Source organism: Miniopterus natalensis, chromosome 1, assembly GCF_054644295.1.
Source record: "Miniopterus natalensis isolate mMinNat1 chromosome 1, mMinNat1.hap1, whole genome shotgun sequence".
Classification (NCBI taxonomy): domain Eukaryota; kingdom Metazoa; phylum Chordata; class Mammalia; order Chiroptera; family Miniopteridae; genus Miniopterus; species Miniopterus natalensis.
In genome coordinates, this window is record NC_142081.1 from 152,713,193 (window position 1) to 153,001,550 (window position 288,358).

At 39.8% G+C, this 288,358-nt stretch overlaps 4 protein-coding genes, 3 non-coding genes and 3 pseudogenes across 7 annotated transcripts; 7 read left to right on the forward strand and 3 right to left on the reverse strand.

Annotated features, from left to right (window-relative positions):
- Positions 1-12,895: 12,895 nt before the first annotated feature.
- LOC107537115 (broad substrate specificity ATP-binding cassette transporter ABCG2-like) lies at positions 12,896-57,570 on the forward strand. The gene is made up of 15 exons (XM_087826608.1): positions 12,896-13,110; positions 16,604-16,663; positions 17,271-17,385; positions 17,975-18,127; positions 20,393-20,550; positions 33,881-34,032; positions 35,598-35,702; positions 37,634-37,881; positions 44,828-44,910; positions 48,097-48,186; positions 49,837-49,961; positions 51,490-51,644; positions 54,183-54,272; positions 55,152-55,234; positions 57,235-57,570. The coding sequence occupies exons 1-15, from the start codon at positions 12,908-12,910 to the stop codon at positions 57,380-57,382; spliced, it is 1,968 nt and encodes a 655-aa protein (XP_087682734.1). The 5' UTR covers positions 12,896-12,907; the 3' UTR covers positions 57,383-57,570.
- On the forward strand, positions 48,390-48,553 carry LOC148094446 (U1 spliceosomal RNA). The gene has a single exon (XR_015716376.1). It is a non-coding gene; the product is annotated as a U1 spliceosomal RNA (small nuclear RNA).
- A 10,475-nt stretch (positions 57,571-68,045) lies between the features above and the next one.
- On the forward strand, positions 68,046-68,205 carry LOC148094447 (U1 spliceosomal RNA). The gene has a single exon (XR_015713667.1). It is a non-coding gene; the product is annotated as a U1 spliceosomal RNA (small nuclear RNA).
- Positions 68,206-81,435: 13,230 nt separating this feature from the next.
- Positions 81,436-94,684, forward strand: LOC107537114 (broad substrate specificity ATP-binding cassette transporter ABCG2-like; annotated as a pseudogene).
- Positions 94,685-105,103: 10,419 nt separating this feature from the next.
- On the forward strand, positions 105,104-105,643 carry LOC107537160 (ATP synthase peripheral stalk subunit d, mitochondrial pseudogene; annotated as a pseudogene).
- Positions 105,644-109,398: 3,755 nt separating this feature from the next.
- LOC107537159 (broad substrate specificity ATP-binding cassette transporter ABCG2) lies at positions 109,399-149,341 on the forward strand. Its single transcript, XM_087826609.1, has 15 exons — positions 109,399-109,616; positions 116,534-116,593; positions 117,201-117,315; positions 117,914-118,066; positions 121,083-121,240; positions 125,250-125,401; positions 127,407-127,511; positions 128,440-128,687; positions 132,892-132,974; positions 140,856-140,945; positions 142,027-142,151; positions 143,346-143,500; positions 146,021-146,110; positions 146,980-147,062; positions 149,124-149,341. The coding sequence occupies exons 1-15, from the start codon at positions 109,414-109,416 to the stop codon at positions 149,269-149,271; spliced, it is 1,968 nt and encodes a 655-aa protein (XP_087682735.1). The 5' UTR covers positions 109,399-109,413; the 3' UTR covers positions 149,272-149,341.
- LOC107537098 (male-enhanced antigen 1-like) lies at positions 122,064-124,805 on the forward strand (annotated as a pseudogene).
- A 3,196-nt stretch (positions 149,342-152,537) lies between the features above and the next one.
- On the reverse strand, positions 152,538-202,192 carry PKD2 (polycystin 2, transient receptor potential cation channel). The gene is made up of 15 exons (XM_087826615.1): positions 201,565-202,192; positions 194,264-194,377; positions 184,856-184,989; positions 182,049-182,299; positions 177,921-178,145; positions 175,353-175,581; positions 172,182-172,349; positions 170,310-170,491; positions 169,057-169,177; positions 165,757-165,855; positions 158,038-158,159; positions 157,666-157,783; positions 156,243-156,406; positions 155,474-155,621; positions 152,538-154,893 (listed from the first exon to the last, which is right to left on the reverse strand). Exons 1-15 carry the CDS (start codon positions 202,175-202,177, stop codon positions 154,681-154,683), a joined length of 2,901 nt encoding a protein of 966 aa, XP_087682741.1. The 5' UTR covers positions 202,178-202,192; the 3' UTR covers positions 152,538-154,680.
- On the reverse strand, positions 183,532-183,633 carry LOC148094448 (U6 spliceosomal RNA). Its single transcript, XR_015716313.1, has one exon. It is a non-coding gene; the product is annotated as a U6 spliceosomal RNA (small nuclear RNA).
- A 20,986-nt stretch (positions 202,193-223,178) lies between the features above and the next one.
- On the reverse strand, positions 223,179-229,406 carry SPP1 (secreted phosphoprotein 1). The gene is made up of 7 exons (XM_016213045.2): positions 229,332-229,406; positions 228,195-228,262; positions 228,045-228,083; positions 226,476-226,553; positions 226,149-226,190; positions 224,713-225,036; positions 223,179-224,011 (listed from the first exon to the last, which is right to left on the reverse strand). Exons 2-7 carry the CDS (start codon positions 228,246-228,248, stop codon positions 223,607-223,609), a joined length of 942 nt encoding a protein of 313 aa, XP_016068531.2. The 5' UTR covers positions 228,249-228,262; positions 229,332-229,406; the 3' UTR covers positions 223,179-223,606.
- Between the last annotated feature and the right edge of the window lie 58,952 nt (positions 229,407-288,358).

The window sequence follows — 288,358 nt, forward strand, 5'->3', positions numbered from 1 at the left end:
GTAGATTCTACCAAATATTTAAAGAAGAACTAACATCAATCCTTCTCAGACTTTTCCAGAAAATTAAATGGGAGGGAATACTTCCTAACCCATTCTGTGAGGTCAGCATTCCCCTGATACCAAAGCTACAGACAGGCACTACAAAAAAAAGAAAATTATAGACCATTATCTTTTGTGAATATAGATGCAAAAATGCTCAACATTATACTACAAATTGAATCCAGTAACGTACTAAAAGGACTACGCACCATGACCAGGTGGGACTTAACTCTGGAATGTGAGGATAGTTCAACATACAAAACCCAATCAACATATAAAAACACCACATTAATAGAACGAAGGGAAAAAACGACATGATGATCTCTGATGCAGAAAAAGTATTTCACAAAGTTCAATACCCATTCCTGATAAAAATTTTAAAAAGCCACACTGAATAAACTGGGAATAGAAGGAGACTTTCTCTACATGATAAAGGCCATATATGAAAACACACAGCTAACATAATACTCAATGGTGAAACACTAAAAGCTTTTCCCCTAAAATCAGGAGCGAGACAAAGATGCCTACTTTACCAATTCTATTCAACATGGTATTTTCTGGAAGTTCTAGCCAGAGCAACTAGGCAAGGAAATGAAGGCATCTAAATTGGAAAGGAGGAAGTAAAATTATCTATGAATGCTATGTCACAGATGACATGATCTTATATGTAGAAAACCCTAAGGATTCCTCCCCCCCCCCCCCCCCCCACACACACAAAGGAAACCTGGTAGAGGTAATAAATGAATTCAACAAAGTTTCAGGATACAAAATCAACACACAAAAATCAGTTGCTTTTCTATACTTCAGCAAAGAAAATCTGAAAAAGAAATTAAGAAAACAATTTTAGTATGGTGATTACCAGAGGGAAATGGGGATGGGGGAGGTAGAAGAGGATAAGGAGGGATAAATGGTGATAGAGACATGACTGGGGTGGTGAACACACTATCCAATATACAGATTAGGTATTATAGAATTGTATACCTTAAACCTATTTAATTTTATTAACCAATGTAACCCCAATAAAGTCAATAAAAAAGAAAACAATTTCATTTACAATAGCATAAAAAAGAATAGAATACTTAGGAATAAATTTAACTGAGCAGTGTAAATTTATACACTGAAAACTACAAAAAAAAAATTGCTGAAAGAAATTGAAGAAAGCATAAATAAATGAAAAGATATCCTGCATTCATAATTTGAAGATTTAATATTGTTAAGATGACAGTGCTACCAAAGCGATCTGTAGATTAAATGCAATCACTATAAAAATCCCAATGACATTTTTGAAGAAATAGGAAAACTTATTTTAAAAGTCATATAAATCTCAAGTGACCCTGAATAGCCAAAATAATCTTGAAAATAAAGAAGAAAGTTGGAGGTTTCATACTTCCTGATTTCAAAACTTACTACAAAGCTACTGTAATAAAAACAGTGTGGTACTGGCATGAGGACAGACATATAGACAATCGATTACAATAGAGAGCCCATAAATAAACCCTTGCATATATGATGGTGAATTGATTTTCAAAATGGGTACCAAGATCTTTCAATGGAAAAAGGACAGCCTTTTCAATAAATGGTGTTAGGAAACTATATCCACAAGCAAAAGAGTGAAATTGGACCCTTTCCTTACACCATAGACAGAAAACTAACTCAAAAATGGATCAAAGACCTAAGGCTAAGAGCTAAAACTATAACACTTTTGGAAGGAAACAGAAATATCATTATTACATTGGATTTAGCAATGATTTCTTGGATATGACACTGTTACTTATTTTACAGGATGCTTTACATCTCTGGCCCATGACCACTACGTGCCAATAGCAAGTCTCAGACATTCTGACCACCAGAAAGATTACTGAACATTTCCATTTATCCTCTGTGGGGGGCATGTACTGCCACTAGTTGAAACCACCGCAGGATTGAAGAAAGTGCTTCTATGTTGTTAACAGTATATTTTCAGACATAGGAAAGAAAACTTCATCTGGTAGGGTATCTTTTCTGCCTACTGTCCTGAACATAGCTGGTTAAATTGCTTAATTACCACTTTGGAAACTTCCCTTATTTAAAAATTCACTTTTTCATAAAAATAATACATCTCATTTTAAACAATTCAAACTATGCAGAAAAATTTTAAAGTGGGTAATAAAATTAACAATTCATGCCCTCACCAGTGTGGCTCATTTGGTTGAGCATTGCCCCTATGTACCAAAAGGTTGCTGGTTCCATTCCTGGTCAGGACATATGGCCTGCTTTTGAGCTAGGTCCGTGGTGGGGTGTGTGGAAGGTAGCTGATTGATGTTCCACTATCACATCAATGTTTTTCTCCCTCTCCCTTCCTCTCTCTCCAAAAAAAATGAATAAAAAAATATTTTAAAAAATTCACATTTTGAGCTTCACTCTTAACAAAATCTCTCTGATTTAATTTGAGGCCATAATACATATTTGGACATTTAAAACACAGGAGCTTTAAATAGTTTCATTTTAAGTGGTATCAATTAAATTTCTGCTAGATTAGAGTGACTTACATGTCTTTCCAGCTCCTTTCACTTCCTCCTTAGATTTTATTATTTATAAACTTTTATGCTTATATTTATATTATGTTCTATAAACATAATTTCCACAGTGAATAGTATTATTTTCTACATAAATATACTTATACACATTACCAATCTTTTTACTTTTCTCCCCAAGAGTTATTTATTTTATCTTTCGGTTAATTAGCTGGGTTTTGTTGTTTATTGGTATTTTTCCAACTAGCGTTCATGGATGCTGCCTGCCCTGACTTCTTTTATGGTCAAGAATATATGCCATCACATGACACAGAGTATAGGGCACTTAGAGAAATAGTATGAACCACACCGCACAGAAGGGACAGGGACAGAGTCTTAGTTTACATATGCAGGCCTAATGGCTGGACATCTGAGTAGACTCTCAGAAAAGGCGAACTACAATTCGTGGTCACTGGCCAGGTGATACGTGGTTTGGGACCTGAATTAACATTCTTTGCATGATTGAAAACAGAAGCCTATAATTTAAAGGCTATTGGGATGGGTAATTTCCCCAGGTGTCTGAGAGAAGCAAACACAGACTTTCCCAGGTGAGCATATCCTCAAGCAGTCCTCAAAGAATTCCTCCAGATACACAGCCAACAAAAAACTCACAATAAAAAAATGATAAGAACAGAAATCCAGCAAGCCATGGAGAATAGAACCAGAACCAGAAACACAAAGATTTCAGAGAGTATAATGATCAGAATTAAAATAAAAAGAATTCTACTTGAAATATTTTAAAATGTGAAAAATGGCAATGAAAACTTAAGCAAGAACTGGACACTCATCAAATGATTAGGCCAATTTGAAAAAGAGCAAAATATTACTTTTAGAAATAAACAAACCCTGATCATTGAAATTAAAAGTTCACATGGATAGAAGGTTAAACAGAATATTACTACAGCTGTGTAGAGAATTAGTGACCTAGAAGACATATCTGAGAAAATTATCCAAGATACAGCCACAGAGAGAGAGATGTGGAAATATGTAAAGAGGCTGAAGAGACATGGGGCAATAGAGGTAGGCCCTTCAGGCTGTATACAAGTCTTCCCGTTTCCTGTTGCTGGAGCAGCCCAGAGGTGACATCCCTAGTCAGAACTCACCAGCAAAATTTGTGGGTTTTTTTAGGATTAACATGATTTATTTCATTATCAGTCTTACAAACTACCGCAACTGGGCAAGATCAAGATAGTGACTTGAACCTCACAAGCTTTTGTTGAGGAAGAATCAGATTTAGGAAGCCCTGTTACTGAGCAGAGAGCAGTGGAGGCACCCCAGGTTCACCCGGCAGGCGTTAAAGACCTTCCCAGATGCAACAGGTGAGACCTGCCGCTTCACAGTCACAGGCCCACTCCAGTGGCTCTCAGTACCCACTGCTCTCCTTTGGGGAGGCACAGAGGCCTCTAGAGTTATGAGGGAGGCAAGATGGGCTGGGGGAGCGTCCCCACCCATCTGCTGTCTCTGCCTCAAAATCCCAGTCCACGAAGCAGAGCCACACATCCTGAGGCAGAGTGAACAACGCCGTCTCCCGCCACCTCTTGGCTGAGGCCGGCCCCATCCCTGCGCCGGGCTTCAAGCTGTGAGCTGGCCCCAGTCCCCTGCTCCATGCAGTTTTAGTTCCCTTTATCTGGCCAGACTCCTTACCACCACACCACCATTACCTGCATTCTTACCTGTTAGGGTTTCTTTCCTGGAGATATTTATCTTGGATTTGCAATTGCCTGGACTTTTCTTGTTTTTCTTCCTTTATTTTGATCCACTGTAGTTGAGGGGGATTTAGAAGGGTGAGCAGATTTATTTTACCTCTTCTTTCTAACTTTTTTAGCAGTTTTTACAGGAAATAATGGTGTCATTATTTCTTATATCAGCACTAATACAAACAGCCAAATGTAAGCATAAATTGTTTACTAGCTGTATGACCTGGGGCAAATTGCTTAATCTCACTATGCTTCAGTTTCATCATTTGCAAGACAGAGATTTTAATAGAACCCACTTAACAGCATTGTTGTGAAGATTAAATGAGGTTTTAAAAAAACAAAACAAACCCATAAAACCAGAAGGCTCTTAGAATATTGCAGGTAGTAAGTACTCCATATTTACTAGATATCATTATTGGCATTGGGTAAAAATTAAGGTTACATGTTTTCTAAGGTTACATTATTAAAAGTCTTAATTCAACCTTGTGACATAGGGGTTATCACTGTTAATGTGAGGTAAGAAATTGAGGCACCCAAGGGTCAACTAGCAAAAACTGTATAGGTGAGATGAAACTTGGGTACATCTAGATTGGCTTATGGCTTTGTCACTCACAGGGTAATTAATGTATGTTTCTTGGTCTAATACTGGTTCTGGGTGAAGCTATAAGTGTTTGGCTTCATTGACATCAGCTAGTATAATACTAAGCATGACAGCCAGATGTGAAAAAATTCTAAGACGTATATAATGAATCAGAAGTCATTTAATGCTCATTACACTTTAACTTTAGTTGGTCCCATAAATAAACTCTTATTTCTACAGGCAGTAAAATGCTTATAGTAGTCAGTGATGTATCATATGAAAGAGGTAAGTCTTTCATGAAAACCTCCTCCATTTTTACAACATAGCAGATTCAGGGATGGGTGGATAGGTCCCTGAATTATATAAGATAAACTCACTTTTACTATTCAGTCAATATATATTTATCAAGTACCTTTTGTGTTAAGGCTCTGAGCAAGGCTATATTTAGGAAATACCCTGAGATATTATTACCCTCATAATTTTCAATAATGATACTACAAAGTTTTTAGCTTCTCGGGTTTGAGGTCTTGAAGTCAGCTCTTACCTTTAATGTTCTATCAGTTACTAGGTACTATATATAGTACTATATATTCTTCCTTTATAATTTTTTTGATGCCTCTTTCCTCATGAATTTTTCCACCATTGCTCTACCGCAGTCTATATTTTTCATTGCCAGACTGAACTCTGCCTCCCCACACCCTTCATCCATTCTGTATGTGAGCAGATTAATCTTTCTAAAAAGATTACTTGGGCAATGTCATCCCTCTACACTAAACTGTCAATAGTTTCTTCCTCTCAAGCAAGATAAGTCTAAACTCCTTGGTTTGGAATTCATGGCTGCCACAATTTGGTCCCAGATGATTCTCTCACATTTCTGTTCAAGAGTACAACCTTTGAGTTGCTTCTTGGGGAACAGGTTTCATGAACAAATGTTCTATACATGTTCTGCAATGATGAAACCTACTTAATTAACTTGTTTCAATCTAGCATTTCCCCATCCTTTCCCCCTGTCTGCCCCTCCCTGCATAACACTTATTCTAGCTTGGAAGATAAAATAGTCCTTCCCTCATTGGATTATTTATTACAAGAGGTGATTGTTGAGGGACTCAGGAGGGGAGTTCCCAAGGAAACATGTCTAAACATGGTACAGGCACTTCAGCAGAGGGCGAATGAGGACCCCTCTGCCTTTCAAGAACCAGTTTTTCGGGTGTACAGGGAACACGCTGATATAGATCCTCAAGTGGCTGAAAATATTTTCATGATAATTGGACTTTTATTAGCTAGAGTTTTCCAGACATTAGCGAAAAAATGTAGGCAGTAGATGGGGCATTCCGAATGAATCCCTTGCAATTGGTTGATATTGCTTACAAGATTTACATCAAAAGGGAAATGAAAAAAACCCAAGTGGCCACCATCTTTTGTAGAAGAGGCCAATAGCCAAAGGCAGAGAGGGCCAAAGGAAACGAAAAGAAGGCCACCTCTGTCCCCTGATCAATGTGCACACTGCGAAAGCAAGGGCCACTGGAAGAATGAATCCCCAAAGAGGGAAGACAATCGGGGAGAGAAATGCAAAGGACAAAGAGCGCCCACGGTCATGCTAAAGGGCTCATGGGGCCCGGAGGCTCAGACCCTCCAGAGGCCTGTCTCCACTCTCCCCCAGGGCCTTGAATGGAGGAGCAAAAAGTGGGCCTTTTGATTGATACAAGGGCCACCTACTCCATCCTCAACAGCCCTCTAACCAATCTTCATTCCAGCGACAGTGATGGGATTCTCTAAAACTCTGGAGCAGCAGCCCTTTTTGGAGCCATTAGAATGTACGATTGGCGATGCCCAGCTAACTCATAAGTTTCTATATGCCCCCGGATGTCCCATTTCTCTCCTAGGATGAGATTTGCTTTCTGAGCTGGGGGCTCAGATCATCTTCCTCCCAGAGGAGCAACATGCCGGGCAGTTTTCTTGTACAAGATCAAGGTAAGCCTGAACCAGCCCCATTCCCAGCTGAAATAGAGGCCCAGGCATAGCCATCGGGATGGGCTCAAGGGGAACCAGGAAGAGCCAAATGGGCTTTGCCGGTCAGGATTGACGTAACACCAGGGGCAAAGATTCCCCTCAGCAAGCAGTATCCCTTGAAAAAGGAAGCCTTGGAAGAAATCTGGCTACTGATTAAAAAATTCCTCAAATCTGGTCTAATTTCACCATGCTGGTCCCCATATAACACTCCCATACTGCTAGTAAAGAAACCCCAAATGGGAATACTGGTTTGTCTGGGACCTGTGGAGGCTATAAGTGAAATCACTCAGGATATACATCTTACTGTGGCCAATTCTTACACTCTATTTAATGGGATACCTGGAGACAGTGAATGGTACTCTGTCCTGGACCTCGAAGGTACTTTCTTCTGAGTGTCGGTTGACCTGGCTTCACAGCTGCTTTTCACCTTTGAATGGCAAGACCCGTAGTCTTGACTCTGGTTAAGACTCAGTACTGTTGGACAGTCCTTCCCCAGGGGTTCAAGAACACCCCTACCATTTTCAGGGAGACACTAAGCAAAGACCTGAAAGAGCTGCAGTTTCAGAAGGGCATCCTGCTACAATACGTGGATGACCTCCTGATCACAGGACCCATATGTGAGGACTGTTTGGAAAACACTATTGACACCGTCAATCACCTGGCAAGCTTTGGCTATACGGTCTTGGCTCCAAAAGCTCAGATTTGCAAGCAGGCTTTCTCCTGGAGCCTGGCAAAAGGAGTTTAATAGGGGACCATAAGGACACTATCATTCAGATGCAGCCCCCAAAGACCAGGAGGCAGCCGAGAGGATTTGGGGGAATAGCTGGGCACTGCCGCATTTGGGTCCCTAGCTTTGGACTCATAGCAAGACCCCATATGAGGCTCTAAAGGGGCCAGAGGACAGTCCCCTGGACTGGCATAAGGAATGTGAATGGGCCTTTGAGACCTTAAAGGCTGGTTTGGCAACGGCACCTGCTTTGGGTCTCCCAAATCTGCTGAAACCTTTTCTTCTGTTTAGGCAGGAGAGGAAAGAAATTGGACTTGGGGTTCTCACTCAGACTCTGGGGGGCCACCCACTGCCTGTTGCATACTTTTCTGTGAAATTAGATCATACAGTTCAGGGTTGGCCAGCATGCCTAAGAGCAGTGGCGGCCACCTGTGAGCTTATACAAGCAGGGAAGTTTTCTCTTGGCCAACCGATCACTCTTTCAGTGCCTCATCAAGCCCTGGGCCTACTGGAACAATGAGGAAACTGCTGGCTGACCACAGGATGGATGGGGAAACACCAGGCGGTACTCTTGGACAATCCCAGTGCCACTGTTAAAATTGTAAGGATTCTTAACCTTGCTACACTGCTCCCTGAACCTGATGGCACTTGCCTGTCTCATGACTGTGTCGAGGTCATAGACGAGGTCATGCTAGCTGGTCCGATCTTCAGGACTTCCCACTAGAAGGGGCTGATTGGACTTTATATGTAGACAGGAGCAGTTAGGTAGATCAGGGAAAGAGGAAAGCAGGGAAGATAGCCACATTGGACGGAACTATAGAGGCTGAGGCATTGGCTCCAAGGACTTCAGCACAGAAGGCTGAATTAATTGCTCTTACCAGAGCATTAGAATTAATAAAGGGAAAGTGTGCAAGCATTTATACAGACTCCAAATACACCTTTCTAGTCTTACATGCCCCATGGACATGTAAGGAGAGAGAGCTATTGATTGCCAGCAAAAAGGACATCAATTTTGTACCAGAAATCCTGAACTTATTACAAGCCATCCTAAACCCTGCCCAGGTGGCTGTAATTCATTGCCCAGGGCATGAAGAGGAAAATACAGAGATAGAAAAGGAAATAGGATTGCTGACAAAATGGCAAAGGATGTGGCTAAGGGTGAACATTTGTTACCATTAATGCCTGCCCTAGACTTGACCCTGTTTCACCTAGAATACTTTGGTGTTTCAGATCAGGGATGGGCAGAGAAATGGAAGTTTAAAGAAACCAAAAACAGCTGGAAAATAAATAAACATAGAATTGTCCTCCTTCCTGAATGACTGATAGAACTCATTTTAAAATGTATTTATGAGGCCACTCACTATGGAAGGGACACTGTCTTCCTACATCTATCCCTCGGTGACAGGCCCCAGAATTCCTTGGGTGATCCTTCAGGTAACAGCCAAATGCCCCACATGTCAGGAGGAACAATTCTAAGACAGATCCTCATTGGAGGAAGGAGAGGAAGCAGTGCCAGGGCCAAATCCCCACTCAAAGATTGGCAGATGGACTTCACCCAAATGCCGAAGTCTAGGGGGCTGAAAATATTTGCTTGTTTTTGTTGACTCATTTCAGGCTGGGTAGAGGCAAACCCCACTCAGACAGAGAGGGCTTCTGACCAGTCAAGGCCCTTTTAAAGGACATAATCTCTTGATTTGGACTCCCCAGTAGCTTACAGGGTGATAGTGGACGGGCTTTTGTTTCTGAGATCACTCAAAAGGTCAGCAAGTTTCTTGGCATAACCTGGAAGCTATATACAGCCTGGAAACCACAGGCCTCAGGGAAGACTGAGAAAATGAAGCACACCCTAAAGGAGAATATACCCAAATTGTGTCAGGAGACTCATCTGCATTGGGATCAGGTGTTGCCAATTGCCCTGCTCAGGATTAGAGTAGCTCCCTGAAGCAGGATTGGTTTGAGTCCCTATGAAATAATATATGGGCAACCCTTTCAGGCTGCTATATAGGAACAGGAGATATATATGTAGGTCATGATGCTAAAATTAAGAATTATACGCAGCATTTAATCAAACACTGACTGTAATTAATGATTTGGCATATGCTAGGGATTTTTCTGTCACAGGTCCATTACAAGCCGAAGACAGAGTTTTACTCAAAACATGGAAAACTGGATCGCCAGACAATCAACTGGGCCCTGGGACATGCTTCTCACCACTCTGAAGCTGGCAGGGGTAAAGCCCTTGATCCATCCCACCAGAGTGAAGAGGGTGCCAGACGGGGAAGAATGGGTGACCGAACACAAGGAACACCTCAAGGTTGTCTTTCAAAGGCAGCTTTCGTCATAATCGTGCTCTTGACCACTGCTGGTCTGGCTGGAGGTGAACTGATTCCGTTCAGAACAGATGAAAATATTTGGGTGTATTTATCCATCCAGTATATTTTTTTATCCTCAATAGAGGATATTTTTCCATTGCTTTTCAGAGAGAGTGGAAGAGAGAGAGAGAGAGAGGGAGGGAGGGGGAGAGAGAGAGAGAGAGAGAGAGAGAGAGAGGGAGAGAGAGAGAGGGAGAGAGAGAAACATAGTGTGAGAGAGACACGTTGACTGGTAGCCTCCAGCACCCACCAGACCAGACCAGGCCTGGGATCTAGCCCTCAAAGGAGCCGTGTGCCCTTGGCCCCAATCAAACCCAGGACCATCCAGTCTGCGGGCCAAAGCCCAGCCACGGAGCCAGGTGGCTAGGGCCGGATATTATAATTTTTGTTTGTAAATGCAAACCTGAAACTATCTAGATGCAAGCACTAATTTCCGGGAGTAGATACAGCAGGTGGATTTTGGCACAGCCACACGCACTCATAAAGCCTGATAACCAGCGCTTGTCCTGAATCTTGCAAATCCCTTTCCAACTTTTCCATAAGATCAGTGACTTGCAAAGAAGTGTTTATTACAGGACTATAAAGAGTACATTTAAACTGTTTCCAGTAATATTTACACTCAAAAAGTTTTCTTTCCACCCCCCCCATCTCCCCCCCCCCCCATCCCCGCCGTCTCCCGCCTCGTAGATTTCGCTCCTGTTTTCCTGGGCCTGGGGCGCAGGAACCTAATTTCTGAGAAGCGCGTTAAACAGAGGCCGCCACTGGCTCTGGACCGGCACCAGGAGAACAGCCTTGGCGCCAGCGACCCCCGGTGCTTGGGCGCGGGCCACCTGCGGTGACCAAATCCACCCAGGGCGGACGAGGTGTTGGTGAGCTGGGGTGCAGTCCTGTGATTACAGGGCTCGTCCCCAAATGTCCGTTTCCTACGAGCCCTGAACAGAGTTTTCGGCTTGTCCCTGAGTGTTGCGTGACCAGGACCCACGGGGGGTGGCGGCGGATCCCGCGCGGAGCTCGGTGCTCGCTCGACCAGGGACCGGGGCTCGCTCGTAGCTTCTGGCGGCCAGGGGGCGGCGCCACGCCTCCCGCCCTCCCGCGGGCGCGGACCCCGAGCGGGACCCGGGGGAGGGGCTGCCCCGCGTCTCTCCGCCCCGCGTCTCTCCGCCCCGGGCCGGGCCGTGCGTTATAAAGCCGCGTCCCGCGCCGCGCGCTCTCTCGCAGCCCCGCTAGCGGACCGCTGCCCATCGCCCCGACCCTGACGGCGACTGCGACCGCGACCCCGGGCCGGCACCTCGCCGGGTGTCCCCACACGCGTGAGCGCTGGGCCCGCGGGGAGCGCGCGGCGCGTTTGGCGGGCTGTCCGCGGGGCCGTGGGCGTTGGTACCAGGACGCCGCCTCCTGCGGGCTTTTCGGTCCCGAGTCCCGGTTACAGACCGAGTCCCGAGCGCGCAGCAGGGAAGGGGGAGCCCAGGATCCTCCCGCAGAGACTGGGAGACGCAGGAAGGAGGCCCCTGGACAGGAGCCGGGAGATTTGGAGAAGCTTCACGTCGGAAGGCACAGTACAAATGCTCGCCGTCCTTGTGAAGTAGGACCTGCTTCCTTAGGTAGGTGGGGAAGGGCTGGCGGACTCACCTCCGCGCTCATAGGGCTGATTTTAGTGCCTGCCGCCGACCACATGGACCTGAGACCCGAGCCCTTGACCTGCTGAGTGAGTGGTGACTGCCCTTTGGGACGCCTGTGGCTTGGAAGGTTGGTGGGTGTTGGGAGTACATTTGGTAGAAAATAGAAAACTGTTCGGCTGAGATGACTAGGTTCTAGTTAGTTCCTCCGAGTTTAATTTGATACTGAATATGAAAGACTTAGCATAATACCCTCCAGAGATCCATCCAAGTTGTTGCAGATGGAAAGGTTTCATTCTTTTTTATTGCTGAGTAATATTCCCTTGTATACATGGACCTCCTCCCTCTCTTCCCCCTTCCTCCACCTTCCCTTCCTCCCCCTCCTCCTCCTTTTTATTGATTTTAGCCTAGCTGGTTTGGCTCAGTGGTTAGAGCATTGGCCTGTGGACTAAAGAGTCGTAGGTTTGATTCTGGCCAAGGGCATGTACCTTGGTTGCAGGCTTGAACCCGGGGCAGTGCAGGAGGCAACCCATTGATGTTTCTCTCTCTTTCTCTCCCTTCCACTCTTTCTGTAAAGCAATGGAAAAAATGTCCTTGGGTGAGAATTTTTAAAAAATTGACTTTAGAGGGAGAGGAAGGGGGAGAGAGAGAGAAACATTGACTTGCTGTTCAATTTATTTATTTAAAAAGATTTTTTTATTGATTTTTAGGGAGAGAGAGGAAAGGAGAGGGAGAGAGAGAAACATCGATGTGAGCTCCTGCCTCCGGCAGCCCCCAACTGGAGATTAAGCTGGAAACCCTGGCATGTGCCCTGACCAGAATCGAACTGGCACCTTTCCCTGCACAGGAGGGCACCCAAGCAACTGAGCCACACTGTCCAGGGCTATTCTGCTTATTTATGCATTCATTGGCACTCTTTTAAGATTTAGATATCTATCTTTTTACTGTTTTAATTGAGATATAATTGACACATAACAGTTTCAGGATACAACATGATTCAAAGATTGTATATATTGTGAAATGGTCACCACAACAAGTCTAGTTAACATCCATCACCACACAGTTATGTTTTTCTTTTCTCATGCTGAGAACTTTAAAAATCACTTAGCCACTTTCAAGCAGATAATACAGTGTTGTTAACTATACTTACCATGCTGCAAACTACATCCGCAGGACTTATTTCTTTTATAACTGGAAGATTGTAACAAAACAGACTTGGTTTAAGTATATTATTACTTAGTGTTTACAGTCTCATTTTCTGGACTATCAACTTGCTGTTGCTTTTCCCTCTACAGAAAGGCAGAAGCTCTCCAGATGTCTTCCAGTAATGACCAAGTTTTTATCCAAATGTCACAAACACACACCAATGGCCTCCCCGGGATGACTCCCAAAGACCAGAAGACGTTCACTGAGGGAGCTGTGTTAAGTTTTCATAACATCTGCTATCGAGTGAAAGTGAAGAGTGGCTCTCTACTTAGTCGGAAAACAGTTGAGAAAGAAATACTGATGAATATCAAGTATGTGCATGAACTTTTGTTTCAGTAGCTTTATTGACAGCAGTGAACTTCACAGGTGTTGCTATTCCAAGTACAGGTGCATGGACATTTGTGTACATGTCTGTACAGACACATACACACATATTTTCATTTGTTTTCCTCAACTGTGAGTGCAATGGTTGGATCACATGTTAAGTATGAGCTTAATTTTTAAAAGAATGGCCAAACTGTTTTTAAAGTGGTTGTATCATGTGCATCAACATTTGTTTGAGAAACTGAATAATTAATGTGTCACTTAGTTTTTCCTGGGCTAAGCCTTCTGGTTTAGTGGAAAGAGGCCTGGTTGTGTGATTTACAACTTCCCAACTGTGGGGATAGAATTGAGCTTCATTATTCTAGTCTGTGAACTATAAGATCACTCATTGTACTTTATGAGCCAGACACGTTAGGTATTATGCACTTATATCCTTTATGTTCTAAATGCAGAGTCAGGGGGTTGAAAAGACAATATATTGTGAAAGTCCTTTGGTTTTCTAATAGACTTGTTTTAAATGAGTGGCTTGTTTATATAGTTGTTTATCATCTGTAACAATTTACCTAATGCTTCCCCACATTATACAGACAGACAGAAACTAAATATAAGAAAACACTATTTTAGCTTAAGTTATGGAGTGGAAGTCCAACGTGAGAGAATTCAGGATCCAAATCAATACAAAACTGTGATTTAATTCTCTTTTTCCATTTCTTTTCTTTCTTTTTTTTTTTTTTTTAAATATATCTTTATTGATTTCAGAGAGAGGAAAGGAGAGGGAGAGAGAGACATAGAAACATCAATGATGAGAGAGTCATTGATCAGCTGCAGCCCGCAACCTGGGCATCGAACCTGACCGGGAATCGAACCCTCATCGCCTGGATCCTAGGTCAACGCTCAACCGCTGAGCCACATCTGGCCAGGCCTCTCTTTCCATTTCATTCTCCTCTTTCATCACTTGGTGCTGGAGTGGGCAGTAGAGCGAGGAGGGAAATGAGACTAGAATCTACTTGGGACCACATATCTCTATTCTTTCACAGATGACAGCCATTAGGATTGTTCATGTTCTTCTGATTTCTAGAGAAGTGAGCCTGATTCTTCCTCTATGTGTAGTGGGGAGTGCGTCTAGGTTTCTCAGATATTATGGCCTATGTGTTTAATTTGTTTGTTTGATAGGGGAAATTATTATTCCTGGATACAACAAGCACTTTTTCTAGCTCTGTGAGCCTGGAGGAGTGGTTGTAAGAGCTCTTGGGCCAGGTATGGCCTCTAACATGTATAGAATCAGATGCTTCTCAAGTGTTCTTCCCCCCCCCATATGTTTTTTTTATTTCAGAGAGAGGAAGGGAGATGGAGAGAGAGATAGAAACATCAGTGAAGAGAGAGTCACCATTGATCAGCTGCCTCCTGCACTCCCCCTTGATCCCGGGGATCAAGTCTGCAACCCAGGAATGGGCCCAGATCAGGAACTGAACCGTGATGTCTTGGATCATAGTTGATGCTCAACCACTGAGCCACGCCAACCAGGCTCTCAGTGTTCTCAGTGTTCTTGATGTGTTCTATGCGCTTGTGGTCTTTTCTGTCAGTAGCAGCCAACTGCTCCCAAAAGTTTAGGAAATGACAAATCGGGGAGAAAATTTTTGCATGTAGGTAGAGAAGAAAGGACAGGGACCTAGTATTGATTGGGTGGTGGTGAGATCAGGGTCTGTGTCGAATTGGATAGAACTTTCTTCAGGCAGCAACACATACAGTCCTGCCTAGTTCCTTGTTGCTTTCTGGTATTGGTTAAGAAACCCTGACCAGGAAAGTAAGGAGAGGAAGGTAGGCACAAAGCTTTTATCTTTTGCTACATGCCTAGATAGAAGTGCCTGACCTTTCTGAAAGCTGACAAGTTTTTTGTGGAACATTACAGTCAAGAAAATGCTGATCACTTCAGGTTTTGTGTTAAGTGGAAGGTAACAAATAATTTGAATATGTGCTGGTTGGATGGATTTCAACTGCATACTGGGTGAGTTTTCATTTACCTTGCTTATGTTTCAGTAGATTAGTAACTCAGGACACTAAAAGTGTCATCTGCTCAAGGCTTCATATGTTTTTCTATGATTCATTAGAACATATTCCTGCAATAGATGAATTCTTTACTTGCATTCCTGGGTTTATAAAAATGGGGTCAATATTTTTTCACATTTTTTTCTTTAATTACAGTGGACATATACTATTATATTAGTTTCAGGTGTACAACATGGTGATTAGACATGTATGCCTGTTACTGAGTGCTCACCCCAATAAGTCTCATAGGACTCCTGGGCTGAAGCACTGTGTACAGACACTGCACTGTGAAGTTTGTCACTCACCACAGCTGTATAATGCGAGTAGTTGCCCCCGTGAAAGTCATTGTCTGGGAATGAAATAGCCTTCTGCTCTGCACCTTCCAGGGGAATGGGTCCTGTGTCCTCTGGGGAGTAAAGTTGGATTTACCTCCCAATTCCACACAGATGGGCGTGGACGCCGGGGTTTCCAAAGGGCTTCCTCAGGCCTCCATTGCATCAGGCCCCTGTGGCTGCAGTGGGCCCACCCTTTCCTCTCCTTACTCCAGCGCATTCTCCTAACCATTCTAGCAGTTGCCTTCGGGGTGAAATTCAAATTCATGTTTGCATTCTTCCTGAGTCTCAGCACAGTCAACTCTGCCTTAATTTTTTCCTACCTTCCTCCTCTGTCTGAATATTCTCTACCCACCGTCATCTACGGAATTTGTTTGGAACATGCAGTGTCCATGCCATGTGTGTACGTCCCTAAAGGTCATCCCCAATAGAAAGTGGCGTCTCCCCCTTCGAAACAGAATTTCCCAGGGCATATGTTTTACTTTTACAACTGGAGTAAGAATTTTGTCAGCATTAGGAACTGGTGAGGTTTTCTTTTTAATGCCCAAGGTACTTTTTTTTAGTCATTGAATTTCTACTTCAGATATATTGTTCCTTGGTCTGACTAGATTTGAGTGGTGAGAGCACTAATACTGGTGGTTCTAGAAGCCCATCGACTGCCTAATTATCTAGAACTGGACTGGGCAGCAGATCAGGCGACCTGAAGTAATTCTCAGCAATCACTACTCGAGACCTGCGGTGCACTTTACATTATGTCAGAGAAGTAAGTGTAACAGATGTTTCAGGAGAATCTTTTACTTCAGGGAACCTTGAAAGTTTGTGTGCCCTTTTCCAAAAAGTGTAAGTGGTTTAGAAAATAATCGAAAGGAATTTAGAGAGACCTGAGCCATTTTTCCTATAGGTGCTGACTAGTGATGACATCCTTTGTATACTAGACTTGTATTAATTGACATTTTGGTTTCTCTCTTCCTTTAAAAGTTGGTTTGTGCTTATTTCCTGTCTAATTTCTTCAACTTGCATTGAGTGTACTAAATGCAGACCCTAAATGTTTAGGACTAGTTTTAACCAGAACCAGTAAACCGGCCTGTTTCTGCATTTGCAGTGGGATCATGAGACCCGGCCTCAACGCCATTCTGGGACCCACAGGGGGAGGCAAATCTTCGTGAGTATAACAGAGAATCAGTAAGCTTTCCCCTTGCAGTTTAATGTGCTTTCAAAGCTGGCTTTTACGGGGGCAGGTAGTAGTTGAGTCTTTGCTGCATGTGTGGTCTGGGCCTAGGCGCTATGGATCACATGCAGCCATCCAGCCGTGGTTCTGCCCTGAGGAGCAGGGAGTCTTGTTGGTCAGCTTTACTACCAGGATGTGATCGGTGATTGGCATACAGCTGTCAGCTATGGTTTGAGCTAATGGGGAGGAAATTGAAGGGGATGACAGTGAAAGTGGGAGATGGAGCAGAGTAATCATGGAGTGAGCCTCAGTAAAGGAGCACATTGCCTGTGTTGTGATCCCAGAGGTCAGGCAGAGTGGAGGGCTGTTTGTGAGTTCTGCACTGGATCAGCCAACAGTGCTGTGTTTTCACATTTTGGGGCTTTACTGTAGCACAGAGTAAAAAAAGGAACTTGGGGATTAAAAAAATATGTAATTATAGTTGAACCATAGAATTCCTTGATCAGCTAATTTTCTAACTTGAACAGAATTTGTACTCAGAGTGGCTGAGAGATATAACCTGAGTTGGAGAAAAACACACACCATATATGTCCTTTTACAGGTTGTTAGATATCTTAGCTGCAAGGAAAGATCCACAGGGATTATCTGGAGATGTTTTGATAAACGGAGCCCCTCGACCTGCCAATTTCAAATGTAACTCAGGTTATGTGGTACAAGTAAGTATTGGTCCATTTCCATTTTAGATTTCTCCTCTTTTCTGTGGGCAACTGCCTTGCTGGAGTTCAGTTTGGTTTCCATTGATTATATGACATGAGCCTAGAATCAGCTTTTTTTAAAATACCAGTTTTTTACAGTCTCCCATAAGATATAGAATAGTGTTAAATGAAAAGGCAGGGAGAATCTAGAAAATGAACGTTATAAGGACAATGATACCAATTCTAGTTGTCATATTCCCAAAAGAAGCTACTGTCTTACTTTTCCCCTACCTTTAACTCTCTCCTTCTGTTATCTTAGAAAAGTTTTTTGACAAATGTTTGTGTAAAGCAGTCTGGAAATGTCTGCTAGTAGTAATCCTAATTACCTGTGTTCTATTTGGGTGTACAGTTAGGGAATGAGAATTATTCCTCCAGGCTTTGTAGCTATCTGTATATGGAGTTATTTTTATATTTGTATAACTGTGAGTTCATCATTAACTAGAGCTTCCCCTTGGGTATGTCATTTTTGTGGATTAAGTTGTACATACTGACGACTGATGCTACTTGAAAAGACCTGATATGTCTTGTTAAAATGCCTTTTTGCCTTAAGGATGATGTTGTGATGGGAACGCTGACAGTGAGAGAAAATTTGCAGTTCTCAGCAGCTCTTCGCCTTCCATCAACTATGAGTAATCATGAAAAAAATGAACGAATAAACTTGGTCATTCAAGAGTTAGGCCTGGCTAAAGTGGCAGATTCCAAGGTAATAGGCCCTCCCTTGGGTGGGTGGTGTTACTCTTATTTGAAAGTTTCTATAATGTGTGTGGTCATAAGTGGCTGCTTTCTGTAACGATGGGAGAAGTGACTAGCTGCATAATATGAAGGTGGAAATTAACCGGGAAAAGAAAATGAAAATGACTGAATCCTGCAGGTGAAGTGTGGCCGTGTGGGCTGGTAGGTAAACGTGCTCTTGCAAACACCAGGCTCCACTTCCCTGTGATGACAGCGCTTGCTCCGCCCCCACACTAATTGTGTTAAGTCCTGTCTCATTCAGTATCTGTTCACTAACTTTCCTGTTTTTGTTTTCTCTTTCCTTTTTTAGCTAGCCTTCCTCTCTTCCTCCAGGGGACTTTGTCCTGTTACTTTGGAGGTATATTTCTGGAATTCATAAATGAGGAAAATCCCACGGCTATTGCTCTATATGTTTCACTTTGCTGTAATTTTGCTTCCAACATTATTTTCAGTCCAATTAGCATTTGCTTCTAATTTGTGTAGCGCCCAAGTTGTTTTCCTATAGCCCTTCTTAGGGCACTTTGTCTCCCACCCCTCCCGCCTCCTCCTCCCTCCCTCCCTCTCTTGTGCCAGTGTAGCTTACAGACTGCCGTGTGCCGGGCTCCCTTGGGTGTTACAGGTAACAGCTGTGGGCAAGAGACACCAAAGTAGCTCCCTGTGTGGTTTGTGCAGGATCAGGAAGGGGAAATGAGATGAGTGAGGGAACGATTTACAGTTGGTGAGTAGACGTGGAAGATTTTCTGGGAAGGCATTTGAAGCTTTGGGTGGAGATGAGCTTCTCACGTTGTCATGGCTCTAGTTTAATTCCCTGGGCTGCCCCTACTCAAGGTGATGGAGATGGGGTATTCTGCTGGCTGCTGCTTCATATGATGCTTCTGACAGCCTTTATGTAAAGTGTATTTTGCTGTATTTTATTTGGAAGAATAAGTCTGAGCCACTTATTTTCATTTTATGAGTGAGTGGGCTCCCTTTGCTGGGGCTCTGTTTATGTGATTCTGTCTTTCCACTAAGGTGCTTTCCTGCCTCTACCATTAGGCTCTCATTGCCTGGGTTCCTTGCATGGATTTCCAGGGAACATGAGCTGAAGGCAGTTGTTGACTGCCAAGAATTTATTTATCTAATTGATCAAAACAATAGATTAAAGATGTTTTACCTGTTATGAAATTTTAAACATAAGAGACATGTAGGGAGAATGGTCTGATTACTGTAGTAATGACATGACTGCAGTATAATTAATGCAATGGTATGATTGCGAATAACGTTCACCTAGATTTCCCAGTTGATACTGAGTTATTCAATCCTGGCTTCAGGTTTTTCTTTAAGGAAAGTTATAAATATCATTTTTTGCCTCTGAAAACATATTTTTATTTTACAAAAGAAGGACATTTGTCTACAAGACTACAATATCATTACCAACTAACAAAATTAATAATATTTTAATATTAGCTATATAGAGTCCATATTTTTTCACAGTTTTCCAATAGTTTCAAAATGCCTTTTATAGCTCTATCGTTATGGGATCTAATCAAGGGCATGAGTAGCCTTTGACTATTCTCTGTTTGAAGACTCTTACTAGAAGAGCTGTTTCCCACCTCCTGCTTCCTCCCAAACCTTCCTGTTCCCCCACCACACTCAGTGACACTGACTCGTTGGAAAGACGGAGCCAGTCACTTGTAGAGTGTTCTGCCTTCTGAATCTGCCTGAAAGAAGGGGTCAGGAATTCTGCTGTGAGTAGGGTAGAGACAGGGTCGATTTGGGAGGCCTCACAGTGATTTAGGAGGTGCTAATGTGGATGGTAGAAAGTGCACTCACTTTCTTAGCTGCCAAGGCCCAGCTCTTCTTGTGAGTCCACTGAGGACTTTTTGGTAGGACAGAAATGGAGGTACATAAGAAGACTAATAAATTACAGATGTTTTCACCTATTCCTCTCCTATTTTTCATCCCTTTTTGGACTGTGATTTTACTTTGTTAGGTCTGTGTCTTTAAGTTCTAACTTCTGATCTTAAAACTAAATATTTGGCTCGATAAGGAACACATAGAACTGTTTAAAGCATGGGCTTCATATCACGCTTAGCCACATACCAGCTCTAACCTGAGCCTCAGTTTACTTGTCTAATTAAAGAGAATCCCACCTCTTCTCCTACATACTCATTTATTTGCTGTTCAGAATAAATGAGGATTTGAGATAGAGTGCCTCTTGGTTGTTTTTGTAATCATGATAACATTTGTGTGTTAGGTTGGAACTCAGTTTGTTCGTGGTGTGTCTGGAGGAGAAAGAAAACGGACTAGCATTGGAATGGAGCTTATTACCAATCCATCCATCTTGTTCCTGGATGAGCCCACAACTGGCTTAGACTCAAGCACAGCGAATGCTGTCCTTTCTCTCCTGAAGAGGTAAATGCGATGGGAACATTATTTTATGTTCAGACAATATCTGATGACCTGCTGTGTACCAGGTAGTATTCTTGATGTTTGGGATGCAGACAAACATTTCTCTCTTCTTTGTTGGGGGGAAACAGTCAATTAACAAATATGAGTTTCAAGGAAAATGAAGCAGAGTAAGAGTATAGGGAAGGCTGATGCGGTGGGGTTCAGTGGTGCTGTATCAAGTAGTAGGATGCTCAGGGAAGACCTCAGCGATGTGCCCTGTGATCTGTGAATGAGGTCTGGGTGTCTGGGGGAGAGATTTCCAGTTGGAGCAGCCAGTGTCTCTGAGGCGAGCATCCCCAATGTGTTTAAAACTCCAGAGGCCAGAGCGAGTGGAACCCAGTGACCTAAGGGGTGTGCGGGTTGGTTAGTGAATTGGTTTGCTCAGGCTGCCGTAACATGTACCACAGCCTGGGTGGCTTAAGCAACAGAAATTACTTTTGTCACAGTCTTGGAAGCCAGAACTCCAAAAACAAGGTGTTCGTCAGGATTTTGTCTTCTGAGGCCCCTCTCCTTGTCTTGCAGGCAGCTGCCTGCTCGCTGTGTCTTCACTTCATATCGCCTTAGTGCGGCTCATCTCCTCTTCTTGTAAGAACACTAGTCTTTATCAGATTAAGGCTCACTCATATGACCTTCTTTAGCGTTTATTACCTCTTTAAAGATTCTGTCTCCAAATGCTGTCACATTCTGAGGTACTGGGGCTTACAAATTCAACATACGAATTTTTGGGAGACAGAATTCATAACAGTTAGAATAGGACATGAGATGGAATTGAGTGGGTGGCAGATTATATATGCCGCTAAAAAAAGTAAGAACTATGGCTTTTACTATCCCTAGGTCACATGGGAAGCTTTTAGAGAGTTTTATTTTATTTTATATTTTTCATATAGTAAGATTTGTTTTAATTTTTCAATCTGAACCCACAAACAAACCCCAAAATAAAAAATCATATATACAGTATGAACATTTTCAGAGCACTTACATTAGGAAACACTGTGTTTCTCTTCAATCCTATGACAATACTATATATACCACAATAAGATTTACAAATACAATTGCATCAGCATTCCTACAGACACCATTTCAATTCACAAGAAAAAACAGCAGTCTTCCCACACTTTGTTTCCTCATACCTGCTGCCTGTTTGCATTCCAGCAGGGCAGGTTTCCATACATGCTTTTATTTGTTTATTTATTGTTTATTTATTTTTAAATTCTTCAATGCCTTTATTTATTAATTTATGTATTTACTTTTAAATTTTATGTTTGTTTAAAATATTACAAATGTCCCTTTTTCTCCCCAATGACCCACTCCACTCTGTCCTACCTCCCTTCCCAGTCCCTCTCCCCACCATTGTCTGTGTCCTTGGGTTGTGCATATATGCATATAAATTTTTTGGTTACTCTCTCCCCCTCCACCCATCCGCCTTCCTCCATCCCTCTGACATTCGTCAGTGTGATCTATGCTTCCATGTCATTGAGTCTATTCTGTTCATCAGTTTATTAAGTTCTTTAGATTCCACATGTAACCAAGATCGTGTGATGTTTGTCTTTCTCTGCCTGACTTATTTCACTTAGCATAATATTCTCCAGGTCCATCCATACTGTCCCAAAGGGTACGAGATCCTTCTTTACAGCTGCATAGCATTCCATGGTATATATGTCCCACAGCTTTTTTATCCACTCATCTACTGATGGGTACCCGGGCTGTGTCCAGATCTCAGCTATTGTAAACTGTGCTGCTATGAACATAGGAGCGCATATATTCTTTCTGATTAATGTTTCAGGATTCTTAGGATACATTCCTAGGAGTGAAATCACTGGATCAAAAGGCAGTATCATTTTTAATTTTTTGAGGACCTTCCATACTGCCTTCCATAGTGCCTGCACCAGTCTGCATTCCCACCAGCAGTGCACTAGGTTTCCCCTTTCCCCACATCCTCACCAGCATGTGTCATTTGTTGATTTGTTGATGGAGCCATTCTGACAGGTGTGAAGTGATACCTCATTGTGCTTTTAATTTGTATCTCTCTGATGATTAGCGATGTTGAGCATTTTCTCATATGTCTCTTGGCCATCTGTATGTCCTCTTTGGAGAAGTGTCTATTCAGATCCTTTGCCCATTTTTTAATTGGGTTGTTTGTCTTCCTCTTGCTGAGTAGTGTGAGTTCTCTATACACTTTGGAAATTAGCCCCTTAGCAGATACATCCTTGGCAAATATGTTTTCCCAGACCGTGGGGTTCCTTTGTATTTTGAGGCTGTTTTCTTTTGCTGTGCAGAAGCTTTTTAGTTTGATGTAGTCCCATATGTTTATTTTTTCTTTTGTTTCTCTTGCCCTAGGAGATGTATCAGTGAAAATTCCACTACATGGGATGTCTGTGACTTTACTGCCTATGTTTTCTTCCAGGATTTTTATGGTTTTATGACTTACATTTAAGTCTTTTATCAATTATGAGTTTATTTTTGTGTATGGTGAAAGTTGGTGGTCTAGTTTCATTTTTTTGCATGTATCTGTCCAGTTTTCCCAGCACCACTTATTGAAGAGACTGTCTTTCTCCATTGTATGCTCCTGCCTCCTTTGTCAAATATTAACTGACCATAATGGCATGGGTCTATTTCTGGGGTCTCTGTTCTGTTCTATTGATCTATTTGCCTGTTGTTGTACCAATACCAGGCTGTTTTGATTACAATAGCTTTGTAGTACAGTTTGAAGTCTGGTAATGTGATCCCTCCCACTCTGTTCTTTTTTCTCAAGGTGGCTGCAGTTATATGGGGTCATTTTTGGTTCCATATAAATTTTTGAAATGTTTATTCTAGGTCTGTGAAATATGCTGTTGGTATTTTAATAGGAATTGCATTGAATTTATAAATTTCTTTGGGTAGTATGGATATTTTAATAATATTAATTCTTCCAGTCCATGAGCATGGTATATTCTTCCACTTGTTTAAATCTTCCTCTATTTCTTTTTTCAGTGTCACGTAGTTTTCTGAGTACAGGTCTTTCACATCCTTGGTTAAGTTTATTCCTAGGTATCTTATTTTTTTAGTTGCAATGGTAAATGGTATTGCTTTTTTAGTTTCTCTCTCTGAAAGTTCATTGTTGGTGTATAAGAATGCCATTGATTCCTGGATGTTGATTTTGTATCCAGTTACCTTGCCAAATTTGTTTATCAAATGTAGTAGTACTTTGATGGAGTCTTTAGGGTTTATTATGTACAGTATCATGTCATCTGCAAATAATGACAGGTTTACTTCCTCCTTTCCAGTTTGGATACCTTTTATGTTTTCTTCCTGTCTGATGGCTGTTGCTAGGACTTCCAGTATTATGCTGAATAAGAGTCGTGAAAGTGGACATCCCTGTCTTGTTCCTGTTTTTAATGGAAATGGTTTCAGTTTTTGCCCATTGAGTATGATGTTGGCTGTAGGTCGGTCATATATGGCCTTTATTATGTTGAGGTATGATGCCTCTGTTCCCACTTTGCTGAGAGTTTTTATCAGAATTTGGGTGGTAGATTTTGTCAAATGCTTTTTCTGTTTCTATTGATATGATCATATGATTTTTGTCCTTCATTTTGTTTATGTGATGTATCACATTTATTGATTTGCAGATGTTGTACCAATCTTGCATCCCCAGAATAAATCCCACTTGGTCATGGTGTATGATGTTTTTCATGTATTGCTGGATCCAGTTTACTAGTATTTTGTTGAGGATTTTAGCATCTATGTTCATCAGGGATGTTGGCCTGTAATTTTCTTTCTTTGTATGGTCTTTATCTGGTTTTGGGATTAGGGTTATGCTGGCCTCATAAAAGAGTTTGGGAGTTTTCCCTCCTCTTGAATTTTCTGGAATAGTTTGAATAGAATAGGTGTTCATTCTTCTTTGAATATTTGGTAAAACTCGCCTGTAAATTCATCTGGCCCAGGACTTTTGTTTGCTGGGAGTTTTTTGATTACTGCTTCAATTTCATTAGTTGTTATCAGCCTATTCAGATTTTCTGCCTCTTCTTGATTCAGCTTTGGAAGATTGTATGCTTCTAGGAATTTGTCCATTTCCCCCATGTTGTCCAATTTTTTGGCATATAGTTGCTCATAGTATTTTCTTACAATCCTTTGTATTTCTGTTGGGTCAGTTGTTATATCTCCTCTTTCATTTCTGATTTAATTTCTTTTGGTCCTCTCTGTTTCTTGGTGAGTCTGGCTAAAGGTGCATCAATCTTATTTATCTTTTCAAAGAACCATGCCTTGGTTTCATTGATTTTTTGGTATTTTTTTTAGTCTCTATGTCATTAATTTCTGCTCTGATCTTTATTTCCTTCCTTCTACTTCCTCAGGGCTTTTTTTGCTGTTCTCGTTCTAGTTCTTTTAGTTGTTGTGTTAAATGGTTCATTAGATCTTTTTCTTGTTTCTTGAGATAGGCCTGTAATGCTATGAATTTTCCTCTCAGGACTGCTTTTGCTGTGTCCCATATATTTTGGGTTGTTGTCTGTTTTTTCCATTTCTTTCCATGAAGTGTTTGATTTCTTTCTTGATCTCATTGGTAACCCTTTCATTGTTTAAAAACATGCTATTTAGCCTCCCTGTGTTTGAATATTTTTGAGTTTTTTTATAGTGGTTGATTTCTAGTTTCATGGCATTGTGATCCGAGAAGATGCTTGATATGGTTTCAATCTTCTTGTATTTGTAGAGACTTGCCTTGTGCACTAACGTGATCTATTTTTGATAATGTTCCATGTGCACTTGAGAAGAATGTGTATTCTGCTCTTTTGGGATGAAATGTTCTGTAAATGTCAATTAAATCCATTAGATCTAGTGAGTTATTTAAGGTCTGTGTTTCCCTGTTGATTTTTTGTCTTGATGATCTGTCCAATGCTGACAGTGGGGTGTGAAAGTCCACTGTGATTGTGTTGCTGTCGATCTCCCCCCCTTAAAGTCCACCAAGAAAATTTTAATATATTTATGTGCTCCTATATTGGTTGCATAAATGTTTATAAGAGTTATTTCCTCCTGTTGGATTGATCCCTTTAATATTATGTAGTGACCATCTTTGTCTCTTGTTATGGTCTTTATTTTGAAGTCTGTTTTGCCAGAAATAAGTATTGCTATTCCAGCTTTTTTTTCCTTTCCATTTGCATGGAATATTTTATTCCATCCCTTCACTTTTTGCCTGTGTGAGTCTTTTGCTCTCAGGTGGGTCTCTTGTAGATAGCATATATTTTGGTCCTGTTTTCTTATCCATTCAGCTACTCTGTGTCTCTTGATTGGACAATTTATTTCATTTACATTTAAGGTTACTATTGATATAAACTTATTTACTGCCATTTTTCCCCTTTATGTTGCTGTACCTTTCTCTCACTATTCTTTCTTTCTCTTACAGCAGTCCTTTTATCTTTTTTTTTTTTTTTTTTTTAATATATCTTTATTGATTTCGGAGAGAGGAAAGGAGAGGGAGAGAGAGAGACAGAAACATCATTGATCAAGCCCACAACCCGGGCATGTGCCCTGACCGGGAATCAAACCCGGATCGCCTGGATCCTAGGTTGACGCTCAGCCACTGAGCCATGCCCGGCTGGGCTACAGCAGTCCTTTTAGCATTTCTTGCAATGCTGGTTTGATGGTGCTGAACTCCTTTAGCTTTTTTTTTTTTTTTTTTTTTGTCTGGGAAGCTCTTTATTTCACCTTCAATTTCAAATGATAACCTTGTTGGATAAAGCAATCTTGGTTGCATGTTCTTTTCATTACTTTGAGAACTTCATGCCATTTCCTTCTGGCCTGAAGAGTTTCTGTTGAGAAATCAGCTGTTAGCCTTATGGGGCTTCCCTTGTAGGTCACTGCTTGTCTCTCTCTTGTAGCCCTTAATATTTTCTCTTTGTCCTTGACATTTGCCATTTTCATTGTGATGTGTCTTGGAGTGGGTCTCTTTGGGTCCCTCTTGTTTGGAACCCTCTTTGCTTCCTGAACTTGTGCGGCTTTCTCCTTCACCAGCATAGGGAAGTTTTCAGTCATTATTTCTTCCACCAAGTTCTCTATCCCTTGCTCTCTTTCCTCCCCTTCTGGCATTCCTATAATGCGAATGTTGTTTCACTTCATGTTGTCCCAAAGCTCCCTTAGACTGTCCTCATGCTTTTTAAATGTTTTTTCTTTTTGCTGTTCTGATTGATTTTTTCTACCTTGCCTTCTAAGTCACTTATTCTATCCTCTGCTTCATTGAGCCTGCTTTTAATTCCTTCCAGTGTATTCTTGATATCAGATACAGCATTCTTTATCTCTGTCTGAGTTTTATTTATGGTCTGTATCTCTTTTTTCATGTTTTCACTAAGGTCTTTGATCTTACCCTCGAGTGCCTTGTTTTTCTCATTAAGTTCCTTGAACATCTTCATAATCAATACTCTGAGCTCTGTTTCTGATAGCTTGCTTAACTCCATCTCATCAAAGACTTTTTCTGGCAATGTTTCCTTTTCTTTAATTTGGGGGTTGTTTCTTTGTCTCCCCATATTGGTAGGTCTTAGTGTTTGTATCTATATATCTTGTGGGGTGGGATTTTGTCTTGTGAGTCCAGTGCAGCCCAGAGGTGTCTTTTCCTTATACTTCTGAGCTCTCTGCTCCAGGCGTGTCCCTTTTGTGGATGTCCCTTTTGTGGGTTCTTTGGTTCTCCTGTTATGGTTGGGTCTAGATTGTTGTTGACCAGTCCTTGGGAGGACTCTCCTCTCAGGTTGGCTAACTGTGTGTCTCAGCGTCAACCTGGTCGTGTAAGCTGTTGTTCGGGTGCTGGCAAGGCAGGACAATACACAGCTAAACTTCCAGGAAACGAGGGGTATCTTACAAAATATCTTGACAGTCACAATGAAGACAACCCAAGTGAAAACAGAACTGGGAGAGTGAAGGGAGAACACACACACACACAAAAAGCTTTTAAAAAAAAGAGAGAAAGAAAAGTAAAGCTTGGAGAGAGAGGTATACTGTTAATAGTGATGAAAATTTAGAAAATAATAATAATAAACTAAAATGTAAAAAATAGAGAAGCTACTGGAAGATAATAGAGGCAGAGAAAAGATTCTGAAAGAAGGACCAGCAAAAAATTAAGGGAGAGAATAGGAATAGGATAATAGTTGAAAATGATAAAATAAAAATACAATAAAGAGAATAAGAGAAACTAACAATTGAACAAAAAGACAGGAAGACAGAATGGAGGATAACAAAAGAATGAAAGAAAAGAAGAAGAAAAAAGGAAAAAAAAGTAAAAAATAAATTATGCCAATGAATCGAAAGGAGAAGATAAAGCCCGGTCAGAGAGGGAGTCTGATAAGAGATTTGGGGGAAACTATAGAGGAAAACAGTAAACTTGTTGGTTTTAATGATAAAGTCCCAGCCATTAAGCAGGGATATCAAGAAAGTCTTGATAGTAGAAGCAAGGATAAAACAAAACAAAGCAAATAAAAAAAAATAAAAGAGAGACAAAACAAAAAACAAGCTAAGCAAAACAAAATTATTTTATTAAAAAAAAAGGAAAAAAATTTAGTTAAAAAATATATAACTTTTTTTTTTAAATTATAAAATTTAAAAAGAAGAAAAAACAAATTATTTATCTCCTTTCTCTTCTTCCTAAGGGAAAAAGAGAAAAATCAAACAAAAAACCAAAAAAACAACAACAAAAAAATGTCAATCAGGTGAGTCTCTTCTGGGGCAGCTTATGTTGCCTGAGGCTCTCTGTTTTGTGTGCTGGTTTCAGTTCTCCTGGGAGGTACTTGTGTATCACCCAGTGTGAGGAGCCGTCTAGGTTTGGCTCTGGTGTCCTTCGGTAGATGGTTGATCTGAGGCTCTCTGAAAAGACCACCTCCTCTTGTCAGCTATTTTGCAACTTTGTAGTTGCCTGGTCTTCCTCCAGAGTCTTCTGTAGAGTCTTTAGGGTGCAGGGTGGCTAGTGTAGCCCAGGGTATCACTCCTCTTAGAGGTGTCGCTGTCAGGCGCTCACTCTGTGGGAGTTAGTCTCTGCTCCACAGCCAGCTCCTCAGTCCCTACCCTGTCCTCTGATTCTAGTTCCCCAGGCTCTGTCCTGCTGCAGCTTCAGATTGATTTCAGCCTGTTGCCTTTTCTGTATGGGCCGTTTCAGCAGCCTGGGCTCAGTGCGTTCTATTAAAATCACATTCTCGTGGGCCCTTTGCCTGCCCAGCCCCCAGCAGGGTTTTCAGCGTTTCCTCCAGCTCCCAAACCACAGTCCCTGAGAGTCTTATTCTTGTGATGTCCTCCTGTGAGCTGCTCTCCCTTCCCCCTCAGGACTGTGCCCTGGGGGGGGTGTCTGGGTCTTCAGTGAGCTGGGCCCACCCCTTTCCTGTTGGGGGCGGTGCTCCCGGCTGCTGGAGAGGCTGGCAGGCTCCGCCCCTTCCTGCTCAGCTCTGGTTGGCTGGTCACACCAGACCCGCCCCTCAGACCATCTACTGTGCAGACCCCAAAGCCAGCCTCCGCTGGTCTGTACTGCACGCTGGGAAGGTGGGAGCCAGTTGAGGGATCAGACTCACAAATGAGCAAAGCAACACACAGGCAGAAAGTCTGCCCTGCAAAGAAAGTCCTGTCACCCACGCACGAAGGCACCCAGCAGGAGGGGACCCAAAGTCAGCTCCATGCAGCTCCCCACACCGCTGGTCTCAGCAAAGCTGGGGCAGCTTCAAGCGCCACCAGGGGGCCCCTCAGGGCTGGCCACAGATCCCAGCCTCCCGGCACCAGGAGCTCAGGAAGGGAGGGCTCCTCCTCTCCCCCACACCATGCAGATTCAGTGCTTTCTGGGGCTCAACACAGTGCCCCACAGGGAGGCAGAGGGTCCCCGTGTGCAGCTGCTCAGCCCCGACCTCTGGTCCCTTATTACTCAGGTGCCACAGGCTTTGGGACAGCCCTTCCTATGGTCAGCGCCCTGAGCTTTAGACGCTGGTCGTGGCCTCCACTAGAAGCTTTGTTTCCTAGGAAGGCACCATCTGCCATTAGAGGCTTTGTTTCCTAGGAAGGCTCTGACCCCCTCCGCACAGGCACCCCACCCCCCTGGGGCCCTCTGCCCTCCACGTGGGGTGCTCCTTCCCCTCTTGTCGCTCCGGGTGTGGGGTCCCCGCTTTCGGGTGCCGCCCGCACTCCCGAGGGGAGGGAGCTTTGCAGCCTCCAAGCCTCGGGGCTCAGCCCAGCACAGGCTTCAGGGGGGATCCCCCTTCCTACGCCCCCTCTCTTACCGGACTCTCTGATGTTTCTTCAGTGCTCCCCCACTCGCACTCCGTCCACTCAGGTATGTTTCTCTGGTTTTTCCAAGCTGGCTAAATAAGATTTTAGGAGGAAATCGAGTCCGTGGCTAGGAGCGGGGGCGCTGCTGCTTCTCACAGCACCGCCATTTCCCCTCCCCTTCCTCCACACATGCTTTTAGAACTTCAGCTTTTAAAACCCAACAGTGGCTATTTGAGAAGTCACCTCCTTTCCAGACCCAAATACAAGCAACGAGAAATTTGCCCTTTAAAAATAACAGCCATTGGTTTATCAATGGGAATGGTGACATTTACCCACCAAAAGATGTGTAAAAAAATTGCATGAAAGGAAAAATAAATAAACCTGTTGCAAAGCAGTCTTACTTATGCTATAGTTCAGAACACTTAAACATAAAACTGTCCTGAAAGTTTTTAAAGTGATTATTCATGTTCAAATTAAAACTGTGTGACAAATCTAATGAACACAAGCTGATTTGGTAAAGGTTCAAAGACTCACATTCCAGCAGTGTCATTTCACACTCCCGCAAGATTTTGGTGTATAGGACGGTGCTTCAACCCACTGAGCCTCAAGCCAGGGCCAATCTTTCTTTTTTTATGCTTAGTTTCAACATCGCTGTAAAAAAAAAATAGCCAAACCATCAATTGGGCAAGGGTGAGTGCAAAGAAAGCCGTCAGGAGGCTGTTTGTAGGAGCTCAGTTAAAATATGATTGTGGTTTTGACTAGGACACTGAGTGTGAGGTGATGGGAAGTAGGTGGATTCTGTATTTACTTTGAAGATAGAAGCAATATGATTAGCTCATGAACTGGGTATGAGGAGGGAGTATTGGGAGTATGACTTCTAAAATGTGGGGTCTGAAAAATGGAAGAATGGAGTAAGAGGAACAGCATTTCCTTTTATCAAGAAAGACTGTGGGAGGATCATGTTAATAGGAGAAATTTCAAAAGTTAAGTTCTTTGGCACCTTTATTTCATTAATTTTTTTAAAGTTTCAGTCTTAAAGAAGAGGTACAAGATATTATAAAGAAATCCCATGTTGCACTGCTTGCCTGACTGACACAGTGGTTGAGCATCTTCGACCTATGAACCAGGGTGTCATGGTTAGATTCCCGGTCAGGGCACTTTCCCAGGTTGTGGGCTGGATCCCCAGTAGGGGGTGTGCAGGAGACAGCCGATCAGTGACTCGCTCCCATCATTGATGTTTCTCTCTCTCCCTCTCCCTTCTTCTCTATTTGAAATCAACTTAAAAAAATAGCATAAAAAAAAAAAAAAAATCCCATGTCCCCTTACCTATATTCCCCAACCCTTGGCATTTAACTGCTTTTGCTCTTCCGCTCCCTCTTCCTCCTCTACACCTACGCCAGTGTTTCTTTTGGACGTTATTCCCTATCACCTCTAAACACTTGGGAGAGTAACTCCAAAAATTAAGGACACTCCTTTTGTATCATCACCTTACTGCGCACACCCCCCAGCCAGGCAGTCACATTGATACCGTTGCTGCCATCCAGTCCATAGCCTCTAGACTACAGCAGCTGGCCCTGAAGCATCTTCTTCCTTCCTGTCTCAGGAATCTTTCCAGAAATACACTTTTCTAAGCCTGAGCAGTTCTTCAGCCTTTCCTTGCCTCTCATGTTCTCACTGGTCTTTGAGAGTACATTTCACGGATTGCCCTGAACCTGGGTTCATCTCGTAAGTTTTCTCATGACTAGATCAGGCCATGAATTCTTCCCAGGGATACAACAGAAGTGATGCTGTGTACCTGTTGTGTAACATCAGGGGCTGCATGGTTATGACTTCCCCAGCCCCCATGGGTGATGTTAGCCGTCATCACCTGATCATGTTTATCTCTGCTGTGAAATAACTAGTTTTCCCTTTGTAATTGATTAGTATTTTGTCAGGGGAGCTAATCAGATATTATGCCAATACTCTGTTCCTCATCAAATCTCCACCTAACTTCCTGCCTGTGTCATGTAGTGTGATGGTTGCCAAGTGGTGATTTTCTATTTTTGTCATTCTTTCCTCATATATTAGTTCACATTCTATGTAAAGAAGTTTTTCATGAGTTTATGATAATATTTTCAATTCTAAACTAACACCTGAGTTTGTTTTTTTGTCTTCATTCTTCCCATGTTTGGAACCTTTCAGACAGTGAGAAACCTGGCTCCCATTATCTCAGTATATCTATTTACTTGTGCAGCCAGTTCACTTAATTGTTCAGTGTTACCAATCACTCTGGCCATTTCCTGTGCTCACCATCCCCCAGAACCTTCCCTCTCCCAGGCCTCATTTTTAAAAAGACGCCTGACTCACCACCTTTGTATGGCATTCCCTCCCTATTCTTACCTTCCTTCCTCTGATGCCCATGTTCCTGTAAGCAAGTCTCTATGTGAGGATGAGAAGAAACATGAAGATGGGAAGATGTCTGAGATTTTAGACATCCTGAGTTTCAAATGTCAATTGCACATGTAAGTGAAGATGCCAAGTAATGGGTCTGGGGTTCAAGCTTAGCTAGAGAATATACCCATGGTATTTTTTATCATCTGTAACTATGTTCACAATGTTTATTAGAGGGATGATGAATAGACAAAGACTACTGTAAATATCTTTACTATGTTTTGGACTAGTGAGCACACAAGCATCTTTCCTCATGCTGGAGCTCTAACCCAGTCTTCTCAAGCTCCACTGTGCACACTGATCACCTGGGGTCTTGTTAAAATGCAGATTCTTATTCTGCAGCTCTGACGTGGAGCCCAAGATTCTCCACTTCTAATGGGAGGCACTGATCCTGATGCCATCGGTGCTCAGACCACACTTAGAGCAGCAAGACCCTCACAACAGCCCACTTCCCATCTTCCAGTCCTTTACTGGCTCCTTATTGCCTGCTGACTAAAGTTCCAACTTCTGAATATAGGGATTCATCATGGGCTTATATTTTGACAGTCTCTTTTGTTAGCTTTCCATCTCTTCACCTCTCAACTCAGCTCTGCAGTGACACTGAACTACTTGCAGTTTCCTGAACAGACCTTGTGATCAGAAACTTTGTTCTCCATATTTCCTTCACCTTGATGACGCTTTTTCTTTGTGGCTTATTCCTGTTGGCCCCCTTGACACGATCTTATATCATCATCAGACTGGCTTCTAGCCTCCTATTTTGCTTACAAGGAACTCTCAGCTCTTTTTATTCCACATTGTATTGAAATGATTGATTTACTGGCCTGATCCTCCTTGAGTCAAACAAACCTGTACACTCAGCTAGCAAATAGTAGGTGCTTAGGAAATGCTTCAGTTAAAGTGATTCTTCTCATAAAATATATTTAATAACAGTTTCGGAACAGTGATTTTAGCCTTGTTTCTTTGACCCGTAAGTGTAGTAAATTCTGTGTAAATATAGTTTAGCAATGTTTTAGCCATGGGCCAACAAATCCCAGCCCTGCCCCTTCCTAACTGTGACATCATGGGCCAGTTGCTTAACCCTCTAGACTTTATGTATAAAATGAAGGTTATAATACTGTTGGTACTGTCAGTATTGCCTTATGACTGCCTTGTAACAATATTGTGAAAATTCAGATATTGGTATTTATACAGTATTTAACAAAGATATGGTAAGTATTCAGTAATGTTAATAGTATTATAGGACAGAAGAATGAATACCAATTCTTAAAGACTTGATGGCTTCAGTGGTCAATGAGAATGAGAATACAACCATTATTTTAATATTTAGTCCATAATTAGTTCTTAAACTTGAGTGTACTTACAAGTTACCTGGGTCCTTGCTAAAAATATGGATTCCTTAGATCCTATAGGTCTGAGAAGGCTGTCCAGGATTCTGAGTTTTTAATTAATGTTGTAGTTGATTCTGGACCACTCACTCTTTAAAAAACTTTATTCATAAGAGCATTGAATCTAGGTCCCCTAACTCTCTGAGAGATAGTATGGCATGAAAAGTTAGTAAGAGAAAATCAAGGTGAACTAGGAATGTGCTAAAGTCAGGAATAAAGTTTTTTGCGAAGAAGTACAAAATTCAGATGTTTAATGACTCATTGTTTTCTCACTTTTATCTTAGTATGTCTAAACAGGGACGAACCATCATCTTCTCCATTCATCAACCTCGTTTTTCCATCTTCAAGTTGTTTGATAGCCTCACCTTATTGGCCTCAGGAAGACTAATGTTCCATGGTCCTGCTCAGGAGGCCTTGGGGTACTTTGCATCAGCTGGTATGGTTGCCTTTTCATGCAGTGAGATCCTTCATTCATAGAATCCTGGAAGAGGGCAGACGGGATACTGCTTGATCTTCGAGTAGAGATAACATGGGTTCCACCACTCCAGTTTGGTGCTAGAATTTGTCCTCATTTTGCAGCACTGGCTTGTTGTTTAGATCACTTTCTTGCCCTGTTTGAGCGTGCATGCATACTCTGTGTATGCGTTGGACTGTTTCTACTGGGCCTCTACTGTTCTGCTCCCAACTCTAGTGCCCTTTTCCTAATAGTTCAATAAATATATTGGCCTTATAATCAGTTATTAGTCTAACTGAACATTTTTTGAAAGGCCTAATACTGCCCTTCACCTCCCCACCTCCTCATTCCCCCAAATAGTTTGTCTTCTTTTTTTTAACTGAATTTTTTGTTTGTTTTTTATTTTTATTTCTTTAATTTTATATTTATCTTTATTTTTGAGATCATTTGTCTTCTTGACCATATAACAGATCAGGCTATGTCATTTTTCCATTGCATGGGTTTGCCTTGATGAGGTTTCATGGAGATGCTGATTCATTTTGTAGTAACATTTGATTGAAGATTTCATCCTTGTGTGGATATGAATGACTTACCAGTCAATAGAATGGCTACTCCTGAGTCTGACTTCAATGGGCTGACATTTCTGACAGCTCTGGGCTGCCTGGTCGTATTTCAGATGAAAAGTCCTAATTTTTGAATGGCTCATGCAGTCTTCTTTATTTTAGAGATATATAGATATTATTATAGATGGTGCTCCATGACCCCAAATATAGTTTTAAATATTTTCTAGCTATCTTTGAAAATTTGTTTCTGTTCAGACTCTATCATTTAACATACATGTGTCTGAGGAGTCTAGAGGAGATGAATCTAAGAGAAGACTACAGGCCAAATTGAGTTTAGATAATCAGGCACAAGAAGTGAGGGAAGGTAAAGCATTCAGGTGTGTTATGTTGGTCACCTTTTCTTGAGAAAGCTGCTCTGGTGATTTGTTCTCTATGCTGGGATTATAGCAGCATAAGAGATGATAATCTGGACCTGAATTTACTAGGTGGAGAAGCAACCTGTTGCTAAAGTGGGTGCTGGCATTCTGGCAGTCCGTAGGTGAACCCAGAGAATAGGACACACCCCGGGCTGGCTTTGCTGGTTACCTTGCTTTGAGGAGCATTAGTTCTACCTAGAGCTTTTTTCTTTTTTTTCTTTTCCAACTTCTAATTTTCTTGTGCCGATATCTATGTTTTTTATTACATACTGGTAAGCACAGGACATACTGGTATTTGTTTCAGGTCTCATGAATTATGTTGGGCAAGGCTTTCTGAGAGTTCAAGGTTGGTTTGGAGTATGATTTTTGCCAGGAGATAGAATTGTTGGCTTATTGTATGACTAAATACATAAAAAGAAAGAGAAAACTAATGAGGAGAGAAGAGAGAAAGAGAGGGGAAAGCCATTAGATTCTGTCTCTCCCAGCTTCACCTCCCGCATCCCCCGAAAGTGAGTCTTTATTTCCTAAGACCATCGTGTTTGTGTACCTGTGTTTTCTTCTTCTGTAGGTCACCACTGTGAGCCCTATAACAACCCCGCAGACTTCTTCCTGGATGTCATTAATGGAGACTCCTATACTGTGGTATTAAACAGAGAGGAGGAAGGTGATGAAGGTATGTGCATCTGTCCAGAGTCACAGATTATCCCCTAATTGAATTGCCTGAAGTTCAGCAGTGTGGCAGCTGATTAAAATGTAGCTTTGTGAATTTATTTAACTAATACCAGTTGTATCTGTTGAGGCCCCGCTTCCTGGTAGACCACCATCTTCTTGTTGGTCCCACACATGGTGGAAGTGGGGAGGGGGCTCCTGGGGCCTCTTTTATAAGGGCACTAACCTCACTCACAAGGGCTCCACCTTCACAATCTAATCACTCCCCGAAGTCCCTACCTTCATATACCGTCACATTGGGGATTGGGTTTCAGCATATGAATTTTGAGGGGACATAGCATTCAATCTATAGCACCAGTCAGCACAGATTTTGTTCTCCATAAGTGCTGTATTTTTATTTAATTTATAAATGATCATTTATACAATAGTGACAGTTCTAAAAGGAATTTCCCTTAAAAAATATGCTCATGGTGCCTTTGGCGGTGTATTCAGTGGTTAGAGCATTGGCCTGAGCACCAGAGAGTCTCAGATTCAATTTCCCGTCAAGGGAATGTACCTGGGTTGCAGGTCAATTCTCAGCCCCAGTCGGGGTGCATGCAGGAGGCAACCAGTCAATGAGTCTTTCTCACATTGATGTTTCTCTCTCTCTCTCTCTCTCTCTCTCTCCCCCCCTCCCTCCCTCCCTTCCTCCCTTCTTCCATCCCTCCCACTCTCTCTAAAAATCAATAGAAAAAAATATCCTCGTGTTCCTCATGAAGATTAACAAAATAATAATGATATTAAAAAGAAATAAAATAATAAAAATTATGCTCATGGTTTATATAGTGTTTTGAAATAAGAAACAGCAATGTATGCATTTGTACATAGTAGAAAGCAAGGACAAGGGTTTTCTATTAGGAATTACAACTTATGCCCTGGCTGTTGTGGCTCTGTTGGTTGGAGCATCAGGTACGGTACACTGAAAGGTGGCAGGTTTGATTCCCAGTCATGGCACATATGTAAGTTGTGGGTTCAAACTCCTGTCAGGGTGCATATGGGAGGCACCAATCAATGTTTCTCTCTCACATTGATGTCTCTCTCTCTCTCTCCCTCTCTCCCTTCCTCTTTTTATATTTTATTTTTTTAATTTAATCCTTACCTGAGGCCATGCTTATTAATTTTAGAGAGAGGGGAAAGGAGAAGGAGAGGGAGGGAGACATCAATGTGAGAGAGAAACATCAGTTGGTTTTCATATGCACTCTGACTAGGGATGGAACCAGAAGCCTAGGTATGTGCCCTGACCGGGAATTGAACCCGCCACCTTTCAGTATACAGGAATGGACACTCCAACTAACTGAGCCATACTGGCCAGGCTCTTATCTCTCTAAAATCAATTTAAAAAATCCTCTAGTGAGGATTAAAAAATAATGATGATAAATAAATTAAAAAAGAAAAGAATTTTAACTTCTTATGGTAGGTTTACTTTATTTTTAATCTTTACCTGAGGATATGTTTATTGATTTTGAAAGAATGGAGAACCGGGGGAGGTAGAGAAACATCAATTGCTTGTCTCCTGCCAGGGATCGAACCCGTAACCTAGGTATGTGCCCTGACTGGGAATTGAACCCTTAACCTTTTTGTTGTACGGGACGACACTCCAACCAACCAAGCCACCCATCTGGGGTCCTATGGTAAGTTTATTTAGAAAGAATCAGGATACAAATATTATAGTTTGGGAAAGGTCAGTGGGTTTTCTGTATCCATAAGTGCATAGAAGTAGTCAGGACAATTAACGAATATTTTTCTGATGTGTAAAGCGATGACAGATGTAATAATTTTTTGTACTCAAGCTTTAGAATTTAGATGTTAGGGAAGAATCTAAGAAAGGGGTTCCAGAAAAATGGGCCAAATCCGTGATTTTGTTAATGTTTCCCTCTGTCCACTTTTATTCCAAAGCCAAGGAGACTGAAGAGCCTTCCAAGAGAGAGAAGCCACTCATAGAAACATTAGCTGAGTTTTATGTCAACTCCACCTTCTACAGAGAAATGAAAGCTGAGTTAGATCAATTCTCAGGAGTTAAGAAAAGGAAGAGCTCAGCCTTCAAGCAGATCGCCTATGCCACCTCCTTCTGTCATCAGGTCAAATGGATTTCCAAGCGTTCCTTCAAAAACTTACTGGGTAATCCCCAGGCCTCTATAGCTCAGGTAACCTGACAAATTCTTGTAATTATGCTGTGAAATACTCATGTGAAATCATTAGATTCTGATACAACCTATTTTAGGATTATGGTTATCTTCTACCCACCCTTCCACTTATTTATCCCCTTTCTATTACCTTTCTGAAACAGTCAGTAGAACAGATAAGACACAATTAAATTTTACGTACAGGAAAAAAAATTTAAGTTCTTTTGGACTGCCTAATTCAGAATTTTTATTGATTTAGACAAGCTGTAATCATCTTTTTTTCTCATTTTTAAAAAATATAATTTTATTGGTTTCAGAGAGAGAAAGGGAGGAGAGAGCGATAGAAACATTAATAACGAGAGTCATTGATCCGCTGCATCTTGCACACCCCCTCCTGGGGAGGGAGCCTGTAACTGGTGCATGTGCCCTGACTGAGAATCAAACCGTGACCTCCTGGTTCCTAGGTTGATGCTCAACCACTAAGCACCACGGGCTGGGCTGTAAAAGATGATCTTTGAAGAGAAAATACTTTTGCAAAAATGGTGAAATACAGGAATCATTTAATCCCATTTATGGTTTTCTGGTAGCTGCACATGTTCATTTGCTAATTTATTCAACAAGTTCCTGTTGATCATGTGCAGCATTTAGGAGCTTATACACAGCAGTGAACAAAATTGGTAAAATTAAAAATCCTTGCTCTCCTGCAGCATACTTTCTTTTAAGGTGAGGCAGCTGTTAAATTAGGTGTCCCCAAAAATGTATACACATACTTTGAATTATTTTAAAGGCAATGTTTATTAAAATACATTTCATTTTCAAAGTGGAGCTATCAGCTGTTAAAGTGTGTATATATCTTTGAGACACCCTGTATATAGTGTGATAGAAGGAGAAATGGGCCATGGAGAAAGTTTAAGCAGGTTAGAGGAGAAAGGAAGAGAGAGAGAAGGGAAGGAAATGGAAAGTGGGGGGGGGGAGGAGGGTTGGTTGCATTTTAAATCGGGTGGTCAGGGAGGCCTTCGCTGGATGTCAGTGAGTGACCTGAACGTGGGAGGGGCCGCCACTGTCTGCGGGCAGAGCCTGTGTCCCGGGGCTGCTCCTCATCAGGGACCTTCGTGCACTTAGGGCTCTAATCCAGGAGAGCAGTGGGCACCTCAGTCAGTGTGCCGTGGACACAAAGGTAGTGAGCAGACTCCACTTCCCTTAAATAAGGCTGTTCACTGTCACATTAAACTGCTCTTCATTGAGATGAAATAATGCTCTTTCCGCCTTTGGGCTGGTCCGTTGATAGTTGTTGATTGTTGCCCTTTGTGTTTTTCTGTTATTCTCAAGCTCTCGGTCGTATAAAATCCTAGTATTTCCACTTTGTTTGTGATCATTTCTAAGGATATTAGCCAGTTACTTTTGGGGTGGTTAATGTTATCATCGATCATGGAATTTCTGTTGACTGCTAAAAGATGGTACGTAGTTGGCTCTAATGAACCATTGCTGACTTCCTACCATGAGCACCATAATTTTCATACTTTAGTACTATTGCCCTCTGAGTATTAATACTAAGAGCCTAGATCCCTATCTGAGGTGTTCTCCTAATTGCGCCAGACATGTTTGGCACTTGTTATTTGGCACTTCTGTCAGAACATGAGCACTTTTGTACACTGTCAACCAAGAGTAAATTTCTATACTTTTAGAGTGGATTTGATGTCATTTGGAAACAGGTCTGGTGCATCGGGTCAGTCTGGTTACCCATTGCTCAACAGCGAGACGATGTAATGGGTGGAGTTCATTCTTCAGTGTGATTTATGCATCACCTTTTTTTACTTGGAAAATAACTTCAATATCTCTTGCCCGTAAAAGTGTTTTTTAGGTGTCTTATCCAAGTCACACACATTATAGTTCTGGGCAGAGTGTGATTGGAGTGTGAAACTATTTCTACTACACCACCATTCTGTATCTTTTGGTGCTAGACTCCCTTCAGGTGCAAACCCAAGGCTAGTACCCCCAGGTCACATGTGCAACCTATTTGCTTCCTCAGTGAACACAATTCCAGCAATGATCAGAGCCCTGGCAATCTCATAGAACAAGACAGAACCTTGTATCTCTGAAAATCTGATTGGCGGGGGTGTTACAGCTCTTGCTCAGATTTATGGAATATTAGCTTAGGGTAGGAGTAGGCAAACCTGTTTTATAAAGGGCCAGATAGGGCATATTTTAGGCTTTGCACGCTGTGTGGTCTTTGCGTCATGTAGTCAACTGCCATTTTAGGGAGAAAGCAATCATATTAATATGTAAAAAATAAATGTGCACGGCTGTGCTCCAGTTAAACTATTCATGGACACTGAAATCAGAATTTCATATAAGTTTCAAATAATCTGTTAGTATTTGAATATCATATAAATTTCTCTCCTTTTTTCAACCGTTAAAACAAAAGGTAAAAATTGTTATCTATGGACTGAAAAACAGGTGAAGTGTCCCGTTTGGCCTGAGGGCCATAGCTTATTGACCACTGGTTTTGGGTCTTTAAACTTGCCTGTATGTCATTTGCTTCTCCAAATGTTTGAACGTGTATCTATAAAAACGTTTTATGGCTTTCTGCTGATAAATCTTGTATCTGTAGTCTTACAGCTGTACTTAGGTTTGAACTAGTCATTTATATGAGTCACAATTTGCCTCTGATAATGCATTTTACCAGAGGTTTTATTTGGAAGATCTTAGATGGAATAGATTATCTGTATAAGAAGATTTAATGTTCACTGAAAGTGCTTTGTGTGTTCTGATCAAATCAATTTGGAAAACATTATTATTATATCTCTTGGAGATTCATTGTTTCTATTAGCATGGTAAACATTTGAGTATGGATTAATTTTTGTAGTGATGGCCATAAACATCCCTCAGAACTCACCTCGAGAAATGTTCGTAAGCACATTTGAACAAAGATGCAATCACATATTTTGGGAATTTTTTGCTTTTTTTCGTTTTCTGTTCAGACCGGAAGCCAGATACACAGATACATGGGTAGGGTGTTCTTGTCCACTCCATTGTACAGTGATTGTCTGTTGTTGTTTTTTTAATACAAGAAAGAATAACATAGGTACACCTTGTAAAAGCATAAAAATATTGCAGGATTAATCATTTTACCAATATGTTTGAAAATTGACATTGAAAGTACTTCTGGAACTTTGAAATATTTAGGAAACATCCTAGTGTTAATACCATTACTCTGTTAGTATAAAATACCAAATTTGAATGCAAAAGAAACAAAACATGGGGAGTGTCCAGTTTAAAAAGTCTAAATATTCTTAAAGTTTACTATGTGAAACACAGATTTGTATACATGTTGATGGAGGCATCATCACTCACTCAGAAGCTTGATCTGTCAATATGAAGTACATATTTTCTGAGGGTAATTAAAATATGCAAGGGTAATAGATGTTTTTGTGAGATTTCTTACTGTCTTATTAGCAAAGAAATTTTTAAGGCCATCTTAGATCATCTTTCCAAACAGTGGTTTTCACAAAGCAGCCTTCACAGATCATGGTCCTGCTTTCCAACTTGGTTTGCTCATGTGTAAAGAGCGCTTGATAAGTTACTTCAAATCTGATACCATTGCACAGTTGTAGTACTGAGATTTGTTTGTTTAACATTGAAGGTGCCAAGGTACATTGTGGGATATTTTATGTTTCTTCGGTTACTGTTGCTTATACTTTTATATTTAATACAATTTAAAAGTACAGTAAATAGAATTTTCTTAAACATTAAATAAATTATATCCTTAACTCTTTGTGTGTGTCTTTAAGACACATTTTATCAATATTAAAAACAAAGTGGTTACCCCTACTTCCTTATCATACAAAATTCAAGTGTTATAAGTTTTATTGTGCTTTTAAAATTGTATTTATTTTTAATGTTCAGAGTAAAGCTATCCTGCTTTCACTTGAACCTCTTGAAGTATTTTAAAATGATGCATGTTCACAAGTACAAAAGTTGAGAGTTCAGGACAGAGCTCTTAGCCACTTGAATTTTATTTTCCTCCCCCAACAACTTTGCTCGATGCCAGCACTGTTCCCCTGCTCTCTGTGGCATCCCCAGGTTAGCAGCCGAAGCTGGACCCTGAACTGACAGTGCCTGGGCAGCCCCTGGAGGAATCTAGGTTTTCCAATCTTCTACTTTGTTCTCCTTCAGTCTCCCCAACACACAGATAAATTATTTTTATTTCAATTTAGAAGGCAGTCTAATAGCATACACTATTTTATATTTTCACAATATAAATATTTTGGATAAGCCATTTAAATGATGTTTTTCAATGGAGAGATTTGATTATAGCTATCTATATTATTATAATGGTATGTTAAGTTTTTACCTTTAATTAAAACTCTTTTTTTCTAAATTTATCTTTTTTTGTTGAAAGTATTACAAGTGTCCCATTTTCCCCCCAAGTTGACACCCTCCACCTTGCTCCCACCCACACCCCAGGCCTTCACCTGGTTATTGTCTGTGTCCATGGGTTATGCATATATGCATATAACTTCTTTGATTAATCTCTTCCCACCCTCCACCCCCTTTCTCTCTTCCCTCTGAAATATGATCATCTGTTGCATGTTTCAAATCTCTGGATCTATTTAGTTTGTCAAACTCTATTGTTCATTAGCTTCTTCTTAGAGAAGACCCTTCAACATTTCATGTAGTACTGGTCTGGTGGTGATGAACTCCTTTAGCTTTTCCTTGTCAGAGAAGCTCTTTATCTGACCTTCAATTCTAAATGATAGCTTTGCTGGGTAGAGCAATCTTGGTTGTAGGTTCTTGGTTTTTATCACTTTGAATATTTCTTGCCACTCCCTTCTAGCCTGCAAGGTTTCTGTTGAGAAATCAGCTGACAGTCATATGGGTGCTCCCTTGTAGGTAACTAACTGCTTTTCTCTCGCTGCTTTTAAGATTCTCTGTCTTTAACCTTTGGCATTTTAATTATGATGTGTCTTGCTGTGGGCCTCTTTGGGTTCTTCTTGTTTGGGACTCTCTGTGCTTCTTGGACTTATAAGTCTATTTCTTTCCCCAGGTATGGGAAGTTTTCTGTAATTATTTTTTCAAATAGGTTTTCAAATTCTTGCTCTCTTTCTTCTTCTGGCACCCCAATAATATGAATGTTGAGCCTCTTGAAGTTGTCCCAGAGGCTCCTTATTCTATCTTCATATTTCTGGATTCTTTATTCTTTTTGCTCTTCTGGTTGGGTGTTTTTTGTTTCCTCATGTTCCAAATTGCTGACTTGACTCTCGTCGTCCTCTGCTCTACTGTTGATTCCCTGTAAATTATTCTTCATTTCAGTTCGTGTATCCTTCATTTGTGATTGGTACTTTATTATGTCATCAATGGTCTCATTTGTTTTAATAGTCTTACTAATCCCCTTAAGCATCCTTATAACCATAATTCTGAACTCTTTATCTGTTAGTTTTCTTGGTTCTATTTTATTTAGTTTATTTTCTGGAGATTTTTCTGTTCTCTCCTTTGTGACATGTTTCTTTGCCTCCACATTTTGGCTGCTTCCTGGTGTTTGTTTCTATGTATTAGGTCGAGCTGCTATGTCTCCTGGAATTTGTAGAGTGGCTTTGTGTAGTAGGTGTCCTGTAGGGTCCAGTGGCTCAGTCTCCCCAGTCACCTGAGCTGGGCCTTCTAGGTGCTCCCCTGTGTGGGCTGTGTGCACTGCCCTGTTGTAGTTGAGCCTTGGTTGCTGTTAGCATCCCTAGGAGGAATTGACCCCCAGGCCAATCGGCTGTGAGGACCAGCTGCAGCTACAGCCAAAGAGCTGCTGTGCTAGAGACACCCCTATGGAGCAGGATTTACTTCAGTGGGGCTTTGGTGTTCACCAAGTGCGCCCCTTGAGTGTGTCACTCATGCCTGTGGAAGGGTTGTAATCCAGCGTGGTTGAGTCTGACCACCAGGTGCACTGTCCCTGGGGCCTCCTGGGAGGTGCAAAGTCAGCCTCTGCCAGTGCCTTGCCCAGGGCCACCCAGCATGAGCTACACAGCAAACCGTAGTTGGCTGCTACTTGTGCTGGGCGTGGAGGTGTCCAGGAGACACCAAGCTATGAACCAGTGCAGGTTGCTGCTAGTGCCAGGCCTGGGGCCGCTTATCAAGCCCTATGGGGCCCACTGTTGCTTGTTTGAGAGAGTTTAGGAAAGTCCTAAGCATGAGGCTCGAGAGGCCACTTGCACAGAAAAGCCCCTGGAAATGGCCTGGATGAGCTGCAGGTGGGGAGGGGCGGGGCCTCCGGGAATCACGGGGCGGGGCCAAAGGTGGGAGTCAGGTGCTGGCGACTCAAACATGGCGCCTGCCTGCCCATTGTGTGGGGAGGACTCGCCAAAGGAGCAACGGCCTCAGCCAGCCCTTCTGCCTGGGAGGAAGCCGCCCCTCCACCTCTCACCCGATTTCAGGCAGGCTAGGTCCTCCCCGAGTGTCCCGGGTCCTTTCAGGCTGCTGCCCGGCGCTGGGCCCAGAGGGAGCGTCCGAGTGAGTCCGCACCGGGCCCTTTAGAGGAGCTGCTGGGGCTCCCGCAGCCTCCGCGACCCTCAGCCACAATCCCCGCTGGTTTCAAAGCCCGGAGTTGTGGGGACGTCTCTCCCCGGCCCTGGAGCCCTGGGCTGGGGGCCTGCTGTGGGGCTGGGGGCCTGCTGTGGGCCTGGGACCCCTCCCTCCTCTGGGAAACCTCTGCCGCTGAGATTCCCTCCTGGGTTTAAACTGTGGCACCGGGTGTGGCCGCATCTCTGTGATTCAGCCCCAACCCGCCTACGTCTCCGCCCCTCCTCCCGGTCTCGATGCTTTTTCAGTTCCCTGGCTGTGGGGCTTCTGTTCAGCCAGATTCCAGGAGGTTCTGAGTTATGACTGTTCCATATTTTAGTTGTAATTTTGATGTGGTTGCGGGAGGTGGCAGGTGCAGCTGTTACCTACTTGTTCAAGAACCTGTCTTTTTCTTTTTGAAAAGATGATTGTATCAGTTATCCTGGGACTGGCTATCGGTGCCATTTTCTATGGCCTAAAAAATGACTCTACGGGAATCCAGAATAGGTAAGCACATTTGGACCTTGACTTTAAGAAAGTACTGTTACTTTGTTCAAGGTTATGAACTTTTATTACAAATTTGAATTTCAGACAAGTACAGGACAAAGTGAGGAGTAGGATAAATCAGTGGATTGAAAGCTGCATGGAAATGTTATTTTCTTATATATATGGTGGTAAAATACACAGAACATAAAACGTACCCTCCTGTCCAGGTTTAGCTGTGCGCTTCAGTGGCATTAGTGACACTCACATTGTTGTGCAGGCGCCACCATCCAACTCCAGGACACTTATTCCCAAAGTGAGTCTCTGTGCCCATCGAACAACAGCTCCCTGTCCCCCTTTCCCCAGCCCCTGGAAACCACCGTGATGCTTCCTGGCTCTGAGTTTGACTTCTGTAGGCCCCTCATACACGTGGACCACACAGCATTTGTCCTTGGGTGACTGGCTTGTTTTCCTTAGCATAATGTCTTCAAGGCTCATCCATGTGTAGCATGTGTCATAATGTCTTCCTCTTACAGGCTGAATAATATTCCTTTGTAACATTTTGTGTGTTTGTTTTACTCACCACATTTTGTTCACTCCTTTGTCTGTCCATGGAGACATGGGCTGTTTCTGCCGTTTGGCTGTTGTGACTAATGCTGCTGTGAGCATGGGTGTACAGGTAACTATTTGAGTCTCTGCTTGAAATTCTTTTGGATATATACCCAGAAGCGGAGTTTCTGGATCATTCAGTAATTCTATCAGTTTTTTTGAGGAACTCCCATCCTGTTTTCCTATAGCAGCTGCACCATTTTGCATTTCTACCAGCTGTGCACAAGGATTCAGTTTCTCCCCAACCTGGGCACCACTTACTGTTTTTCATAATAATAGTGAATTGCTATCTCTTTGTGGTTTTGAATTGTATTTCCCTAGTGATTAGTGATGCTGAGCATCCTTTCATGTGGTTATTGGCCTTTTAAATGTCTTCTTTGGAGAAACGTCTATTCAAGTTCTTTGCCCATTTTTTAATTGGATATTTTTATTGCTGAGCTGTAAGAGTTCTTTATGTATTTTGAATATTAACCCCCTTATCAGATATAAATTAATAGATATTTTCTGCCATTCTGCGGGTTGTCTTCTCTGTTGAAAGTGTTCTTTGATAAACATAGTCCAGTTTATCTTTTTCTTTGCTGCCTGTGAGTTAATTTCCTTTTTATGTTTTGATTTGCATTGAGGAGGTAGATAGGATTCAGATTTTTCAAACTGTTACGTGGCCTACTAGCTTGAAAAGAATTAGAATACATTAAAATTCTTTAACAAGAAGTATTTAGTATTATAAAATAAATCCTTATAATTTAAAAGGAATTTCAATATCTAGTAGTTTTAAATCCTTATGAACATTATTGTTCTGTTAAATGTAAGACAATAAATTGAGCTGAATGTTGCCGTATCCCATGTTTCTGGAAGTAGCTAATACTTTGATATTAGGCTTTTTTTTTTTTTTTTTTTTTTATCTTTCAAGGTGTGTATCTGCTTGTGTACTGGTCCTGGCTATTTTTCATTTATTCATTATTGTATAAATATTTACTTTTAAAAAAAAATATTTTCACTTGCTTCTCTCATTTTTAAAAATTTACTTTGAACACAGCCTGTTGCTGTGTTAAAATAATAATAATTTTTTATTATTATTTGTGTTAAAAACAGTTCCTTAGTGTCTATGGGCCCTTTGTTTTTTGGGTTGTATACTCAGGTTTACATTTTTTAATATGCTTTCTTTGTTTTGTAATTTAAATAATACGCAACTTCATCTCTTTTGGTTTCTACTCACATCCTCAATGTCAATTAAATTGTTTGGGTGTGCAGGGAAGCCCAACACTGCTACGGGGATGCTGGCACACTGACAAAAAATTTATACTTCTATCAAAGTGCAGATGAAATGAGTACTTTCCTTTTGAAACCTTAATTATTTTACTGAGAGAGGCATTAATAGTCTTCCTTTTTTATATGTGCACAAATTAATTTTTCCTTTATAAGCATGATTTGCTTTCATTTTTTAAAAAACTTTCCTCTATTTCACATGGAGTAGTTAAGGGGTTCTGGTTGACTATTTTTTCTTCTTTTTTTTTTAGTATGTTTTATTGATATTTTATAGAGAGAGGAGGGAGAGGGATAGAGAGATAGAAACATCGATGAGAGAGAAACATCATTAATCAGCTGCCTCCTGCATGCCCCTACTGGGATCAATCCTGCCACCCAGGAATGTGCCCTCACTGAGAATCAAACTCTGACCACTTGGTTCCTGGGTTGACGCTCAACCACTGAGCCACACCCGGCCGAGCAATTGGCTTTCATTTTGAGTACATTGGAAACCATGTTGGCAGTGGGATGTCCAGGAAAATATGAATGTTCTTCTGATGACTGTGTGGTGAATGTATATAATTAGGTATCAATAGAGGTTTCCCTTCACTCTTTCATTTTGTCTCCTCATGTCTTAATTTCTTCTTTACTCAACTTTGACAAAGTGCTTAATAGAACTTTTAAACTTTTGCAGGTTTTATTTGGGTGTTTCTCCATTCATATATTGGGAATGGTACTTGTGTTTCTGTTAGTTGAAATTAAAGTTGGTAGCATTTTTATGGCCTGTGTAATCATCACCTTGGCTACCGTAACAAAGAAGCACAGACTGGGTGGGTTATACAACGGAAATTTATTTGTTATAATTCTGGAGATTTGGGTGCCAACATTTTTGGTTTTGATGAAGGCTCTCTTCTGGCTTCCTGCCTTCCTGCTGTGTCCTTGAATAGCACAGAGAGAGCTTTGATGTCTTTCATTTTTCTTCTAAGGGCACTAATACCCTCCTGAGGCTCCCCACCCCCATGACCTCATTAGAACTTCATTACCTTCCAACAATGCCACCTCTAAATATCACTTGAGGGGTAGGATTACATCATCGGGAGGGCACAATTCAATCCATGGCAACACAGGACTGTGAATTTCAAACTGTGCTCTATGGAGTCCCTGGGGCACCACTGTGGAGACACTGGGATGGGGAGAGACCTGTGCGGACTCATATTTTGCTTCCCTCGCTGTTTTAACCTGAACAGTTGTTTAATGTCCTAAGATATTATTTGAAGAAAGAGTTTAGTGGGTAGGAATTGATCTAAGAGTGTTTAATTGACTGCAGTACTTTTGTTTCCCTTCTCTCTTTCGCAGAGCTGGGGTACTCTTCTTCCTGACAACCAACCAGTGTTTCAGTAGTGTGACATCCATGGAGCTCTTTGTGGTCGAGAAGAAGCTGTTTATGTGAGTATGTTTCTGTTCTGAGAAGGGGGCTGTTTAATGTCAGGGCTATTGATCATACTGGTCACATGCAGAATTGGGCCACAGATTGGTTTCTGGGGATCACCAGTGTTCATTGAGAAAAAGCAGCCAGGGCCTGGGAAGGAAGTCATGAGCATGTGGGGCCTGAGACCAAGGGTAAAGGGAGTTTCAAGATTAGGGCATACACACTTACCTGGTAGGGGAGATACCATGATCAGGAAGGTGGTTTTCCCAGGGCAAGGCTTATCCATTGCACTCTGGATGTGCTGATCCCTGCGATTTCCCCAAATGTGGGAAACTCGACTGCATAATATGTGGTAGTGGGGGATTGTGTTTGCACTCTCCTCTGCTAAAAAAAGTGAAGAGTAGGGCAAAGAGAGGATAATGGTGATGGAAGAAATAAAATCATATATATTTTTTTAAATAAAAAAACATGAATAAAAATCATGTTAAAATCCACATAAGCAAAAATATGTATTATAAAAAAACATTAAAAAAAATTGGGGCATTGCCAGTAAAGGCAAATGGAACAGAAAATGCAAGAAATAGAGGCTGAAAAGGATCTTTTGTTTTAGCAAATAAGAAGTCATGATGTCCTTCATTAGAAAAGTTTGAGGGGCTACATTAAGAGAAAGTAGTTAAATTGTAAATTGAAGGTATGAAGGGAAAGTTGACAAAGAATATAGACCAAGCCTAGCCCTCAATGGAAGGGAGAATGGAAAGAGCCAGAAGGTAGCTGGTTTGTTTCTTGTGTTTTTCTTTTCTTTTTTAAGTCTTTTTATTGATTTTTAGAGAGAAAGGAGGGAGAGTAAGAGAGAACATCAATGTGAGAGTGAAACATCAGTCAGCTGCTTATTTCATAGTCCCTAGCTGGAAAGGATCCCGCAACCCTGGGCATGTGTCCTGACTGAGCATTGAACCAGCAGCCTTTTGGTGCATGGGGACAACACTCAGGCAACTGAGCCACACCGGCCAGAGCTGTTTCTTGTGTTTTTTCAAAGTTGGAAGAGATCTGCCCATATTTACGTGCTGGGGGAAAGGAACCATCAGAGAGGGAAAGAATGAAGGTGTTGGTGGAAGAGTCTGGAATCGCAGGAGGAAGACGTCGGGAAGAGGAGGGACCGAGGTCTTCACTGGGGAGAGAACAGGATTTGGTGGCTGACAGGGGTGTATGGTTGGGAGGCACAGTCACTGAAGGCAGAAGTGCCATGTTGTTTTTCATGCCGAGAATGGAAGGAGTGAGAAGGCTCAGTTTTTTGGAGCTGCAGTGGGGGGCGTGCAGAATAGTGGCACCACCTTCTTCCTAATCAGCAGTGGGGAGAAAGCAAAGCCTGTGTGACCACTGAGATCGGCCACCTGGAGTGGGGGGTTCTGAGGCAGAGTGGGCGGCACCAGGAGAGAATCTGTAATGAGACGAGGGGTCATCGCACAGAGCTCTTGGGAATGACGTCTCGGGGAAGCGTGCACCTGAGATGGTGCCGGATGCTGACCGGGTGAAGGTGGCGGGGCAACCTGGAGGATGTGAGGAGCTGTAGTTGTTTAGACCCCTGCTGGCAGCAGAATGGCTTAATCACCTGCTCTGTGCCTTCTTAAACTAATGTGGGATGCATGGTATGAATTTTTGTTTTTTAGGCATGAATATATCAGTGGATACTACAGAGTGTCATCTTATTTCTTTGGGAAACTGCTATCTGATTTACTACCCATGAGGATGTTACCAAGTATCATACTTAATTGTATAACATACTTCTTGTTGGGTAAGCAATATGACAAAAACTATGGGCCTGTAGTCTTGGATGTGAGGGCAAGCTAATTTTTTTGTGTGGCAAGCATGCTTTTGCTTTCCAAAACCCTAGACCAAGCCACGTGATAAGGAAACATCTATCTATTGTGCACACTCTGAAATAACTGCCCTCTGAGGACATTTTTGTTGACTTTTCCCAAAGTTAGTTTGGGAAAACTATTTATATACCTATTTATAAGACTATATTTTACTGAGTTATGGTATGTGTCATATATAGACATGGAAAGAATTAATAAAATATTTGAGATGGTGCTAGAGGAGCTGGAGTAGGTTATTTATTACGTATCTATTTTCATATATAATGAAAGAATGAGACTTTGGGACTTATTAGTTTAATAAAAATACTTTTTTAATATAAGTAGACAGATTCATTGGTGCATCATGTTTACACTTCTCCCCAGACTCTGCCTTGGAATTTCCATATATTTCACTGGTATATATATATGTGTGTGTGTGTGTGTGTGTGTGTATATATATATACACACACACACACACACACACACACACTCTGTCTCTCACACACACACAAACACCAGAGATGTATATATTTTTGACAAAACACTATAGGAGAAGATCCACTGATTGAGTTTAAGCCTCCATTTTACAAATAAGGGGTGTATCATAAAGAATTAGCCATAGAACCTGGGTCCTCAGCTCCTGACTGGTGTTCTTATGGCTGCTCCAAAACCTCCAGAGTGTATGACCCATAATAAGTGCCCGTTATAGTTTACACGGTAGTTCTGTGAACTTCATTTGACCCCATCCTCAAGCCCAAGCTCTATGGTACGTTGTCTCAGAGCCTTGGTTCTGGAAACACTTTCTCAGACAGTGAAACTCCTGGGAGGTCATGTCACCCTGATCTCCCAGTGTCTTCACTGACACAGTTACAGCGAACAGTGAGGGATGTGGTGATGTCTGGGGGAAGCATGTGCTCTCGACACGTTTCCTTCTTAGAGAGAAGGCAGTAGAATTCTGGCCAGTGTGTTGCCTCCAGCCCTCCATCTCAGGCACTCAGAAATTGGTAATAATTACACAGCAGGGAGCATGGGGGTTACGTGAAAAAGTGCTTATGCAGTTGTACAAAAAAGAAAGCTGTGCCTTGCCGGCATGGCTGAGCATTGAGCATCGACCTATGATCCAGGAGATCTTGGTTCAATTCCCAGTTGAAGCACATGCCCAGGTTTTGGGCTAGATCCCCAACAGTGGGCAAGCAGTAGGCAGCTGATGACTCTGATCATTGGTGTTTCTGTCTCTCTCTCCCTTCCTCTCTCTGAAATCAATAAAGATATATTTAAAAAAAAAAATCTGTATGATATTTTTATACAGTTATATGGGGGGGCAGTGAAATTGGTGACTCGGGGTGGTTCAATAGAAGATGAATTTTTTAAATCTCATATTCATTTCTCAAAATATTTGCACAATAAACAATCCCCAGTACACAGTGACCTGGCAGTTGGATTAACCCCCATTTTCTTCCTAAGGATTGAAACCGGTGGTGGAGGCCTTCTTCATCATGATGTTCACCCTAATGATGGTGGCTTATACGGCCAGCTCCATGACAATGGCCATAGGAGCAGGTCAGAGTGTGGTATCCGTAGCAACACTTGTCACGAACCTGCTTTTTGTGTTTATGATGGTGAGTAGGAACTGTGCTTCTCTGAGAAGTAATTATTTCCTCTGTTCCTTCTGCAAATTTACCTGTCTTAGACAACTTGTTCTGGGGATTTTGTCAATGAGAATCTTTGCTTTAAGGAAGCCATATCTTAAAATATAACATTACCGATCATACCAGCTTTTTCTCGACCTTACCTAGCCTTTTTTTGTAATGTTCTAATGTAATTGCTATAACTTTAGTTAGCACGTTATACAAATGAGATTTTAAAAGATGCTTCTTGGTGACATACAGTGAAACCTCGATGACCGGGAACTTTAAAACAGAAATTTTATTTTAAAATATTTTTTAAAATATGCTTTTATTGATTTTTAGATAGAGAGGAAGGAAGAGGGATATAGAGATAGAAACATCAATGAAAGAGCAACATCATCAATCAGCTGTCTCCTGGACACCCCCTATTGGGGATCAAACCCGAAACTTTGGCATGTACATTCACTGGAAATTGAACAGTGACCTTTTGGTTCTTAGGTTGATGCTTAACCACTGAGCCACACCAGCTAGGCAAAAACTGAAAAATTTGACTGGAAGATTCCCTCATAAAAATGCCAGGTTCACCCTGTGTTGAGCTCAGTGGTTAGAGCATCACTCATGCACCAAAAGGTTATGGGTTTCCTCCCCGGGAGGCAACCGGTTGATGTGTCACTCTCACATCAATGTTTCTCTCTCTCCCATCCACTCTCTCTGAAAAGCAATGGAAAAAATATCCTCGGGTGTGGATTAACAACAACAAAAAAAGTCAGAGTCATTGTCTGACTTCTGCCCTGGTGTTAGAGAACTGCTGGTTTATTTCCCCAGCAGGTGGGATGTTTCTTTTTTGGATTAAATACTTTATCTGTTGTTGTTTTGCCTTTTTGTTTTTTATAATCCTCACCAGAGGATATTTTTTCCATTGATTTTTTAGACAGAGTGGAAGAGAGGGAGAGAGAGAAAGAGAGAGACAGAAACATCTGTTTGAGAGACACACATCAGTTGGTTGTCTCCTGCACGCAACTGGGGCCAGGGAAGGAATGTGCAATCCCCGTACATGCCCTTGACCAGGAATTGAAAAATCCACCCTTTGGTGCACGGGCCAACTCTCTAACCACTGAACAACACCAGCAAGGGCTGGATCAAATACTTTCCAAGGGAACATCTAAGTCCCATGAGAAGCAGAACAGTGGGTGGCATGGGTAGTCTAACTTGATTCCTCCTACATTTTGAAAAGGAGTGTTTTAAAAATAGTGAAATATTCCAAAGTCCACACAGTCCTAGGTCCCCTCCTTTCTGAGTTCTTGACATTTGCTTATATCAATATATTTCTGATTACCTGTTTTAAAAATGGTTACTTAATCCTATCCTTATTTTGCATGCATATAGATGAATGAACAGGTAAAAGGAACCAGTTAGCACATTTGCCCATAACATGTCAAGTAAACAGGAATCCTAGCCTGTTTACTTACTACACATGTCCTTTCTGCTAGAGTAGGAGTAGATGTCTTTAAAAGTTTATAAATAGCATACTCTTGCCATTGAAAACTACCAATCTAAACATCATTGGGAATGTGGAAATCCTTGCACATATTTCCAGTGTCATCCAATAAATAAAATGTCCTTCAATATATAAAAATGTTTTGTTTGATATATTAGATACTATGATTTATTATTATTTAATATTTTATATATAGAACTTTTAAAACCACATGTAACATTGTCACCCCAATAAATTTAATGAAAAACACACATATGTAAAACCATATTTTACTGAGAGATGTACCATATTATGCACTTTGTTAGATCAAGTTGAAAAATATGTGTTCCCACCAGCATCGTTGTCCTTGTTAAGCCCATCCCAGCATGGGAAGTGCCAATTAGGAGAAGTTTTGTATGAACCTCTCCTTATGTAGCCATCTCTTGCTGGAGTGGTCCTTCCTGGGGTCTCCATGGCAGTACCGCTTTTTGATAGCCTGAAATGAAGGCATTGATTATATTTTATGATGCACTTCACATTATGTTGTACTGGTTCTAGACTTTGAGTTACTTTAAGTTTCCATTCTAATCCCCAAATTATTCCTAAGGTCATTTGGAGATAGAATGCAAACCCTTGAAGATCAAAAGCTTCCTGTGTTAAGGAAGTATAGAGGCACATGAGGTGCTCAGGATATGTGCTGGTGTGTCTGTTGGTGGGAACATATAGTGGTTGCGTCTTTAGAACAGTCAGTACTATGGACCTTCCATTGTTTGCAGTTACAGAGAAAGTAAAAGCCTTGACAATTACTAATCTTCTAATTAAATGAAATGTAAATACACTGCCATTCCTTTAAAACCACAAATAGCCTCAGCTCAGAGGGGAATACACATGCAAAGAGGATATGGTGTTTAGAGAAGTGAGAGGAATTTCAAGAACACATTGGCCTCAGCAGAAATGTTTGCAAGGTTGTAGGGGAGTTAAGGAGGGTAAGCTTTAGAATTCTTCATGAAACCAGGCCACCAGTTCTGATTGTTGGGATTTGCTCTTTGTAGATTTTTTCAGGGCTGTTGGTCAACCTCAGAACCGTAGTGCCTTGGCTCTCATGGCTTCAGTGCTTGAGCATTCTTCGGTATGGCTATGCGGTAAGTTGTCCTCTTCTGTCCCTATGACTAGTCTATTTTTCCTAAGCTAGGAATATCAGATTAAAGCCTGATCATCTTGTGCCACCAGACATGAGCTGTGGAGGTCTCTCAGGAATTTTCTTTTAGGATCAGTGAAAGAGTTTCCTTTTAAGCCTTGGGTCCCCTTGATGATCACTTGGCTTTCCACAGTCACCCTGGGGTTTGAGGGAGGTGAAGGGTTGAGAGATAGCTCATAGTGAAGCAGGAAGATTGACCAACTGATGTACAAAATGTAGTTGGTTTTCAGTTTAATAAGGAAATACATGAGAGGATGGGAGCCTAGAGTACATGTTTTATATTGAAAGGGAAATCAGAAGGAAAATCAAGACCATATAATATTCACAGGCACTATTGGCTTTAGAATCTAATCAACTATAAAGAAAACGGTGTCTTAATATAGTATATTTGAATTTCCTATTCCCAAGAATTATAACTGATTTTGATTTTAAAAAAACCAAGAACCATATAAAATATGTTACCATAAATTAACAATAGCCATTGAGAACCACAGTATCCTTTTAATGATAGTGTTTTGGGGTTATAATACTGGGCAGAGAAGGATGAGAGTGCTATTGTGGTAATATAGACAGAGCTCTCTTGGCAAAATATTTTCTTTGTTAGAACCTCAAACCCTATCCCTAGTCCTCCTGATTGCCAGGAAAAGTCATTTTAGTTTCTCTGGTGTGGCAGAGACTGTGAATGTGCGGCTTCTTCTTCTTTTTTTTTTTTTTTTTCCAGAGATAACAATAAAGATTAAGCCAACAGGATGATCTCATGATAACTCTTTGGAAACTTTGAAACTAAAACTATTTACCTTGCCCACTCCACCTTGCATTATAGGCTTTGCAGTATAATGAATTTTTGGGACAAAACTTTTGCCCGGGACTCAATGTCACAGCAAACAATACCTGCAGCTTTGCAATGTAAGTTTATATTCAGTGTCATCAATGGGCTTGCTTACTGTGTGGTGTGATGGAGAAAGGCCATTGGGCTGAGCTGTTGTGAGTCCTTTCAGGGACACTGGCTTCTCTGAGACTAAGTTTTCTTATCTGTAAAGTGCATTGTTGTCCATTAATGCGTATGAAAGTACAGTACAACTCCTAGATATCCTACTCTAGTCAAAATTGTATTTAAGTTGGGGAAGTGTTTCTTATGTGATATTTGTTTTAACAAATCCTTTTGCTGTTTTGATTGTGTGAGATTTGATTTTCAGAACACTTGTTTTTTAAATGAGCTGCTTCGTGTGTTATCAAAGCCTTACAGTCTCTGCACTGGCTGGATCATGTGACCTGTGTGGTCCATAAACTTATGGCCAAGAGTATGAGCTGAAAGGGCAAGAGATTTGGAAAAGGAGTGAACATTTTTCTTCCACGGCCCTGGCACTTGTCTCTTCCTCCTACATTTAGGAGACATCATGAAATCAAAGTCTGCACAGTTTTTGTTTTTCTTTTTTAAACTAACCTGGAATACTGCCTGTATCCTTTAGAGAAAGGAACACATCTTTCAGTAAGCTGAGAAAGGAATCTCATTTTTTGCTTAATGTCAATAAAACAGAAATGCAGATTTTAATAAAAGTAGAGGATTTGTTTTAAAAATTAAATGACGCTCTCCTATTTGATGATTGTTAATGGTTTGATTTTGATACATTAATGGAAGAAAAGAGAACACTGGTATCCTAAATCTCATGACCATTTATTTACAACAGAAATAATACTGCATAACAACACAAATTGCTAGTTTGAAGTATAGTTGGTTCTGAACAACACAGGTTAGAACTGCATGGGTCCACTTATACTGGGACTTTATTTTTAAATAAATACTGTGAATGTATTTTCTCTTATGATTTTCTTATTAACATTTTCTTTTCTCTACCTTATGTTAATGTAAGAATATAGTGTAAAATACATATAACATACAAAATATGTGTTAATCGACTAAGTAATCGACTTACCTCAACAGTAGGCTGTTGGTAGTTAAATTTTGGGCGAATCAAAAGTTACATGTGGGTTATTGCCTGTGTAGGGGTCAGTGCATTAACCCCCACGTTGTTCAAGGGTCAACTGTGTTGCCAGGAAAACCTCTAAGAAGGGAAGTTTTCTTTATCTTGACCACTCCCTCGCTTTTGATCCGGATATGACATTGTTTTGGAACTGCTAAATTCCAAGAGTCATACAACAGTAGTACCAGACAATAATTGTGGCTGTGCCCAATATTTTTAGTACCAGGTACTGATCTAACCCGGGGCAGGGCTCCTCCATCCTGCTCCACTCCAGCTGCCACGGAGGCCTCACCTGGTGACTGGGCCTCTGGTGAGGTCTTGTGGCCGAGCGTCTGCCCTGCTCATTCCGGTCTTGGCGCCAGAGCTGACGGACTGCGACTGTGAGGAAGCCCTTCCTCACCCCTTTTTCTGGTTTTGGGATTTTCAGTCTGCTTTCTTTTCATGGCTGATTTGTGGGTAATGAGTTCTATGAAGAGCTTGGATCAGTTCTGTAAGGGCCTAGATGTGACCTGTGAAAGCGGAGGTTTTCCCCTTCAGGAGTAAGTGAAAATTTGCTTGATAACATTCCTGCCCTTTGAAGTGAGCCAAATGAATCTGGAGAGGAGAGGGGAGGATAGTAACTTGGTTCAAAGTGTGAGTCTGGGAACTTGGCCAAATTCCTTAAGCTTTTGTCTCTTTGTCTTTTAAATGTGTACAGTGTCCACCCCATTGAGTTGTTTTAGGGACTAACTAAACTTATATGCAGGTTGCTTAGTGTGGTATCAAGCAGACTTGTAAGTCCTCATTGACTGGTACCTGGTATATGTGAAGGGATAGTTATCTCAGACTTGGTAATCTATAGACTTCTTTGAGGAAGAGTGAATGTATTGAGTAAAATTGGACAGATGCTAAGAATGTATTCGTGTTTTTTCTGTTGAATTTCAGATGTACTGGAGAAGAATTTTTGAGAGACCAGGGCATCGACCTCTCACCTTGGGGCCTGTGGAAGAATCACGTAGCCTTGGCATGCATGACTGTTATCTTCCTTACAATTGCCTACCTAAAATTGTTATTCCTTAAAAAATTTTCTTAAATTCTTCTCCAATTTATATGATTTATCTACATATTCGAAAGGGAGCACCTTAGCCCTGGCTGGATAGCTCAGTTGGTTAGTGTCACTCTGATACACCAAGATTGTCGGTTCAATTTCTAGTCAGGGCATATAACAAGAGTCAAGCAATGAATGTATGACTAAATGGAACAACAAATCAATGTCTCTCTCTTTCAAATCAATCAATGAAAAATTTAAAAAATAAAATAAGGGAACATCTTGATTAAGTAGTCAATAAAGTATTTTTTTGTCTTTTAATTTGCCATCATATTATTGTTTAGCCAGAATTATTTTCAACAGAAACCTTCATAGAAATCGCAATGAACTTAATTATGAAAGAACCCAAGTCATAAACTAGTGCTATTATGTACTGTTTGTTAGTTCATCTAGTGAGAAGGTACCCATACAGAGAAATCTAATTTAATTAATTGACCTAAAAATGAATTGAATTCTAGAAACACATGACTAGTCACTAATATCTTCCTTAGTAGTTTCCTTATCTTTAAAATGAGTGTGCCAGTTGCCTTCCAGCTTCAATATGAAATCAATCTATGATCTGCCCACATTTAATAAATAAATAACAAATGTGTTGATGCTGTGGTGGAAATATGACATATAAACTCTGTTGGAAAAACCCAGTGTCATTTACTGGGTAAAAAAACTATTATGATGGAAAAGCTTGGATAATTCTTCTAAGGTTAGTAGAACTTACTGAGATTTCTCTGTAGTGGAATTAGAATATCTCAGGGGTCTTGGCTGCGCCTTTGGACTGTAGGTGCAGAGAGCCAGGACCTGGTGACTTTCCCTTCCTGGGGCAGTTCAGTGGTTATGGGCAGGAGATCACCTGGGAGCTTTGCTCAAATACAGGTGTCTGGGCCCTGCGAGCCCTGACGCATCAGCATCTCCAGGGCACCTCCATAAGGAACTGTCATGCCAGGATGTGGTAGCTTCCAGGCGCCTCCCCAGTTCTGGATATTTTAGCCTTATGACATAATAACTGATATAAGTGGCCCTATGTAGGTTTTCTTATTCCCTCATATACATCTCACTTATTTACACATCATTTTTTCATTCTAACCTTTACCAGTAATAGGGAATTGTTTTTAACTTATTTTTTTATTAAAGGGTAATGTAGGGAAATGTATAGTTCAGTGAATTATCATGCAAAGAACACCCCATGCAACCACCAACCAGATCAAGAAGTAGACATTACAATGTGGGGATGCCTCCCTCATGCCCTTCTCTCAATAACTATTTCCCTAGTTCTTTCTGGGTTATTTTTGAAATGAAGCTCATGTAGTTCCTTCTGTTGCTATTATCAGAACATCACAGCCTGGGCCTGGTATTCATTTGATTAGATGTTGTCCTGATAGACACCAAGGTTGTTGGTTTGATCCCTGGTCAGGGCACGTACAAGAAGCAACCAATGAATGTATTAATAAGTGGAACAAAAAATTGATGTTGTTTCTCTCTCTCCCTCTCTAAAATCAGTAAATTAAAAAAAATTTTTCTAAAGAATTTAAACAGACTACTTAAAAACAAAAAAGAAAAACACCACGACAGCTCAGTTTTGTGTTACTGCATGCATAGATACATTTTTAATGAAGTCCCCCTTCCCCTTTTAATAAACTGTTAATTTTGGAATGATTTTAGATTTACAGAAACATTGCAAAAGTAGCGTGGAAAGTTCCCATAAACACTTTGCCCAGCTTCTCTTGATGTTAGCATTTTATATACCATGGGACATGCCAAAATTAAGAATTTAATATTGTTGTGTTAGTGTTAAGCTATGCACTTTATTCAGATTTCACCACTTTCCTACTAATATTCTTTTTTCTTTGATCCTCACCTGAAGATATTTTTTTATTGCTTTTCAGAGAGTGGAAGGAAGAAAGAGAGAGAGAAACTACCATGTGAGAGAGAAACACAGATTGGTTGCTTCCCTCATGCCCCCTGGCTGGGGTGGGGGACCGAGCCTGCAGCCAAGGTGTGTGCTCTTGGCCAGAATCAAACCCGAGACCCTTCAGCCCCAGGGCCCGCGTTCTACCGCTGAGTCAAACCCCCTACGGCTCTACTAATACTCTTTTGCTCCAAGATCCGGTTCAGGAGCCACATTGCATTTAATCATCCCTTTTTAAAGCAAATCCTTTTCAGTATTATAGGAATTAAGTGAGCTGAGGATCACCAGAGTGTCCGCCCCTGTGACTGGTCCTTTGGGAATGTCATTTAGCATCAGCAGGAGCCCTGCCATGTTGTTGCAACATCAGTCCAGGGTCATAGCTTTAAATTTTTATCTTTGAACGTTAAGGAACATTTTTCTTCTTTTAAATGACATTTGATTAATGCATCATTTTAAAAACACATTATTACTCTCTTTTACCTGATTATTGTATAACCATTAAGGTTAATCAGTTTTTTCTGTTCTTGGTACAACTCCTTTTTACATAACCCTGGCTTACCCACAGCTTTTAATACTGTTTTTCACACAATTAGAAATATATTACACAGAGAGCTGCGATATATATTTCATATACATATGTATATGATATGTGTATAGAGAAATAGATATCTATACTTTATACACAAAATATACTTAAAAGACAAAATAGCCAAAGATGTTACTAGTACCTACTTTTAAAATTAATAGGAATTTAAATATATCATACTTATCCTCCCTTTGTATTACAATTATCTTTTTATATAATTCTGTTTTTAACTATGTTTAGAAATACATACATAGGATTTACCATCCTAACCATTTTTAACATAAGGAAAAATTTGAAAAGTGTACATAATAGCATGTCTTATAAAGTAGAAAGGAAAATATTAGTTTACAGAGACCCCTGCTGTAAACATTTGTATCTCAAGCTTCATGTGGAACCACAGTTTAAAATGTTGATAAACCAGGTTCCTAAGAAATTTGCTAATAATTTAAGATATATTGAAACCCTGTTTCTGCAATGCATCCAAAAAGCTTTGTTGTGCTCTGAGGAATTAATTCACACTACCCATCCTAAAGAAAGACCATTAAACTAGAGTATCAGTTTGCTCATTTAAATTTTATATAGACATTTACTTGTGATATTAGACTCTCAAGTGTAAAACCCAGGTAAGAGGATTCCTTGATAAAGACAGGATTTAAGCCTTACTCAAGATGTCTGCTGCACCCATAGGAAAGTGTGTCAAGCTAATCTGAGTAGTTGCAACGGCTCGTCTTCACCAAGACGCTGCAGAAGACAGCTTATCCCACCCCACCCTCAAAGGTTCGTGTCTGTTCTCAGCCAAATAAAGATTCCAAAGAAAGAAAACCTGGGACCCCAGCAACAAAGCGACCATCCTGGTCCACCTCCTGTGCTTTGTCACTCCTTTTCTTTCAAACTATAAGAGAAAGTTTATTTAGAAAGTCACAGAGGTAGGAAAAGTGAGCCGGCTGGGCGTGGGCTCAGGAAACAAGTTACAGAGGCAAAGGAAGCGCCCTTGGAGTGTAGGGGAGAGAGGCAAGGAAAACGGGCCTGGGCCAGGGGGGCCAGGAAAGCTAGGGGATGTTCCAGAGTGAGAGTCCCCCTTCCGTTACTCTTTTCTCTTTTTTAAAAAGGATGTATTTAAGAACAAAACAGGATTGCAGGAGCTGTGAGGAGTACAGGGCCTTTTTACCTCTCTAGTCACTCAGGCAAATTTTCCCTCTACCAGCTTCTGCAACCTGTATTCCCTGGCCTGTGGGCTTGATTGACTTACTTGGCTGAGTCTGTATCTATCTTACCCATGAAATAGGGATGCTAGTAGTATCTATCTCTACAGAGTTCCAAATATTAAATAAGGCAATGCATGTAAAGTGCCTACGCACCTGGCTCAGAGGATGCGCTCAGTCCATTTTGGCTGTTACTACTACATCTCACAAGACATCCCACTGGTGATTAGCATCATGCTAGTGCCAGCTCTTGGATGACACATTCAGCAGGGACTGGAGTGCCATCCTCCAGGATGTCTTCTGTGCATTAAACCAGGGGTGGCCAAATGCAGCTCCACTGCCTGTTCTTGTAACTAAAACTTTATTTGAACACAAACCCGTTCATTCATATTTGTATTGTCTACGGCTGCTTTTGCACTATGTTGATAAAGTGGTTATGACAGAAACCATTTTGGTTCATAAAGCCTAAAATATTTATTATCTGGCCCTATATGGAAAGTTTGCAGACTCCTGCATTAACCAAGAGTGCCTTTTCTCAACAGTTAGAATGCACAGGTCCACGTACCAAGAGACACTGGCCTCTCTCAATATCATTCCCACTAACCCGCTTGCAGAATTTGTGCTTCCTATCCCTGCTGCTTTAGGCTCTGCTGTATTGGAGCCCCTGAATCCTCAAGAGTGGGGGGAAATTTTCAACTGGGAATAGAGTAAGGGTTCTACTCAACCTGAAACTGTCCGCCTCTTAGTCACTGAGATCCACACACTGATGGGACAGCAGCCAAAGAAATCAGTTATCTCATTGCTGTCAGGAGAGGCTAGACTTCAAAATTCACAGAGGTAACTTGGGGTTTCCATGTCCTGAGTTTATAGTAAACGGCCAATCCCAACAACCGCAGCCTGGAAAACGACAAGGGACTTTGAGCCCTTAGCAAAGGGGGTGTGAATTATCACACCAAGGGAACAGCTTCCTATAGCTGAAGTACTGGCCACAGCGAGGGAGCTCTGGAAAGTCATGGAGAGGGGAGATGTGACATAATTATGGCCTTGTGACAAGCAGTGGCAATGGGACTAGCTAGTTCCACTAATCTTCCTGTGTCCTCTGTTTTCTGGAGAGTATAGCTTGCCTCCCTCAAAAAGCCCAGAGTGGACTTAGTGTGGGCATGAGTGGGTCTGAGTGGGGCAAGGGTGGATGAAGTAGATGCTTTTGGTGCCCTGGGTCATATCTCCTCTGCACCTCTGACTTCGATGGCAGCTGTGGTCAAGCTCCATGTGAGCCCAGATCGTGTTGATAGCATCCCTCCTCAAGCAACAGAAATCCCTTCACTTTGCTGCTGGGAGGCCTTCTCCAAAGCTGAAAGAACCTGCTCGGCCTGAGGGCGGCATAGCCTGGAAGAGCAGGTGTCAACACCGCAGGGACACCCCTCAACCAACAGGGATTGGGGCCAGTGGACAATGCCCCAGGCTTATGTTCTTCAGACGGGATCATGGGAGGCATTTTGTAGTGTTGTCAGAGGTGGGCTTGAGCTCTTGTTGCCAGAGGGCAACTGCATATGGGCATTTCCTCCTTTCCTGGCCCTCGGTTTCCTGCTCCAGCTTCCTAACATCACCTCCCAGATAAACGACCTCAACTCAAGTCTTTGGCTTTTCTTTTTTTAAATTTATTTATCGATATTTTATAGAGGGAGGGGGCGGGAGAGATAGAGACTTTGATTTGTTGTTCCACTTGTTTATGCATTCATTGGTTGCTTCTTGTATGTTCCCTGACCAGGGATCGAAACTTACTACCCTAGAGCATCGGTACTACACTCCAACCAACTGAGCCATCTGGCCAGGGCCTTGGCTTTTCTTTCAAGGAACACAAACTAAAGCACATTTCCATTAAGACCAGAAACAAGGCAAGCATGTCTACTATCACTGCTGCTCTCTGACATGATACTGTCCTTAAGTACAAATGAGCGGGTCTCCTACATGGAAAACCCAGAGTCAATACAGAATCTATCAGTGCTAGCAAAGGAGATAAACAAGTGTGATATGTAAAATTACTTTATAAAAAATTAGTAATTTTCTTCTATATCAGCAATAACCAATTAGAAAATATAATGGAAAAAAGATTCTGTGCATAGTAGCAATAAAACCATATTCAAGAATATATAAGATCTTTAAAAAGTTTTAAGAAACACTTAGAGGACATTAAGGAAGTTCAGAAATGGAGAGCTGTATTTCTGATACTGCAAAACGTCTGTAGTCAAGAAACTCAGTGAAATTCCAATTAAATTTTAATGGAACTTTTTTCCCCGCCCCCTCAGAAACCCATCAAACTTATTCTAACACATTTATATGGACTAATAAGTGTACACAAAAATAGCTTAGTCAGTTTAGGGGGCAGTAAACATCCTAGGAGGAAATTGCATATGAAGAACTTACCACATATGATGACATGCAAAGTCATAATAATACAGTTTGTTATGCAGGAACATTCAGAAATCAGTGTAACAAACTAAAAAGTTAAAAATAGACACATATGTACGTGAACCTGAAATATATTAGTGACACCAGGAACTAGTAAGGGAAAGACTTATTTAACAGAGTATTGATAAAACTGACTCATTATGTGGAGAAAAATACCTGTGAACCTTATGCAAAGTTACTCCTAAGATGTATTAAATGTGAAAAGTAAACCATAATTTAATAAATAAAAGTTTGTGACCTTACAAATGTCTCTTTAACACCCACATACTCAAGAAAAGGGAAAAAAATGGGTTTCATTATAGGCAATGAACAAAAATATACTGGCTTCCCATTAGATCAAAGTAAGATTTTCAAGAGCTTAATAAGCAATTTGCAAAAATGGAGACGCAACTGTGGAAGAACCATGAGGTAATGTTCAGCCTTGTTAGGAATCAGAGAAATGCAAAAGAAAATGAGACCTCACTTTAAAACCATTCCATTAGCCAAGATTAGGAAGCTGGATGGTACCAATGCTCCTGAAGGTATGGCTAAAAGTGTTACTCTCATACACAATCAGAATAATTTACTAGGGGTACATACTGCAGAAGTAATGTGTCAATCATGTGGTTGTTGGACATAAAAAGGGAAGATGCCTCTTTCAAAGTATAAGCCTTTACTATTAGCCTCATCATACAAGGCAGATGACCCAACTGCTTCTACTTAGGAAACAGACAACTCTGCGCCTGTTTTTACATCTTTATTAAGAAGTCAAGTGTTCCTTATTACACATTAGTGAAAGTCTCGGCTGCTAAGAGGGACCTGCATAAGTAACATCTTCTGAATAATATTAATATAAGGGGAAGATGACAGCAGAGGAATGAGACTGAATTCTCCATGACTAAAGAAGAATAAGAATTGTAATTTATGAGTCAAAAGAAAGAATTTTGCAAAATTTTACAATGAGGGGCTCTGTGGTCTTGTGCTCTGGTGGGAGATTGTATCCTGAGGGGTCTGGGAAAAGGGATTACTCAGACATTCCAAAGGTGTGTGATCATAGATGCAAAAAGATAATAGACAGACTTAGTTAAGGTAAACATTGACCTTTGTCAAGGAAGATACTGGCCTAGGACAAGACTGCCCACCATGATTTGCTTTTAATTAAGAAGTTTCATTTCAACCATCCCATCTGATTACTTTAGCTCTCTGAGTTTGTAAGGCCACCATGCAGCTTGTCAGTTTTAGTATGTGGCCCCTTTTTCATTTGCAATACATATACTCACTATCCCTAAAATGCAAACTTTAGTACCTAGTAATAAAGGACTTTGTGTAGCATACGGAAATAAAGATGAAGGTGAAGTCATGGGAAATAACTGTTAAAGAAACTCAATGTGGCCCTGGCCAATTTGGCTTAATGGTTAGAGTGTCAGTCTGCGAGCTGAAGGGTCCCGGGTTTGATTCCAGTGAGGGGCACCTACCTTGGTTGCAGGCTCAATTCCCCTGGGGGCCTGTGAGGGAGGCAACCAACTGATATGTCTCTCTCACATTGATGTTTCTCTCTCTCTACCACTCTCTCTGTAAAGCAATAGAAATGATATCCTCAGGTGAGGATTAAAAAAAACCAAACCCAGTGTGAATCACTTCTACAGCAGCGGGCTTAGAAAGGTCTGTTTGCTCATGTTTTCATTGAAGACGTGGCTGACACATTCTACCGATTAAAGGAACAACATGGGAATTAAAATACAGAATTAAAAAGAGGCCTCTCTTCTATTCTTCAACTAAGTTATTTATCAACACTTGCCCTTGCTTGATCCATTAGCTTACTGAACACTTTTGTAAGAATTTCATTTTTTATTGAGAAATAGATGTCTTCCCCATAAATTTGGTGAGAAGCTCTCCTAATGAAAACAAAAACAAACAGACAAAACCTGTGGCAAACACAAACTTTGGCTGATACCTTCTGATAATGGATGAACTTTTAAAAAAATTTTTTGTTTAAAATATTACAAATGTCCCTTTTTCTCCCCAATGACCCGTTCCACCCCATCCCATCCCCCTCCCCAGGCCCTCTCCCCACCATTGTCCATGTCCTTGGGTTGTGCATATATGCATATAAATTCTTTGGTTACTCTCTCCCCCTCCACCCACCCGCCCTCCTCCATCCCTCTGACATTCGTCAGTCTCATCCATGCTTCCATGTCATTGAATCTATTCTGTTCACCAGTTTATTAAGTTCTTTAGATTCCACGTATAAGCGAGATCGTGTGATGTTTGTCTTTCTCTGCCTGGCTTATTTCACTTAGCATAGTATTGTCCAGGTCCAATGGATGAACTTTCAATACACAAAACTCCTTTTCATAAAAGTGAGCTCCATTTAGAGTATAAGTTCTAGGTTTGAAATGCAAGGACAAAAGCATTTGAGTTATGTCTTCTTAAAACGGTACAAATTTATCAAATAGCACAATCAGCAGAAGGGGGGCTGCTCGATCTGCAGGCAGTTTTGAAGCCTAAAAGGGCAAAGTTAAGCTCTGTAGCCAGCTTCAGAATTCACGCTGAAAAATATTCAAACCATGGGCCACACGTTATAATATTAAAGCTCTTCTAAGCCCTCACCAGTTATTTCTTAGTACAATGAATGAAACCAGCCAGTTAGGTCAAATGATCCCGTTAGTCTATTGCTTATGGACAAATTGTCACTGAAACCAGATGGTAGAAAACTTAGATTGTAATCCTATATATCCTATAAACTCTTCAGAGCGTTTCTAGATTGCTAAGGTTTGAAAGCAACAAAACTTCTCAAGAGGCAAATGGATAAAAACGAGACTTGCCCTGACGTTCAGAGTTGGAGATGGTGACAGCATGGTGAGTCTCAGCGGAAACTTCCATGCTCTTCACACTATGTGATCTCTTCATGGAAGAATTAAGCCACACCGTAACCGGTGTTAGAAAGGCAAAGTCCTTGGGTACCTTCTTGTGCACGGGTAGCCAAAACAAAAACCAAACAGGGATGTTATTCAAGAGCTCTTCTTATCGTGCTGTTAACATTCTCAGCTCATTACTCTGATTCTGGTGTTCACGAGTCACACGTGTCCCGAACACCCATTTAAAAAAAAAAATTGAAACTGTTTTGGTCTCCACAGTTGAATAAGGGGTTATGCCTTGAAAAGTACAGCTTTTACTCTTTCTCTTACCGCTCAAAATCTTGATCATTTTTGCTTTGATGTGTCGACCTGCAACCCTGGGAGAGAGAGCTGAATAAACTTCTACCCACTTTATGAAATACATAAAATTATAAATATGCATTAGAGCTCACGGGCCCTACTAGCCTTTATTTAAACAATTAATCATTCCACTCAAAAAAATGGCCTCTAGCCCTGACTGGGTAGCTCAGTTGGTTAGAGCATCATCCCAATAGGCCAAGGTTGTGGGTTTGATACCTGGTCAGGACACATACAAGAATCAACAAATGAATGCATAAATAAATGGAAATACAAATGGATGTTTCCCTTTCTTTCTCTGTTTCTCTCTCTCCTGCTCCCCTTTCTTCTTTCTCTCTCTCAAATCAATCAATAAAACATTTTAAAACAGCACAGTCAGGTTTCATTGAAAGTTGAAAATATAGAACAAGACAGTGGGTGGAAGTGCTTGTCACAAGAACATTTAAATGGAAATGTACTTTCCCAACTGGAAGAAGTTTTCTACCATCTTCCCACTGGTTGCCAAGAGATTGCGTAAGTAGAAGTGGAAATGATAGATTCTGCTCATGTTTTCCATAGCAACACAATAGATGAGGGGTATGTTTATGGGCTGAAGCATTTAATTACTGGTCTGAAGTGTATTTTAAACAATTGAATCCTTTGCTGCAGTCTTTTTAAGGGGTGGGGCAATTATTGTGAAGAGCAGCAGTCAATATCTCTGCACTGATAATACTATGTAAAATATTTGTATTGTGAATCTACATTTTATTTGTATTTATACTTTTGTCAGAAGGGTTAACTTTTTTTTATAATCTTACTCAGGAAACTAATTATTTGTTCATTAGAAAATTATGAAGAGTAAAGAAACTTCGGAATGTTAAAAAAAAAAAAAAAAAGTGTGCTGTTTGAGCCCTGGCCAGTGTGGCTCAGTGCACTGAAAGGTCATCAGTTCGATTCCGGTCAGGGCACGTGCCCAGGTTGCAGGCTGCATCCCCAGTTGGGGTGGGTTCAAGAGGCAGCCAATCAGTGTTTCTCTCTCTCTGTCTCCCTCTCCCTTCATCTCTCTCTCTCAAATCAATGAAAAGCAATCAATTTTTAAAAAGTTTGCTGTTTGAAAAATAAAAATTTAAAAGTATGTTGTTTAGTCTCCAGATATGTTGGGATTTTCCAGTTATCTTCATTTTATTGATTTTTAGTTTAATCCATTGTGGTGTGAGAACATACATTGTATGATTTCTATTCTTTTATATTTGTTAAGATGAAATAAATTAAAATAGAATAAAGTAAAATAAAAAATAATAGATTTGTTAAGATGATACCTGCCAAGGTAGATAGCATGATCATGAAAGTGGTTTTCCCAGGGTGAGGCTCACCCATTGCACTCCAGCTGTGCTGACCCCTACAAGTTCCCCAAATGTGGGAAACTTGACTGCATAATTTGTGGTAGTGGGTGCCTGCTTTTCTGCTGTCCCCTCACCCCCCAAATAAAGAAATACATGAATTTGTTAAGATGCGTTCTCTGACCCAGAATGTGGTCTGTCCTGGTGAGCTTGAGGAGAATGTATAATCTGCTGTTGTTGGAAGAAATGGTTTATAGGCACCAATTATATCCAGGTGATTGATGGTGCTATTGTGTTCAACTATGTTCTGACTTATTTTCTATCTGGAGGATGTTTCCATTGCTGATAAAGGAGTGTTAAAGTCTTCATTTATTTCTTTTTGTAGTTCTATAAATTTTGCCATATGTATTTTGTGTGCTTGTTGGGTACATATACACTAAAGGTTTTTCTGTCTTCATGGAAAATTGACCTTTTGATCATTACATTATGTCCCTCTTCATCCCTAATAATTTTCCTTGCTTTGATGTCCTCTCTGTCTGAAATTAATATAGGCACTCCATCTTTCCATTGATTCTTGTTTTCATGGTATATCTTTCTTTATCCATTTATTTTTATTTCTATAAGTGTCTTTATATGTAAAGTGGGTTTTTTAGAGAACATATAGTTGGGTCTTGTGTTTTGATCCACTTTGACTACAATCTTTAATAATTGTTTTAGACCATTGATGCTTTAAGTGATTATTGATATATCTGGACTAATATCTACCATATTTGTTATTGCTTTCTATTGATTGTGCTAATTTTTTGTTCCTATTTTTGTCTTTTGCTCTTTTTTTTTGCCATTGACAGATTAATCGAACATTTCATGTGATTCTATTTTCTCTTCTTTCCTAGCATATAAATTATATGTATTTCAAAAATAAGACATCTTTTTAAAAAAATATTTTTCAGTGGTTGCCCTGTAATTTCTGATCTACAAAAATTGTGTTCGTTCTGAAGAACTATTTTTGACATTTCTATCAAGGCAAGCATACTGGCAAGAAAATTTCTCAATGTATGTTTATCTGAAAAAGTCTTTACTTTTTTTTACTTTTGAAGTGTAGTTTTGTACAGTACAGAATCCTAGGTTAGTGGTTTTCCTCTCTCAGCACTTTAAATATTTCACTGCAGTTTCTTCTAGCTTGCATGGCTTCTGAGGAGAAGTTGGATGTAATTCTTATCTTTGTTCCTCTATAGATAAGGTCTTTTTTCCCTTTGGCTTCTTTATTTTAGATTTTAAGCAGTTAGAACATATGCCTGGGTATAGTTTATTTGATAGTTATTCTTCCTGGTGTTCTTTGAGTTTCCTTTGGTTTTATAGACTGAATGATTGTGTTCCCCTAAAATTCACATGTTGAAATCCTAACTAACATGTGATGGTATCAACAGGTATTAACAGCCTGGTAGACAATGGGTCATGCTCTTATAAAAATAGACATGAGAGCTTGCTCTCACTCCCTGCCATGTGAGGATACAGCAAGAAGACAGCTATTTACAAACCAGGACACAAGCCCTCGTCAGAACTGAATTGGCCAGCACCTTGGTCTTGTACTTTTCTGCCTCCACAACTGTGAGAAATAAATGTTTGTTTTTTAAGTCACCCAGTCTATAGTACTTTGTTATAGCAGCCTAAGCTGACTAAGACATGTGGTTTTGTGTTGCCCTTAATTTGGAGGAAATTCTGTTATTATTGCTTCAAATATTGCCTTTGTACCGTTCTCTTGTCCTTCCCCTTTTGGTATTCCCATTATGTGGATGCTGTCCCACAGTAGTTGTGCCACCTTTCTTGGATGTTGTTCCCCTTCACTCAGTCTTTTTTTTCTTTTTCCTTTCAGTTTCTATTGACATATTCTCAAGCTCAGAGATTTTTTTTCTCTATTTTGTTCAGTCTGTTAATAAGCCCATGGAAGACATTCTTTATTTCTCTAACATTCTATTCCCTAACATTTCTTTTTGATTCCTAGAACTTCCATCCCTCTTTACATTACTCATCTGTTCTTTCATCTTGCCAGCTTTCCCCATCAGAGCTCTTAGCATATTAATTACAGGTGCTTAAAATTCATGGTCTGACAATTACAGTACTCCTGGCATACAGTCTGGTTCTGATGCTTCTTCTGTCTCTTCAAACTGAGTGGGTTTTTTTGCATTTTTGTATGCCTTTTAAATTTTGTTGAAAGCCAGACATGGACTCGATAAAAAGAACTCTGGTAAATAGGCCTTTAGTTACATGGAGATGAGGGGTGGGGAAAGGGGTAGCCTTCTGTAGCCCTATGATTAGTCTTTAGTGGACCTGTGCTCCTAGGTTACAACTTCACAAGTGCTTCCTATCCCCTGCCTTCCCCTACCCCCAATCTTAGATTAGACACGATGGCTAGCTGGAGTTGGTTATTTCCTTTTTCCTGGGTCAGTTAGGCTCTGATAAAACCTCAATAGGTTAGGATCTAGTAAATAATTCCTCTTGAGGGCAAGATTTATTAAGAACAAAGTGCTCTGGCTTGTTTCAAAACGGTTATTTCACATGTAGGAAACCCAAAGGGATAACTCTCTGATACTTCCTTGTAGAACTCCAGAAGGTAAAATTCAGAAAGGAAGGAGACCCCCTTGGAGTTTTTAGCTCCTAGACTTGTCCACTCTGAGCCTCCAGCAGGGTGTCAATTACAACTCAGGTTTTTCTACCATAGAACTGGTTTGTTAAGTTGTGATTCTATATTTACCTGTCTCTCTAATTTTAGGGGAAGCCATTTGCCCCACATTCTCACTTCTCTGAGAGATGTAAGAGAAGCTATTGATTTTTCAGTTTGTTCAGCTGTTTGTTTGTCATTTGGCAGTGGTAACTATGGATGAAAAAGGGGTCTAAGAAAAGTAACTTCACAGAGTCAGCTGATTATAAATTCCTAACTGGGCAGGTCCTGGTGAGGATCAAGCCTCAGGAATATGACTTTTTTAAGTATAATTTCTGTTTTGTTTTTTGTTAATCCTCACCAGAGGACATTTTTTTCCTTTTCAGAGAGAGAGAGAGAAAGAGAGACATTGATGTATAAGACATATCCAGTGGTTGCCTCTCCCATGTGCCACAACTGGGGCGGGGTGCAAACCCAAAACCCAGGTATACCTTTGACCGGGAACTGAAACCTAGACCCTTCTAACCACTGAACAGCACCAGCCAGGGCTATATATAACGTTTTAAATAAAAGATTTATCTTTGCCATAAGCAAGCACTGTTGATTTTTTTTCTGAGCATCTAGGTTAACACACCTTTGAAATACCTCTTCTCAGACCCCTCTGAAGCCAAACCACCTAGGAAGCACCCTCAATAGAGCACATAATCTTAACTATCCTGTGAGTGTAATCCAACTGTACCCTTCCTTTTCCCACCTTTATGTAATCTTTTTTAATTTAAAATGCATCAAAGAAACAGCAAACTCCCATTCATTGGAGCATTTTCTCAGGCTGCTGAGAGCTTGCTTCCAGGTGTATCCTCTATTTGGCTCAAACGAACTATCATAAAAATTTTCTACAGGGTTGGACATTCTTATGTTGGCATGACTTTGAAGGTTCTATGTGGCTGACTGGAAAATGGAATCTGATTGACTGATTTTATTTATTGATTTTTAATTTTTTGTTTATTTATTGATTTTAGATAGAGAGGGGAGGAGAGGGAGAGAGAGAGAGAGAGAAACATCGATTTGTTCCAATTGTTTAGCATTCATTGGTTGATTTTTGTATGCACCCTGACTGAGGATTGAACCCACAACCTTGGAATATCAATACAATGCTCTAACCAACTGAGCTATACAGCCAGGACTGATTGACTGGTTTTAAATGCCAATTTCTGTCCTCAAGAGCCATGGAAAACACGTTTTTTGTTTGTTTCTATGTCTGAATTAGTTCTCAAATGATTACTTGCTGCTCAGGCAGAAGTTATTGGTGCTTCTTAAGCAGTACTGAGGTAAGATCAAGCTACTTAAGGGGCTGAGCCTAGCCTATACGGGTCCAGAACCTGGATCTTATTTGTGTACTTTTATTGATGGGGCTCATAGTTCCTGATTCATAATAACTAAACTCACAGAAAATTGAGGTACAAATCAGAATGATAATTAATTGATTTTCTTATGGGACATTCCCTTCTATGATTGAGTTATTCAAGTTTCCTAAGTAGGCACTTCCAGATGTGAGAAGGAAAAAAACTAGATACACTTACGAGCTGTTTCATCCAACTACTGGAAAGCGCTGTGTGAGCCATCTTCTCTCATAACAGAGTAAAGCCTCTTGAAGATCTGGAAATTTCATATTGCCCTTATTCTATGCTGAAAGTGTGCTTAAGTGTAAGTACATAGAGGTTGTTAAATCACTATACTGTACACCTGAAACCAATGCAAAATAATACTGAAAGCAAACTGTAATTGAAAAATTGAAAAATAAATGTTTTTTAAAAAATGAACAAAAGTATGATGAAGTATTCTCAAAATCTAATACTTGTGACTGATAGTAATAAAGACACCAGTGGGATGCTCTTTCTGTGCCAGGAACTATGTATGCTAAATACTTAATCCTCACAGACTCCTTGGAAATAAAGATGATTACACTTTGGTAGGTTAGGTAAGTCAATTTAATCAAGGTCACTATCTAGTTAGTGAAACTCAGAGGTGGGATTTAGACGCAGAGCTCTCTGAGCTGACCATACACCATATGGATTCTCAGAAATCGTGGACTGTTTTTTCTTTCCATATAAACCAAACCCTTTGTGTTAACACATTTTTTATTCTGATAGGTTATTGTAAAAATAGCTATATATGATTTAGTGTTAGCTTTGGCCAGTTAATAAAGGTGATAGTGAAAAGTTTTCCATGAAATGTTATAACCAGAATATATTAAACATATATAAGAAATGTAGAGAATATTGTAATAAATAGTTATGTGCCCACTCTGAGGATTTTAACCATGAGCATCAGTCAGTTCTCTACAAAGAGATTCTTTAAAAATATAAATCAGCTTCTGCCTCTGTAACTTGTTTCCTGGGCCTACGCTGTCCAGCAGCCTCATTTCTACTACCTCTGAAACTTTCTAAATAAACTTTCTTTTATAATTTGAATATATTCCTTCCACATTCCTTCTATCTTGTTGCTTTGCCACATGAGGCTTCTCTTCTCTAATGAGGTATCTCACAGTCCACAGCAGCCACAGGGAGACCACTCATCACTTTTGGATTCCAGTCAACAGGAAAGACGAAGGAAAGAGCACCCTGTGTTTCTATGAAATGTTGGGAAAGGAGGAAATGAAACATCTCAGTTTTTTAAAAGGTTTTTTCAAATTAACCCTTTGCTGTCTAAATAAAATACCATTTGCCTTCTGGGAGCCTTCGAGAACAATAGTAAGGTGTTCTTTTAAACTGAACTTGTTTCTAATGACCCTTTCAGTAAAAATGTAGTTGAACTTGATCTTTTTGCACCACCTGTCAATGTAAGAGTGTTCAAAGCTGTAGAGAATTATTGTAAGAGTTTATTTGAGCCAAAACTTTCCACAATTGCCTGGAAGCAAGATCTTTAATGCTCCAGAGAAGGACAGTTTTGCAGTTTCTTTTATGCATTTTACATTAAGGAGAGAATTTATAAGAAGATTACATGAGGTGGGAGAAAAATAGGAATATTACAGGAAGGTGGGAGAAAGCAAGGTGGGGATGGGATTACAGGACAGTTAATAAGAATATGTGCGCTCTTGAGGGTGGTTACCCTTATTTCAAAGGTGTGTTAACCTAGATGCACAAGCACTATGATCAGAGCTTGCTTAAGGCAAAGATATACCTTTAACTAAAAAGGTCATATATTCCTAGGCAGTGACTACCCATCATGACTGTCCAGTTTGGAATTTATGGTCAGGTCACGCTGTGAGGTTACTTGTCTGTACAACATTTCCCCCCCACATATCTATGGTCTAGGAAACTTTAGATTTCTTTTGCTTTAGCAACGGAAATCTTTTTAAAAATGAAAAATAAATGCACAATTCCAATACTCAAAAATGTATTTATTATTATTTATGTGTTATAGCATTTATATAGTAGGAATTTAGTCAATGAAAACAAAGTATTTTTAATGAGCCCAAAAATGTTGGGAAAAAAGTTTTTTGTAGCTGCAAAAGGTCTCTGAAATAAATTTATTTCTGCATCTGTTTTAGTTGTAGAGTATCAAGAAAATCTTATTTCTAGACAAGTAGTCAAAAATAGTTTCAGGTTTTTGTGCTGTTTTTTTATCTGATAATTTTATGATATTCTCTGATTAAACAGAGATGCCAAGAGAAGATTTATTCTGAGATACATATAAAAATAGCACAAGTGAACACCAGCTTCCAATATGTTAAAGTTTGGTAGACAGCACATGAAAGGGCACAAAATGTTCTTGTATATTTCTTAAATAAAAGAAATAAATAAGTAAATACTTCTCTGTATTTAGAATGAACACGTTGTTTCTGGCTTTTTAAAAAGCTACTTTATTGAAATACATATACCATAAATTTTTTAAAAATATATTTTTATTGATTACAGAGAGAGGGTGGGAGAGGAAGAGAGAGAAAGAAACATCGATGTGAGAGTGAAACATCGACTGGCTGCCTGCATGCACCCTGCTGGGAATTGAGCCCAAAACCCAGGCAGGTGACTGGGAATTGAACCAGAAAGCTTTTGGTGCACAGGAAGATGTCCACCTAACTGAGCCACACCGGCCCTGAAGGGATTTAGGTGTTTTAAATATCAAAAAAGATAATGCTAATCATGAGAGCAGCACCTATGCCCAGAAAGCGTTTGCCCATAGGGAAGACTGGATTAACGTTTACTTGGAGGCAGTTACTTTTAGTGAGTCATCTAAACCCAGCGCACTGTATTAACTAGAGATGGAGCACTTGGAGGTTGATATGGTGCTGAGGTGTTATGTTTTCTGTGTTTTGTAATTATTACTATATATTTTTTGCTTCAGCTTAGAGTAGTGCTTTGTTCCATATTGATATTAGAAGTTTAAAAAGTTTGGGTTTTGGTATAATATGCTTCAGCTGAATGGTGTGTGTTGGTTACATCCATCTAATCATTTGATTCATAACTCATGAATTACCAAGGCCCTGCTGTCTGTCTGAGAAAGAGTATTGGGATACTAGTGAGGAACCTAGCAGCGACAGAATTAAAAAATAAATCCTATCGGAGTGAAGCCAAACTCTTTCAAACACTTCTGAAATGTGGTTGTGCCCTAGCCAGTTTGGCTCAGTGGTTAGAGCATCAGCCCTCAGACTGAAGGATCCCGGCTCCTATTTCAGCCGAGGACACATACCTCGGTTGCAAGCTCAATCCTGTGCTCGGGTCAGGGCAAGTGCGGGAGGCAACCCATCGATGTGCCTCTCTCATTGATGTTTCTCTCTCTCTCTCTTTCTCTCTCTCTCTCTTTCTCTCTCTCCTTCTCTCTCTCTCTCTTCTTCTCTCTCTCTCCCCCTTCCACTCTCTCTGAAAAGCAATGAAAAAATATCCTCGGGTGAGGATTTAAAAAATAATAAAATTAAAAATTAAAGTAAGGTATTTACCTTTAATTTCCTGGGGCCTAATATTTGCATGGTTTCCTACTTTTCCAATTTCCAATATTGAATACAGTGTTGTAAATGTGATAACACTAGAGCAGTTTGGGGTAGAAACAACTGTTGAGAGATCACTTTGTTTTTTGGCAGTTTTACTGTGTGCCCAGGCGTGATTTTCTTGTACTTATCCTGCTTTGGTGATCCTAGAACATGTTCACTCTGTGCCTTGATACCTTCCTTAGTTTTGGAAAAAGCTTGGCCAGTATGTTTTCAAATATTGATTCTGCTCCATTTCCCCCCCCCCCTTTTAGGTCTTCAGTTACATGCATGCCAGACATTTTTCGTCCTGTCCCATATGTTTATGAGGCTTTTTAAAATGTAGTTTTCATCTTTTTCAGTGTGGGATTTGTGCTTCTTTTACAAGGTGGTACTTTACATCCACACTTTCATTTGGGTGTTTTCTACATACCAGTCTCCCACTAATTCTCTTTGCTAATCTCCATCTAAACTGCTGTTAAATTCATCTATTAATTTTTTAAGTATAGATTCTGGTTGTTTGGTAATAGTCTATTTTTTCATTTATTTTTAAAAATATATTAATCAGTTATTTCAATGCCAATGTCTGATTACTCTGATCTGCATTACCTGTGATTCTATTTCTATTTTTCTTGTTTTATTTGAATAGCAGGTCCTGTTTTCTGAAGTGCCTGGTAATTTTTGTTTGAAAATTTGGATGATGACATCTTTTAGAGCAGATTTTTTTTAATATGCCTCAAATTTTAATAAGATGCCTATACACACATTTGCTACTAAGAATTGAAATAGCACATAAAAAAAACTTGTTACAGCCCAGCCGGGCGTGGCTCAGCGGTTGAGCATCGACCTAGGATCCAGGCAATCAGGGTTCGAGTCCCGGTCAGGGCACATGCCCAGGGTGTGGGCTGCAGCCAATCAATGACTCTCTCATCATTGATGTTTCTATCTCTCTCTTCCTCTCTCTGAAATCAATAAAGATATATATATATATTTTTAAAAAGGGTAAAACCAAAAAACAAACAAGCAAAAAAAACTTGTTACAACTCAAAATTTCTTTATGTTACCTACTCTGTTGCATAGAGTGGATTTAACTTTCTTCTACTAGACAAATAAATTATGAGCAGATCACTTTGATTGAATAGACTGAGGCTAGTCTATTTTTGGGTTGCCCATACTGCCAGGGCATTGCCCTTCTGGGTGTCCAGGGCCACTCCTCTATGGTACTCTTGAAACTTCCAAATTTTGTCTGCCCAGCACTGAGAGACTGCTGAAATGCTTGCTCAGCTTTTTAGCCTCTAGTAGCCTCTTTATGCCTGCTTTTTCTGAGTTTTTTAAAAAATTTATCTTTATTGTTGCAAGTATTACAGGTATCCCATTTTCCCCCCCAATGATCTCCTCCACCTCACTCCTACCCCCTACCCAGGGCTTCACCCCATTATTGCCTGTGTCCATGGGTTATGCATATATGAGTATAACTTCTTTGGTTAATTTCTTCCCACCCTCCACCCCCCCTCCCTCTTCTCTCTGAGATATGACCATCTGTTGTATGCTTCAATGTCTCTGGAACTATTTAGTTTGTCAGATTCTTTTGTCCATTAGTTTCTTCTTAAAGAAGACCCTTCAACATTTCATGTAGTACTGGTCTGGTGGGGATGAACTCTTTTAGCTTTTACTTATCTGTGAAGCTCTTTATCTGACCTTCAGTTCCAAATGATAGCTTTTCTGGGTAGAATAATCTTGGTTGTAGGTTCTTGTTGTTCATCACTTTGAATATTTCTTGCCACTCCCTTCTGGCCTGCAAAGTTTCTGTTGAGAAATCAGCTGACAGTCGTATAGGTGCTCCCTTGTAGGTAACTAAGTGCTTTCCTCTTGCTGCTTTTAAGATTCTCTCTTTGTCTTTAACTTTTGGTATTTTAATTATGATGTGTCTTGCTGTGGGCCTCTTTGGGTTCCTCTTATTTGGCACTCTATCTGCTTCCTGGGCTTGTAAGTCTATTTCTTTCCCCAGATAGGGGAAGTTTTCTGTAATTATTTTTTCAAATAGGTTTTCAATTTCTTGATCTCTTTCTTCCCCTTCTGGCACCCGAATAATAGGAATGTTGGGCTGCTTGAAGTTGTCCTAGAGGCTCCTTACATTATCTTCATATTTTGGGTTTCTTTTTGCTGTTTGCTTTTCTGGTTGGGTGTTTTTTTGTTTCCTCATATTCCAAATTGCTGACTTGACTCTCAGCGTCCTCTACTCTGCTGTTGGTTCCCTGTAAATTATTCTTCATCTCAGTTTGTATAGCCTTCATTTGTGATTGGTACTTTATTATGTCATTGATGATCTCAATAGTTTCCTTAATAGTTTTACTAAGATCCTTTGAGCTTCCTTATAACCATAATTCTGAACTCTGTATCTAGTAGCTTGCTTGACTCTATTTCATTTAGTTACTTTTCTGGAGTTTTCTTCTGTTTTTTCCTTTGTGACATGTTTCTTAGCCTCCACATTTTGGCTGCTTCTAGGTGTTTGTTTCTATGTATTAGGTAGAGCTGCTATGTCTCCTGGAATTTGTAGAGTGACCTTGTGTAGTAGGTGTCCTGTAGGGTCCAATGGCTCAGCCTTCCCAGTCCCCTGAGCTGGGCCTTCTAGGTGCTCCCCTGTGTGGGCTGTGTGCACTGTCCTGTTGTGGTTGAGCCTTGGTTGCTGTTGGTGTCACTGGGAGGAACTGACCCCCAGGCCAATCAGCTGTGAGGACCAGCTGCAACTACAGCCAAAGAGCTGCTGTGCTGGAGACACCCCTATGGAGCAGGATTTACTTCAGTGGAGCTTTGGTGCTCATGGAGTGTGCCCCTTGAGTGTGTCACTCGTGGATGTGGTAGGGTTGTAACCCAGCGTGGTGGAGTCTGACCACCAGGTGCACTGTCCCTGGGGCCTCCCGGGAGGTGCAAAGTCAGCCTCTGCCAGTGCCTTGCCCAGGGCCACCCAGCACAAGCTACACAGCAAACCATAGTTGGCTGCTACTTGTGCTGGGCGTGGAGGTGTCCAGGAGAGGCCAAGCTATGAGCCAGTGCAGGCTGCCACTACTGCCAGGTGTGGGGTTGCTTATCAAGCCGTATGGGGCCTGCTGCTGCTTGTTTGAGAGATTTAGGAAAGTCCTAAGCATGAGGCTCAAGAGGCCACTTGCACAGAAAAGCCCCTGGAAATGGCCTGGATGAGCTGCAGGTGGGGAGCGGCGGGGCCTCCGGTAATCACGGGGCGGGGCCAAAGGTGTGGGTCAGGTGCTGGCAACTCAAACATGGCGCCTGCCTGCCGGCTGTGCGGGGAGGACTCGCCACAGGAGCCATGGCCTCCGCCAGCCCTTCTGCCTGGGAGGAAGCCGCCCCTCCACCTCTCGCCCCGACTTCAGGCAGGTTAGTTCCCCCCGAGTGTCCCGGGTCCTTTCAGGCTGCTGCCCAGCGGTGGGCTCAGAGGGAGCGTCCGAGTGAGTCCGCGCCGGGCCCTTTAAGAGGAGCTGCTCGGGCTCCCTCAGCCTCTGCGTCCCTCAGGGACAGTCCCCGCTGGTTTCACAGCCCAAAGGTGTGGGGACATCTCTTCCCAGCCTGGAGCCCTGGGCTGGGGCCCTGATGTGGGGTTGGGCCCCTCACTCCTCCGGGAAACCTCCACCCGGAGATTCTCTCCCAGGTTTCAACCACGGCACCGGGTGTGGGCCCGCGGCTGTGTCCAGGATCCAGCTCCAACCTGCCCGCGTCTGCGCCCCTCCTCTCCGTCTCGATGGTCCTTCAGCTCCCTGGCTGTGGGGCTTCTGTGCAGCCAGGTTTCAGGAGGCTCTGCGGGATGGCGGTTCTGTATTTGAGTTATCATTTTGATGTGGTGGCGGGAGGCCGCGGGGACCACCGTTACCTACGCCGCCATCGGGTTTAATCTCCCTTTTTCTGAGGGTTGCCTCGTGTGTGCAATTTGCCTGGAGAGAAAAGGGCACGGCATGCTGGGTTTCCTTCGTGCAGTTTCCTCCTTTCAAGGATTTGGCTCCTTAAGTCCTGGCTGCTTTGGTTGCTCTCATCAGAGAGAACTCTTGAAACAGTTGTTTCTTATATTTTATCTACTTTCATAGTTGTTTTTAGGAGGGTGATTGGTTTTGAATGGCTGCTCCATCATAGCCAGAGAGGAAGCTCTTTATAGATTACTTTGATTTTTAAAAATTAAACCTATGTTAATTAAAGTTTTATATTTTAAATCTATTCACAAGCTGTTAAATTTACCTTAATTTCTTACCCTAATTAAATCTTTTCAAAGATCTTATTGTAACTTCTTTAATGAAACATTTTAAATTTTATTTAATAATTTCATACTCAGTTTTTGTTTTAAACTCTTTAATGGCTTATATATTGGTTTGATTTTCTTTTTCTTTTCTTTAAAGATTTTTTATTCATTTTTAGAGGAAGGGGGAGGGAGAAACATTGATGTGAGAGCCACACATTGATCTGCTGCCTCTGGCATGTTCCCTACCAGGGATTGAGCCTGCAACCTGGGCATGTGCCTCACTGGGAATGGAACCAGCAAACCTTTCAGTGCACAGGAAGACACCCAACCAACTGAGCAACACTGGCAGGGCTGGTTTGATTGTCTTAATCATTTTTACACTTAGTTCTAAATCTTCCTGCAATTTAAATATGTTCACCCATTAAGTAATGTGCCATCTCAACAATTTTGAACTTTGTCTTAGCTGATTGAAGGAGCATTATAAGTAGTGATATAAAGCCTGGAGCTATAAATTCAGAAACATTTCTCTTGTCCTAATCTGCCCAGTTAAGCCTTTTTTGTTTTTGTTTTTTTAATACCTATGTCATAAATTCCAAAACTACCACCCAAAAAGTAAAAAACAATAATAGTCGGTGAAGGTGATCATGTAGTCTGACCCTGATCTTGAATCTTATCATGATATTCTTTTCAAGCTAGGCAGGTTAAATTCCCACTCATCTTTTTCCTGTTTCATGAGTTTTGGGTAACTTTTACATTCTTTCTATTTACTTATTCGATATGTAATTGATATCTAATTGGAGTTTGTGTATTCTGAGTTGTGTCTGACTCCGTGATAGGAGTTCCAAGGTTTTCCTTACCACAGTGATATGGGCGGATCATTGGGAATAGGGCTATTTATTGCAGAAAGTTTAAAATTGGCTTGTTTTTTTAAATGTTAATATCTTATTGAACCCAAAAAATACAAAATATGTTTATTCAAACATGTAATCAATATAAAAAACGACTAATGAGTTATTCTACTTTTTTTTTTTAAGATTTAGATCTTTATTTTTTTATTGTTTTTAGTTGAAATATAATTGACATATAACATTAGTTTCAGGTCCAGAACATAATGAGTCAATGATTGTATATATTGTGAAAGGATCACCACAATAAGTCTAGTTAACATCCATCACCACACAGTTACAAGTTTTTCTTGTGCTGAGAACTTTAAAGATCTACTCTTAGCCACTTTCAAGCAGATAATACAGTGTTGTTAACTATACTTACCATGCTGCAAACTGCATCCGCAGGACTTATTTCTTTTATAACTGGAAGATTGTAACAAAATAGGCTTGATTTAAGTATATTGTTACCTAGTATTTACAATCTCATTTTCTGGACTATCAACTTACTGTTGCTTTTCCCTCTGCAGAAAGGCAGAAGCTCTTCCACATGTCTCCCAGTAATGACCAGGTTTTTATCTCAATGTCACAAGCAAACACTGATGGCCTTCCCGGAATGACCCCTAAAGACCAGAAGACGTTTACTGAGGGAGCTGTGTTAAGTTTTCATAACATCTGCTATCGAGTGAAAGTGAAGAGTGGCTCTCTACTTAGTCGGAAAACAGTTGAGAAAGAAATACTGATGAATGTCAAGTATGTGCATGAACTTTTGTTTCAGTAGCTTTATTGACAGCAGTGAACTTCACAGGTTTTGCTATCACAGGTAGAGGTGCACGGACATTTGTGTACATGTCTGTACAGATACACAGACACATACTTTCATTTGTTTTCCTCAACTGTGGGTGAAATGGTTGGATCAAATGTTAGGTATGAGCTTAATTTTTAAAAGAATGGCCAAACTGTTTTTAAAGTGGTTGTATCATGTGCATCAACATTTCTTTGAGAAACTGAATGATTAGTGTTTTATTTATTTTTTCCTGGGTAAGTCTTGTGGTTTAGTGGAAAGAGGCCTAGTTGTGTGATTTACAACTTCCCAGTTATGGGGACAGAGTTGTAATTTCTGAGCTTTAATATTCTAATCTGTGAAATAAAAGATCACTCACTGTACTTTATGAACCAAACACTTTCGGCACTTACGTGATTTATATCCTTTATGTTCTAGAAGCAAGAGTCCGGAGTTTGAAAAGAGCATATTGTGAAAGTCCTTTGGTTTTCTAATAGACTTGTTTTAAATAAGTGGCTGTTTATATAGTTGTTTATCATATAGAACAATTTACCTAATGCTTCCCCACATTATACAGACAGACAGAATCTACTTAAACACAAGAAAATTCTGGCTTAAGCTCAAGTTATGGAGTGGAAGTCCAACATGATAGAATTCAGGATCCAAATCAATACAAAACTATGATTTTCATTCTCTTCTTCCATTTCATTCTCTTCTTTCATCACTTGGCACTGAAGTGGGCAGTAGAGCGAGGAGGGAAATGAGAACAGAACCTACTTGGGACCTCATATATTTATTTTTCACAGATGGCAGTCATTAGGATTTTTCATGTTCTTCTGATTTCTAGAGAAGTGAGCCTGATTCTTCTCTGTGCAGTGGGGAGGGCATCTAGGTCTCTCAGACAGCATGGCCTATGTGTTTTGTTTAGTTAATTTGTTTGTTTGCTAGGGGAAATAATTATTCCTGGATACAACAAGCACCTCTTTTTAACTCTGTGAGCCTTGAGGAGTGGTTGTAAGAGCTATTGGTCTAAGTATGGCCTCTAATCTGTATAGAATCAGATATTTCTCATGTGTGCTTGATGCATTCTGTGGATTGTGGTCTTTTCTGTCCGTAGGTGCCAACTGCTCCCAAGAGGCTAGGAAATGACCAGTAAGGGAGAAAATTTTTGCATGTGGTTGGGGAAGAAAGGGCAGGGACCTGGGACTGATTGGGTGGTGGTGAGATCAGGGGCTGTGTAGAATTAGAACTTTCTTCAGGCAGCAACACATACTGTCTTGGCTACTTCCGTGTTGCTTTCTGGTATTGGTAAAGAAACCCTGACCAGGAAAGTAAGGAGAGGAAGGTAGGCATACAGCTTTTATTTTTTGCTTCATGCCTAATTGAAGTGCCTGAACTTTTTGAAAGCTGATGAGGTTTTTGTGGAACATATCAATCAAGAAAATGTTGGTCACTTCAGATTCTGTGCTAAGTGGAAGGTAACAAATTTTTTATTTTTTTGATTACTGTTTACATATAAGATTGTATTAGTTTCAGGTGTACAACATTGCGATTGGACATTTATATACCTTAGGAAGTTATTTCCTTGATAAGTCTCATAGGACACCAGAGTTTTCTTGTTTACTCATATTTATTGCCTTTGGTTATGGCCTTCATTTTGAAGTCTATTTTGTCAGATATGGGTACTGCCACCCCAGCTTTTTTTTCATTTCCATTTGCATGAAAAAATTTTTTCCATCCTTTCACTCTCAGTCTATGTGAGTCTTTTGTTCTGAGGTGAGTCTCTTGTAGAAAGCAAATATTTGGGTCTAGTTTTCTTTCTTTCTTTCTTTCTTTCTTTCTTTCTTTCTTTCTTTCTTTCTTTCTTTCTTTCTTTCTTTCTTTCTTTCTTTCTTTCTTTCTTTTTCTTTCTTTCTAAATTCTTTATTCACTTCAGAGAGAGGAAGGGAGATGGAGAGAGAGACAGAGAAACATCATTGATGAGAGTCATTGATCAGCTGACTCCTACACGCCCCTTACTGGGCATCCAGCCTAACACCTGGGCATGTGCCCTGACTGGGAATTGAACCGAGATCTCCTGGATCATAGGTTGACATTCAACACTGGGCTGGGTCATGTTTTCTTATCCATTCAGCTATCCTATATCTTTTGTTCGGAGCATTTAATCCATTTACATTTAAGGTTATTATAATAGGTACTTATGTATTGCTATTTTATTTCTTTATACCTATGTTTCTCTCTCTATATTCCTATTTCTGATTATAGTAGTCCCCTTTTCATTTCTTGCATGCTGATTTGGTGATGATAAACTTCTTTAGCCCTTTTTTGTCTGGGAGGTTCTTTATTTCATCATCTATTATGAATGATAGCCTTGCTGGATAGAGTAGTCTTGGTTTCAGATCCTTGCTTTTCCTTACCTTGAGTACTTCATACCATTCCCTTCGGCCTGTAGAGTTCCTGATGAGAAGTCAGCTGACAGCCTGATTGGAGCTCCTTTGTAGGTAGCAGACTGCTTCTCTCCTGCTGCCTTTAATATTCTCTCTTTGTTTTGAATTTTTGGCATTTTAATTATGATGTGTCTGGGCATGGGCCTCATTGGATTCTTCTTGCTTGTGACTCTCTGTGCCTCCTGAACCTGTGTGACTTTTTCCTTGACCAGATTAGGGAAGTTTTCTGCCATTATTTCTTCAAACAGGTTCATCTCTAATCCTTGTTGAGTTTCTTCACCTCCTGGATTTATTATGATGCAAATATTGTTATGTTTCACGTTGTCTCACATCTTCCTTAAACTGTCCTCCTGTTTTTAAATTGTTTTTTCTTTTTGGTTCTGATTGAGTGATATTTTCTACCCTACCTCGCAATTTGCCAATCTGATTCTCAGCTTCCCCTAATCTGCTGTTTATTTCTTCTAATGCATTTTTTTATTTCTACTATGTCATTCTTAATTTCCATATATTTTCTCATGCTGTTGAGCATCCTTACAATTGGTATTCTGAACTGTATATCTGATAGATTGCTTATCTCTATTTCATTTAACTCTTTTTCTGGAGACTTCTTTTGTTCTTTCATTTGGGGCTTGTTTTCTCGTCTCCCCGTTTTGGCTGCCTGTTTGGGTTTGTTTCTATGTATTAGGTATATCTACCAGGACTCCCAGTCTTTTGGGTGGTCTCTGGTGCAGGCCAATGTCAGACACTGTGTTGTGACTGGCCTTTAGTACCCTGTTTGGGGCTTTCAGCACTCCACAGCTTGTGGCTCCCTCTGCTGAGGCTATGTCCCCTTGGAAAAGATCCAGCTGCACACCAACATCTGCTTTCCAAGCTCTGGGTCCAAGAGTAGACCAAGCAAAGACTTAAAGCATCCAGAGGCTGATTGTTAATCAAAGTCTCTTAATGAGCCTTAGGCTGTAGACCACAGCAAGGCATAAACTCCACAGGGTGGGGCTTGAGGTTTTCAACAAGTGGGGAAATTGCTTTCTCCCCCAGGCAAAAGCTGCATGAATGGCAAAGTTCTGCCAGAGAAAAATGTCCTCTGCAGTGTGGGAGAATGACTCAGCACAGGAATCCCTATGGCGCCCTCTGAGCCCTATCTCCAGAGCCCTCAACCCTGGGTTGTCCTCATACAGCTCTAGTTCACTCTGCCCTTCCTCTGCCAGAACCCAAGTTGAATGGTGACACACAAAACTTTGTGTGTTGGCCCTTTAAGAGGGTGCCTACATTTCCAACCTTCTGTCCCTGGCAGACAGAAATCCCACCTCTTTTCAGAACCAGATGTTATGTGGGCACCTTTCTCAGTTCTGTTTTTCTGGGCTGGGGAGCCCAGCTTGGGGTTTGGACACCAGAGTTCTCAGTGGGAACCCCCATAGCTGAGGTATCCCTAGGGAACTACAGCTGCTATCTGTGGGAGCCCAGCCATCCCTGTTGTTACTCTGCACTTTCTATCAGTCTCTATGTGGTCTCCACTTTATGTCCTTGGTTATAAGGGCTCTCTCCAGCTAGTCTTCAGTTGATTATTCAGGATTTTTTTTCTATATTTTAGTTGTAATTCTAGTTTGGTCTTGGGAGAATGTCAGTGTAGCTTCCGCTTAATCTACCACCATCTTAGAATCCCTGAATCTGGCTTTTATGTCCTTTCAGCAAATTCTTGTTCAAGAATTTCCCTACTTTATGGTCAAGAAGATGTTCCCAGTTTATCTTGAACTTTTTCTGGGTCAGATGATTCTTTTGTTTGTTTGTTTGCTTTTTGTTAATCTTCACCACAGGATATTTTCCCATTGATTTTTATAGAGAGTAGAAGGGAGGGAGGGCGAGGGAGAGAGAGAGACATTAATGTAAGAGAGACTCATCCATTGATTTTGCCTCCTGCATGCACCTCAACCAGGCAGTATCAAACCTGCAAACAGGTAGGTGCACTTGATAGGGAATCAAAAACATGACCTTTCAGTGTGCATGCTGATGCTTTAACCACTGAGCCACATTGGCCAGGGCAGATGATTCTTTAAGGAGCCCTTGTTCCATCTCATGTAGTTATGATTTAGAAACTAAGATCTGATTACTTAGTATGCTCACTGCTAGTGGAGTGTCATTGCTTCTAGATCCATTTAGAGACAGACCCAGGGAAATACACAGGTATGTGTGCTTTTGTATGTATATATAATATTGAATTATATTTTATTTGAAAACACATATTCAATATAAATATATTGCGTGTATATGTAGTTTGAATAGAAAAACACATAAACACATATCTGAAACTATTGCTGTTATGTTATGTATATATTAAAAATCCATGAGTCCATAATAATATTTTCAATTCCAAAGTAACACCTGAGTGTTCTTTTTAGCCTTCCTCTTTCTGTGTTTGTAAATCACTTTTCATAAACTATATTTTATAATAACAGTTTTTGAACAGTGATTATAGCCTTTGTTTCTTTGACCCATAAGTTGCAAGTCCTGTATAAAGGTAGTTTTGCAATGTTTTGGCCATGGGCCAACATATCCCAGCCCTGCTCCTTATCAACAACTGTGACACCTTGGCCCAATTGCTTAACCCTCTAGACTTTATCTGTAAAATGAAAGTTATAATACTGTTCATACTGTCAGTGTTGCCCTATTGTCTTGTAACAATACTGTGAGAATCCAGATGCATTTATCTATAAATATTTAACAAAGACACACTAAGTATTCAGTAATGTTAATTTTTACTATTAGGACAGAGAATGAACACCAGTTTCAACAGAACCAGGAGACTTCAATGATCAATGAGAATGGGATTACAAACATTGTTTTAATATTTAGTCCATAATAAACTGTCATACTTGAATGTCCTTACAAGTTAGCAGGCGCTTGTTAAAAATATGGATTCCCTAGACCCCATATTTCTGGGAAGGCTGTCCAGGAATCTGAGTTTTTAATTAATGTTGTAGTTGATTCTGGACAGCTCACTTTTTAAAAAACTTTAATCTTCATAAGTGCATTGAATTTAGATCCCCTAACTCTCTGGGAGATAAGGTGGCATGAGAAGTCAGTAAGAGAAAATCAAGTTGAACCAGGAATAAATGTGCTAAAGGCAGGAATAAAGGTTTTTGCTAAGAAGTGCAAAATTCAGATGTTTAATGACTCATTATTTTCTCATTTTTACCTTAGGATGTCTAAATAGGGATGAATCATCATCTTCTCCATTCATCAGCCTCGTTATTCCATCTTCAAATTGTTTGATAGCCTCACCTTATTGGCCTCAGGAAGACTAATGTTCCGTGGTCCTGCTCAGGAGGCCTTGGGGTACTTTGCATCAGCTGGTATGGTTGCCTTTTCATGCAGTGAGATCCTTCATTCATAGAATCCTGAAAGAAGGCAGAGGATGTGGACCTGAGTACTGCTTGATCTTCGAGTAGAGATAATATGTGCTCTACCATGCCAGAGCATCTTGGGTCAGTTTGGTGCTAGAATTTGTCTTCATTTTGCAGCACTGGCTTGTTATGTAGGTCTCTTTCTTGTCCCATTTGAGTCTGTATGCCTACTCTGTGTAGGTGTAGGACTATTCCTACTGGGACTAAACTGTTCTGTTTCCCAGTTTTAGTTCCTTTTTCTTAATAGTTTCATAAATATATTGGCCTCTTAGCCAGTTATCTGTCAGTTGAACATTTTTGGAATTCCTAATACTGTCCTTCCCTTGAAATCATTTGTCTTCTTGACCATGTAACAATCAGGCTGTATCAGTCTTTCTTCTGCATGGGATGTTGGTCTGCTTTGATGTGGGTTTGTGGAGATGCTGATTAATTATGTAGTAACATTAGATTACAAATTTAGTCATTGAGTGGGTAAGAGTGGCTATTTCTGAATCTGACTTTGATGCTCCAACATTTTTGACAATTCTGGGCTACCTCATTTTATTTGAGATATAAAAGAGTAATTTCTTTTAATGTTCATACAGTCTGCTTCATTTTAGCAATATTTGGATATTAATAGAGATGATGCTCCATGACTCCAACTATACCTTTAAATAATCTCTAACTCTCTTTTAAAATTTGTTTTTATTGAATTTGATTTTGTTGAATCTATATCTATTAAAGTAATAACGCATACATAAGCCAGGGGTGTATAGGGGAGATGATTCTAAGAATTACACTCCAGGCCAAGTTGAGTTTAAATGATTAGTTATAAAAAGTCAAGATAAGAGTTCAGGTGTGCTGTGCTAGTAATATCTTCTTGAGAATGCTGGGCTGGTGGCTTGTTCTCTGCATTGGATTTATAGCAGCATAATGGATGATGATTTATACCTGAATTTAGTAGATGGAGATGGAACCATTGCTACACTGGTACTCACATTCTGGCGGACCCTAGGTGAAGCCAGAGAACAGCACACTCTGGGCTTCTCCCAAACACAGTTCTGCTGTGCCTTAGTTGGCTTTGATTGAAGAAGCACTGATAATAACCAGAGCATATTGTTAGGTGGTGGGTGTTTCAGGTGTCAAGAATTAAAATAAGTAAACGTATCTGGGAGTAGGTTTTGTGCCAAGAGACAGAGAATTGTTGACATGCTGTGTGATTGAATATATAAAAGAAGTAACTTAGTGATAGGAGAAGAGAGAAAGATGAAAGAGAAGTCATTATATTCTGTCTTCTTCAGCCTCACCTCCCTCACCCCCTGAAAGTCTTATTTTTTAAGACCATCAAGATTATATATATGTGATTTGCCTACTTTTGTAGGTCACCACTGTGAGCTCTATAGTAACTCTGCAGACTTCTTCCTGGATGTCATTAATGGAGACTCTTCTCCTGTGATATTAAACAGAGAGGATGAACATGGTGAAAGTATTTGCATCTGTTAAGAGTCACAGATTATCACCTAATTGAACTGGCTGAAGGTGAGCCGTGTGGTATGTCATTATAACGTGGCTTTGTGAATTTATATTACTAATGATGCCCTCTGATACCAGTTGCCTTAGTTTGTCAGGCTGCTGTAACAAGAATACCATAGTCTGGGTTGCTTAAACAACAATTTGTCACGATTCTAGAGATTGTGAAGTCTAAGATCAAGGCACCAGCAATTCAGTGTTTGTTGAGGTCCTGCTTTCTGGTTCATAGGTGGACCACCATCTTCTCAGTGCCTCTTCACATGGTAGAAAGCAGGCAGGGGGCCAGTGGAGCTTCTTTTATAAGGGCACTAATTCCACTCATGTGGGCTCCACTTTCATGACCTAATCACTCCTCAAACGCCCCACATTCAAATACCATCACATTGGGGTTTGGGTTTCAGTATATGAATTTGAGGAGGGGGCATAAACATTCAGTTTATAGCATCAGTCAGCACATATTTTGTTGTCTATGAGTGCTGTATTTTTAATTTGTAATTGCACGTTGATATGATAGTGTCAGTTCTGAGTAGAGTGTTCATGAAAAAATACACAGTTTTATATAGTGTCTTGAAATAAGAAACTTTGCCCGGCCAGGCGTGGCTCAGAGGTTGAGCATCTACCTAGGATCCAGGTGATCGGTGTTCAATTCCCAGTCAGGGCACATGCCCAGGTTACGTGCTTGATCAATGACTCTTTCATCATTGATGTTTCTATTTCTCTCTCTCGCCCTCTCATTTCCTCTCTCTGAAATCAATAAAGATATATTTAAAAGAGAAATAAGAAACTTCGCAATTAATGCATTTGCACATAGTGGAAAGAAAGGCAGAAGTTTTTCTGTTAAGAATTATAACTCCTTACAGTAAGAAGTTTATTTTAAAAGGGCCGGGGTACAAATATTATAGCTAGGAAATGGTGAGTCACATTGCTATATCCATAAGTGTATGGAAGTAGCAATTAAGTCATTTTTCTAATGTGTAAAGCAATGACAGATCTAATATATTTTTTTAACATTCAAGCTTAGAATTAAGGTGTTAGGGGAAAAAAATCTAAGAAAGGGGTTCTAGAAAAAAATGGGCTAAATCAGTTATTTTGTTAATGTTTTTCTCTGTTTACTTTTATTCCAAAGTCAGGGAGACTAAAGAGCCTTCCAAGACAAATAAACCACTCATAGAAAAATTAGCTGAGTTTTATGTCAACTCCACCCTCTTTAGAGAAATGAAAGTTGAGTTAGATCAACTCTCTGGGTTGAGAAAAGAAGAGTGCAGCTTTAAGGAGATCACCTATGCCACCTCCTTCTGTCATCAACGTAGATGGATTTCCAAGCGTTCCTTCAAAAACTTACTGGGTAATCCCCAGGCCTCTATAGCTGAGGTAACCTCCAGATTCTTGTAAGTATGCTGTGAAATACTATGATCCAGGTGACTGTGGTTTGATTCCCGGTCAGGGCACATGCCCTGGGTGGCGGGCTCGATCCTCAGTTGGGGGCATGCAGGAGGCAGCTGATCAATGACTCTCATCATTGATGCTTCTAGCTCTCTCTTTCCCTCTCTCTTCCTCTCTCTGAAATCAATAAAGACATATATATATATATATATATTTTTTTTTTTTTTAAAGAGTGCTGATGATGCTAAGGGTGTGAAAGTGCTCACAAAACAAGTACATACAATTGAAGAAGTAGAAAAATTGTTTATTTGAGTAAACAAAAAGCAGTTAGCAGGTGATAGCATTTTGGAGGCAATGAAATGTGAAAAAGCAAACATGCTGCAATAATGACCTCCTGAAAGACCCCCGGGAAAAGCGCTGAGAGCGATTCGTTTTAGTAGGGAGTAGTTCAATAAATTTAAGAAAAGAAGTGTTTGTTTATAGATTAAACAGTGCATTAGACATGTACTGTATACAAGAAAGGTTAAAACAGAATCATTTGGGGGTCTGGAATTAATTAATTCAATTTACATTATTTCTAATGGGAAAAAATGATTCCATTTTCGAATAAATAGCTTCTCGAACAGCTTTCCGGAATGAATTAAGTTCAAGAACTAAGGTTCCACTGTACCTTCCACCCTGCCCCTGTGGCTCTGTTCGTTGGGCTTTGTCCCATGCACTGAAAGGTTGCTGGTTCATTTCCTGGTCAAAGCACATGCCTGGGTTGCTGGTTCAATTCTCCTGTAGGAGGAATGCAGGAGGCAGCTGATCAATGTTACACTCTCACATAGATGTAATATTCTCACATTGATGTTTCTCCCTTCTTTCCTCTCTCTCTAAAAATCAATAAACTATTCTTTAAAAAAAATAAAAAATAAACAATTACCTTCCAAAGATGCCACCTCTAAATATCACATTGAGGGTTAGGGCTTCAACATAGGAATTTTGGGAAGACACAGTTCAATCCATGGCAATGCAGGACTGTGAATTTGGAGCACCACTGTGGAAACAGTGGGATGGGGAGAGACCTGTGGGGACTTACACTTGCCTTCTGTCACTGTTTTAACCTGAACAGTTTTTTAATGCTTATTATTTGGGGGAAAATAAGTTTAGCACTTAGGAATTGATCTAAGAATGTTTAATCCACTGCAGCGCTTTTGTTCTTCTCTCATCACAGAGCTGGGGTGCTCTTCTTCCTAACAATGAACCAGGGTTTCAACAGCATGACATCCATGGAGCTCTTTGGAGTTAAGAAGAAGCTCTTTATGTGAGTATGTCTCTGTTCTGGGAAGGGGGCTGTCCAATGTCAGGGCTGTTAGTCAAACTGGTCACACACAGAATTGGGCCACGGATGGGATCCTGGGGATCACCAATGCTCAATGAGAAAAGGCAGCCAGGGCCTGGGAAGGAAGTCATGAGCATGTGGGGCCTGAGACCAAGGGAAAAAGGATTTTCAAGATTAGGGCATAGCCCCAAAGGCAAATGCTATAGAAAATGCAAGCAATGGAAGCTGTAAAGGGTCTTTTGATTTAGCAAATAAGAAGTCATGAGGAGCTTCACAAGAAAACATTGAGGAGCTCTATAGAGAGAAAGTAGTGGGTTAAGTTGTAAATTGAAGGTGGGGAGATAAATAATGTGTCCTTTAGTACATAAAAATATTTTGTTTGATAGGTTGGATGCTTTGATTTATTTATTATGGGTTATATATAGAAGTTTTAGAACCACTCATGAAACTGTATTTTAATGAGATGTTATATATTAATCACTTGATTCAATCAAGTTGAAAAATATGTATTCCCACCAGCACCATTGTCCTTGTTAAGCCCATCCCAGCATGGGAAGTGCCAATTAGGAGAAGTTTTGTATGAACCTCTCCTTATGTAGCCATCTCTTGCTGGAGTGGTCCTTCCTGGGGTCTCCATGGCAGTACCGCTTTTTGATAGCCTGAAATGAAGGTATTGATTATATTTTATGCTACACTTAACATTATGTTGCACTAGTTCTAGGCTTTGGGGTATTTTAAGCATCCATTTTGAACCCCAAATTATTCCTAAATTCATTTGGAGATAGGATGCAAACCCTTGAAGATTACAAAGCTTCCTGTGTTAAGGAAGTATAGAGGCACATGAGGTGCTCAGGATATGTGCTGGTGTGTCTGTTGGTGGGAACATATAGTGGCTGCATCATTAGAACTGTTAGGACTATGGACCTTCCATTGTGTGCAGTTACAGAGAAAGTAAAAACCTTGACAACTGCAGATCTTCTAATTAAATGAAATATAGATGCATTGTCATTCCTTTAAAGCAAGGGTGGGGAATGTCCAGATCACAGGCCAAAATCATTTGGTCTGGCACTGCCAAGGCAACTGTAGATGGGACTCAAAATTCGATAAATCTAGGAGCTTTTTTTCATAGCTAATTTTTAAGTTAATAATTTTGTATGGCCCTTGAATGGTGTTATAAATATCCTAAGGACCCTTGGCAGGAAAAAAGTTTCCCACCCTTGCTCTAAAAGCACAAACAGCCTCACCTAAGAGGGGAATACACATGCAAAGAGGATATGGTGTTTAGAGCAGTGGGAGGAATTTCAAGAATGCGTTGGCCTCAGGAGAAATGTTTACAAGGTTGTAGGGGAGTTAAAGAGGGTAAGCTTTAGAACTCTTCATGAAACCAGGCCACCAGTTCTGATTGTTGGGATTTGCTCTTTGTAGATTTTTTCAGGGCTGTTGGTCAACCTCAGAACCATTGTGCCTTGGCTCTCATGGCTTCAGTACTTGAGCATTTCTCATGGCTATGCGGTAGCTTGTCTTCTTTTGTCCCTGTGGCTGGTTTATTGTTCCCATGCTAGGAATATCAGAGTAAAGCCTGATCATCTCATGCCCCCAGATATGAGCTGTGGAGATCTCCCAGGAATTTTCTTTTAGGAGCGGTGAAGGAGAGTTTCCTATTAAACCTTGGATCAACTTGATGATCACCTGGTTTTCCTAGTCACCCTGTTGTTTGAGGGAGGTGAAGGGTAGGGTCTAGCTCATAGTGAAGTAGAAAGCTTGACAAATTCATGTGAAAACAGTGTAGTTGTATTTCAGTTCTGTAAATAGGGAAATAGGAGGATGGGATCCTAGAATATGTGCTTTATTTTGAAAGGGAAATTTGAAGAAAAATGAAGACCATTTAGTATTCACAGACACTATTGGCTTTAGAATCTAATCAACTTTAAAAACTGTCTTAATATAGTATAATTGAGTTTCTAACTCCCAAGAATTATATTTGCTTTTGATTAAAACAAACAAGTATAATACAAAAAATTATTACATAAATAAGCAATAGCCACTGAGTATCACTATCATTTTAATTACAATGTTTATGAGGCTGTAACATTGGAGAGAGAAGGAGGGCAGTGCTATCGGGTAACACAGCCTGAGGTGTCCCAGCTTGGCCAAGTATTTTTTTTCCTTTGTATGAGAAGCCAAAACCCTAACCTTAGGCCTCTTGATTGCCAGGAAAAATCATTTAGTTGCTCTGGTGGGGCAAACTGTGAATGTGAAGCTTGGTTTGTTTTCAGAAATAATAATAAACATTAAACTAGGAGGATGTGATTGTGATAATTCTTTGGAAACTTTGAAATCCAAAGCTACCTTGCCTGCTCCACCTTGCATTATAGGCTTTGCAGCACAATGAATTTTTGGGACAAAACTTCTGCCTGGGATTCAATGTCACAGCAAACAATACCTGTAGCTTTGCAATGTAAGTTTGCATTTAGTGTTCTAATGCATCTGCTTACTATGTGGTGTGATGGAAAAAGGCCACTGGGCTGAGCTGGTGTAAGTCCTTTCAGGGACACTGGCTTTTCTGAGACTAAATTTTCTTATCTGTATGTGAGTTGTTGTCCATTAATGCATATGAAAGTACAGTACAACTCCTAGATATTCTACTATGGTCAAAATTGTATTTAAGTTGGAGAAATGTTTCTTATGTGCTGTTTGGCTTGAGTCTTTTAATAGGTCATTTTGCTGTTTTGAGTGTGGGTGTGAGATTTGATTTTCAGAACATTTGCTTTTGAAATGAGCTGCTTTGATATTTTAGTAAGGCCTTACAGTGTCTGCACTGTCTGGATTCTGTGATGTGTATGGGTTCATAAAAACCTATAGGCATTTAAATAAGCCACAAACATAGTGAATAAAATTGAACAAATATTAAAAATGTATTCATATTTTTTCTGTTGAATTTCAGATGTACTGGAGAAGAATTTTTGAGAGACCAGGGCATCGACCTCTCTCACCTTGGGGTCTGTGGAAGAATCACGTAGCCTTGTCAGGCATGACTGTTATCTTCCTTACAATTGCCTACCTAAAATTGTTATTCCTTAAAAAATTTTTTTAAATTCCTCTCTAATTTATGTGATTTGTGTACATATTAAGAAGGAGCATCTTGATGCAAGTATTCAATGAAGTTTTCTTGTTCTTTTAATTTGCCATCATATTATTGTTTAGCCAGAATTATTTTCAACAGAAACCTTCTTAGAAATCACAATGAACTGAATTATGAAAGAACCCAAGTCATAAACTAGTGCTATTATGTACTGTTTGTTAGTTCATCCAGTGAGACGGTACCCACACAGAAAAATCTAGTTTAATTAATTGACCTAAAAAAGAATTGAATTCTAGAAACCTATTATAAGTTACTAGTATCTGTTAGCAGTTTCCTCATCTTTAAACTGAATAAGTATGCCAGTTGCCCTCCAGCTCCAATATTATGTGACTGTATGATCTGCCATTATTTAGTAAATAAGAAATAACAAATGTATTGATGCTGTGGTGTATATATGGAATAACCCAGTGCTATTTATTGGGTAAAAAAGCTATTATGATGGGAAAGCTTGGATAAGCCTTGTAAAGTTAGTAGAACTTACTGAGATTTCTCTGTAGTGGAATTAGAATATCTCAGGGGTCTTGGCTGCGCCTTTGGACTGTAGGTGCAGAGAGCCAGGACCTGGTGACTTTCCCTTCCTGGGGCAGTTCAGTGGTTATGGGCAGGAGATCACCTGGGAGCTTTGCTCAAATACAGGTGTCTGGGCCCTGCGAGCCCTGACGCATCAGCATCTCCAGGGCACCTCCATAAGGAACTGTCATGCCAGGATGTGGTAGCTTCCAAGAGCCTTCCCAACTCTGAATATTTTAGCCTTATGACATAATAACTGATATAAGTGGCCCTATATCAGTTTATTTATTCCCTCATATACATCTCACTTATTTACATATCTTCTCTTCATTCTAACCTTTACCAGTAATAAGAAAGTGCTTTTTAACTTATTTCTTATTAAAGGGTAATGTAGGGAAATGTATAGTTCAGTGAATTATCATGCAAGGAACACTCCATGCAACCACCAACCAGATCAAGAAGTAGAAATTACAGCTCAGGGAAGCCTCCCTCATGCCCTTCTCCCAACCACTGCTTCCCCACTGCCCTCTGGGTTATTTTTTAAACGAAGACTTTATGCTCCCCTTTGTTGCTATTATCGGAGTATCACTACAGCTCCATTTTGTGTCCCTGTGTGCATAAGTAGGTCCTAAATGAAGTCTCCACTCTCCTTTTAATAAATTGTTAATTTTGGAATGATTTTAGATTTACAGAAAATATGCAAAGGTAGCATGGAAAGTTCCCATGTACCCCTCGCTCAGTTTCTCTTAAGGTTTGCGTTTTATATACTGTGGTACATGCCAAAACTAAGAAATTAACATTGGTGCATTACTGTTAATTTAACTATACACTTTTTTCAGATTTCACTTTTTTACTAATATTCTTTTATTGTTCCAGGATCCAGTTCAGGAGCCACATTACATTTAATCATCCCTTTTAAAAGCAAATCCTTTTCAGTATTATAGGAATTAAGTGAGCTGAGGATCACCAGAGTGTCCGCCCCTGTGACTGGTCCTTTGGGAATGTCATTTAGCATCAGCAGGAGCCCTGCCATGTTGTTGCAACATCAATCCAGAGTCATAGCATTAAATTTTTATCTTTGAACGTTAAGGAACATTTTTCTTCTTTTAAATGACATTTGATTAACACATCATTTTTAAAAACACATTATTACTCTCTTTTACCCGATTATTGTGTAACCATCAAGGTTAATCAGTTTTTTTCTGTTCTTGGTACAATTCCTTCTTTTTACATAACTCTGGCTTACCCACAGCTTTTTGTTAATATGGTTCCTCACGCAATGAGAAATATATTACACAGAGAGCTGGGATATATATTTCATATATGTATGCATGTGATATGTAGAGAAATATATATCTATACCTTACACACAAAATATACTTAAAAGACAAAATAGCCAAAGATATTAATAGTACCTACTTTTAAAATGAATAGAAATTTAAATATATCCTATCATATGTATCCTCCCTTTTTATTACAATTATCTTTTTATATAATTCTGCTTTTGATTATTATGTTAAGAAACATGTACATAGATTGAACCATCTTAACCATGTTTAAGGTAAGGAACGTTTTGAAAAGTATAAGTAAAAACATGAGTTCTATAAAGTAGAAGGAAAAATATTAGTTTATTGGTAATCCATTTATTTTTTAATAACATGCTATTTAGTCTCCATGTGTTTGAATGTTTTTGAGTTTTTTAATTGTGGTTGATTTCTAGTTTCACACCATTGTGATCCAAGAAGATGCTTGATATGATTTCAATCTTATTGAATTTGTTAGGACTTGATTTGTGTCCTAACATGTGGTCTATCTTTGAGAATGTTCCATGTGCACTTGAAAGGAATGTATATTCTGCAGCTTTGGGATGAAATGTTCTGTAAATGTCAATTATATCCATCTGATCTAGTGTGTCGTTTCAGGTTGTTGTTTCCTTATTGATTTTGTGTCTGGAAGATCTACCTAGTGATATTAGTGAGGTGTTAAAATCTCTTACTATGACTGTATTGCTATCGATCTCTCCCTTGAAGTCCACCAAAAATTTAGAAATATATTCAGATGCTCCTATGTTGGGTATGCATATGTTTACAAGGGTTATGTCTTCTTGTTGGACTGATCATTTTAGTATTATGTAGTGACCTTCTTTGTCTCTTGTTATGGCCTTTGTTTTATAAGTCACCTCTTGGAATTGCTTTTAGAATTTGCTTGAATTTTTTTCACCTGTATTGATATCAATACATTTTATTTGTTAGAGGGTGTTTTTCAATTTTTCAAAGTTATTAAGAGCCTGCTCTGCCCGGCCGGGCGTGGCTCAGCGGTTGAGCGTCGACCTGGGATCCAGGCGATCAGGGTTTGATTCCCCGTCAGGGCACATGCCTGGGTTGCGGGCTCAATCAATGACTCTCTCATCATTGATGTTTCTCTCTCTCTCTTCCTCTCCTTTCCTCTCTCTGAAATCAATAAAGATATATATTAAAAAAAAAAAAAAAAAAAAAGCCTGCTCTGAAGAATTTTTCCCAACGTTGGCTTAAAATGACAAATGTATTTGTATGTGGGTTTTTAAGGGTCTTTAAACTGACTCAGAAATTTAATCCAAATAAACCCCCCAAACAAACAGTTCCACCCAAGTTTTGGGGCACTTAACACCTTGCTGGCAGGCTATTTTGAGCCAGAACTAAATGAAAGCATCTGAATAAACTTAAATATATGTTATTTTGTCATATCTTATATTTATATTACCATATGTCAAAATTAAACATATTGCATATATTTTAATATTTTTAAATATTTTATTTTTTTAAATATTTTTTTGAGTGTGATATATTGTATAACATGTATCTACATGCAATGGCACTAACCAAGTTTTACATACATATCATGTTTACTACACTTTGCCTTAGAAGAACATACTTTACAGGCACTAGTGGGATTTTTTTTTACTGCTGGTTACTGTTTTTTGTAAAACATGCTCTTATAATTTTCCTGATAATCTGAATGGGGAATCTTTATTTGGCACACATAAGGAAGAGGAAAACTAGGGACTGCTGAAATAACTGCTGAGCAGTGAAGGGCAGACACAGTTATCTCATGACCAGTAAGCAAGTTAATAGCTATATACTTTTAAGTCCTTTAAAAGTTTACAGTATGGTATTTTTAACATTCTAAAAAAATTATATGTAATCCATTTTCTTTTTTCTTTTTGGTTGATTTCAGAGAGACTAAGGGAGAGGGAGAAAGATCAATGATGAGAGTGTCATTGATTGCCTCCTGCATGCCCCCTGGTAGGGATGGAGCCCAAAGCCCCGCACCGGTGTATGTGCTCTTTTTTTTCTTTCAAATTTTTTCTTCTTTTTTAAAATTTTTGTTTAAAATATTACAGATGTCCCTTTTTCTCCCCAATGACCTGTTCCACCCCATCCCTTCCCCCTCCCCAGTCCCTCTCCCCACCATGGTCTGTGTCCTTGGGTTGTGCATATATGCATATAAATTCTTTGGTTACTCTCTCCCCCTCCACCCACCCGCCCTCCTCCATCCCTCTGACATTCGTCAGTCTCATCTATGCTTCCACGTCATTGAATCTATTCTGTTCATCAGTTTGTTAAGTTCTTTAGATTCTACATGTAAGTGAGATCATGTGATGTTTGTCTTTCTTTGCCTGGCTTATTTCACTTAGCATAATATTCTCCAGGTCCATCCATACTGTCCCAAAGGGTACAAGATCCTTCCTAGTATTTTATGATGTTAATGTCCCACAGTTTTTTTTACCCACTCGTCTACTGATGGGCACTTGGGCTGTTTCCAGATCTTAGCTATTGTGAATTGCACCCTGCATGTGCTCTTACCCACCACCAAATCCAACCTTGATCTCCTGGTTCATGGGTGGGCACTCAGCCACTGAGCCACGCCAGCCGGGCCCATTTTCTTATCTAGGCCTCCTGCCTAAAAGTTACTTGCATGGGGTAAAGAATAGACAGTAATTCCTTGTGTTGCTTTAAACGAGTTAACTGATGTTACGATTTTTGTTTGTAAATGCAAACCAAAAACTATCTAGAGGCAAATACTAATTTCTGAGGAGATGTAGCAGGTGGATTTTGGCACAGCCATACACACTCATAAAGCCTGATAGCCGACCCTTTTCCTCAATCTGCAAATCGCTTTCCAGCTTTTCCAAACGATCAATGTCTTGCAAAGAAGTGTCTATTACAGGCCTGTGAAGAATGCATTTAAACTATTCCCAGTAATATTTTCATTCAAAAGGTTTGTCTCCATTCCACCGCCCTCACCCCCACCCCTCACCCAGCGGGTAGATTTAGCCCCTGATTTTATTGGCCCTGGGGCGCAGGAACCTAATTTTTCAGAAGCACCTTCAATAGACGGCCACTAGCTCTGGGTCGCTATGTGTGAAACTGAAAAAAGCCTTGGCGTGAGCGCCCCCTGGTGTTCACGCGCGGGGGCCACCCGCGGTGACCAAATCCATCCAGGCCAGAGGAAGTACTGATGAGCTGGGGTGGGTCCTGCGATTACCAGGGCTCGTTGCCAATTGTCCATTTCTTACGAGCCCTGGATACAGAGCTTTCGGTTTGTCCCTGGGAACAGCTGTGCCCGTGACACGGGCCCACGGGCGAGCAGCGACGGATCCAGCGCGTAACTGCTCTACCCGGGCGCAGGCTCGGGCCGGAGCTTATCGCGGCCGGGCAGGGGCGCCACGCCTCCCCCCTTCCCGCGCGCTGCCCCCGGCGCAGGGACGCGGGGCGGGGCCGCCCCCGGCTGGGCCGCCCCCCTCTCCACCCTCAGCCCGAGCACGCGTTAGGAAGCCGCGTCCGGCCTCTGCGCTCTGCTCCTGGCCGCCCCGCTCGCGGGCCGCTGCCCATCGTTTCTGACCCCGACTGCGACCCCAGACCCGCACCTTCCCAGCTGTTCGCCAGGCCCGTGAGCGCTGGGCCCGCGGGGAGCGCGCGGTGCGGCGGGTGGGCTGCCCGCGGGGCTGTGCGCGCCCGTCCCGGAAGGTCGCCTGCGGCTGGGCTGTTCCGCCCTGGGCGGTGTCCTGAGTCCATCCTGACAGACTGAGTCACCAGCGCACGCGAGGGAAGAGGGAACCCAGGACCATTGATCCGCCAGAGACTGGGAGACGCAGGAAGGAGGCCCCTGGACAGGAGCCGGGAGATTTGGAGAAGCTTCACGTCGGAAGGCACAGTACAAATGCTCGCCGTCCTTGTGAAGTAGGACCTGCTTCCTTAGGTAGGTGGGGAAGGGCTGGCGGACTCACCTCCGCGCTCATAGGGCTGATTTTAGTGCCTGCCGCCGACCACATGGACCTGAGACCCGAGCCCTTGACCTGCTGAGTGAGTGGTGACTGCCCTTTGGGACGCCTGTGGCTTGGATGGTCGGTGGGTGTTGGGAGTACATTTGGTAGAAAATAGAAAACTGTTCAGTTGAGATGACTAGGTTTTAGTTAGCCCTCCTTCCCCCAGTTTCATTTGAAAGTGAAGATGAGATGCAAACTGAAAATTCAGACCGATTTTTCGGAAGATGATGTGTTGGTGCAACAGAATCTGTGTGTGGTAGTGTGTGTTAAGGGCCAGTTGGTAAAGCTGTTGCCGTTCCCCAAATGTGTGACATTAGAGTCCATATAGGATAGATAAAAACTTATTGAGCATGGAAGTTATTACAAGGTGGGAGAAAAAGTTGTTAATATTAGTACTTTAAAAGGGATTAACCAATATATCCCCTTGTGTTGTCATCTCCAGAGTTTGATCAGAACTTGGATGATTTGCTAGGGTTATTGAGCTCCCTTGTGTAATTTTTCTGTGGGTAGTTTAATGATTAACTTCAAAGAGTTAACTAGTTTATTACAATACTGATTAAAAATGATACTGAAGAAATTAGAATCAAACAGAAAAATAGAAGACCAAAAATATTAGGTTGCAAATCTAGCAAACAGTTAAAATACCTGTAATGTTGCCTAGTTTCATTTTCTTGGCTAAGAACATTCATATAAAAACTCATTCTACTTTGAGAAAATAAAGTAGATTCATAGTAACGAATGTTTATTGGTCATCTTTATTCCAGACCCTGCGCATTCAGCAAGAGCTCCCTTAGGCAACAGGTGCTTTTGTATCAAGATGGTATTAAAATACACTTACACACAAAATCTATTTCTGCATTTATGTATTAAGCATACATGAAGCATTTGAGGCAAGCATACATGTTACAAACAAAAAATAAAATATAACCGAGAGTTACTGTGGGGAGGCACATTCCAATGGACATGGACAGACTGAAGGTCCCTATGCAAATTAAGTTGCATCCTGGAGGCTGTTGGTCATACTATTCAGTGAGGATAAATGGGAGAAACATACCAGGTCCTTAGAGAAACTTTCTCTGGCACTTACTTCTGAGGGAATGTCTTGTGTCACAGAAGGATGTAGAGGAGACTGAACCATGGCAGTGGGAGAGCATCCTGCGTGCCCATCTGATAGTACATGCAATGGTGTGTTTTCTAGGACTGCTTGTTGTATTTGTAATTTTCCTTACTCTATGTGCTATGAAAAACACCTGTTGGATGCTAAGACCCTGTGCTCACACATGCTGCTGTTTGATGGTTTGGGGCTGCCTTGGGGATAAATCTAGATTTTCTAGAGGGATAGGTGGATCTCATGTGTTTCAAATACTCTGTATTTCTCTCTGTCAAGAGTTTTTGATAGAAGTTTGGCAACAGTTGAAAGATATCAAGTGGGGAGGTTTATTCTGTGTTGCTTATTGGGGTTATGGTTGAGAACTTTTAGTAAAAGTTAATGGATATAGGATGTATATATAGGTCTACAGGAAGTCAAAGGATATCCTTTAAGAAATAGTTCCCAGTTTACTCCAAGGTGTGATTCAATAATTGATAATGTGTCTGGATGACTTTGCCCTCTTAGTTTTTTAATAACAATTTCATGGGATGTTTATTGACGATATGACTCTCCCATTTAAAGTACAGAATTTGTGCAACCAGCACATTTCCATCATCTTCCTCTTTAAAAATTCATTAGCAGTAACTCTTCCTTCTCTTGATTGTCTCCCCCACCCCATAGTTTTTCACTGAGAAACTGTTAGAAAGTGGATATATAATTTTTGGGTCACACAGCTTATTTATAGAGATAGATAAAATATTCAGAGAATTGTAACATTGAAAGTTAGTAGTTTAAACTGGGGGTGGATAGGTGTGTGTAAAGCAGAATTGCTGCCCCCGTCGATTTCATTGAAGAAGTTATGTTTTCAGCGAGAAGGTAGAATAAAATCTTAGCAAAGTAGAAACCCCTTTAAACAGGGTTTCTTGCACTTTTCTGATGTGGGTGAGGAATAAACTTTTCTTTACCCTCAAGGTTCTTTCAGCTAGTCTAATAATCAAATGGACCTGAGACAGATTAGCAAGAAAAAATAACCAGTTAATACATATGTGTGGGAACCTCTTATACACTAGAGAGTCAGAGATCCCACATGCAGGAGAAGTTCAGAGACAGGAAGGTAACATGGGTATATAAGACTTTCTGAGCTAGATCCCTAGAAGTACAATGACCCTTGTGGGCTTCAGAGGGTCATTGCAGGGAGAGCAGATGTTTAGTAAATAGAAGTTTGTCTTGCCCTATAGACAGATTAAAAGGGGTTATCTCTAATAATCTCTTATTCAGCATGGGCAAAGCCCCTGATTCAAAATCCTTTTATTTAAAAAACAAAAAAAAGATTGGCGGATTTAAGAGAGAGAGGAAGGAAGAAAGAAACATCTATTTGTTCCACTTATTTATGTATTCAGTGGTTGATTTTTGTATGTGCCCTGACCAGGGATGGAACCCACAGCCTTGGTGTATTGGGATAACACTCTAACCATCTGAGCTACCCAGCCAGGTCAAATTCTTGTAGGTAGTTAATGGAGGGGAGAAATTTCTCTTCAGCCCAATGCTAAAGTTTCCTTTAGCTCAAAACAATCTTGGTGGGACAGAGGCACATCTTGATGTGACTTGGTCTGAACTTTCACACTGATTATTAGCCCAATCCCTTTGGCTAGTTCTTAGGCAGCATTAGGTAGCTGTCTTTTCACTAGCATTAAGTTGTTATCTGGAAGGGTAAAAATGGAAGTCTCTAGAAAGCCACAAGCCCTAGGATTCCCCTCTGAAGCCACTTGAGGTGAGTATCTTACAGGGAAAGAGGAGAGTGTGCTGAGAGACACCCAAACTTTAGACACCGCTGAGGTATGCCTCTCCGCTTCCTGTCCTGCACAGCCCGACCCTGGCCTGACCCTGACCCCAGGATCAAGGAGAGAAGGAATAGAAAAGAGGGACAATAGGATACTTAGAGAGGAAGAAGGGTAAAGCATACATTTTACCCCTTTTTCTTAACTGTCTCGTATTAGTTTGGAATGCCTTAAGATCAATAGGTCCTCAGAAAAATAAAAGAAAGAGGCCATTTAGAAGGGGGACAAAGAGGTCAGCTGAGTGCTTACTGTATCCCGGTGTTTTTTACATCCATTGTCATTTTGTGCTCACACTAAGTCTTTCAGGGAAATATTTTACTCTCCTATTTATAGAAGAGGAGTCCAAGAGTTCACAGGGTCACTCAGAGCTGCCACAAAAAGACCATATTGCACTTAATTAAAGTTCCTTTTGGCTTTCTCTTTTTAAATCTAGCCTGGTAACTTGTTTCGTACATCTCTTACATGTTCATACAGCAGCACATTGTGAAGGCATGCAGGGACAAGAGGAGAATGCAAGAGAAGAATGCATGAGTTGATAAGGAATGGGGAGGCCCAGACCTCACTTGGGTCTGATAAGCTGTGTCATTCCTCATTTTCTACCTTTGATAAAGTCACTTCATCTCTCTGCATCATAATTCCTTCATGGGACCAGAAAACATAAGTTTGGATGGGAGGGATCTATATTTTTTTTTAAGGAGCTAAGAAGTAGAGTATGGGTCAGTTGAAAGTGCCAGACTAGTAGAAGAGTGTTAGGTGTGCTGAGAACACTTAGTATATTCTTATCTGACCCGTCACTGGGAATTATCTTATAATTAATAAATACTATTCAAGCGATCTTACTACACAAGCGTTCAGCTAGTGGAATCATCACTCAGTAAAAGTCTAAAGACCTAGGATCTGATCTCATAGTTGTTCAGTAAAATGGAATGACTCAACACAGGATGTGAGGATCAAATGAGATCATATAGCCTAGTATTGTTTGGAAACTATTAAATTCTGCCTATATCTATCTTTTCATATAAACGATATATTCAAGGTATAATTTCAATGTATAATTAATATAAAATTATTAATGAAATATTTTACCTTTTATTCATGCTAAGTCTTCAAAATCTGGAGTTTATCCTACATGCACTGCACATCTTACTTAGGGCTGTCCACATCTCAAGTGCTCAACAGGCACATGTGGCTGGTGGCTGCAGAATAGAGTAGCACAGGTATAGGTGCAATAATTGATATAGTGATAGAGGAAGACTTTCTCGTCATGTCCCTTTAAGGGCAAACATCTTCTGTTGTTTCTTCAGGTTTCTCATATGAAGTCTCATAACTCTTGGCAATCATTTCAAAATGGGTAGCATCGTTATCTCAGTGGTGTCTTTATAACATTGAGCTATGCAAAACAAGCAAAGTTTTATAACAGCAGAAATGCCTATAATAAACAAAATGTTAAGTTTAATTTGGAAAATAGGTCTAAACCAGGAGGCAATATCTGAGGGCAGCCAACTTAAGATACCAAAGAACTGTGGGCTGCTGGGCTCGGTGAAGGATCTCAGGATGACTGGGTGAAAACTTGCTCTAAAAGCCTTTGAATGGGTAGTTGTTGGAGAGATTCACACCCCCAAACCAGAAGGCTATTTCTAACTCCCTAAAATCCTGGAATGAGAACGTTATCTCCAGGTTGGCTACTCTTCCTGAGAATCCCCTTGCTATCGACTGGGCTTACTACAAGGCCAATGTAGTGAAGGCTGGCTTGGTAGATGACTTTGAAAATAAGTTTAATGCCCTGAAGATTCCTGTGCCAGAGGATAAATATAGTGCTCTGGTGGATGCTGAATAAAAAGAAGATGTGAAAAGTTGTGCTGAGTTTTTGTCTCTTTCAAAGACCAGGATTGAGCAATATGAGAAAGAGCTGGAGGAAATGAAGAACAGAATTCCATTTGATCAGATGTCCATTGAGGATTTAAATGAAGTCTTCCCAGAATCCAAATTAGACAAAAAAGTATTCCTACTGGCCTCACAAGCCAATTGAGAATTTATAAATTTGAGCCTGGGAGAAAGCTCTGGCCCTCACATTATAAACCCTGTATGTTAAAAATAACTTATAGTGAAAAAAAAAAAGATATCAAAGGACTGTGAGGTGTCAGTGGGATCTGTGTTTAACTTTTTGTCCTTGCCTGGATTTTATCTACTTTCATCTCTGCTTCACAGGAAGTGTTTTATCCAAGTGCAATAAGAAGTGTTAAGAACTGAGCAAACCCCACCATGTGCAGCTAGATAATGGACTTTTACAAAAATGTTAATACATCTTATTGAACCTAATAAATCCAAAATATTTTTAACAAAACATGTAATTAATATAAAAATGATTAATGAGGTATTTTACATTCTTTTTTTAACATTTAGATCTCTATTCTTTTTACTCTTTTTATATTAAGATATAAGTGACATATAACAGTTTCAGGAGTACAACATAATGATTAATAATTGGAGGAGATTAAAGATGATGGTGGAGTGAGTGGAAACTACACTGACACTCCCCCGCGACCAAACTGGAATTACAACTAAAATAGAGAAAAACCGTCCTGAATAATCAACTGCAACTGAAGATGAGCTGGAGAGCACTCTCATAACCAAGGAGGAAAAGTGGAGACTGCATAGAGACTAGTAGGAAGTGTGGAGGCACGAGGGGACTGGCTGGCTCCCACAGGGAGTTCCCACTAAGGACTCTGGGGCCTAAACTCCAGGCTGGGCTTCCCAGCCAAGAACACCAAAACTGAGAAAGGTGCCCATATAATATCTGGCTGTGAAAAGCAGTGGGGTTTCTATCTGCCAGGAACAAACAGCTGGAAATGCAGGCACCCTCTTATAGAGCCAATGCACAAAGTTTTGTGTGCAGCCACATACCTTGTGCTCCAGCAAGGGGAGAGCAGAGTGGACTGCAGATGTGTAAGGAGAATCTACGGTTGTGGGCTCTGGAGATAGAGTTTAGAGGGCACCCCTCTGGATTCCTGTACCAAGTCATTCCCCCATACAGCAGAGGCAGACATTTACCTTCCAAGCAGCTGTGCCTGAGGAGGAAGCAATTGCCCCACCCTGGTGGAAAGCCTCTTGCCCTACCATGTGGAGTTTCTACAGCCTGAGGCTCATTAAGAGAATCAGCTTAATCAGTCTTCAGGCAAAGGCAGACTTCAGAGTACTTTGAACCTTTGCCTGATCTGCTTCTGGACACCAGCCTTGGAAAAGCCGACTTTGGTGTGCATCTCGGTTCTGTCCAAACGCACCCAGACCCAACAGAGGGGTCCTGGAACCATGGGTTGTTGATAGCTCCAAACAGGGTACTCAAGGCCAGTCACAAACAGCATCTGATATTGGCCTGCACCAGAGACCATGCAAAAGACTGAGAGTTCAGGCAGGCCTATCTAATACATAGAAACAAACCCAAATAGGCAGCCAAAATGGGGAGCCAAAAAACAAGCCCCAAATGAAAGAACAAGAGAAGTCTCCAGAAAAAGAGCTAAATGAAATGGAGATAGCAATCTATCAGATACAGAGTTCAGAATACTGATTGTAAGGATGTTCAACAGCATGAAAAAAGATATGGAAACTATGAAGGAAATGAAGAATGACATAGTAGAAATAAAGAATACATTGGAAGGAATAAACAGATTAGAGGAGGCTGAGGATCAGATCAATAAATCAGAAGACAGGGTAGAATAAAATCACTCCATCAGAGATCCAAAAAGAAAAAACAATTCGAAAACAGGACAGTCTAAGGGAGCTGTGGGACAACATGCGACATAACAGTATTCACATCATAGGAGTGCCAGAGGAGGTCAAAAGTAAGCAAAGTTTAGAGAACCTATTTGAAGAAATAATGGCAGAAAACTCCCTAATCTGGCCAAGGAAAAAGTCCACAAGTTCAGGAGGAAAAAGACTCCCAAGCAAGAAGAATCCAAAGAGGTCCATGCCCAGATACATCATAATTAAAATGCCAAAAACTCAAGACAAAGAATTTTAAAGGCAGTAAAAGAAAAGCAACCTGTTACCTATAAAGGAGCTCCCATAAGGTTGTCAGCTGACTTCTGATCAGGAACTCTAGAGGCCAGAAGAGAATGGCATGAAGCATTCAAGGTAATGCAAAACAAGGATCTGAAACCAAGACTACTTTACCTAGCAAGACTAACATTCAAAATAGATGGTGAAATAAACAGATTCCCAGGCAAAAAAAGGCTAAAGGAGTTTATCACCACCAAATCAGCACTGCAGGAAATGTTAAAGGGACTGCTGTAATAATAAGAAGAAATAGAGAAACACAGGCATAAAGAATTAAAATGGAAATAGATAAGGACCTATCAATAATAACCTTAAGGACTTTAAGGGAGAGATCAGCAGCAATACAGTCATAGTCGTGGACTTTAACACCCCACTGACTTCACTGGGTAGATCTTCTAGACAAAAAGTCAACACAGAAACAGTGACTAAATGGCACACTAGATCAGATGGATTTAATTGATATTTACAGAACATTTCACCCCAAAGCTGCAGAATAGACATTCCTCTCAAGTGCACATGGGTCATTCTCAAAGACAGACCACATGTTAGGACACAAAACAAATCTCTACAAGTTCAAGAAGATTGAAATCATATCAAGCATCTCAGATCACAAGGGCATGAAATTAGAAGTCAACTACAGTAAAAACACTTAAAAACATTGGAGCCTAAATAGCATGCTATTAAACAATGAATGGATTATCAATAAGATCAAGAAAGAAATAAAAAACTTCCTGGAAACAAATGAAAAAGATCACACAACAACCCCAAATCTGTGGAACACAGTGAAAGCAGTCCTAAGAGGGAAGTTCATAGCACTGCAGGCCTACTTCAAAAAGCAAGACAAATTTTTAGTAAACTATTTAATCCTACAACTGAAGGATGAGAAAGCTCCCCTGTGTAGCCACCAGGGCTTTTGTCTGCTGGGAGTTTTTTTTATTACTGCCTCGATTTCATCAGTTGTTATTGGCCTATTCGGGTTTTCAGATTCTTCCTGATTCAATTTTACATGTTCTCATTCATATGTAGAATCTAATAAACAAAATAGACTAAGGAACAAAATAGATCCAGAGACATAGAAGCATGGAACAGATTGAGGGATCTCAGTGGGAAGGCGGGGGTGGGGGAATGAGTGGGGAGAGATTAATCCAAGAACTTGTATGCATATATGCATAACCCATGGACACAGACAGTAGTGGGGGGGGGGGCTGATTCTGGGTGGAGGAGATCAATGGGAGAAAAAAGGAGGGATATCTGTACAGTGGTACCTCGGTTTTCATATGTACTCTGTTCCGGAAGACTGTTTGAGTTCTGAAATATTTGAAAACCAAGGAATCAACAGCAGACAGCTAAGCCTCAGAGTGTTGGACTCAGCAGAAACCCTGTGGCATGCTCAACTTCGAAGGCATGTTCTGGGTTTACGGCATTCGTAAACCAAATTGTTCATCAATGGAGATATTTGAAAACCAAGGTACCACTGTAATACTTTCAACAATGAACATAAATTTTTTAAAAAAAGATTGTATATATTATGAAATGCTCGCCATAATAAGTCTTATCTCCACACAGTTACAAGTGTTTTTCTTATGCTTAGAACTTTAAGGATCTCTTAGCCTCTTTTAAACAGATAATACAGTGTTGTTAACTATACTTACCATGCTGCAAATTACATCCCCAGGACTTATTTCTTTCATAACTGGAAGTTTGTATCAAATTGGACTGCTTTTAAACATACTGTTTTGTTTACAACTTCATTTATTCAACTGTCAATTTACTGTTGCTTTTCCCTCTACAGAAAGGCAGAAGCTCTCCAGATGTCTTCCAGTAATGACCAAGTTTTTATCCCAATGTCACAAACAAACACCGATGGCCTCCCCGGGATGACCTCCAAAGACCAGAAGATGTTTACTGAGGGAGCTGTGTTAAGTTTTCATAACGTCTGCTATCGAGTGAAAGTGAAGAGTGGCTCTCTACTTAGTCGGAAAACAGTTGAGAAAGAAATACTGATGAATATCAAGTATGTGCATGAACTTTTGTTTCAGTAACTTTATTGACAGCAGTGAACTTCACAGGTGTTGCTATTCCAAGTACAGGTGCATGGACATTTGTGTACATGTCTGTATAGGTACATAGACACATACTTTTGTTTGTTTACCTCAACTGTGAGTGCAATGGTTGGATCATATGTTAGGTATAAGACTAATTTTTAAAAGAATGGCCAAACTGTTTTTAAAGTGGTTATATCATGTGCATCAACATTTATTTGAGAAACTGAATAATTAATGTGTCACTTAGTTTTTCCTGGGCTAAGCCTTCTGATTTAGTGGAAAGAGGACTGGTTGTGTGACTTACAGCTTCCCAGTTATGGGGACAGAATTGTAACCTGTGAGCTTCATTATTCTAGTTTGTGAAATACAAGATCACTCACTGTACTTTATGAGCCAAACCCCTTAGGTATGCAATTTATATCCTTTATGTTTTAGAAGCAAGAGTCAGGGGGTTGAAAAGACAATGAACTGTGAAAGTCCTTTGCTTTTCAAATAGACTTCTTTTAAATGAGTGGGCTGTTTATACAGTCATTTATCATTTATAACAATTTACCTAATGCTTTCCCACATTATATAGACAGACAGAATCTACTTAAATACAAGAAAACTCTGGCTTAAGCTCAGGTTATGGAGTGGAAGTCCAACGTGAGAGAATTCAGGATCCAAATCAATACAAAACTATGATTTTCATTCTCTTCTTCCATTTCATTCTCCTCTTTCATCACTTGGCACTGGAGTGGGCAGTAGAGCGAGGAGGGAAATGAGAATAGAATCTACTTAGGACCACATATCTCTATTCTTTCACAGATGACAGCCGCTAGGATTTTTCATGTTCTTCTGATTTCTAAAGAAGTGAGCCTGATTCCTCCTCTATGTGCAGTGGGGAGTGTGTCTAGGTCTCTCAGACAGCATGGCCTATATGTTTTGTTTAGTTAATTTGTTCATTTGATAGGGGAAATAATTATTCCTGGGTGCAACAAACACTTTTTCTAGCTCTGTGAGCCTGGAGGAGTGGTTGTAAGAGCTCTTGGGCCAGGTATGGCCTCTAACCTGTATAGAATCAGATGCTTCCCATTTGTTCTTGATGTGTTCTATGGAATTATGGTCTTTTCTTTCTTTATCCTCACTCGAGGGTGTTCTTCCCCCCCCCCCCCATTGCTTTTTCAGAGAGAGAGAGTGGAAAGGAGAAAGGGAGAGAGAGAAACATCAATGTGAGAGAGAACATATCTATTGGTTGCCTCCCGCATGTGCCCCAACCGGGCTAGGGATCGAGCCTGCAGCCGAGGTACATGCCTTTGGTCAGAATCGAACCTGGTATCCTTCAGTCTGCAGGCCGACGCTCTAACCACTGAGCCAAACCAGTTAAGGTGATTGTTCTTTTCTGTTAGTAGCAACTAACTGCTCCCAGGAGGCTAGGAAATGACCAATAGACGAGAACATGTTTGCATCTCATGGGGAAGAAAGAACAAGGACCTGGGATTGATTGGGTTGGTGGTGAGGTCAGGGACTGTGTAGAATTGGATAGAACTTTCTTCAGGCAGCAACACATACAGTCATGCCTAGTTCCTTGTTGCTTTCTTTAATTGGGTAAGCAACCCTGACCAGGAAATTAAGGAGAGAAAGGTAGGCACAAAACTTTTATCTTTTGCTACATGCCTAGATAGAAGTGCCTGACCTTTTTGAAAGTGACCAGGTTTTTGTGGAACATAACAGTCAAGAAAATGTTGGTCACTTCAGATTTTGTGCTAAGTGGAAGGTAACACATTTATTTTTTCAATTAATGTTTACATGCAATATTGTATCAGCTTCAGGTGTACAACATTGTGATTGGACATTTATATACCTTCGGAAGTTATTGCCTATATGCATCTCATAGGACACCAGAGTTTTCTGCTTACTCATTGTTCTGGTTCAGGTGTCCATGAGGAAGGTCATCCCTTTCATTCAGTGTTGTGTTTCTAATTTTTCTACTATCTGCTGGTTCCCACTAAACAGAGCTACTGAGATGGGAGAAAGGTTGTTCTCATTAATCTTATTTTTACTTTATTTTGATAGCACCACCTCCATTCACAATAGTAATAATATTCTAAAAAAGCTTTTTAGAAGTTCGATCTTTGTTTTCCCTTTGGACATTTTGTAATTTTATTTTTAGAACTAAGTAACTAGAACCTGATGTTCTCTGTGGGGGGTAAGAAGATAAAATCTGACAACGAGAATTAAAAAACATGTTTTTACTATCTTATCAGAAATCATTCTGTTATGCTTAGTTTGCACCCATACCTAGCATTTAGGCTTTTCCTCACCAACACTGAAGATGTATGGACTAAATGATCCATTCCAGTACATGTGTAGATCATATAATTTTCAGGGAAATTCATTATACTATTTGGAGATTTTAAAAATTAATAATTTATTTTGAAATAATTTCAAACTTAACACTTGTGGGAACATAACAGACACCCCACCTGTTAGCATTTCACTGCATTTGCTAATCCTTTTGTATTTTTAGATAATTCATTATCATTAGCATTTTCTGAACCATTTGAGAGCAAATGGTTCATACTATGCTCTATTACCTGCCGGAGCCCGCCGGCAGAGGCGAACGGTCCCGAGAGTAGGGGTGAGGATGGAGAAAAGACAGACACAAAAAAGATGGGATCAGGAAGACTGCAGCTCGTGACGGCTGCAGCCCCGAGTTTATTTTCCAAGCTCAATTTATACCGGTGCTGTTGTTTTTGCTGAATAGCACCCTGCCCCACATTCCGTCCCCTTGCCCGATACAAAGTAGTTCTTTCCAGGCTGCACAAACACACTTTCAGGTAAACATCCTGCCTCCTGCAGGAGCTCAGACCTTGGTAACTATCTTTGTCTCGGCTTCTAATGGGAACTTTTTGGGAAGGATTGAGTCCTTGGCTTGGTATGTGACTTGACTGTCCCTTAACCCTTCAGGCCAGGGCCAGCTTCCTAATAAGCCTTTCTAGAATTTATGGCCGCAAGCTAAATTAGTATCGCTTTGGTGCCTCAAGGTCTGGGTCAGGGAGCAGGAGAGCACATCTGCAGCTCACCCAGGCAGCTCCTCTGTGCCTGGGGCCTCAGCAGCTCACCCACATCTCCCTGGGAGCAGGGGAGCACATCTGTAGCTCACCCAGGCAGCTCCTCCGTGCCTGGGGCCACAACGGCTCCCCACAATTACCCTTAACTCCTCCACTGTATATTTTTCAGAAATAAGGACTCTCTCCTATGGAACCACTCAGTCATTGTCTTGGAGCAACCCAGGGGTTGCAAAGCCTCACAATGGGTGTAGTGGTGGGTCCTAAGGGGCTGTTGGTCACCATGCTCTTCACATAGTTGACTGACCACCACATCATGTCTCCTTAGTCTCATGCGACCTGGTATTTTCCTGTTTCTTTCCAGGTGATGTTAATCTTTTTTTATTAATCCTCAACCTAGCATATGTTTTTATTGGTTTTTAGAAAGAGAGGAAGGGAGAGAGAGAGAACGAGAAACATCGATCGGTTGCCTCCTGTACACACCCCAACCAGGGCTTGAACCTGCAACTTAGGAATGTGCCCTGACCAGGAATTGAACCCGAAATCTTTTGGTATACAGGACGATGCTCCAGCCAACTGAGCCACACTGGCCAGGGCTCAGTCAACTTTTTTGTTCCTTAATATAAGCAATGTCCCCACCCTCCAGCTGTCTTCTCTCTTCCTCCCACCTCCCTTTGCAGCCTGTGATCTTGGGTGCTGGCCTTTGCTGCACCTCCACCCAGCACTCCCATCACCTTTGCACAAAGAAGGGAGGTAAAGCCTAATAGAAATGACAGATGCATTATTTGAACATGCTGTAATAGGTGGAGGATGCATGTGAGTTTTCTTCCTAGTCAGCTATGCCTATTTTCCGCAATTTTTTTTTGGTCCCTTGTTTTAAACATTTGGTTTTCCTATAAGTATTTATTTATGAAAGTGTAGAGACTCCTTTGTCCAGCTAATTTTGAATGTCTGCTAGGAGCCTGACATTGTGCAAGATTCTAGTGACAGAGATGTGCCCTCTGTCCTCCGCAACCTTCTAGTCTAATGGGGATTCGGACGACTAGAGCATTTCACTGTGTTGCTCTACTGGGATACAGGGAATAGGAGACATGGAAGCCCCTTCCCTAAACTGGAGGGCCAGGGGCATGGAAAGAGAGAAATTGAAGACTGTGTGTGTGTGTGTGTGTGTGTGTGTGTGTGTGTGTATAAGGCAGGGTAGGGAGGAACAATGCTTTAAGCTTTGGGGATGGCATTGACTTCTTACCCATTAAATGACATTTACCATTATTCACTAAAATGTAGCAGATGTGACAGGAATCCTGTCACTAGGTTTTATTTCATGTATTCACTATTCAGGTCTACCCATTGTAGATCACTGTGCTGCATGCTATGGGGTAGTGGTGAAAGAAGATGACAATTCTTGTTGGCAAGGTTTTACAATACATTGCGGGATACTTTCAGGCCTATAAAGGCTATCAATCAGTAAAGGTGGGGAATAGGTTCTGAGGGAGGGTAGGGTGAGGCAACAAGGGAACTATAGACTATGGACTAGAACTGAGGTCAGCAAACTTTTTTTATAAAGGGCCAGATAATGAATATTGTCATCGTTATGGGCCACACGTCTATGTTATAACTACTCAACTCTGTCACTGTAGCAGGAAAGCAGCCATAGACATAAACAGGTGAGTGTGGCTCTCTTCCAATAACACTTTGTTTTTGAAAACAGAAAACATGACCACCTGTAGTTTGCTGATCCTGGACTAGAATGTAGAATCCACGAAGGCTAGAACTTAAAAATTTTTTTTTTTTTTTTATAAAATTGGTTTTTAGAGAGAGGAAAGAAGAGGGAGAGAGAGAAACATCAATGTGAGAGCAAAACATCCATCAACTGCTACCTGCACACCCCCTGCCAGGGACTGAGCCTGCAACCCAGGGATATGCCCTGACTGGGAATCAAACTGGCAGCCTTTCAGTACATGGGCTGATGCCCAACCAACTGAGCCACATCGGCCAGGGATGGCTAGAATTTTATTCTCAGCTCTGACCAATGTCCTGGAAGAATGTCTTGTACACACATAGCAGACACAGAATAATTGTGGTGAGTGAATGGAGGGAGAGTTAGCCACTGCTCCAAACTGGAAATCTTGCAGTTAGGATTGCCCATTATTGTTTTCTGTAATGCTAGGGGTTAGTGCCAAAGGAAGCCTGACTCGGGGACCTGCAAAATTCTTTGTCCTAGAACACTCACATTCAGTTTTGGGTTAATCATTTAGGGATGCTTGGTCTTTTTTTGAGTACGTATTTTTAGAACTTGGAAAGGGTTTCTGGCAGTGAGGTGTTAGTGAATAACAAGTTTATCTCTGATCATTTTAGAAACAGTAGGTAGCTATTACTGCAGAAGGTACATTAAGAGCTATAGATGAATGCATCTTGAAAGTTCATCCAACCATTAGTGAGTCTTATTACATCATGGGGAAAAGGCCACTGAAAGACTAAGATATTTTCCTGTTTTACAGCTCATGCCTGAATTACCTAACTCATTGTATATGTCCAGTGTTTCAGTGAGAGGCCCCTAAGTTAATGAGCAACGTGGAAGGTATATTTCACCCTAGCACCCACCAGGCATTTTACACTCATGAGTGTTCAACATAACAGGCAGTCAATGCTAAGTTCCACCTGGACGGAAGCGCTGTGTACAGCTGCACTGTGAAGTTTGTCACTCACCACAGCTGTATAATGCGAGTAGTTGCCCCCGTGAAAGTCATTGTCTGGGAATGAAATAGCCGCCTGCTCTGCACCTTCCAGGGGAATGGGTCCTGCGTCCTCTGGGGAGTAAAGTTGGATTTACCTCCCAATTCCACACAGATGGGCGTGGACTCCGAGGTTTCCAAAGGGCTTTCTCAGGCCTCCATTGCATCAGGCCCCTGTGGCTGCAGTGGGCCCACCCTTTCCTGTCCTTACTCCAGCGCATTCTCCTAACCATTCTAGCAGTTGCCTTCGGGGTGTAATTCAAAGTACATGTTTGCATTCTTCCAGAGTCTCAGCACAGTCAACTCTGCCTTAATTTTTTCCTACCTTCCTCCTCTATCTGAATATTCTCTACCCACCGTCATCTACGGAATTTGTTTGGAACATGCAGTGTCCACGCCATGTGTGTACGTCCCTAAAGGTCATCCCCAATAGAAAGTGGCGTCTCCCCCTTCGAAACAGAATTTCCCAGGGCATATGTTTTACTTTTACAACTGGAGTAAGAATTTTGTCAGCATTAGGAACTGGTGAGGTTTTCTTTTTAATGCCCAAGGTACTTTTTTTTAGTCATTGAATTTCTACTTCAGATATATTGTTCCTTGGTCTGACTAGATTTGAGTGGTGAGAGCACTAATACTGGTGGTTCTAGAAGCCCATCGACTGCCTAATTATCTAGAACTGGACTGGGCAGCAGATCAGGCGACCTGAAGTAATTCTCAGCAATCACTACTCGAGACCTGCGGTGCACTTTACATTATGTCAGAGAAGTAAGTGTAACAGATGTTTCAGGAGAATCTTTTACTTCAGGGAACCTTGAAAGTTTGTGTGCCCTTTTCCAAAAAGTGTAAGTGGTTTAGAAAATAATCGAAAGGAATTTAGAGAGACCTGAGCCATTTTTCCTATAGGTGCTGACTAGTGATGACATCCTTTGTATACTAGACTTGTATTAATTGACATTTTGGTTTCTCTCTTCCTTTAAAAGTTGGTTTGTGCTTATTTCCTGTCTAATTTCTTCAACTTGCATTGAGTGTACTAAATGCAGACCCTAAATGTTTAGGACTAGTTTTAACCAGAACCAGTAAACCGGCCTGTTTCTGCATTTGCAGTGGGATCATGAGACCCGGCCTCAACGCCATTCTGGGACCCACAGGGGGAGGCAAATCTTCGTGAGTATAACAGAGAATCAGTAAGCTTTCCCCTTGCAGTTTAATGTGCTTTCAAAGCTGGCTTTTACGGGGGCAGGTAGTAGTTGAGTCTTTGCTGCATGTGTGGTCTGGGCCTAGGCGCTATGGATCACATGCAGCCATCCAGCCGTGGTTCTGCCCTGAGGAGCAGGGAGTCTTGTTGGTCAGCTTTACTACCAGGATGTGATCGGTGATTGGCATACAGCTGTCAGCTATGGTTTGAGCTAATGGGGAGGAAATTGAAGGGGATGACAGTGAAAGTGGGAGATGGAGCAGAGTAATCATGGAGTGAGCCTCAGTAAAGGAGCACATTGCCTGTGTTGTGATCCCAGAGGTCAGGCAGAGTGGAGGGCTGTTTGTGAGTTCTGCACTGGATCAGCCAACAGTGCTGTGTTTTCACATTTTGGGGCTTTATTGTAGCACAGAGTAAAAAAAGGAACTTGGGGATTAAAAAAATACGTAATTATAGTTGAACCATAGAATTTCTTGATCAGCTAATTTTCTAACTTGAACAGAATTTGTACTAAGAGTGGCTGAGAGATATAACCTGAGTTGGAGAAAAACACACACCATATATGTCCTTTTATAGGTTGTTAGATATCTTAGCTGCAAGGAAAGATCCACAGGGATTATCTGGAGATGTTTTGATAAATGGAGCACCTCGATCTGCGAATTTCAAATGTAACTCTGGTTATGTGGTACAAGTAAGTATTCATAAATTTGCAGTTTAGATTTCTTCTGCTTCTATCTGGACAAGTGCCTTGGCCAGATCTCATAATCTCACTGTTCAGTTTGTTTCCTATTGATTATACAGTATGAGCGTAGAAACAACTCTCTTTACCTCAGCTTTTTATAATCTCCCATAAGATATAGAATAGTGTTAAATGAAAAGGCAGGGAGAATCTAGAATATGACCCTTGTAGGGACAATGATACCAATTCTAGTTGTCATATTCCCAAAAGATACTACTGTTTTATGTTTTCTCCCCTACCTTTAATTCTCTCCTTCCCTTACCTTAGAAAGATGTTTTGGCAAATCCTTGTGTAAAGCAGTCTGGAAATGTCTGCTAGTAGTAATCCTAATTACCTGTGTTCTATTTGGGTGTACAGATAGGGAATGAGAATTATTCCTCCAGACTTTGTAGCTATCTGTATATGGGAGTTATTTTTATAATTTGTATAATTACGAGTTCATCATTACCTAGAACTTTCCCTTGGCTGTTATTTTTGGGGATTAAGTAGTATATGCTGAAAGACTGATGTTACTTGAAAAGACCTTGTTAAAATGCCATTTTGCCTTAAGGATGATATTGTGATGGGAACGCTGACAGTGAGAGAAAATTTGCAGTTCTCAGCAGCTCTTCGCCTTCCATCAACCATGAGTAGTCGTGAAAAAAATGAACGGATAAACATGGTTATTCAAGAGTTAGGTCTGGCTAAAGTGGCAGATTCCAAGGTAATGTGCAAACAACTGATGGTGTCATCACCAGCATTAGGCCCTCCCCTGGGCGGGTGGTGTTCCTCTTACTCAGCAGTTTCTATAATGTGTGTGGTCATAAGTGGTTGCTTTCTGTAATGATGAGAAAAGTGAGTAGTTATTTAATAAAAAGGTAGAAATTAACCAGGAAAAGAAAACTTTAAAAAATGACTGAATCCTTGAGGTGAAGTGTGGCCTGGTAAGTAAACATGTTCTTGCAAAGACCACGCGCCACCTCCCTGTGATGACAGCGCTTGCTCCGCCCCCACACTAATTGTGTTAAGTCCTGTCTCATTCAGTAGCTGTTCACTAACTTTCCTGTTTTTGTTTTCTCTTTCCTTTTTTAGCTAGCCTTCCTCTCTTCCTCCAGGGGACTTTGTCCTGTTACTTTGGAGGTATATTTCTGGAATTCATAAATGAGGAAAATCCCATGGCTATTGCTCTATATGTTTCACTTTGCTGTAATTTTGCTTCCAACATTATTTTCAGTCCAATTAGCATTTGCTTCTAATTTGTGTAGCACCCAAGTTGTTTTCCTATAGCCCTTCTTCGGGCACTTTGTCTCCCACCCCTCCCGCCTCCTCCTCCCTCCCTCCCTCCCTCGTGCCAGTGTAGCTTACAGACTGCCGTGTGCCGGGCTCCCTTGGGTGTTACAGGTAACAGCTGTGGGCAAGAGACACCAAAGTAGCTCCCTGTGTGGTTTGTGCAGGATCAGGAAGGGGAAATGAGATGAGTGAGGGAACGATTTACAGTTGATGAGTAGACGTGGAAGATTTTCTGGGAAGGCATTTGAAGCTTTGGGTGAAGATGAGCTTTTCAGATGTTCACAGCTCTAGTTTAATTCCCCGTGCTACGCCTTACTCAGAGATGATGGGATATTCTGCTGGCTGCTGCTTCATATGATGCTTCTGACAGTCTTTATGTAAAGTGTATTTTGCCCGGCCGGGCATGGCTCCGTGGTTGAGTGTCAACCTAGGATCCAGGCAATTGGGGTTCGATTCCCAGTCAGGGCACATCCCCAGGTTGCGGGCTCGATCCCCAGTCGGGGGCGTGCAGGAGGCAGCCGATCAGTGACTCTCTCATCATTGATCCCTCCCTCTCCTTTGCTCTCTCTATAATCAATAAAGATATATTCAAAAATTTAAAAAAAAGTGTATTTTGCTATATGTAATTTGGAAGAGTAAGTCTGAGCTGCTACCATTTACCACTTAGTTTTGTTTTATGAGTGATTGAGTTATTTTGTTGAGGCTCTGTTTATGTCATTTTTGTCTTTCCAGTAAGTTACTTTTCATTCCTTACCTTTACGGTCATCGCCCGAGTTCCTTGCATATATTTCCAGGGAAAAGAAGCTGAAGGCAGTTGCTCACTTCCTTAGGATAAGTTTATCAAATTGACTGAAACAATACATTAAAAATGTCTTACTTTTTATGAAATTTTAAACACAACAGAAATGTAGAGAGAATGGTCTGATTACTGTAGTTATGACATGATAGTAGTATAATTAATATACTGGTGTGATTACCAATAACTAGAGTTCCCAGCTGTTAACATCTTCTTCAGGAATGGGTTTAGCTTTTTATTTCTGAAGTACTTTAAAGAAAGTTATAAATATCATATTTGACCCCTGAATTCTTATTATGCATTTTTAAAATTTGTTTATTTTTAATCCTCACCGAAGACATGCTTAGAGAGCGGAAGGGAGAGAGAGAGAGAGAGAGAGACATCAATTGGTTGCCTTCAGTATGTGCCCCAACTGGAAATTGAACCCACAACCCAGGTATGTACCCTGACCAGGAACCTGGGAATTGCACCAGTAACTCTTTGGTGCATGGTATGACGCTCCAACCAACTGAGCCACTTTGGCCAGGCTATGTGTCTTTTAAAAAAAGGACATTTGGCCCGGCTGGGCGTGGCTCAGTGGTTGAGCATCCACCTAGGATCCAGGAGATCAGGTTTCGATTCCTGGTCAGGGCACATGCCCGGGTTGTGGGCTAGGCAGCCGATCAATGACTCTCTCATCATTGATGTTTCTATCTCTCTCTCCCAACTGCTTTCCTCTCTCTGAAATCAATAAAGATATGTTTTTTTTAAAAAAAGAGAGACATTTGCCTACTTAACTGCATTACATCATCAACTAACAAAATTAATTTCTTAATATGAACTATGTAGAGCCCATGTTGATTCATATTTCTCCAGTTCTCTTTAAATGTACTTTATAGCTCAATTGCTAATAGGATCTAATCAAGGGCATGAGTAGCCTTTGACTATTCTCTCTTTGAAGACTCTTAGTAGAAGAGTTGTTTCCCACCTCCTGCCTCCTCCCAAACCTTCCTGCTCCCCCACCACACTCAGTGACACTGACTCGTTGGAAAGACTGAGCCAGTCACTTGTAGAGTGTTCTGCCTTCTGAATTTGCCTGAAAGAAGGGGTCAGGAATTCTGCCGTGAGTAGGGTAGAGACAGGGTCGATTTCGCTGGATTTGGTAATTTAAGAGGTGCTAATGTGGATGGTAGAAAGTGCGCTTTCTTAGTTACCAAGGCCCAGCTCTTCTTGTGAGTCCACTCAAGGACTTTTTGGTAGGACAGAAATGGAAGTGCATAAAAAGACTAATAAATTACAGATGCTTTCACCTATTCCTCTCCTATTTTTATCCCTTTTTGGACTGTGATTTTACTTTGTTAGGTCTGTGTCTTTAAGTTCTAAATTCTGATCTTAAAACTAAATATTTGGCTTGATAAAGAACACATAGAACTGTTTAAAGCATGGGAGTCATAATCAGGCTAAGCAACATGGCAACTCTGAACTGAGCCTTGGTTTATTTGTCTAATTAGAGAGAAACCTACCTCTTCTCCCAGATTCTCATTTATTTGTTGTTCAGAATAAATGAGGATATGAATTAGAGTGCCTCTTATTGGGTTGGCACATGTTAGGAGCTCAACAAATGATAGTGTGGCTGTGGTGGTTTTTGTTAATCATGATAATATTTGTGTGTTAGGTTGGAACTCAGTTTACTCGTGGTGTGTCTGGAGGAGAAAGAAAACGGACTAGTATTGGAATGGAGCTTATTACTGATCCATCCATCTTGTTCCTGGATGAGCCCACAACTGGCTTAGACTCAAGCACAGCGAATGCTGTCCTTTCTCTCCTGAAGAGGTAAATGCGATGGGAACATTATGTTACATTCATACAATATCTGATGACTTGCTGGGTACCAGGTCTTAATCTTGGTGCTGGGGATTCAGCAGTGAGCACAACACACAAATATTTCTCCCTTCTTTGTTGGGATTTGGGTGGAGGGGGAACAGTCAATTAATATAAGTGTTTCAAGGAAAATGATGCAGAGTAAGAATATAGGGAAGGCTGATGTGGTGGGGGTGGGGGGTGTCATATTATGGACCATAGCAGGATGCTCAGGGAAGACCTCAGTGATGTGCCATGCGAGCTATGGGCTAGATCTGGATATCTGGGGGAGAGAGCTCTAGTTGGAGGGAACAGCCAGTGGCCCTGAGGTGAGCATGCCCAATGTGTTTGGAACTCAAGAGGCCAGAGGGACTAGAACCCAGTGACCTAAGGGGAGTGGGAGGTTGGTTAGTGGGGCTTAGGAATTCAACATATGCATTTTTGGGGGAGTACACAGTTGAGTTCTTACAGTTAGAATAAGACATGATATGGAATTGAGTGTGCAGCAGATTATATGGGCTTCTGTAGGCCGCTGTGGTATCTCTGGGTTTTACTGCCCCTAGGTGACATGAGAAGCTTTTAGAGAGTTTTAGAAGAGAGGCATGGCAGCTGTGTAGAGAAAATACTATCCAGTTGACAAGGGTGAGTGCAAGGAAAGCAGGAGGCTGTTTGTAGCAGCTCAGTTGAGATATGATTGTGGCTTTGACTAGGATGGTGGGGGTGAGGTGGTAAGAAGTGGGTGGATTCTGTCTTTATTTTGAAGGTGGAAGCAATAGGATTAGCTCATGACGTGGACATGGGGTGTGATTATTGAGAATGACTTATAAAATTTAGGGCCTGTACAATGAAAGAGTGGAGTAAAAAGAATGGCATTTCCTTTAACCAAGAAAGGCTGGGGGAGGATCATGTTAATAGGAGAAATTTCAAAAGTTAAATTGTTAACATCTTTTTTTACATTAATTTTTTTGAATTTCAATCTATTCTTATCACTACTAATTCTTATACTCTGGAGTATAAGTCCAAAAAACAAGGGCACTACCCTTCCCAGCCAGGAAGTCACATCGATGCTGTTCCCACTATCCAATCCACAGATTCTAGACTCCAATCAGTCTTCAGCAGCTGTCCCAGAAGTGTCTCTTTTTCCTTTGTGTCTTAGATTCCTCTGCAGAAACACTGTTTCCTAAGCCTAATTGGTTTCTGAGTCTTCCTTGCCTCTCATGTTCTTGCCTCTCTTCCAGAGTAGAGTACTTTTCATAGGACACAAGCATCTCTCCTTATGCTGGAGCTCTAACCCAGTCTTTCTCAAGCTCCACTGTGCACACTGATCACCTAGGTCTTGTTAAAATGCAGATTCTGTTTCCACAGTTCTGAGTGGAGCCCAAGATTCTCCACTTCTAATGGGAGGCACTGATCCTGATGCCACTGGTGCTCAGAACACACTTAGAGCAGTAAGACCTTCACAACAGCCCACTTCCCAGCTTCCAGTCTTTACTGGCTCCTTATTGCCTGCTGACTAAAGTTCCTGCTTCTGAATAAAGGGATTCATTATGGGCTTATTATTTATTTTATTTTATTTTATTTTGAGAATGCATTTATGTATGGTGACAGTGAAACAAGAAAGGGCTTAGGATAGAAAAAGGAACAGGAGAGAGCCAAAGCGGGGTTGCTATTGGCTCACTGAAGAGTCAGAGAAGAAAGGCCTTGGAGACAGGTTCAAGAGTTTTGCTGCCCACTGTTCCCCTGGTTGCAAGTCCCATGGGGGCCCTCAGAGTTTTTTAAAAATAAGCACGTGCCCAAAAGAAGGGCACAGGCCAGCTCCAAGGAGGGTGAGCCCACAGGCTTACTTTTTGATTCAGTCTCTTTTGTTAGCTTCCCATCTCTTCACCTCTCAACTCAGCTCTGCAGTGACACTGAACTACTTGCAGTTTCCTGAATACACCCTGTCATCAGAAACTTTGTTCTCCATATTTCCTCCACCTTGATGACGCTTTTTCTTTGTGGCTTATTCCTGTTGGCCCCCTTGACACTATCTTATATCATCTTCAGACTGGCTTCTAGCCTCCTATTTTGCTTACGAGGAACCCTCAGCTTCTTTATTCCACATTGTATTGAAATGATTGATTTACTGGCCTGGATCCTCTTTGAGTCAAAACAAACCTAGACACCCAGCTAGCAAATAGTAGGTGCTCAGAAAATTCCTCAATTGAAGTGAGTATTAATAAAATACTTCTAATTTTTACTTATTTATTTTTCAAATTTTTATCCTCACCTAAGGATATGTTTATTGATTGTAGAGAGAGGAAAGGGAGAGAGAGAGATCACCACGAGAGAGAAACATCAATCAATTGCCTCCCATATGCACATGACCACGGATGGAACCTGCAACCTTGGTGTCTGGGACTATGCTCTAATCAACTGAGCCACCACGCCAGGGTGATAAAATACTTTCAATGATAACAGTTTTTGAATAGTGCTTTTGGTCTTTGTTTCTTTGACCCATAAGTAGTAAATCCTGTGTAAAGGTTGTTTAGTAATGTTTTGGCCATGGGCCAACAAATCCCAGCCCTGCCCCTTACCAACCAATTGCTCTAATCCTCTAGATTTTATCTATAAAATGAAGGTTATAATACTGTTGGTACTGTCAGTATTGCCATATTGTCTCGTAAGAATACTGTAAGAGTTCAGATGCGGTTATCTATAAATATTTAACAAAGACATAGTAAGTATTCAGTAATGTTAATTTTACTATTAGGATAGAGAATGAACACCAATTTCAGTAGAACCAGGAGACTTCAGTGATTGATGAGAATGGGGCATAGAACCATTGCTTTAATATGTAGTCCATAATAAGCTGTCATACTTGATGTACTTTCAGATTACCTGGGTGCTTGTTAAAATATGGATTCCCTAAACCCAGTAGGTCTGGGAAGACTGTCCAGTAATCTGCAGTTTTAATTAATGTTCTAGCAGATTCTAGACCATGCATGGGACACACTTTAAGAAACTTTAGTCTTTAGTGGAGGTGTGGGTTCTGCCTCGGGCTTTTAGCGGACCCTGCCCGGGTGGCAGAGTGGTTCTAGGGGGAGACACCTTGGGCCCTGAGCATATCTTCTGCAATCAGAATGAGGCACTAGGGATGCAGTGAGAGACTGGAGCAGTGAGGAGCCTGAGGAAAAGCAGGAGAAAACCGGGGCAGGCCCAGCTGGCCACTCCTACTAGCCCCTGAACCAAGATCCTGAACCAGAGGAGATGGAACTGGCACCAGTGCTGATATCAAGAATGGGATCCAGACCCTGGGGCTTCATTTGCCAGACCCACCATGAGAGAGCAAGGCTGATGAGGGAGGTACAGCATTGAGCAACCACAGCTCTATTCCCATGGACCCCGTACATGCAGAGCAGGCAAAAAGGACAATGGCTGGAGTAAGCCTGCCTGCACCAGGGGTTCCTGCCTGGGCTCGGGAGATACCAGATGCCCACTGGAAGATGTGGTACGGAAGGCTCTCCAAACCCGGCAGGCATCCCCTGACTGGAAGTGACCGTCTTGAGAGCTGCCTTATCTCCCTGCAGTCCAGACTGGAGCCAGCACAGGACTGAGCACATCCCTGGCTATAATGGCCATCTCCATTCTCCCCATCTCCCTTTCCACATCAGGGCAAATGAGGCTTCCTCTCAGAGACCCACTTCATTCAATTCTGTACATTCGGGGACATTGGTCCAAGCCCAACCCACCACAGTATGTATCACTCTGGAGAATAAAGCGCCATACGTACGTAGCCAAAAAAAGAAAAGAAACTTTTGTATTTCATAACAGGGTTGAATTTAGGTCCCTTATCTATCAGAGAGATAATATGAGATAGAATGTTAGTAGGAGAAAATCAAGTTGAATCAGGAAGAAATGTGCTAAAAGCAATGAAGTTTTTTGCTAAGAAATGCAAGATTCAGATGTTTAATGACTCATTATTTTCTCACTTTTACCTTAGGATGTCTAAACAGGGACGAACCATCATCCTCTCCATTCATCAACCTCGTTTTTCTATCTTCAAGTTGTTCGATAGCCTCACCTTATTGGCCTCAGGAAGACTAATGTTCCATGGGCCTGCTCAGGAGGCCTTGGGGTACTTTGCATCAGCTGGTATGGTTGCCTTTTCATGCAGTGAGATCCTTTATTCATAGAATCCTGAAAGAGGGCAGAGGAGGTAGACGGGATACTGCTTGATCTTCGAGTAGAGAGAACATGGGCTCCACCACTCCAGTTTGGTGCTAGAATTTGTCTTCATTTTGCAGCACTGGCTTATTGTTTAGATCACTTTCTTGCCCTGTTTGAGTGTGCATGCATACTCTGTATGAGTAGGACTGTTTCTACTGGGCCTATACTGTTCTGCTTCCCAGCTCTATTGCTTTTTTTCTAATAGTTTCATAAATTATTGGCCTCATAGTCAGTTATGAGCTTAATTGGACATTTTTGGAAAGGCCTAATACTGCCCTTCCCCCAAATCATTTGTCTTCTTGACCATATAATAGATTAGACTGTATCATTTTTTTCCTCTGTGTGAGATGTTGGTCTGCTTTTATAAGGATTCATGGAGATGTTGCTTAATTTTGTAGTAACATTTGATTAAAGATTTTGTCCTTGAGTGGATATGAGTGACTTAGCAGTCAATAGAATGGCTATTCCTGAGTCTGATTTTAATAGGCCAACATTTCTGACAGTTCTGGGCTGCCTGGTTCTGTTTCAGATGAAAAGGTATATATACATATGTATTTTTTATGGCTCATGCAGCCTGCTTCATTTATTTTATTTAAAAAAATTTTTTTTATTGTTCAAAAATTACAGGTGTCCCTTTTTCTCTCCTTTGACCCATTCCACCCCACCCCATCCCCCTCCCCCGTCCACACCATTGTCTGTGTTTTTGGGTTGTGCATACATGCGTATAAGTTCTTTGGTTAATCTCTCCCCCTCCACTCACCTGCCCCCCTCCTTCCCTCTGGGATTCCTCAGTCTCATCCATGCTTCATTGTCATTGAATCTATTCTGTCCATCAGTTTATTAGTTCTTTAGATTCCACATATAAGTGAGATCATGTGATGTTTGTCTTTCTCTCCCTGGCTTATTCTGCTTAGCATAATATTCTCCATTCCATGATACTATCCCAAACAGTATGAGATCCTTCTTTACAGCTGCGTAATATTCCATTGTGTAAATGTCCCACAGCTTTTTCATCCACTCATCTACAATCATCAGAGAGATGCAAATTAAAACCACAATGAGGTATCACTTCACACCTGTAAGAATGGCTCCATCAATAAATCAACAAATGACATGTTCTGGCAAGGGTGTGGAGAAAGGGGAACCCTAGTGCACTGCTGGTGGGAATGCAGACTGGGGCAGCCAGTATGGAAAACAGTATGGAGGTTCCTCAAAAAATTAAAAATATAACTGCCTTTTGACCCAGTGATCCCACTTCTAAGAATATATCCTAAGAATCCTGAAACACTAATCAGGAAGAACATATGCACCCCTATGTTCATAGCAGTGCAATTTACAATAGCTAAGATCTGGAAACAATCTGCTTCATTTTAGAGCTATATGGATATTATGATAGATAATGCTCTATGACCCTAACTATAGTTTTAAATATTTCTTAGCTATCTTTTAAAATTTGTTTTCATATAATCTCTGTCACTGAAAATAATCAAGGATACTTGGGTCTGGGGAGTCTAGGGAAGATGAATCTAAGAGAAGACTACAGGCCAAGTTGAGTTCAGATGACCAGGCACAAGAAGGGAAGGCACAGAGTTCAGGTGTGCCATGCTGCTCGCCTTCTCTTGAGAGTGCTGCTCTGGTGATTTGTTCCCTGTGCTGCAATTACAGCAGCATAAGGGATGATAATTTGGACCTGAATTTAGTAGGTGGAGAAGCAACATTGCTAAAGCGGGTGCTGGCTTTGTGGCAGTCGCTAGCAGAACGCGGAGAACAGAACACACTCTTGGCTTCTTCCAAACGCCATCCTGCTGTGCCTCAGCTGCCTCTGCACATTGCCTTGCTTTGAGGAGCATTAGTCCAAGTTGCAGCTTTTTTTTTTCTTTTCAACATATGTATTGTTTTTCTTGTGTACCTGATTTGCCTTCTTTTGAAGGTCACCACTGTGAGCCCTATAATAACCCTGCAGACTTCTTCCTGGATGTCATTAATGGAGACTCCTCTGCTGTGCTGTTAAACAGAGAGGACCAAGATGGTGAAGGTATGTGCATCTGTCAAGTCACAGATTGTCACCTAATTGAACTGACTGAAGTGTAGCAGTGTGGTAGCTCATTAAAATGTGGCTTTGTGAATTTATATAACTAATGCTACCCTCTGATACCAGTTGTCTTAGTCCGTTTTAGCTATTGTAACAAGAATACCACAGGCTAAGGGGCTTAAACAACAGTCATTTCTCACAGTTTTGGAAGCTGGGAGGTCCATCGTCAGGTGCCAAGAGGTTGTTGTCTGTTGGGGCCCCACTGCTGGTTCATAGGTGAAGAACCATCTTCTCCTTGCCACACACATGGTGGAAGTGGGAAGGGAGCTCTATGGGGCCTCTTTAAAAGGGCACTAATCTCATTCATGAGGGCTCTACCCTCATGACCTAATCACTCCTGAAGGTCCCCATCTTCAAATACCAACACATTTGGAGATTGTCAGCATATGAATTTTGGGGGGACATAAACATTCAGTTTTTGCATCAGTCAACACAGATTTTGTTGCCCATGAGTGCTGTGATATGATAGTATAAGTTCTAAGGGAAGTTTTCATAAAAAATATGCTCATTTTTATTTTTTACAGTGTTTTGAAATAAGAAACTTAGCTATTTATGGATTTTCACATAGTAGAAAGCAAGGATCAGGTTTTATATTAAGAAATATAGCTCTCTATGGTAAGATTTTATTTTAAAAGAATTATGGCACAAATATAGTTATCAGTGGTTTTGCTGTATCTATAAGTTTATGAAAGTAATCAGGCAATTAACTATGTTTTTCTAATATGTAAAGCAATGACAGATCTAATAATTTTTTATACTCAATCTATAGAATTTAGGTGTTAGGGAAGAATCCAAGAAAAGGGTCACAGAAAAAGACATGCTAAATCAGTTATTTTGTTAATGTTTCCCTCTGTCCACTTTTATTCCAAAGCCAAGGAGACTGAAGAGCCTTCCAAGAGAGATAAGCCACTCATAGAAACATTAGCTGAGTTTTATGTCAACTCCACCTTCTTCAGAGACACAAAAGTTGAATTAGATAAACTCTCAGGGGTTGAGAAAAAGAAGAGCACAGCCTTCAAGGAGATCACCTATGCCACCTCCTTCTGTCATCAACTCAGATGGATTTCCAAGCGTTCCTTCAAAAATTTACTGGGTAATCCCCAGGCCTCCATAGCTCAGGTAACCTCCAGATTCTTGTAAGTATGCTGTGAAATACTCATGTGAAATCATTAGATTCTGATATGATCTATTGTAGATTATACTTCTCTTCCACCCACACTCACACCTCACTCCATTCGGGATATAGAAACAGGCAATAGAACAAAGAAAACACAAATAAATTTTTAACTCTGGATAACATTTTGTAGTTTTGGGGTTTTATTTGTAGAAAAAATTTTTTTTTTTTCTGAAAGGGTGAAGTAAAGGAATTGTTTAGCTTTGTGGTTTTCTGGTAGCTGCACATGTTCATTTCCTGATTTATTCAACAAGTTCTTATTGATCATATGCAGCATTTGGGAGCTTGTACACAGCAGTGAACAAAATGGGTAAAAATAATCCCTGCTCTCCTGGGGCATACTTTCCTTTGAGGAGAGACAGCTGATAAATTCATACAGAAATAAATTACATAGCGTGGCAGAAGGAAAAATGGGCCATGGAGAAAGTTTAAGCAGGTTAGAGGAGAAAGGAAGAGAGAGAGAAGGGAAGGAAATGGAAAGTGGGGGGGAAAGGAGGGTTGGTTGCATTTTAAATCGGGTGGTCAGGGAGGCCTTCGCTGGATGTCAGTGAGTGACCTGAACCTGGGAGGGGCCGCCACTGTCTGCGGGCAGAGCCTGTGTCCCGGGGCTGCTCCTCATCAGGGACCTTCGTGCACTTAGGGCTCTAATCCAGGAGAGCAGTGGGCACCTCAGTCAGTGTGCCGTGGACACAAAGGTAGTGAGCAGACTCCACTTCCCTTAAATAAGGCTGTTCACTGTCACATTAAACTGCTCTTCATTGAGATGAAATAATGCTCTTTCTCCTTTGGGCTGGTCCATTGATAGTTGTTGATTGTCGCTACTTTGTGATTTTCTGTTATTCTCAAGCTCTCGGTCGTATAAAATCCTAGTATTTCCACTTTGTTTGTGATCATTTCTAAGGATATTAGCCAGTTACTTTTGGGGTGGTTAATGTTATCATCGATCATGGAATTTCTGTTGACTGCTAAAAGATGGTACGTAGTTGGCTCTAATGAACCATTGCTGACTTCCTACCATGAGCACCATAATTTTCATACTTTAGTACTATTGCCCTCTGAGTATTAATACTAAGAGCCTAGATCCCTATCTGAGGTGTTCTCCTAATTGCTCCAGACATGTTTGGCACTTGTTATTTGGCACTTCTGTCAGAACATGAGCACTTTTGTACACTGTCAACCAAGAGTAAATTTCTATACTTTTAGAGTGCATTTGATGTCATTTGGAAACAAGTCTGGTGCATCGGGTCAGCCTGGTTACCCATTGCTCAACAGCGAGACGATGTAGTGGATGGAGTTCATTCTTCAGTGTGATTTATGCATCACCTTTTTTTACTTGGAAAATAACTTCAATATCTCTTGACTCTGAAAGTGATTTTTAAGTGTCTTATCCAAGTCACACATATTGTAGTTCTGGGCAGGGTGTGATCGGAGTTTGGAACTATTTCTTCTACAACACAATTCTGCATCTTTTGGTGCTAGACTCCCTGCAGCTGCAAACCCAAGGCTAGTACCTCCAGGTCAGATCTCAGCCTATTTGCTTCCTCAGTGAACTCAGTTTCACAAAAGGAATTCCGACAATGATCAGAGCCCTGGCAATCTCATAGAACAAGGATAGAACCTTGTATCTCTGAGCATCTGATTGTGGGGGGTGGGTGGTACAGCTCTTCTTTAGATTTTAAAATACCGGAATATTAGCTAAGGACAGGAGTAGGCAAACTTGTTTTATAAAAGGCCAGATCGTGAATGTTTTATGCTTTGCGGGCCATGTGGTCTTTGTGTCAGGTTGTCAGCTCTGCCATTTTAGGGAGAAAGCATCCATAATAATACATAAACAAATGGTCATGGCTGTGCTCCAATTACACTATTCATAGACACTGAAATTTGAATTTTATATAAATTTCAAGTGTCAAGAAATATTTTTTCTTTTTTTAACAATGGTAAAAATCATTGTTATCTCTTGGACTGAACAGAAATTGGTGATGGGCACTGTTTGGCCTGTGGGCCATAGCTCTCTGACCCCTGGTTCTGGGTTCTTAAACTTGCATGTATGTCATTTACTTCTCAAAGTGTTTGAATGTTTAGCTATAAAAATGTTTTATGGCTTTCTGCTGATAAATCTTGTATCTGTTGTCTTACAGCTGTACTTAGGTTTGAACTAGTCATTTACATGATTCAGACTTTGCCTCTGATAATGCACTGAACCAGATGTTGTATTTGGAAGATCTTAGAATGAACAGATTGTCTGTATAAGAAGATTTAATGTTCCTTTAATGTGTCAAGAGTTTTCTGATCAAATCAATTTGGAAAACATTATTATATCTCTTAAAGATTCATCATTTTTATAAGCATATTTAATCTTTGACTTTGGGTTAATTTTTATAGTTTGGGGCATAAACATCCCTGAGAACTCACCTTGAGAAATGTTGGTAAACACATTTGAACAAAGATGGAATCTCACATTTAGGGGATTTTTTTTTCCTGTACAAAACAGAAGCCAGATACACAGATACGCAGACAGGGTCTCTTTGTGTTTCATTGTGCAGTGTTTACTTTGTTTTCTTTTTCTTAACACAAGAATGAATAACATAGGCACACCTGGTGAAAACATGACAGTATGCCTGGATCAATCATTTTGTCGATATATTTGAAAGCTGACTTTGGAAATACTTTTAGAAACTGAATCTTTTTGGAAACATCCTAATAATAATGCTGATACTGTTAGTATAAAATAGCAAGTTTGAATGCAAAAGAAACAAAGCACGTGGAGTGTCCAGTTTAAAAAGTCTAAATATTCTTAAAGTTTACTGTGGGAAACACAGACTAGTATACATATTGATGGAGGCATCACCACTCACTCAGAAGCTTGATCTGTCAATATGAAGTACATATTTTCTGAGGGTAATTAAAATATGCAAGGGTAATAGATGTTTTTGTGAGATTTCTTACTGTCTTATTAGCAAAGAAATTTTTAAGGCCATCTTAGATCATCTTTCCAGACAGTGGTTTTCACAAAGCAGCCTTCACAGATCATGGTCCTGCTTTCCAACTTGGTTTGCTCATGTCTAAAGAGCGCTTGACAAGTTACTTCAAATCTGATACCATTGCACAGTTGTAGTACTGAGATTTGTTTTTTAACTTTGAAGGTTCCAAGGTACATGGTGGGATATTTTCTTTTGATTATTGTTATATTTTATATTTAATACAATTTAAAAGTACAATAATTAGAATATCCTCAAATGAATTATATCATAATAAAACCCTTTACCCTTTGCTTATAGAAGTGTCCCTATGAGACATTTTATCAATCTTAAGAACAGTAGTGATGTTTATTTATCCAGTCTTCCTAGGACTCATCAAATAGACTAAGTGAAGGTAGTAGGACTGGGAAAGAATCGGCAGCTTAGTTCTACACTGTGGGCTGTAGACCCTACGGCTGAGGCTACTGGAGAAGCAGTGACAGGAGAGCGGGTAAATGGAAGCACTTGTGCCCTCAGAGAAAGCTGGCTGAGTGCTTTGGTGATAGTGACAATGTGCTTTTCCTTGCAGGCATGGAGATTCCCTGGAGATGGATAGGCGGTTCCCAGATTACTCCTACTTCCTAATTGTGCAAAATTCCATTGTTAGAAATTTTGTTATGTGTGCTTTAGGAGTTACATTTATTTTTAATGTTAAGAATAAAGATATCCTGTTTTCACTTGAACCTCTTGAATTATTATAAAACAATGCATGTTCACAAGTACAAAGGTTGAGAGTTCAGGACAGAGCTCTTAGCCACTTGAATTTTATTTTCCTCCCCCAACAACTTTGCTCAGTGCCAGCACTGTTCCCCTGCTCTCTGTGGCATCCCCAGGCCCAGCAGCCTGAGCTGGACCCTGAACTGGCAGTGCCTGGGCAGCCCCTGGAGGAATCTTACTTTTCTAGTCACCTACTTTGTTTTCCTTCAGTCTCCTCAGCAACAGAGAAATTACTTTTATTTTAATTTAGAAGGCAGTCTAATAGCATACACTGTTTTATATTTTCCCAAGGACTTTGGTCAAGTCATTTAAAGTATCTATCTCAATGAAGTGATTTGCTTATGTAGCCATATATATTTGTAAGAATAAATGTGTTTCTACCTTTAATTGAAACTTTTTTTTTCTTTTTGAAAAGGTAATTGTAACAGTTATTCTGGGACTGGTTATAGGTGCCATTTTCTATGATCTAAAAAATGACCCTTCAGGAATCCAGAATAGGTAAGTACATTTGGATCTTGATTTTGAGAAAAAAAGCTGTTACTTTTTCAAGGTTATGAAAATTCGTTAAGACTTTGAATTTCAGACAAGTACAGGATGAATTGAAGACTAGAATAAGTCAGTGGATTGAAAGCTGCATGGAAATGTTATTTTCTTATATATATGGTGGTAAAATACACAGAACATAAAACGTACCCTCCTGTCCAGGTTTAGCTATGCGCTTCAGTGGCATTAGTGACACTCACATTGTTGTGCAGTTGCCACCATCCAACTCCAGGACACTTATTCCCAAAGTGAGTCTCTGTGCCCATCGAACAACAGCTCCCTGTCCCCCTTTCCCCAGCCCCTGGAAACCACCGTGATGCTTCCTGGCTCTGAGTTTGACTTCTGTAGGCCCCTCATACACGTGGACCATACAGCATTTGTCCTTGGGTGACTGGCTTGTTTTCCTTAGCATAATGTCTTCAAGGCTCATCCATGTGTAGCATGTGTCATAATTTCTTCCTCTTACAGGCTGAATAATATTCCTTTGTAACATTTTGTTTGTTTTACTCACCACATTTTGTTCACTCCTTTATCTGTCCATGGAGACATGGGTTGTTTCTGCCTTTTGGCTGTTGTGACTAATGCTGCTGTGAGCATGGGTGTACAAGTATATATCTGTTTGAGCTTCTGTTTGAAATTCTTTTGGATATACACCCAGAAGTGGAGTTACTGGATCATTTGGTAATTCTATTAATTTTTTTGAGGAACTCCCATCCTGTTTTCCTACAGCAGCATTTCTACCAGCTGTGCACAAGGGTTCTCCCCAACCTGGGCACCACTCACTCTTTTTCATTATAATAGTGAATTGGTATCTCTGTGGTCTTGAATTGTATTTCCCTAGTGATTAGTGATGCTGAGCATCTTTTCATGTGGTTCTTGGCCTTTTGAATATCTTCTTTGGAGAAATGTCTCTTCAAGTTCTTTCCCCATTTTTTAATTGGATATTTTTATTGTTGAGCCATAAGAGTTCTTTATATATTTTGAATATTAACCCCTTATCAGATATAAATTAACATATTTTCTGCCATTCTGTGGATTGTCTTTTCATTCTGTTGAAGTGTTCTTTGATAAACATAGTCCAGGTTTTCTATTTTTTCTTTGTTGCCTGTGAGTTAATTTCCATTCTATTTTTTGTTTTGTTTTAAATTTATGTTTATTGTTGAAAATATTAGATCTCTCCCCTTTTTTTCCCTATTGATCCCCTCAACTCCACATCTGCCTTCACCACACTATTGTCTGTTTCCATGGGTTATGCATATATACATATAAGTTCTTTGATTACTCTCTCTCCACCTACTCCCCCACCCCCGCCTTCCTACTGAGATTCTTCAGTCTGTCCCATGCTTCTATGTCTCTGGATCTATTTTTTTCCTTAGTCTATTTTGTTTATTAGATTTTACATGTGAATGAGATCATGTAAAACTGAATCAGGAAGAATCTGAAAACCTGAGTAGGCCAATAACAACTGATGAAATCGAGGCAGTAATAAAAAAAAACTCCCAGCAAACAAAAGCGCTGGTCATGACAGCTTCACAGGGGAGATTTCTAATTCTTTCAGTTGTAAGGTTAGTTTACTAAAAATTTTTCTTGCTTTTTGAAGTAGGCCTGCAGTGCTATGAACTTCCCTCTTAGGACTGCTTTCACTGTGTCCCACGACTTTGGGTTGTTGTGTGTTCATTTTCATTTGTTTCCAGGAAGTTTTTTATATCTTCCTTGATTTTATTGATAACCCATTCATTGTTTAATAACATGCTATTTAGCCTCCATGTGTTGGAACGTTTTTGAGTGTTTTTACTGTAGTTGATTTCTGATTTCATGCCCTTGTGATCTGAGATGCTTGATATGATTTCAATCTTCTTGAACTTGTAGAGACTTGTTTTGTGTCCTAAAATGTGGTCTGTCTTTGAGAATGACCCATGTGCACTTGAGAGGAATGTCTGTTCTGCAGCTTTGGGGTGAAATGTTCTGTAAATATCAATTAAATCCATCTGATCTAGTGTGCCATTTAGTCACTGTTTCTGTGTTGACTTTTTGTCTAGAAGATCTACCCAGTGAAGTCAGTGGGGTGTTAAAGTCCACGACTATGAGTATTGCTATTGATCTCTCCCTTAAAGTCCTTAAGGTTATTATTGATAGGTCCTTATCTATTGCCATTTTAATTCTTTATGCCTATGTTTCTCTCTCTGTTTCTCCTTATTATTACAAAAGTCCCTTTAACATTTCCTACAATGCTTCTATTTCTATTTCTAATTACAGCAGTCCTTTGACATTGTGTACAATGCTGGTTTGGTGATAATAAACTCCTTTCGCCGTTTTTTGACTGGGAAGCTCTTTATTTCACCATCTATTTTGAATGATAGCCTTGCTGGATAGAATAGGCTTGGTTTCAGATCTTTGTTTTGCATTACCTTGAGTACTTCATGCCATTCCCTTCTGGTCTGTAGAGTTCCTGATCAGAAGTCAGCTGACAGCCTTATGGGAGCTCCTATGTAGGCAACAGATTGCTTTTCTCTTACTGCCTTTAAAATTCTTTGCCTTGAGTTTTTGGCATTTTAATTATGATGTGTCTGGGCCTGGGCCTCTTTGGATTCTTCTTACTTGGGACTCTCTGTGCCTCCTGAACTTGTGTGACTTTTTCCTTGATTAGGTTAGGGAAGTTTTCTGCCATTATTTCTTCAAACAGTTTCTCTAACCATTGCTTACTTTCAACCTCCTCTGCTACTCCTGTGATTTGAATATTGTTGTGTTGCATGTTGTCCCACAGCTCCCTTAGACTATCCTCCTGTTTTTGAATTTTTTTTCCTTTTGGATTTCTGATTGATTTTTTTCTACCCTGTCTTCTAATTAATTGATCTGATCCTCAGCTTCCTCTAATCTATTGTTTATTTCTTCCAATGTATTCTTTATTTCTACTATGTCATTCTTCATTTCCTTCATAGTTTCCATATTTTTTTTTCATGCTGTTAAGCATCCTTATAATCTTATGTGATAGATTGCTATCTCCATTTCACTTAGCTCTTTTTCTGGAGACTTCTCTTGTTCTTTCATTTGGGGCTTGTTTTTTGGTCTCCCCATTTTGGCTGACTATTTGGGTTTGTTTCTATGTATTAGGTAGGCCTGCTAGGACTCTCAGTCTTTTTGCATGGTCTCTGGTGCAGGCCAGTTCAGATACTGTTTGTGACTGGCCTTAAGTATCCTGTTTGGAGCTATCAACAACCCATGGCTTCAGGTCCTCTCTGTTGGGGCTGGGTGCATTTGGACAGGACCAAGATGCACACCAAAATCTGCTTTTCCAAGGCTGGCGTCCAGAAGCAGATCAGGCAAAGACTCAAAGTACTCTGAAGTCTGCCTCTTCTTGCAGACTGATTAATCTGATTCTTTCAATGAGCCACAGGCAGTAGAAATTCCACAGGGTAGGGTGAGAGGTTTTCCAGCAGGGTGGGGCAATTGCTTCCCCCTCAGGCACAGCTGCTTGGCAGGTAAATGTCTGCCTCTGCAGTCTGGGGGAATGACTCAGCACAAGAATCCAGAGGGATGCCCTCTGAGCTCTATTTCCAGAGCCCACAACCCTAGATTCTCCTCACTCAGCTCCTGTTCACTCTGCCCTCCCTCTGCTGGAGCCCAAGGTGAGTGGCTGCACATGAAACTTTGTGTGTTTGCTCTTTAAGAGGGTGCCTGCATTTCCAGCCGTCTCTCCCTGGCAGACAGAAACCCCGCTGCTTTTGTGAAAAGCCAGGTGTTATGTGGGCACCTTTCTCAGTTCTGGTGCTCTTGGCTGGGAAGCCCAGCCTGGAGTTTAGGCCCCAGAGTCCTCAGTGGGAACCTCCCACAGCTGAGATCTCCCTCTGGACCTTCAGCTGCCTATGGGATCCCAGCCAGCCCTCTCACAACTCTGCACTTCCTACCAGTCTCTGTGTGGTCTCCACTTTTCCTCCTTGGTTATGAGGGCGCTCTCCAGCTCAACTTCAGTTGCAGTTGATTATTCAGGGTTGTTTTTCTATATTTTAGTTGTAATTCCAGTTTGGTCCTGGGAGAGTATCAGTGTAACTTCCACTCACTTTGCCATCTTTAATCTCCTCCGTTCGGTTTTTTGACTTGTTTTATATAGCGAGGTGATTTGGACTCAGTTTTTTCTAACTGTAACATGGAGTACTAGTGGAAAAGAATTAGAATACATTAAATTATTTAACACAAAACTATTTACTATAAAATAAATTTCTCTAATTTAGAAGGAATTTCACTATCTACTAGTCAGAATCATTATGAACATTACTGTACTGTTAAATGTAGGACTTAACAAATTGATCTGAATTATTGCCAGATACCATGTTTCTAAAAGTAGCTTTTACTTTTTAAATTAGTTTTTACTCATATATATAAGGCTTTTTTTGTGTGTGGTTATGGTATATGATTATCATTTACTCAGTTTACCTTTCTGAGTTTCAGTCACAGTGTGCCCTTAAAAATATTGTTTCATGATGAGACTTTTTAATGGGCTCACTACAGGTGTGTATACAGGTTCTCAGGGAGTTGAAGATAGCAGGGTTCTTTGGTTTGTGTAGTGAGAGCTGCCCTGTGTCAGGTGCTGTGCTCTCTTCTTTCTACCCATGGTCTCAGGTTACCCTCCTGCCCAGAGGGGCGGGTGGTATTATCCACACTTTACTATTGGGGAGAGCTGTAGTGGCTTTAGTTGAATTTATGTTGATGGAAAAAGGGTGATTGTTTATGAAAGAAAGAAAAAGCATAAAAATCAGTTTCTCAGTATGGATCAGATAGTGTCACTCTACAGTTAGATTATTATGGTAACTCCTTTCCAGAGTTATGCCATTGTTTTTCTCTATCCTTACCTGGGGGCTGTGCTCTTATCTGCACGGTTTCAAAACTTGATAGTAATTTATGACTTGTGCCTTTATAGATGCCATATTTTAACTTATCACAGGATTTAGTGCCTGTGGACCTTTTGTGTTGTGCAGTGGGAAGTATTTGGAAAAAAGTATTTGGGCACCCGTTCTTAACTGGAATTTTAAAGAGGAACTAGAAATCTAGCCGTTAAATATCTTGGAAGATGAATCCAGAGAAATAAAGGAGAGCTCTTGTTGTTTCTAAAAGTGTTTTCCGTAGAAATAGAGCATTGCCTTTATTTTAATTTGTATTTTTGACTTAAGCTTGCTACCGGTTTTTCATCATTTGAAATTTCTCTAGACGCCAGTGCTTTATTTCTCTTCTTTAGGAATGAATTATCCCAGGGAGGTGCTGTTTTTTCTCTAACCTATATAACTGACAAGCTGGTTTTTTGTTTTTGTTTTTTTTTACTTTTAAACTTTACTTATTGTACTTTAAAAAAATCACCATTAGCGCAGCTGGTGTTGCTCAGTGGTTGAGCATCAACCCATGAACCAAGAGGTATCCAGTTTGATTCTGTCAGGGAACATGCATGGATTGTTGACTCAATTCCCAGTAGGGGGCATGCAGGAGGCAGCTGATGGATGTCTCTCATCTATGTTTCTATCTCTCTATCCCTCTCCTTTCCTCTCTCTAAAGTCAATAAAAACATTTTAAAAAATATCTTTATTGATTTCAGAGAGAGGAAAGGAGAGGGGGAGAGAGAGAGAGAGAAACATCGATGGGAGAGTCATTGGTCGGCTGCCTAGCCCACAACCCGGGCATGTGCCCTGACCAGGAATCGAACCTCGATCACCTGGATCCTAGGTCGACACTCAACTGCTGAGCCACGCCCAGCCGGGCAATAAAAACATATTTTTAAAAAATAAAATTAAAAAATCACCATTAAATGCTGACCTCTTTATGTCCAGAGCTGTGAAAAGTAGGAGCTGTAAGGATGTGATGTTATACATTAAGCAATATAGTTTGTCTACTCATTTAGTGGCATAACTAAACTGAAGTAAAACTCAGTTGCAATTGTTGGAAAAAACCTGTTCAGGATTGAACTGAGGTCTTGGTTACCATCAGCAATCTCCCCTTGACTATGGCCTTTATTAATCAGGAGACATAGCAGCAGAGTAGATTAAGTTATTGGCACACACCATTCTGAATAAGGGGTCACAGGGCCGCCTGGAGGCCGGAAATCCGGCTGGTGGGTGCAGCTCCTGTTCAGGATCTGGGGTAGGACAGCGGGCTGGAAAAGTCTACAGGCAGAATGGTTATTGCACTCCTTTAAAAAACTCTCATTTCCTAAACCACGTCCTCGATGCTTTCCTCAAACGGGACAAGCTGGGTTTTCATCATGTGTAGATTATGAGCTTCTTTGTTCTGTTGGTTACCTTACAGAGTTGTGGTGATAGCTAAATAAATTAATGTGTATTAAGAAAAAAGGTCTTTTAAAAATGTATTTGGATCTGGAAATAGATATTAATGACATGTATGACCACCTTAAAAGGAATTAGAATAAATTGTTTAACAATAAAAACTGTGTTTACTATAAAATAAATTATCTTATGATTTAGAAGGAAATTCACTGTCTACTAGTTCAGAATCATTATGAACATTATTGCACTGTTAAATGAAAGACTGAACAAACTGAGCTGAATGTTGCCATGTCCCATGTTTCTGAAATTAGCTTTTCTTATGATATTAGGCTTTTTTAATTCTAAAAAGTTGCATAGCTGCTTGTGTACTGGGCCTAGCTATTTTCCATTTATTCATTATTGTATAAACATTTGCTTTTAAATCAGGCTGTTGCCTTAGCTCTGTTCTGTATTATTATCATTACTATTGGTGGTAAAAACAATTACTGAGTATCTATGAACTCTGTTTCTGGGGTTGTACCATTGGACTTACATAATGTGCCACTTCCTCTCTTAGTTTCAACTCGCATCCTTAATGTCAATTAAATTGTTTGGTTGTTCAGGGAAGCCCAACCCTGTTTCAGGTACGTTGGCATGCTTTCATAAAATTTATATTTTTATCAAACTGCAGATAAACTGAGTACTTTCCTTTTTAGACTTTAATTATTTTACTGAGAGGATTTGCTTTCATTTTGAGCACGTTGGAAACCTTGCTGGCAAAGGGTTGTCCACGATACTATGAAGGTTCTTCTGATGACTGTGTGAATGTATATTATAAGGTATCAATAGAGGTTTCCCTCCACTCTTTCATTTTGACTCCTCATGTCTTAATTTCTTCTTTATTCAACTTTGACAAAGTGGCTAATAGAGGCTTTAACCTTTGCAGGTTTTATTTGGCTGTTTCTCTGTTTGTACGTTGCGAATGGTACTTGTGTTTTTGTTTGTTAAAACTAAAGGTGGTAGCATTTTTATGACCTGTGTAATCAACCACAGACTGGATGGTTAAACAACAGAAATTTATTTGTTAAATTCTGAAGATTTGGGTGCCAACATGTTTGGATTCTGATGAGGGCCACCTTCTGGCTTTCTGCCTTCCTGCTGTGTTCTTGAATACAGAGAGAGCTCTGATGTCTTTCCCTTTTCTTCTAAGGTCACTAATCCCCTGATGAGCCTCCCCACCCCCATGACCTCATCTAAACTTCATTACCTTCCAAAGTTGCCGCCTCTAAATATCACATCGAGGGGTAGGGTTTCAACATGGGGATTTGGGGAAGACACAATTCAATCTATGGCAATGTAGGACTGTGAATTTCAGACTGTGCTCTGTGGAGTCCCAGGAGCACCACTGTGGAGGAGACACTGGGATGAGGAGAGGCCTGAGAGGACTCACATTTCCCTTCCCTCACTATTTTAACCTGAACAGTTGTTTAATGTCCTAAGATACCATTTGAGGGAAGGGTTTAGCAGTTAAGAATTTATCCAAGAATGTTTAATCCACTGCAGTACTTTTGTTCCCCTTTTCTCATCACAGAGCTGGGGTGCTCTTCTTCCTGACGACCAACCAGTGTTTCAGTAGTGTGACATCCGTGGAGCTCTTCGTGGTTGAGAAGAAGCTGTTTATGTGAGTACGTCTCTGTTCTGGGAAGGGGGCTGTCCAATGTCAAGGCTGTTGGTCAAACTGGTCACATGCAGAATTGGGCCACAGATTGGTTTCTGGGGATCACCAATGTTCATTGAGAAAAAGCAGCCAGGGCCTGGGAAGGAAGTCATGAGCATGTGGGGCCTGAGACCAAGGGAAAAAAGGTTTTCAGGATTAGGGCATAGCCCCAAAGGCAGAGAATGCAAGCAATGGAGGCTGAAAACAATCTTTTGTTTTAGCAAATAAGAAGTCATGAGGACCTTCACAAGAAAACATTGAGGGGGGCTCTATAGAGAGAAAGTAGTGGTTAAGTTGTAAATTGAAGGTGGGGGAATAAAGTTGACAAAGAATATAGGTCAAGCTTAGCCCTCAATGGAAGGGAGAATGGGAAGAGCCAGAAGGCAGCTGGTTTGTCTTCTGTGCTTTTCGAAATTGGAAGAGATCTGCCCATATTTACGTGCTGGGGGAAAGGAACCATCAGAGAGGGAAAGAATGAAGGTGTTGGTGGAAGAGTCTGGAATTGCACGAGGAGGATGTCGGGAAGAGGAGGGACCGAGGTCTTCACTGGGGAGAGAACAGGATTTGGTGGCTGACAGGGGTGTATGGTTGGGAGGCACAGTCACTGAAGGCAGAAGTGCCATGTTGTTTTTCATGCCGAGAATGGAAGGAGTGAGAAGGCTCAGTTATCTGGAGCTGCAGTGGGGGGCGTGCAGAATAGTGGCACCACCTTCTTCCTAATCAGCAGTGGGGAGAAAGCAAAGCCTGTGTGACCACTGAGATCGGCCACCTGGAGTGGGGGGTTCTGAGGCAGAGTGGGCGGCACCAGGAGAGAATCTGTAATGAGACGAGGGGTCATCGCACAGAGCTCTTGGGAATGACGTCTCGGGGAAGCGTGCACCTGAGATGGTGCCGGATGCTGACCGGGTGAAGGTGGCGGGGCAACCTGGAGGATGTGAGGAGCTGTAGTTGTTTAGACCCCTGCTGGCAGCAGAATGGCTTAATCACCTGCTCTGTGCCTTCTTAAACTAATGTGGGATGCATGGCATGAATTTTTGTTTTTTAGGCATGAATATATCAGTGGATACTACAGAGTGTCATCTTATTTCTTTGGGAAACTGCTATCTGATTTACTACCCATGAGGATGTTACCAAGTATCATATTTACTTGTATAACATACTTCTTGTTAGGTAAGCAATATGCCAAAAAGTTTGTGTCTGTAGTCTTGGATGTGAGGGGAAGTAATTTTTTAGGCAAGCATGTTTTTGGTTCCCAAAACTATAAACCAAACCATGAGATAAGGAAGCATCTATCTATTGTGCACACTCTGAAATAACTATTCTCTGATGACATTTATGTCAAGACGTTCCCTAAACTAATTTTTACACCTACTTATAGGGCTATATTTTGGAAAGAATATAGAGAATATTTGAGATTGTGCTCAAGGAGCTGGAGCTGGGGTATTTATTACCTAGCTATTTATATGCATATATAGTGAAAGAATGAGACTTTGGGGCTTATTGGTTTAATAAGAATACTTTTTAAATAAATGTAGACAGATTCATTTATGCATCATGTTTAGGCTTCTCTCCAGGCTCCTTGTTTGGAATTTCCATATATTTCACTGATATACACACATAGATACTCATAATAAATATATATTTTTGGCAAAGCACTATGGGACAAGATCCACTGATTTGGTTTAAGCCTCCACTTTACAAATAAGGGGGGTGCATCATAGAGAATTAGCCATAGAACCTGGAGCCTCAGCTCCTGACTGCTGTTCTTATGGCTGCTCCAAAACCTCCAGAGTGTATGACCCATAATAAGTGCCTGTTATAGTTTACACGGTAGTTCTGTGAACTTCATTTGACCCCATCCTCAAGCCCAACTGCTATGGTACGTTGTCTCAGAGCCTTGGTTCTGGAAACACTTTCTCAGACAGTGAAACTCCTGGGAGGTCATGTCACCCTGATCTCCCAGTGTCTTCACTGACACAGTTACAGCGAACAGTGAGGGATGTGGTGATGTCTGGGGGAAGCATGTGCTCTCGACACGTTTCCTTCTTAGAGAGAAGGCAGTAGAATTCTGGCCAGTGTGTTGCCTCCAGCCCTCCATCTCAGGCACTCAGAAATTGGTAATAATCACACAACAGGGAGCATGGGGGTTACGTGAAAAAGTGTTTATGCAGTTGTATAAAAAAGAAAACAGTATGATATTTTTATACAGTTATATGGGGGGGCAATGAATTTGGTGAGTTGGGGTGGTTCAATAGAGGATGAATTTTTATAATCTCATATTCATTTCTCAAAATATTTGCACAATAAACAATCCCCAGTACACAGTGACCTGGCAGTTGGATTAACCCCCGTTTTCTTCCTAAGGACTGAAACCGGAGGTGGAGGCCTTCTTCATCATGATGTTCAGCCTGATGATGGTGGCTTACACGGCCAGCTCCATGGCACTGGCCATAGCAGCAGGGCAGAGTGTGGTATCCATAGCATCACTTCTCATGACCATTTCTTTTGTGTTTATGATGGTGAGTGGGAACTGTGCTGCTCTGAGAAGGAATTATTTCCTCTGTTCCTTCCCACAAGTTTACCTGTCATGGAAAGCCTGCTTTGAGGATTTTGTCAATGAGACTCTTAACTTTAAAGAAGCCATATATTAAAATATAACTTACATTAGAGATGGTACGAGCTTTTTCTCGACCTTACCCAGCTTTGTTTGTACTGGTCTACTATAATTCCTATAACTTCAATTAACATGTTCTTACACATAAGATTTTAAAAGATGTTTCTTGGTGACATTCAGTGAAAACTTGATGACTGGGGACTTCAAAGCCAGAAATATTTCAACCGGAAGATTCTCTTATAAAAATGCCAGGTTCACTGTCTCACTTCTGCGCTGGTATTAGAGCACTGTTGGTTATTTCCCCTGCAGCTGAGTTGGTTTGTTGGATCAAATACTTTCTAAGGGAAAAGTTAAGCTCCATTAGAAGTAGAACAGTGTGTGGCATGGGTAACCTATCTTGGTTCTTCCTATATTTTACAAAGGAGTGTTTTGAAAATACTGAAAAATTCCAATGTCCACATAATACTAAGTTCCCTCTTTTCTGGGTTCCTGACATTCTCTTCTATCAATATATTCCTGGTTACCTTTGTTTTTTAATGGTTAAATAATCCTAATTTTACATACCCCTAACTTTTAAAATATATTTATTATATTTTTTTATTGATTTCAGAGAGAGGAAGGAAGAGGGAGACAGAGAATCATCAGTGATGAGAGAGAATCATCGATTGGCTGCCTCCTGCATGTCCCCTACTGGGGCTGGACCTGCAACTTGCATGCCCCTATCTTTTGCATGCACATAGATTAATGAATGAATAGGTGAAGGGAACCAGTTAGTACAGTGATTTTCAGCTGGTGTGCCACAAGAAGCACACTGGTGTGCTGCAAGAATTTTTAAAACATGCAATACCTGACTACTTAGGGGCGTTGACCTCTTTTCCCATAGATTGTCAAATTAAAAAATGACAACAGCCAACGCAACCATAGCCGTCCGTTGTGAATGAATCATAATCATGCCTGATTTTGTCAGATCAGCAAAAAATATATTTTTTGGTGTGTCACAGAATTTTAGTAATTTGTGTATGTCATGAGATGAAAATGGTTGAAAAGTGCTGAGTTAGCACATTTTCCCATACTCCAAGTAAACAGGAATGCTTAGCCCAGTTAGTTACTACACATGTCCTTTCTGCTAGAGTAGATGTCTTTAAAAGTTTGTAAACAGCACACTCTTGCCATTGACAACTACCATCTAAACATTATTGAGAAAGTGATAAACCTTTTGCAAATTTCCTATAATGTCATCCAATTAAGAAAATATCCTTTGTCCTGGCCGGTGTGCTCAGTGGTTAGAGCGTCGACCTGTGCAGCAAAGGTTCACCGGTTTGAATCCTGGTTCAAGGCATGTACCTGGATTGCAGATTCAATTCCTGAGCCTGGTCAGAGCATGTGTAGGAGGCAACCAATCGATGTGTCTCTCTCACATCCATGTCTCCTTCTCTCTCCCCCCCCACCTCCCTCCCTCCCTTCCACTCTCTCTAAAAATCAGTGGAATAAATATCCTCGGGTGAGGATTAACTATATATATATATGTATATATATATACACACACACACACACACATATATATATCTATACACACACACACATATATACTTCAATATATAAAAATGTTTTGTTTGATATATTAGATGTTTTGATTTATTATTATTTAATGGTTTATACATAGAACTTTTAAAACCACACATAAAACCATATTTTACTGGGAGATGTTATATACTAAATGCTTGGTTAGATCAAGTTAAAAAATATGTATTCCCACTACCACCCTGTCCTTGTTCTGCCCATCCCAGTATCCAGTGTGCCGGTTAGGAGAAGTTTGTATGAGCCTCTTCCTGGAGTGGTTCTTCCTGGGTCACCATGGCAATACTACTTTTGGTAACTTTAAATGAAGGTATTGACCATATTTTATGCTGCAGTTTGCCACTTTATATCTAGGCTTTGGGTTATTTTAAGCTTCCATTCTAAACCCCAAATTATTCCTAAGGTCATTTGGATAGAATGCAAACCCTTGAAGATCACAAAGCTTCCTGTGTTAAGGAAGTATAGAGGCACATGAGGTGCTCAGGATATGTGCTGGTGTGTCTGTTGGTGGGAACATACAGTTGTTGTGTCATTAGAACAGTCAGGACTGTGGACCTTCCATTGTGTGCAGTTACAGAGAAAGTAAAAGCCTTGAAAATTACAAATCTTCTAATTAAATGAAATATAAATACACTGCCATTCCTTTAAAACCACAAACAGCCTCAGCTAAGAGAGGAATACACATGCAAAGAGGATATGGTGTTTAGAGAAGTGAGAGGAATTTCAAGAACGTGTTGTCCTCAGCAGAAATGTTTGCAAGGTTGTAGGGGAGTTAAAGAGGGTAAGCTTTAGAATTCTTCATGACACCAGGCCACCAGTTCTGATTGCTGGGATTTGCTCTTTGTAGATTTTTTCAGGGCTGTTGGTCAACCTCAGAACCGTTGTGCCTTGGCTCTCATGGCTTCAGTACTTGAGCATTCCTCGGTATGGCTATGCGGTAAGTTGTCCTCTTTTGTCCCTGGGACCAGTCTGTTTCCAAGCTAGGAATATCAGATTAAAGCCTGACCACCTCATGTCCCCAGTCATGAGCTCCCAGGGATTTTCTTTTATGAGCAGTGAAGGAGTGTTTCCTATTAAGCCTTAGATTAATTTGGCTTTCCCATCACACTATTGTGTGGTGGAGGTGAAGGGTGGGGAGATAATTCATTGTGAAGCAGGAAGATTAACCAATTGATATAAAAAATGTAGTCGGTTTTCAGTTCAATAAGGAAATACATGAGAGGATGAGAGCCTGGGCTACATCTTGTTTTCCTAGACTACATATTTTATATTGCAGAGGAAATTAGGAAAACCAAGACCATATAACATTCACAGCCACTACTGGCATTAGAATCTAATCAACTCCAGCGAAAACTGTCTGTGTCTTAATATAGTAAAATTGAGTTTCAAATCCCAAGAATTACAACTGGTTTTGATTAAAACAAACAAGAACCGTATAAAAAAATGTTACCATCAATTAACAATAGTCATTGAGAACCATTGTATCATTTTAATTATAGTGTTTTGAAGTTATAACATTGAGGGGAGAGGAGGAAGATGCTGTGCTGTAATATAGCCAGAGGTCTTCCCTCTTTGCCAAGCACTTTATTTCCTTTGTATTAGAAGCCAAAATTTTAACCCTAGGCCCCTTGATTGCCAGGAACAATCATTTTAGTTGCTGTGTTATGACAAAGACTGTGAATGTGAAGCTTGGTTTGTTTTCAGAAATAATCATAAAGATTAAACTAGGAGGACAGGATTGTGATAATTTTTTGGAAACGTTCAAACTAAAACTATTTACCTTGCCCACTCCACCTTGCGTTATAGGCTTTGCAGCATAATGAATTTTTGGGACAGAACTTCTGCCCGGGACTCAATGTCACAGCAAACAATACCTGCAGCTTTGCAATGTAAGTTTACATTCAGTGTCATAAATGGGCTTGCTTACTGTGTGGTGTGATGGAGAAAGGCCATTGGGCTGAGCTGAGGTGACTCCTTTCAGGGACACTGGCTTCTCTGAGACTTTTCTTATCTGTACGTGAGTTGTTGTCCATTAATGCATATGAAAGTACAGTACAACTCCTGGATATTCTACTGTGGTCAAAACTGTCTTTGTGGTCAAAACTGGCTTTAAGTTGGAAAAATGTTTCCTATGTGCTGTTTGTTTTGACCCTTTTAAAAGATCATTTTGCTGTTTTGATTGTGGGTGTGAGATTTGATTTTCAACATTTGCTTTTGAAATGAGCTGCTTTGATATGTTAACAAGGCCTTACAGTGTGTGCACCGTATAGGTTATGTGATGTGTATGGTCCATACACTTAGGGCTTCCTGTGACTCCAACCCGTGGCCAGGAGTAAGGGCTGAAAGGGCAGCAGATTTGGCAAAGGAGTGAACATTTTCCTGCCACAGTCCTGGCACTTGTCTCCTACATTTAGGAGACACCATGAAATCAAAGTCTGCACAGTTTTTGTTTGTTTTTTAAACTGACTTGGAATACTGCCAATAGAGGGATGTATCCTCTAAAAAGGAACACATCTTTCAGTAAGCTGAGAAGGAAATCTTATTTTTTGCATAATGTCAATAAAACAGGAATGCAGATTGTAATAAAATAAGAGGATATTGTTTTAAAAATTAAATGACACTTTCCTTGTTGATTGTTAATGGTTTGATTTTGATACATTAATGGAAGAAAAGAGAACGCTGGTATCCTAAATATCATGACCATTCATGTAGAACAGAAATAATACTTAATAAAAGCACAAATTGCTATTTTGAAGTACTGTTGGCTCTTGAACAACACAGGTTAGAACTGCACAGGTCCACTTATATAGGGACTTTAAAAAAAATAAATACTCTAAATCTTTCTTTTCCTTATGGTTTTCTTAATATTTTATATTTTAGCTTATTTATTGCAAGGATATAGTTTTAATACATGTAATGTAAAATGTTAATTGTTTATGTTATCAGTTAGGCTTCCATCAACAGTAGAGTATTGGTAATTAAATTTGGGGGGAATCAAACGTTACTTGTGGATTATTGACTGTGTAGGGGTCAGCGCATTAACCCCCACACTGTTCAAGGGTCAACTGTGTTGCCAGGAAACCTCTAAGAAGGGAAGATTTCTTTATCTTGACCACTCCCTCGCTTTTGATCCAGATATGACATTGTTTTGGAACTGCTAAATTCCAAGAGTCATACAACAGTAGTACCAGACCATAATTGTGGCTGTGCCCAGTATTTTTAGTAGCAGGTGCTGATCTAACCTGGGGCAGGGCTCCTCCATCCTGCTCCACTCCAGCTGCCATGGAGGCCTCACCTGGTGACTGGGCCTCTGGTGAGGTCTTGTGGCCGAGCGTCTGCCCTGCTCATTCCGGTCTTGGCGCCAGAGCTGACGGACTGCGACTGTGAGGAAGCCCTTCCTCACCCCTTTTTCTGGTTTTGGGATTCTCAGCCTGCTTTCTTTTCATGGCTGATTTGTGGGTAATGAGTTCTATGAAGAGCTTGGATCAGTTCTGTAAGGGCCTAGATGTGACCTGTGAAAGCGGAGGTTTTCCCCTTCAGGAGTAAGTGAAAATTTGCTTGATAACATTTCTGCCCTTTGAAGTGAGCAGCTTCATAGATTTGGAGCCAGATGAATCTGGAGAGGAGAGGAGAGGATAGTAACTTGGTTCAAAGTGTGAGTCTGGGAACTTGGCCAAGTTCCTTAAGCTTTTGTCTCTTTGTCTTTTAAATGTGTACAGTGTCCACCCCATTGAGTTGTTTTAGGGATTGATTAACTAAACTTATATGCAGGTTGCTTAGTGTGGTATCAAGCAGACTTGTAAGTCCTCATTGACTGGTACCTGGTATATGTGAAGGGATAGTTATCTCAGACTTGGTAATCTATAGACTTCTTTGAGGAAGAGCGAATGTATTGAGTAAAATTGGACAGATGCTAAGAATGTATTCGTGTTTTTTCTGTTGAATTTCAGATGTACTGGAGAAGAATTTTTGAGAGACCAGGGCATCGACCTCTCACCTTGGGGCCTGTGGAAGAATCACGTAGCCTTGGCATGCATGACTGTTATCTTCCTTACAATTGCCTACCTAAAATTGTTATTCCTTAAAAAATTTTCTTAAATTTCTCTTGAACTTACATGATTTATGTACACATTAAAAACAGAGCATCATGATCTATATATTCAATGAATTTTTTTGGTGTCTTCTCATTTGCCATCATATTATTGTTCAGCCACAATTATTTCCCACAGAAACCATCATAGAAATCACAATGAACTGAATTACACGTGAAAGAACCCAAGTCATTATCTAGTGCTATTGTGTACTGCTTATTAGTTCATCTAGTCAGACGGTAACTACGGGGGAGAAATCTAGTTTAATTAATTGACGGGGAAAAAAGGTTGAATTCTAGACGCATTACAAGTCACTAATATCTGTTAGCAGCTTCCTCGTCTTTAAACTGAGTAAGTGTGCCAGTTGCCTTCCAGCTTCAATATGAAATGAATCTATGATCTGCCCTTATTCAATAAATAAGAAATAACAACTGTATTGATGCTGAGGTGGAAATATGAAATCTAAACTATGTTGGAAAAACCCAGTGTTATTTATAGGGTAAAAAACCCATTATGATAGAAAAAGCTTTGATTAAACCTTGAAAGCTTAGCAGAACTTAGAGATTTCTCTGTCGGGTTCTACCTGAAACTGTCTGCCACTGAGTCACTTTGAAATCTGCACACTGGTGGGACAGCAGCCAAAGAAATCAGTTATCGCATTGGTCATTGCTGTCAGGAGAGGCTAGACTTTACTATTTTATAAGGGACAGAATTTACAGAGGTAACTTGGGGTTTCCATGTCCTGAGTTTATAGTAAACGGGCAATCCAAACAACCGCAGCCTGGAAAACGACAAGGGACTTTGAGCCCTTAGCAAAGGGGGTGTGAATTATCACAAGAGAGCAGCTTCCTACAGCTGAATTATTGGCCACAGCGAGGGAGCTCTGGAAAGTCATGGAGAGGGGAGATGTGACATAATTATGGCCTTGTGACAAGCAGTGGCAATGGGACTAGCTAGTTCCACTAACCTTCCTGTGTCCTGTTTTCTGGAGAGTATAGCTGGCCTCCTTCAAAAAGCCCAGAGTGGACTTAGTGTGGGCATGAGTGGGTCTGAGTGGGGCAAGGGTGGATGAAGTAGATGCTTTTGGTGCCCTGGGTCATATCTCCTCTGCACCTCTGACTTCGATGGCAGCTGTGGTCAAGCTCCATGTGAGCCCAGATCGTGTTGATAGCATCCCTCCTCAAGCAACAGAAATCCCTTCACTTTGCTGCTGGGAGGCCTTCTCCAAAGCTGAAAGAACCTGCTCGGCCTGAGGGCGGCATAGCCTGGAAGAGCAGGTGTCAACACCGCAGGGACACCCCTCAACCAACAGGGATTGGGGCCAGTGGACAATGCCCCAGGCTTATGTTCTTCAGACGGGATCATGGGAGGCATTTTGTAGTGTTGTCAGAGGTGGGCTTGAGCTCTTGTTGCCAGAGGGCAACTGCATATGGGCATTTCCTCCTTTCCTGGCCCTCGGTTTCCTGCTCCAGCTTCCTAACATCACCTCCCAAATAAATGACCTCAACTCAAGTCCTTGGCTTTTCTTTTAAAGGAACACAAACTAAAGCACATTTCCGTTGAGACCAGAAACAAGGCAAGCATGTCTACTATCACTGCTGCTCTCTGACATGATACTGTCCTTAAGTACAAATGAGCGGGTCTCCTACATGGAAAACCCAGAGTCAATACAGAATCTATCAGTGCTAGCAAAGGAATTCAACAAGTGTGATATGTAAAATTACTTTATAAAAAATTAGTAATTTTTTTCTATATCAGCAATAACCAACTAGAAAATATAATGGAAAAAGGATTCTGTGCATAACAGCAATAAAACTATATTAATATATAAGATCTTTAAGAAATTTTAAGGAACATTTAAAGGACATTAAGGATGTTCTGGATAAATGGAGAGTCATGTTTCAGATATTGTAAAATGGCAGTTCTCCCCAAACTAATCAATAAACTCAATGTAATTCCAATTAAGTTTCAGTGGGACTTTTTTCTCTACCCTCTCCACCCTAGGAACCCATTAAATTTATTCTAATACATTATTTGGACTAATAAAGGTTCACAAAAATAGCTTAGTCAATTTTGGGGAAAAAAAAAGGGCCTAAGAGGAGAGCACATATGAAGAACTTACTACATATGATGACATACAAAGACATAATAAAAAAAGTTGTTATGCATCAACATTCAGAAATTGGTGTAACAGACTAAAGAGTTAAAAATAGATACATACGTATATGAACCTGAACTATATTAGTGACACCAGGAACTAGTAAGGGAAAGACTTATTTTATAGAGAGTATTAATAAAACTGGTTCATTATATGTAGAAAAATATGGATGGACCTTATGCAGAATTACTCCTAAAATGTATTACAGTACATGTGAAAGGTAAGACCATAAATTTAATAAATAAAAGTTGTGATCTTACAAAAGTCTGTAACACTCCAAAACCCAATAAAGTAAAATGAATAAATTGATTGAATTTACTATATAAAAACTGACAAAGTTATCAGTTGGATGAGAGATATTAATGAAATCCAGAACTGATACAGAATTAATACTTAAACCATACAAGTAAATTTTGCAAATCAACAAAAAAGACCTTGACTCAGTGGAAAAATAGGCAATGAACAAAAAACATACTTGTTTCCCATTAGATCAAAGTGTACGGTTTTAAAGGGTTTAATAGGAAATTTACAAAAAGAGAAACCCAAATGTTGACTGACTATGAGGGGATGTTTAACCTCATTAGGAATCAAAGGGAAAACAAAATGAGACCTCACTTAAAACCGTTCCATTTACAAAGATTAGGAAGCTGAATGCACCAGAGCTGGTGAGAGTGTGGATCAAAGTGGTACTCTCGTGCATGCAGTGCAATGACAGACTGGTGCTGTCATTCTGGAGGGCAACCTCTTCTGGGTAGAATTAAATATTTGTATACCTGGGACTCAGCACTCCAACTCCTGTAACATACCCACTGAGGAATCATGAAAAGTAAATAAGGAAATTATGTGCAAAGATTTTGAAATAGCAGTGATAGTAGAGCCAACCATTCACTATAGGAATGCAAAAGTAAAATGTGGAGATGCTACTAGGAGATACTACACAAGCGTCAGAATAACCTATTAGAGGCATATGCTAAAGCAGTAATGTGTCAATCATGTGGTTGTTGGACAGAAAAAGGGAAGATGCCTCTTTCAAAGTCTAGGCCTTTACTATTAGCCTCATCGTACATGGCAAATGACCCACTGCTTCTACTTAGGAAACAGACAACTCTTAGATCTGCTTTTATATCAAGTCTTTATTAGGAAATAAAGTGCTCAGTATTATACATTAATGAAAGTCTCGGCTGCTAAGAGGGACCTGCACAAGTAACATCTTCTGAATAACATTAATATAAGGGGAAGATGACAGCAGAGGAATGAGACTGAATTCTCCATGACTAAAGAAGAATAAGAATTGTAATTTGAGTCAAAAGAAAGAATTTTGCAAAATTTTACAGATGAAATGAAAAACAGTATAACAATAAGTATCATAAAACATTTTCTAGTGACCATAATTGATATATGGCACGTAGTCAGTACACATGGATGCCACATAACGGCTGCACTTCAAATTGAAGTTTGTTTACATGTAACAACATGGTTCACATATATAAATACATACACTCGCTATCCCTGGAACGCAAACTTTAGTACCTAGTAACAAAGGACTTTGGGTAGCATGTGGAAATAAAGTAAAGATGAAGATGAAGATGAAGCCATGGGCTATAACTGTTAAAGAAACCCAATGTGAATCACTTCTATAGCAGTGAGCTTAGAAAGGTCTGTTTGTTCATGTTTTCATTGAAGATTTGACTGACACATTCTACCGATTAAATGAACAACATGGGAATTAAAATACAGAATTAAAAACAGGCCTCTCTTCTATTCTCCAAGTGAGTTATTCACCAACACTGTATTCTCTTCTGCTTGTCCCATTAGCTCTCAAAAGGTCATCTTACTCAACACTTTTGAAAAGTAAGATTTTTACTTTTTACTGAGAAATGATTTCTTTCCCATAAATTGGGTGAGACACTCTCCTAATGAAAAGACAAACAAGCAAACAAAAAAACTGCTGCAAACTCAAACTTTGGCTGATACCTTCTAATAATGGATGACCTTTCAATACCCAAAACTCCTTTTCATAAAATTGAGCTCCATTTAGAGTATAAGTTCTAGGTTTGAAATGCAGGGTCAAGAACATCTGAGTTATGTATTCTTAAAACAGTACAAAACACAAACTTTAGTTTTTTATCTGAATATTTTTATCTGAATTTCAAAACTCCCTTGAAATTTTGTTTAAAATGAACATATTTGCTAAAATTTTCAGTACCTTTTAAAAAATTTAGTAAGTGGCTCTTCCTAGATTAGTTGCAACATTACACCCAGTTGCAAAAAAGTTGAGCCTTATGGAAAAGAGAATCTATAGAAAATCTTTATGCTAAACTAATTATCAGAAACAGTTGAACTTAGTGAAAAGGCTCCTTCCCATTCTCCTATGTTAAAGTCAAAAATTTTAACCCATAATTGATCTTTGGTGGTTTCATCACAGCTCATTTCAAATGAGAGTGAAATAGTATAAAAATTAAGTAAAACAGTTATTCCCACAGACATTAGCTATGATTTAAAAAAAAAGTATATAATTCAACATTTATCTTAACCATTCATACAAATTCTAGCATAATGACTACATACCCATTCTATGGTTTGGAGTTCTTTTCCAGCTTGTCTTTTAGAAAAGTTTACCCCAGGAAGGTAGTTGAAATAAAAGGCTCTTTTCTTTTTTTTTTTAAAAAGCTATATATTAAGCCCATGACCCAAGCCTGAATGGGAAGGAATGCCCTTCCCTTCCCTTCACACACTGGGCTAAAATGACAATACTGATTTTTATGATTGAAAATAAAACTCAGAAGCCTTTAAGCAGTTCTTTTCTAGCTTAAAAGGCAACTTCATTGTCAACTGAGAAGACTCAGTCGTGGTACCAAGTGAGTGTACCACTTCTTGTATTTTACAGAGACTTTTTTAATGTACTCAATATTTACACCTAATTACTTATATGAGTAAAAAAAATCATTTTTGATCCATGGGCGAAGTTGATCTAAAATAAATTAAAGTGCAGAAGAATTAACGGTTGGTCCCAAAGACCAACATCATGTGGTGGTCAGGGCCTGGAGTAGCCTTGCTTTATCACTGATGTCTGTGCCGCAGGAACGTAGCTCCTGCTCATGCCGATTAGCCTGCGGTGAACTTGGCTTCATTCTCTTTTGTTTCGCCACAGGCCCAAGAGCCTGTCGATGACGCAGAGCGAGGACCTCCTGCGCCGTGTCCTTGGAATGGCCACTCACGACCTTCTCACTTACGGAACCGCGCTTGCTAGCCCGAGCCCTACACGCGCATGTCGGGGCTCCCGCGGCCCCCCGCGCCCTCCGTTCCGTCGGCCGACTGCGCGGACGGGGGCCGCGAGCTGCGGGGGCGCGGGGCGCCGGGCGCGGGGCGCGGCGGGGCGGCGCCGTCGGACTCCCAGCGCTCCAGCTCCTCGCGCACCAGCCGCTCCATCTGCTCCCTGTGGATGTCACTCTCCCGGCCCAGCCTCTCATCCTGATGGAGAAAAAAGAAACCGGGAACTTAGGGAGAGACGGGTGCATGTTCTTTTTCTTTCCAATCCTCACCCAAGGGTATTTTTTTATTTTATTGCTTTTTAGAGAGAGAGGAAGGGAGAGAAAGAGAGAGAGAAACATCAATGTGAGAAACGTCGACTGGTCGCTTCCCTTACTGGCCCCGACCGGGGATCAAACCTGCAACCTTTGGGTGGACAGGGCCATGCTCCAACCAACTGAGCCACGCTGGCCAGAGCAACTGGTGCATATTCTTGTACTTAGAAACTGTCTTAGGAAATGTGGCAAATAGTCTGTTTATAATTAGGTAAGTGTGGAGATTTAAAGCATATAATAACAATTCTTAGTTACTACAGTAATTTCTTTGCCTAATTTTACCATCCAGTGATGGCAGGACCATGAGTGTGTGGAGTATTAGGAAAGTAACACCTCTAGATTATCATTTGATATGCACTGACCCGTAGTATGGAGACAGAAAAACCTCTCTGATTAAAAGGGTTATAAATGACAACTGCCCTAATGTTTTACGCACCAGAGTGTTTCTGTTGCAGACGACCACTCACCTCAGCCACTCCGTCCAGCAGTCTTCCCAGCACCTCCCTTCTCTTCAGTTTGGCCCGTTCCATGATCTCCAGCTTCACGATCACAGCGTCAATCTTGGACACAATGCTGCCGATGGAGTGCTCCATTCGGTCCACGCGTCTCACCAGGCTGCAGGAAACCACAGTTGGGAGGGACAAAGCCACCTTGTGATGTTGTCTTTTCAGCTTAGTTGGCTTCTCAAATGAAAGTGCTAAGATTTTTTTCTTCAACAATATGATAATCTGAAACTTTTCCCAAATAGTCTCAAACTTTAAAGCTAAACTCTCACACAATGGTGGTAGGAGTGCTGATTGGCACACATTTTCTACAAGTTGACATTGTATCAGAAGCCTTAACAATGTATGCCTGCCTTTTATTCAGATATACCTGTTTTGAAAAATTTCTAAAGAAAATAATTAAGCATATGTGTGATTTTTGGCTACCAGGATATTCACTACAGTTCTGCTTATTAATAGTGGGTCATTAAAAAAAAAAAAAGATTACATTAAATAAGAGGAGATTATTTAAATATGTTATTGTTCATCTATACAATGGAACCTAAGGAGACAGAAATTATATTGTGAATGAATATTTTATGAAATACTCATACTATATTAAGTAAATAAAGCAGTTAAAAATAGTATATTCACTTATGATCCCATTATTTTGAATAAATATATACTAAGTAAATAATAATGGGACAAAGGAGGTGGGTAAAAGCAAAGTTGTACTGCAATTCCTTATGCTTACACTTGAAACTCTTCATAAGAAACCCCACTGGAGATGCTTCCCCTCCTTCTGGAGCTGTGCCCACTGTCGTCATCATCATCCTCCTCAGAGTCATCCAGGCTCCGTGGGAAACTTCGGCTGCTCATGGGACGTGGTAAAGAGCTGTGATCCAAGTCCAGGTCCTCCTGAAGAAAACATGGTCATTGAGCAGGGGCACCTGGACCCCACAGACGCTTCACCAAGGGCTGGGGCCAATGAGAAATGGCTGCGTGCCGTTTACTTCGGATTTTTTTGTGGTTAATGCCAGACTGTGATTCCCACACTTTTTTATTTCATGGATTGGCAAATTTTCAAGACAAGATTTTAATTACCAGCAAGGAGTTACTAAGTTATGGTTTTGACAAGAAAGAACATTAAAAACACAAGGCAGCCCAGCCAGTGTGGCTCAGTAGTTGAGCGTCGACCCATGAACCTGGCGGTCACGGTTCAATTTCCAGTCGGGGCACATGCCCGGGTTGCAGGCTCGATCCCCAGTGGGGGGCGTGCAGGAGGCAGCCGATCAATGACTCTCATCATTGATGTTTTCCTCTCTCTCCCTCTCTCTGGAATCAATAAAAACAAAACAACAACAAAAAACCACAAGGCAAAGAAAAAGTAAATGAAGAAATATACACCCTTTCATAAAAGATAACCCATTTAATAGCTACAGAGTAGGAAAGCCTCATGAAAGTGTTACTCACTGTCTTCTTGTTCACACTGCACTGTGACTGATGTTTTTCATTTTTTCCCTAATGGCACTGTTCTGTGGAGCAGCGTGCAGAAAGCGCTGTTCTATACTATCTCCTCACAGGAAAATGACTTTTATGCTTAACATGCATCTTCATTCTCTGTACCTCAATTACCATGTATTTTTTGTTTAACTATTATTTTTAAAGTTTTTACTTATCTTTTTTCTGATTATAAAAGCCCATGTAAGTTTACTTTTAATAGTTTAATAAATATTCAAATGGAAGGCAGCTGTTTTATTTTAAATGTTAATTTCAAAAGTAATTTTATATCTCCTAAGAAATCCCCCCCTCCCCCCCACTCTCATGACATTGTGAAATATGTAACTATCTGGTTTCGTCTTTTCAAGTTCATTACTGGAAGGCTTAGGGCCAAATTTGTAGTCCATTCGTAATAAGAATATGCGTTTTTATGGAATGCATTTTTAGCTTCATTCATAGTCTGGTTTTACTCCTGGTTTTGTTTTGCTCCATTCTTCATTTTTGTTTTTACATTTATGCTAACTTACTGGATTTTTATATATTATTGTGTGATATGTCCTTGTTGGAATAAGCAGGGTACTAATTCATCAACTGATGAGAGGGACAGAATGACTCTTAGCGACCCACTGCTTAGTTTGGTGTCTGAGACAAATCATGTTCCCCTAAACTAGACCCACCCTCTCCTTTTCCAAGTCATCTCTCATCTGCTGATGTTCATGCTCAGTCAGCTCCTGGTCTCCATCTTGGTCGTACTTGGTGAATATGGCCTCAATCTCCGCGTCAGTGTGGCCCTTCCTGGAACGATCGGGAGGTGACAGTGAGCGCATTCACATACATCGTCCAACCCCCACACACGACATCAAAGTGCAGGAGGGAAAGAGAAGGTGCTGAGTCGGGGCAGTCCTCCTTACAGTACACTCCAGAAAGACATCCATCCACCTCTGAAAAACAGGTGTCTCTACAAGTACTTGAGCCAGAAATACCCTTACCGTCAAGAATTTATCTTTACATAAGGAATTTTCCAGGGCCACAGAAAGTTCGATTCTCACCCTTTGAGATCTTGTCGAAGCTCATCAAAGTTTAACTTGCCTCCCCCTTGCCGCAGACTCTCTGAAATGTCATCCACGGTATTTTTTCTTAGTTTTAGTTTGACCAAGGCTTTATGGTAGCCCTGTTGAAAAGACAAGACTTAGTTTAGTGCATTCTCCTTTTGCATTTGCTTTAACCTTCAATTTACAGTAGTAACTACTGTAAACCCAGAACAGCACTCAACAAATGTGTTAAGAAACAATGGATGTATCTTGAGTTTTCCATAAAATCTTATGGGCACAGCTATATGGAAAGGGTCAGGCTCCTTCAGTAAATCAAGAAGAACTAAGAGGCTTTTGCTTCTGTGTGAGTGCAAGTTTAGGTTATAGGAAAGAAAATCAGTACATGTTTCATAGCTGTCTGCCTCAGAACAGGTAAGAATGTGCAACAGTTCTTAAGAATAATGAGAATCCCAAGTCATAAACTGTTTATTTTCTATATTATCTCAGAGTAATTTCCTTAAATATGTTAGTATATATTTCAGTACAATGTGGATGTCAGTTTTCATTAATAAACTACAGGCAGACCTTGCTTTCCATTGAAGTGCAGGACTGTAAAATGACCACACAGGCTTAAACTGTACAAGGTGATGTTAATAATCAACAGGAAAAATTACGATTGTTCCATGACCTTTAAATTCTTTTGTCAAACATTAAAAGCTCCCGTAGTGTTGGTTATAAAGTCATAGTAAAATTTTAAAAGTAGTAAAATGAATGTTTATTTACTACATTCAAATTTAAAATATTAGAAACTTAAAAGTTAAAGTGTTTTATTTCTTTGTAAAAAACTTATCCTAAGACCTTCTAAATCACATCACCATGCAATGCCCTCTTACCCAGTGGACCTAAATATTTGGGTTTCAATGATCTCTCTCAAAGAGGCCACTTTTCTGACTGTAAGTTTCTTCTTAGAGACAATATGGTGCAATTTTTATGAGACTTTTGGGTGTGTGACAGCTCCATAGACTATGATGGCAAATATTTCCCCCAAACAAATATGATGAGTTACTCCCCCAAGTAACTTTTATTAAATATTTAGGAAGCCAGGTCAGTGGGGACCAAGATAAAGATTTATCACTTAAAAGTCAGAGAAGCTCTAAATAAAACAAACTTAAAATTTTACACTTTCCAAAGGGCAAGGAAAGAAGCCGACCACCCTGAGTATCTCAGAACTGTCTATCATGAACTGCATATATTAGAAGAAAAGTGTGATTTACACTGCAACTTATTTCTATAACAGCACTCTGGGATCCAAAAGAATCAAGTAACACATGCTTAGGAGCATCTCAACTGTTCACTTTGGACAGTTCATATTAAGTTATTGAAAGAATGCACTAGAATTGTCTCTTCCTATCCAAATAAAACAAGTTCCTTTTACCATATGTCAAGTCTTTTGAATGGGTTAAGGGCATGTGCTATGTATGGCTCAGCCCAACTGCTCTGTGACCTTGGACATGTGTACCTTCTCCATGCCTCAGTGACATCATCCCTAGAGTGTGTGTAACAGCAATCAATTCACAAAGCTGTCATCAGACAGAAATAAAACAATACCTATGCAAAGTATTTAGCATTGTATTGTGGGGGTTCTGAACAGGTGACCCTAAGATGTACCTCTGTGGTATACAGATTGTTTTGAGTTAAAGGCAACTTTAACCACAGGTGCAAGAGAAACTTCTGCCCCTCCCTTAACTACCTAGAAGAACTTGAATTAGGGGCCTTGCCCATAATAAGCAATTGTCAGAGATAACCCTTTTGACCTGTCCATAGGGCAGCACAAGCTTCTATTTACTAAGCATCTGCTCTTCTGCTCTTCGCATCATCCTGCAATGACCTGCTGAAGCCCTCCAGGCACCTGACCTCATCCCTAGCTCTGGATGTCTCATAAGCCCCGGTTCCCTTTCTAGCTCAGAACCACTCCTGCTTGTGGGGTCTCTGACTCTCTCATGTATGAGAGGTTCCCACACATATGTATTTATATTGCATTTGTTTCTTTTCTCTTGCAATCTGTCTCATGCCTATTTCTTAGACCAGCCAGAAGAACTGAGGCTAGAGGAGAGTTTGTTCCTCCCTCCCAGTTGGTGCTGTGAGCAGGACAGACTCACTGGCTGGAACCCTGCCCTTCCCCATGAGCTGCTGCAGATAAGGAGACCCCGGGGTGTCTGACACAGCCCAGCAGAAGGCAAGTGTTCTAACCATGTCAGCACCCACCGCGGATCTTCTTCTGTAGGATCTGGTGGAAGCAAAAGTGGTGAGAAACTTTTTCTCTCTTCTAAATTTGGATTGGCAGGAGAAAATATTTGTGAAGCTAGTTTCTTAGCAAAATGACTCTGGGTTATTTGGTGAGAACTCATGGTTTTGTTTTTCTCTGTCTCTGTCAGGTTTCTCTCATTTTGTCCTGTTATTTGTCCTGAGAACTTGGCCTTATGACCAGTGAGAGTATTTTCTCTCTGGCTCCTACCGTCCACAGGATGCACAGAGCTCTCCATCCGGCCAAGACAAGCTCTCAAGGGAGTTTTCTGTGTCTATCCTGTCCCTCCCAGACATGGTCTGTCATCTCTACCAGCTGGACGATGCGTATGTGTCTGGTGGGCAGCCCAACAGACTGTGGATACAAGCTTAGGGAAGCTTAAAGCCCTAGTCTGCTCAGAAGGGGAAAGCAGGTGCTTCCCTGTGTTTTGGAACAGGTGTTTAAAGACGGTGTCCCCCCCAGCCCCCACCCTTATATTTCTGAGGCTAACTTTGGGAATAAACTTTCTTGTGAGGTTGCATCTTTTTCCACTCTCCTTTGGAAAGGCCTTTTACACCCATAGTATTGGTTTGAGTTGCTATGGAAGTAGGATAAAAGCTTTCCTTTTAGGTGAACTATTTAGCAATAATTATATTATTAAAAACAGTTTCCTAAATCTCAGTAACTTGAAACTTTATTAAAGCTTTACTAGCTAAACTAAATGATGAATATTCATGGAATGTCTAGACCACTTCCAAATAAGATAGAATAAAGAAACATTAATTAGTGAACATACCTTTATCAAATTTCTGCTTCTAATGATAATGGAGCTAAACATACTTGAGTTTCAGTAAACATGTTTTGTGTCGCATTAAAAATTTTGTGCTACAAGGATATATATATATATTTATATGAAAAAGAGAGAAACTGATGTGTTCAAAAATGTACCAATCTAAAAAAATACTGGTATAACGGTTCACAATTGCTTACTTTTTAGTCTTTACTAGAAATTAAGCTTTTTCAAAGTTAAGAATTCTCATATAAGTAATTAACAACAGAAATTAAGAACAATAGGAAAAACTGTATACAAGAAAAATAGTATATATACAGGCTTTAAAAAATGGTATGAGATTTGGAGATGTATTTTTGAAGGAAAAGAAGATAATCTTGCCCTAAAGTGAGGTCAGTTGTTTCAGAATGGAAAAGAGGAAAAACAGAACAGAAATTATAATGTAAAAAGGAATCTTGAGAAATCATATTTCATGTGTGGTCAAGCTGAATAAGACAGAAATAAATTAAATCAAGTAAGTGAATTTAAATATTGAAAGTAAGCTGATGCAAAATTAGACTTAGGTTTTCTTTCTCTGCTAAAAAGAACTATTGGTCTGATACTGATACTGTAAAAAAGTTTTCTGCCTAGAATGCAAAGATTCTGTGTTTTATCAGAATAATCTTCTGTGTTTTACACTGTCTTAATCAGGTCCTTGATTACTTAAGAAGACGGAATCTCCTCAATAGTAAGAACTAAGTTATGCTAACCATGTGAACTTCTGTACTTATCTTTGAAATCTTTTATGGTAACTTTGGTTAAATGGATAATTAGTACTGCTTCATAATGACTCATGATTGTATTTAGTCAAATGTTCAAACCTTTTGATACATTTTGGTAAATGTTCCAAAATTTAAGTTATAAATAGATTCTTGGCCTGGGAATAACTGAGGTATTCCAGAAGGGCCCCTGGAACACCTCAAAATATTTGTTTTCTTCCCTTACAAAGAGAAATCTTAAACGAATTAGGCTTATTTTGGTGTGTTGAAATTACCTGGGAAGCACTGCTAAATAAGAAATAACTTGAGCCTTCTTTATGTTGTATTTGTGCATGTTATAAGTGTTCTGGAAATTATGTGAATTTCCTGGAAATCTAAGAGGTCCTGACATAAGATGTCTGTGATCAAAATTGAGGGACAGCCAAAAATGACCAAATCTGAGTATCAGGCTGTGGCACATGGGGATGAAGTCCATTCTGTTTCTGCAAAAATGACCCCTCATTGCCAAACCTTTGCCATCCTGATGTCGTTACATGGCAATAGTCTACTCCTGAATCAGAAAAATTATGATGGGTAAACAATGGCTGTAAACTTCTTGGAATTATGAATGATCAGATTATCAGGCAAGGTTGACAGAACTAATGAAAAAACTGGTGTCAAGCAGAACAAGTTTAATCGCACAGGACTGAATAAACTGATGAAAACGGGTACAATTTTTATGACTTTTTTGTTTGAAATTGCCAATATGTTTTAATCTTTTGTTTTCCAGATGAAAGGAAACTTGTTTCTCTTAAACTGCCATGACTTAACATTTGGTAACTTGTGCCTTTGTGAGCAGTATTGAAACACGTATACTTCTCTCCGTATCTGATCCCTCCAGAATTTGGAAACTCTTGATAAGTATTTTTATTTTCATTATAATATGGTTATTAGCGTAAGTTCAATAAGAATCTGTTCTCCTTATAAACAGGCACAAATGGAAACTGGGTTTATTACCAAGGCTTTGACTGGAATGTCATTATTTGAGAGGAACATGCACATGACCAGACTGCTTTAAAGATTTAAGGTTGACATATGGAAGCCAATAAAAGCACCTGAAAATATTGGCCTGGTACCTTGCTTACACGGTTCCCAGCACTGCCATGTGAGTAAAGAGTGTCACTTCTCAGCGGTGATAAAATACCTCTGGATATTTGGGGGACCTTGAGAAGAGAGGAACTCACTCAAACCTGATAGCAAGTCTTCGCCTTGGCTTTTCTGGCCTTGAGAGGTCTTTTTAAGTTCAACCTGAAGATTCCTCATGAAAAATTCCAGCAAAGCAAATTTAAGAGAGTCTGGGTGGGTAATTGCTATTGCTGCTGAGCTTACACAAATAATCAAGCCAAGTTTATTGAAACTAGACTAATTTTGCAAATAAATTAGTCTTAATTTGGCTACCTTTGGTAAAAATGAGAGTGATTTTAGAGAGAAAAATTATGTTGCAATAGAAATTATGATATACTTTTGTGAATATTAGCTTCTAGTGCTGCTCAATGACTTTTTAAAAAAACTGAATTTACTGTGGTGACATTGGTTAGTAAAATTACATAGTTTTCAGTGGTACAATTCTGTAATACACCATCTGTATATTGTATTGTGTGTTCACCACCCTATCGCTCACTGACTTCTGAGTGTTTAAAATTTTCTACCTATAAACTGGACTGGATCTAGAATTTTGTTTTCTTTTCCAGCTGAGTGGCTACAAAAACATTATCAGTTTTCTTAAATATTTGGCTGTAATCCTCCAAACTATCATTTTCACTTTCCCACCTTTTGACTTGGCATTATTGAGACTTAAAACTGCCCTTTTCCAACGCCATGCAAGCTAAAGTGGGACAACTTGATGTAGACTTCAGAGATATCACCACAACAGCTCATCTTGTGGTAGGCAGTTAGACAGACATGAGCAGAGCAAGGACGATGGGCCAGGTACAGAAGGTCACCAGGGTGGAAAGCCCTGGGTGCCTAGCAACTGACAATTGTAAGGTGGGACCTCAACCCCAAGGTGGCCTTTCCTTCCCTAGCATATCTCTGGTTGTGCAATTTCAGTCCCCTGACCTTTCCTCCCTAGAGATAACATCTAGACCTCAGTTGTATTTCAGCTCCAGGCCCAGAAAAGCAGCAAAACCAGACAAGCAACCACAGGTACAAGGCTCACCTCAGGACTAGCTGCATTGAATAATGGCCCCCCCAATGCCCCCCGCCCCCTGCACTGACCAATCAATCAGTGGAGACCCTGACCCTGAAAGGACACACCTGGAAAGCTGCTGAATATTCTATTAAGATCTTCCCCTGCGGCCTCCCCTAAAATCTCCACCCTTAAAACCCTTGGGCAGGAGAACCTAGAGTGCTCTCCCTCCTGGGAGCAAGCCCAGGCTTTCCCCTCCGTTTCCCCCCCGTTTCCCCCAGAAGCTTTACCTTTCCCTTCCTCATTCCTAAGCTCCAAGGGCCCTTCCTTTGCCTCTATAACTTGTCTCCTAAGCAAATTTTTCCTACAAATCACTTCTTCTACTCTGTGACTAATGCCTTCAGTAAGTTCTTTCGGCTGCACCTCTAGATCTCTCAAATGGCAGCAGTGATACTCCCATGGCCAGCTACTTACTTCTCCTATAAACCAATACATTTGTTTTGATCTTTATGCCCAGTGCCATCATTCTTCGTTTTTCTGCTATACTTTCACCTTCGCTGGCTCATTCTGTCTTTCGGGTGTTCTGTTTTTGTAAAAGGTCACACAATTTATCACCGGGAGACAAGGAAGCAACATAACTACGTGTTTTGTGAGTGAACTGAATAGCAGATCCTCAGTGATCAAGTCGAGACTTTGCAAAAAGTGCCACAACTGGTCACTGACAAGGTTGCACATCTGTTACTTACGCAATGATCCACAGTGAGGTTTGCACTTTGCACTATTACTCACAGTTAATATACTGTGATAAGTGAAAGCGAAGTTTGTACTTTATGCTCTTAGTACTGTGATAACTGAAATTTGAACTGTGTTGAGAGGCTGGTGTTATTTAACAGAACCAAAGTGTAAAATGAAGACTGCTTGTATATACCCTGGAGATTTGCTAAAATACAATCAACTGTTAGGCAAAATTCAGGAAATGAAAACGTTAGGTCCCATTCCTTGGACTCTGTTTTGAAAAGGGGAAGTTCTCTGTACAACATGATTCATAAGCGACATAGTCCTGTGGCTTGAATGACAGAAAAGGAGCCACTGTATCCTAGCAAAATGAAGTTAGGTAACAAGCTGTGAACTTTAGACATGTATTTGTTGTTGCTTCAAACCAAATAAAGAAGTCATATTGAGAACAAAGCTGCCCAACTTTCCCGTCCTGCCTTCTAACAATCAAACATTTCCTGAGAAGGTGGGTAAGGGGGGGTTCTCATGCCCTTAGGCTGTGGCCTTACTCCAAGGACCTTTCCTTTAGACCATTTTACAACTTCCCTGGAAGGTCAAGGCGAATGAACTACAAAGTACTTGCCTCTGAAACTTTTTCTTTTTAAACACTGTAATTGAGATAGAAAAAGTGGAAGTGTCTTTATAATTTTCCAGTTTATTCTGAACTCTGAATCTGGAAGGGAGAGCTAACTCGAGGAGGTATCCAAACAAAGGGGTGAAACCAGCAGCTCAGCTCTAAGAGTTGAAAGAGTTCACTGAGAATTTAATTCCAGGGCATTAAAGTATTCCCAGAATCTAAGTCCATCTCTAGCTCCAAGAACACTTACATTATTCCTATGATACAGCAATCTACTCTTTATCCTAAACAATGACAATTGATTAATATTGATTGGGAAATCTGGCTGCAACAGTGCTTATTGTATGTAGAGAATAAAACAATTCTGAGAATGAGGGCTTGTCATACCTTTCTGATAAGATCCGACAGTTCCATTTCAGCTTTCTGCTGAGCCAAATCAGATTTAACTTCCGAGTAAGTGTCACTGATGATGGCCAAGAACATATTCTGTTCATAAATCAGAGGAAGGTTGGGGGTAAGTAGCAGCCTAAATATATTTTGTAAACATCAATCCAATTTTTGATACATGCATTTTTGTTCACCATTTTTTAAAACAATTTGATGTCTTAGGAAGTCATAAATTAATAGTTTTGCTACCATACTGTTTGGGAAAATTATTTTTTCAATGAAGTCATGCCAAAGGAAAATGTGACGTACTTTCTTACCTACAAAACCATATATTGTGATATATTTTGCAAAAAAAGACAAGAGTGAAATACAATAAAATATTAATTCTTCAACTATAAATGGATAATAAGAATTATTTGAATGAATAATTTTAATTCAATTATTATATGAATGAATAATAAAAATTATTTTATTATTTTTGCTTATCTATGTTCTCTACATTTTTTCATTTGACATATATTATGACAAATGGAATTCTATGCTTATACCAAATGTTGTTACATAGTATTATTTGAGATTTACAGAACATAAAAGAGTAAAAAGATCTCTGCAAATAGGAATATGGTAGGCGTAGTAAGAAGATAGTTAAGAAAAGCTTACTGGACAAGACACAGACTTTGGAGTCAAGCAAACTTGGGTTTCTGTCACTGCCAAGACTATATTGTTTAAATTTTCTAACCTTCATTTAAAAATGTATTTATTTGTTTTTGTATTTATAAAATGGGAGAAATAATAGTACCTCCCTGACATATTTGTTGAAAGGATTAATGAGATAATCTATGTAAAGTGCTTAAAAACGGCCTAATGTATGGTGCTACATAATTTATAGTTATTGTTATTCAGTAATAGTCAGTCCATTTTCCTGACTTTCCCCTTCCCCACTATAATAGTTTACATTTCCAACAGCTTTTCTGGAAACGCTACACCCTTCTTTAACATGTTCTTCCTTTGTTTTTCCTTTTTAGCACTTAACTACAGAGTTGTGTATCCGATTGTGTCTGTTTTCCCTACAAGTTTATGGGAGCTTCACGATGGCAGGATCTGGCTCTGTTTTCCTTCCCACTGCATCCCCAGTATCCAGCACACTGCCCGGAATACAGTGGCGCAGTAAATATTTACTGAATGATTGATGAACAAACGAGAGCTCAATTATTATTCTAATGGTTTTAATGGGCTACTAAATTGCTATGAATTAAGGAGGAATATTGTTTAAGATTCTGCAGCAGAAATGAGAACAGAATATGGAATACACATAAATTCCTGGTGTAATGCGCCATTCCAAGTAGCCCGAGTAATATCTCCCACCTCTCCTTTTCAATCCAGGCGTCTAATGTTTTATTTTTGTTTCCAAATGGCTGTTACCTAACGTCTGCAAATGCATTAGTTGAAATGGATTAAAGTGTGAGTTTTCAAAAATTGGAAAGTGGCTGAGAAAGGCTCCTGAAGGTGTGGGGGGAGGAAGTTCACCCTCCTCTCCCTTCTGTCTCACAAGGTTCACTCAGTTGTTAGAGGTCTTTCCCAGTTGATGGGGGTTTTGCTTCCTGTCTCAGCTGGAAGCTTCTTGCTAAGTAGAGGCAATAAGTTAACACCTGGCAATCATCTCAGAAAGGTGGCCAACAATGCTCTTGGCTTGTCATTTCCCTAAAAAAAAGGTTTGTATTGACAGTAGCCTCCCCTATTCCCCCGGGGGGTGGTGCAGGGAGAGCAATTCCTTCTTGTGTAGTAATACGAAACATTATTTTAGTATAAAGACAGAAACTCTAAAGACAGAACTTTTCATGTTCTAGTGATTGATCTGAAAAAATTACTAATTTAGAAGGTTCTGTCTCCTGGAGGACAACATTCAAACAAGTCCACATTTGAGCACTTGCCACAGTCATGCCCCTCGCTTGGCCGACTGGCATGTGAAGACGACTTAGGTGGCCTGAAATCAGCTATGAGTCACTGCAGAACTCTCAGGTTCTAGGGTTTGTTTTCTTAGAAGACATTCAGGGATTCAGATGCGCCAGGGTTCAAAGTACTCCCAAAGTTGGAGAGTAACAAAGGCTTCTTCCTCCATTTTTTTTTCTTTAACATATGATAGGAAGAAGAAATTTCGGAGGCTCAAGTTTAAAAGTGATCATGAAACATGCAGACAGCAAGATACAAATGAACTTGCATGATATTTCTGACTCTCCGGTCTTATTAAAAAATATCTAATTCTCACTCAGTAAATACCATATACTTAACCACTAAATACCTGGACCAACTCTGGAGATAATACACTAAAATACTGAATGTTATACAAAAGAATCTTTATAAAATCCATTGAAAATGGAAACAGTTTTGTTGTTTTCTTAAGGTGATGGTTGATGTAAGGAATTCTTAAATGTTAATGTTTAAATGAAAAAAATACCTACTGCCTAGGTTAAACTAAATTAATACTTTCTTAGTGGAACAGACACATAAATGTATAAATGTTAAGATGAAGAACAAAATGCCTTTAAAAAAAATCCTAATTAACAAGGCCAAATGGTAAAAATGTTAATTTGTACCAAATCAAGAGAATAAACAAATATTTTTAATGTAATTTTAAAGCAATTTCCATATATTGTTAGATTTAATCTCTAGGTATGCTAAATATGAGTAAGTGAAGACAAAATATCTTAATCTTGACAAGCAATAATTCACTCAAGTATTACTCTTGATATCCTGGATCTAGCTTGCTTTGTCAGTTCCTCTTTTTTAAACAGAAGAGGAGAAATGCAAAGTCATGCTAGCAAATGACCATGAAAGTGCTGATGTTTGTGTTAACAAAGCATGTAGGCATAGTCTACTTTTTTGGCAGAGCACAATTTTAAGTAACTTTATAAACTGCACTCGATCTATCTTTTTGCATTGAATATATATTATCTATCATCTATCTGTCTATCTATCTATCATCTATCTATCTATCTATCTATCTATCTATCTATCTATCTATCTATCTATCTATCTATCTATCTATCTATCTATCATCATCATCTATCTATCTATCATCTATCTATCATCTATAGATAAAGGAAAGTCCATGGAAAAGATATTTGATGAAGACTTAAAACTGTAAATCAAAGAGAAGTAAAATAAAATATGATTTATAATATCCACATTTTTCTACTTCCTGGGTCTTTTAAAAAATGATAGGGAATAGAGTGTAGAGAAAAGAAAAGATGGTGATTTATGAAATTTAAATCACTTCACTCTAAATAAAAGCGTACATACCAAAAGAATGAAGAACATAAAGAACACAAATGTAGTGAAATAAAGTGGTCCCAAAACTCGATTAGCTTCCTCAATCTCTGCGAAGTTGATATCACCCAAAATGATACGGAATTGAGTGAAGCTATAAAAACAAAACAAAACACAACACAACACCACAATACAAAAACAAAGAATGTCCAGCATTGAGGCAGCATTTCTTAAAAGATGATTTCACACTTTCAGACTTTTTTTTCAGTGTAGACAGCTATCAAATAACAGAAAATTGTCATTCCCTTTGGAAAACTTGTTACTTATATGAGTAATTGAAGCTTTCTGGAATAAAATAATATTCTTTCATGCTAAATGTTATTCCAATTTGGTTAAAAAGAAAATATAATGATGATTATTACTGGATAACTTATAAAGCAATAGGCTATAAGAATGTAATACATAATTTAGGTAAAACATGGTAACCCTAAACCTTCACAATGGTCATCTGGGTCTGAATTTAAAATTTTTTTTAAAAAAGATTTTGAAGGAGCGAAAATTGTATGTCTCAAAAATCCAATATTCTGACACAAACTCAAAGTGGGGTCTAGAGTTGCCACGTGTTACCAATGCTGGGTCTTAATTAATAAAATCAAGTAAAATCATTTTCATTTCTGACTTTTATCAAACAGCAACATTAATTAGGGATCCCCATGCACAAAGTCCTATTAACTTCCATTATCATGATCATCTCCTTTCCTAACTAACTCCTTTCTAATGGAATGGAAATGTGATACTGGCTACTTTTCCTGTTTTTATATTATATTTGAGAACTCTGGAAAAAGACTGAAAAATCCTGTACTGGTTTGAGTTTCTCCTAGAATATTAGAAATACTATTTCTTCCTTAGAAAATAACTTGACGTTTAAAACATATGGCAACAATACTGCATAGAAATAAAAATATAGGCAAATGGTATCTTAAAAGCTACCATTTGCATTTGGTGCTAAGAAGACCTTGATCTTGGAACAGTGTTGACTTACTACGGCTGATCTACTATGTCTAACTCCTTTCCGGCTGTTACCTCAAGCATCAGCATTTCAGAGTGTATGGTCATCTTTGCATTGGTGGGTCAATGTTTCTGGGAAAGAGAATTAATTCTCATTTTAAGCAATTACTTTTAAACACTTGGTGGTTAAATAGCAACCACGAAGATTTATCCTTTATTCTTGAGAAGGCAGTGACATCTCTGATTAAATTTTTCTTCTTAGTTTCATATATACTTACATACACTCTTGGAAAGTACTGAAGTCATCAACCTGAGTGCCAAAGACAAGGTATGCCAACTGAGCATAAGCTAAGAAAATAATGAAGAACATAATTGCGAAGCCAAAGAGGTCCTTGGCACACCGAGACATGGTTGTGGACAGCTGACTCATGGTCCTGTTGAAGTTGATGAATTTGAAGAGCTGTAAAAGAGAGGGAAGATAGCAACAGATGAATGGGTAGACAAAATGTGGTATATACATACAATGGAACATTGTTCAGCCTTACAGATGAAATTCTGATACATCTTGCAACCTGAATTAACCCTGAAAATATGCTAAGTGAAAGAAAAATGACTTGCTTTCTTTCAAATCTAGCAACTTCTACTTCTCATTCAGAAAGTATTTGTTGAGTGTCTACCATGTGCCAGGCACTACTCTTGGAGCTGGGAATATTCTATCTCGGGAGTCAGCTGGGGCTTGGAGTCAGGATTCAAACCCAGTTTGGTCTGACTGCAAAACCATACTGAGCTTTTTTGTAGACAAGGCACTGAGGACAGCTGCTCAGCTGGAGCTGCTCACAGCCCAGGGGGCGTGACAACTCCTACAGCTCTAGCTAGAAGCCTTGGTGGAGGAACCCTGGGAGATACAAACAGGTCTAGTCACGACCCTGCCTGAAAGAATGTAATGGTTCTTAAAGTTTTGGGGACAATATATGTTTACAAGTGAAGCACTAAATAAGCCACCTAGAATTTTACTTGAAGATCTCTTATAAATTGTTTCTGGCTACACCAAAATTTTTTTCAGGGTGTTGTAATCACATTTTTAATACAATTTCTATTTGTATTTCTATGAGATATGTATTATTATTACTATCTTATGAAAAAGGTTTGGTACATTAGTGATGGTTTCTCCTGAACAAGCATGTGACTGAATAAAAGGTATGAGAGATACAGGATGAGGTCTACGTGCTCTGATAAATCTCAGGCATTCCAGGTGTGGATACCAATTCAGAAAAACAAGTAACTGTTGCATGTGCCTTTTAAAAATGTGCTGTTCACTAGAATTTTCTGTGATGATGGAAATGTTCTATATTTCCACTGTCCAATGCAGTAGCTACAAGCCACATATACACATCAAGCACTTACAATGTGGCTAGAGTGACCAAGGAACTGAATGTTTAACTGTATGTAATTGTAATTAATTTACATTTAAATACAGGTGGACACCTGTGGTGAGTAGCTACTGTCTGGATGGCACAATCATAGACCTTGATTGGTGATAGGCTGGCGGAATGACTGAAATTTCCTGCATCTCCAGAAGTAAGGCTTACTGCTGCTGATGAAATGCCCTAACCTTACAAATACATGAAAATGCACATTGTGTCTTGGGAAAAGAAGGAAATGAGTCATTAAGGAACTGCCTGGAAGAGGTGCCCATCCCAGCTTCAGTTCTAGGTAAAGCTTCCCTATGCCCTGTACTTGGAAAAGAGGCCATCTTTCCTGAGAACATTTCCAATCAGTCATCTCTGCCCCCCCCCCCCCCCCCGATTATTTTAGTTCCTTTTCCTTCATCTAGGTGACCCATATCCAGGTGACCTGTCCCTGAGTTACAGTAGCCTGGGACTCCAAGCCCAGCTGATGTGCCGAAAAGGCGTCTTATTGCACCTGTTAAACAAAACCTGCAGGGACAGGCCGTGCAAGAGAGCAGGGAGCAGCGCACAGTGACATAAATGATCAAATGAGTCCCACTACTCTACCTTAAAATATGGAGCAGCTTTGTCTGGGTACTTGAATTTGGCCACAAAAGCAAACTTCTCCAACATTTTGTGTAATTCATGTTCATAAAAAGAAGGGAAATATTAAAAATGCAGAACATGGTATGTATAAATTACCTTAATCCAGACAAAAAAGACTATGACCGCAGCTATATTGTTGAACTGTATTTGCCAGTATGCCAGATGCTCAAAGTTGGGGAAAGTATTTTGATCTTCCAGAAACTGTAACAGCGCCTCCACATTTGATGTTCTGTGTATGTTAATTCCTATAGCTACCACCGATAGCTGGAAAACAAAAGATTTACATATTATTACAGTGTTTTAGAAATATGTAACTTACCCTAAAATGACTAGTTTATTTCTCTTTGCCACTGTATTAATTCTAGGGCTCAACGTTCTGCTCTCCTAATGGCGTCCACAAAAGTCACTCACACACACGGAAAGTGTTGAACACTGTCATAAAACAAGTAAAACAATATGTTGGCTTTTTGCATTTCCCTAAGTTAGGAATAGGACTTCAATGAGTGCACACACAAAATGTTGCCATGTTTCAAATTAAATTCAAACACGGATGACTTCTGTTTTTTCTGCCACCCTCATTTAAAGCACTTTCTACCCTTCTGCCTTCTCTGCCTCATATTGCTTTCTGTTTTTGTCTATGATCTTTTCTTCCATTTCTAGCCATCCATTCTTTCCTCTATTCAACCAATACATAGTGGACGTTTATGTGCACAGCACTGTGCTGGGGGCCAAGAGGAAGCAACGGAAGTCAAACACACAAACTCTGTCTTTAAGGAAGGTAGTCTTCCTTTTTTCAGTAATTCTGCTAGTTTTGAAAGACTATTGCTTAGGACAAATGGGTGACTGAAGTAAGCCTGTAGACTTCAGAGTGTTAGAAAAAAACACAAAAATAGAGGAAATATTTTCAAAATGATTCTAAGATGTTATATTTATATTTAGGATATCATTTCAAGTTTCAGTTGGACTTTTTTCAAGTCAGGTGGGCAAGCAAATTTGGGCCAGATAAAACAAAAAAGCTCTGGCTCCTTTCCGAGGGTTCAAGGTCTGATGGAACACCGGGCAATGAGGGGGGGTGAGCAGAAAGTGCCTTTATTCCCACTGGGCCAGGAAGGTTTGACGAAGTGAGATTCCAGTGGTCCTTCCTTGTTCTTTTTAAAAGCACTCCATCTGAACTGTTGTCTTGGCAGCACTAAGAGTTAAAATAATAAGAACAGCACAGTGAAGTAAGTTTTCAAAGAAATACTTGCAAAATGTTGTGGCTGCTGAGCCAAAGAAACTATCCTCAACTCCAATGATATCATCGGCTGCTTTGTCCAGTGGTCTCCAAAGTGGGGAGGAGGCAATTCACTGGGGTGTGGGAAGAATATATTAAAGCTTCTAGGCAGGTGATGAGAAAGTGCTAGAATTCTATTTCTATTTATTTTTATCCCAATCTTTCATTCTATCTTGTGTACTGCTTACAAATGTACCTGTTATACCAATATACACACACACACACACACACACTTTATAAACAAATACATTAGGATGTGTCATCAAAGTTTTCTGACAGGCGTCCATAATCACAAAAAGCTGAATACCACTGACTAGCCTTTTGCTGATACTGAAGTAATGCAGTTAAAAAGAAGATTGCTATTAATTAGCATAAATTATAGCATAAATTACATGCATCTTTTCACCATTATCCTCAATGACCTAAATATAAATAATTCATATAAACCAAATCACTAGGTTTAGCATCTTTAGAGTTCCAAACAATAATTGTCTTCTGGAATAATTTTTAATGTATACGGACTGCTGTCAGCCATCCCACAGTACAAAATATTTTGGAAAATTATTTCTAGTATCGTCAGCTTTCCAGCTTCCTTGAATACTGCACATTTTTTGGTAACCGTGTTCATTATTAATCCGTTGAGAATGTCGGGATCAAGAGTTCACCCACAGGAACTGGGTGATGTTAACAGGACCGTCATGAAAGAAGGGATGCACTTCTAACCGCATCAGGGTTGGATCAGTTCCACTGTGTTCTGTAGAATTAAAAGCTCTTCTCAAGTACACATGTACATGGTTTATGAGCAGTGACAGAGTGGTTAAGATGGTTCTTGTGAGGATTAAATGAACTTCTATATATGAAAAGCTCTTGGGACTGTGCTCAGCACATATGGTTTCTAAAGTGATACCAAATGTTACTATTATTGCTCCTGTCCATATTATTATTGCCATGCAATAATAGCTCCTTTTTATGTCTTATAGCTCTTTTTATGTCTTAAGTATTCTTTTATTCACATATTAATATTTTTTACATTTAATAACATAATATGTTAACGTATTGATAATATTCGATAACATATTGTCTATATTTTACTAAACTAATCCTACAGATGATTTGATAATAACTTGATGTAAATGCTTCACAAATGAATTTCTGGCTGCGGGGGAAGAACACTGACCAGCGAGTAGAAAACTAGAAGAGAGGATGAGACAGCAGTGACGCATCACTTCCTGAGGTGTCAGAGGGGCACCTCTGCTGGTCGACCTTTAACATGTGACAACTATGCATGTTATTAGATGCTTAACTGTGTAACAGGGCTTAGCAACAGACTGGTATTGCAGAAGGGAGAAAAGCTTGCAAACATATGTTTCTACCCTGAGGCTTCTGGAAGGAAGTGGCTGATGCTGAAGGGAACCATCTTGAACGAAATGTTAGAGGTTATAATACAGCCAGGGGCAGGCAGGGGGTTTGCAGGTGTCATAGCCTTGACTCTGTCATAACTCTTACGATTTCTTGCACCTCATAGAGAAAATCTTGCTGGCCATACATTCTGTACACTGTGGACCATTTGCAGAAAAATGTAAACAGTGAGAGGCTTTCTTTGCCACCCAAACTATTTCAGGATACTTCTTGCCGTAACGTTACACACGTGTAGAAAAATATACATCAATTTTTACTAGCAGTTGAAGAAAAATATCATGAACAAAAAACAGAATCAACAACACAAAACATTGTTTTCCCCCCCATATCTCATGGCACAGCAAAGGCAAATATGAGTTATTGTTTTTGTTATTAGTGTGGCTACTTGAGAGGTTACTGTAAATGGCCCTTTACTTCCATATTCAGAGGGTTACTCATGCAAATTGAGGAAACGACTAGTAACAGCAGAGCTGGTGTGACAGAGAGAAGTTTCAGGTGCACCTGCGGAGGAGGCAGAGACTCTCACTGACAAGTTTTTATAACAGAGGTGGGATTTGGTGCTGTCCTGAACCTACCACAATGATCCCAACGTCCAGACAATTCCAGAAACTCCTGAAATAGTGTAGCTTGTGAATGCGTATCTCCAATATCTCTTCCACCACATAATAGAGGGTAAAGAAACAAAAGATAATCTCACAGGCCGCCAGGAAGAAATCAAAAGTTGTGACATAGCGGATCAGCTTTACAGGCTGAAATTGCCAAGATGGAATCACACCGCCTGTTGCTGGGAATTCAACCAATAACCTGCATTGTAATAAGAACAATTAAGACAGTAACAATAACAACAACATACAGATGCGTCCAGGACAGGACGTCCATCTGTTCTGTCCCTGCACTGTGAGGTAATAAAATCATAACCACATGTCACCCCAAACTAGTCGCAAAACATTTTTTTAATCAAAGCCAGTGACTCTAGACTTGAAGAATTTTATATAACAAAAGGTAAAAGATAAGTCTCCCCTTTACTTCTGGTTACTTGGAAAATGCTATATACATTTTTTTTGTAATGTAAAAGTTAATCAACAAACAAGCCTTTCTAGGCCTTTTATTAAATGCAGGTCATTCTAGTAGGCAATGAAGAAATAAGAAATATAAGTCAATGCACTCAAAACATGTATAATCTGGTTGAGAATTGTATGTTTTGTACATATATAAAGAGAGGGCCAGAGTTTCCCATTCATTCATTTGGTAACACTCATTTGAATCGAATAATTTACCCTGGGAGTACTTTTCTGCTTCCCTTCCCAGAGCCTTACAGTTAATAGGTGCTCAGTAAATGTCTCATTTTTCCCCCATTTCTACTGATGGCATTGATCTCTAGTGGTAACACAATTAAACTGAGGACATTTCTTGTCAAATTGCCATTTTATAGGTGTCCCACTGAGAAAGTTAAATGATTCACTCAATGGTATAGTCTTTCTATCAAACTGGAAATAGAATCTCTACCTCCTTAACTGTAAGACTTTTAAAGGACCTTTAGTCAGCTATTAGTCATACCATTTCTCCTATTACAGGATGGGTAGCTCCATCTAGAACCTGAGCATCTAAGACCCATGCATGAGCAGTAATCAAATATAGGCAGGGGTCACAGCAAATTAGAATTGGTCACAGAACTGTGAAAATATTTCCTTCCTCTTTACTGTCAGTCTCTGCTTTTTTCTCCTGCTTTTTTTCTTTTTTATATGAAAATCAGGAGACCAACACTGAAATGAAGAGCCTCGTGACAGCCTCAGTGCAAACTCACAAGGTCAGGAAGTAGCCTTTATGCCAAGTCATCTCTCTCTGGGCTGTCTTGCCCTACATCTGTCAACCCCTTCCAGAAACTCAGACAGCAGTGTAGAGAAATGAAGTAATTGCCTTGACAGTATTCACCCCTAAAGTATGGAGAGGAAGAGAAAGACATACTCAAGACCTTCTATAAATAGACATTTCCTTAAAAGTCAACCAGCATTGCCAGCCTGTTGCTACCCTCTTCCTATCCTTGCTGGAATCATTAAAATGTTCAATAAAAATTGCAATAGATTTTCATTCATTTCTGGTAATAATTGTTATTTGTTTTAATGTGATATTACTTTCTGCAAAAGTTGTTAAATATAAGGACTGGGAAAAATCTAACTGGCCATGTAAAGCAAAGTTGAGTTTAGCCTCAAAAATGATCACAAAATAAAGGTATTATGAAAATTTATCCTTATTTGGTAGGTAAATATGTGTGCAAGTAATTCATGTTGATGATGTTTAGGTGTTGGCGAAATGGTCACCAGGATGATTCAAGTGGGTGAGCTCCAGACCTCCTTGCCTATTCTACTTTCTTTTTAAATAACACATTACCTTCTAATATATAGTTTAATTAATTTGTTGGGGTTTTTTGTTTGTTAATTGCCTACTATCTATCTTTTCCTGATTGATGCAAAGCTCTGCAAGGGCAGGGACCTTTATCTTGCTCACTGGTATGTCCCAAGGACCTAGAATAGTGCCTGGCACCATATTAAATGTTAAATAAATGTTTGCTGAGTGAATGAATGAATAAGAGGCCCCAGACAAATGAGTGGAATCTCTGTTGGTGTCCTCACTGTCACTTCAGTGCTTATGGTGGCAATGTCACAGGATCTGTAAGAAGGAACTTAATGTGCCTGTGGCAAATCTTGAATACAAGCTGACAACCTGGGTATCCTACTGAACCCAGAAATGTTACTGACCACTGTGCTCATGTTCTAATACCAGGGGCATCATCTGGGATTGGGAAACTCAGGGAAATGAGTCAAGATTTGATGGCTGGGGCCTTAGTCATGGAGCATGGAGCACTGATCAGCCTTACAATGAGTACAAATAGATGTTAGCAAAACAGTGTTGTTGGGAGGAATCTGAACCAGACTTAAGGTTTTCCCAACCCATTAGAATTCAGGATCCTAAATCCGTTCCCTCCAATATCCTTACCCCAACAAGCCTTCAGTTTTCACCCCTCCCTTGCTATCAGCTCTGATGCTTGACATTCAGTCAGCCAACTGCAGGCAGCAGTTTTCTGGCCTACCTCTAGATTGGGATGCACCTACAAATACATGAAAATGTGTGCACTGGGTACACACCTGATCACACAGAAAAGGTTAATGTTGGCGTTGTACACTGAAAAGTCAATAAAAGTTGCCCTGGTTCCTCGGTCCAGCCAGACATTTTTCTTGAGGCTAGCAATCTGAGCGGCTGTTTCCTCCCTTGTTCTTGACAAATCCAGGTAGTAGCCAGCTCCACTATAAGTTGCGATCACGCCCCAGTGGCTACTCCCATTCAAGTCTTTTTCGCTTGTATAGATCCAACTAATTAAAAAACAAAATGAAAACAAACAGGTAAAGTCAGTAGAAGACTTGTGGTAATTACAAAGATAGTTGGTTCCTGGTAAGAGAGAGAGTATGTAATTAAAAATATGTAAGTCTTACCGAGTTGGGTGATGTGCTTGGCACAGTGCTTCATGAGTGTTTTCTTACTTAATTCTCATAGAGTTATTATTCCCATTTTAGGGAGGAGGGCCCTGAGGCTTAGAGAGGTCAACTTAGTCTCAAAACCTTTGAGAGCAGAGTCAGGAACACAGATCAGGACTGTCTGGCTCCATACCCTGAGCTATTAGCCGTTAGTTCCTATGGCTGCCTTCCGTGGGTAACTGTAGTCTAGGACTAGACGACCCTAGGCCCCCAAAGAAGACTTCACCCAAAAGAGGTACAAGTTCATCGACTGCCACTCTTGGCAAATGAACTAACTACGACTCCACACGGCATTTGGGAATTTAATCCACAAATATTTGCAGAGGCTCACTTAGGAGCCAGATGTTTCTTTGGTATTTATGGGAATATAAAGATGAACCAGGATCTTTTTTCTCCCAAGTCTGTAACAAGTAGGGAGAGATGAGTCGTAATTAAACAATTAAAATACAAGATAAATGATAACAAGAATAAAAAGAGCAGTATAGAGAAATTTCAGATCAGAAGAAAGTTGTCTTTGCTTGGAGGTCCAGTGATGGGAAAGGGGGATCACATAGGCTTTGGGAAGAAGTCACATTGGAACCAGCCGTGAAAGGTGAGTAGGGTTCGGACTTGCTCAGACAGGTGGGTGGGAAAGGCATCTTCACGCTGGAGCCAGGCAAGGCCAGAGAAGTACAGGGCACTCAGCCAGTAGTTTGAAGAAAAGAGGGTCAAAAGGGAGACAGTTGGTCAGTTGTGAAGGGCAAGCATGGAGTCACCACAGGGAAAGTTTCTGAGAGGCTCAGAACTGGTTACTCTGGCGGCGGCAGGAAAGACTGGTGTGGTGAGCAGCAGAGAGCCCATGCGCATAAAGGAGTTAACAGAGCAGGTCTGAGATGGCCTTTCCTGCCTGCAGGGTTGGACTTGGTTGGAATCTGGAACCTGACTGATAAATAGTTCTCTACACTGATATATAACTTTCCCTGACTGGCAGGAGTGCCTTACCCTGCCCAAGCTGTCTGCACACAAAAGGTGGCTTAGGCTGAACGCATGCTTTCCTTCTAGGACCCTGGGATTGTGGTACATGCCAGGAGAGGGTACCTATGTGACCAGCACCCTGTTAACACTAGGGCACTATGCCCCTAATGAGCTTCCCTGACAGATGACATTTCACACATGCTGTTGCAAATGGTTACTGGAGGAATGAATCCTATCCCATGTGAGAATACTGGGAGAAGGCTTTGGGAAGCTTGCCCTTTGTTTCAGCCGGACGTCGCCCCATGTGCCCGCACCTTCTGCTGCTTCTGCTCTATGATCCTTCTGCTGCAACAAACCTTGGCCATGAATATGAGTATACGCTGAGTGTTGTGAATCCTTCCAGAGAATCACTGTACCTGGGGGTGGTCCTGGGGGCCCTGACACAGCTCAGCCAGCAGTCCCTGCAATAATCAAGAGGTGGTGAGGCCTGAACCAGAGCAATGACGGTGGGAAGAAGGAAGGACAGACAGTGTCTCCACTGCAGTGACTGTCAACAGGACTTGGCAACTGACTTGGAAACTAGGGCAAGGGAGAGGGGATATCTCAAGAACGACTCTGTGCTCTCTCTTCTGGGACAGTGCGAAGATGGTGGTGCCAGCAACAGGAGGAAGGGCAAATCCAGTAAGAAAGTGATAGGTTCAGTTTGGAGATTACGGAACTATAGGAGCTGGGGGGGCGTGTGGGAGAATGCAGATTTACCTTCTATCACTAGAATATAAGATCTGTGAAGACACGGCATTGGACTCTGCTTTGTTGACTGCTGCTGCCACCCCAGGGCCCTGCTAGGAAATGAAGACCTCACCGGGAACATGCAGACACATTCGGACACTCAGGGATGGTGAGTCATCAAACAGAGATGACAGGGGAAGGCATCTGAATTTCAAGGGAAAGAATATAAAGAAAGAAAAGGCAGAGATCTGAATATAGAACCTGGGAGCAAGACAGGAGGGGGGAGGAAAGAAAGGGGGTGCAGCATTAAGAGAACCCGAGTCCAGCGTCACTCACAGAAGTCAAAAGAACAAGCTATCAGCGCCGCACACTCTGCAGAGGCTGACTAGGAGGAAGACGGAGAGCTGTCCAGTGCATCTGTTAACTAGAGGTCACTGGGAGCTTCCAAGAGAGATCTCCACAGAAAGGATTTTAAGCTTTAAGGGGTGAATCGGTGGTAAGGAAGTGGAGGTGGCAAGTGAAGACTGTTCTTTCAAGAAGTCTAGAGTTGAAGGGAAGGAGAAATGGGAGTAACTTGAGAATATGGTAGGATCACGGGGCAGCTTAGGCACACACAAGAAAGATCTTCAGCAGTCCGCCCTCAATGGAAATCGCTTATTCATCCACGTACCCAATAGGTATTTACTGAGCATCTTTCCAGGCCAGGCACTGTTCAAGGCTTTGAGAACAGGGCAGTGAACAAAACAGAGTCCTTGCCCCCAAGAAGCTTGAAGAATGATGGGGAGCTGAGGGTGGCAGGAAGCCACCTTAACATAACTGACAGGAAAGAAGAAAACACAGGTTTTGGGGTCAAGCTGGTTAAATCCCAGCTTGGATCCACTTACTACCTGTGGCACTTTGGATAAGCGAGCCTCTGTTTTTTCATCTATAAAATGGAGGTGTTACCTACTTCAGAGTTGTTTCGTGGTGAGTAGATGAGACAATGGATAAAATCATTTCTTAAACAGCATCCGGCATGGGGCAGTGGCTACATAATTCTCTTATTTATGATATGAGATAAAGTAAAATATTTGACAAGGTTCCACAGTTTAAGGGCATGCTTATGCTTTGTGGGAACTAGAAAAAGGAGCACTGGAAAGGAAAATCACTATCATAACCTGGGGGGAAAATCTTTTAAGTTTAGTCTCTTTACTCTAAATCTTCTGATTTTTACTAAATTTCTTGTGGAGCCTGGCATTAAATAGGGTATGTACTAGATGACAATGAATCTGATCATAGAAAAGGTATATGAACAAATCCGGAATTCTGGGAGCCTGCGCTCCCAGAAAAGGAATCTAGATGAATGGAAAGAATTAGCTTAGTAAAGCTCAGATGGCAATTCTCACCACAGTAACTTAACCATGGCAGTGACCCCCAGAGGCCCACTGTGGAAAAGCCTGCGAGTTCTCATTTCTTTCTAATAACTACATAATTCTAAAAATAATGACTGTCCTCCCTTAATATACGAAATGTTTTAAGTATGTATACCAAAGAGCATAAAAAAAATCCCTGTAAATATGCACTTTATAGATATACATTCAAAACCATACACACACTTTGAGAAGCATGGACTTTAGACCAGATAGAAAAACTCCCCCACAGGCTTATTATCCACTTTAAATAACTGCACTCGGAACAAAAATTTATTTGTAAGAGCTCACAAAAAATTTCTATACCAGAAAACTGCCTAGTAATAACCTAGTGAATGATATCACTGGTTATATAAAAATAAGATCCAGGCATCTTAAAAGAAACCTCTGAAGGCCCAGTAGCTTCTTTCTTGTGGACCATTGGTCAGTGATTTAGCCTTTTGAAAAATATGTATGTAGAAGCTGAAAGGGGGTAAAAAGCAGAGAAAACTTGAGAAATCAAAGGTCAATTTGGTCATGACCTTAAATATAAGCATTGAAAGCATCTTCTTAGATGAAGGAGCCAGAGAATGGATGGATGAATGAATGAATGAATGACTGAATGTCAGTGAAAGGCCAGGACACAAGGCCATGAGCCACATACACTTACGCGGTTCCATTTCTTAGACCAAATGGAGCCCTGTCTTCACTACTGACAGAGTAGACATCATAGCACTCTTTAATTTCATCTCTCAAGTCCTGGGGGATAGAACAGGATCCATTCCTGACTTTGAGTTGCCGTATCCGTGGTACCCCCAACAGGAGGTTCTCGTAGTAGATGAAGCTTCGGTTGTCAGCTTCAGTTCTGTTGCTGGGCTGGGTCTTCCAGTAGAGCCCATCCAATAAGGCGCCTTCTGTGAACTGAAAGCACAGAAAACATTTTTGAAAAGCTCCAAGCTCAGCGGCTGCCTTGCTCCTTCCTGGAATGTTTGCATGACCAAGAGGGTAGCACTGTGAACATAGCAGAGTGACAAGGGTGGCTTTGCTGTCAGAGAGATTTAAGTTGGCTCTTACTCCATCATTTGCTAGTTGTCAGGCCCAGAGCAGGATCCTCCTTGGAGCCTGGGTTCCTGCACCTGTAATGTCCATCTTTTGCATGGTTACTACATCTGATTTGAAAGAGAATGGTCTAGATCTCAACAAACAGAGTGCTCAGATCTCAACGAGGTTCAACCTATTGGGATTACCCTGCAGTTTTCACTTCACAGTATGAACAGAAACCAAGAAATCTCATCTTTTGATATTTTCAGGTTTTGTTTTTAGTTTTGCTGGAAAGCAAACACTAACATGCTCTAACTCTTTCGGAGGCTTATGCTTTTATTCCACCGATGGTTACCAAAGGAGAGTGTCTAGTGAGGCAAATTCATGAAACCATTACAATTTATGATTACAATTTTTCTTACAGCAGCACTTTCTACTGGCTGTAGTTGGGATTTGCCTTCTATTATGACTGCTGGCCATTCTCACTAAGATTCCTGTGAGACGCATTTTGGTTATAGTTATTATTTAATATTTAGACGATTTTACTGAGCAGACTTTATACATGAGATATCTGCAAGGCACTTAAAGTGTTACAGATGTTTTAACTTAAAATTATTTAAGTTTTATTGGGTTAAGACCTCTTTTTGTATACCATAAATACTGTATTTTCAGTAAAAGATAAAACAATGGTGCTGACTGGTTTTCTGAAGTTTTATGCATATTGCATAATAGTCCTTAAATATACAAAAACTACATAAAGTAGCATTTTTTCAGTCTTGTTAAAACTGGAACCAATGCCTATGCAGTTAACATGGATAACATGTATAAAGATGTTTCATATATTATAGAATAAATATATAAATCAAAATTTCCTATATACTACTAAATTTGAGAGTTGGGGTAGTAATATTTTGAGTATTAATTTATTTTTAGGGATTCAAGATAGAATTTTGTGTAATGTATTTCTGTAAATGCTTTTCAAAATATTTGTCTGTGGCAGTGTGTTGTTTGCTGCCACCTAATTGCTAGGATGCTATTGTTTAAAACTTTTAATTTTTAAAAGTGCATGTGATATTTCAAATGAATAATGAACAGTACATTTCTTTTAAAAAAAAAATATAGAACACTTCACAAATTTGCATGTCATCCTTGTGTAGGGGCCATGCTAATTTTCTCTGTATCATTCCACAGAATAATAGGCACACAGTAGGCGCTTACTAAAGGGAAACTCTGACTTTTGCCTTAGGACTGAAGGCTGGGGTAGAGGGGGCTATTTACATAAACCCACAGCCATGATCAACTTCACTTTCCTTTATTAAAATAGTTAATAATAATCAGGGTTTGAAACTTGTTTGGAAAGGAAAAGGCTCTAGTTTTGATAAACAGTCTGCCATCTGGTGGATCTTTTAACTGTTTGGACTTTTTTCCATACGGTGAACTCTCTAACCCCGGCCCACCCCTACTTTTAGAGCTTGGCATTTATTATCATAGAACTGTGTGTATGCGTGAAAAGTTCCTTGTTAGTTTGCCTACAGGAAAGACATCAAGCCATTCTCTGTGTCTTATCAGATGATCAACAGAGATAAGCTGATTTGCCCAGCTGAGGTAAGAAAATGTTCATATTACTCAAGTGCAATTTTGGATGGCAAGTATTTTTAGGCTTTAGAATGAACATGTTCCTGTAATCCAGTTTCCTCTATCTTTTAAATCAACAGCTGTGATCCCTGGGTTTTTTAAGAATTTTAGAAAGTATCTCCTCAGGAAGAAACAATCATTTCTTTTCCAACCCCCCTGTGCCCTCCCCCCCATTTTTGTAGGCGCTGAGCCCATATCTTCCACATTACTTGCATGTTTTCCCTATGGTATCATTCATTGTTCATCCTCTGCTACCGTGCTGGAATCTGGCAATTTGGGAAGGGGCTGGGATGAATTTTACATTAGAGATCTTCGTATCAAGTGCCTTGTAGCAAGCACTGGTCTAGAGTACCTGCCATGGTCAACAGACACAAAAAAGAAAAAAAAAACCAAAGGAAGACAAAACAGCTAAATTTTACCCTGTGGGCCTTACATCCTGAGAGGTACTCAGGATAGTTATTGCATCATGAATGGCTGTGTGAATTATAAACCAGGTGTGGAAGTGTCCGTTGGGCTAGACCACAGCCCGCTTTTCTCACTCCCTGGCCATGTGGAATCACTCTGAATCAACCTGAGACTCACTTACAACCTGGGGAATAGCGGTGTTTACCTTGTATGGCTGCTATGGGGATTAAGTTAAGGTCTGAAATATTCAGCATGGGGCAAGGTTACATACTTCTAACAACTCACTATAACGTTCACATCCTACACAGCAGGCCCTGCAGGTACTGCCAAATGGAACTTAGGAAGCAAAACAATTTTCAGTGACAAAGAGGTACTTTCAAAGTTATTAGTAAATACCTTCCAGAAGTCTTCCATCGAAGAAAGCGTTTTAAAGTTCGTTTTCTCCGTTTTGGACACTGGGGTGTCCAGGAAGAGCTGTGACATCACGCGAGTGTAGTAGTACACGCTGGAGCTCATCAGCCCGTAGGTCACTGGAACACACAGAGCCGGTGAGCTGCACGCGGCCCGGCCCAGGGCAGACGGCCGCAGGCCTGCGCTCTCGCCCTCTCCCCCTCCCCGGCACTCTTCTAGGGTAGCTCCCTACCTCCCTGGTTTATAAAGGAAATACGTTAACACTGACATATGTGAAACAGAATTGGCTCACTACTGAGTACTGAATTAAGATCAGGCGTGTTTCCTCGACATCTGGGAATTCCAACAGGCCTCTCCACCTTCACCTCCCAGCGCCTCCAGGTCAGACCCTCTGCACCCGGGAGGCTGCTCTGCACAGGCCCCAGGGCAGGCCGCACCCAGCTCCCCGGCCCACAGCGGTGCAGGTGCTGCTCACTCTCCCTACAATGGTACGTGCAGGCCATCCTCTGTTTGTTCCCAGATCAGTTCTCCACTCTCCCCTTTTTGGTCTCCGTAACCATGCCACACCTCTATAAATGTCCCTTCATTAAAACTCTCTTTAGTTACCACTTCCAGTTTTTCATATCTTCCCCTTTAGGATGCTGACAGATACAGACACATCTTCCTCCCACCTATCAAATCTCCTATGAAACCCTCTAAACTCAAGCTCCACCCCTGCCATGAAGACTGGCTGATCAGACCAGCCCATTCTGAAAAGTCCAGGGGGGAGGTGGGAAGATAATTCACAGGTTTTAATAGATCACAGGTCAGGGTCTGAATCTTGACTATGCCTCTTACTTGCTATATAATCTGTGCAAGTTGCTGAAACTTTCTGAGCTTAAATTTTCTCTTCTGTAAAGTGAGGATTATTAGCTATTCCATAGGATTTTTTGGTGCTTAAATAAAAATAAAAACTAAAAATTATCCAATTCAGTGGCTGACACTTAAATATCCAATAATGGTGGTTCATCCTTCTTAATCAGATTGCTATAACATATCTATTACAACTGTCAGCACTTTAATGAGTACTATCTTATGCTGGACTCTGATGATTGCAGGTATAATATGTATAATCCCTATAATTAGCTGACAAAAAGCTTCCAGAAGAAACACATTTTATACTTCTTTTGACCATAGTTCTCAACACCCAGCAGGTGATTAATACTTAGCTGATTCTACAGTAATCTCAGGCTTCATAAAATGCATTTTAAAACCTTGTTTTAAATGATTTGGGATTAAATGCTATTTAGTAAAATCTCTCTCATATAATCCCCTTTCCCAACCGAGCATCACAGAAAATTAAGATTATCAAAAGAGAGTAGACAATAGTGATCGAAACAGAAGTATGTCTGAGAGTCCACGTCGAGCAGCCAATAGAACATAAACACACCTAATCCACACGACATGTGTGCTATATTTAGAGGGGGTTTCCAGTTTCCTCAGTTAGGCTTCCTCCTCTGTCATCCTATGGCCCTCTAATTAGGACAGGAACAGTCCTCTTTAAGTGTTACATGACCTGCCACCTTTCAAACACTGTACTGGAGCAGAGTTAAGGGTTTAGGCTTTTAATCCATTCACAGTTATGGAACAAGGTGTTGGGCATGAAAATGAGTAAGATGTGATCTCTGCCCTGAAGAACAGGAGCTCAGAGTCCTGGGGAGAACACTGCCTACCCAGCCCCACAGAGGGATGGGTGGGGTAAAATGTATTCTACAAAGGTCTTCTGTAGACCAGTCAGGCAAGGCAACAAAGCTGACACGATGCTAGAGAGTAGTAGTGAAGGCCCCCCAAGGCCAACTAAATAAGTTTATTTTTCTCAGTTAACTTGAAATTGGAATCTGTATTGGACTGATTAATGCAGATCACTCTGGAATTTTTTACCTGTGGAGTCTTTTTGTTTTGCTAAAAGGAATTTTGACAACTTATTTAAATTTTTTTATTTATAAAAATGGTATAGTTACATATAAACATAAATTTTAGCAAATGATCTGAAAATATATCTCCTTTAATTTCTTATTTTTCAATTTTGGTTTTGCTTTTGAAACACTCAAGACCTGTATGGAATTTTATGGCTTCACTAAAAGGGAAGTGATGATCTCCTTGGCTATGTAGCGCCACCTGCTGGACACTCAGAGAAACAATGCCATCTAGCTTTGAGGGGAATGATTATTCAATTACCAATCTGCAAACATTAATTCAGTCCCTCCCTTGTGCCAGGCCCTGGGCTGGTCCGTGGGATATCTTTGAGTGACATCTCCACACACTCCAGGAGTCAGATGCACCATGACTACATCTAGGCTGTACCTAAAGGGCCCCTGCATTTGGAGTCAGAATGATTTGGGTTTGAGTTTCCAAGTTGCTTCATCTTGAATGTCTGCCTCTATGTTGTTGGTCTCAGTGTCTTGGGATCTTGGGCAACTACTTAACTTTTTTTTTTTTTTTAATATGTTTTTATTGATTTTTAGAGAGACAAAGGGAGAGGGATAGAGAGATAGAAACATCAATGAGAGAAAAACACCATAGATCGGCTGCCTCCTGCACACCCCCTACCAGGGATTGAGGCCGCAACCCAGGCACGTGCCCAGAATGGGAATCAAACCAGTGCCCTCGGTTCATGGGTGGATACTCAACCACCAAGCCACACAGGCTGGGCACTACTTAACTTTTCTGGGCTTCCGTTTCATTATCTAGAAAATGAGAATAATAACATTTAGGGCTTTTGTGTAGCTCAACTGGAGAAATTATGTAAAGAAATGTATATCTTTGCATAAGACTTATATCCTTTCAGTCCCTGATGAAGAAAGCCCACTTGGAAGGTAGCATCCACTCTTTAAATTAACTAAATGGTGAGAGAAAAATAATTACAGCATAAAATAGGTAACCTTAAGTGAGGACTAGAAAGGAGAATATTTAAAAATATAATGTAAAGGACACATATATATCCCACACGCATATATTTCTTCTGCTATTTAGTCCTTGACTTAGCTCCCAAGTTCCATTTCCATAAAATAAGCCAGAATAAAAAATATCATCACAGCATCACCAGCTAATCAGCATGTAAATTAAACAAAACTGTCTTAAAAACGTGCTCTCATTTCAAAATAGGCAGTGGGTACTATAGTATTCTTAATATTGTAAAAATATAAACTCAACTAGGAAAAAAATAAAGGACATTGTACTGAATGAACCCCAAATCATTAGAATAAAAAGCAAAGAAAAGTGTCCCAGTGTAACAAAAGGAAAGAAAGAAACCTAGCAGGAAGGCATAAAAGGAGAGGGGAAAAGATGACAAAAACTTGACAGATGTATGAAATGTGAAGAGGTTAAACTTACTAGATGGCAAAGTCTTATTAAATATTGGTTAAAAAAATGAAAACTGCATCTCTAGAACTTTTATGAGACCCACTCAAAATGAAGCAAAACATAAGGGAATGAAAAAAGACGTATTAGATATATATTAGGGATAAAATATTTTAAAACTTGTTAAGTGGCATAATCATCTGTCAAAGAAGATCATAAAGTGAGTATTGAGCTAAATAAATGGATTATTCTATACTGATAAATAATACCATACATGACGACTTAACTACAATGAACTCTTAGGCACTGAGTAACAACATTAAGATATAGAAAGCAATACCTTCTAGCAATATAAGGAGAATTACCAAAATCACAATCGTAGTTGGAAACTTAAATTTATATTCTCTCAGTCTTGGACAGAGAAAGTAGACAAAAATTAACCAGGGATATTTGAGTTTTTAATTAAAAATGTGATTTAATGTATATACATCAAACTTTATACTGCACCAAGAGATCACACATTTTTTTTCAAATATCCAGGAAACATTTACAAAAATTAGTAATTTGCCAGGTTACCAAAGGGAACATCAGTAAATCCCTAAATTTAAGACTCAGCCAGGCAGGTGTCCTCATAAGCAGCTGGCCATGTGAAGAAACAGACACAGGGAGCACGCCCTCTGAAGATGGAGAATGGCCGTGAGGCAGCTACAGGCCACGACGCCAAGGGTTGCGGGCTAACTGCCACGAGCTAGGAAGAGGCAAGGAAGGGTTCCCTGACAGGTCTCAGAGGCACTATGGTGCAGGCACCTTGATTTGGGACCTCTTGCCTCCAGAACTGTGAAAGAGTAAATTTCTGTTGCTTGAAGGCACAAAACAAAACAAACCTCCAAACCAAACAAAAAACTCCTCAGAAAAACCAAAAACCAACCAGCCAACATTTTTCAAACCACATATGCAGAATATTAACATTAAAAAATAAAAATAAAAATACAGATAAAACCAAGCCATTTAGAATTTTTTAAAAAAATTCTCTTAATAATGCTTGGGCTAAAGACGAAATAAAAACTGCCACACATATATAAATACACCAGATAGAAAGAGAGGAGAGCCAAGGTGCCTGGCCCGGGATTCCAGGCCATCCACCACAGAGTGGCACCATCAGCCTGAACAGGAAGCGCGGCTTCTTTGCCAGCTCCGTGTTGTGCCATAGCCTCAAGGGGGCGCAGTGGAGATAAAATACAAAGACATCAGAAAGGGGCTCTACCAACCAAAACTGCCGCCTATAACCGCAAAGTGTGCTATACATAAATCACACCGGGATTAGACTTGAACTGCTTTGGTTGTGGTGTCAGGGGAAGTTGTTAGTGAGCGGGAAGTACTGGGGGATAAGACAGAAGGAAAGTGGGCGGGTTGTCAGCATTTGGTGAGAACATCCATGTACCATATCTGAGATGCACCGAACAGCATTCCCGTCTCCCCCCTGCGTGAGGGAGACAGGCAGATGCGTGACCTAGTGTGACAATCCGATGTGAGGAGCGCTGTGGCAGGTGCCCCAGAACATCAGCGCAGCTCAGCGGGGGGCTAGTGGACAAAGGCTTCCCAGGGAGCTGGCTCTGAGCTGATCTTGAAGGACGAGGGGGAATTAAACAGACCAACAGGAAGGCGGGAGCATAGGCCTCTGTCAGGCTGACAGGTGGTTAGATGTGGTCGGTGCCAGGTGTTCACCGGGAATGGTAGGTCTGAAGCAGCAAGCAAAGAACGCGCAGTGAAATGCTAGTCTATTAATGTACACATTTGCAGCCTGACCTTGAAGGTGAGGTGATTGCAGCCCGTTAAATGGAAGAGTGACCTGGTTTTACCTGATTTCAGGCACAGCAGTCTGGAAGCAGTGCCCGGGGGGCCTAAAAGTCCAGATGCCGGATCTCATCCAGTCTGTGGTTCGACGGCATCCAGAGTCATCTTCTTAAAATTTAAATAAATCTTGTCATTCCCCTACGTAAAATCCTGGCTTCCCCTTTACCAACACCTACCAGATCTGCAGGGTCTGGCCCCTGACCACCTTCCCATCCTCATCTTACGGCACTTTCTCCAGGAACTGCCTTTACTTAGCTTCCGAAATATTCTAAACCCTTTCCTGTTTCAGATTCTTCATTCATGCAGTTCTCTCTTCAGCTGACTGGCTCCACTCTTGCTTCGGGCTTCCAAGTAGGGAAATCGTCTCCCCCAATTGTCTTCTTTCAGATCGCTTACCACATTTAAGGACAGGGCCTACATCAATTTTGAATTAAGTTTCTGAACAGTCCAATGAATAAGTGACTCCTCTAGCATAACGATGATAAAAGTTAAAATAGGAACAATAGTGATGTATGAAAGACGACAGATCTGAGGGGCACTAACAAGGAAGAATTAGGTGGAATGATCAGATGAGAAGAGTAAGGGGAAGCGTCTAGGATGATGCCCAGGTTTTGGGTGGGGCATTGTGTGGTGATGCTAATTAATATTAACCCAGATAGAGAGCATGAGGGAAGCAAGTTTGGATGAGAGGGATGATGTGTTCAATTTAGGAATGTTAAGGATGAAACACCTGTGAGATACACCACTGGAGATGTGCAGTAAAAGTTGGCACAAGGTATGCAGTTTCATGAGAGGTCTACAGGGATGACTTGGGAGCCACCAGCATGCAAGCACCAGTGAAAGCTGTGGAAAAGATCACTGTCTGAACATGTTTCAGAAAGAAGAAAACAGAGAGTGAAGAGGGTAAGTAGTCATAGATATGTAAGAGGGAAGTTTCTAGAATGTCAAAGGCCATGGGACCAAATGCCAGACAAAGGCTGAAAAGAGCACATAAAATGTGACAATTAAGTGGCCCCTCAGTTATCTGATATTGATATTGCTGGCAAGATTTTTAACTAGCAGTTAGAAAGATGGTTTTGAGCAATGGAGAAAGGACTCACTAAGAGCCAGTAAGACTTTGTGAAGGGTTCATCACGCCCGCTTATCCTCACTTCCTTTTGCACTTGGCCAGCAGCTGATAGACCACAGACATGGTAGTTATTCAGACGGGCATTTGAAAAAGTCCTATTATCCTGTTTCATGAACGGTCTGAGCTAGATGGTAAGGTAATTCAGTGAACTCCACCCGAAGAGCTTTGACTCATGGACTGACGTTCTTGAATCAATTTTTATTTATTTATTAATTTACCAGGATAAGAACAGGGAGATGTCAACTCTGCTGATACTGTGAAGCTAATATATGAGATGAATGAATCTAGATCCAAGACAATTTCAACAGACTGGACTGATGAGCTAATCCTAATCCGACAAAATTTAAGAGCGCTAACAGGGAAGTCTTCCACTGTGTTCCAGGAAGAGGTGCTCAAATACAGCGCTTTATTGTTTCGGGTGAAGAGACCAAGGAATCATATGAATTATATGAAGAGTCAGGCTATGGAGGGTGTATGAATCACAGCGCAGTATCTGGAGGAGGGTGCTCATGGCCCCACTTTTCCACTCTGTCATGTGAGGCTTCTGCAGTGCTTTCAAAGGGACTGTGACACACAAACCTGTGCCAGAGGGAGTTTCTGTCATGGGGGTTACTCAAAAGCATGTCTCCAACCACATGATCAAAAGTTAAAGGAACTGGCCCAGCCGGGCGAGGCTCAGCGGTTGAGCATCGACCTAGGATCCAGGCGATCAGGGTTCGATTCCCGGTCAGGGCACATGCCCGGGTTGCGGGCTGCAGCCGATCAATGATTCTTTCATCATTGATGTTTCTAGCTCTCTCTCCCTCTCTCTTCCTCTCTCTGAAATCAATAAAGATATATTTAAAAAAATAAAAAAATAAAAATAAAAAGTTAAAGGAACTGGAAAGATTTAACCTTGAGAAAACCTAGGGGAGACAGGATGTCTGTCTCCAAACTTCTGATGGGCTAAATTGGAGAAGAGACATGGAAAAGATACTTGGTATATGTGGGCTTTGAGAGTGGAACTAAGAAAGGAAGTTAGATGGGACTAGACTTTGGCTTCCTATAAGGAAGAACTGTCTTACATAGCTATAGAGCAATGTACTGAACTATTTCAAGAAAGTGAATCTCTTAACCTGGAACTCGTGCTCAATCAGAGGCAGGATGACTGGCCATTTGAGAGGGATGCTGCAGGGGGAATTTTAGCATTCAATAGAGGTTTGGTCACATGGCTGCTAAGATCCTTCCTTTTTTTTTAAATTCTCACCCGAGGATATTTTTCCCATTGACTTTTAGAGAGTGGAAGGGAGGGAGGGAGAGAAGGGGGGAAAGAGAAAGAGAGAAAGAGAAACATCAATGTGAGAGAGACATACCTATTGGTTGCCTTGCTATGTTTCTCTCTCATCAATGTTTCTATCTCTTTCTCTCCCTCTCCCTTCCTCTCTCTCTAAAATCAATAAAAGCATATTTTAAGAAATTATCTTGGTGATTGTGATGCTCAGTTTTAGGACCACTAAAATTCTAGACATACTTATAGGCCCCTTATATTTTGCAAAAGAAATATGTATGTATGTTTGTGTCATGCTTTAAAACTTTTTAAATAACAATTATAATCAACTTGTTAATATTTAAGGCCACTGTAATTTAGTATTTAAGCACTATTTCTACGCAGGGAGCAAACTCAACTTTATTTTTCTAAGCTCTACCAGCTTAGAATAAAGACGTTAAAAATATCACATCTCCTGCTTTATAACTTTCCATGTAATGAACAGATCATTTTAAACTTCTCAGCATTTCTGTCTTAGATAACATGTTTTAAAAAGTAATGAGACACTCTTTCCTAAACTAGTAACAGAAAGTTTCAAAAATTAGTAAGAAAAAACCAAGACGATGGATGTTGTTAATATAGATACACTTCTTAGCTTAAATAACTTATTTTTTTCTTAAGTTCCTACTTGGATAGACGAAGTCTCAGAGAATGTAAAAAGAAGTCACACCCTGCTAAAGCTCATTAAGAGCGTATCAGTATTAGTACAAACCAGTGTGGGGAAATGAAATAAATCAATATTCAATTCCTTAAAATTACAAATATTGAAACTCTGATGTTTCTTTAATTTTTTATAGTAACTTACAAATCTTTTTATTCTCTTGATAAATCTAGTAAATAAAAAGTTGTTTTTTAAGGAAGCTTTTAGCGCTTAGCCAATTAAATTCAAGGAGGTCAATTTTAATGTAATAAGAATGGCGTTATTAAAGTATTAAGTAGTGATTCTCTCCATATACAGAGAAGGGAACTCTTTCTACGGTTGGTGTGGATTTTTAAGCATTTCGAAGTATATACTGTAAGAAAGGACTTCTTTTACAGAGGAATACCGTAAGAGGTCCTGGTGGTCACCAATCTGCTTCCTTGTCTATTCTTAGAAAGGGTTTTAGAAGGGACACAATGGAACTCCATCATCCAACACCTTTTAATTCAAAGGATAAATCCATTGCCCAGGACCTTCTGGACTTTGAGGCAAATAGTTTCTAAGACTCGTTTCTGGCTAAGGCTTCCCTCCCATCCCCTCACAGAGGATGCAGGGACTTACTGAAAGAAGAAAGAAAAAAAGAAAGAGATCAGTCTGCAGTAAGTTTCCTGTAGAGCAAAAAATCTAGTGATTACCGAAGAATGAAGGCACTGACACAACACATTTAAATCCAAAAGAAAGGGACTTCATATCTCTCTCTCTCTCTCTCTCTACACACACACACAGACACACACACAGACACACACACAGACACACACACAGACACACAGACACACACACACACACCCCCCCCCCCCCCCTCCATAAAAGCAATGCCACATGCATGTCAGAGTTTCATGGTCACAAATGATAATGAACTGGCCAATCAGATAATGCTGAGCTTTAACTAATGTTTAATAAGAAGAGAGCTTTACCAAATTCTAAATTGGAATTGAAAACAGGGAAGAGACCTTCTAAACTAACTAGTTGTATATGTGGTGCATATACAATTCCTTTGAATTATGATTTTGACAGGTCAAATATTTCCAAAACCTTTCCTTTAGTGGCAGGAAACGTTCTACTTACAGATGCACAAGACTATGAGAAAAAGGAGGTACGTGGCCAGTTCCCGCAGAACGCTTTTCAGGTATTTCTCTCTGTTAGTGTTGCTTTCCTCCATGAGTCTTGTTCCCCAGAGACCTTTAAAATAATGAAAGATGTCACTTTATTTTTAAAAAATCTTAAGAATGGCAAAGGAAAAACACATAAAATAAATAGTATAAGCTTTAAGGGAGATTCTCCCATATTATTGTTTTTAGCACACTCTGAATGTAATGGGGAAATTGTTTTAGCAGGAGTACCTTAGTAAAAATGCAGAAAGAGAAGAGGAAATGAGTGCAGCCTACAAATCACTGTGCATACACATCAGCTCTCCCTGGATGGTAATTATCCTATTACTAAGCTTAGTACATGAGGAAACTACATTGCAAATAATACCTTCTAGGTGACCCTTGAGGAAAAGAAGTCCTGGTTGGAGCATCATCTCCCTATGGAAACTTCTAACACACTGGCCTAAAAGCTCTCTGCTCTGTACCCATCTTTGTCTTTTAAGAAACTGGAGCAACTGGCTACACCACACGTGCTTAGCTTAATGGATTTTTAAAGTGCCAATTAACATATACTCTTTAAATTAAAAGCAACAACTTAGTCCCCTTCTCTGTCTCTGGAGAGAATAAAATCAGCAACCATGTTCTATATTTTCACAGATGGAAAAAGTGTTGGGCCGGCTGAGCCAAGATGACATAACCCTCCCGAGCTTGCCGGAGAGAGTTGCCGCAATTTGGGGCTGGCAGACAGACGCGGTGGCCGTCCAAACTCCCATTAATGAACAGTGTGGTCAAGTCCCATTGCTGGCTACTCGGAAGAGCTTAATGTTTTCCAAAAAAGACAGGCTTCTCAATCCTTTCAGTTAGATTAGGTTGGCTTTTAATGGAAGCCAACCTGGTCCCTGGTTGCCTCACACTTTTATCCCACAGACTTTAACCCCTCGAATCACTGAAGCTCACAGAGCTACTTAAACCACAATCCAGCCACGCAGGGAACAGGGGGAAAATGGCACATGGTCTTCCACTTCGAAGAAATGACTTCATCACTGGTGTTTATGTATTCTTAAGTCTTATAATAATACATTAGTTCTACTCCTAAATTGGAGTATTTCATTTCCTTTCCTTTTTTCTCCCAAATTTCCTTTAGGAAAATCAGCATTTGAATTCAAAGACACTGTGTTACGCATCATAGATTTCACCACACTGAAAGTGGAGCATAACTTATGACCAGGCGTGCTTCTGCCAAGATCTGGTAGTTGTCAGGGAATTACTCACTCAGAAGAAATGCAGCGAGCAGAATGTTTGTTCGCTGAAACTATCATATTAAAGAATTATTACAAATTTATATGACATGGAAAATTACAACTCAGAATAACACAGAGGCAGCCAAATGTTAGGCTCAGTAGCCCTGGACACAACCACACCGTTTCTTTGGGTATATTTCCTTTGGAGGCCAGGCCTAAGATATACACAGAAGTAGAGACGGTTAGTCTCTTAACCATCAGGAAAGACTGTTGCCTCACTTTGGCAGTGATTTCATTCTTCCCTATGGTTTATAAACAATTATACACTAAGGAACAATCACGGTTCTCAATATTTACAAATGGTACTGCTTGACCTATAAATAGAAAAACCAAACTCCTTTCCAATTTTATTCAAGCTAAACTTGTAATGCTCTATGACAATTAAACTCTAGCCCTTGACTGAAACATTTCAAATGGAAAAAAACCCACAGTCCCTTTATTTATACTTTTATATAATATACTTTTATGCATTTACTTTTTCTAAATTACTTTATCTTCCTCCTCAAATATTTGCTTTAAAAATTTCATCTCATTTCCCCACTGGTTGGGTCTGTCTCAGGGTACAGGAACCTCTTTACATTCTGACGGGTAAGCAGCAGCTCTATCCACAAATAGAAAAAGTAGCTGTTCTGTTGCTACCTATTCCCATGTTTACAGAACTAATAGAGTAAGGATGGTTAAGGACAGAGTTCACGTTCAAAAGGGCAGCCTTCTTCAAAATCAACTGTTGTCTTTTCCCACAATTGTCCCAGTTGTGGAGGGAGGACCTGCCCAGCGTCCCAGGCACTCATGTTCAGTACCTAAGGTGTCTGCAGCTCTTAGGGAGAACGTGATATGAGGGGGACACTGGGCAACATCCATGTTCAAGAGGGCGCTGAGTTAATGCCAGAGCCCAAAGTCAGACCACATCATCTAAACAGTGTCTTTCGAATACAGAGGAAATCAGAGATGGGTAATTCAAAACACAAAAGATGTTTCAAACGTAAATAACTGACTTTGAAAAAATGCCATCTGTGCATCTATTTTATCCAAATGCTTCCAAGACCTTTTTATTTTGCAAAATATAAAAAATATGAGAGTAATATAATGAACTCCTATGTATCTCTCACACAGCTTCGACAATTATCAACTCAACACCGATCTCGATTCATCTAAGCCCACACCCTATCTCCCCAATTATTTTAAAACTAATCCCAGCTATTGTATCATTTCATCTGTAAATAATTCAGTTCCATGGTAAAAAGATTCAGTGTGGATCTTTTGCCTCACATTAACCCTGTCCCATTTGAAGTACACTAAACCCCGATGATTTTATTGATCATGACAAGATACAATGAAGGGATTTGGAGTCAGGAGTTGTGTTCAAATGAGAGCTCGGCCGCTTATGAGCTGAGACCTTCCCTAATGTCATGAGCCTCCAACTCCTCATCTGAAAATGGGAGAAAAGTACCTCTTTGCAGGGTTGCTCTGGGAATGAGAAATATGTGTGAAACACGTAGTGGTTGGAAGAGGCCTGTCCATGCTTCAGAAAACAAGTCTATAAAATGTCCTACTTCTGATGCGCACATGTCAGAGTAGTATAAAGACCCAAACCCATATGGACTTTGAGTTCATTCTGAATAGCTTGACAGAATGCTCATTGCATTTAGATGAAAGAATCTTGTTTTTGCATTCATGTGTCCTTGTTTAGAAAGACAAATACAATCTTCCCTAATATTCTTCTGAATCGCAGGGACACCGTTAGACAGAGAAGTGACTTTTTATTACTATTGGTCCATTTTCTAAAGAATAGTCAGTTGCTACCTTATATGATATTGGCTCCTGAATCTCAAATTCTAGTCAGCCCTCTCCTGAGGTGCAGACAATATACACCACAGCTACCCACCAATTCTGACCCTCATATTCCACAGACAACTCGTACTCACATACCCCAAACTGAGTGTTTCCTTTTTCATTCTTTTTCTAGAAACCTGTTTGGGTTAATGGTACCAAGCCAAAAACATGAGTTTCATCCTAGAAGAGGCTCTTTTCTTAACCCTCATAGAGAGATGGTCCACAATTCTGATGGTTTCTGCCTGTCTTTAACTTCTTTCCATCTCAGCTCACATGGCCTTGTTGCACCCTTTATCACCTCCTCTGTCAGACCTCTCCCAGCAACCAGTGCTATCCACCTTACCCTACTCTCTTTCTTGCTAGAATCATCTTCCCATTGACACGTGACCACATCAGCCTTCTGCTTGAAGCCCCACTGGCTTTAACTGTCCTCAAGAAAAAGTGTCAGAGCTACTGGCTTGCTTGGTCTTACTTCTGCTATTTTACCCTGGTCCGTTCCCCCCCTTGCCACCTCCATCCTTCAAAACCTAACATGTTTCACCTCCTCTGGCCTTTCTGGGTTGAGCTGGTCCTCTCCTCTTTGAGTCCCTCCCACACCTGAGACCTGGCACTGCAGTTATTTACTTACATCTCTATTTTCCTTACTAGACTTGGAGCTCCTTGAAAGTTGGGATATTGTATTATTCATCTCTGTATCGCTAGTACCAAGCACAAAGGAGACTCCCCATAAATGTTTGTTGACTGCACAAATTCAGTTTCTAGCATAACCTTATCAGAGAGTAGCAACCCTCCCTCAAAAGAATCCCCACAGCAATGAAAATGCAAAATCTCATTTCTTCAAATTTGTGCAAATAAAAAGGGAAAAGGAAGAAGTGATGAAGTGAGGTTTGGATTATAATAAAGGGAAAGTCACAATAGCCAAAAGGTGAAAACAACCAAAGTGTTCATTAACTGATAAGTGGATAAACAAAATGTGGTACAGACAATGGAATATTATTCAGATATTGAAAGGAATGAAGTTCGGATACATGCTACAACATGGATAAACCTTCGGAGCATTATGCTAAGTAAAATAAGCCAAACACTAAAGGACAAACACTGTACGATGCCACTAATACCCGAGGTACCTAGAATAGGGAAAGTCATAGAGACAGAAAGTAGAATAGAAGTTAGCAGGGGCAGGAAGGAAAGGGGATGGGGAGTTATTGCTTGCAGAGTTTCTGTTTGGGGTGATGAAAACGTTCTGGAAATGGACAGTGGTGAAACAACATAGCAAATGGGAAGGGAGGTATCTATTTGTTATAGCAACTTATCCTGCCCTGACCAATACAGCTAGTACTTCATGATTTATATGTCTAAAATAACAAACAGAAAATGACTTTAACAGTTGGTACACAAATTCATCTATAAAACACATTCAACTTTGGAAATTCAGAAAATTTGATAACTCATGTAGAGTATCAAATTTTATCTCTGCACTAAATAGAGTTTGCTAAGATGAAAGTAAACAAGATCGTTGGCGGTACCTTTAAGTTTGGGGCAGTCTTTAAATTTTTCAGCCATCCTTCACTTCTTTTGGCCCAGGCCTTCAGCATGCTTCCTAGAGCCAGGCCTCAAACATTTCTTCTTTACTATCTCACTTCTGCTAAGATAGATCTAGCTACTTAGCTACTATTCAAGTAGCAAAAATGACCATTTGTTGTCCATCACGGGTTCATGTCATTAAGCAACAATATAAGAGTATGTTGAAGCTAGAAGGTTCAACTCTTTCATTTTATGAATGAGCACCTTAGGCCCAGGAAGTTTGAGTAAGCTGTAAAAAGTCACAAAGACAGGAGACCTCCAGGGAAGCTCCTGACCACTCTAACCTTGAGTAATTTCTCCTAAGTTGAGAAACTGAAAGGCACTTTCTGTTCTGATCTTAGGGCACTACTTACATAATGCATATAAGATTTTTGTCATTGGTATCCCAAGAGGGAAAAATAAAATCACAACTCATTCATGGTTATTTATTTTACTTTTCTGCGTTTGTGTATAGGAAAATGGTGACATACTATTTTAGTTTATTTCTTTTTTGTAGCACCTAGCAGAGTCCTAGTTTCACAGTAGGTGCTAAGTATTTAACAAATGTTATTTATTTAACAAGTGACAAGAATGTCAATTATAGCTCTTCATAAAAGTAATAAAATTAAATTTATTCTAAAATTTTCTATAATTAAGATTTTTCTGAGTCTGCTCTTCTACTAATTAGGTCATTGATTGGTAAGCTATGATTTGAATATGAGCTTATTCATTGTACATTTTCTGAAGGTTTAATTTAAAAGAAATTGACTTGTATATACATTCACATAAAAATATGTATTTCATTTTATTATATTCCATTAGAGCTTACTCACAGGTTAAATGTGTTATCAAATGCTTACCTGAGTTAAAAGGATCATGATTTACTATTACATATTAACTTACAAGAAACTTTACCCTCATTTCAGTGAATATTTTTAAAAGCACATTTAAAACGATGTAAAATAACACAGTTGACCCTTGAGCAACACGAGTTTGAACTGAGCAGATTCACTTATGCTGGGATATTTTTCCAATTGACCCATCCAGCTCTAAATCCAGTTGTTCAAATGTCAACTCTGTGGTTGGGAACCGACACATTGGGAGGACTGACTGTAGCTGTAAGAGAAGGTCAGTGCCCCCAAACTCCTGCTTGTTCAAGGGTCAACTGTATATAATTTGTTTGAATCCAGTTTTAAACCTTAAAAAATATTAGTTTTTTAGTAATCTACTCACACAGGTTATTCAAAAAGGATCTTTCGTTCTCTTCCATGCTCTTAATCAAATTAACTAGCGAAAGCACTAATGTAAAAGTAGCAAAATGTACACTTTTTGGAATTTATTTAATTTATAAAGTTCTCACAACATAAGAGAGACTTGTTATACATTTTAGATGTCTCATCTCATTTAATTCTCCAAAGTCAAGAACCAAATATGATTATCTCTTTAAAAAAATTAATGCAAAAATTGGGGATCAGAGAGGTTAAGCAATTTGCTCAAGATCACACAGTCAATGTGTAATAGAACTAGGGTCTGTATGTAGGCCTGACTTGTTCTTAATCGGGTTGCTATAAAAATACCTGGGCGGTTTTTTGTGCAACATTTCCAAAACTGACAGAAAGATTAGAAAAGGGAAAGGACATTTTCAAAAGAACTAAGAATGGAAACTCTTAAAAGCGGAGATTAAAATAATTCGGATGGTAAGAGCAAACGCAACTCTTTTCCACGGATGCCTCTGACAAAACTTTGCAAAAACAGGATCCCCATCTGCCCTTGGAAAATTTGTGTCCTCTTAATAGACACTGGCAAGTCTGAAAATTCCTTTCCTGCCTTTTGGAGAGTTGGGTGCACTCAACTGACACATTTACACACAGCTGGTATCTGGTGACTTCACTGTTTTGTTGGAATTTCAAAGAACATTAATTTAGTTATTTAAAAACATACTTCCAAGTTTTTTTAAACAATGTAACTTTCTCCCCCAACTGTTTTAGGAAAATGCCTAGAATTAGAAATGGCCAAATAACTGTTTTCAAAGATCTTTTATTCTATTCGCGGTGTTCTCTACAGCACCCCTCCCAGAAACAACCACACACATCAAAACAACATCAAGGACAAGCCAACGGCCCTCCTCCCACCACCTGGGGAAGGCCGCCCTTGCGCGAGCGGCGCGAGGGCCGAGGGCCGGGCCCCGCGGCAGCCCACGGATTCTCATGCAGAACCTCCGTTTTAACTGAGCAAGTATTCAGTACAACCGCCATTAGTGGCACTATTCATTTTCCCCCTACAATAAAATCAATGCCGAGGTGTATCCTTCCGCTTTAATGCGGCTTTCGCGTATTTCCATAAGTTAAAACACGCTGACATTTCTTCTGCACGAAGCAGGACGCATCCAGTAAACGTGCACCGGCGGCGAGCGGCGGGATTCGGCGCCGGGCCGGAAACGGAGCGGAGTTAGCAGAGGAGGGGGACGCGTTTCCAAGGGAGGCGGGGACGCGGGGGACGCGAGGAGGAGCCCGGGAAGCAGCCCGCGGCCGGCGCCCGCGCTTCAGGTTTGAGCACCAGCCGCCGCCGGTCGCGCTCTTACCTCGCAGCCCGCGAACCAGCCTCTCGGCCCAGGCCACGCGCGGCGGCTGCCCGTCCAGGGGGAGGTGGCGATGCAGCGGGTCCCCGCCGCCCGCGGGGCCGGGGCTCGGCGGGCTCTGGTCCTCTCGCCGGCGCCGCCTCCCGCTCGGGTGGCCGGTGCCGTGGTAGCCCCCCAGCCCCCGGCCGCGGCCGCCCGCCGAGCTCACGGCCGAGGAGGCGGCCGACCTCCGGCTGCCCGGGCGCCACTCCACGTCCATCTCCACCACCATTCCCCCTTCTTCCCCTTCCACCTCCTCCTCCTCCTCTTCCTCCTCCTCCTCCTCCTCGGCCTCGAAGCCCGGGTTGTCGCGACTCCACGCCTGCCGCGAGCACGACGAGAGCGGAGGGGAGGGCGAGGCCGAGGCTCCGGCCGGGGGGTCCCGCGCGGCCGCCTGCCGGATGCGCTCCATCTCGATCTCCAGGCCCCTCTGCTCGCGGAGGCCGCCCGGGGCCGGGAGGCTGGCTCCCACGGCCGCGCCGCCGGCCATCAGCCGGCCCGGGCCCGCCGCTCGGGGCGCGGGCGGCTGCTTCGCGTCCCCGGGCAGCTGCGGCTGCACGCGGCTCGAGTTCACCATCGCGGTCACTGGCGCCCCGCGCGCCTCCGCCCCGAGCGGCGCTCGGCGCTGCGCGCCGCAGGAGCCATGTTCCTTTCTTCCCGGGGCCCGCCGCCTGCTGCTCCCCGCCCCCGACCTCCCCGCAGCCCCGCGTCCCTCGCCCGCCCCCTCGGCCCGCCTCCCCCTCGCCTCGCCCAGCGGCCGGGGCGCGCGTCGGGGGGAGGCGCGAGGGAGCCGCCCCGCGGCCGGCGCGCTGGGCGAGCGGCCCCGGGCCCGTTCCGAGGGGAGCGGGAGTCCTGCGCGCCCGCATTCCATTCGGGTGAAAGGGCCCGGGCGGGGACGGAGTCCCTGACCCGCCCGCCCGCCCGCCGGCCGCCGCGGGGAAGGGCTCGCGGGGCTGTCACAGTCCGCGAGACCCCGAGCTACTGCTCGGTCCCCGTTAACCAGCCGGTTCTTCCTCGATTTACCAAAGTGCGGGGACGGAGAGGGGAGCGTTCGGTGGGACCGTGCGAACTAGTGGGATCCAGCCTGAGCTGGTCTGCAGCGGGGACGCGGAGCTTTCTTTCCTTGGAAAACTACCGATAAACTACTCGCGTTGACTTCCTTGGCTCTCGACGGCCCCCTCTTCCATTTTCGGCTGCGTTTTGAATTGTTTCTTCAGTCTGTGGTCCGTCCTCTCTCCACCCATTGTGGCTCCCCATGGTTAGGCCTTGGGACTCTGGGATCGCTGGTGCCCCCAGCGTGAGCTCATTCGCCCCCCCCCCCCCCCCCCCCCCGGCCCCCCGCACTCCTGCTGGGGCCCCCAGTAACATAGACTCCTATCAGGCCCAAGGTCCAGAGCTTTTTTCTCACTCCACGGAGCACATCCACGTCTATTCTCTGCAATAGTCAGAAACTTAACCTACCCCAAACTAGTTACCTTTACCCTCCTCTGTTAAGCCTGCTTCACCCCCTGGGTCCCCAGTTCAGGTTTGTGGCATTGTTGTCCTCACTCCCCAGCTACACTTCATGAGATCTGCATCTCTCCTCATCCCACGCCTCATTTTCCCCCAATCTTGTTACTTCTGCCCCAGCATTGTCTCTCTGGTAGGGCCTCTGTTTTCTCATTCTCCTTGTTAATGGTTTAGCCCAGGGCCCTTGTGTCTTGTTCGGTTCCACACTGAAACAAGTATCTGTCCATCCTACTGCGTTTCTCCACTTCAGGGGCTCCACTGTTTCCAAATTATACTTCAGAATCAAAGCTGCTCATGGCACGTTGATGCTCAGACACCTCTGGGGGCTTCTGATAGTTTACAGGATAAAAGTTAATTTCCATAGTTTGGCTTAGTAAATTTTCATAATCTGCCCCTGTATTTGTTTGCTAGCACTGCCATAACAAAAGCACAGACTGGGTGACTTAAACAACAGAAACTTATTTTCTCACAATTCTATACCCTGGAAGTATGAGCTCAAGGTGTTGGCAAGGTCGGTTTCTTCTGATACCTCTTTCCTTGGCTTGTAGGTGGCAGTTATCCTCCACTATCTACATGTGATCTCTTTTTCTGCGTCAGTGTCTTAATCTCCTCATATAAGGACACCAGTCATATTGGATTAAGGCCTATCCTAATTTAGTTACCCTTTAAAGACCCTATATCCAAATGCAGTCTCATTTGGAGGTACTGGGGATTAGGACTTCAACATATGACATATGACCTCTTGATGGGGACACACATGATTCAGCCCATGACAACTTCCCGTCTACTTTTCTAGCATGGTTTCCCATCCTGTACATTCACGTGCAACATCCTTTGTTGGTCCCCCATGTGCTCATAATATGGGGCTTCTTAGGTAATCGTGGCTACCTATCCCCTAATCCTGCTAGGTATCTGTCTTCTGCTTAAGGCAGGGCTTGTGAGTCTGGAGCACAAGCATGGCTCCTGCTGTCAATTCATTCTGAAGACATTTGCTGTGCACTGAATTGAAAGTTGGGCATGTAGAGCAGAATAGGAAACAGCTTCTGCCCTCAAAAGGAGACAGACAAACCACAAGTAACTGTCCTGTCAGAATTATGATGCCTATAATACAGGAACTCTCCCAAGATGCTGAGGCCCTGCACAGCACTATTGACTGCATAGTCAGTGGATTCCGAACCAGCACGTGCCAGAGGAGCGCCAGGCCTGAAAAGAGACCACAGAATCTGAGCTGAAGGGTTCTGCTAGAGAATAGATCTAGTGCAGCGTTTTAAAAACATGATCACAGGATTATCAGCATCACTTGCAGCACTTGTTAAAAATACAGATTCTGGGGCCCCACTCCAACCTTATTGATTCAGAATCTCCAGGGTTTCAGAGGATTCTGGGGCATCCTGAATTTCAGAAGCACCACATGTCCCAAATGGATGGGCTTTCATGAAACATTTATCCCATGTTCCTAGTGCTTCATTTGAAATTCCAGTGATCCTTGAGTCAGACTTACTCTTTGGCTTGTGCCTACAGTGTGCTAACTCAAAACCCTGGGTTCAGATCCTCCTCTGCCACATCCTAGCTGTGTGACCTTGGGCAAATTGTTTTTCTTCCTAAGCCTATAAAAAGGGAAATAGAGTGTTCAGGTCAGAGGGTTGTTGTGAGGATTGAGTGAATTAATACAGGCAAGGCACATGGAATACTGTCTGGCACATGGTAAATGCTCATGTTAGCTATTATTAGCTCTTACATATTAATAATGATAAATATTTTCATCTGTTAAAATCGAGCATTTGGAAGTCTTTGTCCCAACCAGACTATGAGCTTCTTGAGGACAGAGGCTCCATGCCCAGCAACAGAGGATTCCACAAAACATACTTCTTGAGCAACTACTATGCACCAGGCACAACACTTAGGAGAGAGTGCAATCAATGGATCAGGCAAAAAGCCCGACCTTCAAGGAACTTGCATTCTCTGAGGGTTTGTCGAGGGAATGAATAAATCTGGTCAGGTGCCATCATTTTCAATTAAACAGCTAAACCTTTGACAAAGTGCAGGGTTTCCTAAGTCTTCACGTAGAGCTCTTTTTAACTTTTACACACCAGCACTGCTCCTCTGGGCTCCTAGGGCCCTGAGAGGAGCTTAAGCTATGACATGAAGCTATGACAAAGTCACTGCTCAAAATACTATTTTCAGTTTTGTGATATTTGTTCCCAAAGATTTTTTTTATTTTCCATAGTTCAAGGTTTAGAATACAGCAGACTGCTGCTTAGTGTGTTCATTTCTTGTTTGTTCTTACTATTTTTTGTTAGTAGGTCTACAGTCCAGAGACCTATGGTAGAGAATATTGAATGAGAAAACGATAATATCAAAGAATAATAGAATAAAACAAGTTAATTTAATTACTATCTATTTATTCGGTTCAAATTCTGCACTTTTACTGTGCATAGAAAATAACATCATTATTTTAGTTAGTATATGCTTGACAAAACAAAATACTATTTGAACACATCCTTTGGGGAGTTATAATCTCATTGGAGAGGTACATGTGCTTAGTCTAAATAACAATAGACGGCGGAATGTAACTTAGTATTAAGTCATAGTGAAGGTTTTCAACACAGGAGGGGATTGAGAAGAGAAAGGGAAGGCATGGGAGGAGGAAGTAGGTAGGGTCAGATCAAGGAAGACTCCAGATGTATGTTAAGAAGTACAAATTTTATTTTGTAATTTATAATAATGCCTTTTTTTATAGTATCAAATTTTTTTTTTTAATCTGAAAGATTCTTCCTAAGACTGTACCCTTCTCTGGAAAAGAATTCGAGTTGATTGAAAATGTGTCCACACATACATAATTCAGAATTAGCTGTGTGCATACAACTAATTACAAATCATTGCAAAACATGTGATTTAAAATATTCACAGCAGTGAGATCCAGGACGGCGGCAAATTGAAGATACACTGACACTCTACCAGCACCAAACTGGAATTACAACTAAAATATAGAAAAACCACCCTGAATAATCAATTGCAACCGAAGACTAGCTGGAGAGCACCCTCATAACCAGGGACAAAAAGCGGAGACCACAGAGACTGGTAGGAAATGTGGAGGTGTGACAGGGCTGGCTGGGCTCCCACAGGCAGCAGCTGAAGGTCTGGAGGGATGTCTTAGCTGTAGGGAATCTGGGGGTCTAAACCCCAAGCTGGGCTTCCCTGCCCAGAGCACCAGAACTGAGAAAAGTACCCACATACCATCTGGCTATGAAAAGCAGCAGGATTTCCGTCTGCCATGGAAATGCAGGCACCCTCTTAAAGGGCCAATGCACAAAGTTTCATATGCAGCCACTCATCTTGGGCTCCAGTGGAGGCAAAGTGGACTAAAACAGTGTGAGGAGAATCCAGGGGGGCTCGCTGGGGGACCAGAGGGCACCCATCTGGATTCTGGTGCTGAGTCATTCCCCTATATAGCAGAGGACATCTTTCTCAGGCAGACATTTACCTTCCAAGCAGCTTTTGCTTGGGGGGAGGGGAAGCAGTTGCCCCACCCTGCTGGAAACCCTCTGGCCCCACGGGTGGAGTTGCTACAGCCTGAACCTTCTTAATAGACATAATAATCAGCTGCCCCACCCTGTGGAGTTTCTAAAGGCTGAGGCTCATTAAGAGACTGAATAACAGCCTCTGGGTGCTTTTAATCTTTGCGTGATTTGCTTCTGGACCCAGGGCTTGGTAAAGCAGACCTTGGTGTACATCTTGGTCCTGTCCAAATACACACAGTCCCAGCAGAGGAAACCACAAGCTGTGGAGTGTGGAAAACTTCAAACAGGGTACTCAAGGTCAGTCACAAATAGCATTTGACATTGGCCTGCACCAGAGACCATCCAAAAGACTGGGAGTCCTAGCAGATCTACCTAATATGTAGAAACAAATCCAAGCAGGCAGCCAAAATGGGGAGACAAATAACAAGCCCCAAGTGAAAGAACAAAAGAATTCTCCAGAAGAAGAACTAAATGAAATGGAGATAAGCAATCTATCAGCTATGCAGTTCAGAACACTGATCATAAAGATGCTCAACAGTATGAAAAAAGATATAGAAACTATGAAGGAATTTAAGAATGATATAGTAGAAATAAAAACTGCATTGGAAGGAATTAACATCAGATTAGGGGAAGCTGAGGATCAGATCAGAAAATTAGAAGACAGGGTAGAAAAAAATCAATCAGAGATCCAAAAAGAAAAAATTAAAAAATAGGACAGTTTAAGGGAACTGTGGGACAACATGTAATGTGATAATATTCGCATCATAGGAGCACCAGAAGAGGTTGAAAGTAAACAAGGGTTAGAGAACCTGTTTGAAGAAATAATGGCAGAAAACTTCCCTAACTAATCAAGGAAAAAGTCACACAAATTCAGGAAGCACAGAGTGTCCCAAGCAAGAAGAACCCAAAGAGGCCCACACCCAGACACATCATAATTAAAATGCCAAAAATTCAAAACAAAGAATCTTAAAGGCAGCAAGAGAAAAGCAATCTGTTAACTACAAAAGGAGCTCCCATAAGGCTGTCAGCTGATTTCTCATCAGAAACTCTACGGGCCAGAAGGGACTGGCATGAAGTATTCAAGGTAATGCAAAACAAGGATCTGAAACCAAGACTACTCTATCCAGCAAGACTCATTCAAAATAGATGGTAAAATAAAGAGCTTTCCAGACAAAAAAAGGCTAAAGAAATTTCAGTACCAAACCAGCATTGCAGGAAATGTTAAAGGGACTGCTGTAATAAGTTGAAATAGAGAGAATGAGAAACATGGGCATAAAGAAATAAAATGGCAATAGATAAGTACCTATCAATAATAAACTTAAATATAAATGGATTAAATGTTCCAATCAAAGGACCTAGGGTGGCTGAATGGATAAGAAAACATGACCTAAATATATGCTGTCTGTAAGAGACCCACCTTAGAACAAAAGACCCACACAGGCTGGAAACAACAACAAACTTCTGGAGGACTTTAAAGGAGAGATGGACAGCAATACAGTCATAGTAGGGGACTTTAACACCCCACTGAGTTTACTGGATAGATCTTCCAGATAAAAAAATCAACAAGGAAACAGTGACTCTGAATGACACACTAGATCAGATGGATTTAATTGACATTTACAGAACATTCCATTACAAAGTTGCAGAATATACATTCTCCTGAAGTGCACATGGAACATTCTCAAAGATAAACCACATGTTAGGACACAAAGCAAGTCTCTACTAGTTCAAAAAGATTGAAATCATATCAAGCATCATCTCAGACATTTACACAATGGAATACTATGCAGCTATAAAAATGAAAGATCCCTTTCCCTTTGAGACAGCATGGTGGGACCTGGAGAGTATTATGCTAAGTGAAATAAGTGAGTCAGAGAAAGACAAGTGTCACATGATCTTACTCACATGTGGAATCTAATGAACAAAATAAACTGATGAACAAAGTAGATCCAGAGACATAGAAGGATGGAACAGACTGATCAGTCTCAGAGGGAAGGGTTTGGTGGGTGGGGAGAGATTAACATAAGAATATATACGCATAACCCAGGGACACAGAAAATAGTGGGGTGGAGGCCTAGAGGGAGGGGTACAGGGTTGAGAGAATTAATGGGGGGAGGGAAAGAGGGACATATGTAATACTTTTAACAATAAACATAAATTTTAAAAAATTCACAGCAATACCTGTGTAATATAATTTGGTCCATTGTGTCCTAAACCTTACATTTCAAGAGTTTCACTACTAATTTCAGTCTTAGTGTTTATAAAATCTCCACCAACCAGCCAATATGTTTCATGCTCAAATACCTATTGATTTTTTCTGGCTTACTAACGTTCTCTTTTGTACTTTTACCTTGACATGTTTTTCCCCCCTTCAGAGCTCCTCGCTTTTGCTGAAGCAGGCCTTGAGGCTCCCTATCCACAGAATTCCTTCCTTTAATATTCATCTTAAAACTATTTCTTATGCTAAGTTTTCCCTTCTTAGATAAGTGAGATGTACAAACTCATATTTTTCATCGTCCAGTTGCCACAATCATATTGCCATAGCACAGATTTCAATAATCTATAGGGCCTGAAACACCTTGTGGGATAGATAACAGCATGGGTGCAATTTGGCTTTATTTCATCTGTGTGGTGGGTCCTTCTGGGGACATGCTATAGAAACCCCACCTCTTAGTCTCAGTGCCACTGTGGACACTCAGAAAAGCTATTTTTATTTAAATCTTTTTTTTTTTTTTTAATATATCTTTATTGATTTCAGAGAGAGGAAGGGAGAGGGGGAGAGAGAGAGAAACATCAATGATGAGACAGCCATTGATTGAGCTCGCAACCGGGGCATGTGCCCTGACTGGGAATTGAACCCCGATCGCCTGGATCCTAGGTTGACGCTCAACCGCTCCCGGCCAAGCAGAAAAGCTATTTTTAAAGACAACTTTAAAAATAGCCCAGTCTTATTTAATACTTAGTATTCTCCACACAGCTGACTTCTGTATTATTAGAATTGCATGTTTGTTTCCTGTTTGCTTTTATTTTCCAGTGTCAACCAATGAAGTAGACCTGGGCTGAAGAACCAGTTGGTCTCGCAGATTCCACCTTGGGAAGGAGTCTCTGGCATGTGTGGTGTTGCTTAGCAACCCACCCAAATAAACATGTTTCCCTATCATTTTTCCCCCCAGTCCTTATTTATTCAAGGACATTGTAAAATAATGTTTTACCACTTGACATCTGAAATTATTAGAGGAAAATTTGGTGTTTGGGGCTTTATAAGAACTGCTAATCATACTAAAACTTTTACTTTATTTCTCACTCTCCTGCTGTAATAACACAAGGCTAAGATTTATGCTGTTCTTCATGTCTGGAGTTTGGTTTGGATGTGTCCCTGCCTCTGTGAGGGTTCCTGTGGCCCTTGGTTGGCTGGCACTGTGATTCTGATGACCTAGCTTCTCTATCTCAGTTTCCTTCTCTGAACAGTGAGGTTCAATATCGACCTTCCAAATTCCCACAGAATTTCTGTTGAAGCGATGATGAGGGAATATTAATAAATTCATAGAGTGTTCAGTAGTCTCCAGGCACCATTTTAGATCCTAGGGAGGCAAAGATAAGACATGAGTCCTACCTTCAAGGGAACCTAATCTTGTAAGTCAAGGATATCTGGGAACATCCTTACGTCACTCCAGAGCCCTCTTCTATACCTCGTAAAGATTTATGAATCTTTCTAGACTTAGGCATCATGTCTTTCTGGGGACTCTCTTAGCCATTATCCTACCCCCCAGATTGAATTTACTTGCCCCTCTACCCTGTAACCTTTATTACAGCATTTACCACCTCATACTGAAAATACCTGTTAACATTGTTATTTTTCTGAGAAGAATGTAAGTGCCTAGAGGGCAGAGACCTGGCTTCTGTGGTTTGTTGTTTAGCAGCTCATCAGCGAAATTTTCTTGGGTACCCACCCTTTCCCACTCTGACTCCATTCTTCTTGGGGACCCACCCTTTCCCATTCTACTCCACTCTTCAGATGTGGCTGAGGACACCACCACTCGCTTCCAGGTGGTGAGCGTGGAACTCAGAGCTGGCCAACCAGAACATCATGTCAAGTTGGCCTCTGCGAATGGTATTTATGAACAGGCTTGGAATCTGGTTTTGTTCAATGGAAATCAGGACAGTCATTTTTTTTTTTCTGAGTTGTTGGAAAAGGAAAGCTTTTCTTCCCACTAGATTTGGAGTTGTAAGGATGTAAGTCTAGACAAGCTGGCAGCCAGAACTTTGATGCTCAGGGGAAAAGTGGAGCCAACAATATATATACAAAAAAGTAGGTAAAATGTGAAGACTAGAAGTACACCAAAATTTAGCCAGTGGTAATGTTTGGATGACCAAACTATTTTAAGAACATTGTGAAATACATGTTTATCATTTATCATATCCTAGTTTTGTTAGATGAAGTTATGATATTTATCACCTATATCTTTATCCAAGTTTAATTTTTTTAAATAATGTAGGGCCAAGAACAGAGCTCTTTGGAATACTGTTTGAGGCTTTTTTTTTTTTTTAACCAACTCAAATTTATTCACTAATACTGCTTGGATATAGTCGTTCAAAAACTTTGAATACAATTGTACTTTCTCTAGCCCAGATTTTCCAAAAGGATATAAAAAATTTTTTTTAAATGCCCTTTGATGCCAACGTGAATGAGACATCATCCCCAGATCTACCAGACTTTACATAATACCTGTTCAATATCCATCTAGCCAATTTTAGATATGATTAGGGTGCAAAAGAAGTTGCCCAGGTCTGTAAGAAGCTTGTAATTAGCTTGCAAAGATAAGCTATACATAGATAAAGCAATTTCCCAATAAGCTCTGTTTGGTATCTGGGAAGGTTTTGTTGTTATTGTTTAAATAAGAGTCTAACTCCTAAGGATTCTGTTGTGATGACATCACTAATTGAAGTTAGAGCTACCCTTGGACTTCATTAGCCAAAGAAGTTACTTTTTAATTAATTTATTTTAGTTAGAGTTTCTGTCCCTTGCAATTGAAATAGATTTGAGTAGATGTGGATCATATAGACTGTAATAGTTGTGTTAGTAATATGCCTTAGATGCTATATTAACACATGATTGGGCCTCTGGTGTGAGCTGAGTAGACTGACTAAGGCATCTAGGGTGGCTAGTTTAGCCCCTCCACTCTGAAAGGGTTAGGAGATTAGAGACTTTGGGGAATGATGAACCCTACTTTTTCTTTTTAATATTAAATTACAACTTTGAAACCTTTGATTCAAATAATATTCCAAAGGGCCTTTTTAAAATGTCTTTTTAGGTGAAGGGATTGAGAAGTACAGCTTGGTAGTTACAAAATAATCATGGGGATGTAAAGTACAGCATAGGAAATATAATCAATAATATTGTAATAACTATGTATAGTGTCAGTCTGGTATTGGAAATATCCGGGGGAACATGTCATAAAGTATATGATTGTCTAGCCACTATGCTATACACCTGAAATCAATACAAAATAATATTGAATGTAAACTGTAATTGGAAAATTACCAAAAATTTTTTTATTCTCTTGAGTATTTTTTTAATAGTAGAAGTTTATAATTTTCATACAGTGCAATTTATGAACTTTTTCTTTTGTGGATTGTGCTTTTGATATCGTATTTTAGAAAGCTTTGCTTCACCCAATGCCATGAACATTTTCTCCTATATTTGCTTCTAGAAGTATAGTAATTTCAGGTTTTACATTTGGGCATATAATCCATTTTGAGATAATTTTGTATTTGGTGTAAGATATGGACTGAGGTTTTATCTTCTTTTTTTTTTTCCTTTTTTTTTTTGCATGTGGATATCCAGTTGTGCCAGCACCATTAGTTGAAAAGACTACCCTTTCTCTATTTAATCATCTTTGCACCATTGTTGAAACTCAATTGACCATATATGTGTGAGTTTACTTCTGGATGCTCTGTTTTGTCCCTTTGATTTATGTGTTTAATCTTTTCCTAATACCATCCTACTTTGGTTACAGTAGCTTTCCTCACACTCTTGCTCATTGGCCACATAAAATATTTTAAATTTGTAAAACTGTTTAATTTTATTTAATGACTCTTTCTGGTCACTTCCTTACTTTGGTGTGACCCATAAAGGGCCACTCATGAGTTTATCAGAGCATTAATAAGCTATGTTGGATTTCTGTCTGAATGATGTTTAGAAATTATCTACAAATATAAATTTTAATATCAACTGTCAATTTTTAAAGTGAAGCAAGCATTACATTTGATTCATCAAGTTTTTCAGTAGTCTTTGGCTCTTCTTCTGAAAGATAAAGATATTAGCAAATGTATATTCTCTATCAACAAACACTTTTTTAAATCAATAATAAATTTTACCTTGTTAAAGTTTATAAACACATTTTTCTTAAATAATAAATATAATATTTTGTTATTTATTTAAATATATTCAATACTCATTACCAGTATTTTTAAAACATGTATTCCCTTCTGCTGAGTTCTTTCTTTTGATTCATTTCTTTTGGGATAGATTTTTTTTTATTAAAAAGTTGTTGTTTTTGAAGAAGGACTCATTAGTGCCTCACGATTCCCAGAATCTGAACAAAACTGAGAATGTCTTCTTTTGCCATAAGCATAAAACAAACGGGCTGGGCATTTGGCTTAATCTTTTTTGGCATAATTTTTTTTTCTTGTTTTCAGGATTCTGGAAAAATCCCTCCACCTTCCTCTGTCATTAAATGTTGCTATGGAGAAATGGGAGGTCAGATTAAACCCAGCCTTTTTCTCTCAGCCACAGCAGATGACTTGATTTTTCTGCCCCTAAATTACCTGGCCAGTGAGTTTTTTTATTATCCTGCTCCTGGAAACAACTTTGTGTTGATCATTCTACATAATGATTTTTCTGGGAAGTATTGTACAAATTTAATCTGCAAATTCAATTCTTCATTTATTTTAGGAAAGTTTTAAAAAATAATTTTGAAATACTCTGTTTCATTTGTTTTGTCCTCTTAGTTTAGGAATACCAATTATGCATATGCCAGAGATACTGTGTTTGGTGTCTGTATTACCTCCTTTCTAATGATTTTTCTTTTTGCCATTTTCTATTTTTGTTCTTAAAAGGAGTTTTATAAATCCTGCCCTCCATGTTACTGTATCTTTTGTGTTTTTGTAGTCTCAAATGTGGCTTTTTATTTCTCTAATTATGTATTTTAAATCCTTAATTCCTCCTGTGAATTCTGCTAGCTCCCTTTTCATTTCTCCATGGTCATATGTTTTATTTGATCTTTTTCAATTTTTTTTAAGTTAAAATTATTTTTAAAGGATATCCGTTCTTGGCGCTGATGGAGCAACAGGGACAGAATTACCCACTTAGTTTAAGCAAATACAAAAACCAGTCCAAGTTTATGAAGAATGGTTTTCAAACATTGGCAGTGACAAATAGTAATTCTTTAAAAAATATATTTTTTCATAAACATACAGAAACTTTTATTTTTTTTACTTTATTTTTATTGTTTACACTATTACAAAGGTCCCCATTCCCCCCTACCCTTTGCACACCTCCTCCCTACCCCCACCTTCACCCCCCTCCCTCTGGCCATCACCACACTATTGTCTGTGTCTATGGGTTATGCACACATGTTCTTTGGCTAATCCCTTCATGTTCTTTCATCTGGTCCCCCCACCCCCTTCCCTTCTAATAGCTGTCAGTCTATTCCATGTATCCATGTCTCTGTTTCCATTTTGTTTATTAGTTTATTTTTTGCTCATTATATTCCACATATAAATGAGATCATATGATATTTGTCTCTCACTGACTGACTTATTTCACTTAGCATAGTAATCACTAGGTCACAAAAGATAAGAGACCCTTCTTTTTTATGGCCATGTAGTATTCCATGGTGTAAATGTCCCACAGCTTTTTTATCCACTCATCTACTCATGGGCACTTGGGCTGCTTCCAGATCTTGGCTGTTGCAAATAGTGCTGCTATGAACATAGGGGTGCATATATTCTTTCAAATTAGTGTTTCAGGACTCTCAGGATACATTCCTAGAAGTGGGATCACTGGGTCAAAAGGCAGGTCCATTTTTAATTTTTTGAGAACCTCCAAACTGTTTTCCATAGTGGCTGCCCCAGTCTGCATTCCCACCAGCAGTGTACCAGGGCTCCCCTTTCTCCACACCCTCGCCAGCACATGTCGTTTGTTGATTTGGTGATGGAGCCATTCTGACAGGTGTGAAGTGATACCTCACTGTGGTTTTAATTTGCATCTCTGATGACTGTTGATGTTGAGCATTTTTTCATATGTCTCTTGGCCATCTGTATGTCCACTTTGGAGAAGTGTCTATTCAGGTCCTTTACCCATTTTTTAATTGGGTTCCTTGACTTTCTCTTGTTGTGTTGTATGAGTTCTTTGTATATTTTGGAAATTAACCCCTTTTCAGGTATATCCTTGGAAAGTATGTTCTCTCATACCGTGGGGTCTGTTTGTATTTTGGGGATGTTTTCTTTTGCTGTGCAGAAGCTTTTTAGTTTGATGTAGTCCCATTATTTATTTTTTCCTTTGTTTCTCTTGCCCTAGGAGATGAATCAGTGAAAATGCCACTACGTGAGATGTATGTGATTTTATTGCCTATGATTTCTTCCAGGATTTTTATGGTTTCACAACTTACATTTAAGTTTTTTATCCATTTTGAATTTGTAGAATTTACTCTTGGTGTTCTATACTCTAAGGGTTTGGACAAATGTATAATGACATAGATCTATTATTATAGTATATACAGAATATTTTCTCTTCCTTGAAAGTCCTCTGTGCTCTGCCAATTTATCTCTCCCTTGCCCCAACCCTTAGAAACACTGGTCTTTTTACTGTCTTCGTAGTTTTGCTTTTCCCAGAATGTTATATACTTGGAAACATACAGAATGTAGCCTTTTGAGATTGGCTTCTTCCACTTAGAAATATACATTTAAGTTTTTTTCCATGTATTTTCATGGCCTGATAACTCATTTCTTTTTAGTGCTGAATAATATTCTGTTGTCTGAATATACCACAGTTTATTTATCCATTGACATATGCAAAATGTTTTCAACTCCTTTTGCAAAGTAGAAGTTTTTAACTTTAATTAAGCCCTGCTTACAAATTTATCCTTTCATGGATTATACCTTTGGTGTTATGCCTGAAAAGTCATCACCATATGCAAGATCACCTAGGTTTTTTTTGTTATTATTATGTTTTCATCAATTATTTGTGATTGTAATATTTATACATACTATTTTATTGCCCTGTTATTTGGTGCCTAATGGCTCATAATAGTTATATCTTTAACAATATGGAATAAACTCTTTGATCCATTGCATGCTATTTGCTTTAACTTTACTTTTTTAACAGTAATATTACAATTCTTTGAAAGATTTTAATCTGTAAATAAGGGAAGCACACAAAGCAAAGAGAAACAAAAAATAGTGTAGGATTTATTATTATTATTTTTTACCATTATATGAATCTGTCTTTGAACAGAGGGACTACATCTATTTACATTTGGGTTTTTCCCCCAGGTTTTATTGTGGTATGATTTACAAATACAAATTCTATATAATTAGGTTGTATGATGTGAGTTTTTAAAAGTTGTAGCATGTGAGAATTTAATTACATATACATTGTGAAATGATTACCACAAGCAAGTTAACACGTCCATCACCCCACATAGACATCTTTCTTTGTGTGTGTGGTGAGAACACTTAAGATCTACTCTCTTACCAAATTTTAAGTATACAATACAGTATTATTAACTATAACCACCATATTGTACAATACATCTCCCAGAACTTTTAATTTGCATTTTCCTGATGACATGATGTAGAATATCTTTTACATGCTTATTCTATATCTATATCTATATTATAACCAAAAGTTTGTACCCCTGACTAACATCTCCCCATTTCTGTCACACCCCAGTCCTGGCAACCATTGTCCTACTCTATGGTGCCATACCTAAAAAGTCATCACCATATGCAAGGTCACTTAGATTCCACATATAAGTGAGGTAATATAGCATTTGTCTTCCTGTGTCTGTCTTATTTCACTTAGCATAATGTCCTCTGATTTCATCCATTTTATTGTAAATGGTAGGATTTCCTTCTTTTTTGTGGCTGAATTATATTCCATTATATATATCCAACATTTACTTTATCCATTCAACTTAAGTTGTTTCCATATCTTGGCTATTATGAGTGTGCTGCAATGCACATGGGAGTACAGATATCCCTTTGAGATCTTGAGTTCATTTCCTTTGGATATATATCCAGAAATGGGATTGTTGGATCATATGAAAGTTCTATTTTTAACTTTTTGAGGAAGCTTCATACTATTTTCTATAAAGGCTATGCCAATTACATTTCCACCAACACTGTATAATGCACACTATTTGTGTGTGGTGTAATATAAGGGTCCAGTTACTTCTTTTGCATGTGAACATCTAGTTTTCCCAACATCATTTTTTTGAAGAGGCTGTTCTTTCCCCATTGACTATTCTTAGTGCCCTTGTCAAAGATTAGTTGACAATATATGCAGGGATTTATTTCTGGGCTCCAAATTATGTTTCATTGGTCTATGTATCTGTTTTTACAGATACCATACTGTTTTGATTACTATGGCCTTGTAATATAGTCTGATACCAGGAAGTATGATGCCTCCAGATTTGTTCTTCTTAAGATTTTTTTTGGCAGGTTTTTTCAGATGCATTCCTAAATATTTTATTGTACATCTCTTAAGAATAAGGACATTCACTTTCACAAACATGACACAATCATCACACCTAAAAAAAATTAACAATAGTTCTACAATATCATCTAACATACCATGTACTTTCAAATTACCATAACTGTCCCCCAAATGTGTTCTATAGTTTTGTTTCTTTTTCAATCAGGAGCCAATCAAAGCTTATGTTTTGCCCTTGGTTATGCCTGTTTAGGCTTTTAATGTAGAATAGTATCTCCTTCCACCCCTCCCCCCTTTTTTTCATTACATTGACTTTTTTTGTAGGAATGACAGATTTAGAAAATAGAAAGAATGGATGCTCAGTTAATTTGAGCATCAGATAAACAATGAATCAACCTTCAGTATAATATGCCTCATGCTTATACTAAAAGATGATTTGTTGCTCATCTGAAATTCAGATTTAACTCAGTGTCTTGTATTTTATCTGTCAGTCCTACTTTTTTGAAAGTTCAGGTCAGTTTTATCATAGAGTAGCTCAAATTCTAGTTTTGTTTGTTTTCTTACAATTTATTCTGTTAAACATTTGTTTAAAAAAATGTTTCATAGGTGATGTTGCAATTTTCTTATTGCATCACATTAGAGGCACATATCTAGCATTCCCATTAGTGGAGCCAACTTCTCTAGTTAAAGGCATCTTCTTCCTTTGGAATTAGTAATTTATGGGAGGTATTCTGAGATCAGATAAATATCCTATTCCCAATAACCTTTTGTGCAATGATTTTAACATTCATTAGTGATTATTTCCTGAATTAGTATGACACTGTGAATTGAAAAACGATTTTCTAATTTTATTATTTTGTCTACATTTGTTATCAGTGGGCATTCATCTGTAAAGAAGATAATTCTTTTAAGCTCTCTTTTCTCTTATAGTATCACTAAATAGTCATGAAATTTAAAAAAATCAATTTGGTATAATGCATTGCTGCCATTATTCTTTTTATTCTCCAGTTACTCCAATTTTGATCAATGGAAGTCCCCTTCAAATCTCTTTGGTCCCTTGGCTATGACCTCATTTTGTTTTTCAGTGCTTCCTTGCATTCTATCCTTAAAGAGATTTTCCAGGCTCATTTTTTACTCATTTTTCCAAGGACAGGAATCAGCCTTTTCCCCAGAGCCTGTGACACTTTCACTTTACTGCTCTCTCACTCAGAATCTGTTGCGTCTGCCCGGCTTTGTGATGCTGGAGTTGGACACTGTAAACATGCTTCCTTTGCCAGCTGGCACCTGGCAAGCTTTGACAGTAGAGGGCACTGGAGGGACACTGAAGGGAACAGGCTTCTGGTGCTGCTGTGTGTCCTCTCTTGCACCTCCTCTGGAGCAGCTGCCAGTGATGTGTATGCAGAACATTCAGCGGTGCTCACTCTCCAGCTAGTTTTGCTGGCACCTGGCAGGCAGTTTCCTGCTCAGCAGTCATGGCCCACGGTTTCCTGCTTGCCAACCTCAGTCTACTGGCACTCCTGTGGGAAGTGACCTATTTGCCAACTTCAACCCACCAGCTACGGACCAGCTCCCACCCAGGATAACACAGCAAACTTCTCTGCCATCCTCTGTGCTGCAGCTACAGCTTCTTCTATGAAGTTTGAGTCTTAGCTTTGGGAAAAGGCCCCTCTTTCCAAGTTGTTCCTTATTTGGGTACTCTCAGTCCAACAATATTTTTAAGATTCCCCTCTCCTCTGGTTAACTCCGTATTTGTTAATAATTCTTTTTTTTTTTTTTTTTTTAAGTTTGCGTGATGTCTTTTATTTATATTTTTAAATTTTATTTTTCTTGTTGAAAGTTTTACAGATGCCCCCCACTCCTTTTTCTCCCCATTGGCCCCCTCTACTCTCCTCCAGTCCCCTTCCCAGGCTTTCACCATACTATTGTTTGTGTCCATGGGTTATGCATATATGCATATAAGTTCTTTGGTTAAGCCCCCGCGCCCACCCCCACACTATATATCAATTTGTTGCATGCTTCAATGTCCCTGGTCTGTTTTGTTCCTAAGTTTATTTTGTTCCTTAGATTCCACATATAAGCGAGATCATATGATATTTGTCTTTCTCTGCATGGCTTATTTCACTTAGCATAATACTCTCCAGGTTAAATTTTTTCTATTCAGGTTATTGGTGTGTGTCCCTTCTTCTAACTGAAGCCTGACTGAGAGAGTACAGGGAGAGGTCTTTGAATGGTATCAGCATTTAAATGCACAATTTCTGGATTGACTTGGTCATGCCTTTGGATTTGAGTACAGTGCTGAGCCACTTGCCAATGGGAAATGAAATGCTTGTATTCTTTGGCATGCAGGGACAACACAATTAATAAAGCTGCTGCCTGTGGTTGGTTGTGATGAAGTGCCAATTAAAGCAAATACATGGGGAACCAAGGGGCTGCTGCTCTTGACTAATGATGACTATGAGGATGGTGGTGTCTTAGTCTGTTTGGGTTACTATAATACAATTACCAAAAGACTGGGTACCTTTTAAATAAGAAACATTTACTTCTCATAGTTCTGGAGGCTGTGAAGTTCAAGATTAAGGCCTCAGTAGATTAGATGTCTGGTGAGGGCCTGCTCTTTGGTTCACAGATGGCCATCTTCTTCCTGTGAACTCCCATGGTAGAAGGGGCTACAGACTCTAGGGGCCTCTCTTATAAGGACAGTAATCCTATTCATGAGGACTCCATCCTCATGACCTAATCACTTCCCAAAGGCCCTAGCTCCAAATACCCTTACATTGGGCATTAGGTTTTCATTGTTTTGGGGTTTTTTTTGGCATTAGGTTTTAACAAATGAATTTTAGTCTATAGCAGGTGATATGGGTCGAGTCTCCTCATAGAAAAGCTATCCCCACACCCAAATTAACTCCCTCATGTGTTTGTTTAATATTTTTATAGTTTCTTTTAAAATTTATATCTATGGTTTATTAGAATGTATGATATGAGTTATGGATCCAATTTTATCTTTTACTGAGTGGATATCCAGTCACTCAGCATCATTTATTTAAAAGCCCTTCTTCTTCCTAGTGATCTCAGATGCCATATAGCAATTCCCATATGTACTTGGGTCTATTTCTGAACCTATATTCTCTTCCAGTCTCTCTATTCATTTGCCAGTCCCACAGTATTTTTTATTAGAGAGGCTTTATAGTCTGATTTAATATTGCGAGGGCTGGTCCTCCCTTATTGCTTGTATTTTTCAAGATTTTCCTTCATATTATTATATGTTTATTTTTCCATATGAACTTTGGAATTAGCTTGCATAGCTCTAGGTAAAACTTTTATTTTCATTGGAATCACAGTACATTTATATGTTACTTGGGGGAGAATTGCCATCTTTATGGTGTTAAATTGTCCTATATGAGAAAAACACAGGACTGTTTCACAGATTTTCTAATATAGTTTTGGCACATTTTCTGTGAAGTATTTTATTTTAATTTTTTTCTATATTAAATGACATTATACCTTTTAAATGGTTACTGCTTGTATTTTTTGTGTATATGTTTTTAGGTAATTTTTATATCATGCTACCCTATAGAACTTGTTAGTTGTTATTTTTAGTACTGATTCTCTATATTCTAGGTGCAGTATTATATAATGTACATAAATATGTAATTTAATTCTTTCTTAATTCTTATACATCTAAATGGTTATGATTGGAGATATAAGACAGACTTGTTGTGTTCTTGAGTTTAATGGGAATTTCTTTAAAGTTTCTCCATTAAGTGTGATGCTGGCTTACGAGCTGAGGTATAAAATATTTCATCATATTAAGGAAGTATTCCTTAATTTTTATTTTATTTTTATAAACTTAAGAATGACTGTTGAAATTTGTCAAAGGCTGTGCTACATTTTATTATTTGCTCACAATTCTTTCTTCTTTCTTTCCTCTCTCATGATTCACTGGTGGGGGGCGGGGGTTGACCCTGTGACTTGCCTTGAACAATGGGATATGATCAAAAGTGTCAGTGTGTCAGTTCTTAACCCAAAGCATTATATTTCTGCTCACCCCTCTTGTGTTTCTGCCTCTTTCATCAGGAAAACATGCCCTGGGTAGTTGCTGGTTCCAGATAGAAAGACATATGGAGCAGACCTGAATCCATCCTACAGCCTGCAGCACAACCACCTTGCCAACCCACAGACTAGTGATTGAGAAAAAGAAAAATATTTGATGTTATAATCCACTGAGATATTGGGGATGTTTGTTACTCATTATTTTTACAGTAATAGCTGACTAATGCAAAGCCCTTTTTAATCATCTATAGACCTAATCAAAGGACATCTTTCTCCTTAATCTAACTATATAATGACTAATAGGAGTGAATTTGCTAATATTAAAGCATCATTGTCTAAGAGTACCCCTCCCCCCTTGATTATTATGTATTCTCTATACTTTCAATTCTGTTTGCTGGCATTTTATTCAAGACTTTTTCATTGCAAATCATGAGTGAGAATGCTTTATAGTTTTGTCTGCCTTCTCTGCTATAATTTAAATGGTATTGGGACTATCTGGTCATTGAAAGTTTGACAGAATTCCCCTGTAAAATCATTTGGGTCTATTATTTATAGTTAGTTCTTTGATCATATTTTGTCTTTTCTCTATAGAAATATGTGTATGCTTTCATGTGTAGCAAGGTCAATTTTAGTAAATTGCATTTTCCTAGAAAATAATCCAATTCATTTAGCTTTTCCATTAGTTTTATATTGTTTTGCAAAGTCGTATCTTTCAATTTTTAAAATTTCCTCAACTTCGTTGGTTATCTCCTTGTTTTTAGCTCTTATTTGTGTTTTCTGCCTTTTTCCCTTTATTGGGTTAGATAGTGACTTATCTATTTTGTTGATTTCTTTCCTTTTTTTTCCCCCACAAAGAATCAGCATTTTGATTTACTAGTTTCTACTATTTTTTTCTGTTTTCTACCTCATTCTTTTTGCTTTCAACCTTGTTTTTCCTTCCTTGCACTTTTGCTTTACTTTGTTGGTCTTTTCTAATTTTTAAGATGGGAGCTTAATTTATTCATTTTCATTTGTTTATTTATTTATTTTCATTGTTGCTGCAAGAATTAAGGTTATGGATTTTCTGTGACTACTCTATTGATTTCATTTTCATGATGACTCATTTTTAGATATTACACAATTAAAATTTTCCCCATTTGTTCTGAAAGTTGTTTAATAGAAAAATTTAAATGTTCCAAATGGAATTTCTAGTTTTAGAAAGAGCAGAGGGATGAGACAAGGAAATAAAGATGCTCGCTCTGCTTCAGGTTTCCAAAACTTTTCATTTTGAATGAAATTGAGAAATTTCATTATTACCTGAAACAGCATTAACATTTTTTTTCCATTACAAGGGACTATTTATTTTTGATGAGTGATCTGAATAGCTGTGGAACCTACCCAGGTTTTCAACCAAGAACACAAAAGCACTGTATTTACTGAGGAAATGAATGGAGAGTGATGGTAAACAATAAGATTCTTTTGTGACTGAATCTAGGCTTTCATCATCTTTTAGATCAGCTTTGTAAAAATTACAAAAAGGTGCCTTCACTGGGTGGAAGCAGACTGTAGAGCCCTGTGTGGTTGGAGAAGTGCTGGCTGATTTTTCACCCCCACGTGGCTCCTGTTTCCTTGGCTAGGAACTTAGCTCTGCCTGAAACCGTACAGTTGAGGCAGCAATTCTGAGATTGCTCTCTATGGAATCCAGCATATTTATTAAAAGCATTACACCTGTTAATTGTTGGGCAAGTGTGGGAAACCAAATAAAGAGAAGAGTAATTGATACCACCAAACTCTCATTGCATTCGAGATAAAAGATTTATTCACACAAAAATAATCACAACAAAATGTACACTAATTTGAAAAACAAAAGATTGTAGGGACAAAATTTTATATTCTCTCTTATAATTGTGTAAAATTATTTTTAGTTCTGCAAAAGGTATGCTGTTTGCTTCTACGTGAATTTCTATTCACAAAAGAATAGCAAACATTAAAATGCAGTGTTAGTTCTTATATAGAAAGAACATAGACTAAACCCTGAAGCTTTTAGTTTACAAATTGTTACAGGAAGCCACACACTAAACTATTGATAAAAAACATTACCTGTTTCCAGATTCACATACATATACATTCACCAATTAAGCTGAGAAATAAGCATTTCATATTCTGTCCCACCTCACTATAATGTATTTTTTCCTTTTAACCAAAAGCAGGAAATTATATCTTCCTTTTTTTAATTGACCTCAGTTGATGCACTTTCTAACTCATGAGAGACGCGAAATTTCAGATGTTTATCTTGCTCCTCACTCTTAGGGTGTAAGGCCGGCTTGTCTTCATAGCTACCCAATTCTTGGCTATGGAATTCATGGCTGATTTTGACATCTTCCGGACTATCAATCCCATCGGAATGCTCATTGCTCTGACCAATGGCCTTCAGCTGATATTCTTTGGGAAGCTTGAGGCTGTGGGTTTCCACGCTGTGGTCATCCAGCAGACTTATTTCCTGGCTCTCCCTCCCATGGCTGTCCCAGTCAGAAGCCACATGCAGGCGCTGGGCAACAAGGACGGCCTTGTGTGCTTCATCCGCCTCATTGCTTTCCACGTGTGATGTAAGGTCCTCCTCTGTAGCATCAGGATACTGAATCACAGCACAAATGGAAGAAGAATTAAATGATAGCCAGGAATGGGGACATTGTAATTCTTTTCTGTTCTTGAACTTTGAGACCAATTTTTACTGGAAGTTGTCTAAATTTGGCTGAAGTAAAAAATAATACTAGCATGTTACTTTGTATTTCACCAAGCCCTTTCAGGTGTCATCTCCTTTGATGTAATTGGTGCATCAATTATATATGTGGTGAAACCTATGAGGTAGGTCTCCTTATCTGTGTTTTACATTAAAGAAAAGTGAATTGAAAGTTGAAAAGTAAAGTGAATGGTGGCTCTGTATCAAATCTAGATCTTTTGACTATAGATTCAGTGTAATTTGCAACTCTACCATTCCTCTTAGGTATTTAACTTCAAAATGTGACCATTGTATTGTGAAAATAATTGCTGTTTCCAAAGTCTCCTTTTAATCTAAAAAAAAAAGTAGAATGAATACTTTAGAATTTGGAAAAAAATGGCATTGTGATTGAGAGACAAAATTAGAGAGAAATTACTTGGAGTTAAACATGAAAAACCACCAAGGGAAAAAGGTTTTATATTCAATGGTCATAAAGTAATAGTAAGGCTTGTTGAATGAATGGATACGTGTATGAATGAGTGAATATGTACGCAGACTCTGGTTCCTAGACTTGGGCTCTAATCATAACCATCTGATGTGTCTGCTAAGGGATTTACCTGGGCTGCAGGTCTGTGGAACTTCTTAGATTTTGACTTCAGTCCATAAGCCACACTGTCACCTCGGCCATCATATGTGTCTCTTGTGGGGACAGGGGGAGTGACAATGAGGGTTCCGGGAAAGTCAGTGGGAAAATCAGTGACCAATTCATCAGATTCGTCAGAATGGTGAGACTCGTCAGAATTGTCGGAGTCATCAGTTTGATCAGCGTCATCTGAATCATTTGAGTCAGTGGAGTCCTGGCTGTCCACATGGTTGCTGTCGTCGTCATCATCCACATCATCTGTGAGGTCATGGCTTTCATTGGACGTACTTGGGAGGGTCTGAAAATCAAGATGGCCAGAAAACTCAGTGGAAGTGTTTTTATTTCCCTTAGCCTTTAAAGAGCATTAGTTTTTCACTGTCTTTCTTTTGTTTAGTTTCAGGGTCTTTGTATTCACAACAATGTACTCAATGGCTTTTAAGAGCTCAAGTGAGCATCTTCCAATTTCTCTTAATGCGAGGCCAAATGGAAGCATAACTGAAGTATTCTTCTTGCTTTCCCATAAAAAATTATTTTCCTAGATATTTTCAAGTCAGATATGTGAGTATAATATTTATATTGCTAACAGTGTTTTCTCTTGTTCACTTTATACATTTAATATGCCAATTCAATAGTACAATAAACACAGATACATAATTGTGAGATTACTTTTTGTATTAGAAACAAGAATTCTCAGGAGATCAGAGCATCCGTATAATAATGCATGCACCAAAACCTATAGCCACTATTAGCATGGACCATCAAAAGTGGCTCTATTTGGCATGTGTATAAAGTGCAGCTCAGATCTGTCAATTGAATTAACCAGTTAATATCTGTCAAACTTCCAATTATTAAGTATACTGGGTCACTTATCTAACTTTTCTTGCTAGCAATTCTTAGCATAGTCAAACAGAATCTTAAGGAAAATGAATTTAACTTATTCTCTGCTTAGCAAATAAATAGTCCTAACAAAAAGTACTCATGTTAATAGTCTTGATAAAAAGCCTTAATTAACAGTCCTAATAATAGTTATCAAATAAACCATTATGTTAGGAACAGAAACGTTCCCAGAGGCAAAATCTTGGGCTTGATAGGTATTAATTAAGATGCTTATCAGACATCTGTAAGACATCTGTAAGATATACCTTAAATCAATTGTAAGAGGCTTAGTATTTCAAATAACAGACATTAGTAAACATTTCCTGCCACACTAAACTTATCTGAAGAAATCTGGTATTTCTGGCATTTAGTAAATATGTGTTTTTTTCCTGAGCAAGTTTTAGACTGACAGTTTACTGGAAAATTTGTACACGGAATTTTGTCAGAGCTGAACCCAGGTAGTGTCATGAGGAGAAAGTGGCTTCTTCCTCTCTTCAGGGCATGGTGGGCCTTTGCCCCAAAGTGAGAACTCACCTCTTGTTTGAAGTCGTCAGTTTCCTCAGAAGATACAGTATTCTGAAGAAGGAAAGGCACAGATCAGTGCATATCATACATGTGTAACCTTTTTATTCAAAAGTTAACCTTTCCATCTTAGCAGGTCTTATTTTTCAGCCGTGTTGGTGAATGACTTAAAGGGGAAAGAGTCAACATGTCAGATCAGTTGGTGTCCTAAGCTTGGGTTTGCCAACAGGCACGAAGGATCTACTGAAGCAGCCCAAATGGCCTGGTTGGTGGCTATTTTGTTGTTGTTCTTTAATTGCAAGAAATAGAATTTTTAAAATTAATTAAAATTAAAAATACCTGTGGTGCTAGGAGATTCTGCTTCTGAGCTGGGTCTGGCTTTAGCCATGTGGCTACAGCATCTGGGTGCTTGTAAAGCTGCAAAAAAAGTTGCATGTTTGTCATTATTTAAAAAAAGAAACATAAGGATCTTTAAGTGATAAGCTGAAAAAACAACTATACTTTACCAATACTGATGGATAAGCATAATATGCATGTAAGTCAACCAGAGCCTTAGATACCCCTTTTCTAACTTATTTTTTCTTGCAGATTTACTTAATAAATTCTTACATTGCACTTATTGTGGGCTAGGCACCCTTTCAAAGTGATTCATATGTATTCGTTTAATCCTCTCAACCCCCTATGAGATAGATGTCACTCTTGTTTCCATTTTGCAGATCAGGAAAAACGAAGCCACAGTGAAATTAAGAGCCAGGGTTCAAATCCAGACACAGTGGTTCTTCACACTGATCTTAACACTGTGCTTCCCTGTTCTGTGTTTGCTAGTTGAAATTTCCTCTCAGATAAAGCACTACTAAAGCAGAGGTGCCCTTAATTAGGATTCCCATATATCCTATTAGCTCTAACTATCTAGAAGTTTGAGCTCTTCACTTATCTCCTAAATATAATTTAATAACTTATACTGCCATGGCTTCATGTGCCATATTTTCTTTTATTAAAAAGACAATAATTCCTGCTTCAAATAATGTGACCTCTGTATTCTCGGGAAATGTGAATCTTTCTGGCTGTTTGTTGTAAACCAAACAATACTTGTGTTCTTAAATCAGTTGGAAAACAGACACGCCTACTCACACCTACTTGTACACCCAACCACATGCAACAATACCTCTCTTAGTGTCTTCATTAAGCAATCTAATTACAGTGACTCCGGGCCACTCTATATTGGCCTTTATTCTGTTCATCTGAATTGAACTCTGTGTCTTTTTGTCCAAGCTCCTTGGGACAATGCCCATTTGTTGTTTGGCTGGCACAGTTTCACCTATTGTGGAGGGACAGGTACAGCTATGGTTCTGGTCAAATAATTATAATAAAGAATTTAATTTGGTTTTATGTTTGGTTCGAGAAATGTGATCTAAAGTCAGCTGACAAGCACAATAGATACAAACAGCATAAACAGACTTTCTTTTTATAACGGGCTTCTTGGCAAATAGCTTAGGACATATTGTGAATATTGCAGTCATGTGAACTGTCCAATATGTGAGGCCCATTTTAAACTTAGCCTTCCACTAAGTAAAGCAAAGGATAGAGTTTTCTACTTCTAGAACAGTATGTTGACTTGTGGAAAGAAGAAGTCACACAACTTCACAGAACTAATTTTACATAAGTGATAATGGCATAGAACATTATTTTCCTATATATAAAATCTAGTTTGGTGTCTGGAGCATATATTTATTAAAAATTGTACTATGCTTGGTATTGGCCTAGGTTGAAAGCAGGTAGTCAATAATTACTTATAAATTAACAGGCTTGACTCTGAAAATAAGTAAAATTGCACAGATATGTTTGTAGCACTTCCTGAAGCAATTGCATAAATAATTTAACCATGTGCTAAACCTAAAAGATGCTTACCTGCCTTTCCTCAGAGCTGCCAGAATCAGCACGTTTAACCTTTGAAACAGAAAAGATGAAGAAAGATTACAATGGGGATGTGTTCCCAGCACATGAAGCACACAATTCATTGATCTTGAGGAATTTTTTTTAAGGTTCAGCTGTACTCACTGGAAGGGCGTAGGCGATGCCTAAGAGGCAGAAGCAAATCACTGCAGCTCTCATGGTTGTGGTTTTCCCTGAAAAATACTTTGTAGTGAATATCTGATCTCTTCACAGGTTAAAACAGCAACAGCTTATTATGCTACCACATCATAAAATAATCACAAATACATTTTCTGTAGAATATTTTCTACTCCCTAGACAAAACTTTTCTTTCTAATATTATGGCCTTTTGCATTAATATTTGTAATGCCCCCTCTATTCTCCACCTTTCAAATATTAGGCAAGGGAGAGAGGAAATGTACAAGTCAATATTCAACTTTTAAATTTAGGGTTCCAGAGATTACACCATTATTACCTGATATTGCCAGCTATCTAAACCTAAACACAGACCCAAGGTAATTTAATTAAAATGATAAGGTAGCATGGGAATATGTACTTTTCAGAGAAGAAAAACACAAAGAGAGAGAAAATAAGACTGTGAAAGAAATCTGCTTTCTCCATTTTTTCAGCATGCATTCCGAATATGATTTTTAACTTAAATTATTAAAAAGGTGCTACTTGGGTGAAATAAAGCTGTTTCTAAAGTTATTTAAGTTATTCTAGAAATCTGAAACAAAAAAGGAAACATCGAAAACAGTCAACAATTTTTTAAATTTGCGATAATAAGTCCACATATCATCATACAGTTTTTTTGGTGAAAATTTTAACAGCTAAATACAGAAAACCTTTAAAGATATTCAGAAAAGGGTTTTTTTCCTTGAAAATAGTATAAATCATTATCATTAGCTTACATTAGCACTGAAGATCTTTTTCCTGTTAAATGCCTCACAATCATTTACCCATTTAAAATGATACAGATATAATCATCCCAAAGTGGCATCAAATTTTACTTTTTTTTTTCATTTCTTTTGAGGACTGAGTGGAAGGATTTTTAAGTTTTACATTGACTGGCTTTCAAAATAGCTACTCACCTTTCCTGCAGGAGACCTGCTATGTATCTGGCACACTTATTCAAAAGACTAGAACAATTTAAATCTGATTAACAGCATTACAGTTACACTCTTTTTCCTCACAACTTGACCTTCCCCATGAACGGAAACTGAATGCGTAGGACAGCAGCAAGACAGCAAACTGCAGGCTCACCTTGGTCTGCTCTGGCCGAGAGGAGGGTCCAGTCCCCGGCGGTGCTGCACTCCTGTCTCCTCGCCTTGCTGCTGACAGCCAGGACCTCCCAGGATTTAAATGCTGCTCCAGACATTCCCCCCCAACACGGGGAGGCGGAGAGATGTGTCATGAGGTTTTCTGCCACTGCCCAACCCACTTGCTCCCACACTTCCCCCTCTGGTTTTGTGGTTAAAACACACACACATACACACACACTCCAGAGTTAAAACATTACTTATCTACAATGTCATTAACTGGCATTTTCACTTATGGGAATAGCATTCAGCATCATGAAAGGGCACCTTGGAGTCCCATTAAAAAGGGGGAGAAATGACTAGTTCTTACAAAGACTATATAATTTCTGAATTAGAAGGAAAAAATATTAATAAAAGTGAGCCCTAAATACAATGAAATAGAATGTGTGTTTTTTCTTCCAGTTTAAATAGAGATTAAGGTATCATATGCAACTAAATTTGCCTCACCATTCATTATACTTATTGGAGAGCTACAAGACTATTGTTGAGGCGTACAAGGAGCTCAGGCACCCTCCCTCCGTCCTTTACTTCTCAGGGTTGGTTTTGTGACTTCACGTATGCAGCAGCTTGTCATTTAGACAAAGGGCACTAGTAACATGAAAATCCGCAGGCCTGCCCATTAAGTTGGACTTACAATGATGCTACAAGGACATGGATTTTTGTCACACCGTTTGAATTGTTTGGATGCGATTAACCTGCTAACTTGCTACATAAAATAGAGACGGTTTGCTTTACATGCTACGGAGGTAAAGTGTCTGCGAGCAGGGTGAGTGCGTGAAGGTGCTGCCTCGGGAGCCAGGCGCGGCTTCGGAGCTCGCTGGGCCACTAAACAGCTGCGTGACCTTAGCCGACCTACACCTGTTTCCTCATCTGTCACATGCACACTCTGTTACCTAGCTCCTGGGGTTTTGGGGAGGTTTAAATGAATTAGCATGTGGAAAACAATGCTTGGCACGTAGCATATGCATATTTTAAGCACTGTGTGTGTTAACTGCTACTGACATGTAGGAGGAGCAACTCTTCATGATTTGCAGCATCTTTAGATGAAATGGGTCTTTGAAATGAGACTAGATGTAAGATCTTTAGATTGTATACATCTTTAGTGTACTTTACACACCTCCAAAGGAATGCGTTAGATTTCTGAATGATTTTTTTTTTTAGTTTTTCTCTCAGGATATATGAAGTTGGTGACTTAACAAGAAAATGTATATTTTTAAAGCTTTTCTGGGTGTTTGAAAGAAAATCACAGATGAAGTTTGAATATTGGAACAGAAATGAGGCGTAGCAGAGCTCTGAGTCCGTTTAAAGCATTTAATATTGTCTTAAGATTATGTACTCAGCCTCTTCATTTCACTTCCTCAGTTGTGAAATGGAGATTGCACTGTTTGTTTACCTCATATCTTCGCTGTAAGATTTGTGTGTGAAGCGAGATTAAAGATAAATGGCCCCACTTATTATTACTTCTATGTAACATGTCAGCTTCTATTGGCCAAATATTGCTTTTAATATAAATATGGATTAATCAGTTTCTTGCAGTGTTAGTATACTAATCCATAGGTTGTATAGACATTTTGGTATATGGGGGGAATTATGTCTCTTTTAAATTGTATACATTCCAAATGAATTTATAGTATTCATTTGTGGGTTCTAAGCACACATTTTCATAATTCAGATGGCAGCTATCTCTATAAAATACGACATATAGGTTATAAAGTTGCAAAACAGACTTCTTATTTCTGCTTTTAAAAACTTTTTCTTTTTCTCTCTCTCTTTAAACACATTACCCATGTAAGTTAGTCATATTGACAATTTAGTAGAGGAAAGTTCACAAATTCTAAAAACAACAAGATTTCCACAGGATTCACAATGGTTTACTCTGTGCCCACGGAAATGATTTAATATGAACTTAGAGAGGTATAGGAATAGATTTCGCTGGAGCCCAGCCACCCTGAGATGAACCATATGACCCAGCCAGGACTCTTCCGGTCATGTCTCCAAAGTGCCACACGATGGCAGCCTTTCTGAGAATGGTTTCAGACCACAGTCTGGTTTGTCAGCTTTCCTACACTCATAGGAAAGAACATTCATGTATTTAATGACAGGACTCTAAAACAGCTGAGGGGCCTTTCGCTTCTTGGAATGCCAGGTGAGTAAACAGATATTTCCCAACAACGACCTGCTCCCAGTAACAGGGAACACAGAGGCCGAGAGAACCACGGCGCCCCTGTTCTGCTCTGGGGGCCCTCAGGCCGCAGCCCCAGGTGGGCGCTTTTGTCTCCTTCCCCACTTCCCACACTCACTCAAAAGGGTACAGGTCCCCAGGTGTCACTCCGCAGAGGGCTGTGAATTCATGGTGAGAGAATGTGTCTGGGAAGCTTCAGAGATGAGAAGATAAAGTGATTTACGATGGAGGCAGCTCTGTAAAGCATGAAATGGATAGTGTGTCGTTCTGACTTTTGAAGAGGCTCCCGCTTCTTACTTTTTGTAATCAAACATGCTGCTGACACATTTTTTTCTGAGTAAGATTTTCCAACTGTCAGAATTAACATTTTAAATGATTTAAACCAGAGGGCCTTGATTTGTAACATTTCCACACTATTTCCATTCTTGATTAGGCTGACACTCGGTTGTTAGAATCTAAAGGTCAGAATGATCAAATTCCCTGCAGATCTTGTATGTGGAAAGGAAAAAGTTCAGTTGTGAAACGAATAAAGAGTGGTGTGTGATAATAAAATATAGACACTGTAAGAGGACTTACGGAAACATTTAAGAACATTACTTTTTTTTTTTCTTGAATCGCATGAAAATTCCCATACATAGAAAATTTTAAGTGTCCGGATGTCAGTGTTTTGGTGGACTTGATTATTCTAGTTTATTTGGACATTTACAATTTAAGTTTTACTTAGTGAAGTATAATCACCTATTTTGACTCTTTCAGCTCTTTCAGTAATTATTTTCCCCCCTAAATTAAGGCTCAGATAAAAATATGACATTTTGATACCATCACGCACCTCTGATAGACAAGTTGGGAATTGTAGCCAGTCAGAAGCCTACCACAGTATTCAACATTTGTAGTCTACAGAGAAGGGGCATTATTTATTAGAGGGAGGGAAACAAGGATGAAAGATAAGAGGGTGCTCCTTTTAAATTTAGACATGAAATTAGAACATTTCAGAAATATAGAAACACCATAGAACATTTTATTCCAGAGCTCAATAACTTTGTTAACAAAATTCAGCTCCTGAAAAAGTGGTCTTACTATCAATAAACATTAGTTTCACTTAAAACAAACATTTTTATTTTAGATCCATAGAATTGTTTTAGATTAAATAACTATTCAATACATTCTAATGATTAACCATTCAATTCCCCATTCACAACAATGAATTCTGAACATATAGTTTTTGCCTATTGATACCATGCATGGGTGCCATGCTTGAATCCCCATATCACATATTGATTGCTAATATTTGCCAGTACTCAAGAATTTAGCAGTATTTCTTATTAAAGTATTATCACTACTCTGAGGACATTAGCACTTTTTAAATGATGAATTCTCTAAAGTTGATTTAAGTAACTTTTTCTTTAAAATGACATTATTTCTACCCTCACGGGGCCCATTTATTCATAAAAATTAACTAAGAAATTTGGAACTTGTGTAGCCAATGAGGTTAAGAGGCATGGTTAAATAATAAACTTAGTGGAGCTGTGGACTCTGGGTCTCCACTGTGTTTACGCTGGAGTTGAAAGGATGGATAATTTGGAATTGGACTCAACAGAAAGTCTCCCTTCCCAGGCAGAATCAATCATAGTAGCATAGAACCCTCCACCTGCAGTAACAATCCGGGAGCCTGAAATCAGAGAGGACCTGAAGAGCAGGAGGTGGAAAGCTGCAGAGACGTATAAATAGAAATCTATCAGCTGCAGGCCCTTTTCAGGATGGAAAACACATTTGCCTCACTGATCAACCAGTGACAGGCATTTTGCAGAATGTATTTGAGGGGAGAAAAGCATTCTTTGAAATCAGTTTATGAGAATTCTTATTTAAAATCTGATGTTTGAGTAATTTTTGTAGAGAATCAGTTATAAGGTTGATATGGAAAAGTGACCATTTTAGTGCAGAACAAAAGAAAGAAGACAAAAACTTGACGGCAAAAGAAGCGGCGAGGAGGACTTAAGATCTTGCTCCTTGGCATATGTCTTCAGTTGGGCTCAGATGAACACTTGGAAACATTTAAAAACAGAAGCAGCTAAATCAGATATTTTCTAGCCATATTTGGCCAAGTGTTATTGTTTTTACCCATTCCAGTTAAGGAATACCGCAGGTTAATGCCCCCCTGTTCCATGGTAAAACATTCATGTTTCTAAAAAATATTATTTAAGCCCTGGCCAGTGTTTTCAGTGGTTAGAGCACCAGCCCTTGCACAGAAGGGTCACAGGTTGGATTCCTGGTCAAGGGCACATACCTGGGTTGCAGGTTCGATCCCTGTGAGAGTTGGGCCTGTTCGGGAGGCAGCCAATCGATGTGTCTCTCACATTGATGTTTCTCTCTCTCTCTCCTCTTCCCCTCCCTCCTTCCTTTCCACTCTCTCTAAATATCAATGGAAAAAATACCCTCAGCTGAGGATGAACAACAACAAAAAATATTGTTTAAAATAATTAGTAATTAAAGCTTCAGTTCGTTAATGTTTGAATTCAATAATGTGATTTAGCAGTCTATGTGCCAACAATTATTTACGCAGTAATGAAAATCTTAACTCTATAATAAAATGTTTATTTCTTAATAAATTGAGTCATTCCTGATGATTATTTTCTGTTGCTTTCGTAAAGCCCCAAATTGAACTCCTCCAGATCCTGTTAGAAGTTGCTGTCAGGCAGAATGGGTTACGTCTGAGAACTTCAAGCATTATTCCTGCGCCCCAAGGTGAAAGCTATTTTTTGCAGACTCTGAGGACCTCTGGATCTGGCATCCTTCATCTTCACAGCCTTATCTTTCTCCAGCTCCTCTCCTGTCCTCCATGAAACAAGCACACAGCCACGTGGAGCTCCCCAGTGTGCTGGACAATTTCAGGTCTCCAGGCCTTTGCTCACATCGCAGGCCTCCATGTCCAGAATATCCCTCCAGCCCCATCCACATCTGCCTGTGAAATATTTATACATCTTCCCAGACTTAGTTCACATCAAGCATCAAGGTGTCCTCCATAAAGCCTTTTTTAAAAAAATATCTTCATTGATCTCAGAGAGAGGAAGGGAGAGATAGAAACATCAATGATGAGAGAGTCATCACTGATGGGCTGCCTCCTGCACTCCCCCTACCCCACCGAGCTGCAACCCTGGAATGTGCCCAGACCAGACCCCCTGGATCCTAGGCCTACGCTCAACCACTGAGCCATGCTGGGCCAGGCTAAAGCCTTTTTTTAAAAACCTAAATAGGAATAACCACTCCCATATTTGTGCTCCTAACTATCCTGCCCACAATCTAGCACAGCATCTATGATTCCTTATTGCCTTTACATGCTTGTCCCCTAACACTAACAAGTAAAGTCCCTGCAGGCAGGGACTAGGTCCCACTCATATTTGCATCCACAGGTTCCTACTGGAAATTCAGTGAATGTCTGGGGAACCGGTAAATGAAGGAGCACTACTTTAACAATGTTTTATCCTATGGTGCTACAGGTAACACCTGCATTTACAAGAGTCCCGCTTATCTGCAGTTTCGCTTTTTGCAGTTTCAGTTACCCACAGGCAACCACAGTCTAAAAACATCCCATACAAATTCCAAAAACAAATAACTTGTAAGTTTAAAAATGTGTGCCATTCTGAGCAGTGTAATGAAATCTCACGAGTCCTGCACCATCCCTCCCAGGATGTGGCTCATCCCTTCGACCGGCGTCTCCACGCTGTGCACGCTCTTCTGTAAGACACTTAGCAGCCACCTGGGTTATCGGGTCCACTGTCAGGCATCATAGTGTTTGTGTTCATGAAGCCCTATTTTACGTAATAATGGCCCCAAAGTCAAGAGTAACGATACAATTTGGATGTGCCAAAGACAAGCCATAAAGTGCTTCCTTTATGTGAAAAGGTGAATACTGTACATTGAGATATTTTGAGAGAGAAACCACATTTACATACTTTTATTACAATATATTGTTATCGTTCTATTTTATTATTAGATATTGTTGCTAATCTCTTACTGTACCTAGTTTATAAATTAATCTTTATCATAGTCTGTATGTATGGGAAAAACTAGTATATATAGGGTTCAGTACTATCCGGGGTTTCAGGCGTCCACTGGGGTCATGGATGCATCTCCTGTGGAGGAGGGGATGACAGTAACATCTGCTTAGTCAGCTGGAGCAACTACTGGAATCTCACAACAATTTATATACTCATTTTAAAATGCCACTGCAGGACCTGAAGAGCCAGGCTCTTCTCTTACCTAAGACGCACTGGCGAGCCCTTTAAAGGGCCTGGTTTCTAGGTTTCTTGATAGAGTTAATGTAGGTTATTTCTGACATGAATTTCATCTCTAAAATTCTGTGATTTTTTTTTTAATTCATGAGGAATGAAATGTTGATATTACAACAGGAAGAGCAAACACGTTGCAGAAACAGAGATGGCGTTGAGACATTCAAATTAAAAACCAAAAATAAAGATTTTGATACAGAATCTCTAGTAGATCAGCAGTCAAGGAAAAGTTGAGTCTTTAAGACATTTTTAAGTAAACTTTCATGTGTTTTTTGTTATATTTTAAATCAGATAAAAAATTAATGGCATTATAATAGTATTAGCAAAAAATAAGATCTTTTTTTGTTGTTGTTTAAAAAAAAGGAGGGAAATCAATCCCAACATATGATTCTAATAAGTCAATCTTTGATGTTCTGAGAATTTTGTATCCCTACTTCTCCAAATATGGGTTTTCTAGAGGTTTTCTCAGTGTGGGTCACATAAATTTCTTTCAGATTCAGTTACACCAAGAGTAGGAGATTGAGGAGAAAGTGACTGCAGAGGAGGTTGTGTAGTTTCTTTCCTGGAAAATGTCACTTGTGGTTTTAGGAGAAAATTTCATTGCCAAATAGAACAGGAATATCAGGCTTCTTCCTAATCTGGAGATGTTTTTAGATTTTTCATTCTTACTCTCATATACTCTTCATTTCCAAGCACCTATAAATATGACTGGTCTAGACAACCTATTAATTTTACTTTGTATGTGATGCAATTGCTCAAGTTATTTAAAATCAAAGCTTATAATCAAATTCTGTCTTCTTTTCACCCATTTTATGCATAACAAGTTTCTGCTGCTTTTTTCCCCCCTAAGAAATACTTCCTTGTAATTAATATGCCCTCAGCATATACCTTTTCTATGGTAGCAAAGAGTAAGGCCAGAACTTCTGTCTTTGCTTGTTAAAAGGAGATATATTAAAAATAATAGCAATAAAAGTGGTTAATTGTATGTTTTCATGGAACACCTGTTAGAATTAAAATAGGCATTATGCCTAATATTCCTAACAACTATATGAATTCAGTATTATCAGCTCAATATTTTTAGGCAGTTATAATAAAAACCATTTACTGTGCATTCACGTCTTTTTTTTTTTTTTTTAGTTTTATTATTTATTTATTTTTTAAAATTTATCTTTATTGTTGAAAGTATTCAGGTGTCCCATCTTTTCCCCCCAATTGACCCCCTCTACCTCGCTCCCACTCCCTCCCCAGGCCTTCACCCCATTATTGACTGTGTTCATGGGTTATGCATATATGCATATAACTTCTTTGGTCAATCTCTTCCCGCCCTCCACTCCCCTTCTCTCTTCCTTCTGAAATATGATCATCTGTTGCCTGCGTCAATGTCTCTGGATCCATTTAGTTCGTCAGATTCTTTTGTTCATTAGCTTCTTCTTAAAGAAGACCCTTCAACATTTCATGTAGTACTGGACTGGTGGTGATGAACTCCTTTAGCTTTTTCTTATCTGTGAAGCTCTTTATCTGACCTTCAATTCTAAATAATAGCTTTGCTGGGTAATCTTGGTTGTAGGTGCTTATTTTTCATCACTTTGAATATTTCTTGCCACTGCCTTCTGGCCTGCAAGGTTTCTTTTGAGAAATCAGCTGACAGTCCTATGGGTGCTCCCTTGTAGGTAACCGACTGCTTTTCTCTTGCTGCTTTTAAGATTCTCTCTTTGTCTTTAACCTTTGGCATTTTAATTATGATGTGTCTTGCTTTGGGTCTCTTTGGGTTCCTTTTGTTTGGGACTCTCTGTGCTTTCTGGACTTGTAAGTCTATTTCTTTCCCCAGGTAGGGGAAGTTTTCTCTAATTATTTTTTCAAATAGGTTTTTCATTTCTTGCTCTCTTTCTTCTTCTGACACTCGAATAATATGAATGTTGGGCCTCTTGAAGTTGTCTCAGAGATTCCTTATACTATCTTCATATTTCTGGATTCTTTTTTTCTTTTTGCTCTTCTGGTTGGGTGTTTTTTGTTTCCTTGTGTTCCAAATTGCTGATTTGATTCTTGGAGTCCTCTACTCTACTGTTGATTCCCTGTAAATTATTCTTCATCTCAGTTTGTGTAGCCTTCATTTCTGATTGGTACTTTATTATGTCATTGATGATCTCAATAGTTTCCTTAATAGTTTTACTAAGATCCTTGAGCATCCTTATAACCATAATTCTGAACTCTGTATCTAGTAGCTTGCTTGGTTCTATTTCATTTAGTTCCTTTTCTGGAGCTTTCTTCTGTTCTTTCCTTTGTGACATGTTTCTTTGCCTCCACATTTTGGCTGCTTCCAGGTGTTTGTTTCTATGTATTAGGTAGAGCTGCTATGTCTCCTGGAATTGGTAGAGTGGCTTTGTGTAGTAGGTGTCCTGTAGGGTCCAGTGGCTCAGCCTCCCCAGTCACCTGAACTGGGCCTTCTAGGTGCTCCCCTGTGTGGGCTGTGTGCACTGTCCTGTTGTAGTTGAGCCTTGGTTGCTGTTGGCATCACTGGGAGGAACTGACCCCCAGGCCAATCGGCTGTGAGGACCAGCTGCAGCTACAGCCAAAGAGCTGCTGTGCTGGAGACACCCCTATGGAGCAGGTTTTACTTCAGTGGAGCTTTGGTGTTCACCAAGTGTGCCCCTTGAGTGTGTCACTCGTGGATGTGGTGGGGTTGTAATCCAGCGTGGTTGAGTCTGACCACCAGGTGCACTGTCTCTGGGGCCTCCCGGGAGGTGCAAAGTCAGCCTCTGCCAGTGCCTTGCCCAGGGCCCCCCAGCATGAGCTACACAGCAAACCATAGTTGGCTGCTACTTGTGCTGGGCTTGGAGGTGCCCAGGAGAGGCCAAGCTATGAGCCAATGCAGCTGCCGCTAGTGCCAGGCCTGGGGCAGCTTATCAAACTGTATGGGACACGCTGCTGCTTGTTTGAGAGATTTAGGAAAGTCCTAAGCATGAGGCTCAAGAGGCCACTTGCACAGAAAAGCCCCTGGAAATGGCCTGGATGAGCTGCAGGTGGGGAGGGGCGGGGCCTCCGGTAATCACGGGGCGGGGCCAAAGGTGTGAGTCAGGTGCTGGCGACTCAAACATGGCGCCTGCCTGCCGGCTGTGCGGGGAGGACTCGCCAAAGGAGCCATGGCCTCCGCCAGCCCTTCTGCCTGGAGGAAGCCGCCCCTCTAGCTCTCGCCCGGATCTCAGGCAGGTTAGTTCCCCCCGAGTGTCCCAGGTCCTTTCAGGCTGCTGCCCGGCGCTGGGCTCAGAGGGAGCGTCCGAGTGAGTCTGTGCCGGGCCCTTTAGAGGAGCTGCTGGGGCTCCCGCAGCCTCCGCGACCCTCAGGGACAGTCCCCGCTGGTTTCACAGCCCGGAGTTGTGGGGACATCTCATCCTGGCCTGGAGCCCTGGGCTGGGGGCCTGATGTTGGGCTGGGACCCCTCCCTCCTCCGGGAAACCCCCACCGCCGAGATTCCCTCCCGGGTTTAACCTGCGGCACCGGGTGTGGGCCCGCGGCTGCGTCTGTTTGATTCAGCCCCGATCCGCCCGCGTCTCCGCCCCTCCTCCCGCTCTCGGTGCTGCTTCAGTTTCCTGGCTATCGGGCTTCTGTTCAGCCAGATTTCAGGAGGTTCTGAGCGATGGTGGTTCTGTGTTTTAGTTGTAATTTTGATGTGGTTGCGGGAGGCGGCGGGTGCAGCTGCTACCTACGCCGCCATCTTGTTTCTCCTCGCATTCACTTCTATATACATGATTTAATTCACCCCTTGGAGAAACATTTGAGCATATATTTACAGGGTTAGTAGAGTCCCAGAGGAAGGAGTGGCTAGTTCCCCCGTCTGGGTAGGAAAAGCTTCCAAGAGGATGATGCAATGCGATATTGAAGAGGAGCTGATGTTAGAGACTAACTTCTAAGGTGTCAATTAAAATTATATATAAGCATCCAACTTTGACCAAACTTGGCTGGGAAAAACCCCCACAAGTAAGCATACAACAAAAGCTATCAGTTAGAATAATATTGATAAGAAATCCTGGAAAGAGAGTAAATAATTTTGTTTTTAACAGGTTCACATCTAATCAAAATGCAAAAATTTTTTTTCCCACATATGCCACCCAGCTAATGTCAAGCTATCGTTATGAGCTGTACAGTGTCAAAAAATGTTAATACATCTCTGCTAATCTCACACTGCTAGGAATCACCAATTCTAAATGTATGATTACTGATTGTGGCTTAATATCATTAGCTTCGTACTTTATATATATATATATATATAAAATGACCTAAAATATATTGTCTTAATTAGCTAAACTTCAAGTGAATTGCTTATCATATTTTAACAGGTACCATATATCCAGACAAAGGCACATTTCCTAGTTAGCCTTATGTCTTACTACATTTGAATTTCTTATGGCACCAACCATAATAATTGTGGCAGGTACTGCTCAGTGTACACCAAAGATTCATCTTCTTTAGAGTAGCTGCTAGGAAGCAGCTGCCTGGCAGAAACTACATTTCCCAGCACCCCTTGCATGTGGGTGTGACTGTGTGACTAGTTCTTGCCAATAGAATGTGAATTAAAGTGAGGTGTTTCATTTCTAGGCTGAAGTGCCTAAAAACTAACTGTGCCTCCTCTATATTCTTCTTCTTTACCCTTTGGCTGAATGGAGATGACTGGGACACCTTTTTGGAAAGCAGAGACCCAAGAAGGAGATAGCTTGAGCTGCCTGCTGACCAGGAACCCTGGTATTGGAATATTATATGAACCATAAATGCGCTCTATTGCCTTAAGTTTCTGATATCTGTTATAAGAGCAGGTATTACCTTAATGCAACTCCTTACACATAATAATGCTCAATCCATAGTTTCTGAATATTAGCAGTTATGTTCCAGATCACTAGACCCATGAGACTGGATTAACATTATGGTCCCATAATTTTATATATATAATTTCTACATTATAATTTCTATCTATATAGAGAATTTTCTATTCATTTTTGCTTCCTCATTCCTAAAATCCTGAATTAGTCCATGTGAAATAACTATTACGTTAAAATTGAAGTTGATTGTTTTATACAATAAGTATGTGACTCATTTAATGCCAAAAAGAGATGGTGTATCATCTCATTTTATTCCAAAGGAGTATCAGGACCCTGGCCAGGAAGCTCAGTTGGTTAGAGTGTCATCCCAATATGCCAACATTGTGGTTTCAGTTCCTGGTCAGGGCACATACAAGAAGCAACTAGTGAATGCATAATAAGTGGAACAAAAAATTGATGTTAATCTCAATCTCTCTCTCCCCCCTTCCCCTCTCTCTCTCTCTAAAGATCAATCAATAAATAAAAATAAATAAAAAATTTAAAAAGAAATATCACTAGATATTTTAAGGTTTCTCTTGGTCCTCTGTTTTTGTTTTTGTTGCCTTTATCAGAAGAGAATTAGCTTTGGTACAGGTTTTAGTAGATAGTGTCTAGTGCAGGAAAGCAGGGAACCTGACTATCTTGACTCTACCACAAAACTCCATTAAATATTGTTAAGTTAACATACCCCTGAGAAGAGAGAGGCTATAGCTATCTCCCAATAAACAATAGACTCATCTTGAAACTTCTGATTATTCACAAGCATCGTTTTACTTCTGCTTAAGTGGGCCACCTGTTTTTTAGAGCTCCTTTTTGCTTTTTGACCTGTTCACCAAAGGGCAGGTAGAGATGTACTTAAAAATCAACCTATCTAGTTATACAGGGGTTAGCAAAAGTAGGTTTTCAGTTATGAGTATGCAAAACAGAGTTTATTTTTGTATTATTATTTATTTATTACTGTATTATTTTCCATATGAACAACTGTAAACCTACTTTAGCACCTCCCCCCCCCGCCCCCCTTGTATTTGAAAACTTAAAGTGATGTTCTTTGAAGGTCTTGGATTACTTTTGTTTCCTTGTAGGAATGTGTTTATGGATTAATTATAGCCTTAGTTCCCTTTTACCAGATCAAATATTGTGTGGGTGTTATATTCTAGGAAACTTGAAGAATTTTAAAATACTCCACCATGGTTCCTAATATGGAGATGACCATAATTAGAGGAAGTAGTAGGTTAGGTTAGAAACTGTTTATGGTTGGGAGCTGGTGTTTTGACCCTTTCCTGTATATTTCATTGATATCTCCAACCCGTGGTGGTCTTTGGTCTGTGGATCATAGTTTGGCCAGGGGACTAGCCAGAGTTCTCAGTGAAAGCGGTAAACGAGGTCATATGTGGCATATCAGCAGGGCTGGTACACCCACTCGTCTGGGTTGGAGAGGAAGTGGAGGCTGGGTCAGGAAAGTGGTCTTTTCCTGTTTTACACAGTGCCAAAGTATCTCAGACAGGGTTTTACTTTATTTTTGTTTATGTGGAGTTGGTTCAGATACAAGTAAAGTTGTGGTGTCTTACCCTCTAGTAAGATGTCAAACATACATCTTGCTTCATCAAGCTTGGTGTCTTAGGAATCCAGTTGGCGAGTTGGCGTCTTAGAGATGATGGCATTCTGAATTTAGAAGGATAAAGGTGATACACTTTCATTTAAATCTCATAATTTTTTACTGTTTCGTGATTAATGAACAACACTTTATTTTTTATTTTTAAGAAGAAGGATAAGAATCCTACACATAGGACATTTATTTTCCTAAAACATAGCTTACTTTCATAATATTTTTGTAAAATTGGGTAACTGATTTATCTCCTGTGGTCTTGTCTTCTATCTTGGGTTTTAACCAAGTGGGCAGGAGGACTAGGAAGAAGGAATAAAATCAGTTAAACTTGTATCCAACTGTGCCAGGTATGTGTGAACACATGAATATCTAAATATCTAAGCATAGATCTTTTTCTCACACAAAGAATTTGAGTTTTTTTTAAACAAAAATTTGTGAAATGTAAAAGCATATAATAAATAGAGATATTTGGGGGAAATAATGTTAAGAAATCACTAAAATTTATAAGTGTTGGGGTAAATTTAGCACAAAAATATAAGATGTCTAGTTCTATACATAAGCTTATAAATAGTAATTTAGTTGCTTTGAAAGAACATAATTAGTATCAAATGCTTAAACATACTAATTTAAGTTAATAAAATTAAAAAGTACGGATTGTATGTATCTGTTTGGCTATTAAAGATAACGTTTCCCAACCTAGTACTGTCATTTTAGTCCTAGAATCTCCCAAGGAGCTGGAAGATGGATGGTAAGAAAGCAGGCAGTTGAGAAAGAAGGTCTCATTCTTTACTTGTGGCTCCATTTTGTGCTAAGACAACTCAGGTTCCTGTTGGGCAAAAAATCACTAATAATGGAGATCAGAGAAGATGTTTGGGTTCATTTCTAGCTACATAAAGTCATTTTTGAGATGTGATGAACAGTCCATGTGTGGTGTCAGGTGCATGGACCTGGCTTTGAACCATGTAATGTAATTTTTTCTTTTGTTTTTTTTTCACTCAACCTGTAATGCCGTCTTATAGTCAGCATAGGCCACTGAGTCAAAGATATTGAGGATAAGTGTTTAGTGATTCTCAGATCTCTTTCTGGTCATAAGCAATAGCTCATTAGATACAATCTTGTAAATGTACTCTACTTGGAATTTCTTCCAAGTCCAAATAACCCTTTTTTATGTGTTCATTTGTAACTGATCTTTCACTTTTTTTGCCTTTTCCATGTAGTTCCTTGTGAGATAATTCTGCAATTATCCCTGTTGTTCTCACCTTCCACTAACTCAAAGATCTTAGTATCATTTGTGAATTTTAGAATTTTTGTACAAATAATGATATTAATACATTTAATTTATTTTTTGTCTGTTAAACATTTAAAATGCTTTCAGATTACTGATCTGATTTGATGTTTGTAAGAGTGTTTGCCTCTGCGGAAGGGATCTGATTGGCTAGAAATAAGAATGGAAAGGAGACAAATTTTCAGGTAAACTTTATAGGTTTTAAATTTTGTATCATGAGTGAATTAGCTGTCTATTACTGTGTAGGAAAATTACCACAAATGCAGCAGCTTAAAACTACACACATTTATGATCCAAGTCTCTGTGGGTCAGGAATCCAGGCATGGGTTAGCCAGGTCCTCTGTGTCAGGGTCTTCACAAAGCTGTAAGTGAGATGTTGGCCAAGGCTGAAGTCTCACCTGAAGGTTTGATTGTGGAAGGATCTGCTTCCAAGCTTATATGGTTGTTGGCAGGATGCAGTTCCTTGAGGACTGTTGACTGAGAGCCTTACCTCCTAGTTATTTTTTTTGGCTGGAGGCTTCCTCAGATCCTCTCCAACATAACAGCTCCCTTCATTAAAACTGAGAAGGCTATAGAAGGAGTCTGCTAGCAAAATGAAAGTGAAAATTATATGTAACCTAATCATAGAAGTGACATCCTATCACTTTTGCACTATTCTGACTTTTAGGTTGTTAGGCCATCCCACATTCAAGGGGAGGAAATTACACAAGCTCATGAATACCAGGAGTTGGGGATCATAGGAGGGACATTTTAGAGTTTGTCTGCCACAATGTGTATCCTCCATTTAGAAATAAAGGTGTTTTTGGACAACTAAGATTTTAAATGAAAATGAAAGTTTCAGTGTAATATGTAAAATATGATCCCATTTTGTAAATGAAAACATGCATATATACCTATGTGTATATAAATGCATACAAAATGATGGGAATGATATAAACCAAATGGTTAGTGTCTTCATCCATCAAGCTCTGTAACAGAATACCATAGACTGAATGGCTTATAAATAATTTATTTCTCATAGTTCTAGAGTCTGGGAAGTTCAAGATTATGGCACTGGCAGATTTGATGTCTGATGAGAGCTTTCTTCCTTGTTCATAGGTGATCATCTTGCTGTTTCATCCCATGGCAAAAGGGTGAGGGTGCTCTCTGGGGTCTTTTTCGCACCAGCATTAATCCCATTCATGAGGCTTCCACCCTTATGACCTAAGCACCTTCCAAAGGCCTCACCTCCTAATACCATCATATTGAGGATTGGGTTTCAACATATTAATTTTGAGGGGACACAAACATTCAGGCTAGAGCAGTGAACAATAATTACTTTTTATAGATGGGAGTAAGAGAGGAATGGGTATAAAGGAACTTACATAATGTAATCTAGCTCTTTGTATTCTTTTCAACACCATGAGAAAGGAATGAGGGTCATTTTATGAAGTTGTAGAGGATAAGTGGCTTTCTAATGGCATTTGGATCTGGACTCAAAACACAGTTCTGAACATCAAAGATTATTTTCCTATTTACTTATTGGATGATTTACTTCTAAACTAAAATTTAAAAGAACTATTTATTAAAATGATAGATATTAGTTATTTTGCTGATGCCTGGCTAACTTCACTCTTTGGCCATCTCTACCCAATATGTCTGGTAATGAAGTCATTCTTAAAACCATGATAAATAGAAATTTGTATTGAATCCTATGATAGGGTTGCCTGATTTAGCAAATGAAAATATAGGATGTCTAGTTAAATCTGAATTTCAGATACACAGTGAGTAATGTCTTAGTATAAGTATGTCTCACATATGCAAATATTTTTATACATACAATATTTGGAACATCCTTATGCTACAAAATTGTTCGTTGGTTATCTGACACTCACATTTAACTAGATGTTCTGTATTCTATCTGGAATGCTATACTATGGGCAATTAAAAAAAAACCAAAACAGCAGTGTATGGTGTATGTTCCTGAGTAGAAAGATTACATAGTAAAATGGAATTTTAGAAGGATCAGGCCCTACTTCATTTGCATCTATGATACCTCAAGATCTTCATTCTTCTCTTTCCACAAATACTGATGAATGCCTGCGAAGTGTGAGGCACCTTGCCAGCTGCCGCAGATACAAAATCAAGTAAGCTTCCAACTTCACTCTCAAAAACTGAGTCCTTTTTTGCTGGTACTTGTTACAGGACTTGGGGGAGGTGGGTGACTAAAGGTAAGATGTACAAAATCTGGTAAAAACAGATCAAATTGTTGTAAACATCTCTCCTTAGCTCTCAAACTTTAGTGTTTTTTTGAGGGGATGGTTTTAAAAATTATAATCTGTATGGATGTTTAAGACAAGAATATTTTTGAAAATTGAAAAATTAAAAGTTATAGTTTGAATATTGCATTATTTTATGAGTCCTCATTACCCTTTCTATTATTCTGAAATAGACATTGAGTTATCTCTGTGGAAATATAAAGAAGTAATATAATTTTGCAGAATGTGATTAACCAGAATAAGTTTGCCAAATTTGACTTTATGACCATATTCCAGGAAAAGAGAAAAGCAAAACTCAATAAGGAAATAGTCTGGAACTAAATTTCAATAAATGTTCCAGAGATTAAGCTTTGTGTCAGGGTCCTTTGTACATTGATTTAGTAGATTTGGCTTTTGCAGTTTTAAACATTTTGTTCCTTGAAGCTTATCCTGATGATATAACATAATTGGATCCAGTCCTCCCATTCTCCTTGCTCAGCTCTGGATTGGAGGGAATGGCCCTGTAGGCTGCATTCCTAAGACCAGTTACTGCATGAGTTTTAAATTTCCATATTTTAAAATTGATTCATTTGAAATATGTCATTGGAGGAGGGCTCTGTGGATACCCTAGATGGCTAGAAAGATGAACAAATAGATCCTAGAGCAAATCAAGCCTGTAACATCCCTGGAGGCAAAAATGACAACTGAAGCTCTCCTACTGCAGGCACATCATGAGAAGGCAGAGTTCTTTGCAAAAGACAATAATGCTGGGAAAAAAGAAGGCAGTAAAAAAAGAGGAAGACCAAATATGAGGTAAATTGGCTCCATAAATGAAGCCATAGGCATAAGTCTACAGGAGCTGAGCAGAGCGGTTTAGGACAGGACATTGCAACATCACTCACTTATTAAGTCACCAGGAGCTGGAGCTGACTTAATGGCATATAATAATAAACAGCTCTGTGGTGGGGAAAAGATGATTATGTGTAGCCACAGAAAAGTGGAAGAGAATGGGAGTGTGCCATCCAGGGCCTGATTGTTGTCAGGTCCATTCCTCCCATTCTCCTTGCTCATCTCTGGATTGGAGGAAATGGCCCTGTAGGCTGCCTTCCCAAGACCCCATGTCATCTCCCCTTTGGCTAGTTTCAGTTAATGGATGGCCCTTACAGGAGACAGGTGGGCAGGAAGAAGGTAGAAGCCCGGCTGGGCATTTCCCCTTCTCTCTGCATTGGCTGCACCTCTGACAATGCCTGTGCCTTCTTCATGACCCCAGCTTTCGCCTGGTGACCTTGGGCTCTGGGCTCTAAAACCATTCCCTTTCCCCACTCTGGTTTACTGAGGGCCGTGGCTAACTGATGCTGATGCTTCATAGAGCCTCTTTGGCTTCTCAGATCTCTCATCTTTCATGTTGCCAGTTCCCTGTGTTAAATTCTGTTATATGAACTTGAAAGGGTTTTTAGTTTTCTGGATAGATTTTGCTCAATACAGGGAACATAGCAATTTTTAGGAGAATGTTAGGAAATCAAGGATCCATATTTTTCTCTCTTTGACATAGTCTTCAGAGAATTTAAAGTAAACAAATGAACAACTGTTCCTTTAGCACTAACACTGTTTTAAGGATCAGACTGCTCAAGGTCTTCCAGGGCATATGGATTCCTAAGAATGTTTGGCATGAATCTGTACTTTGCCTCAGATCAAGAGGAGAAATGCCCAGCGGGCTTCTCCCTTCTTCCTGCCCACCTATCTCCTGTAAGGACTGTCCATTAACTGAAAGTAGCCGAAGGGGCGATGACATGGGGTCTTGGGAAGGCAGCCTTTGGGGCCATTCCCTCCTTTATTTTCTCAGTGAACACAGACAATTTCCTGTTTTCTAATGAAGATGAAGTGCCATCATTTCTAGAAATAATTCTTATATAAATATGTAAGGGAAAAGAATTAAAAAAGGCAGAATAAAATGAGGAAAAAAGGCTTGGCTGGGCGTGGCTTAGCGGTTGAGCATCGACCTGGGATCCAGGAGATCATGGTTGGATTCCCAGTCAGGGCACATGCCCGGGTTGCAGGCTCGATCCCCAGTTGAGGGCGTGCAGGAGGCAGCTGATCAATGACTCTCTCATCATGGATGTTTCTGTCTCTCTCCCTCTCCCTCCTGCTCTCTGAAATCACTGGAGATATATTTTTAAAAAATGAGGGGAAAAGGAGTTTAGAGTGAGGGAAAAGGAAATAAAGATGATATGGAATCAGATAATATAGCTATCTTCTTTAAGAGAACATTAGCTTTGACTAAAAGGGGATTTAAAAATCTATTTTCTCAGGAATGCTCATAACCCTGAACTTTGTTAACACATTTCAGATATTTGCACAAAATCATAAGTCATAGTAAATATAAAAATGATGTTTTTATATACATTGTACATATTAATCACCACAACCTCTCAGTGAACCCTTTGTTTGCCAGTGAAGGAAAGGAAACGATTTCAAAGTAAAAGCAGTGAGAACAAATTATTATTCTAGAAATGATAGCGCTTCACCTTCATTAGAAAAAAAAGCATTGAAGTAAGGGCAGCAATAGCACAAACCTGATGGAGGGGAGGAGGCAGTCACGCGGCCTTGGTTTGTGGAGGTGCAAATGCCTTATTCATAGATACTGAGAACAGACTGCTGGTTGACAGACAGGATGGGGTTGGGGGGCTGGGTGAAAAGGCGACTGGATTAAGAAGCACAAATTGACAGTTACAGAATAGTGACAGAGATGTAAAGCACAGCATAGGGAATACAGTCAATAATATTGTAATAATTACATATGGGCCAGGTGGGTACTTGAAATGTCAGGAGGATCACTCTGTAAAGTACATGATTGTCTAGCCGCTATGCTGTACATCTGAAACTAATACAGAATAATACTGAATGTAACTGTAAGTGAAAAATCAATTTTAAAAAATAAATGACTTAATTTATTTCTTTATTATAAATGTCTTACTCCAGACATTTACTTAAAACCTTGTGAGTTAAGGGCCTTGTTGGCTGACCTGTTAGGTAAGGTCAAACCTTGAATTAACATTTGTGTAAGTTACAGATGCGCTCACTGCTTTCTGGCATCAAACAGAAACAAGACAAGGCCTTCCTTAAATGTCCCAATGTTATAAATTGCTATACAGTTTACCATTACCCTAAAGAGCAAGGGCTTTGTGGCCAGGATGCCTCAGTTCAAATGCTGCTTTGCTCACTTCCTATATGAGGCACCTTGAGCAAGTTAGTTAACCTCACAGGGCCTCCTTTGTAAAATAGGTAACAGAACCAGTACTTCCTTCAGAATCTTATTGTGAAGATTAAATGTGCTCATGGATATAAAGCTTAGGCCAGGTCTAGAACTCAGTAAGCACTCAATAAAGGTTAAATATTATAATTGCTCAGAAATGATACCTATGATTTTAGAGCTTGTGTTAAATTCAAAGTATGGGAAATACACTTTAGATAAGTGCATAAAGTTATATAGCGTATTAAATGTTAGAAATCATGCTGGTTTATAACTTGTTCTATCTTATAGGCGAAGGTGAAGAAAAAAAACTCCATAGTGACAGCTGGGAGATTTGACAAATAGGCAGCAAGAGAAAAACACTAAAAAATAAAATTCCTTTCTTTGGGCACATTCTGCACATATATGTTGAAAGGAAATGTGATTGTATTTGTGGTAGTGAAGTAAGCAGAATAATTGGGATTGGGAAATCTGTAGCAAACTAAAGTCACTGCATTCAAATGGACAACATATTGGGAAATAATTAGGTCTGAAACTGTGGTTAGCATTCAGCTTGTATTTACTCTGTTTCCTGAGAGTTTTTAGCTTACTGAAGTCAAATGACATTTTTTTGCAGATGGAAAATTATGAGCTGTTTAGGGAAATAAGCACATGTCTTAATTGGGCAACATCACCTTTTCCATGAAAAGTATAAATGAAACTTTGAAAAATAGTTTAGGTAGAAAATAATTAATAGAAATTTCCCTCCCTTCCTCCCTCCTTGCCTCTCTCCCTCCCTTCCTTCATCCTTTCCTCCCTCCCTCTCTGTCACTGTCATTGTTGGGACCCCAATTTTGTAATAGGCTCTGACCTGTCCTGCTATAAGGACTTTGATGATTGATAGGGCCTATATGTGACCCTATCCCTATCTCATGTGGGATATCACATATGAGAACTCTGGGAATAAAAAACATAATTGAAAACAGCTAAATAGCCTAATTTATAAATGCATTTAGGTATAGGAAAGTGTAAATAACCATACTTTCAGAGAATTTAAGATCTTACTTATCCCCTCCAGAGCAAAGTTAACACTTGTTGACTCAAATAAGTTGGTTTTCCATCTCTCCTGACTCATCTGCCTGGAACAAGTTTTCATGCCAATGTGAGGCTGACCACATGATTCTTCTAGGAAAAGATAGGCAATACCTCAGTGTGATATGAGCTCATAAGTGTTGAGCAGTACTTCTTCATAGTGAATCCAGTGCCCTACCTGTGGCACTTTACGCCAAACACAAGCCTTGTTTTGTCACCAATCCCTTTTCCTTAGTATTTGGAAACGCCTATGTCTGCCTTTGACTGGTTTAATGCCCCCATCTTCTCAAGTGTGCAGTGGGGCACAGGGCATTTATTAAAGATGACTATAGGGTAATTTTTTCAGAGCTGGAAATAAGATCACATGGTTGAGAGTAAGAGCAATGAAAGTGAATGGTCATTATATGCCTAGGCCTGGAGCAGGGTGGGGGGCCTCCAAAGCCCAGCTCACTGCCTTTCTCCTGGTTTTATCTTTGTAGTCTGTGGAATTGCTGCCACATCACTGCTCTTGGACTCCTTCCTTTTGTGAGACTCTGTTTCATTTTGAAACCACTTAGAAGGAGGAAAGGATCAGAGCAACTAAGGTAAATGCAATTAACCACAACTTCTTTTTAACCACTAGTTTATGAGCAGAAGGAGGAAAAATGAACATAGTTGAAAGCAGTAAATTTTGACAAATTGGCATCAATAGCACAAAGCTAGTAGAGGGGAGGAAGTGGGACTCAAATGGGACAACTATTCCCTTTTCCCTGAATGTTTACAGCAGTTGAATGAGCTATGTACACAAGAAGGAATGCCATCTCTTCCACTGCAGTGGACAGGGGAGCATCTCTCCTGCAAAACTTTTCTGGGTCATCCCAAAAGAAGTACTGTCTCTCTCCATTCAATTACCATAGGACTTTAAATATGCTCCTTGTCATGGTAATTAACATCTGTTCTACGTCTCAGTAGGATGAGACTGGGAGGAAAAAAAGAATACAAAAATGAATCTAAATAAGTAGATTTAATAATTACAAATAAATTATTTTGATAGTGTGGTCAAGGAAGGCGTCTTTGGGGTGGTGATATATAAGCTGAGATCTAAAAAATGAGCAGAAACTGGCTATAGAAACAGGGGGAAAGAATGTTCCAGAGAAACAGAAGAGCATGTGCAAAGTCACCAAGAAAAGAAAGAACCTGGGAGTGTACTGAGGAACTGAATGTAGGCCAGTTTGGCTGGAACTCAGTGAATGTTCCATAGCAAAACAGAACCTTAGGGAAGGCAAATTCATACCCAGAATAAATGTCTATTCCAATAAGGACAAAACATTGCCCCTTCCATAATGGAAGTGTTTCAGTGTAATAAAGCTGCCACCAGGTAGCTAGCTGATTACCCTGGAAATGGTACCACAGGGAGGCACCCTGCTGTGTTGGTCCCTGCTGCTGGCAGATCAGGCACTCAGCGACGGCTTTAGCCAGGTCTGCCTGAGTGAGTGAAAGTCCATGTCGCTAAGCCCATGCGAACCTCCATCCCTGCCACCATGGTCACTTTGTTCATGAGCCCACGGGGTGATGAAGGAGGGTGGGGGCTGGAGAGGTAGGCTGATTGGTATCTACAGTACAGGTCATTCTACCCACTTGATTATTAAAATCTTCCTCTGCTAGCATCACCATTTGGTGATTCACCTGGGACACAAATATCTTCACAATTTTTGGCCATTCAGGTAGGTCTATCCACATTACTCTTCCCCAAATTTCTTTACCCTCAAGTTTTCAGTAATGTTCCTTCCAAGTCCCTGATTAGCTAGCCAAACTGTTGGCCATGACACTCCCCACCCCCACTAAAAAAGTAAAAAAGAAGAGACCCTGACAACTACATCTAATTTTACTAGCTAAATGATTTTTAAATTTTTTTTCCTGGAATATGTTGCTTGACCCGACACAGATTTATCCATATGATTTAGCATATTCTTTCTAATACAGAAACTATTTCTTACTTAATTACTGGAAAGCTTGAATCATAAAAGGTAATTGTCAATTAAAGATATTTCTGCTTCAACTTTGGTTTTATTCATAATACATATAAAAGATGATGATTGCATTTCCATTTAAAAACACTTAAAACCCAATACAAGACAATCACTTCTTTTTTAAAAATGCATCCTTTTGTTATTACATCACCTTGAGGAAAATAAAATCTTACCAAGTATCTATTACTATATCTTCCTTTTTTTGTCTTTGTATATGAAACTCAGGAAAAATAAAAACTTAGAAAAACAATAAGTAATGTACTAACCAAAGTAGTCACACAATATATTTTTAATTAATTATGTTACAGTTTAAAATGAAGTGGCACGATTTCTTCCCATTCAGTCCCCACCCGCACCCCCCTTTGCCCACTTCTACCTACCCTCCACCCTCCACCCTTTCCCTCTGGCTATCACTACACTATTGTCTGTGTCTATGTGTTTTATATAGATACGTCTTTTTTGCTTAAATCCCTTCACCTTCTTTTATCCTGCCTCTCCCCTCCTCTCTGACAGTTGTCAATCTGTTCCATGTATTCATGCCTTTGTTTCTATTTTGTTCATCAGTTTATTTTGTTCATTAGATTCCACATATAATTGAGGTCATATTGTATTTATCTTTCTCTGACTGGCATATTTCACTTAGCATAATAATCTCCAGATCCATCTATGCTGTCTGAAAAGGTAAGATTTCCTTCTTTATTATGGCTGTATAGTACTCCATTATGTAAATGTCCCACAGCTTTTTTATGTACTCACCTACTGATGGGCACTTGGGCTGTTTCCAGACCTTGGCTATTGTAAATAGTGCTGGAATGAACATAAGGGTGCATATATTCTTTCAGATTGGTGTTTCAGATTTCTTAGGACATATTCCCAGAAGTGGGATTGTTGGGTGAAAACAAAGTTCCATCTTTAATTTTTTGAGGAAACTCCATACTGTTTTCCATAGTGGCTGCCCCAGTCTGCATTCCCACCTGCAGTGCACAAGGGTCCCCTTTCCTCCACACCCTCGCCAGCACATGTCGTTTGTTGACTTGTTGATGGAGCCATTCTGACAGGTGTGAAGTGATACCTCATTGTGGTTTTAATTTGCATCTCTCTGATGATTAGTGACATTGAGTATTTTTTCATATGTCTCTTGGCCATCCGTATGTCCCCTTCAGAGAAGTGTCTATTCAGGTCCTTTGCCCATTTTCAAATTGGGTTGTTTGTTTTCCTGGTGTTGGGTTGTATAAGTTCTTTATATATTTTGGAAATTAGCCCCTTATCAGATTATCATTGGCAAACATGTTCTCCCATTCAGTGGGTTCTGTTTCCATTTTGTTGATGGTTTCTTTTGCTATGCAAAAGATTTTAGTTTGATGAAGTCCCATTTGTTTATTTTTTCCTTTGTTTTCTTTGCCTGAGGAGATATATCAGCAAAAATATTGCTATGAGAGATATCTGAGATTTTACTGCCCGTGTTTTCTTCTAAGATTTTTATGGTTTTGTGACTTACATTTAAGTCTTTAATCCATTTTAAGTTTATTCTTGTTAGGGCGTAAGTTGGTAGTCTACTTTCATTATTTTGCATGTACATGTCCCATTTTCCCTGCACCATTTATTGAAGAGACTGTCTTTACTCCATTGTATGCTCTTGCTTTGTCAAATATTAATTAACCATAAAGATGTGGGGGGTGTTCTGGGCTCTCTGTTGTGCTGCATTGATCTATATGCCTGTTCTTAATGCCAGTACCTAGCTGTTTTGATTACAGTGGCCTTGTATAGTTTGATATCTGGTAGAGTGACACCTCCAACTTTGTTCTTCTTTCCCAAGATTACTGAGACTCTTCAGGGTCTTTGCTTGGGGTGAAGAGTGCACAATGCTGTGTGCAGATGATGTTTTGTTGAGTTGTACACTTGAAACCTGTACGGTTTTGTGAAACAATGTCACCCCAATAAATTCAATTCTAAAAAAGGTTATATCCTATATAAGTCCACTTAAAAGACATCTTTGAAAAGGCAACACTATAGTCATGGAGACAAGACCAGTGAAAGCCAAGGCTTGGGGGGGAGGGGGAGGGGAAAGGGTAAGAGTGTGACTACAGAAAAAAATGTCCTGGAAGTGATGAAACTGTTCTGTATCCTGATCATGTTGACAGTGGCTATATGAACCTATACATGTGTTAAAAAGCATAGAACTATACACTTTAAAAAGAGATCAATTTTACTGTATCATTTTTTAAAATAAAATAAAAATCAGCACTAAAAGAAATAAAATTATGAAGTGGAAAAAATATTTTGTATCTTAATACTATGGTATAAGTAATTTACAACAAAAGAAATATGATACGTAAGCGTGTACTGGCAACTATTAAGAATTCATTTATTCAGTTAACAAAACTGCAATGAGCCAAACAACACCCCTGCTTTAAAGGAGTTTGAATTCTAATAGTGAGATTATCTAACTAACAAACATAATATAACATCATGTAATAAGTGTATTAAAATGAGGAACTATGTTTATCATGTTATCAGAATATTTACATTCAGCCCGGCCGTTGTGGCTCAGTGGCTGAACATCAACCTAGGATCCAGGAGATCGAGGTTTGATCCCTGGTCAGGAAACATGCTCAGGTTGCAGGCTCGATCCCCAGTAGGGGTGTGATATTTCTATCTCCCTCTCTCTTTCCCTTCCTCTGTCTGAAATCAATAAAGATATATTTTTTAAAAAAATAAAAAATATTTACATTCAAATTTGGTTGTTATGAAAACTTACTCTTGCCTTTTTAGAAAATTGTGGGAAGTAAGCTTCTTTGTAAAATACAAGAAACATAGTTTGTTTCCTGTTTGGAAAGTAACTTGAAGCTAAAGAAGAAGGTATTGAGCAGTTATTTTTGGTTCTAGTTCATGCAGCTTTTTTCAAATATGTGAAGTTAGGTTTTGGGAAAAAAGCTCTTGTCTCTTTAACTTCCTGTTTAAGTAGTAAAACAGAAGTCTAGAGAGGTCTGCTGTGACCAAGTGATAATGACAGTTTATTCATTGAAGAACTTTGTTTTTCCCTTGCCCATAAGCATAGCCTTAGGAAGATGAAACTCTCACCACAGCTTATGTGTACATTTAGCTGAAATGACAAAAATTGCATAATCCAAATCCTGATCTTAGAAGTTGGGAATTACATTGGAAAACCTAACTGAAACTGACAAAGTCTACAATTATAAAAAGTTTAGTATTTGAGCTTCCTCCCAAAGTCAATTGTTTGGAATAGTAATTACTAGAGGCAAAATTTAATAATATTTTAAAAATTCATTCTTCAAAAACTGGTCACTAGATGATAACTTCTATATCTGTTACATGTCATTCTTTAGCTGGTCAGAAAAATAAAGTGTTAAAATAAGTAGCCCTGTTCCATAGTAATTGTTTTGCATATTAGATGAGACAGCTAAGTGTGTTTTAGAGGTACTGAAGTATTTAGACTACCCAAAAAAGAATCTTTTCAGTTCACTTTCATTCCTTCCAATATCTTTCACATTAGTACTAGGGTATTTATTATTGATTATATGGCAATCTATCAAGACAAAGATGTGTATTGAGACACTAGTCTGATCAGGGTTACTTGCTATTAAATTTAGGAGTACAGATGCAACACACATCACCTAAGCTTGTGTTTTCTGCTAATGTTAACTTAGCACAATATTGATGATTTATTTCATTGGAACTTTCAAAAGGAATCTGAGCTCAGTCTCAGTGGTTCTATGTAACTGTCTTGTATTAATGTGAGATTCAGTGTAAAGTAATACACCAAATGACAATTATCTAGTAAACATTTTTCTATCTTTGTATCTAGTTAAGATTCACTTTCCAGGCACTCCAAAATCCTCCTGGGCCCTTAAGGGCAGTAACCAACCCTTTTTCAGGGCATTTGTTCAGTCCTGTCCAGTTACACCAGCAATCCCAGTGGCAGCTACTTACATATCTCTAGTTCTTTCATACTCTCCTCTTGCTCTGATATCCATATCTGCTGAATTTTTAGTTTTTACCTCCCTTCTGATTCTTTCAACTGCAGTCCTTTTTCTAAATTACTTTGCTCCACTCTGAACACTAACTCCCCTGATTCCTTCATTGACCAATATATCAATAACACAAGGCATTTGTATTTAGCAGACTGTATTGAAGTTCCTAAATTGTAAAAGTGGAGTTACAGTATTACTGACTATAAGCCAAAAGTTAAAATTTAATAATAGCCATCATGGTCCTACCATGACCTCCACTGGCCATCCATCCACCATTTCCTGCTAGCTGTCTCTCCTTAGGCTTGCTGCCTTCACTTCTGGTCACTGCCTCACCTTCCCTCTCCTGCCTTTTCCATGTAATCTGTTATATTAGTTTGCTAGGGCTGCCATAACAGACTGGGCTTAAACAACAGAAATGTATTGTCTCCCAGTTCCAGAGGCTGGAAGTCCATATTCAAGGTATTGGCAGGTTTGATTTCTTTTCAGACCTCTCTGTTTGGCTTACAGATGGCCATCTTCCCCCTATGTCCTCACATGGCCTTTCCTGTGTATACATTGAATCCCTGGTGCTTGTCCTCTGTCTTTATCTCCTCTTTTTATATGGATATCCTGACAATTTTATTTCAACTCCAGTACCTCTTTAAAGACCCTATCTTGAAATGCAGTCAAATTCTGAGGTACTGGATTTAAGGTTTCAATGTATGAATTTAAAGAAAACATAATTTAGTCCATAACATCTCCCGAGTTCTTTCTCTTCTGTTTCATTGCCAGCCTCCAATCCCCAAATTTCAGTTTCATTTCTAAAGCAGAGCAACTGCATTTGCCATTAAATATCTCTGTGTATATTCAAAACAAAATGTTATCTACCTTTGAACTTCACTTTTTAGTAATACATAGCTCAGGTGAAAGTTTTAAAATTACAGTTTCTCCTATAATATAGATAAGTCCTATGGTAAGAGTACATTAATTTTTGTGCATAAAAGGGACAAACGTCATGATTTATTCTCTTTCTCCCAAACTTCCTTCAGAACCATTGGATGGGTGAAAGTTGGCTGGGATGCTTGGCTTTTTCCCTCTTCAAACTCATGTATTTTCTCTTGAGTTTACTTACTTGAATTATAATAAGAACTCATAGAGATATTAATTCAGAGAGGAAAGGAAATATCTTGCCAGCTGCTAATATATCTGTCACAGGATTTTTTTTTTAAGAAAAGGTATCCAAGTGCATAACTGTTGCCTTACATTGTTAAGCCAAAAAATGTCTCCCCCATCTCTCCTTCCTCAATCTCTCTGATCCTTACAGCTCCTTCAATTCTTTGGGGGTCTTCTTTTTCAATTCAGGGGAAGACTGAGAACTTACTCACTTGAGCAGTCTTCATGAGCAAACTGGTCTATATTGTCTTTCATCTTAAAATATTCCTGAAAAGTAGGCATTTAAACATGTTATATAGAGGAGAGGTTATAGGTCAAGGCCTCTGTCAAGGTTTCAGTCTCATGCAATTTAGTGACAGAATATGAATCTGACCTATGTCTGGCATGTCCTAAAGTCCCTGCTCTTTTCACTGTACACAATGGCAGATATGAGACTTCTGCTTTTTAAACTCTCACTCCAGTTTGGAATTCTCAACATTCTTAGACTTGTCTTGAAATATTTGGATACTGTAAGGTCTATCCCTGTTTATGCTCCTCTTCCTGCTTTTTAAAAATTAAAGAATATTTGATGGGGGAATTATCCCTAATCTCACAATCCTCTGAGATTACTTTATTAATTTTGCATTTTTCCTCTCCATCCCGGTTGATGTCAGTTTGTCTACATGTTGACAATGTCCTGTTTAGGCAAGGAGAGAAGGGAGTCAGGCCAGTCAGGGGAGTCACACACAGCCAGAGGAAGAAGGCGTACAGCAGCTTGTGGGAGGCACTGAAAGGAAGGAGTCCTGAGTCAATGCCAAATGAGAGTAAATTATTGAGGCATCATTCCAGGAAGCAACAAGCTAGTGAACATTTTGGGAAAGAATTGCAATATTCATGCACCAAGAAATAGTTCACAAGGTGAAGCAAGATAAAAAGCCCAGTCGGAGGGTTAAGAGAATAAAATAAGGTGGCCTGAGGGGCCAAAGGAAATAAACATAGACAGGGTGAAGGGTGGTTCAGGAACAAAACCCTTGATTGTGATGATACTGTCCTTTATGCATTTCTTAGCATGTGTCATTAAGACCCAGATAAATGTCCCTACGAGTGGAATTTTTGGACCTACCTCTCTATAAGAAATGACTGTGTTATAGGTATCCAAGCTAACTGCTTGATGATATTATATGCTTCTTTTGAATTCCTTTTTTCCTAACTCATCATGGTAGGGGAGAGAAGCACATATATAACCAGTGGTAAATTTTTATTGAATGCTTAAATCTTCCTGACAACTTTATGAGAGAAATATGTTATTCTCATTGTACAAATGAGAAAATGGAGACACAGGAATGCTCAGTAATATTCCCACGGTTGCGCAATGGGTAAGTGGCACAGTGAAGATTTGAACTGATCACTGTGCAATGTGTTAAGGGATAAAATAGTGATACAGTATAAACATATGAGGATCCAATGAATTTTGCTTGGATGAAGATTAGGGAGAACTCTGCTAATAAGATGATATATCTCCTATGGGTCATCCCATAACTTGGTACCCATATAAATATTACTGCTTATTGTGCTCTCACATAAATATTACCCCTGATATTGCTCTCATTTTCCAAACACAGAAAGTGATACATGAACAAGGATTCATCCTGATTTTTCTTGAAATCCCAAGTCTTAAAATCATTCCCACTCCACAGGACTGGGGGATCCATTCAAGTTAACTTTTATTTCAGAAACTCTAGGTATCATGTACTGTAATGATTCACTGCTTGCACTGAAAATTTTATAAGAATTGGTAAAGTTGGATAACATGTTAAAATCCACATGATGACTTTTATACTTCAGGCAGTTTGGATAAGAGGAGAGGGTTCTTTCTGAAGAAAATGTTTTCCTATGAATAGTTCTTCCTGTATATGTTATCTTAAGGATAAGAGTAGACTGGGCTAGAAATATTAAATTCCCTTTTCATTGGCATGGTTCTTTAACAGAACTCCCTAAAGAAAAAGTTCAACAGAATAAAGAAATATGATTCATTATCTTCCTAAAACATTTATCAATTAGAATGAAAGGTCTAGTTTCTCCATATTTTCCACTTACTTTTATGTTGTGTGATCACAGGAATAAACAATGCCTATGAGAATGTCTACTCCAAATAAAGATAAGGGGAAAACATGGCTAATTCCAGTGCTCAGGGAATGGGGAATTGTAGCTAATGGAAGCTTTTGAAAAGTAATTTTTGTTATTTTAAATACTAATTATCATTACATTTCCCTTTAGATGTAAAAGTGAGGGCTTTGGAAGGATGAGTTATTAACACATTGCATAATTTCTGGGCAGAATTTATTAAACAAAACAATAAAAATGAACATTTTTTATTTCTATTTTTCTAATTATGTAATTTTTTAAAATTATGTAAGAAACCTTCATATTTATCAATGGATATTTTTTATTGTGTTTGGTTTATTAATGGTTCATTATATTTCAATGATGCTATTAGAGTTGACAGAGACTATACTACAAATTACTTCAATTTCTCTGAAATTTAGTTTTCTCTTCTGGAAGATGGAGAAATTAGTAGTCTCTAATCTCAAGGAAATGTTGTGAAGATTAAATAATATAAGGCTTGAAAAGCACTTAGCAAGTGCTGGGAACATGGTAAAGAATCAATGAATGTGATCATTCCTGAAACAGGTTATGAATGGCATTGATGTCACGTCTGTGTGTAGCATACCAGAGTTGTCCTTCTGTGTTACAGATTGTAATTTCCAGAGATGGTTGCAACAATATTTCATGTCCCATGTGCTCTTCTTACAGCGTGACTTTGGCTTGCCTTCCATCAAAGGGCTGAAAGTGACCCAGCCCTGATACCTATGACATTCATTTTTCCATTTCATTTGTTTATACAACACATATTTCTGGAGCAGGATGTGGCAGGCACAGTGATAGCTCACTAGCAAAGGCAGAAAGAGTCTTTGTCTTCTTCAGGTATAAAGTCTATCAGGGAAGACAGACAATTAAAAAAACCATTGAAATCCATCTGCTGTTATAATATAAATTCAGGATGCTATGGACAGTGGTGTGCTGAAGCTGACTCCTACTGGTTCATGAGAGCTGATTATTAAATTTCCAGGAATTTGGTCAACTGGTTATTAAGCACAGCTCTTATTAAAAATTAAATTAGGTAAACTTACAATTAAACTATATTAAAAACAAAGGTAATAAAAGCTCAAAATTCATTATTTCCTGATTATCTTGCTCTTGACATTATTTACATTTGTTATAGCTGTTTGGTGGAACTGTTATAGAATACTGTGCTACTGTGCATCTCCCCCAACTCTGCATTTATTGCCGTTAAACTTCACCTGCCAACCTTGCTTTCTTCATTCCTCTTACAAATGTTGACCTCAAGAGTACATTTTCTAAAACTTCCTGAACAAATATCTTCATCTCTTGATTCGATCTTCTAATTTTCTTACCTTTTCTCCTGTACTGTCCATTACTTTAGTCAAGTCTTTTCTCATTAATCCCAAGACCTTCACATATTCTTATAATGATGTTAATTATAATTTCTTTGATCTTTTCTCCTGCTCCCTGCATTGTCATGGTTTAATTCAAATTTTTTCTTTTTTAAAAAAAAATATTTTTTTGTCTTAATCTTTCAAGCTGGAGGCCTCACTCAGACTCCTTGGTGATTTTTGGCCATCAGTTTTTATTTAAGAGTGAGACATCAAAAGTATATTAGGTAGCATTTACTATGTATCAGACATTGTCCTAAGCCCTCTGCATAACACATTTAATCTTGTCATGGGCTGAATTTTGTACCCTTAAAATTCATATGTTGAAATTTTAACTACTAATATCTTAGAATGTGACTATATTTGGAGATATGGTTTTTAAAAAGATAATTAAGTTAAAATGAGGGCATATGGTGGGCCCTAATCCAATATGACTAGTGTCCTTATAAGAAGAGATTAGGACACAGGTACACACAGAATTAAGACCATGCAAGGACACAGAGAGAAGGTGGCCATCAACAAGCGAAGGAGAAAGGCATCAGAGGAAATCAAAGCCGCTGACACCTTTACTGTGAACTTCTAGCCTCCAGAACTATGAGACAATACACTCCTGTTGTTTAAGGCATCCAGTGTGTGGTAGTTTATTATGGCAGCCCTAGCAAACTAATACAGATCTCAACAAAAATAACTATGAGGAAGAAACCATTATATCCCATTTCACATATAAAGATACAAAGGCACAGGAAGTTAAGTAATAGCCCAAAGCCAAATAGAGGGATAAATGAAGGCTGGATTTGAATCTAGATAGTTGTCTCCAGAGCTCTCAACCAGCACCTCTACCGCCTCTCTGATTGCATATTCTCTCTTTGGGTGGGGTTTGTTTTCTAATGGATGTTATTGTTGTACATTTTCTCAGGGTTGAGCTGTCTTTTCCTCATTAGGACACTCCTCAGTGTCTATGGCTCTAGCTCTTCTCCTTATGGCCAGTTAATTTCTCTAAAGATGGTCTCCTGCATGGTGAATATATTTCTGACCCCCAGCATTTGAAATCAGGGCCAGGGAAGGGGAGAAGGTAATCAAGCCCTACAGTTCACAGGGCAGACTTCACTTAATCTTATTTTTAGCCCCAAATTTCTCCATACTCATTCCAGCCAGTGTTCCCAAATCTGGAGCCTTTCTGATTGAATGCCTCCAGGAGACATACCTTCACTCTACAGGGTGGCAGTGTAGGCGGTGGGGATAAGAAGGAATAGTTGCCCTGATGGACAAAGTGGAGGAAATTACCTGGTCTTTTCAATATAGGCTTTCCACTGGTCTCTAGGTATCAGGCTGGCACCTCAATGTCACCAACAAAAACTACCTAATCCTTTAATCCCGGGGCCTTTCTGATCTTCTGCAAGAGCATCACATACCTTCCTCTGTGCCCTGGGCTCGCCACTTCCTCCATCAGCCACCTCAGTTCCTACCATTCCTTTCACTTCCTTCTTCCCACATGCTGACATCTGTGGTCCACTGTTGTTTCCTTTTCTATTTTCCCTCTCTGAATTTATAAGCTATGATAGTCTTCTGTGGTTATGTTAGTGAGTTTGGGAAGAGAAATAAGATAAGCCTTTAATCTGACATGTTTTCCTAGAGCATATCATACTACTTGTTCTATGAAATTGCACAAGTACTGATTTTTGGCTTCACTTGTACTTTCTTCTGCAATTGACTTGGTTAAATTGATTATATTAGATGGGAAGCACATAGCAAGTAGACATCTTTTGATTTAATTTAGTCTTGCTTTGCCAATATTGAACTAGGATTGATCATATGTGTTCTCAGAACCACTCAGACTTGATTCTGAGAGAGTAACAGAGCCCTCTCTCAAAGGAATGCTGTTCCAATTCAAGCAGCTTGCATTTACAGACCAGGATTGCCCAATCCATAATACTATTTGTTTGGAAAAATATTTTATTTTCCTTTTAGAAAGTCTTTTCTAGCAAAACAAATGATCTGACCAATCAGCCAACAAATGGACACTTTTCAGGTTGGCTACATACTGGTAGGAAGAGTCATCTTCCTTTCTTCCAACACCATACAGACACACTGTTGAGTTTGATTACATTTATTATTTAACAAAAGGAATCAAACTTAATGAGAGTGATGTGGCTAGAGATGGAGAGCGAGAGTGAGCAAGTTATCCTTCCTTAGTGCAGTTACTGCTGGCCGTCACAGTCCTTCTCAGAGGGATAAGGGGTTGTAGAAAGTTATCATTGACTGCCTTTTTTTTTTTAATTTCAGAGGATTACATAAACAAGAAATAAAACCTGTGTGCTTTCATTTAAAACATAAAATACAGTGTCCCCCCCAAAATGTATACATGCTTAACAGCTGATAACTCACTTAATTTTCCTTCCTTTTCAGGTTTAACTGATTTGAAATAATGGGTGAAGCGAGACTAAGCTTTGAACACAGAAAATTTACCCTAAAGTGCCAATAGACTTTTTTTATGGGGATACATAGAAGATAAAGTTTACGGTACAAAACCGCAACATTTGATGAACTGAGGGCGCACAAATACCAAACGAAATGATTCTTGATGTTTGCGATTCCATTGCTTCACAATATCAGCGGCACCTAGGCCAGGATGGTCACCAGTTTGAAAACAGGCTTTGACCAAAAAATTATTCATTTCTGTGGATTCTTTACAATTTTGCAAATGAACTGTATGTTAATAAACAATGACTTTATAATCAGTCAAAGTATGTATACATTTTTTGGGGACACCCTGTATTTGCTAACATGGGGTTATTGTGGGTCTTACATCAAACTCGAATCAACATTGCTGGTCATGGGGAAAAAACAGAACCTTCTTCTAAAAAAAACTAACCAACAACCATCATAATCACTAATGTCTCATTCCTTTGCAAAGAAACTGTCCAAAAACCTGGAACACACTGTACTTGTTAACAAGAGCACTATGGAAAAGATCAATACAAAAGCAGGAAGTATCCTGAATCCATCTACTGCAGGTACATTTTATGTTGTTAGCACCAAATAAATTTTAAGGATCTCATTTCTTGGTTGAAAAGCTAGGGGTGATGCGTCTGGTGCAGATTCTAACATGTTTCGCTAATTTAAGTTTCATTTAGGACAATATTTAATTAAAGCACTTATAGAAATGCCCTACCAGATCATGTTTTACCTCTGGCCAGTCCCCTTATTAGTAGTAAATTCAAAAGCTCCTCTGCCAATGTTTTCTATTGTGCTGTTTTTAGTGGTACTTTTCCATTTACAATATAAAGTCCTTCAAATTTGGGCTGAAGGAAAAAAAGAAAACTTTTAAACACTGACTATGGATTCTGGAAGAAATAACCATCTATAGACCTGCTTATGGGGGAGCTTTAATGCTTTGGTGTCCCAGAGGACCAGCCTGGACTATTGAGTCCTCGCAAAAGCTACAAATATATTAAGAAACAAACATGTCTTAGAAGTGTCCAGGACTGGACCTTCAGCTTTTCTGGAAAATACTCTAGATAACACTATTTCCAGGTGTCCCAAACATTTATGATCAACAGAAGTCACCAGAGCACAATATTCTAATAGTTTAAAATAAATATTTTTAAGATCATAGACCTAGAAAGTGGTGAGCTCCGGCTGGGTGACGTATGAGCTCATATTGATGGAAAAACCTTCACCTGTCATTTTGGTGAGTCTTGTGTCCAGACCCTGTTACATCAATTATTAGGCAGCAAGTGGAAAAGTCGAAACAAATGGGAGTAAATTATACAGACTGTGTTTACAGAGGCTATTTTGGCATTTCCAATCCCCCTTTCTCCTTTTAAACCTCTGAATATCCCAGCATGTACCATGTAATGATGTTGATGCCAGGTTTTCATTTTTTTATGGAAGGCCATGGATCTTGAATAGTTTGTGGCCATGACTTAAATGTTCTTGGACTCCCATGAGTATCTTGCTGTAAGATTTAAATAAAACATTCTTTATAGAATTATTTTTTGGAAAATCCTACTCCTGCCCCCAATATATCTTTATTGATCTCAGAGAGAGGAAGGGAGAGGGAGAGAGAGAAACATCAATGATGAGAGAGTCACTGATCGGCTGCCTCCCGCACACCCCCAGCTGGAGGTTGAGCCCGCAACCCAGGCATGTGCCCTGACCTGGAACTGCGATCTTCTGGATCCTAGGTCGATGCTCAACCACTGAGCCATTCCTGGCCTCGCAAATCCTACATTTTAAATATGCTTTTGTTAAGTATTCATTTGTCTGGAACAAGAAAAATTCTCTGTGGATTTGTATTATTTCAACCCCTAAGAAGAGAGTGTGGACAGGCAGATAGATTTCAAGTGTAACATTTATTCAGTTAAATAAGGTGTCATTTTATTTTGCTAATGGAACCATTGACTTTGTCAAAAAGATGCAATGCTTGGGTGTTTTTAAGATTGTTGAAAAATCCAATAAAACATAGCTTCCAACTTCAGGCTGTAGGAATTTTTCTTGATAGTTTTTAGTCATTATGCAACTGGGAAGAGGCAAGCAGAGAGTGATTTCCTTGTGCCAAGGGCTAGAATAACGTAGAAAGCCACAGACTTTGGGCAAATTACTCTACTTTTCTAAGTGTGCTGAGAAGTCTGCATTTAATTAAGAACTGATGGAGTGAGCAGCACTATTTTTATAGCAAGCATGATTTAAAAAAATATTCCTTGTGAAAACATTACACAAAAATTTTTAGTTTTAGTTCTTGTTAAAATAAGATTTTATTGACTTTCTATCAGTAGGAGATGAGGAGCCAGGCAGCAACTTCTTTAAATACAGTCTTCCAACAGTAGGGCCTTTTAAACAAGGAGGTATATTGGTCTGACTGTTAAGACTATCATGAAAAGAGTTGAAAGGAAGCAGTGTGAAAGCAAGAATGACAGACTTACAGAGAAGGAAATGAAGGGTGGTCCCTTTGATTAAGTTGCCTTCTGCATTAGCCTCCATAGGTTTGCACTCATGTTGGAATATGGCTAGGATTCAGCATTCTGTATGCTTTTATACCAGGGCTTCAGCGTGTCTTATTAATATACATCAGAACAAAGAAACCTTTAAGAATCTTACTGAATAAATGTAATTTGTCTCAGCAGCAGGCTGCCTGTATAATGGGACATCCAAATCCAATAATTTTTCATGGACTTTTCTTTCTTCTCTCTTGGGATTGCGTGATAAATAATCAGCCTCTGGTTTGGGTCCATTCTAGTCACCACTGAAATACTTGTCCAAGCTCTTATGAACATTCTCAAGTAGTAACTCCACTCGCCTCTCTTTGCCACACTTGGCCATCAGTACCTTCACTGCATGAGGTGAGGGTGCTTCATCCTGCTGCTCTATTCAGAGATCCGGGTCTGGCAATTTCCAAGGGTGCTGCCCTGGATAGGATACAGAGCTCTGCTTCTTATGGAAATTGCCACATACCCACCCTTTTAAACTCAAGGAACCAAACTTTCCTGGAGTGAGACCATACCTCCCTTTAACCTCAAAGCCCAAGATCCCCCACCAACCACTAATTAGACAATTTACTTTCTTCCTATTCCTGAACTCCACAAGGTATTAATACCTCCCTGGGCAAGAGAGCCCAGCATTCAGAAAAGAGAGGCCAGGTATAATTTCTATTTGAGGAAATGACCTTTTCAGTCTTTTGCTAATGAGTTCATTTAGCAGTGGAGGAAATGAAATTCATTAAGATTTTATTTTATTTTACCACTTGTCAGTAGCTGTAGATTATCACAGACATAGTAAGATGGTAATGCAGTTACAGTTGCAGCTCTAGATGCGGTATCTTCACCGGAGCAGCTTATAAACATAGTCCCTGGCCTGGTGTAGAGCTATTGAGCTAATAAGTGCTCTTTGCCATCTCTATCAGCTAAGTTAATAAGACATAGTTTGCTTTCAAGTAGCTGGAGAGCAGAATACTGACTTGCCTAAGGACTGTCTATGTCACCTTACTTCTCTTATAATGTGCTTTGGAGGGAACTTGGTCATCTTGGTACCCTACAGCACATTATGCTAGTGCATTATTTTGATGAAATTATGCTAATTAGACCCAGTGAGCAGGAACTATCAAGCACCTACATGCCTTCATCAGACACACGTGTGCCACGGGGTGAGTGAAAAACCCTGCCAATTCCAAGGATCTGTCACATGGGCGAGGTTTCTAGGTATCCAGTCATTTTTGTTATATTGGAAATAGGCCTCCTAAATTGAGATGTAAGTTTCTGCACCTTGCATGGCCCACTACAGAGAAGGAGGCACAATATTTTTCAAGCCTCTCAGGATCTGGGAGGCTACATATACCACATATGGGAATGCTGGTCTTACCATTTGTTGAAAAATCTGTAAGGCTACCAGTGCTGAGTAGAGCTTAGAGCGAGAAAAACAACAAAAGCTTTTCAGCAGGTTTATGCTGCTCATGCTTATGAGCTATTAGACCCAACGGTGTTAAACATTTGTTTCTGACAGAGAGGTTGTGCAGAGCTTCTGGCAAGCTCACAGTGCAGACCTGTAGGTGTTTTGGAGAACTTAGCCTCTTCTGACAACTATTCTCCATTTGAAAAACACCTTTTAGCTTGCTACTGGGCCTGGCAAAGACTGAACACCAGACCTTTGACTGTAAGTGAATATGTGACCCTAGCTGCTCCTTATGAACTGGGTGTTAGGTAATCCACTGCACTGTAAATTTAGACATATGCATATTATTTCAGTGTAAAATGAAAATGGTATACATGAGACATGTCCAAGAAAAGTCAGAAGGCACAAATAAACAGCATATACTCCCATGCAAGCTACTCTTACTGCTTTCCTGCCTTTTCCTCAGACTAAAACTGTAGTCTCATGGGGAATTCTCTGTGATCAGGATGAAGGGAGAGGAAAAAGAAGGGACATGGTTTACAAATGGGTAGCACGTGGTCATCAAACAGCAGTGGGTCGCTGCTGAATTACATCCTCACTTCGGGTGGCACTGAAAAACAGTGGGCAGAACTTTGGACAGTCATCTGCTTGTTCACTTAATGTAAAAGGAGAAGTAGCCTGAAGTATGGATTTCCATAACTGGATAGGGCAACCGTTAAGGTTTTGAAAAGAACAAATTAGGAAGATTGGTGACAAAGTCTAGGGAAGAGGTATGTGGGTGGGACTCTCAGCATGGGCATGGGCTGGAGGATATGTGTTCCATATAAACACCCATTAAAGGGTATTCCAGTAGTAAACAAGTGCTTTCAATAATTGAATGGGTAAGATTATTTCTCCTAGGGATGTTAGTCATCCTCTCTTTATAACCATTCATATGATTGGTCAATGGAGGTAAATAAAGTAGGTCTGATAACAGAAATTGAGGCTATGCGTAAGGTCCCAACATGAGCATACTCTCACCAAGGCTGATTTGTCTACACTGTGTGTTCAATTGGCCTATAGCGGAGGCCATTGCTTAGCTCCCACTATGACACTATTCATGATGCTCTGGTCTACTTCCTGGAGCTGTTGAATGGCATCTGAAGGCTCATTTTTGGCACCACCCGGGTGCTGTCCACAGGATGCAGTCTATGCCTTTGAGCAGTGGCCAATAAAAGGTACCACCTTTCCCAGTGCTGAAAACATGTGTCCAGGAGCCAAGGGCTGGAGGCGAGAATGGACTTTCCAACTGTTATACCAAATATATATTTTGGGAAATTTTTTCTTCCCACCCGTGTGACCTTCATCGCAGTGGGTTTATAGTACTGGAGGAAGGAATCCATCAGTTAGGGAATGTAATAGAAGTTCCATTGAATTGGAAGTGGAGACTGTCCACTGACCATTTTAGGCTAATGAAGCATAGACAGAGAAGAGGTTATTGTACTGGCTGGGGTGATGATTCTGATTCCTAAAGGGAAATTGAGTTATTGCTATACAATGGGCATAAGGAGGACTATTTTTAGAGCCCAAGTGGGGCTTTAACCACTGAGAAAACTGGCTGGGGTGATAACTAGCTTTTAATGTTTGTTGATACTGAATAGAAAGCAATAGAAGCTCAGAGGTTTTCCATTTCTCTAGGTTTTACAATTATTAGCAACAAAATCAGCACCTGTGATTTCTAATATCCACATACCAGGAAGGGTCCATTCTCATCTGATTTCCTGAGTATAAAAATCCTGTGGGGGATGGAATGCTACAAAGACGGGATATCAGACCCAAAACTCCTGGAATAATAATGCTCAGCCTCATATCTTTTTAGCCCATTTGGGGTTTGGAAATGATTTTTTCCTGATATTAAATTACCATCTTTGCCGAACAATTCAATAAGATGTTAGAAGTATTCCATGATTTGGTGGCCAAAATGTCTTTGTTAAATACTGAATTAAGCATGTCTCTTTATTGTAGGAATTCCCAGAGCCTTTAATATGTACATTGTGAATTTCCAGGAGGTACAGCTACCCAAATTGATTAGTATAGAAAATACAGTCACACACCACTTAGCAATGCTTTAGCCAATGATAGGCCTGTAGCCTAAGTGTACAGCAGGCTGTGCGATCTAGCTTTGTGTAAGTGCACTCTGATGTTTGCACAATGAGGAAATCACCTAAGGATGCATTTTTCAGAACGTGTTCTTTGTTGTTAAGTGAAATTACTATACTTTTATGAGAATCCTATAAACATCAGATAGAGCACTTATTTCCTGGAACACAGTGGGTAAACACTGAATTAAATCTTTAGTGATAGACATGTTAGCGGAATACTTTTATTACAAAGATAACTTTATGAATGAATTATTCTGTGAGTAGAGAAAAAAGAGTGAGTGTGTTTGTATTAGCATCTTCTAAATTTTGTTATGTGTGGCTTACTCAGTTTTGTGGAAGTCTTATTTTTTTTCCAAGTATATGTATGCCTATTTTTTATTTCTCTGGTCAAGTCACATATTATTTTTGACAGTCTGACTATTTTGGTAGAAGTGTTAAAACACTTCTGTCCAGGTTCAGACAATTTCCAAAGGGGTTTGACAGTCATCCTGTTACCTCCAATACAATCTGCACTGCTGCAGTTTGTAGTCTGTTCTGCTATAAGACGAGCTATGTTTCTAAGAAGTCTCAAGGTATAAAAAATTGAGTTATACAGATGTTTCAATGATAAAAGGTGCTTAGAACTAAAATATATAAAAGTAGCAAGAATAAAGTTATTTTCCCCAAAGGAATTTAGTAATAAAGTGTTTTCCAAGCTGTAAGAAGACTTTATTATTATATGCTAAAATAAGATGGCTTATCAAAACTGATGGAAACAGACCTAGGAACATCTTCCTTACCTTTTCATTGATACAACTTGTAGCTTCTCCATTTCCTCTGTTACCTGAAGCTTTGCCTTGCTCTCATGATTGTGCTTGCAGCACAGTTTAAAGTTACCATGAACTTTCATCAAAAGAATAAAAAAAAAGGCATGGATGAAGAACAGGTAAGGAACGGACTAGCATGACACTGGTATAGTTCTTTGTATTTGAACCCCAATGCCATCCAGAGGTCCCTGTGCCCTTCAATATTTAAGAAAGACTGCACTGAGGATGTCCAAAGCTCTCTTGAAGATTACTGTGAAGCCTCAGGACCTCTTTCACTTCCTGTGCTCCTGTTTTCTCATACTCTGCACCATGACAACCCAGATATGAAATTTAATCCTTTTGCCAATTTACAGTGCCTTCCTCCATAGACACATACACCATTTTTGTGTAAGGCAGGCTTTGTTACCAAAATGAAGGAGAGGGGAATCACATAATATTCCAAATAACAAACAACTTAACTTTCATGTTAAGTAAACATTTTGGAAAGGCTAATAAAATTTATAAAATTCTAGAAAGATTGGTTAATAAAAAAGAGAGATAATATAAATAACCATTATCATGAATTAAAAATATAGATTCTACAACATTCAAAGAAGGTGTTATGAATAATTTTATGCAAATAGATTTGAAAATAAGACAGAGAAACTCTCTCAAAACCTCACATATGAAAACAAACATGACAAGAGATAGGAATCTGAATAGTTAAGTTACTGAATCCATAAAAAGAAATTGTTGCGAGGAGATTCTCCAAGGGTTTTCTACAGCAGGGTTATCTTTACAAGGAAGTTTGCACAGCCAACAGCTTTGGAAACTAGGAATAGTGTCTCTTTGGGGAGAGAGATCAGAGAACAAACTTATTTCCTGATCAGGAAAATAATGCCTCCCTGCAGAGCAATGTTTGGTCAGGTTTGCTAATAGCCCCTTAAGAAGATTGAGTGTTTCTTAAACTCAATATTTCCTCAGCTGTGACACAAATTATTGTGTGCAGAGTGACCACTTGGGCCAGCCTCTCTATCACTCTCTTGGGACTTGGAGGAAGGGGCTCATGCTGCCTGTTGTGCTGTGATAATAAACTGTCAAAATCCATTTGGGCTTGTTTGCTTACCAAACAATGATTTGCTTTATCAAACAACAATGGATCCATAGAAGTGAGACAAATAATCACTGTTGCTTAGGGACTGCTTGACTTGACAGAAACCTTTCCACAAAGCAAATGCAGGTCCAGTTGCTTTCATGGAGTGAATTCTTCTAAACATTTAAGAAAGAATTAATGCCAGTATTAACCAAAACCTTTCAAGGAATACACACAGAGGACACATTTCGCACCTTGTTTAATGAGGATGTCGTAACCTTGATACCAAAGCCTAAAAGATCTTAAAAGGAAAATTATAGGCCAGTCACACTCATGACTGTAGATGTGAAAAACCAAATGTTACAAACTAAATCCAATAATATGCACTAACGATAATATACCACAACCAATCTGAGTTTAATTCAGAAGTGCACATTTCTTAACATTTGAAGATCAATTAATATAATTTACTAAAATAAAATCAAAAAGAAAAATGCTATGACCATTTCCTCAGATGTAGAAAAATCACTTAAATTAAAAATACTTAGCACGCTAAGAAAAGAAGGTAACTTTCTTAAGCTGATAAAAGTTGTTTTCAGCCTTGGATGGTGTGGCATAGTTGGCTGAGCATCGTTCCATGCACCGGGAGGTCACCAGTTCAGTTCCTAGTCAGGGCACATGCCTGGGTTGCAGGCTCGATCCCCAGTAGGTGGTGTGCAGGAGGCAGCCCATTGATGTTTTTCTCTCTCTCCTCCTCCCTTCCTCTCGCTCTAAAATCAATAAAGACACATTTTTTAAAAGTTGTTTTCAAAGAGCCCATAATAAACATCAAATTATCTTTAAAGGATATACCGTTTTAAACATAACTACAATAGCATTGTCTCACCTATAAAATAAATAATTTTTTCTTATATCATCAAATACCCTATTGGTATTCAAATTTCTCAAATGTTTTATGAATTACTTTCCTTGCAGGATCCAAATTAGGTCTGTGCATTTTAATTGATCGATATTCAAAAAAATTATAGAGTCTGAGATGTTACCCTGCTTGCATGCTAACAAGTTTTCATAAATTCATGTCACAGTTCTGGCAGAAGACACAAGAATCAGAGACCAAGGACTTTATTACTCATGGCACAGTAGGCAATATCTGCTTCATCTTAGTGTTGTTTTATTTTGTTCTCCAGTCATTCAGGGGCAGAGTGGAGTGTCCAGATGGATGCTGCACACAGTGGGTTTGTGACACCCAAGCTTAGGAAATTCCAATCTTATGGAATGGACCGTAGGCAAGCCTGCCAGCCTTGGCCCTAGAAGGGGACATTATATAGTAGACAGAAAGCAAACCTGTGCTTTGCTCTGAAGGAACAAACTATCTCTCTTTTCCAAATTTGTTTACTATAAAAATATCTTTGAAAAATAGCCTAGAAACAAAAGATGACTAATGCCTTTGCTAATACAGGAGACCCATGAGGATAATCTCCCAACAGATACGTCTTAAGTATCTTTTGATATATAAGTTGTCCTTCTATCTCTTTATATCCACCCCACCCTCCACAAATTATCTGTTGAAGAAACTGGTCCAATAGAATGTTAACAATCTGGAATTTGCTAATTGAATTCCTGTGGTGTCTTTTAACAGTCCTCTGCCTACTACATGTCCTATAAATTGATAAAGTCTTGATCAGATTCATGTTTCACCTTTCACAAGGATCCTTTATGGGTGGCAGTGTATATGTCTATCCGTATACACCATGACCGGATGTGTCCTTTCTGTGATGTTAGAAGCCACTGAAGATCATTAATTCTTTAGGGGTTACAAAATGGTAATATCCTAATTCTTTAGCACTTCCTTCGTTTATTGGTTGCAACACTTTCATAAAAATCTTTCATCAATTTTTTGTCACTTTGAGATACAGTTCATATAGGAAAGGGAGGTTAAATGCTCGATTCGTTTTCTTTATTTAATAGCTTTCAAGATAATTGGCTGGTGCCCTAGTGCCCTTCAAAGGTAATTAGTGGAGTGTCATTATAAAATGAAATTAAACATAGTTGACATTGCCATTATTAGTCACATTATTATTTCAAAGAGAGTTTTTGGTAAAATTGGAAAGGTGACTCTAAGATACATATGGAAATGCTAAGGGCACAGAATACATACTCCTGAGCAAAAATAAGGGGGAAAGACTTGCTTTATTAGATAGAAATACTTACTGTAAAGTGACAAAATTAAGACAGTGTGGTATTGGTGCAAGGATTCACAAATACAAGAATGAGATGAATATACAGTCCCCAAACAGACTTACATTGCAGACATTTGACTTACAACAAATGTGGCACTATAGGGAGAAGACAATTTCAAAAATAAATAAATAATGCTACCATTGGGTATCCAGATGGAAAACAAAATAATACCTGATTCATACACCGTATACAAAAATGTATCTCGGATATGCTGTAGATATAAATGGGAAAGAACAATAACATTTCTACAAGATAATTAAGAAGACTATCTTAATGGCCCTGAGTAGGAAAATATTATTTGGATAAGATACAAAAAGCACAAATGTAAAGGAAAAGATTGATAGACTGAGTTATATTAAAATTAACAACTTGTATTGATCAAAAGATACCTTTAAGAGAGTTAAAAGGTAAGCCTCAGAGTAACAGAATGTTTTTTGCAATTCATACAATCTTCAGAAGGCTCAGTTTCAAAGACATACAGAGACAGTTGACATAAATAAGAAAAAGAAAGATAACCCAAAGGCTTGGCATTTATAAAAGAGCAATCCAAATGGCAATAAACAAATGATAAGATATTTAACTTATTAATAATCTAGAAATGCAAATCAGAACTATAATGAACTATCACTACGCACTTAGAGAAGAATTATAATACAAAGGTGAATGGGGACGTGGAGCTACTAGAACTCCCATCCACTGCAGGTGGTAAATTGTATACAGTCACCTTGGGAAACAGCTTGGCATTATCTGCTGCAATTGAAGATGACAATATTTATGACTAAGGTTATCAAATAATTTTTTATCCAAACTAGGACATTTTTGAAAGAGAAAGTGTGGAACTAAAAGTAATTAAAATTACATACTGTTTGAGGTATTCCTTGGCTAACAAGTGGATTTTATTATATTAGAAGACCTATAAAATACTTCTATTCAAAAATTATTTGCAAAAGTAAGTTTTTTCTAAGAAGTAAAAATAATTTTAATCATTTTTTTAAAACTTCTTTTTATTGATGCTGTTTTATTAACCAACAATAAAATATATAAATAGTTGTGGATTTACAGCATACAATGAATTACAAAGATACCAAAGTAAGAACTTCAGAATACTCTCTACAGAAAGATGACTCATCTTTTATTTTCATGCATATTTCAGACCCACCTAACAATGTGCAATTTCCCATGTTTCCTGTGAACCCTACCATACTGGCTTCAGACATCTCACAGCTTCATTGGCCATGACCCAGAAGGCTTCAACACTGTCTGGCCAGGGCAGCAGGTGAGCTAATTCTCCCGCTATCCCCAGAGGCTGGGAGGAGTTTGCTGTCAGTAGCCACTCGTGTCTGAACACACTTTATATGATCATTGAGTACCCAGTATGCTATCCTTGAAAGGGGCATGTCAGTTTTCTTGTGTCTAATAAGGGATGGAAAAAGAGAATTGGGATATTGCTAGTTATCTTTCAGATTTAATCACTGTCAAAGTTAGATTTTGTTTACTACACATGTGTCTCACACAATCCTAGATAAAACCATGGCAGAAACTGGAAGAATAAAATGGAAGTCTACTAAACCCTCCCTGGCCCATTTTAATTCAAGTTATAATAATAACTCTGAGAGAGAGAGAAACAGAGAGAAACAGAGAGAGAGAGAAAGGGAGAGGTCAGTTACTCCTAGCAACTGTCTCTGGGGAAACCAGGATAGAGGTCACCCTACTTTTGACTTAGCTACTGTGTTCATTGGTACACACCCAACAGAAATGCATGCACATGTGAAACAAGAAAAATGTACAAGAATGTCTATAGCAGCATGATAGGTAATATCCCAAGAGTGGAAACAACCCAAATATGCATCAACAATAGAATTAATATATAAATCATCATATTCAGATAAAGGACTACCACACAACAATGGGAATGAACAGCCTACAGCTGCATGGAGCAACATGGATAAATCTCAAAGTATAATATTAATCAAAAGTGGCATACATAAAAGCATACATACTGTGTGTTTTCACTAATATAAACTTCAAGGATAATCAAAATTAAATCACAGTGTGATATGTAATAGTCACCTTGAGGGGGGCAGAAGTAACTGATTAAGACAGTTTCAAGGGGGCTTCTATAGTGTTGTCCATATTTTATTTCTTTTCTTTTTTTAATGTGGTAAAAAACATAAAATTTACCATCTTAGCCATTTTAAGTGTATAGTAGTGTGAACTATATGCACATTGCTGTGAACAGATAATCTAGAATGTTTTCATCTTCAAAACTGAAACTCTGTACCTACTGAAAACCACTCTCTTTTGCTCTCCCCATAATTCCCTGGAAACTACGAGTTTACTTTCTTTTTCCATGGCTTGGACTACTTTAAATACCTCATTTAAATAGAATGGTGCATTATTTATCTTTTTGTGACTGGCATTTTATTTGCCATAATGTCCTCAAGTTTATCCAGGTTATAGTACAGGCCAGGATTTCCTTTTTTTTACAAGGCTGAATAACATTCCAAAGAATGTATACAGCACATTTCCTTTATCTGTTCATTTATTGACAGACCTACAGATTGCTTCTACCTCTTGGCTATTGCGAATAGTGCTACAATGAACATAGGTGTGCAAATATCTCTTTGAGATCCTGCTTTCAATTCTTTTGGATATACACCCAGAAGGAGAATTGTTGGGTCATATAGTAATTCTATTTTTTAATTTTTTGAGGAACCTCCATACTGTTTTCCATAGTAGCTGCACCATATTATATCCTCACCAACAGCGTCCAAGGCTTCCAAATTCTCCACATTCTTGCCAGCACTTGTTATTTTTGTTTTGTTTTGTTTTGTTGATAGCGGTATCCTAAGAGATGTGAAGTTATATCTCCTTGTGGTTTTGATGTGAATTTTCCTGATGATTAGTTATGTCCATCATCTTTTCAAATGCTTGGTGGCCATTTGTGTGTCTTTGGCGAAACGTCTATTTAAGTTATTTGCACATTTTTAAATTGGGTGATTTTTCTGTTGTTGAGCTGTAGTTCTTTATATATTCTAGCTATTACCTACTTATCAGATGCATGGTTTTCAAATATTTTCTCCCATCCTCTAGGTTGCTTTTCACTGTTGTTGCCTTTGCTGTATAGGAGCTTTTTAGTTTGATGTAGTTCTATTTGTTTTTACTTTTGTTGCCTGTACCTTTGATGTCACAGCCAAGAAATCACTGCCAAATCCAAGCTTTCGTCCTATATTTTCTTCTAGGGATTGTCTAGTTTCAGGTCTTCAGTCCATTTTAAATTGAATTGTGTATATGGCTTAAGGTAGGGATCCAGCTAACTTCTTTTGCATATGGGTAGCCAGTTTTCCTAACACTATTTGTTAATGTAATTCTCTTTTTCACATTTTGTAGTCTTGACACCCTTGTCAAATGTCGTTTGAGTATGTATGTGCTTATTTCAGTTTCTCTATTATGTTCTATTGGTCTATTTATCTGTCGTTGTGCAAGTACCATACTGTTTTTGATTACTGTAGCTTGTAATATGTTTTGAAATCAGAAAATCTGAGGCACCAGCTTTGTTCTTCTTTCTTAGGAATATTTTGGCTGTTTCAGATCTTTTGAGATTACATCTGAGTTTTAGGATTTAAAAAAAATCTCTGCAAAAAGTGCCGTTGGCATTTTGGTAAGGATTGCATTAAATATGTAGATTGCTTTGCATAGTATGCACATGTTATCAATGTTAAGTCTTCTGATCCATGAACATGGAATGTTATCTATTTATTTGTGCCTTCTTAAATTTTTTCAGCAATATTTTATAGACTTAGGTGTACATGTTTTCACTTGATTAGTTAAGTCCTAATTAATGAATTAATTTTAAAATAATATTTTATTTTTTCCATCACCATTTATCCCCCCCATACCCTACTTCACCTTCACCCAGTAATTAATTTTTTGATGCTATTACAAATGGGGTTGTTTTATAATTTTCTTTTCATATTATTCATTGTTACTGTATAATTTTTGCATGTTGATTTTGTATCCTGCAACTTTGCTGAATTCATTTACTAGCTCTAATAGTTTTCTTTGTGTGTGTGTGTGTGTGTGTGTGTGTAACCTTTAGGGTTTTCTACATATAAGATTATGTCACAAAGATAATTTTACTTCTTTCTTCCCAGTTTGGATGCCTTTTTTATTTTATTGCCTAACTGCTCTGGCTAAAACTTCTACTACCATGTTGAATAAAAGTGATAAAAGCAGGCATCTTTATCTCATTCCTGATTTTATGGGAAAAGCCTTCAATCTTTTACCAATGAGTATGATGTTAGCTGTGAGTTTTTCATATATATCCTTTATCATGTTGTGGATGTTTTCTGCTATTCCTAGTTGATTGATTTCTCTCTTATTATGAAAGACATCGAATTTTGTCAAATAGCTTTTCTACATCTATTACTATGATTATGTAGTTTTTCCTTCATATTATAAATGTGGTGTTGAACCATTCTCACAGTCCAAGGCTGAATTCCACCTTCTCATGGTTTATAATCCTTTTAATATGTTGCTGAATTTGATTTGCTAGTATAATATTGAGAATTCTTGCATCTATATTCACAGGCGATATTGGCCTATAGTTTGTTTTTTTCTTGTAGTGCTTGTGTGTGGCTTTGGTATCAGGGAAATTCTGTCTTCATAGAATGAGTTTGGACATGTTCCCTTTTCTTCAATTTCCTGGAAGAGATTGGGAAGAATTGGTCTGAGTTCTTTAAATGTTTGGTAGAATTCTCCAATGGACGCCATCAGTCAACCTTTGTTTTGTTTTTTTGTTTTGTTTTGTTTTTTATCTTCACTCAAGAATATGTTTATTGATTTTTTTAGAGAGAGAAGGGAGAGGGAGAGAGAAACATTGATGTAAGAGAGAAATATGGGTCGGTTGCTTCCCAAACGCACCCCAACCAGGGATCGAACCCACAACGTAGGTATGTGCCCTGACTGGGAAACCAACCCACAGTCTTGTCCCACAACCTTTTGGTGTATGGGACAACGCTCCAACCAACTGAGTCACCTGGATGGGGCCTGGTACTTTGTTCTTTCTAAGAGTAAGATGCCATTTCTATTAAAAGCTGACTGAGTGGAAATCTCTCTCTCTCTTATTAACATCAAGGATTGAGAATAGATGCCACAGATGAAAAAAAAAATGCTATAAAGTGTTTGCATTGCACGGCAACAAACTAATCACTGGCTCTAATGTCGTAGTGTAGGAGCAAAAAGGCAACTCTGGCCTCCCTCCAGTAAATATGGTTTCATATATGGTATTAGTTATCTTAGAGGAAAACAACAATTGGAAGGATATCAAAAGTTTGATTCTCAGGATCATTTACTTAATAAAAATTAACCAGGCTGCATATTAATCAGACTGTGTGAGGGACGGTTCTATGAATTTGCATTTCAACAGGCATCCAGAGTGATTATTTCCCCTGCAGAATTTCAATTAGCTCTGGAGAATTAGATGGACTAGAAAGATTTATTTTTTGGTTATTCGTGAGCAATCACAGAAGCTCCTTAAATGGCAGTAACCCAGAATAAATTCCTACCACAAAAATACCTTAACAGGTTTTGAGAATCAGACTTATAAATTACTGAACATAACTGTTTTGTAACCCCATGTCCTAGCTCTGTTGGATTCTGCTAACTCAATTTGTAGTATTAATTCATGGTACTTTAAAGAGTTTTCAGAAGTCTTTTCATATCCTGCTTCCTTCCTTCCTGGAATACATGCCTGAGGATGCAGGAACCTTTTTCTCTTTTGTTCACTAATGTACACTAACTGCCTAAAACAGTTCCTCTTTTGTAATAGGTGCTTGATAAATATTTGTTGAATGAATGAATAAATGTGGATTATCTACAGGTTGAATGTCAGTTTCTCATTTTGTTGAAGCCCTAGCTGTGTGGACAAAATTCAGAAGTGATTCTTAGGCTTTGAGCAAAGACAATGGCTTTTTGATTAAAGATGATAAGGGATGTAGAGATGTTTCCATTAAATTGTTGTATATGAATTAGTTTTGGCGTCAACATGAAAAGTAAAGTATTCCTGTAAAACTAGTCCAGGGGAGGAAAAGAAGAAAAAGAAAGTAGGCAATGGAATGACCAGTGATAAGAAAGGAAAGGAAAGGACAAGCCTGGCCGGGCGTGGCTCAGCAGATGAGCATGGACCTAAGGTCCAGGAGATCATGGTTTGACTCCCTGTCAGGGCACATGCCGGGTTGTGGGCTCGATCCCCAGTGGGGACCTGCAGGAGGCAGCCGATCAATGACTCTCTCTCTCCTTCTCCCTTCCTCTCTCTGAAATCAATAAGGATATACTTTAAAATAAAATAAAAAAGAATTGCAGCTGAAGATAAGCAGTCCCAGAGTTATTTCAGGGTCCTGATCATGTCATCAAGGACCCATCCTCTTACTGCTTCTTTACTATCTTTAGTGTGACAGCAATCTCTCTCTTCATGGTTATCAAATCATGGCAGTTGCTCCAAGTGTTGTATCTTCATGTGACAAAGTGCGAAAGTAGGAAAGGGAGTTGTGGGGCTCTGATAAGGGAATCTCAGCAGCATCTCCTGAGCACATTAGGTGAAACCATTCTCAGCTGCAGGGAGGGCTGAAAGGATGAGTACAGTCTGTTTTGCTATGACTCCACTTTCAAGAAGTGAATTAGTGCATATACATTGGCAAACAGGGGAATGATGTCATTATAATGTAGAAATTGTATTAGTATAGCAAAAGAGCAGTGTATAGCAACGTAGCAGGAGAGAATTAATAACCCTTGGCAAGAAAAGTGAAAGCCTTTAGCAGTACAGGCAGAAGCCCTGTTAACTTTTTAAAAGAAAATTAAAAATGACCACCTATACCCAGGGGCACCCTCCCTAGAGAGGCACTTCTAACTCCCAGCTTTAGACAGCTCTAACCTTGGGGCAAGTTCTATTTCTATGCCCATTTTATTAACAGCCTCACTGGCTCAAAACTCCACAATGTTTTCTATGTTGTCTTTATTTTTAAAAAATAACTTTAATTAAAATATAACATAGAGAAAAATGTATGAATAATATATGAATATTTAAGGTGGGTTGGGGAGTGGTGAAGTGAATATTTTTTGTAATCACTCCCCTTTAACTTTGGGGGAAAGAACTTACTATATGACAAAAGGAAATTAAGCTCATTAATCGTCTGTCACTGATGATTTCCTGGATAAGAGAGCAAGGTCTTTAGTGGATGAAGAAAGTTCTTAAAGTTTTTTGAGTAGTAATGGTGGTATCTTCTAGTTCTTGGTCTAATTAATTACTCAAGGGGTCATCTCCCTGCTCAGTCTTCTTATTTTGACTAGCAAACTGCTTTACAACCAGACCTTGATACTTTACTAAGAGTGTGTGGATCCTCTGGAATTTTACTATTAAGAAAAGCAGTAATCTATGGGCCACATCTTCCAGGTACATGGAGCATGCTGTGAGTTGAGAACTGAAACAACAAGACCAATGTGAGGTCCATGGTGTTCTAATGCATTTTTATTATATTTTCAGTAACCTCAGCCATGCTGAGCTGCTTGCCTAAGGCTGTTCAGGTTCTATTCTGAAATACCCTTTTTAATTATTGTTAGTGATCTTGCCAAAAGCTGCACAGGTTTTTAATTATCTTTAACTCCATTTTTCCTGTAGCCCCTGTTGTTATTCCTAATCTTGTAGAAAGCAAGGATTTTCAGTAATGATGTTTATAGCAGAAACAACCAAATCTGACATTTTCAGCCTCTGTCACAGGAACAGAGCTGCCAGCTGGAAAAAAGGGATGGCCATGATTTTGGGGTAGAGGAAAGCAATGTCTGCCTCATAGCACATATGAGCATAATTAACTTGGTTGCCACAGGTTTAGGGTTTAACATGATGATAACGGCTTAGAAAAAAAGTAAAACTTCCTATAGGCAAATGTAGAGCCTGACAATAAAATTTCATTGGTATTAGATTGTCTTTCAAGTGCAATTTGTATTATGATGAATAGATTTGTGTAAGAGGCTTGGGGAGGCTTTGTGGCTCCTCCTGGCATCCCTTGGGTGTGGGAGAAGGGAATGAGTGGCTGGTCAACCAGGTTAGCAAAGCATTTTTGTCTATAGACAGCAGACCTTTGAGCAGCTCTAGACTACAGAAGCTGCTTAGAGATGTGGACATGGGTATCCACTGTTCAATAGGCATTACAAGGCAATTTTTGGAGTAGGGGATACTGCTAACACCCAGCCAGGTCATAAACTTCCCAAAGTAGGTTTTCTTGGAGGAACTTAGAGCATATTGACAAACTGGGCCAGGCTGGGAAGCATGAGTCACATAGTCCCCTCCATCTGACCTACCCCCAGGTACCAGAGCCCACACTGCTGGGCCACAGAGAGATAATCGTAAGTTCTTCAGAGGGCACTTCTCCACATGCAGCCAAGAGAAAGGTGATCAATTGTATTTTCAATAGCAAAGGTTTTCACATCTCCCTCACTATTAGTCACCTAGATTCTCCTTAAAGATCACCAATGACAGGTAACTCACTCTCCATAGAATCTATAGTATAGTTAAAAGAATGGGTTCTGGAGCCAGACTATCTGGTTCCAGTTATTCTACTCAAGCAACTAACTAACTTTGACCAAAATACTTAACATCCTGTGTCTCAGTCCCCTCATTTGAAAAATGGAAGTAATAGTAATATGCAGTAATATATGCAAGGTTTATAAATATCAGGTAACATATACTATATATATTATAATATATATACAAGATATATATATAATGTAATATATACAAGGTTTATATATATTATCAGAATGAGTACTTCAAATGCTTCAGGTAGAGTTGACTTCACCTCCATCTCCAGGGGAGGGCATGTGATTCAGTGTTGGCCAACCAAAGTGCCACATTCCCCTGACCATGTGTTTGGTACAGAGTTGGACAAGAAACATCATCAGAGCCTGTGGGAAACAATAGGATATGGACCTGAGAAGATGTAACTCTGGAGCTGTTGGCAGCCATTTGGCAGCACATAATACCCAAGGGGGAAAGGCGTGGCTTATATTTGTTCTTTTTGGCCACTCAGCATCTTTGAACAACTTCTTATATTGAAGAGTTCCCCAAATTATTAGACTACGTTCCTCTGTAAAAGATGGACTCTTACCTTCTTAGGCTTTCTTGCCTTGGGATGTGTGTGTTCTAGCGTCTACCAATCAGATTCACTCTTGTCAGATTTTTAATCAGGAGCCAATGAGGCAAAAAGAAGGCTTCTATTCTGAGAAGGCAGTGGCAACTATATCCCATTTCTGGAAGCACCAATAGCAGTGGTTCTAGCAGGCACACCCAATGCTGGGATTAGAACCGTTGGGTCCAGTTGTTCTGGCAGTGGTGTCTCAGGTGGGCTGGGCCTTAATGTGATTTGGGGTGTGTTCGTAACTATAAGTCGCCAAATCTGGTTCTGAAGTCTTTCGGAAAATACTATGAGCTAGCTACAAAGCCATAGTAATCAAAACAGCCTTGTATTGGTACAACAACAGGCATATAGATCAGTGGAAGAGAACAGAGACCCCAGAAATAGACCCACGCCATTATGGTCAGTTAATATTTGACAAAGGAGGCAAGAGCATCCAATGGAGTAAAGACAGTCTCTTCAAAAAGTGGTGCTGGGAAAATTGGACAGATACATGCAAAAGAATGAAACTAGACCACCATCTTTCACCATACATGAAAATAAACTCAAAATGGATAAAAGACTTAAATGTAAGTCACGAAACCATAAAAATCCTGGAAGAAAACATAGGCAGTAAAGTCACAGACATCCCACATAGTGGAATTTTCACTGGTACATCTCCTAGGGCAAGAGAAACAAAAGAAAAAATAAACATATGGGACTACATCAAACTAAAAAGCTTCTGCACAGCAAAAGAAAACAGCCTCAAAATACAAAGGAACCCCACGGTCTGGGAAAACATATTTGCCAAGGATGAATCTGATAAGGGGCTAATTTCCAAAGTGTACAAAGAACTCATAGCACTCAGCAAGAGAAAGACAAACAACCCAATTAAAAAATGGGCAAAGGATCTGAATAGACACTTCTTCAAAGAGGACATACGGATGGCCAAGAGACACATGAGAAAATGCTCAATGTTGCTAATCATCAGAGAGATGCAAATTAAAACCACAATGAGGTATCACTTCACACCTGTAGGAATGGCTCCATCAACAAATCAACAAACGACATGTGCTGGCGAGGGTGTGGAGAAAGGGGAACCCTGTGCACTGCTGGTGGGAGTGCAGATGGTGCAGCCACTGGGAAAACAGTATGGAGTTTCCTCAAAAAATTAAAAATGGACCTGCCTTTTGACCCAGTGATCCCACTTCTAGGACTATATCCTAAGAATCCTGAAACACTAATCAGAAAGAATATATGCACCCCTATGATCATAGCAGCGCAATTTAAAACAGCCAAGATCTGGAAGCAGCCCAAGTGCCCATCAGCAGATGAGTGGATAAAAAAGCTGTGGGACATTTACACCATGGAATACTACACAGCTGTAAAGAAGAAGGATCTCATACCCTTTGGGACAGTATGGATGGACCTGGAGAATATTATGCTAAGTGAAATAAGCCAGGCAGAGAAAGACAAACATCACATGATCTCACTTATATATGGAATCTAAAGAACTTAACAAATCTAAAGAACAGAATAGATTCAATGACATGGAAGCATAGATGAGACTGACAAATTTCAGAGGGGTGGAGGAGGGTGGGTGAGTGGAGGGGGAGAGAGTGACCAAAGAATTTATATTCATATATGTACAACTCAAGGACATGGACAATGGTGGGGAGAGGGACTGGGGAGGGGGATGGGATGGGGTGGAACGGGTCATTGGGGAGAAAAAGGGACATTATAATATTTTAAACAAAAATAAACAAGATGTTTGCTTGGAAAAAGAACACCCAAAACCTGACACTGTCAATTCTATTTGTCTCTCCTATAAATTCTTCAGTTGTTTTAGCTTCTTATTTTCTTTTTAAAACTTACTCAGGGGAAGCAAAATAAAATACATGGTTTTCCTACCTGATTTTTCAGTTCTATTAACTTAAAAACAATCTTCATACTTATTATTCACATTTAAACATTAAAAACGCACATAGTTGCAAACACTTATATAATAATCTGCCTACATTATATTATAGAAACAGAAAGTACACATCCGCTCAAATTGATGGTCTCCTCCCAGTGGAAGTGTTTCTAGGCTGCAGAGTGTAATTTGCTGAAATGTTCGACATAGGGTTTCTTTTTTTGTCATTATAATTTCTTGCACATGCACTTTATATAAATGTTGGCAAGTTATTGCTTCTCAATGTTTGTGAAACACAATTATACACTTTATTTAAATTGTTTTTTAAGAACAAGGTCATGTGGGTCAAAGAGTTTACACACTGGCATGTGATTTGGATGTTCATCAAACCAGTTAACCAAGATGAAACCAAAATGAAAATGTCAATTTATTCAAATGGATATGTCTGTGTTATTTAGAAAAAATTTAAGAGCATGTTGGTATAACATACTGACACAAACATAATATTGGACTTGTTTTTATTTTTTGAGTTTAAAAATGTAGTTGATTCTTAACTACAGTAAGTAAATACATGAACATTGTTAAAAAGACTAAAAACTATAAGAACATTATAAAGGAAAAAAGTATACTTAATGTTACTATCAGATAAAAACATTGTTATAGTGTCTTTGAATCTTTTCACTGGACATAAGGATTTTTATATATTTTCTCTTTTTTGAGAGAATTATGTCCATCAAGTCTTGCATAATGCTTTTTAATTAACTTTATTGTGGAATAATTTTAAAGCATTGATTTTGCTTCATCTGCAATTTTGAGAAAATTAGTTCATTGCCTACCAACATTACTTTTGCTTTTGTACATAGGAATGTACAGAATTATGGAACTCCAATCCTAATTTATAATTATTACACATCTAGAATAAAGTCTTAATTTTTATAGTCTTATATATTTGGTATTGTAAGGTTTGAAATATATAATCTCACTCAATCATGTAAATTACCATGAATGGTATATTTAAAAAGAAGCATTGCCCTGGCTGGTGTGGCTCAGTTGGTTGAAGCATTGTCCCATGCACCAAAAGGTGGCAGGTTTGATTCCCAGTCAGGGCACATACCCAGGTTCAATTCCTGGTCTGGGCACACACATGCAGAAGGCAATAGATCAATGTTTCTCTTTCACATCAGTGTTTCTCTCTCTCTCTCTCCCCTCCCTCCCTCCATTCTTCTCTCAAAAAATCCATAAAATTTAAAAAGAATTAACTTTATTTGGCACTGGGGGACAAATAAGATACAAATACATACTATAGTAGTTCCCCCAGTGGATGCCTGAAACTTCAGATAGTACTGAACCCTATATATACTATTTTTGCTATACATATGTACATACCTGTAATGAAATTTAATTTATAAATTAGGCACAGTAAGAGATTAATAATAGCTAATAATAAAATACAACAATGATAACAATATACTGTATTAAGAGTTATCTGAATGCGGTCTCTTTCAAAATACCTCATTACACTGTACTCACCCTTCTCATGATGATGATGTGAGATGATACAATGCCTACGTGTTGAGATAACGTAAGGTGAATGATGTAGGCGTTATGTAGTGTTAGGCTACTATTAACCTTCTGATGATACAGCTGCTCACTAACATGTGGGTGGCACATACAGTGTGGGTGCAGTGGACAAAAGACAATTCATGTACTGAGCTGGACAGAGTGGGACGGTGTGAGATTTCATCACGCAACTTAGAATGGTGCACAATTTAAAACTTATAAATTGTTTATTTCTGGAACTTTTCATTTAATATTTTTATACGGTGGTTCACTAGGGGTAACTGAAATAGGAGAAAGTAAAACCGCCGATAAGGGGGGACCTCACCATCCAGAACTAATCAATTCTATAAGAGTGATGATTACTTTTTTGTGTCAACATTGTTAGATTCTGTTGTCCAGTTATTTGCTCAAATACCGGTCTAGATGTTTCTGGAAAGGTATTTTTTAGATGTGATTAAGATTTACAATCTGTTGACTTTAAGTAAAGCATATTACTCTCTATACTATGGGTGAGCCTCATTCAATCTGCTGAAAGCACTAAGCTCAAAGAGTGAGGTTTCCTGAAGAAGGAGGAATGGTCTCAAGGCCAATGGACACAGGCATTCTGCCTGAGTTTTGAACTTTATGATTCAAGCTTGCCGGTCTATTCTTGATTTTGGACTTGCCATTCCCTATAATTATATGAGTCAATTCCTTAAAGTAAATCTCTTTCTCTAGATATGTATGTGCAGTGGTTCCGCGGTTTTCCAACGTCTCCGTTGACAAGCATTTCGGTTTACGAACCCGTAAACTCGGAAGTAAACCCGGAAGTAAACCCGGAAGTGACTGCTTCGGTTTCCCAACACACCTCGGAAGTCGAACATGACACGTGGCTTCCGCTGAGGGTAAGATCCTGAGGCCCAGCTCTCGGGTGTGGCTCCCTTGGTTTTCGAAAGTTTCAGAACTCGAATGGTCTTCCAGAATGGATTACATTCGAAACCGAGGGACCACTGTATAGCTTATTAATTCTGATTCTCTGAAGAACCCTAACTTATACTGTTATCTTGGCCAAGCGACCCCAAATTTTCATTTCTTCAGCTGAAGTTTAGGAGCTGGAATTAGATCAAAGATTCCCAAACTATAGTCTGTAGATCAGAGTCCATTTGGATACAGCTCTACTCAGTCTGTGATAAAAAGAGAAAACAAAATTTGTTTTCAGATAACCAGATTTATTTAAATATATTTTTCTCTCTCATTCCCACTGAAGATTACAGCCTTGTGTTTTCTTTTGGAGTGAAAATATCCTTTGTTTTATAAAATAATGATGATGGTAGTTGGTAGTTATTTGTTCTGTCTTGTTTTTTTAAGGTTCCAGACAAAATACGAAGTTTGCAACTTTAACTCAGTTAAAAAATTTGGGAAACTTTTACTAGTTAACATAATTTAAAAATTCTAGGAGCCACTGCCTTAGATGATTCCTTTCAACTCTAAAATTCTAAAACTCTAAGATAAGACATTAAGATCTCAGAGATGTGAAATACTCACCTACCTAGAAAGTCAGAAATGAAAAAAAGAAAACACAAAATATTATGAATACAAAGACATTAGTTGTAGATGTGTAGCCATTTTGCATTATTAATGCCACTGGCATTCTGTAAACACAATAGAAGCCAGTTTACCCTGGATTTATAAGATACGATTTCCCCATTCCACTGGTGAACCTTTCAACCTCAATTCCCGCTAGAAGTTAACATTTAACATGACCTTAGTTGAGCCTTTCATAGTTAGATAAAAAAGATTATCTAAAGCAGCTTCACTATTCTCAACTATTTATTTCAATCTGGTGGAGTAGGGTCACCAGAAAACCAGAGCCTGTGGAGAGAGGGGACATTTCCATTCTCTTTCTAGAAGCTTAATGTCTTCGTGAATGGACAGCACAAACAGCTAAGGAAAGATGATTTCCCCTACATAGATGGTTTTAAAACTCAGCCTTGCCACTCACTAGGTAGTAAAGCCATCAGTAGTCCTTTGACAGATTACTCTTCAGTGAGCTTATAGGAGAAATTATAACTATGGTCACTTACTTATAAGCTAATAATGGGTAAGTTTAAAGTGCTGTGTAACCAGGATTCAAATCAGGGATTTGGTGGCCGCATTTGGGTAGATCGGTCACTCATCTCTCATAACCCTTTGTGGATTATACCTGTTCAGGGAGAATTCAAATGAACTCACTTACATAAAAAATATTCTTGAGAATCATTAAAAGCTTTCCCCCTATCATACTTTAGA

Coding starts and splice junctions, on each gene's coding strand:
- PKD2 (XM_087826615.1), bottom strand. CDS start 202,177: ATGGTGAACTCGAGCCGCGTGCAGCCGCAGCTGCCCGGGGACGCGAAG. Junction 158,160..165,756: donor TGTCGGATCTTATCAGAAAG/GTATGACAAGCC, acceptor TCTTTTCAACAG/GGCTACCATAAAGCCTTGGT. Junction 157,784..158,037: donor CTTCGACAAGATCTCAAAGG/GTGAGAATCGAA, acceptor CGATCGTTCCAG/GAAGGGCCACACTGACGCGG.
- LOC107537159 (XM_087826609.1), top strand. CDS start 109,414: ATGTCTTCCAGTAATGACCAAGTTTTTATCCCAATGTCACAAACAAAC. Junction 116,594..117,200: donor ACAGGGGGAGGCAAATCTTC/GTGAGTATAACA, acceptor GTCCTTTTATAG/GTTGTTAGATATCTTAGCTG. Junction 121,241..125,249: donor GTCCTTTCTCTCCTGAAGAG/GTAAATGCGATG, acceptor CTTTTACCTTAG/GATGTCTAAACAGGGACGAA.
- LOC107537115 (XM_087826608.1), top strand. CDS start 12,908: ATGTCTTCCAGTAATGACCAAGTTTTTATCCAAATGTCACAAACACAC. Junction 17,386..17,974: donor ACTCAGGTTATGTGGTACAA/GTAAGTATTGGT, acceptor TTTTGCCTTAAG/GATGATGTTGTGATGGGAAC. Junction 34,033..35,597: donor GGGGTACTTTGCATCAGCTG/GTATGGTTGCCT, acceptor CTTCTTCTGTAG/GTCACCACTGTGAGCCCTAT.
- SPP1 (XM_016213045.2), bottom strand. CDS start 228,248: ATGAGAGCTGCAGTGATTTGCTTCTGCCTCTTAGGCATCGCCTACGCC. Junction 228,084..228,194: donor GCATCGCCTACGCCCTTCCA/GTGAGTACAGCT, acceptor TCTGTTTCAAAG/GTTAAACGTGCTGATTCTGG. Junction 226,191..226,475: donor AGAATCTCCTAGCACCACAG/GTATTTTTAATT, acceptor TTCCTTCTTCAG/AATACTGTATCTTCTGAGGA.